Below are 288,358 nucleotides of genomic sequence, written 5' to 3'. Positions count from 1 at the left end.
CTCCTGAATCCGCCTGACAGTAACCCACGGAGGAGTGCCTACTGCATGGTCCCATCGCTTCCCCTCACAGCACCGGAAGGCACCTGGCACCCTGGAAGTACACGTGCCGCCTAAACCACGTAGATGTCGTTCCTGATCGTGGAGGGGGTGCAGAGTTGGTCAGTCGCTTTTACCCACAAGGTTTCCCGGTAGCATCCACACTTATCTTCTTCACATACCTCGAATCCTGCCCTGGGAGAGAAGGTAAGGAGGTGGTGACCGATGTGCAGGCGTTCTCGCTCTATGACCCACCCATCCTTCACACCAACAATGATTTGTCGTGCAGCCCTGCAATTTGACTGCCTTTGACCTCTAGTGGCTGCTCATCCTCCTGAACTAGGCCTTGTCCTGTTTGCCTTCCAACTACGTTTCTTTGTCTATCCACAGAGGCCCAAGGAAAATCTGGCGGCTGTGACACTATGGCTGCTGTCCTCAGACGCCCAGGTCCGCTTCTGGCTTGACATCGGTAGCAGGAGACGACAATACGGAGCCGGGGGCGGAACAGCCTCCCTCATTGCACCAACCCATCAGCATGTTGGGTCTGAATTGCTTCACAGCCCTGCCATAGGACGGGGCTTGGCTCTGCTGGCTACGCAACCTCTTACTTTAGCTGTTGTTTTATTCCTCTATCTGACATGCTGGTAATCTATCTCTCAACCTACCTCCCTGGTTTACCCGGTGCTTAGGGGTCTCCTATTCACTTGTACGATGGTGGCTATGGTCTTCTCATGCAATAATGGGGGTTTTCTTCCCTCGAGATGTACATGATGTTGTATTTATTGCTTTCTGTAACATGCCTTTTTTACAGGGCGACAGATGCTTCTAGGGTAGAAGTGTGGGGATGGGTGGGAGTTGGGGGGTGGAGTTTTCTTTAAACACTGTTGTTTGCTGTATTTGTTAACTTCTTTTTTTCTCTTTTTAGGTTTTGGCACACACACTTGCTTTGCTACTACACACAGTCTTGAGGTGCCATCCTTCCACAAAACACCACTGGCACACTCACTATGGTTCCATCAGAACTGGCGGGCCCTGCTTCCTGGGCTGTCTGTCGCCCTTCCCTCACAATAATCTCCGCCTCCTATCCATATGTCCTTTCAAGTAACCCTGGGCGTAGTGGGCGTAGTGGGGCTACGCGGAGCATCACGGAGCGTGCCCAAATCTACGTGCACCCACACAGTCCGCATAGCCCCACTACGCTCCACCCGCCTCCCTCCCACCCTCATTTTAAAATTACTTAGAAAGTTAAAAATAAAGAAAATTACTTACCTGAGCTGCCGCGTCCCGAGGCTCCATCTTCCTGATTCCTCGCTAGCTTCTTCCTCACAAATGCACATGCGCGGGCGCCCGCGCATGCGCATTTCTAAGATGGAGCCCCGGGACGCGGCAGCTCAGGTAAGTAATTTTCTTTATTTTTAACTTTCTAAGTAATTTTAAAATGAGGGCGGGAGGGAGGCGGGTTGCGGGCAACTCTGCTCCGCCGTGGCGTGTGCGTAGTCTGCCTGCTATGCCTACTTTGCGAAGCGTGAAGTAGGCAGCACTATGCACACTCCGTGGGTGGAACGGAGCACTGCGCCCACCCTTACTTTCAAGTCCTGTCGTGGAACATTAACAGTCTACTAGACCGAGTGAAGCGAGAAGCGGTTTTTACTTTCACTCACCAGGACCGCCCTGAGGTTCTGTTGCTGCAACAAACGCATCTCATGGGGGAACACTGCCCTTTCTTAGTGCATAAAGGCTATGATAAATTCTTTCATGCTTGGTACTCCCGGAGAGCTGGGGGGGTTGTCGTCCTTCTGCGCTGTTCCTTTATTCTTGGGTTAGGTGCGTGACTTATGACCCACAAGGGCGTTTTATTGCCTTAGAGGGCACATTGGAAGATCAAGTGGTCCTGCTTTTGTGTGTCTATGTGCCGCCTGCCATGCTGTCCCCTAATCTTTGAGACCATTCCTGTCTTCTCACAGCCTTCCACATGGACTCACAGTAATGGGGGGCGACTTTAATGCAGTACCTGATCCCGACCTGGATAGTACTGGCATGCCCACTGACTCCCAAGGGCTTGGTGCCCACCGTCTCACTGTTTAGACCACGGCTTTGGATATCTGTGACACTTGGCGATATTGGCACCCCAATGTTGGCAATTCACACATACCTCGGCGGTTCACCACATTTACTCTCGAATAGACCTTGCCTTCCTGTCCACCCTTGACTGCCAATTGTTGACTCAGATCCAGATTCTGCTCTGGGTATTTCGGACCCCTCTCCTCTGCTCTGTCATCTTGGGCACCCACCTGTGGGTCTGAGCTCCGTACTTACTTCCACAATAATGAGTGCTCAGTTACATGTATGAGAATCCTATGAGCCGCTAGTAAGGCAAAAGTACGGGACTCTGCTCAGAGCTATATTAGGGTGCAAGAGCATGATTGTGCTGCTCTCGTTTCTCCCCGATGGAGGCAGGTGCCCTTCGCCTGAAGTTGCAGTTGGAGTCTAACCCACAGACGGATACCTCTCACCAATTAGGCCTTATCTGTGAGGAAATTCGTTTGCACTCTCTTGAAGCAGTCAAACACCTCTGGCGTGCCACAACGGCTAGGATTTACGGCTGGGGAGACAAAAAGGAAAACTACTTTACTGGTTGGTCTCCCATCAGCAGGCCAACAGGATTGTCCCTGAGATCTTAGATGACTCTGGTCAGTCTCAGCAATCCCTTCCCATGATAGCTCAATATTTTCTCCAATACTACCGTACATTATACTCCAGGCCATTGGACAGGGGCGTGGCTGTGTTCGGGTCTTTCCTTGATTCGGTCCCCCTTCCTCATTTGCCCCCCTCCAATAATCACCTGGTGGATGCATCTCTCACAGTGGAAGAGATTGGAGAGGCACTGTCCGGTATGACACAGGGTAAAACCCCGGTTTTCAGACGGTTTTCCCGTGGAAGATTACTCTATATTCCCAGGAACTCTAATACCTAAAACGCAGGCCCCCTCCCCATCATGTGTGGATTACCGCCCGATATCTCTCCTCATTTGCGAGATTAAACTTTTTGCGGCAATACTGGCTAACAGGCTCAAACAAGCCCTGACTAGATTGATGCAACCTGACCAATGCAGCTTCCTGCCATCCCAGAGCACGAGACACTGTATCTGCCAGGTGCACATGGCCCTGGACCACAGTCATTGGCTGCCTTATGACCTAGACTTGCTCCTTATTGACTTTGAAAAGGCTTTTGACACGGTGGACTGGGATTACCTCCAGTTGGTGTTGGCTCGCGCTGGCCTTGGACCGTGATTTCAGATCATGGTCCGGGTTCTTTATTCAAACCCCACTGCCCAGGTCCAAGTCAATGGGGTCCTCTCTGATGCCTTCACCATAGAACAGGGGACCAGGCAGAGCTGCCCCCTGTCTCACCTTCTCTTCGCCTTCGTGATAGAGCCACTGGCTGAACTCATCCGTATAGACCCCCAATATACTGGCTGGGTCTGGTGTGAGGGGCTTGAGGATCTCATTGTATGCCGCTGATCTCCTCCTCTATCTTGCTCACCTGGCTGTGAGTGAACCCTGATGTTTCCCATTACTTGAACAATTCAAAAGAGCCTCTGGCCTTTGGATGAACTCCTCTAAATCGGTACTGATTCCCCTGGCATCGTCTAGAGATTGCTTCAATTAGCAAACACCTATTCCTCTCCACCGGCTCAGTTTTAAATATTTGGACATTTGGGTCGCTTTGTACCCCAAACCCATCTGGGACCTTAACCTCCAGCCTCTGGTTTGAAAAACCAAGTCAGACCTTATTAAATGGTGTATCCTCCGCCTCAATGTCTTGGGGTGCAGTGCCCTCTGAAAAATGATGATTTTCCCGCAATTTCTACGTTTTTCAGAATATACCACTCCACTTGGTTCTGTGCACTAGAGGATGCTGCCAAAGCATTTCTGTGGAGCGGTTCATGGCCACACATTGCCTTTGTACACTGTCAACGGGGTCCCTATAAGGGAAGCCTGGGCATGACTAATCTCTATCGCTAATCTGTTCTCCCACCTCCTCGTCCTCCATGACTGGTTTAATGGGGGATGGTTTGACATAGCCTATCATCTGGAACTCTTGCAGCTGGGCTTTCCCCATCTCCAAGCCATGCTTTCTGGGTCTCCGGTCTCTCTCTCGATTCCGTTGGCGACCCGAGTTGTGTTTCTTGCATGGAAGGCAGCCCTTCAACGTGTACAGTGGGAGGCCACACTTACACAACAGAAGCGGCTTTGGCACTGCATCCGGTTGAAGGAAGTGGCCGCACTTAGCGGTTTCCTCTCTTGGGATCTCATTGGCATTATGCAACTAGGTGATGTATGGTCGGTGTCATACCTACGTTACTTCCAGGAACTTCGACAGACATACAGCCTTACACACACCTAATTTTCTAAATACCTCCAACTCAGACACGCTTTCCACGCTCATTCCCTCCGCGCCGTCACTATCCCGGAGTTAAATGTCCTGGAGGCCAAGCTGCTTATGTGAAACCTGGGCTGCAGAGGGATTTCATAGATCTACCGCACACTTATTATCATCTTCCCGGCTCACTGGACCACCTTAGGACTTGTTGGAAGGGTTGGATGGGCCACATGGAGGATGAAGACTGGCAGGATGCCCTGGTGGTCCCTTGTGAGCTTACCACCTACTCCAAACTACAGCTCATTCAGACCAATTATCTTTACTATGTATATCTTTCCCCAATTCGCCTGTACTGGGCGGGCTTGCGCCACACCTCCGCATGCCCTTGATGTGAAATTGACCAAGCAGATTTCTATCATATGGTATGGACCTGCACAGTGGTGCTTCACTACTGGACTAGGGTGACCCAAGAGTTGTCGGAGGTGCTGGGATGGGAGGTTCCCCTTTCTCCTTTACTGGTTCTTCTTTGGTTCTTTGAGGGCTCAGGGGGTATAAGGGCTTAGAAGGCATTCCTGAGCACGACCTACCTGGTGGCGAAGCGAGACATCGGCATGCGATGAATGTCTCCCAGATCTCCTACCGTGTCCGGGTGGAGATGAGGGGTGTGGAGTGGATTGGTGTGTGTAACAGGAGTGCGTGGTCTTTTGAAGCCCGCGGTGGTCCCCAAAAACATGGCCTGGTGTGAGGAAAAGGGCTGAGGCTGCTTGCTTAGCTAAATGTGGATTTGTGCTAATGGATAATGCCCTACATCTCCTGGATGTTCTGCCTTGTATGGACTGTATACCCCATCTTGTAATGTATCATGGGTGAGCCATGTACTCTTCTCCACTAGTTTAGCTGGTCTAAAATTCAATAAAGTTCGTTTATCAGGAAAAAAGTGGAAAATCACGCATCCTAACATGCATTTGCTTGCCCTGCGCCAAAGCCCGGTTAGCAGTTAGTGATATAATGCAGTAAACAAGCAACAAATGACAGCACTAATTACTCTAGTGGTAATTTAAAATTATGCAACTAGGAGAAGCAGATCTTGATTTGTTACAGCATTGACATTCCCTAAGGCACTTTTTCGATATTTCCTTTTCGCAGTAAAGCACAATTAGCCATGAATAGATGCAGATTTTCATCACTCAGCAGTACCTCCTAGTTGTATGACCATTGAGCATAGACTGTACAAGCACAGAGAGTAAGGTGGTCACCTGGCATGGAGGCTAATTTTGTAAACATTAAGGACAAAGGATCAAAATTCAGGACAAAAGGTCGCTTTCATGGCCACATTTGAGGAGGTCAAGCAATCATGTAAATAAAGTAGGTAAATAGACGACCTACAAAAGTACAAGTCAAAATAGGATTATGTTCTTTTGATCGCTCAACACATTGCAGTATTGAGCAAACATTCATATGTAACTGGGCATACTTAAAGATTAAAAAACAAGCAAACATATGCACACCTATGCAAAATGTGACAGGCATCATAAGGGACGGTAGTTACAAGATTCAACCCCTCTATCATAAATGATAGTACCAGACAGTGCTCTGCTGCTTAACACATACTTTAACACATAGGTAGTAGGACTAGTTGTAGTTGTTCTTTCTGAAGGTATAGTATTTTTTATGATTGCTGTCAGACTTCAAAAGTTATTTTCCCAAGAGAAAAGGAATACAAACCTGCGCATAGTATAAATATTTCAAATTAACCTGATCCCGCCTTAACAAGTTCAACATTACACCTATTTTGTGTGTTAGAGCAGGTGAAAAAATCCTCTCAGTTGCTGCATTGTTGTCAGGGTAAGAAACTAATAGTGAAATCAGTTTTTTTTATAAGTTTTCTTTTACATTGGGCACTTTGGAGGGCAAGAACGGGTTTGACTTTTCTAGTCACAGGATAAGTTGTTGACGGTGAAAATTTACGAAACCAGGTGCAGTCCGTGCAGGTAAGAGCAGTGGGACAGTGGGGCCGGGTTGGGGGATAATTAAACAGACAACCACGATGGAAAATTAAATAAATATTTAACTTTCCCTCGTTGTCCACCCAGAAAATCCCATATAGCTCTGTGTAGGAGAGTAGGATCTGCACTAATGTTGCCCCAACTTTTTTTCTGATGTTAACACTGGTTTCTGGCTATAGTCTGGCTGGGTCCCTGCTAATCAGGGCCCCAGTCTCTCTGTTCTCTCTAAACAACTTGGAGTGCATATTAGATGCACTAGTGATTGGATACTGTGGTACCTTATGAGCCCCGAGTATATGGTACCTTAGGTACCAAGGGCATAGGTACTTCACAGGCCTACCAGGGGCTGAAGCATGTATTATGCCACCCCTGGGAAGCAGACTAATTCTGACACCACAGGCCTGCTACTGCAGCCTGGGTGAGGTAGTGTTAGCACTCCCCACTGAGGTATCGGTTCCTATATCTCACCTTACACACACATATAAACCTGTCAGTCACCCCTAAGGCAGGCCCTATCAATCCTGAGGGCAGGGTGCTTGGTTTACAATGTGAGGGAGTGCCTCAGCATGAGCAGGGCCCCTCTGCAGCTGGCAGTGTCTATTCTCTGTGGCTGTTTGTGGATGCGGCTAAACCATATACTCTTAAGTGCATTATAACCTACCGGTAAATGCTAACTTTGGAATGACTGCATCAAAACATGTTGTGTTTGGTGTCAAACAACTTGGAATCATACCCCCACACCAGTAACTGGTGTGGGAGTATGATCCCACCCTTCTAGAGGGGATGACATTTACCCACTGTGGAAACACGGAAGACATCTGAAAATGGATGCCACCTGTACAGACACTGGGCTGCCCTCCTGCTGCTGACTGAAAGTCGCAGTGGAGGAGGCCAAACAATAGGCACCCTGTCACAGGGAGGTGTCACCACCTTCCAGACAGAATTTAGTGTATTGGGGCTGGGTGGGTGCACTCCTAGAGTGCTTTGAAGTCCTGCACTGGGGATATGCCAGCTCAAACCGGTTCAGGGGCTACCTGCCCCTGCTCTGGCACGAAACTGGACAAAGGGAAGTGGGTGTAACCACCCCCTCCCCTGACCCTCACAAAGGAGTGGTCATAGAGCTAGTCCCTCCCTTTCTTTTGGTATAAGTTAGGGAAACCTTGCCATTGCAAATCAGATATCCCTGGACGATGCTCTACAAGAAGAATCCTGGCCCTTCGATGTTCCACTACCTTTGGAAGACTGAAGAATATCCCTTGGAGTCAAGGAGTGACTCCCCTGCTTGGCAGGCACCAAACACTTGAAACAACGGTTGCAAACGTTCCCGCTCCCGCCAGTGTCAGAAGTCCCAGCAGCCCTGGAAGTAGATTTCCTGATGTTTCGACGGCCATTGTGAGTCCTCAGCAGAGCTGAGGCGAGTGGATCCCACGAGTGACGAGGAACAGCAATACCCGTGTACCGTGCACTATTGTCGAGTGCAACCCATTCACAACATTCTACAAACTTGTGCATTGGACCACGTGTGGTCCGAGTCTCCAACAGGATTTCCCTTGAAAATCAGAGGCCTACCTCATCCCGAGTGACCGTGGGCTCCTGTGAAGCAAATCCTCACGAGGCGTCTTTGCGATCCCTTGCTGGCTAGCTTGTGGGTCCTCTGAAGATTTTCTCATCAAACCAAAGAGCTCCCCTTGTTGCTCCAGGCATGCCCTGACTTACCTTTGCTGGGTGAGTCCCTCAGACTTGCTGGTCTGCACCGCTGACTTTCTTCACATTCTATGAGACTTGCTGTTGCCAAGGCTTGTTGGCTCCAATCCGGTTGCCAACACCTCAGTAAGCTGCAGACTTCATGGAGCACTCTGAATCCAGCTCCTGGTCATCATCGACGCCTCCTGGACCTCGTGGCTGAAGTGTCAATACACCCTTGATCACCTGAAATCACCCGACTTCCGTGGGTAACCATCTTCCTGGCCCCGGGTCACTGGCATGTGACTGTGAACACTGTCCCTTCTGCTTTCAGGTCTTCTTCATCTTGAATCCAGCCTTGGATTCCACCAAACACTTCTCCAGTCTTCACAAGCAGCAACCCGACACCAAAAGACACCTATGCACCCGGCTTCCCTAGGTGAGGTAACTCGTGCACTCCGGTGCTCCTGTGGGTGTTGGTCCTCGAACTACTTACCTTGTAAGTGACTTGCTTGTCTAGAAGTACCCGTAAACTTTAAAAATCCAACCGCGACTTGCTCCATTGAAATCAATAGGGAACCCGCGGGCCGGGTTCTCACACGGCACGCGTCTCCCGTGGATCCTTTACTTACCTGCCTTGGGTGGATTCTACAGGCCCTAGGCCTTGTCCCCTTGCAAGTCGACTTTCCTAAACCTCTTTTTTAGTATATGGTCTGGTACGCCCCTAGGGCCCAGACATATTTGTGCTTAACTTATTGTGAAACGTTGATATTTGCATATGTTCCTGACTTCTAATCTCATAAAGAGATTAGTAGAGTGTGTCTAGTAATAAATACATATATATTTGATATATATACCTGTGTGGTGTCCTTTCATTTGGTAATTCAAGAGATTATAAGGTAAAACAAGCTGCTTTACATTCCTCTGAGACTTAGCCTGAAGGCTGCTCTCCACAGCTACCACTAGGATAGCTTTCTTTAAAAGGTTGTCTTAAAGTAATCTACCATAAGAGTCGAATTGGACTGGTGCAAGGTGGCCACTATAACTAGTGACCAGCATATGCCAGGCCAACTTCTCACACTCTGGATGTGTTTTTTCTGACCTAGACTAAAGAAATATGATTTTTCTGCAGCCTAGCATAGTAAAAGTCGACCAATGACTGGAATTGAGGTGAGCCACTGTGTTGGACCAAGGTGAAACAAAGACTGCCCCTACAAATCCACAAATCCACAAAAGAAAAAAACACACTTTTTACTCTGCTTTTCATTTTGCTGAGGAAGATAAATGATTCTACACTTTTTAAAAAATGGATTCAACATCAATAAAAAAAAGGTAATTAAAGGTTCATTTAGGGATGATATGCAGATGTGTGCAGGACAGCCTGCTGGAAGAATGTTTTCACTCCTTCAACAACTGAAAAACAGTATGTCTTTCATAGTTCATGTTTCCATTGTCCCCATGGTCTACAGCTGCATTTTTCAATTTTAATTTGGTTGTAATCTGCTGTGCAACTGCAGTAGTGGTTTCATCTGCATCATCCTAGAAATGCATTTCAGATGAGAAGTGAAACTGAAGTAGCTCAACAAAAATGTTTATAGTTAAAGTTTCCCTAGTTGAGCGCTTCACTGTCACCCAGAAATATCCATGTTGCAAAGTCAAACTGAGAAACATACATATTGTGGGTTTTCAAATGCTTGCTGTAGATTGCTCAGAACCTAGCAGCACTTCTTATTAACAAACAGCCTAGACATTGTCACATTACTCCTCCATTGAGAGACCTCTGCTGGCTCCCTATAGAGAAGAGGAATAAGTGACGTAATAATAGCCCCCCCCCCCCCCGCAGCCCTGGCGGTGCGGGGTGGCCCCTGAGTTCCAGGGAAACCTTGCCAGCACTGTGTACGGGCTAGCCTAAGAGCTCCTGGCTGGGTCCGGAGCATGGGGGGGTCCCCTCCATGCACTTTGCTGGGGGGGCGCTCAAGTTTCGTTATGCCACTGAGTAGATTATCTTTAAAATAGGCTGTATTACTTTTAAGGCTCTTGCTGATGAAAGTCCCTCTTTTATAAACTCTAGATTTAAAAAATGCATCCTAAAATGGAGACCATGCCTTTCTTCCCAAAATGTTCTGTCCATCCAAAGTACAAGAAGAAAAGGATGGGTGGTATCAGATACTTTATGTTAGCTCCTCAGATCTGAAACTCATGTTCTCTCACAATACTGATGGCTTTGAACAGGGCCGGCTCTAGGGCGGTGTGATGGGTGCCACTTCGAGATGGGGCACTGTATTTGAAGTATTTTATGGTTTTAAAAGCACCTGCTGCTGCATTGCAGGCCTCCTGCAATTTTCATACAACAATAAAAATGTCAAGATAACTCCGGTGAATAATGTTTTTCCTGGAGAGAGAAGGAGTTTTGTCTAGTGGAAGTTTTAACTCTTTTTATGGTAGCACAGAGGGTTAATGTGCCTGCTGCAAATAATGTGTGCCATGCCAATCACAAAGTGCATAGAGTTTAAATAGGTCAGTGCTTTTGTCAGAGAGATCCTTTTGTTACTAGCAGTGTAGATGTTAAACTCTTAACATGGAACAGTGAGCTAATAACTGTCATCAAAGAGCTGCGTGGAAACTGCAAGGTTAGATTAGAGCATTATGCTTTTTTTCTCCGTCTTTCATTATCCTAATGTTTCAAAAAGGATTCATTTCGGTAAAAAAACTAAAAATCCTTATTATTAAATGTAACCCCAACCATGGGGTTATGTTTTAAATTCTGGGTCTGTGCTTCTCCAGACCAAGCACTCACTATATTGCCTACCAGTATGGATGACATGTGACTCATCTTGTAGTCCTCTGTCTTATGTATTATTTCCTATACACTGATTTACACACATATGATTGATTGTCTTTGTGTAATGTTTGTGTGATGAAAAGTGCTCTGACACCCTGCACTGGTATAGGTGGTGCTATATAACTAATAATACATCTGAGAGAGAGTGCTTATGGAGACTTTGGAGGCACTGTTAAAGAGTAGCAGTGAGGGAGTCTGTGGGGGCACCAACAAACATTGTCGCACAGGGCACCTCAGCGCTAAATACGGCCCATGCTTTGCACTATCTGAAATTTAGACAGGCACTATAGATCTAGTTAGTTCAGCAAGTACATAACTAGTGTAATCATCCGATGAAGCCCTTTTTCCATGTTCCTTCTCTGTTGCTACAGCGCCAAGAAACCTTGTGGTGTAAGTGCGCTTAACAAGTTCCCTTAACAGTAAATAACATAAAGATGTAAGCACATTTTTGATGATACAGGATGTTTTTGTGCGTGCACAGGAGGCCTTTCTTGCAGTGGATGAATTGGAATAAATGATTTTGGATAACTTGAACCCACAAAGAGAGCGATAAGAGATGCGATGTTTAAAAGCATACAATACTTCAGATCACCTGTGCAGCTCTTAACATAGTTTTAAAAAAGTTCTCAAGTATAACAAATAAGCAGAGAAAGTATAAACTGGTGAGGAAACAAATTACCACAATGGAGCTTCAAAATCAAATTAAATAAAACTGTCTGCCAACATAATAGATTTGCGCCTGATGGGAATAGGGGAGGGACGCGTGTAATATGCTGCCTGGCGTGGTAAATACCGCTGCACACTTACACAGAGCAGTATTGGACAGTGGGTTGAAAATGTTAAAGTCTTAAATAAAGCTCAATCACTGAAAGAAGAGTGCACATGAATTACAATGCAGTAAAAATGAAAACTCTTTAATACGAAGCAAGAAATGGCGTACTTTAACTACTTTGATCTGGTAGCCTGTCTGCAGATATGCCAAAAATTGTTGCTGGAAACAATTTTCTTATGATGTTGTGATCCTACTTGATGTGTTATGATATCCTGCTTGTCTCCATTGGCAACAAAAAAGTCTGTATTACATATGTTACATATGCTACACTTTGCCTTGTATATGTCTTATGAACAATTTCTGATGTTAGGGTGTTTAAGCTGCCATTCAGGTCTTTATTTGACAAAGGTTTTTCAGGTGGCTCTGGAAATGAGTGTTTCTTCACAGTAAATTCTGCATCTGAATATAATTTATTTTCCTTGATGACCTCAAAATCTGATGTGAGTACTGCCTCACCTGCACCTTCGTCTGACTCAGAATCTGATATTGTGTTTTTTTCCTAAAATGTACTCTGTAAATCATATGACATGTGCATGAGATGAATATACATACTGAATTCAATCAATACATACAACTTCTCTGCACTTGTCACAAAAGTCACCTCTCCTAAACAGCAAAGGCTTTCATGTTATACATGGACTCTTCGTTGAACACCGTTTTCATGAAAATAGAAAACAAGTTTGCAATCGCTCTTGAAGATAAAACAAACAATAAACAGAAATGACTGTGTCTAGAGTTTTGCCCTCATATCTGTTATAGTAAAGCGCACTTTTTAACTTTTTATACTGAATGTACGACATGTTCCAGTAATGCAATATGATTAAAAAACTAAATCTTAGACTACTTTCTACTAATGCTTATATAACCTACAAGAGTTCCATTTTCTAAAAGACAAATCAAATTCATAACATATGACAGCATAATGTGTGAAAAATCAAAATTAAAGGGGTGTTGCTCGGCTAAATGTATAAGCCTGGCATGCACTCTACTAGAGAAAACCTATAGACTACTGATCACAAAGGGGCCACAAACTTCCACTGAGGGCCGCACAGACTTCCACAAATGCCTCCCCCCCCCCAGACAGCCACATAGGTGCCCAGAGACTTCCACATAAGAGCCCAGAGACTGCCTCTATGGGGTTGACATACTAATAGAAGAAGCTTACTGACCATCAATCACAAATGGGTCCTTTACGCTAAAGGCCTCACAGACTACCACAGTTGGAGGCTTTCATAGAGGGCATGGCATACTGTTTACCAAAGAGAGCCCAAGGATCACAGGGGCTGAGAGGCCACCTAGTTATATTGATATTGGCATATTTCCATTTTGATTATTTCTATTTTGATTAATGTTTTTTGAATATTTTATGAAGACTTATTCATTCACTGACAGTAGCCAATTGTAACTTGGAAATTAAAAAGTGCTTTGTTACTGCACATTTTCCAGAGCAAATCGACAGCAAATATGCCAATCATACCCACAAAGGGTACTGTACACCATAAAAGCATAAGGATAACCCCGCTACGCCAGCTTTAGGTCCGATAACCAGCTCGTCACCAATGTTGTGATGACGGAAGACTGCATACGAGGGAAGCATGTAAGGTAAGACATATGTTTATTGAAGACAATGGACTAGTTGGCATCAAATGGGCAGCTATGAAGTTGTTCCAGTCTCCTCATTTGTCCCTCTACTGTTGCTGTGTGTTGTCTCCACACTCCAGCTCTCAAATGCAAAGACGTCACACAGCAATAGGCAAACCAAAGATATAACACACCTCCCTTCTTTCAATACACAACTTAATAGAGAATAAACAAAGCAGAACATACTACAAAATGACAACAAAATAAAACAAAACAAAGTAAAATACAAGCAACAGCAGTAAAATGAGCACAACTATCTATATGGAACAACAAAATAACAAAACATATTATCAATCACTAACGGAACCTGTACCAACATATAAAATATAATTTGTATAAATAATAACAATTCTCACAACGGATCTAAATGTTCACTCCAGAATATAATCATCAAATATGACAGGAAGCTTGGTCTTTCTTTTCCTATAATTTTGACCATTATTATAATCAAAAACAGGAACATGACAATCTGAGTCAAGATTGCCACTATTAGCAATAACTTTAACAATATGTGCAGACTTCCACCATTGTCTATTGTTTACTTTGACAGCAGAACCATCATTCATCATTTACTTAATCAACCAAATAAGGAGAGATAAATCTCAATTTACCTTTAATCTCTCTGGACTCTGGTACTCTTTCTACCTGACCATTTGCTTGAGAGTGATATAAACTACACCTATTATGTTTCATCCCAGCATCTTCTAAAATCTTTTTTATCTCTTCAAAAATAAACTGCACACTATTATCAGAAACAATCTGTGATGAAAAATATTCTCTTGCAAAAATATCAGTAAGAAATGTCACCACTGCAAACCTGAGCTCTAGTCATTTGGACAGGCTATCAATCATAACAATGGCAAATCACTGATTAAAAGATGGGAAAGGCTAAGAATGTCAATGTACAATTTTTCCAAGACACCCTTGGGAGTTTCGCTTCTGTCCTTGGGAGGTGTGTCACACTTAAGACCTTTGTCATTGTGCACACATCTTCCACGCTTACAATTCCAATTCTCAAAATCGCTGTTTATTTCTGGCCGGCGATAGGTTTCTCTCAATCTCTTCTTGTAGCGCCATTCCCAAATGACCACAATGGCTAAACTCTAGCAAAATATTCCTGATACTGTAAGGTGAGACAAGCTTGTGACCCCAAAAAAGTATGTATTAAAATGTTCCATAAATTCAAGCAAAATTAAATTCAGATCTAATGTCAGCACTGCAATGTAGGTCCATTAACGTTCTGCTCCAGATGCAACTGGGCAACAGTAAAGGATCTAAACCAAGTAGAACTCTGCAGAATGTGGAATGCAGCTAGAAAATACACATAGTGCATGCCAAGGTTGGCAAGCAAGAAGATGACGTGATAAAGATGGAGGAAAGAGAAAAGAAGAAAGATAGGAAATGATAAGGAAGAATGTAACACATCCCCCTTATCAAAAGGCAAAGTAACAAATGAGAAAGCAACTATGACTATACAAAATAATTAAATCTTTTAGGCAATTGTCTTATGCGATCAGATAGTTTAACTCTAGAAGCAACAGCCTCCTTATTTTGTTCACCATTAATATTTGTAGTTGAATTATTTGTTTTCCTGAAACATTCTGATTACAAGGACACTTAGCCAATCTTTTAACATTCCAAACGTTTCCATCCTGGGTAATCACACTATTACTAAAAACCTTCTTGATCTGAATGGCTTTACCAAACTTGTTAGATCCTTTATTCATTAACCCTGGTTTAAGAATTCTTACCCACTCACCAATTTGAAATTTGTGTACCTTGGTATTCCATTTGTTATTATACCATTTATCAGTTTTATTCTGCTTCATTTCAACGCTTTTTGCTGTATCATGCACACATTCCTTATCCGTAAATTTTATTTGACATTTGATCCTAAACCACCATGGGCATGCACGAGATGCCGGGTCTCTACCTTTAAGAAGTTTAAACGAACTAACTTCTGTTGTGGAATGAGGTGTAATACGATAAACCCACAAACATTCTCTTAAAGCATTCATCCAATTGCCACCCAACTTTATAGAGTCTGTAACAAAATTCTTTAGCACTCTATTAAATCATTCCACCTGTCCATTTTCGTGTGGATCGTAAAGAGATGTAAATTTATGTATGATTTCACACCCCTTAAAAAAAATCTCCATTTCCATGGAAGTTAATTGCACTCCATTGTCTGTAACTATAATGGAGGGACAACCCTCCCGTGCAAAAAGTCTGTAAAGAAAACAATTACCGCACTCGTTGTGGCCTTGGGAACAAATTTAACCTCTGGCCATTTGGAATGATAATCAATCATAACTAAAGCGAAACGTGAATTCTCAGGCAAGAAATTAAATGAACCCGCTATATCAAAGGCAACTTTCTGCCATGTTTCTTCAGGCCATTTGAAAACTTTCAATGGTGGAACATGCAACCTCAGCATTTTTTCACTTGATACACATTCATGGTATTCTCTAACAAAGCGATCGATAAATTTATCCATGCCTGGCCACCAAAAGAAACTCCTGACCAATCGCTTCATGGACGAAATGCCAGGATGTGTTTTATGAGGTATGTTGAGTATGATATCTTGCATACCTTTTGGAGGAACACACTTTCCTAATTTAAATAGTAAACTACCTTCAAATTCTAATTCTTCTGAAACGTTAAAAAACGGTAATAGATCTGATCTTACCAAATTTTTCATTGGCCATCCTCCTAACACACATTTTTTAAATCACCCCACCTGTCATCGAGTTGCTCACAATTATTCCAATTATCTTCTGTGATTTCTTGGAATTGAGTGGGAACAATATCACTAATGGTCACAACAAAATCGTATTCCTTGGTGATATTTACTTTATCTTGACCACATGGTAAACAAGAAAGAAAATCAGCTGTAACATTTTTCTTTCCCGGAACATACTCTGTATTAAAATTATATTCTTGTAACTTCAAGGTTAACCTTGCAATCCTAGCTGTGGAGTTCCAACCCCCACCCGTGGATACAATGTTCACCAACGGTTTGTGGTCCGTCCTAAAGGTAAATTCACTGCCCCACACACACAGCTCATAATGTTCCACTGCCCAAACACATGCAAGAAGTTCTTTTTCTATTACAGCAAATTTACGCTCACACTCATTTAAGGTTCGGGATCCAAAGGCAACATTCCATTCTTCTTTACCTTCTCTTTGTGACAGGACTCCACCTAGACCATAAAGACTAGCATCTACTGTTATTATGCATTCCTTTTTCATGCGAAAGGGTTTTAAGGTAGGAGCATTTATAATATCCTTTTTTATACACTCAAAAGCTTTTTGTTGTTCCTCTGTCCATTCATATTTCACATTCTGTCTCAACAAAACTCTTAAAGGTTCCATTTTTGTTGCAAATCCTTCCACAAACTTACTATAATATTCACACATGCCTTCGAATGATAAAAGTTGCTCCTTGTTGGTTGGTGAAGGAGCTTTCATTATAGCATCCACATTGTTTTTTTGGGGAATTACTCCATCTCCAGACAACGTATGTCCTAGATACTCAACTGAACGCTTAAACAATTAGCATTTGTGTGCCTTAAGCGTGAGACCATGGATTTCTAACCTTTTACAAACTTCATTCAAACGTATCATATGCTCAGACTCATTCCTTGAAAATATTAATATATCATCTTGAAAGCACTTAACATAATCATCCACATCCCTGAATATGTGAAACATTACCCTCTGCAAGACTGACGCGGCTGACGCCAGTCCAAAGGGCATTCTTGTATATTGGTATAAACCAAAAGGTGTAATGAAAGCAGTGTATTTCTTTGATTCTTCCATTAACTCTATTTGGTGATGCGCAGAGCGTAAGTATTGTATTGAAAAGATTTGAGCACCCTCTAACATGGAAACCACTTCGTTAATATTTGGTAATGGATGACAGTCAACTATAATGTTTGAATTCAGTGCTCTCAAGTCCACACAGACTCTCAATTTTTGGTCTGGTTTTCGAACCAGAACAATCGGTGAAACTCATTCAGAGGATTCAATGGCTTCAATAATACCCTCATATGATAATTCCTTCAACATTTCTTTTACCTCCTCCCTAACGTTAATTGGTACTCCCGTAATTTTTTGCTTTACAGGAAGAACATTATCTTTTAATACAATTTTATGTGAGAAATTCTTCAATTTTCCCAACTTATTGCAAAATACATTGTCATATGTTCTAATTAATTTTTCTTCTCTACCACTTAGTTTTTAAATAATAAATAATTGATCATCGCATAAAGATACTGGTTCACTAGACCTCGGATTCAATGTTAAGCCCAGTTTCCATTGGTCACGCCAACCTAAAATATTAACTCCTTTCTTAGCAATGTATAATTACACTTCTGCACTCCTGCATTTGAACTGTAATTCCACCTGAAAAAACCCATCAATATAAATTTTAGTTCCGTCAAAACTCTCTGCTATTATATGAGAAAGCAAATTATTATATTGACTAACACGACTTAATGTCTCTTGAAAGTATTGATGTGTGATGATTGTCCATGGTGAACCAGAATCTACCATGAGCATAAGGTTTACACCTAAAATTTGAAATACACATTTTGGCGATTTCTTCACATTGTCTGGTACACTGTCAATGATAGAAACAACAAAACCTTTGTTAAATTCAGCTACATCACTGACTTTGATGGTATCATCGCTATCAACTATATAGGAAACTGCAACACGTGCTTGAGTGGTGCGACGCTTGCTATCTCTGCACACACTACTAATATGTCCTTTTATACCAAAATTTTTGCATTCTCTCCCGATTGATGAGCAACCTGAAAAAAGAAGCAATGTGAGATCTATTACCACATCTATAGCATACATTGAAATTAGAAACATTGTCATTTCTCTTGTGAACCTGCAAATTATTGAGACTATTAAATCTTCTGTTTGACATATGAAACTGCTGATGATGTTCAATCTCATTCTCAATTTTCTGTTTAACAACACATATTTCTTCTTCCGTAGGTGTTTTATTAGAATTTTGTTTAACAACTTCCATCCGCTTCTCGGATTGTTCTAAAGCTTTAGCCTCAGGTATGGGCTCAGTCAAACTGGGATCACCCATGACCCATAATTTCTCTTGAATTTTTATTATTTTTGACATGTACTATTATTTGGTCTCGTATCATTTCATCAGTCATTGCAAAAAAGACAAAAAAAAATTGCAGTGTAAAGACAGTGCCCTTAAAGCAGTCACGAAATCATCGAAAGATTCTTCGTCTTTTTGTGTTCTTGCATAACATTTAAATCTGTTCAGAGCAATGCTCATGACTGGTTTAAACCTTTTCTCCATTCTCATTAAAGCCTCAACATACACGTTCATGTTATCCCCACCTCCATCATTAGGTGCTACCATTTGGGGTAAAGTTCTAAATATGACCTGTCCCTCAGAACCCAAAAAGTGTAGAAATATATTTTTCTTTCGTTCAGCACCCATGCGTTCCCCATCCATGGCCTTCATGTAGGTAATACATTCTCCCTTCCACCTTGACCATGGCATAGGTGCAACACCTTTCAGTTGTAGGAATTTGGCCGGAGGATCAAATTGCATTATGGTTGCATAATTATTTCTGCTGACTGTGGATAATGAGTATTCAATGGTATAATATGTTAACCCTTTCGGTGCTGATGACGAGCTGGACTCGTCATGGCACACAGTGGACATGTGCTCATGACGAGTCCAGCTCGTCATGGCACACACCCACGGGGGAAGCGCTGGTGCTCCCCCCACGGGTGTCCGATTTCGCCCCCACAAAGGGGGATGGCAGCGGAAGAGTTTCCGCTGCCACCCCCGACCCCCCATTGGAATCCCATGATGTCAGTGCGCACAATGCACGTTGACGTCATCAGGAAGTCCCAGACACTCGGGAAGCCATTTGCTTCCTGATCGTCGAGAAACAAGGTAGGTTTCCTTGTTCCTGGGAGGGTTTGGAGAATGCATCGAGGCATCGGGGGAGAGGAAAGAGATTTTCCTCTCCCCTGATGTCTTTTTGCAGGGCATTTCTGCTTCACGATCGCGCATAGCATCGTGATCGTGCAGCGGAAATGCCCCCACTAGCACCAGGGATTTGTTTTTTTTCAATGGAAGCGACCCCTTGAGCAAGGGTCGCTTCCTAAGGGGCGATTTTCTTTGCTAATGTTTTTCTGCCCCCCCCCCCCCCCCGGGGGCAAATCAGCCATTTTTTTGTCTGTTTTGCCCCTAGGGGGGGGGGCAGAAAATGCCACTAGCCACCAGGGTTTACTTTTGGGGGCATAAATTTAGATGGATGCAACTCCTTGGGCAAGGGTCGCTTCCAAAGGGGGGCATTTGTTAGGTGATGTTTTTCTGCCCCGCCTGGGGGCAAATTGGCCCTTTTTTTGGCCGTTTTGCCCCCAGGGGGGGCAGAAAACACCACTAGCCACCATGGTTTCCATTTGGAGGCATTAAAATTTAGATGGAAGCGACCCCTTGGGCAAGGGTCGCTTCCAAAGGGGAGCATTTGTTTGTTGATGTATTTTGCCCCCCCCCCCCCCGGGGCAAATCGACCCTTTTTTTGGTCGCTTTGCCCCCGGGGGGGGGGGCAGAAAATCCCACTAGCCAGCAGGGTTTCCTTTTGGGGGATTTAAATATAGATGGAAGCGACCCCTTGGGCAAGGGTCGCTTCCAAAGGGGAGCATTTTTTGTTGATGTTTTTCTGCCCCTCGTGGGCAAATCGGCCTGTTTTATCAGCCATTTTGCCCCCAGGGGGGCAGAAAACACCACTAGCCACCAGGGTTCTGGTTTGCGGGCACTTAAACTTAGATGGACGCGACCCCTTGGGCAAGGATCGCTTCCAAAGCGGGGTATTTTTGTCTTGATGTTTTTGTGCTCCCCCGGGGTCAAATTGGCCCGTTTTTTTGGCCATTTTGCCCCTAGGGGAGGGGGGGGGCAGAAAACACCACAAGCCACCAGGGTTTGTTTTGGAAGATTTAAATATCGATGGAAGCGACCCCTTGGGCAAGGGTCGCTTCCAAAGGGGCTTTTTTTTCTGGATGTTTTTCTGCACCCCTCTGGGGGCATATCTGCCTGTTTTTCTGGCCTTTCTGGCCAAATAGGCCATACGGATTGTGTTTTGTAGTGTGTGGAAGCGACCCCTTGGGCAAGGTTTGCTTCCAAATGTGGTTATATTTGTGGATGTTTTTTTCTGCCCGTCCCCCCTGGTGGCAGTCGGTCCTTTTTTTTGTCCTTACTGTCCCCGGGTGGGGGGGACAGAAAACCCCAGTAGACACCAGGAATTTTCTTCTATAGGTAATGGAAGCCACCCCTTGGCCAAGGGTCGCTTCCAAGGGGGTTCAAATATGTTTGTGTATTTTCAGCCCCCGACAGATCTGCCCCATTGTTTAGGTCTTTCTGCCCTATGTGGGAGGGTAAGGCAGAAAACCCTACTAGGCACCAGAGATCTATTTTCTTTTTTCCAAGGGGCGACAAATATCTGTCTGTTTTCTGCCCCACCTGGGAGATGGAGTGGCTTGGTAGAAAACCTCACCTAATCCCCATTTTTCCCAAACCTATTTGAAGGCCCATCTAGCCGATTGATCATTTGGGTAGCGACATTGTGTGTTATCATTTTAATTATCATATTGTTTGTGAAATTGAAATGTAATAGTAAGTTTTTTATTTCTCTATTTTATTTTAGTTCAAGGCTTTTGTTCTTTAGACTGTTTCAGGTTGCGGTTTTGTTATTGCTGGTTTTGCAGCTTCTGTAGTTGCATGTGCTTGGTAAGAGAAGAATTTTTTTGTACTATTTACTCTAAATTAGTTTAATTTCCCTACATGAATGTGTTTTCTGCAAATGGTGTAGTAATAGCAGTATGTTTTGGCCTCTGTGTTTTGAGTGTCAAAATCTTTTTGCATTAGTGCTTGATGTGTACTTTGTTGTCGTATGAGTAATTGGTTTTGTTTTTTCTTTCTAGTAGGATATTGTTGCTTTTTGCTGTATCTCTGCAGAGTAGGCGCTGGTGAGTGTAGCTAACTTTGGTAAGAGAGTTATATTGTTTTTTTGTATATAGATCTTTGTGCTAAGGCCACACTTTGTTTACTACTTACTTTGCACAGTGTTGGTTGTTGTTGACTTGTTTGTGCAGTCTCCTTTCTTAGTAATGATAATGGCTAGCCACAGGATTACTGCTCAGCAGGTTGTTGGTATGCTTTTTGAGTCTTCCTCTGACCATGGTTCAGAGACTGACTCTGATTCTGAGGCAGAGGTGGGAGGGGATGATTCAGGCAGTGAGTTTTCTCTCCACATGGAATCATCAGATGATGAAGCTTCCCTCAGTGTGGATGAAGCTAATCTTAGTACGGATGAAGTGCCTGTGTTAGAGGAGGACATTGATGTGCCGATAGTGCGGCAAGAGGCATCTGGGCTGCAGCCTGCGGCTGCACGGCTTGATGTTGCTGTAGTGCGGCAAGAGGCATCTGGGGCTGCAAGGCTTCACGTTGGTGTACTCCGGCAAGAGGCATCTGGGCTGCAGGCTGGGGCTGCAAGGCTTCTCGTTGAAAGTGCTGACCTCTGGGTTGCTCCTGGCATGGTGCAGCTGGCATTGCCAGACTTTACTGGTGTTCCAGGGTGTAGAGTGAACACTGAAAACTTTTTGCCAATACATTTTTTTCATTTGTTCATGGACGATGTGTTTTTGGCAGAGATTGTTGAGCAGACTAATTTGTATGCCGAACAGTTTTTGAGGGACAATAGTGCCAGCCTTAAGCCCCATTCTAGACCTACCCGGTGGACTCACACAAATCTTGAAGAGATGAAGAAGTTCTTGGGTTTAACTTTTTTGATGGGCTTGCCAAATAAGCCATCAATGTCTTCATATTGGTCTACTAGTCCCTTGATGGCAACGGCTATATTTCCGGCAGTCATGAGTCGTGATAGGTATTTGCTTCTGCTTCGGCTGCTGCATATTGTCGATAATGGTTTAGCGTTGCCACAAGATCACCCTGATTGTGACCGTCTTTTTAAGATTCGGCCTGTTCTTGATCACTTTGTTGGACGAATTTCTGAGGTCTATGCTCCAGGAAAAGAAATAGCAGTGGATGAGTCTTTGGTGTTGTTCAGGGGCCGCTTGGTTTTTAGGCAATACATTCCTAGTAAGAGGGCACGCTATGGAATTAAGCTGTATATGCTGTGTGACAGTAGTACTGGATATGTCTCTAATTTCAGGGTGTACACCGATAAGGAATCCAGCATTAACCCCCCTGGTTGTCCATCCACTTTTGGAGTGACTGAGAAAATTGTGTGGGAACTTGGTAGAGGATTATTTAACAAAGGCCACCATTTATATGTAGATAGCTTTTACATTGGTTTGTGGTTGTTCAGGGAATTGGCCAAAGTGGGCGCTGTTGCTTGTGGCACAATCCACTCTAACCATAAAGGTTTCCCAAAAGAACTTGTTTGTCAAAAGCTTGTGCGGGTACAGTGCAGTGCGTTGCATTGCGAGGAGCTTCTAGCTGTGAAGTTTTCAGACAGGAGAGATGTCTACATGCTGACTACCATCCATGATGAAAGCACTGCACCTGTGACTGTTTGGGGTCAGGTTGCTGAAGTGCGCAAACCTGTGTGCATTTTAGACTATAATAGGCACATGTGTGGTGTTGACGGAGTAGATCAGAGGTTGGAACCTTACGCTGCTCTTCGTAAGGCTTACATTTGGTATAAGAAGTTGGCTATCCATCTTTTCCACTTGGCAACCTTTAATGCTTTTGTTGTGTTCAAGGATTCTTGTCCTGAATCAAAGATGGCTTTTGCTAAGTTTCAGGAGTCTGTAATAGGCAGCCTTGTTCTAGTGGAACAGGCTAGTGTTCCTAGAGTCGGAGTGGTGGAGGATGTGGCTAGATTGAAAGATCGACACTTTCCTGAATACATTCCTCCCACAACCTCAAAAGATTTTCCCACTAGGAGATGTAGAGTCTGTTGGCGAAGAGGTGTGCGGAAGGAGACTCGTATGTACTGCCACAACTGTCCTTCTAACCCTGGACTGTGTGTGCCTGCTTGTTTTAAAACATACCACACACATAAGAATTTTTGGGAGCATTCATGAGTGGTAAAGTGAACTGCCTGGCCTGTATTGTTTAAAAAATGTTATTCTGTTTCAAGGTTGGCTTTAGTGCAATGTATTTAGTTTCAGATTTTGTGTTAGTAGATTTGTATCTATTTGCAATTTGTTTGTGTTTTCTTTTTTGTATAAAAAAATCCTAAATGTGATGGCGGTGTGTGTAGGCTGGCGCTTGGCTGGTGGTATGTGTGGACTGGCACTTGGCTGGTGGTGTGCGTGGACTGGCGCTTGACTGGCGGTGTGCGTGGACTGGCGCTTGGCTGGCAGTGTGCGTGGATTGGCTGGTGTTGTGCGTGGACTGGCGCTTGACTGGTGGTGTGCGTGGACTGGAGCTTGGCTGGTGGTGTGCGTGGACTGGCACTTGGCTGGCGGTGTGTGTGGGCTGGCGCTTGGCTGGCGGTGTGTGTGGTTTGGTGCTTGGCTGGCATTGTGCATGGACTGGTGCTTGACTGGTGGTGTGCGTGGACTGGCGCTTGACTGGCAGTGTGCGTGGACTGGTGCTTGGCTGGTGGTGTGCGTGGACTGGCACTTGACTGGCAGTGCGCGTGCATTGGTGCTTGGCTGGCGTTGTGCGTGGATTGGCGCTTGGCAGGCGTTATGCGTGGACTGGTGCTTGGCTGGCAGTGTGCGTGGACTGGCGCTCGGCTGGCGGTGTGTGAGTAGTGACTTGCTGCTGGTCACTACACACACTGCTAGCTGACCGCCACTCCACGCAATCCATCAGCTTGTGTGGGTGCTGTGTCAGGAATGTGGGCGTGTGAAAGTGATGGGCCCTTGAAAGGCACTGTCTGCTGGTGTGAGTGCTGTCATGTGATGGGCCCACAGCTGGCAGTGTGAATGGTTTTGTATGTGTCACACGTATGAAAGGTGTATGAATGGCCTGTAAAGAGGTTGGTGCCTTGTCGTGGATTTACAGCTCACGAGCTGTGAGTCAGTGGTTCAGTTTCTCGTCCTTTCAATTATTAACAGTGCATTTCATTTTTGTGAAATCACTTGCTAATACAATTGTACATACTGAACCATCACTCACCCTCATGCCAAATCCAACCAGTATGTGTGCGTGCTTGAGGATTAGATGGCTGTGCAGTAATATTTGTCTTTTTTGTCTTTCTGAAGTAGGGTGTACCTTGTCCCTTTTTGTGAATGTTGTAATCTGTTGGTTTCGTGCCGGGTGGTGTGAATGGCCTTGTGTGTATCACGTATGAAAGGTGTGTGAATGGCCTGTAAAGCGGTTGGTGCCTTGCCGTGGCTTTACAGCTCACGAGCTGCGAGTCACTGGTTCATTTTTTTGTCCATTTAACCCCTTTGCTGCGGCGCGAATTCCGCAGCGGCACTGGGGGGGAGTGGGGTGAGCGTGGTGCTGCCATGCTCGTGACGGAACTACGCCGTCATGAGTCACGGGCGAGCTGTGCTCATGATGGCGTGGTTCCGTCACGACTCCGCCCACTCTCTATTTCGCCCGCACAGGAGGGGAATCAGTGCCGCGTGGGAGGAGCGGCCGCAGCATGACGGAACCACGCCGTCATGAGCACACGCCGCCCGTGGCTCATGACGGCGTGGTTCCGTCATGAGCACGCAAGGGGTTAATTATTGATAGTACATTTCATTTTTGTGAAATCACTTGTTAATAAAATTTTATATACTGAACCATCACTCGCCCTCATGCCAAATCCAATGGGTATGTGTGTGTGTTTGAGGAATAGATGGCTGATGACATTGTCGTAAACCCATGGGAGTATGGTGATGTCTCTCTTGTGAATCCCAACAAGTTATTTTATCCACAATGTCCTGCAAACCTCAAAATGTCTGTCACATTTTCCTTGCAATATTGTGCCATAATTTTCACGCTGCAGAAATAAACAACTAATTATCTCAAAACGACCTAGTTTTGCAAGGGAGGTCACCTGGGTTTTTGGCTCAGTGCATGGCGGCCATTTAGGGATACCTACCAAACCCACACATTTCTGAAAACTAGGCACCCGGGGACTTCCAGGGAGGTATGGCTTGTGTGGATCCCCCAACATTTCCTTACCCAGAATCCCCTGCAAACCTCAATGTTAGCTGAAAAAATCACTTTTTTCACAAATTTTTGTGTGGGAAAGTTGTGGCATCACCGGGCTCACAGAAATTTCTGACCACCCAGCATTACCCCAGGTCTCCTGATAAAAATAGTGCCTCACTTGTGTGGGAGGCCCAAGTACCCGCGACAGGCGAGGGGCCAAAATGTAGTGAGGCGACATCAAACTTGCCTATCTCAAAACCACCTGGTTTTGCAAGGGGGTCACCTGGGTTTTTGGCCCCGTGCACGGCGGCCATCTAAGGAAACCTACCACATCCACACATTTCTGAAAACTAGACAACCGTGGGCTTCCAGGGAGGTATGGCTTGCGTGGATCCCCCAACGTCTCCTTACCCAGAATCCCCTGTAAACTTCAATCTTAGCTGAAAAAATCACTTTTTTCACACATTTTTGTGTGGGAAAGTTGTGGCATCACCAGGCTGACACAATTTTCCTACCACCTAGCGTTCCCCCAGGTCTCTCGATAAAAATGGTGCCTCACTTATGTGGGAGGCCCAAGTACCCGCGACAGGCTAGGGCCCAAAACACAGTGAGGCGACATCAAAATTGCCTATCTCAAAACCACCTGGTTTTGCAAGGGGGGTCACCTGGGTGTTTGGCCCCGTGCTTGGCGGCCATCTAGGGAAACGTGCCAAACCCACACATTTCTGAAAACTCGACACCTGGGGGCTTCCAGGGAGGTATGGCTTGCATGGATCCCCCAACGTTTCCTTACCCAGAATCCCCTGCAAACATCAATTTTAGCTGAAAAAATCACTTTTTTCACACATTTTTGTGTGGGAAAGTTGTGGCATCACCAGGCTGACACAATTTTCCTACCACCCAGCGTTCCCCCAGGTCTCCCAATAAAAATGGGGCCTCACTCGTGTGGGAGGCCCAAGTACCCGCGACAGGCAAGGGCCCAAAACATAGTGAGGCGACATCAAAATTGCCTATCCCAAAACCACCTGGTTTTGGAAGGGAGGTCACCTGGGTTTTTGGCCCGTGCTCGGCGCCCATCTAGGGAAACCTACCAAACCCACACATTTCTGAAAACTAGACACCCGGGGGCTTTCAGGGAGGTATGGCTTGCGTGGATCCCCCAACGTTTCCTTATCCAGAATCCCCTGCAAACATCAATTTTAGCTGAAAAAATCACTTTGTTCACACATTTTTGTGTGGGAAAGTTGTGGCATCACCAGGCTGACACAATTTTCCTACCACCCAGCGTTCCCCCAGGTCTCCCAATAAAAATGGGGCCTCACTCGTGTGGGAGGCCCAAGTACCCGCGACAGGCAAGGGCCCAAAACATAGTGAGGCGACATCAAAATTGCCTATCCCAAAACCACCTGGTTTTGCAAGGGAGGTCACCTGGGTTTTTGGCCCGTGCTCGGTGCCCATCTAGGGAAACCTACCAAACCCACACATTTCTGAAAACTAGACACCCGGGGGCTTTCAGGGAGGTATGGCTTGCGTGGATCCCCCAACGTTTCCTTATCCAGAATCCCCTGCAAACATCAATTTTAGCTGAACAAATCACTTTGTTCACACATTTTTGTGTGGGAAAGTTGTGGCATCACCGGGCTGACACAATTTTCCTACCACCCAGCATTCCCCCAGGTCTCCCAATAAAAATGGGGCCTCACTCGTGTGGGAGGCCCAAGTACCCGTGACAGGCAAGGGCCCAAAACGTAGTGAGGCGACATCAAAATTGCCTATCTCGATCCGCCTGGTTTTGCAAGGGGATCACCTGGGTTTTTGGCCCCGTGCTCGGCGGCCATCTAGGGAAACCTACCAAACCCACACATTTCTGAAAACTAGACACCCGGGGGCTTACAGAGAGGTATGGCTTGTGTGGATCCCTCAATGTTTCCTTACCCAGAATCCCCTGCAAACCTCAATTTTAGCTGAAAAAAATCACTTTTTCACACATTTTTGTGTGGGAAAGTTGTGGCATCACCGGGCTGACACAATTTTCCTACCACCTAGCGTTCCCCCAGGTCTCTCAATAAAAATGGTGCCTCACTTATGTGGGAGGCCCAAGTAGTGAGGCGACATCAAAATTGCCTATCTCAAAACCACCTGGTTTTGCAAGGGGGGGTCACCTGGGTGTTTGGCCCCGTGCTTGGCAGCCATCTAGGAAAACCTACCAAACCCACACATTTCTGAAAACTAGACACCCGGGGGCTTCCAGCGAGGTATGGCTTGCGTGGATCCCCCAATGTTTCCTTACCCAGACTACCCTGCAAACCTCAATTTTACCTGGAAGAAATCCCTTTCTTCTTACATTTGTGTGTGCGAAAGTTGTGGCATCACCGGACTGACACAATTTTCCTACCACCCAGCGTTCCCCCGGGTCTCCCGATGAAAACGGTGCCTCACTCATGTGGGAGGCCCAAGTACCCGTGACAGGCAGGGGCCCAAAACGTATTGAGGTGACATCATACTGGACTGGCAGCCAACACCCACTTTGCTCTTTTTATAGGCCAGACTTTAGGCTGCTTTGTAGGACTTTTATACATGTTCCCAAATCTTGATATGGATTAAGAGGCATTTTCCAAGAAGGCACATAGAAACACCATGGTACAGGTCACATTTCCTCACTGTATCACTTCCATGGTTATATACCCTGATTTTTTAGGTCTCGCCTAGGCAGTGCTTGCGTTGTCTCTTCGAGACATGCTGTATTCATATATGGACTTGAAGCTCCATCCACTTTCTTTTTATTTGGCCCCTGTTACTGTATTTTGTAAAGGGTGACTTATTATTGGTCAATAGGCTTAGAAGTCCCTCCTCCATACCGCCTTTTCTGTTTTTGTAACCTCCCATAAGGACTGGCCCTCTTACTGTGTTGTTACTTGGGATGTTTTATTTACAGTGCAGGAGGACTATTTTGTTAAGTGACTTTCTTCTATTGTAGACACAACATGCCTTCCTGCAACCGCTTTACCATTAATGCTGCTTGTCCGTGTTTTAGCTTATTTTATGTTTTCTGATCCAAGAATGGAGGCCACGCTATTAACGCTGCTCACATCAAAATATATATTTTCTTTAAGGACCATAGTTTTAAGACACGTTTTGTGTTATTTTTTTATTTGCGCTGCAGCTTTAGTTTCCAGGTTTGCGGCACGCATTTCTTTTGTACGTGGGGCTCACTCAAATCAGCTAGCACGTCAACAGTTGTACTCGCATCTTGCAGACCCTGATCCCCTCCCCCCACGGGTGCTGCGCTTTAGGTTTAAGCACGGCATCTGCTTTTCACTTTTCTATAACATCACTCGGCTTCACCCTTAAGAATGATGGCATTTTTTCGTTTTGTTATGTGCAGTTCACTGGCCTGCAGCATTTTAGTTGGAACAATGGTGGCTGTGCACCTTATAGCACAGCTCGCCAAACCATAACTTTATTGAAAATTAAACTTTACTATGGAGTGGCACGCCATGCTTGATGTTCTTGGTGGCCACCCGCTTTCGTCGCAGCTCGAGCTGCCGCCATTCTCCGCCCCTCAGGAGAAAAGGCTGATGCTTGCATCGCCATCACAGACCGCCCACCTGCAGCCAATCCGCGCTCCTTGCACCACAGGACATGAGAAAGACCTCCCCCGAGGGACATGGCGTCGGGTTAGTCCTGCCGTAGGCTTCTCTTATGCTCCTTTGGATTACTTGCAATGTATTTTCCTTAAAACGTCCCTGGGCCAGCTCAAATAATCCTATTTGGAAAGAGGTTTCATTCCCCTTACCTGGCTGTGTCCTGTTGCCGTTTGCTGGTGTTTCTCTGGCGTTTCCCTGGCGTTTCCTCTGCTTTTCGGCACCGGTTCCTGTGGAGACGCTGTAGGGGCGAGGCTTCCTTTCCTGACCCAATTGGATCAGGCGGGGACTCTGTGCATGCGTGCTGGTGTCCTGCGAAGATCTCTGGTGAGACGTTTTGGTTTCCTGCATGCCTGTTTGTTCCGTTGCCCTCGCCGTCCCCTGTGCTCCCGGTGCCTCGGTGGCGTGTCTTGTGGGGGTTGCTGGGGTTTCTGGGTCTCAGGGTTTCTGTGGAGTTTGAGGCATTCCTTTGTTGGTTTTTCCTGTGTGGCAGCCTGGTCCATGGACTGCAGGAGCCGCCCCGTGCTCTGCTGGGGGTCAGCTGTTTCAGGTGGCCGGTAGCGTAGCTGCTGAAAGACGGGCGGCGGCCAGGGTTTCCTTTCGGGGCACTCCGGGGAGAGCTTGCTGCTGCCAAGTGCCCCAATTAATCAACTTAACTGGCCTGGCGGTGCGCAATCTAGAAGAGGTTGTTCCCTGTCATAAGGTATTTTCTTCACCCCCACATGGATTCCTGAGGGGGGATTTAACTGCTGACTCTAATAAGCAATAATTGTCTCTTTCCCAATCCCCTACATGAGCTCTAGGCGCACTATAGGAGTGCCCAGTAACAAATTGATTCCATCTCAGCAGATCTCCCTGAAGACAGGGGTAGGGAAAAACGATCAGGAGAGGCTTGAGGTCTCTTATGTTATACCTGCAGCTGAAGCCCCTGCCCCGCGGCCGTGTCTACGGGAGCCACCAGTATAGTCAACGTGAAAGGGGGAAAAGGCCACTAGTAGATATGCTTTAAGGTATAAAATATACGATTCCTCTAAGTCTAGAAGCAGCGCTATTGCTGCTCCTCTGGCTTTGGGGTCTAGTAGAGCTGTGCCAAAAAACATCTTGTAGGAAAGCTGTGAGTAAGATCTCTCCTAGCCTTGGAAAAACCCTACCTCCTCCTACACAACAGCTGAAAGAAGTATATCAATTGAATACCTACGTCCCTCAGATCGTACTTTAAGGTACATCAAAAAATTCAGCAAACAAATACACCACAATCAGAGATGGCAGAGTCTTCCATCCACGTTGCGACTCCTTTGGAAAAAATGCCTGAAACAAGGGTGGACCCTATATGTGAAAATGTGCTGGCCGTACAGGTGACCCATTCTGATCTCCCAACCGCAAATAGGTACCAGGTGCTAGGGGACTGTGATTCTGACCCTGTTGGATTCCCCTATGAGTCCTTGCGATTGTCTCTCAATGCCCCCTTGGGACCTAATAGCGGCAATCAATCAGATCTGATGAGGAGGTTAGAGGAATTATCCTCGGAAATTAAGAATACGTTTGCGATATCAGAAAAGAACCAGGCTAAAATTCAGGACACTTGTGAAACTTTGGAGGTTAAAATTTCTGCTATCACGGAAAGGATTTGTTTAATGGAAGCCTCTGTTGAGGCCCTGAATAAGAAAGTAGAGATCAACCGGGCTGAGATTCAAACACTAAAAGCTGGAGAGAAATCTATGTTGGACAAAATAGAAGCCCTTGAGAACAATAGTAGACGAAACAACATTAAAGTTCTCAATGTACCAGAGGGGTTGGAGGGTGAAAATATGAAGAGCTTTTTTGTAGATCTGTTGAAAGAGTTTATTCCGACCACTGACCCTTTAGACCTCAAAACCCAAATAAGAAAACTCCCAGAAGAATTTTGGTTAACTTTAAAACCTTTCTTTTGAAGGAACGTGTCCTATCCATTGCACTTAAAGCTGGTTCTTTTATTAGGGAAGATTGGTCATTTAGGGTCAGATCGGATCTCTCTAGAATAACATAAGACAGACAATGGGAACTGGGGATGTTTATTCCAACACTGAGCTCTTTAGGTGCAACAGTGCAATTGAGGTTCCCTGCTCTTCTGAAAGTAATGTGGAAGAACAAAATGCTTAATTTAAGAGAACCTAAGGAGGTGGATCCCTTTATAGAGCAAATTAAGGCCCAGGGTTAACATTGTTTTACTTCTGGAGGGGGGTAGGGTAAGCTTTACTGGGTGATTATTATCAGGCCCAGAATAGTTTTTGGGAGGGTTCTCTTGGGGGGGGGGCACAGTTAGAAGAAGTTACTTTTAAGTTTCACTGGGTGGGGAGCATAATAGGGAAAAAAGAAAAAAAAAGTCTTCATTGGTTCAATGCACAGGATATTGTAAATAAATACAGGGTGGTTTCAGAGCAACTATTTTGCGGGCTGTCTATGACAATTTTACATCTTGCATGGTGGTTCAGATATAACTTTAATCTCTTCTTTAGCTCCTGTTAAAATATGAACATGGAACGTTAATGGCCTTAGGGTTCTGAGTAGGCAGAGGAGAATTTTTCAATATCTGAGTCAATCACAGTATGACATAGTTGTTCTCCAGAAAACCCACCTACCTTCGATGAATGAGAATTGATTCGGGTGAAGCAGAGATGGATGGAATTTTCTATCCATACCCCACAAACTTGTTATACTAAAGGAGTGGCTTTGATTATTAAGTACTCGGCTAAAGCAACTCTAGGTGATGTTAAGGCAGACCCCAAGGGGCAATGGATCATTGGTGACATTAAAATCCAAAATGAATGGTCTACTCTTGTAGGCTACTATGGTCCAAATATAGATGATGAGGGACCTTTGAATACCATATACAGCCATTTGATTCAATCTAACTTTTCCATTATTATGGGGGGGTGATTTTAATATTCTCTTAAACCCCGTTCTGGATAGATCTAATGGGGGCAGGGTGGTCTCTACAAAGATGGGTTTCTTTGTTAAAGTTCTGATAAAGGACTTAGGCTGATAGATATCTGGAGAAAGAAGTATAAGGGATTGGGTGGCCCTCTTGATTTTACATTTCATAGCAAAAAACATGGGCACCTCTCTCATATAGATTTCTTCCTGGCAGATGTAAGATTTCTGAATCGCATAATATCTGTAACACATGTCCCAGAGCACCTCTCTGATCATTCGGCTGTAGTCTTAGAGCTACAAATGCCTAGTGGTGTGTCAACTAAAAGGTGGACCTTTGATAGAACTCTACTTTTAGACCCCCTAATAATATCGCGGTTGAAGGAAGAAATAGTATCTTTTTTTTTAATCTAACAAAGACTCAGCTGCATTGGATGTAATCTAGGACGCCTACAAAGCCTTTACAAGAGGTTGTGTAATAAGCTTGGCAGCCAAGAAATTCAAGAAGAATAGAAGGACAATGCAGAAATTGGAAGACGATATCTCTAGAGCTAGGAATGAAAGTAAAACCTACACAGATATGAAATCAGGCAGTGGAGAGGTTTTAGCTAAAAGACAACTTCTAATAGACCACCTAGATGACATCACTAGGAAAAAGTGGTAAGCGAGTAATTTAGCCAATTATGAATGTGGTGAAGGATGTGGGTAACTCTTTGTCTGGAAGTCCCGGATAAATCAGACTGGGAATTTAATTAAAGAAGTAATTTTGTCATTACCATCTCTTTCAGAAAAAAGAAATCAGTCTGCTAAATCAGAATATCTTCTTGGCAGAACATAAGTCTGTAATTAAACACCTAAAAAAGGGTCGGGCAGTGGGTACTGATGGTATTTCTAATAAATTTTAAATAGCTTTGATAGAGGAGATCGCCCCTGTACTTGTCACTTTACTGGATGGGATCTTTTCAGATAGCTGTGTAAACCATAAGGCTTGGGATGAGGCTGCTGTCTCTTTGATTCTAAAACCAAATAAAGACCCAAGAAAATGTGAGTCATATAGGCCTATCTCCCTGCTGAATTGCGACTATAAAATCTTTGCGCAAATTCTAGCAGGGAGGTTGAACCCGGTAATGAGTTCTCTTATTCACCCTGACCAGAAGGGGTTCATTAGGGGTCATCAACTTCACGACTTAACCCATGAATTGATTGGTGCGATCGATATTGCTTCCACTAATAATTTACCTCTTACGACTTTTGCTTTCGATGCCGCAAAGGCATTTGAGAGGGTGAATTGGCCTTTTTTAACCTATAGGACTCAAACGTTTGGACTAGGGAATCACTTTGTTAGAGCAATTAGTAGCATTTATTAAACCCCTACCACTCGACTTATAGTTAATGGTAATCTTTCTAAATCAATTAGGTTGGAAAGGGGGATGAGACAGGAGTGTCCCCTTTCCCCTCTATTGTTTGATCTTTATATAGAGCCTTTAGCCTGTAGTATTAGGGCTATCTATACCTTTGCTCCCTTTCAGTGGAAAGGGTGGGAAAAGAAAGTCGCCTTATATGCGGACGACTTAATGGTGTTTTCTAGGGACTCCCCTGCTATTCTACCTTATTTAGAGGAAATCTTGGCAAACTTTGGAAGGGTCTCTGGTTACTTAACTAATACTCAAACAGAGATCATGACATGGAATACACCACCTAGCAACATGACAACCAAATTTGCAAATTCAATATTTAGGTAATCTTTCTTCCCTGAAAGATCTCCAAGTTCTTATAAATAGCTTTCTTTGGTCTAACAAAGGGGTTAGGATTGCATGGAGGAAGCTGTGGTGTGTGAAGTTGGAGGGGGGCATCGCCGGTCCCGACATTCGTTTTAATTGCTATGCCTTCCAATTAAAGAATGTAAGGCCCTTCTTGTTTAATACTTCCTATTTCTCCCCAATCTTTCAAGCAATGGCAAAAAACACTCCTCTGGGTGGTGATGGTTGTTTCTTCAAGTTTGGACACCCCAAATATTTTTCAAAAATTAAACTCAAGGTGTTAAGATCTGCTTGCGAAGTCTGGTATTACATAAGGAAGATCCTAAAAATTCCATATTATAGTTCAGGGGCCTCTATTTGGAGTTCCCCAGGGACTCCAACTTGTCTAAAAGATAGCCTGTCGATTCCATTATTGGAAGAAGGCATTTTGATTTGGGGTCAACTCCTACAAGAGAACAAACTTCTTCCATGGGAAGTACTTTCCAACACTACACATCAAAGACCTAAAAGATTCAAGTTCTATCAGTTATCGAGCTGGGCTGCTAAATTATATAAAGAGGGAGAAATAAATGAAGATCTTGAAATCATTCTACGGGGACCCCCACATCAACGTAAAGAGGTCTCCAAATGGTATTGGCTTTTGGTTAAGGGGGAGCCACTGTTACTACCTATGAAAGAACCCTGGCGAAGAGACCTGCCTTTGACCAACGTAACATATTTATGACAAGTATCGATGCACACTTTATGGAATGTGGTTAAAGCTGCCCATTTTAAGAGAAACCATATGGTCACACTCCATAGAGCATATTGGACCCCGAAGAAACTTTCAAAATTGGGAGGAGATCAGCAGAAGGTCTGCCCAAAGTGCCCCTCTGATGATGCAGACGATCTACATATGTTCTGGCAGTGCTCTTCTATCCAGGGTTTCTGGCATAATGTCGGTAAGACTCTTACTGAGGTGTTGGGGCAAGAAATCAAGGTAAGTCTGATTTTGGTTATCTTTGGGATTTTTTCGGAGGAGAGTTTAAGCTATAATCTTTCCACCATACAAGTTTCTCTTTTATTTTTGTTAATTTTGCTTGCAAGGAGGGAAATCTGCATAAAATGGATCTCCCCTCAACCTCCAATGACATTAGACTGGGTTTTCTCAGTGAAATGCATCCATAAACTGGATTTGAGTTCTTCAAGAAAAAGAGTTAGAATGTGGGGGAACTGGGATAATTGGGTTAATAACTTGATCATAGAATATCCTGGAAATACATGAAAACCTATAAGGTCCAATGATTATGTTATAAGTGAGATTTGGGAAGAGACATAGTATAGGATCATGGCAGACATTCCTATAGGATCATGGCAGTCGGTTTCGTCGGATCCCCCGACCAACCAAGACAGTATAGTTATCTTACCTAGGGGATCCGAGAATAAACCTCTGGCTTGCTTATAAACCTCTCACTTATCTATAAATGAGGATAAAAAAAAGAGAAAGAGCTCCCCAGTTGATGGGAGAATGGACAGAAAAGATCATTCTCCGCAGAAATAGCATGTATAGCAAAGGGGAGGCAGGGTCCTGCGCACAGCATGCCCCTCCCCATCAATGTCTAGAGGTCTTTGCTACACTTTGTGCGTTATGTTTGTGCTCCTGTGTGTGTTTCATCTTCGCCTTCTAGTGCACATTAACCAATGCACTGCATGTAAGGCGTGCAGCTGCTGTGTTTTAGTGAGTCTTCCAGTGCATATTAACCTAAACAGGGCATGTAAGGCTTCATAAACCTCTGAATGCAACCATGTGAATTTACTCTGACATCTGTCACAGCTGTTTAAAGTCTTTGAACTCCTCACCTGACCCTTTCTTAGTGCACCGTCTTAAACGTTTGGTTCGAATAATGCAGCTCTGCCATGATTCACCTATCTACAATTCATACACTACTCCAGTTCAGTGTTTTTCTTTGTACTTTGCGATATGCAATTTCCTTTATTCCATTATAAATCCAGGAATTCAAAGAAAAACATGGACTGGAGCAGCCAGTGACACGAACCTTGGAAACTTGGCAACATGAATCTGTCAAATGTTTCAGCGTGCATTAACCATGTGACAACTACTGGTTATCACTAGGCCTGGGCTAAATTTCTGTTCCGCTCGCGGAAATTGCGATAATTTGACATTTTCGCGTTCCGCGGAGAGCACGAAAATGTCAAATTTCCGCATTCCGCAGTTTAGCGATAATTTGTTTCTTGCTCGCGCTGTAAAATAATACATTCTCGTGCGCGCGCGATTCCCTTACCTGAATCCCCGCATTCGCCGACAAGTTTTCTCGACCCGGTCGCGTTCTCCACAAGATTTTGGATTGTTGGTAGCCATTTTGCGTTGTCTCGCAACAGTTTGCGATCGCATTGTCGGGCGATCACGTCATTTGTCACACGATCGCGTCATTCTTCTCGCGATCATGCACCGCGCGAGTATGAGAAGATTGAGATCTCGAACATGTCATTCTACACCGCGAGCGAGAGGGTGAGGACGCGGGCACGTCTAATCGAACGCGAAAAGGAGAAAGAGACCCCGAACACATCATATCCAACGCGACAGGGAGCAAGAGAACGCGATCATGTCATTTTCGACACGCCATCGACATCCGGCGGAAGTAATGTGAAGCTTGAGAACTCGAACATGTAAAATTTTCAATTTGGAGAGGAATATCAGCTCTAGCAGCATGAAACCTTCTGCAAATGCTGATTTTGGATGAAAACAACTCCTCACATTGACATTTGGCTGTCCTTTTTTGTGCAAGGAGTCCTTTTTTAAAAAGGTGGGGAGAGGGAGGAAGTGACACAGAATCTCCAACTTCCTGTTCAGCAGGCTCTTCCCAGTGCTTAGTCCATCTCCTGCTCATTCTGCCTTTGGATTTGGAGCTGGAAAGATCACTCTTTTTGTCTGCTGCATCATTGCAATTGGATTTGAGGATTTTTGGAATAGGATATTTTACAAGTAAGTGGTTGTTGTGTCTGTTTGATTGTGGGCATTGCAGTTGTTGTAACTACAATTTATTTTTGATAACTATCATCATTCCTTTTTTTTTTAAATGTTGTGGGTATTAGTAGTAGGCCCGAGCTAGTCATGGCCATGGCCTCATGGGTGTGTGCATGATGAAGCAACTGTTCCTTTTGGTGTTTTTTTAATGTATTTCATTTTCAAGCATCATTTAGGGCATGGATGGCATTGGATTGAGTTGGGGAAGTGTGTTTTTTTGGGGTGGCCTTTCTGATGTTGTTGTGCCTGGCCATGTGGCTGGTGGCCATTTTGAAGCCTAGGCCTGCAAGCTTGCCTGGCCTTGTCTGCCAACAGGCCTGCTTTCATCCACTAGGATCAGAGCAGGTAGCCACAGCTTTATTAATCAAGTGTTTTCTGTGTGGTCTGTTGAATTTAGACTTCATTTAGGGCATGGATGGCATTGGATTGAGTTGGGGAAGTGTGCTTTTTGGGGGTGGCTTTTCTGATGTTGTTGGGCGTGGCCATGTGGCTGGTGGCCATTTTGAAGCCTAGGCCTGCAAGCTTGCCTGGCCTTGTCTGCCAACAGGCCTGCTTTCATCCACTAGGATCAGAGCAGGTAGCCACAGCTTTATTAATCAAGTATTTTCTGTGTGGTCTGTTGAATTTAGACTTCATTTAGGGCATGGATGGCATTGGATTGAGTTGGGGAAGTGTGCTTTTTGGGGGTGGCCTTTCTGATGTTGTTGGGCCTGGCCATGTGGCTGGTGGCCATTTTGAAGCCTAGGCCTGCAAGCTTGCCTGGCCTTGTCTGCCAACAGGCCTGCTTTCATCCACTAGGATCAGAGCAGGTAGCCACAGCTTTATTAATCAAGTGTTTTCTGTGTGGTCTGTTGAATTTAGACTTCATTTAGGGCATGGCTGGCATTGAATTGAGTTGGGGAAGTGTGCTTTTTGGGGGTGGCCTTTCTGATGTTGTTGGGCCTGGCCATGTGGCTGGTGGCCATTTTGAAGCCTAGGCCTGCAAGCTTGCCTGGCCTTGTCTGCCAACAGGCCTGCTTTCATCCACTAGGATCAGAGCAGGTAGCCACAGCTTTATTAATCAAGTATTTTCTGTGTGGTCTGTTGAATTTAGACTTCATTTAGGGCATGGATGGCATGGGATTGAGTTGGGGAAGTGTGCTTTTTGGGGGTGGCCTTTCTGATGTTGTTGGGCCTGGCCATATGGCTGGTGGCCATTTTGAAGCCTAGGCCTGCAAGCTTGCCTGGCCTTGTCTGCCAACAGGCCTGCTTTCATCCATTAGGATCAGAGCAGGTAGTCACAGCTTTATTAATCAAGTGTTTTCTGTGTGGTCTGTTGAATTTAGACTTCATTTAGGGCATGGATGGCATTGGATTGAGTTGGGGAAGTGTGCTTTTTGGGGGTGGCCTTTCTGATGTTGTTGGGCCTGGCCATGTGGCTGGTGGCCATTTTGAAGCCTATGTCTGCAAGCTTGCCTGGCCTTGTCTGCCAACAGGCCTGCTTTCATGCACTAGGATCAGAGCAGGTAGCCACAGCTCTATTAATCAAGTGTTTTCTGTGTGGTCTGTTGAATTTAGACTTCATTTAGGGCATGGATGGCATTGGATTGAGTTGGGGAAGTGTGCTTTTGGGGGTGGCCTTTCTGATGTTGTTGGGCCTGGCCATGTGGCTGGTGGCCATTTTGAAGCCTAGGTCTGCAAGCTTGCCTGGCCTTGTCTGCCAACAGGCCTGCTTTCATCCACTAGGATCAGAGCAGGTAGCCACAGCTTTATTAATCAAGTGTTTACTGGGTGGTCTATTGAATTTAGACTTCATGCAGGGCATGGATGGCATTGGATTGAGTTGGGGAAGTGTGCTTTTTGGGGGTAGCCTTTCTTATTTTGTTGAGCCTTGCCATGTGGCTGGTGGCCATTTTGAAGCCTAGGCCTGCAAGCTTGACTGGCCTTGTCTGCCAACAGGCCTGCTTTCATCCACTAGGATCAGAGCAGGTAGCCACAGCTTTATTAATCAAGTATTTTCTGTGTGGTCTGTTGAATTGAGACTTCATTTAGGGCATGGATGGCATTGGATTGAGTTGGGGAAGTGTGCTTTTTGGGGGTGGCCTTTCTGATGTTGTTGGGCCTGGCCATGTGGCTGGTGGCCATTTTGAAGCCTAGGCCTGCAAGCTTGCCTGGCCTTGTCTGCCAACAGGCCTGCTTTCATCCACTAGGATCAGAGCAGGTAGCCACAGCTTTATTAATCAAGTGTTTTCTGTGTGGTCTGTTGAATTTAGACTTCATCTAGGACATGGATGGCATTGGATTGAGTTGGGGAAGTGTGCTTATTGGGGGTGGCCTTTCTGATGTTGTTGGGCCTGGCCATGTGGCTGGTGGCCATTTTGAAGCCTAGGCCTGCAAGCTTGCCTGGCCTTGTCTGCCAACAGGCCTGATTTCATCCACTAGGATCAGAGCAGGTAGCCACAGCTTTATTAATCAAGTGTTTTCTGTGTGGTCTGTTGAATTTAGACTTCATTTAGGGCATGGATGGCATTGGATTGAGTTGGGGAAGTGTGCTTTTTGGGGGTGGTCTTTCTGACGTTGGTTGTCTTAAAGACATGCTTTTGTTGTATGTGTCTGGTCACTGGTGTGTTGTTGGTGTGCAATGCATGCACCCTGCAGACCTTTTTGGGGCCTGTGAATGTTCGTATTTACATTTTGTTGCATTAAAAAGGCAGAGCAGTGTGCTTTAGCATGCATCCTTTACCTGGCTTTTATAGGCCTTTTGTCAGCTCCTGGTGTTCTCCAGGCCCCCGGCTTGTTTGTGATTTGTGAGTGTCCATGTGGGTGGTGGCCTTTTCTTTGTGTTTGGACTGGGAGTTATTAGTGTCCTGCTTTTCCCATAGGCCTGCATGGTTTTCCTATTGGCTATTTGGCTTACTGCTTCCATCCATCCACCCCCTTTGCCAGCAGCAGCTCCATGGATGCTGAGATGCTCAAATAATGTAATGGCACATAGGGTCCACCCCACTTCCATTACATTTGTATTTTGGTGGTTATTATTAACTTTCCTATCCTTACTGAGAGTGTAGTGTGTGGCTGTACACAGTAGTATAACATAGCCCTAGTTAAAAAAAAAGTCATAAATGGCTAGACTATCTTTTGTTTGCACTAGTACAGTACTAAGTAACTGAACCACAACAACAAATGCAACATTTCACTGATGTTCTTCTCCTGGCTTATTTGCTTCTAGGTGCACAAAAGACAGAGTAGGAGGTGTCATCAGCATCACCCGGCTACCCGTTGTACTGCCAGCCAGACAGAAGTCCTGCTGCGCATCACGCCCACGTGTGACCAGAACTTGTTGTGCATCTGCATCCTGCCTGACATCTGAAGAAGATGGCCCCAAAGAAAGGTACCAGGTCCAGTACCAAGAAAGTTGCCTGTGAGAAGAAGGAACAGAAAAAGGAAGTGCCATTAACCACGAATGGTGGTGTGCCGGCCAATGTTTTTTTTGGCACCAAAAAAGTTACGCCTGCAGCAGCGTTGTCCGGGAACCAAGCTGGGAGCAGCACAGCGGTCCAACCACACCAACCTAGGCCCAAGGGCTTTAGTGTCGCAGAGGTAGCCAGTCTACTAACGAGCAGCGATGTTGAAGAAATGTAATTACCGCAAAGTAGTACACAATCAAGTTCAACGCAGGCGCAAACTCAGCAGATCAGTGTGCAGCCGCAACAAGAACAGCAGCAGCCGCCGCAACAAGAACAGCAGCAGCCGCCGCAACAAGAACAGCAGCAGCCGCCGCAACAAGAGCAGCAGCAGCCGCAGCAACAAGAGCAGCAGCAGCCGCCGCAACAAGAGCAGCAGCAGCCGCCGCAACAAGAGCAGCAGCAGCCACAGAAGCAGCCGCCGCAACAAGAACAGCAGCAGCCGCCGCAACAAGAACAGCAGCAGCCGCTGCAACAAGAACAGCAGCGGCCGCCGCAGCCCACCATAGTAGTTGTTTCTCCTGACGTAGGGGCATTTCAGGAAATCGAGCTTCCTGCAGACAAAGTGGAGCAAAGTGAAACCACTGTTTCAGAAGATCTATTGTCTTCCAGACCACCAGCAAGGAAAAGGAGGCTGTTAGATCTGGGGGTCTCTAGTTGGCAGGGTAGGTACCACTGTCCAAGTAGGGACCCTTGCTTCTAGTCAGGGAAAGGGGGATACACTGTTAAGATAACCCCTGCTCACCCTCTAGGTAGCTTGGCCTGAGCAGTCTAGGCTATCAAAGGCAATGTGTAAAGTATTTGTACCAACACTCACAGTAACACAGTGAAAACACCACAGATTTACTCCACACCAGTTTTAGAAAAATAAGGTATCTTTACTAAAAACTTCACAAGACCAAATACTACAGACAAACCAACATATAATTCAAAAAGGTTACTTTAAAGATAGTTCAAGAACTTGCAGAAAGTACTCCAGGATGTAAAAGTCAGTGTCTTGCACAATGCGACTCTCAATGCACAAAATGCGACACTTTCGTGCCCAACAGTACCTGTAGTTGCCATAAGGTTCCCAAAAGCTATAACAAGGAAGCTTGCAAAGGCGATGCGATACTCCTGAGATCCTGGGGAGGCTTTGCAGCAGCCCTGCTTCACGCAGCAGAAGTGGATGCGCCGGCTCCGATCTGTAAGGGGAGGATGCGATGACTTTGGCCTTCGTTGCGTAGGTTTCTTAGGGGGAAGCTTCACGCACAGGTTCGATGCGACACTCTTCGATGTGGTGCGATGCGTGGCGCAGCGTTGCCTTCCGGCGCCGCAACTCTCGATGCGCCACGGAACGGGACTCTGCGTCGACGCACCCGATGACTGGAGACTTTTCACGCACCGGCAGTGGTGCGGCTCGCACTGGTTCTGCGACAACCCTCGCAATGGCAGGAATCTTCACGCTTCGGGACGATGCTCGACGCACTCGGCGATGCGGGGACCCTGCGTGTTGCGATGGTGCCGCGATTACATTTTCCTCGCACTCTCGTTCTTGCGACATGCAATCGGATGATGCGTTGGGTACCAGTCACTCTTGTTCACGCTTCTGCTTCCCAGCTCCCAAACACAGCAAAACGACCTCCTGAGGCCCCAAGACTGGGCAAGCACTCCAAGGCAGGTCAGAACTCTCTCAGCAGAGTTCCAGGGGAGCTGGTGGTGAAGTCCTTTTGTTCCTGGGACTTCTTAACAGGGAGCCAGCTCTTCTCAGGCCCTTGGAGATCAGAATCAAAAGAAGGGGACACAGCAAAGTCCTTCCCCTCTCCCTGGCAGCAAAGCAAAACAGCAAGCAGGCAGTCTTCTCCTCTTCAGTCCTTTTCAGCTTTCTCCTTGGCAGAGGTTTCTTCTTAGTTCCAAAGTGATCTAAAGTTTAGGTGTCTGGGGTCCTCTTCTTATACCCCTCCAAGTCTTTGTCTCTCTTTGTTCCAGTGGGGGGATTCCCCTGCTCAACCGGTTCCTGGGTGTGCTCTGCTCTGGAGCACCTGGTTCCTTTCAGAGTGAGGGGCAGGGTCGTTAGACGCTCAGCAGGAGGTGGAGCCTTCTTTGTGCCAGCAGAGGCAGAGTCCTCAGCCTGGCCAGCAGGGGGTGGAGCCAGCATTGTGTTTGGCAGGGACAGCCCTATTCAAACCCAGGGAGTACTCCTCCCACCCATCTAAAGCAGATCTCCCTATTCACCCTGCTGCTGACTCATCCAGGCTCCTGGAGCCACCTAGCCTATCACATGACACCAGTCAGCCAACCAGCACACAGGCACACAGGAAGGTTAAACAGGAGAATAGCTACTTTCTAAAAAGTGCTGTTCTCACACAGTGAATTTAAAAACCATCTTGCTAAAAAGATGTATAATTAAATTCTGAACACAGAGATACCAAACTTGGATTTTCTATCTTGCCCTTATGGGAAGATAGGCATGTAAACAGCCTTCCCCATTCTATCCTATGGGCAAGATAGCCTCTCAGCAGTGAAAAACGAAAATGGCTGTAATTCACTACCAGGGCATGTTACACACCTCAGTACATGCCCTACCTTTCAGATACACTGCACCCAGCCCAGGGGGGTACCTAGGGCCACCATAGGGATGCCTAACATGTACAGAAAGGGAAGGATAAGGCCTGGTCAGTGGGTGCACTGGCCAGGTCGACATGGCAGTCCTGGACTGCACATAGGCACTGCAAGCAGGCCTAAGACATCATTTTAGCGCTACTCCTGTGGGTGGCACAATCAGTGCTGCAGCCCACTAGTAGCATTTGAATCACCAGCCCTGGCACACGCAGTGCACTTTACTAGGGGCTAACAGGTGAAACAAATATACCAATCATGGATAACCAATCAATATAACAATTTACCAAGGGAGCACTTGCACTTTGACACTGATCAGCAGTGGCAAAGTGCCCAAAGCATCTAAACCAGCAAAAACGAAATCCAGCATAGCATCAAAAATACAGGAGGTAGAGGCAAAAAGTCAGGGGTAACCACGCCAAAGATGCCAGGTCTAACACGTGTCCCCTCCAGCTGAAAGTGGGGAGAACTACCCACCCTCTTGGGAGTTCTCATCGCTAAGGCGGAAAAACCTGGACAGACCATCAGCATTGGCGTGTTCTGTACCGGGGCGGCGTTCCACCGTAAAGTCCATCCCCTGTAGGGAAATGGACCACCTCAACAGCTTAGGATTCTCACCCCTCATCTGCATCAACCATCTGAGGGGCCTGTGGTCTGTCTGAACCCGGAAGTGAGTCCCAAACAAGTAGGGTCTCAGCTTCTTCAGCACCCAGACCACAGCAAAAGCTTCCCTTTCAATCGCACTCCACCTCTGTTCCCTGGGAAGTAGCCTCCTACTAATGAAAGCTACAGGTTGGTCCAAGTCCTCATTATTTAGTTGTGAGAGCACCGCTCCCACTCCATGCTCAGAAGCGTCTGTCTGCACTATGAATTCCTTGGAGAAGTCAGGCGCCTTGAGTACAAGTGCTGTACACATGGCCTCCTTCAGGGCATCAAAAGCTTCTTGGCAGGCACCGGTCCAAATCACTTTCTTCGGTAACTTCTTGGAAGTTAGTTCTGTCAAGGGAGCAACAATGGTGCCATACCCCTTGACAAAACGGCGATAGTACCCGGTGAGTCCTAAGAAGGCTCTCACCGCTGTCTGGGTTTTGGGGGTTCCCAAGCCCGGATGGTATCTATCTTGGCTTGTAGGGGCGCCACCTGGCCGCTTCCTACCTGGTGTCCCAAATACACCACCGAACCCTGCCCTATCTGGCACTTACTGGCCTTGATAGTGAGGCCTGCACTATGCAGAGCCTTCAACACTGCGCAGAGGTGTTGCAAGTGTTCTTCCCAAATGGAGCTGAACACAGCAATGTCATCCAGATATGCGGCGCTGAATTGCTCCAGCCCGGACAGTACCTGATTGACCAGTCTCTGGAATGTGGCAGGGGCGTTCTTCAACCCAAAGGGCATGACACAGAACTGGAAGTGCCCCTCTGGCGTTGAAAACGCAGACCTCTCCTTGGCCCCATCAGTTAAGGCAATCTGCCAGTACCCAGAAGTTAAATCAAACGTACTGAGGTAGTTGGCAGCTCCCAACCGATCCACGAGCTCATCAGCTCTGGGGATGGGGATGGGGTGTGCGTCAGTCTTCGTGACAGCATTGAGCCCATGGTAGTCCACACAAAACCTAAGTTCTGGAGTGGCACCTGGCGCAGCAGCTTTCGGTACAAGTACCACTGGGCTAGCCCAGGGGCTGCTGGAGGGCTCAATCACCCCTAGCTCCAACATCTTAGAAACCTCCTTGATGCTGGCCCTGACCTTGTCAGCCACCCGGTAATACTTCTGTTTCACAGGCATGCTATCTCCCGTGTCCACGTCATGGACACACCAGTTGGTGATACCGGGGGTCAGGGAGAACAGAGATGCAAACTGACCCAGCACATGGCGACAGTCCCTCTGCTGTTCTGGGGTCAGGGTGGGCGAGAGGACCACTCCATCCACTGACCCATCTTGCTCCTTAGCTTCCAGGAGGTCAGGAAGAGGATCGCTATCCTCCTCCATCCCTGCATCTGTAGCAAGTAGCATTGTTATTTCAGACCTCTCAAAATGGGGTTTGAGGCGGTTCACGTGTAGGACCCGCATGGGGTTCCTGGGAGATCGCAAGTTGACCAGGTAGGTCACCTCACTCTTGCGCTCCACCACCTCATATGGCCCAGTCCACTTGTCTTGGAGTGCGCAAGGCTCCACTGGCGCCATCACCCACACCATCTGCCCAGGTTGAAATTCCATCAGAGTGGTATGCTGGTCATACCACCTCTTCATCTCATCCTGGCTGGCTTCCAGGTTCGCCTGAGCGAGGGCCCGGAAGCGCTGTGTCTGGTTGCGGATGGCCAGCACATAGCTGAACACATCCTGGGGGGTTTTCCCAGGGGATTTCTCCCAACCCTCCTTCACCAGACTGAGAGGTCCTCTAACAGGGTGCCCATACAAAAGCTCAAAGGGACTGAACCCCAGAGACTTTTGTGGTACCTCCCTGTAGGCAAATAATAGGCATGGCAAAAAGACGTCCCACTTCCGTCTCATGGGCTCCGTCAGCCCCATAATCATGCCCTTCAGGGTCCGGTTGAACCTTTCAACCAACCCATTTCCTTGAGGGTGGTAAGGAGTGGTGAACTTATAAGTTACCCCACACTCCTCCCACAGAGACTTCATATGCCTGGAGATGAAGTTGGTACCCCGGTCAGATACCACCTCTTTGGGGAAACCCACACGGGAAAAGATCCCCATCAACGCACGCCCCACCACCGGGGCTGTGGTTGTCCTGAGAGGGATAGCCTCCGGGTACCGGGTGGCATGATCCACCAGGACCAGGATGAACCTGTTGCCTAAGGCTGTCCTGGGGTCCAGTGGCCCCACAATATCTATCCCCACCTGCTCGAAAGGGGTGCTCACTACCGGAAAAGGCTGGAGAGGGCCTTTGCATTTTCCTCCAGCCTTGCCACTTGCCTGACAAGTCTGGCATGATTTACAAAAGGAAGCGACGTCCGTCTTCATCCCGGGCCAGTAAAAATGGGTGGCAAGCCTTTGTCGGGTCTTGTCCTGCCCGAGATGTCCTGCAAGCGGCACGTCGTGAGCCAGACCCAGTAGGAAGTCTCTGAACCCTGCGGGTACCACCAGGGTACATGATCCAATGGGCTCAGCAAACCTAGGCTCACTGTACAACAAATCATTCTCCCAGTAGAGAAAAAAGTTCTTCGGATCGGCACCTGCTGCCTGGTCTGCAGCCTGGTGACGCAGACCTTTAAGAGTAGGGCATGTCTTCTGCACACGGCTGAACTCCTCTCTGGAGGGACCACCCTCTTGCTGCCAATGGGTCAGCTCAGGTATGTCTCCCAGCTCAGCTACCTGTTCCCCTGCTGGCTCCAGGGCATCCCCCGTAGGTTCTGCTCCTTCCTGGACCATGGGAACAGCAGGGGTGGACATACCACGCCCCTTGCCCTTCCTCTTTATGGCAGGGACCTGGGCCACTGTTTCAGGCTCCAGGTCTGCTTCACAACCCTGTCTGGCTGCCATGGACCGGGTGGTCACACAGACCCACTCAGGCAAACCCAACATCTCCAAATGAGCCTGGCGTTCCACCTCCTTCCATGGGGAACTCTCCAGGTCATTAACTAGCAGACAGTCTACCGGCATGGATGGACTCACAACAACTCTGAGAGGTCCTGAGACCCCCCCCCCACTCAAAGGGAACATGTGCTACCTTGCAAAGGCGCACAGAGTTGTCAGCTGACACTACTGGGTGAAGTACGTCTGGAATGATCAGCTCCTCAGGGATCAACTGACACCTGACCGTAGTCACACTGGCTCCAGTGTCCCTGAGAGCCTCCACCCTCCTCCCATTGATGGTCACCCACTGCCTGTACTTCTTAGTGTTATCAGGGACAGGGGTCTCCTGGACCATCTCTGTGTCTCCTAAAAAGACAAGGGACATAACTGATAATCCCTCCAAATCGCTAGAAATTAAATCCCCACCAAAGCTACACTAGCTATACCCGGTGTTGGAGCACCAGAGGGAGCCTGGGATTTCTTGGGACACACAGGAGCTTTGTGACCCAATTCCTGACAGTGATAACACCTAATGGGACACTTGTTATCCGACCTGCCCTTAGGGGGCCAGGTTGGTTTGGGTTTTGACTTGGGGGGCTGGGACTGGTTACCCTGGGAACTGTTTTGGGGCCCTTGTGAGAACTCCTTTTGGTTACCCTTGTCCCCCCCACTCTTCTGCTGGGGACCCTGCCCACCTTTGGCAATGGTACCCACAATTCCTCTGTGGACCCTGGTACTGGTCCAGCGGTCCGCCTCCTTAGCAAGCTCAATGGGGTCCGTCAGCTTGCTGTCTAAAAGATGCTGGCGAAGCTCTGGAACACATAGACTACTCAAGTGCTCCCAACTAATTAAATGTAACAACCCCTTATAATCAGTTACCTTGCTGCCCTTCATCCAACCTTCCAGTGCCCGCGAGTACAGATTCACACACTCCATCCAAGTCTCAGACTCTTTCTTCTTGGAGTTCCTAAACTGCAGTCTATACTGCTCTGGAGTAAGTCCATACCTGAGACATAAGGCCTCCTTCATATTGGGATAGGTCATGGTACCTGCTAATTCTAAGGGCTCTAGAGCACTCCTCCCAGAAGCCTCAAAATGTTTCCACAGGCCCGCCCCCCAATGCTGTTCAGGCACACCATTCATTCTCAATGCTATTTCATACGATGTAAACCAGGCATAGATATCTTCACTCCTATTGTAATTCTGTACTAAATCTTTGGGGATATATACTTTACCCCCCTGCACTGGCTGTGCGCTGCCACCATTTGAACCGGACTCCACCTGCTTGGCCTTGATGTCCAACTCCTTCATGCTCAACTCATGAGCCAAAAGCAATTTTCTTTCCTCAAAAGCAAGGGCATTCTTTTTCTCCTCCTTTGCCATTTCCATTTTCATTTTTTCCATTTCATGGTCTCTCACCCTTTGATTCTCCCCCAACTCCTCTGGAGTGAGCCCTCTACTGGAATGGGAGCTGCCAGCCCTTGAGACTGTTCTGCCCACGGGCAGATCTTGGGGAACAAAACCATCCTCTTCATCTGCATCATCCTCCTCTTGGGCCTCCCACCAGGCCTTCAAGACTTTTTGGAGCTCATCCTTTCTAGCTCCACTTTTAAAAGGGCAACCACGGTCTTTGCAGAATCGCTTGAGCTCTACAACTCCTTACGAATACAAATCCGCAATGGAAAACTCCAATTCTGCCTTCTCACTTGTTGCCACCTGAGACATGATGCTCTTGAAGAGTTACTCAAAAATAGAATAAAAAATACAGTATGTGGTTGTCTATTGGTCTGCTCTCCTAGTGATGTACACCAATTACTGTGGGTCAAGTACAAATACAAGTTCAATCCTCACCGCTGACCACCAATGGTAGATCTGGGGGTCTCTAGTTGGCAGGGTAGGTACCACTGTCCAAGTAGGGACCCTTGCTTCTAGTCAGGGAAAGGGGGATACACTGTTAAGATAACCCCTGCTCACCCTCTAGGTAGCTTGGCCTGAGCAGTCTAGGCTATCAAAGGCAATGTGTAAAGTATTTGTACCAACACTCACAGTAACACAGTGAAAACACCACAGATTTACTCCACACCAGTTTTAGAAAAATAAGGTATCTTTACTAAAAACTTCACAAGACCAAATACTACAGACAAACCAACATATAATTCAAAAAGGTTACTTTAAAGATAGTTCAAGAGCTTGCAGAAAGTACTCCAGGATGTAAAAGTCAGTGTCTTGCACAATGCGACTCTGAATGCACAAAATGCAACACTTTCGTGCCCAACAGTACCTGTAGTTGCGATAAGGTTCCCAAAAGCTATAAAAAGGAAGCTTGCAAAGGCGATGCGATACTCCTGAGATCCTGGGGAGGCTTTGCAGCAGCCCTGCTTCACGCAGCAGAGGTGGATGCGCCGGCTCCGATCTGTAAGGGGAGGATGCGATGACTTTGGCCTTCGTTGCGTAGGTTTCTTAGGGGGAAGCTTCACGCACAGGTTCGATGCGACACTCTTCGATGTGGTGCGATGCGTGGCGCAGCGTTGCCTTCCGGCGCCGCAACTCTCGATGCGCCACGGAACGGGACTCTGCGTCGACGCACCCGATGACTGGAGACTTTTCACGCACTGGCAGTGGTGCGGCTCGCACTGGTTCTGCGACAACCCTCGCAATGGCAGGAATCTTCACGCTTCGGGACGATGCTCGACGCACTCGGCGATGCGGGGACCCTGCGTGTTGCGATGGTGCCGCGATGAAATTTTCCTCGCACTCTCGTTCTTGCGACACGCAATTGGATGATGCGTTGGGTACCAGTCACTCTTGTTCACGCTTCTGCTTCCCAGCTCCCAATCACAGCAAAACGACCTCCTGAGGCCCCAAGACTGGGCAAGCACTCCAAGGCAGGTCAGAACTCTCTCAGCAGAGTTCCAGGGGAGCTGGTGGTGAAGTCCTTTTGTTCCTGGGACTTCTTAACAGGGAGCCAGCTCTTCTCAGGCCCTTGGAGATCAGAATCAAAAGAAGGGGACACAGCAAAGTCCTTCCCCTCTCCTTGGCAGCAAAGCAAAACAGCAAGCAGGCAGTCTTCTCCTCTTCAGTCCTTTTCAGCTTTCTCCTTGGCAGAGGTTTCTTCTTAGTTCCAAAGTGATCTAAAGTTTAGGTGTCTGGGGTCCTCTTCTTATACCCCTCCAAGTCTTTGTCTCTCTTTGTTCCAGTGGGGGGATTCCCCTGCTCAAACCGGTTCCTGGGTGTGCTCTGCTCTGGAGCACCTGGTTCCTTTCAGAGTGAGGGGCAGGGTCGTTAGACGCTCAGCAGGAGGTGGTGCCTTCTTTGTGCCAGCAGAGGCAGAGTCCTCAGCCTGGCCAGCAGGGGGTGGAGCCAGCATTGTGTTTGGCAGGGACAGCCCTATTCAAACCCAGGGACTACTCCTCCCACCCATCTAAAGCAGATCTCCCTATTCACCCTGCTGCTGACTCATCCAGGCTCCTGGAGCCACCTAGCCCATCACATGACACCAGTCAGCCAACCAGCACACAGGCACACAGGAAGGTTAAACAGGAGAATAGCTACTTTCTAAAAAGTGCTGTTCTCACACAGTGAATTTAAAAACCATCTTGCTAAAAAGATGTATAATTAAATTCTGAACACAGAGATACCAAACTTGGATTTTCTATCTTGCCCTTATGGGAAGATAGGCATGTAAATAGCCTTCCCCATTCTATCCTATGGGCAAGATAGCCTCTCAGCAGTGAAAAACGAAAATGGCTGTAATTCACTACCAGGGCATGTTACACACCTCAGTACATGCCCTACCTTTCAGATACACTGCACCCAGCCCAGGGGGGTACCTAGGGCCACCATAGGGATGCCTAACATGTACAGAAAGGGAAGGATAAGGCCTGGTCAGTGGGTGCACTGGCCAGGTCGACATGGCAGTCCTGGACTGCACATAGGCACTGCAAGCAGGCCTAAGACATCATTTTAGCGCTACTCCTGTGGGTGGCACAATCAGTGCTGCAGCCCACTAGTAGCATTTGAATCACCAGCCCTGGCACACGCAGTGCACTTTACTAGGGGCTAACAGGTGAAACAAATATACCAATCATGGATAACCAATCAATATACCAATTTACCAAGGGAGCACTTGCACTTTGACACTGATCAGCAGTGGCAAAGTGCCCAAAGCATCTAAACCAGCAAAAACGAAATCCAGCATAGCATCAAAAATACAAGAGGTAGAGGCAAAAAGTCAGGGGTAACCACGCCAAAGATGCCAGGTCTAACAGAGGCTTAGTCCATCATCTTCTTCTTCAAGCCCCGCTTCTGATGATCGTGATGCCACTTGGCTCCCACCAGCTCAGTCTGAGAGTGATATACGCCACAAGACAATGCTTCTGAAAAGGAAGGTCCCAGAAAAACTTAGAGATATGGAGGTAATGTAGAAGAGGGGTGTGATGATGTTGATGAAGACGAGCCAGTCATCACGCACATTACTCCCGCCCCAAAGGGATTGGAGACCAACATTCTGACCCTATCCAGAAAGGCTGCTACTGAGCGGGATGTAGCACGGATATCACCAACACAGGTTACACCACCACTACCTCCAGCTGCCATATTTTCCAAGGCCCGGCAGGGACCTACATCCAGCTCAACCATCTCAGTAGGTAGTGGTAGTAAAAGTCACAATCTAGGTGCACAGGGTCACATTTCAAGCACCCCCTCCAGTTCATCTGGTGTTGGAAGTGGCACATCCAGCAGTGCCAGAAAGTTCTCCTCCCCAGTTTGGGACTTCTTTTCTGTTAGCGCCAAGGAGGAGAACATTGCTATATGCTCAATTTGTCAGCAAGGTGTTCGGCGTGGTAAGCTTGGTACAAACTATGGTACCGGAGGACAAGCAAGTCATCTAAGAATACACCACGATCACCTACTTAAGTTAAAAGAAACTAGAAAAACTCAACCCATTGAAGTTGGTCAGGATGAATCAGAGAGCGATATTATTGCGGTGGCAGGTGAAGAAGAGGGAGGCATTTCTAGCCCTGTCCCCAGTAGTGCAGTGGTAACGCCCACATCCTCCTCAGTAACATCAGAGTGGCACCGCAGTAAGAGCCATACTCAGAGTCAGGGTGAGACACCAAGGCGACCGAGCACCTCAATGAGACAATCTGTGTCGTTGAGCCTTAGTGGGTTAATGAAAATAGCACCACTAAGGAAAGTAAGCCAGCCTACCATTGAGAGCATGTTTAGGTTGGAGGGGCAGTTCCAATGCAACCACCCAACGGCACGATTGTACAATGCGAAGCTGGCTAAAATGTTAGCGCTGGACCTTCTTCCTTTTTCATTTGTAGAAGGGGTGGGTTTCCTTGAATTTTTGTCTGCCATCTGCCCGAAATGGAAAGTTCCCAGCCGGTCCTATTTCGCAAGAATTGCTGTTCCGGCACTACATCATGATGTGCTGGAATTGGTTGGACATGCTTTGCAGCAGAGTGCTGTGCACAATATCCACCTGACAACAGACATGTGGAGCAGTTGCCAAGCCACAGATTACATGTGCATCACTGCACACTGGATCTCTTTTGTGGGGGTTAGAGATAAGCTATCTGCACGAGGTGTTGTTGACACAGCTGCGATTTTTGAAGGTACTCGGAAACATGCAACTGTAGCCATGTTCGCCATGGAGAAATCTCATACGGCTGAAAACATTTTACACGAGTTTCGCAGCAAGGTTTTGGAATGGCTGCGGCCCAGAGGGCTTTGTATTGGCTTTGTTGCCACAGACAATGGCAGTAATGTACTTAAGGCCATGGAACTTGGTTCCTATTTCAGGGTTCCGTGTTTGGCGCACTGCATAAACATTATAGTTCAAGACTTTCTGAAAAAAGAACCCATAGTCAGCAATTTACTGGCCATCTGCCGAAGAATATGCACTCATTTCAGCCATTCTTTTAAAGCTCGGAAGCAGCTGAGGATCATCCAACGTGAACTTAGGATGCCAGTCAAGGCACACATCCAGGAGGTGGCAACACGTTGGAACTCAACGTATTACATGCTTGATCGTCTGTACGAACAGCACAGGTCACTCCATGAATATGTCTGGTACACAAGCAGGGATGCTAGTGTTAAAGGAATGAACCTTGAGAGGGATCAATGGACCCTAATTAAATGCCTGACTGAGATGCTGTCTCCTTTTGAGGTCTTCACACGTGAAGTCAGCAAGGAGGACTGTACAATGGGCCAAGCTATCCCATTATTGCAAATGCTAGAGCATGAGCTGAATAATGTGTCTGAATCCTACAAAGGTGTAGAGGACAGAAGGCAAGCCCATGACTTGGTGGAGAGCTTATCCCGGCGCTTAGCTGAAAATGTAAGGATACAAAATAAAATTTTATCACAAGAACATTACATTTGTGCCACAATTCTGGATCCACGTGCAAAATTAGCACTGAAGACATTCTTTGCTTTTTCCGACATTGATGTTGCCCGCTACAAAAGTTGTATAGCTGAAGCAGCCAGTAAGTTGGAAAACGAACGGCAGCTAATTAAAAGCCCGCAAGATCAACCCACAAGAAGTACTGAAGCAGGCCATGCAGGATCAAGTGCAACTTCGTCGGCTGAGGGCAGTGCGTTTGGATCACAATCACAACACTCACCATCACTATCGACCACAGAAACAATACTGGATCATTAGGCTGAGTACAATCATTATCATTACAGGATTGGTATCTAAAGTTAGGCTTTAATAAGCACAGTGCTGATGCACAGAAAAAACAGCACGAAAGCTTACCAGCAACAACCCTGAACATTGAGCGGATGGTCCAGGCCTATCTGAACGACCCAACAGAGGTGTACATTGCAGTATTGGTATAGGAAAAGGTCTGAATGGCCACAGCTCAGCAGGCTGGCGATAAGCTATCTGGCTTGCCCTGTCGCAAGTGTCTCTTCCGAACGTGTTTTCAGTGCTGCTGGTTCCATTGTAACATTGAGAAGTCTATTGCCAAAAAACGTGGAGAGGTTAACAATGATCAAACTGAATCAGCACTTCATACCACCGAATTACACAATACATGAAGCAATGGAGGAAGATGAGGACAGCGGCTCAGGTGACGGAAGTATTGTGTCAGATGATTACCTACTACTGGCTGAACCCCCAGAGTTTGAGGACGAGCTATACTTCCCTGACAATTAGGCTCGCACTTACTGTCTTCCTCCCTTTTTCCCCCTTTGTTTATGTGTCTGTCGTTCCGGTTATAAACTTGTGAATCACAACAAATCCATTACCACCGTCTTCTACTCTTCTAATTTAATATACAAGTTTCAGGGGTCTGCTATTTGACAGTACAGTCCTCCGAATCCAGCTCCTCCGCTCCATCATACTGAAACTCCTGCTTAATTCCATTTCCCTCATGAATGATGATTGGATGATGGTAACAACAAATTCAAACTTTCCTAGTCCTTCCAAAAGAAGTGGAGCATGAATCAGATGACTACTATAGCTATCCTCCTTTCAGAGCTGAGAGAGACTGGCCATTAACTGAAAATAAGATGGAACAGGTAATGATTGATGCTATGCATTGGACGCAGAGTCGCAGACTGAATGATTTAGATTTTGTTGTGTTTGTTGTGCATGAATTTATGTAATTGTGCACTGCCACTAATCAACTTTCTACAGAACACACTAAACTTAACGCAAGGTAAATTCAATTGTCCCCTTATTGCAAATATTAAATTTGTACTTCTCCTACAGCTAGGTGATACATTGCTTTTAATTCAATACAGGAAGGGGACTCACTCAATCTGCGCAATGAGTATGATTGACACAACAGACACGTCCATCATGATGATGGCGAAATAGACGGCCCGTTAACTTAAGATGAGAAGGAACAGGTAATGACAATTAATGGCATGCATTGGACACCTGACTCTGAGCGATTGGTCTTTGTGTTTCCGTTGTTTGTTTGTTGTACACAAAGTGAAGTCAAAGTGTACTAGTAATCTATCTTTCTGTACACAATAAAGAATGACTCAAGTCAGTAATATTTATATTTCTACTCTTGTTGTGTCATAAAAATTTTACTTATACTGCAGGCCGATCTTCACAGTCAGTCAGTAAAAGTATCGGAGATGATGATGAAGTCAGGAGGACGTTTCATGAGTGGCATAAAACGGAAAAGCATAAAGGTAAACACGTCAACAACAACCATAGCAGACACAAATGTCTGTGTAGAAGTGGAATAGAGTCTAGCGGTGGGATGACTGCAGTGCATTGATTTTACTAACTGAAACTGTAAAATGCAATGTTTGGAATGGATAATGTGCTTTGGGTTTGTCCAACTCTTTGAGAAAAAAAAAAGGACTCTAAAGTGTCTGTTAACGTAGGATGTGCTACTGCTAAGCACTGTGGGCCTGCTCTCTCCTGTTACTGTTGAAGGTCAATGCTGGAAACAGACTAGAGTAGTGGAGATGATGCATACATGCCACCTCGGAAAGTGTTCTTGTTGCACTACACCTTAACTTGTGCATTTGTTTTAACTTTCTTTCTCAATATCCCCTTTGGTTTTCCATCTACAATTACAGGCTGGGTCTTGCCCTAAACTTTGTAAGACATTACAATGCATAATTACCTTACCAATAAATCACCTTTTTTTTCCAGCCGGGCAGTGGCGAGGCGACACACCCAAGAGATGGATGAGAGGAGCAAGAGGAATGCCGAGATGCAAATCCAGTCCACATTTTTGACCAGGATAACACAGTAACAGTATCCACTTTTATCTTCTTTTAAATAATTTGATTAATATTGTGTATACAATCTTTACAACAGTGTGTTCTTGGAGTTGTTATTATCATCATTATGTTTGCTCTGTGTTTACGATTCTTCCCTAACAATATTTAAAATTTCTATTTGCTATCTGTAAAAGTATTAAGGCCGGAACAACAGAACAAGAACTAGAAGTGTATGTAATCCGGGTCACTCATCATCATGCATGCATTTCCTTTTTCTCCCTTAACATATGGATATGGTAGTCTTCAATGATTGTCGTTTGTTTGTCCATGCATACTGTTTTTCTATGTCAAACCTTTCCCAAAAACCCCCTTCCCATCCATTCAACAAAAACCTAACCCTCTTCCCCCGGGCTATGTGACTTATTGTCAAGGTGTAACTAAATTAAATGTATACCAATACTTAATCACACACTTGCTGGGGCGGATGTGGTGAAAGCAACACTACTTCAATTTCAAGGCAGAGCGATGATCTTCTTCTGCTTGCCCACCCATGAGTAGGATATTTCAGAGGTTATTTTATTTAACAAAGGAACATATACCTCAGCATGAATTGCCGGCATTGATTGGATTTGTTTGTTGTCATTCCTCATATACGGCACTAACTGTTAGGCTGTAGGCCTAGTCAAGTGACTCGACACAACTATAGTTTGTAACTCTGTCTAGTAGGCTATCCGAACCACCATTCTGTTTTTTTGTCAAATATTTGAGCATATTATTGTTGCTCGGTAAGTTCTGTACTGTACTTCATTCTACTACTCCTCTAACAGTCTCTCAAAGGAGATTGACTGTCTCCTTTTCTTTTTTTGCAAATGCTGCCGCCCTGCCAGTGTCTACTACTACTACTATGCCACCCCACCACCACCCCAATCATGGCATGTATGAAAAAGGAAACCATCTTCACCATGCAGCCAGTTCTGTGCCACAGTTGAACATAAACATCAAGCACCGGTAAGAGAGAAGTTTGGGGGAGGCAGAATTAATAATGGACATGTTGTCAATGATTTCATTTTCACACACCAGTACAAAGAATGCATAGACTAGAGGACAGACTGAAAGTACTAGAAGGACAAGTCAATGAGTGAGGTGTGTCGCATCTATCTGTTTGTGTCTTATACAGTCAGCCAATTATTTAAATCAAACACAGGCTATGGGCGGCCATGCACCAGCAAGGAAACAGTGTGATATAAAACAGTTACCCCTCCTACAAAACATTAACAACATTGCATGTAACATAGAAAAATATATTTAATTTACCCTACCAAAAAGAAACTAAACCCACAAAAGCTGACCCACCCCCCTCCCTAACCCCAACCAATGTCCATAGGAGAAAAAAGTCTGTAACGCCCAAACAAGTTAAAACAAAAACCCACCCAAACAAGAATTAAAAAAGGGGCAGAACAGGATGACAGGGACTAAGTGGTGGGGCGGGACTCGAGGAGGACACGCATCTGGCCCTCTAAACTGGCGATGCGGCGTCTAAGGGCGCGGCAGTTGCAGCCACAGTGGGGGGGCACCGGAGATGGCACGTGGCAGCGGGCAGCCGCCAGACGGTGGCGCCGTACCGCTGGAGGGCGGTGGCTGGGGCCCGGGCCACTGGAGGAGGCTTCAACAATTGCAGCCGCAGTCTCCTCCTCCTCCTCGGCTAAGATCACCAGCCGCCGGTATTCTCGCTGGATTGCCTCCAGCTTCCGGCGCCGTGCCTTGGCGGCCAACTCCTTCCGATTTTGTTTTGGAGTAGCTGTGTATCAAAAAGAAAAAAACAAGACAATTGGAAAATATACTCTTAGAAAAACAGTAAGACAAGTTAATTATTTATACACATAGGGGCATGGTAGAGTGGCACTATAAAATAAAGCACAGTAGTACATAACATTTTAAATGTCGCCCGTCCTTCTTCCTTCCACCCGTCTTTCACTTTTTAGTTGAACAGTGCACCAGGTGCTCTTCTCCATAAAACTTTCAAAGCGGAGTTGAAATCAGATAGATGAGGCCATTGGTTACTCAATACTCCCGCTCCTATGCCAATTAAAGGGAATTCTAGTCTTCTAGTTCACTCTTCAAACGTCCCCAACAACTCATACTTACTCACGACATCGGAAAGCGGGCGGACTTTGTCCGCCTGCCATCCTCATGCTAAAAAGGGTGGGGGTCCCGTGAGGACAATTAATTAGGATGATGCGCCCGGCACAGTGGCGGGCGCATCCTGTTTTTTTTACATTCTGGTTGGCGTTGCCGAAAGCAATGCTAAAATGTTGTGCTGCTTTTCCAAGCACAACATGACGGGCCCCGCACGGAGCCTGTCACGTTTAGCTTTGAAAGGTGGGGGGGTACCATAGCATAGGTAGGTACCCTCCATGGGGGCCCCCAAGCATACTCTGCAATGTCTGCATGCCTTTCCGTGGCGGACGGCAATGCCGCCACGCAAAGGCATTCCAAAACGCAGATTATATGGCTGGCGGTGTGTTCAGAGAGACACCACTGCCATATTGAACCCTTTTCCGCCTGGTCGACATGTGGGGGGGTCTGAATACTTTCTACAGGGATGGCGGGAGGTTTGCCCCTGTGGTGTCGGCAGTGAATTCCAGCCAGCCCGGAGGGGGAAATACGCCCACCATCCTAATGGGGGCCTAAGTCACAACTGTACAGTATACATATACATACAGTACACCCTTGCAGTGAGTGTACTGTCAAGTTCAACAATAGTTAAGGATTATGAATCTAACTTACCACCGCCTGCCACTGGTGCTGCCACTCCCCCTACCGCTCCATCGTCGGTATCGGCAGCAACTGCCGCATCCTCGCCCTCCGCGTCGCCTTGTTCGCTGGCCCCGGCAACGGTGGTCGGTAGTGCGCCTAGAAAACATTACACATTTATTAGGCGTCATATACACCTCCCCCCTATTGATCAGTAGCAAGGTTGATAGTTTAATACTAACATACATCACTAGTACAAATCAGGCAGTAGTAGAGTAGACACTAATAGTTATAAGTGATGATTGTAGCCTTTGCTTAATTAGCCCTAGCCATGCTACCATTTTACCTTTGTGTCTTTTATTTTTGCACATGTGACGTTACCGTGCAGCTTCTTAAGACACCTTTGAGCCCACATGACCTGCCTCACACTGCTACTGTCTAGTCTACGCGCTGCGTACAAGCGGTCAACAAAAACATTAACAAGCCACTTTTTTAGGAAGTACTGGTGTACTACTGTTACTGTTTTTACATTCTGGTTGGCATTGCCGAAAGCAATGCTAAAATGTTGTGCTGCTTTTCTAAGCACAACATGACGGGCCCCGTCAGGCAGGGGGGTACCATAGCATAGGTACCCTCCATGAGGGCCCCCAAGCATACTCTGCATGTCTTTCCGTGGCGGCCGGCAATGCCGTCACACAAAGGCATTCCAAAATGCAGATTATATGGCTGAAGGTGTGTTCAGAGAGACACCACCACCATATTGAACCCTTTTCCACCTGGTCGACATGTGGGGGGTCTGACTCTTTTCTACAGGGATGGCGGGAGGTTTGCCCCTGCGGGGTCAGCGGTGAGTACCGCCGGCCCGGCGGGGGAAATCCGCCTGCCATCCTAATGGGGCCCTAAGTCTCAACAGTACAGTATACATACAGTACACCCTTGCAGTGAGTGTACTGTCAACAATAGTTAAGGATTATGAATCTAACTTTCCACCGCCCGCCACTGGTGCTGGCACTCCCCCTACCACTCCATCGTCGGTATCGGCAGCAACTGCCGCATCCTCTCCCTCCGCGTCGCCTTCGCTGGCCCCGGCAATGGTGGTCGGTAGTGCGCCTAGAAAACATTACACATTTATTAGGCGTCATATACACCTCCCCCTATTGGTCAGTAGCAAGATTGAAAAATGAGTTAATAGTATATAACATACATCACTAGTACAAATCAGGTAGTAGTAGAGTAGACACTAATAGTTATATATGGTCCCCCCTAGGGTCATTCTAGCCTTTGCTTAGTTAGCCCGAGCCATGCAACCATTTTACCTTTGTGTCTTTTATTTTTGCACATGTGACGTTACCTTGCAGCTTTTTGTATAAGACACCTTTGAGCCCACATGACCTGCCTCACACTGCTACTGTGTACGCCCTGCGTACAAGCCGTCAACAAAAACATTAACAAGCCACTTTTTTATGAAGTACTGGTGTACTGTTACTCCATATTGCTTATCCATAAATGCTACACTTTTTGGCACGACTGAGAAATGCTTGCAAGCTGCAATATACTAACGCACACCATTTCATTTTTCACATTACAGACGCAAGATTCCCTTCTACGAACCAGAGCTTCTGAATGATGCAACAACTACCAGTACTAGGTTCTTCTAAGGTGAGGGGTCCCTTCACTCACATCTTCATTTATAAATTTATATAAACTAAATTCCTAGGGGATGGTGGTGCTGCCTTCCACCACTGTTCAGTTATCATGATTTAATTCCCAACTGTATGTGTAACAATGTATATTGTTTTAATGTTATTGATTTTCCGGTTGGTGCTGCATTTTATAATAAAACAGTGTACAGACCTTCTCAAATTGAAATAAACATTTTGAACTTACATACACTTGGTGGTATTTGGTGTGGACTAACTTACACGAGTGAGCAAATTAAAGTAAGGGTGTGCATGTGCATTGCTTCCATGACTGAGAGGTTGGGTGTGTTATGTTCTGGGTTGTCTACTTGTTGGGTATCTTGGGGGAAGGGTTCCGAGACCTAATAGTTATGACAAGACAGTACTATAGTCAAGCAGTGGAATTGTGGTGGGTGCGGAATTTCTGATTGAGGTGTGCAAGGAAGGTCCAACCTACCATCACCAACATCCTATTTTCTGGTGCAAATGTCTGTGTATGTGAAAGATCCCTACAACAGTAGCATGTCCTATAGGGTATCATATCAAAATAGTAATACATCCGGTAGGGCTGTTGTTGCTGTGAATTTTCAAAGCCTCAAGATCAATAAGAGTAAAAGTAGTACAAGACGACGACCCAACGGATTGGACTCAATGGCTCGAGCTACTGGTGAATATGAGTTTTATATTACAACCTTTCACAAAGAGTAGCACTGGCCAACTGGGCAAGACTAGCTACTACAGTACAGACAGACTGATAGTATGTAGTAGTAGTAGTACTGAGAGTCATCATAGCGGAGGCAGGGATAAGATTTTTAAAATCGTACAGATCGAAGGATAATTGGTGGTAAAAAAATAGCATTTGGAAACAAACAATAGTTCGTGAAAAATATGGGGCAGTAAAAGTTATGGAATAAGAAATATTATTAAAAACAAGAAGACTTACTGGGGCCAGCAGAGGAGCCCTCAGCGGTGTCCTCCTGGTGGTGTTCTGACTGTTCCGCCGACTGCCCAGTCCCTGTCGGTCTGCCCCTGGGTGCTGATGAACAGGAAAGATATAAGAAAGAGACAAACATTGATGGATGGTGTCAAACAAATACAATATTTTTCAACAACGGTCAAAAACACTTATGCAAACAACAATTGCAATAACAAAATTGTCCGATCTCATCTGGTCAACAAGTAATATCGGGGGATTCGCAGTTCGACTACTTAAGTTACTATTTATCAACAGTAATCCAGTCTTCCATTGTGATTCCAGAATACTAAGTTACAACTAAGCCTAAGTACAACGTACCACCCAACCTAGCCCACCTATTCCAGGCATGCCAATTGTACATTAAGTATGCATTTCCACTGTATTCCTCAACAATGCATATGGTCAAATCATGGAGGACACATGAACATGACTACATTTTTTGTATACACCAAATTTTGGTTTGATTGATTGATGCTGATCTGCTACTGCTAAGCCTACCACCACTCATTGAACAAACTAGAAAAGGTTCTAATAAAGACTGCCGTACTAGCAGCACGTCACGTAACTGAGTGAGGGGGCATCACGCATACCACTAACAAATTAGAAGCTCATACAAAGTACCTAAACCTAAGTATCAATCCGCCCCTATCTATTAGTGACAGGACAAAGTAAGGAGTGGACTAGAGTCACTGTAGCATTACGTAACTTAATTTCTCTAAAATAAACTCGTAAAGAATCACGCTAAGCAAGCGCAAACGCAAAGCTGCAAACAAGTAAGATTAGTAGTAGCGCAGAAGAGCACCTGTGTCAAAAAAAATCACAGACTTTTAAACGTAATTAACCTGGAATGTAAGCAGCAACATTCTAGCTGGTTGGAAGAAAAAAAAGTTATTCGCAATATATAACACAGAGCAGAATAACAGACACAAAGTAGTAATAATTAAATAGGTACTCACCAAACCCCGGGACCTCCACTCCTAGCAGGTCCAGCAGGTCCTGCTCACGGTCCAAGATGTCGGACCACCGGTGCGTCAGCTGCGCCTGGGTGCGCCGGACACCAGAGAAGCGTGACACTGCCTGGCGCACCTTCCCCAACCGCTGCCGATGCTCCCGGAGGCCCTACCCGGACCCAGGCCTGCCACCTGCTGCCAGGGTTGAGGGGAGGTGGCGCTGCACAAAGAAAATTAGTGCAGCCAACTCCACCTCCCCAAAAAGGCCCGTGTCTGCACCCCTTGTGGGCGCCGCCTTCCGCAAGGAAGGCGGTCGCGGCTCTGGCTGCGCCGGCGAACAGCCCCAGTGGCGTACCTAGGGGGGGGCGGGGGGAGCGGACCGCCCCAGGCGGCACTATTTTTAGGGCGGCGGCGGTCACTGGTGGCCCGTCGCGGCGGCCTTTATAATTTATTTGGGGAGTGGGGACACTCTCTGTCTGACACTTTACAGTAGTGTCAGGTCTCAGTCAGTGTCCCGAGTCCCCAAATAAATTATAAAGGCCTCCGCAACGGGCCACCAGTCAATCAGACTACGGCCCCGGGCCCAGGCCAGACGTCACCAGATCAAGAACAGACAGGCGGGAGACTACCGATGTTAAGGCTAGTCTCACGCCTCCCGATTCCTGCAAGCAAGATTCCTCGGGGTTTCAGCTGACAGGGCTTGTATCGTAACGTGCTAATTCTTCCACCAATAGTCAGAGTGGCAATGCAGGGGCTCTCGAAGGGGTGAAAAACCAACAAAGCCTCATTAACCATCGAATGGTCTTTTAAAGACCTGTGAAGTACTGGGGGCGGCTGTGTGTGAGTTCACAGGAAGCTGTCTCAGCGAGTCAGCCCGGGCTGACACACAGGGGGGTGGGGGGGTGGGGGCAGTGGTGTATGCACTGCCAGCAACCTGTCAGGCCAGTGAGTGCACAACACTTGTATCACGGTCACCCTCTCTCTGCCTGCCATTACGCTCCATGCTTTTGAAAGGTAAGAGAAAAACGTGCATCTGCGTTTCAAATGCCTGATCCTGCAGCAGCACACTTCCAAAGCCCACACGTGACAGTAACCTGATTCAAGGCCCCATTCTCCCGATTTATTTTTTTAAAACTCCCACTTTGCTCTTATGAACACCCATTCCCTATTATGCTACTGACACCTTTTGGCGGCCGCCTCGGACACTATACGCCGAGGATCACAGCTGCGCATTTAGTGTCAAATTGGCGCCCTCTGCTAGAGTGGGACCCGAACGCTGGCGCCAGTCTATCAGGTCACGTGAACAGACTCGGACAATGTTGCACTCATCGTACTCAGCGTGAGGCAGGCACCAATTGTGTTTTTTTCTCAATTTCCTGCTAATGGACCTTCCCCCCAGGAGCTGGATTGTCCTCCCTCCCTCCCTGACCTCGACACCTTCAGGGCAGCCACGGCAGCAGGGTGGTGTAGCATGGAGTTGCCACACACTTTCGGCTTGTATTTCCTCGAAGTGCAGGGGCCTCCCTTTCCCAACGTTTTCAGTTGGCTCGCGTTGTAAGGTAGGAAATATTTTTTTCTTTTAATAATAGAATCGCGTTTGTTTCAGCTGTTGTGGTGCAGGGTCCCGCATGTGCAGCTCATGACTCTTCCCTCTGGGTACAGTCCTGGGTACAGTTAGTGATGGGGGCTGCCTCCAAGTAAGTGAGACTGTGCCAGCCTTGCATGATGTCAGCGCGCGTGTAGGAAATCGTGTCATACGCGGTGGCACCGTGTGAGTTGGCAGGTATGAGTTTGCATTGACTCAGGTAGCAACATAATCTTCTATGGACATATTACTGCTAGACTTTCGGGGAGGGGCACGGAAGTGCAGATGTAATGGTGAGAGAGCGGTGGGGGCGCATTGGCTGTGCTATTATGTGCGGGAGGGGGTAGCTCACGAAGAGTGTGAGAGGACTGAAGCAATGAGAATGGGAGTTTGTAGTGTACTGTAATTGCATAAAAAGTGTCAGTGTCCTAGAAGCCTTCCTATATGTTGGACACTATTGTGATATATGTTTCTAGAGCGACAAAGAAAAAAGATGCCCTTATCAAATTTGAGGACCACTGATGTCCCTTCTGCAGAAGTAAACACCTTCTACTGCTTACGTGATATTCTTAAGAAGAGCCTGTGTGTTCTTTTAATGTCAGAAAAGATTTATTGGGATTTTATATGTACAGGAAGATACAGTTAATAAAGTACAGATAGGGCTTGTGTATTCTGAATGTGAATGCACTATTTACCCTCTGTACTCACTCTGTGTGTCCAATCAGAGATGCAGGGATCGGGGATTTTCCGCAGATTGGGGGCAGGTAGACAGGGAGGAGGCGCGGCGCGATGCAGGAGAGACTGAGAAAGGAAACCAAGGAGAGGGAGAGGCAGTAAACAGCGTTGGAGCAGGGGAGGAACGAATGAGAAAAAGATAAACGAAACAGTAGTAAATTCTGGGAGTTCAGAAACGGTAGGTCTGTCCCATCCTTCCCTGCACGCATGGACAGGAGATTATAGATCGGAGTAGCAAAGGGAAGAGACGAACTAAGAACAAGGAAACATTAAGAAAAGGAGGTGAAAGGAAACTATTTTAGGGGTGTGCAAAATTTACCTAATTTGCTTTTGTGTAAATCGCAAAATATCAGGAACATTCCAGAAAATTAGGTATCATTTAGTGAAATGCAAACCCATCATTTAGTGCTATATTTGAGCGCAAAATGCATCCTAGCCTCAATTTTTGATGCAACAACGTATTGTGCATTTTAAAAAAGTGCAAAAAAAACTGATTACTGCAAACTATAGCTGCTCATGTTGTTGTTGTTCGCATTGTTCCTGTACCCCTCTGCTATAATTTTATGACGATTACACGACATGGTCCAAGTTTGGAAATTTTACATAGCAAGGTTAAGGTGAAATTTCCAAAATGATATAGATTTTGCCAGCATAATTTAAATTTCGCCCAGGTCCAAAGGTATTACAGTACAGTGAAAGAGGTACAGAAGAGAATGAAGGAGACAAAAAGAGCCAGGAAAAGCTGGAATGGGGGTGGTGTAGCGCAAGAAAGAGCTTACAGTTTGAAAAAAGATGACTAGGATAAAAGGGGAAAGGAAAACATTAGAAGAGGGGAGACCTGCCAGGAAGTGTTTAGAGTGCAGGTTGGCACCGTGGAAACCCTATGCTGTTAGACATCTCATGGTGTCCCGTGTCTAGTTTGAGTCTCACATCAGGGCATTTTCTTCCTTGTATTGCAAAGCATGTAATACCTCCTTCCCCACAGATTCTTTAACATTGTTTGCAGTTTCCCACTATTAGCAAAGAGTGGAGTTTTTCGCAATGTAATTCGCAGCACAGTGGTTCTTTTGCTGCAGCTTCCCAGGGCATGATGGCAGATTTAAATGACCTGATACAGGAAATACCAAGGCACAGAAATTAATTCGGTTGGAGTTTTGAATAATCAAATCGGTAACAATTTGTACAAAGCAACATGTTAAACTTTCCACAGTATGCACAAAAAGAAGGAGAAAAATAGTAAGCTAGAGGGTTGGATGAGAGTCCACCCTCAAATCCACCGGCACGTGGGGTCAGCTGAAGCTGCTGGGCAGGAGTAGGTCAGTGATAAGGGCTGGCAAGTACAAGGAGTGAGCTGAGGGAAGTTATAAACAGAGGCCATGTGCCCCAAGGTACAGTCAGCACAATCTCCATTGAAGGGGTCACTTAACTTGCAAAGACATACAGTTTTACAGATGAAACTAATATAGCGCAAAAACGATGTGTGGAAATCGGGTCTCAATCAATCAAACAAACAGGATTTGCATAGCGCCACTTATCACCTGTAAGGGTATCTAGGTGCTGGAGGGTGGGGGCGGTGCTGCTGATGAGGGACTTTAATCGAATAACCATGGTTTTAGGCCCTTCCTGAAATCCTGCAGGGTGGCAGTCTGTGTGTTCTCCTTTGTACTGCCGGTCACCAGTGTATTCAACTGTGTAGCCTTGGATCGTGTCATGTATGTGCATGTAACTTGCATGATCAAGGTAACTATTAGCGGCGATACTACGTGTCTTTCGGTCCTTTCCCCAGTACCCTCCTCCCCTTATTCCCCCTTCCCCCCCCCAGGGGCGGCAATCTGAGGAATAGCCCCGGGCGCCACAAGCTCTAGCTACGCCCCTGAACAGCCCTACCCTTAGACATGGTTCTGGGGACGGGGCGGGAAAGAAAAGATACAATAAATAAAGGAGTAAAGGAAATAAATAGCAGAGAAAAAGTAGCTAAAAAACAAAAAAAAGAAGACAAAAACCAAAAATATAGAAGCAGGAAAATAGTTACAGAAATAATAAGTAATAAAGATCCCAAAAAAGTGGCTATAAATAAAGGATTGAAAAGATTTTGGGAGGATTCAAAATCAGGCCCCAAACCATGCAATAGAGTGAAAAACAAGATGGCCGCGACCACGTGCGCAAGTTTGCGCGATATTTTCTCCCCGAGCAAGCAAAAAGCAACGCGATCAAGTAAAAGCGGTCGCGAACAGGAAATATCGACCGTGAACGGGCGCGAACATGCATTGCGCGACCCGGAACAGGAAGTAAGCATCGTGAGAGGGCGGGACAGGTGAAAACAAGATGGCCGCACTCGTGAGCAACCGCATGGGTAAGTTGGCGACCCGCGATCAAGCAAAAAATACCGCGAACAGGCGGGAAAAAAACCTCCGCGTCTTCGCGATATTTCCAGGCGTGTTTGCGATTTTTTTTACATTTTCGCGATAAATTGCGATAGTTAATATCGCAAATTCCGCCCACCCCTAGTTATCTCTACCCCAGGGCACCCCAATAGTGGCTTTGGGGCCCATTTCCCTTCTGCACAAAGCCTATAGCACAGCCAGTGCCATTTCACTTGGGCCACCTTCAGCCAGTTTGTCCTTTCAGCTAACAACGATTTGCAAGGTGAAGTGTTTTTTAACCCCATGCTTGCAATGTAATAACAGAAATTATAAATCCTTGATTCTTGGAAAAATGCTCGGAATACACTGATTTCACATGACATGGTATACCTTGACTGCTATATTTGCACGCTCTCTTCTTTTTCATGTTAATGTGTAAGTCACCCTTGTTCTTGAAAGCTGAGCATTACCAGTGTGTTTCTAATATTTCCCAGATGAAAACCCTGTATCGTTACTTGTGTTTGATTTAACATCACCTCCAACTTGTACACGGCTACAGTCTGACAAAGTTACTTTGTGAAGCTTTGGATCTGCAGAATAAGCTTGTATGTTGTCTTCCATGCGGGAAACATCATGTGAAGCATGAACTCTCTGTGTAGATGATTGTGTAGCTATAAATAGACATTTTTGGAGGATTGTAGTAGCTGAGAGACCTATTGGATGCCATTATCACCCAAGTTCTTAAATGTATAACTACAGGTCTTTAAAAAAACAAGCATTTGCAATGCAATAGGTCGCGAATTACTGAAAGTTTGAGCCACTGGCGCTGCTAATAATAATGCAACGTCAATAGCTCAAGCTTTCAGTAATGAGAGAGCTATTACATTGCAAATCAAATCTAAAGCACAGGGGTCGTGATTGCTTCAAAAGTAAAGAAATAGGCAAAAAAATAAAAATCTGTTTCTTTACTCGTGAAGCAATTGTGGCATCCGCGCTTTAGCTTAAGATGTTTAAAGCTAAAGCTTGGAGCGCGATTGTAACATATGTAAACAAATAGAAAAAAAAGGCAGGCTCAACATTTTTTTTTCTATTTATTTACTTTTGTTACAACGGCGGCACCCGCACTTTAGCTTTAAACATCTTAAGCTCAAGCGCGGGTGCAGCGATTGCTTCAAAAGTAAAGAAATAGAACCAAACGGCATGTGGACTTATAGTCCTTGCTTACAAAAGGCAAGGTAGAGAGTAAGAGAGGCACAATTACTGTCAGCCTTAGTAACTACAAAGTGAGGGGCAGATTTACAAGCCCCTTGTGCCACTTTTGCATCACTTTTAACATGGGAAAAGTGGCGCAAAAGTGGTGCAAGGGGCTTGTAAATATGCCCCTGAGTGTTTAGGCAGCGCTTGCTGGTTGTCAAATAAAATAAATATAAGGAATTGTCATTGACAATGCCAGTAGCTCAAACTCTCGCAAATGCGCGATCTATTGCATTGCAAATGCTTGTTTTTCTTGTTATATACCCTGATGTAGACATATTCAGTACATAAATATAGCAAAGCTCCTCATTTAAAAAACAATACAACTTTGCCGGTGTCCCCTGTGTTCAAACACGTAACAGGGAGTTTCACTGGGAAAGTTCTTTGGTAGCTGCTAGAAGAGCTCCGCATCAAGTGCCCTGTGGACATAATGCCTTATTTGTAAGTATTGTATGATCCTGGTTGGATCTCCAAAAATGCACATAAGGTCCTGCTTAGCAAGCAAGAACACAGAGTTTATGTGCTTTAATTCGATATTGCAAACATTTATAGTACTTTTTAACGTGAAATCGAACCGGTTATGAGAGGTAACTTAAAATAAAACTGCTGTAGACCCTGTCTGGAGCCAGACTGCTCACATGCTGGAAACAATTGTGTCTCCTGACAATGCCTAACCATGCCCTGATCTAGGGGTCAGATGTACGAAAGAAAAGGGACTCGCAGATTGGTCGCAGAAAGTTTTCCGAATGAAAAACAAGGCTTTTCACGATGTACGAAAGCCATTCACAAACAAAAAGTGGCGATGCGACCAGTATTTGAGCCTTGATTTTTTCAGACTGAAAATAGCAAGGCACAATTAAGAAATTCTTAAGGGCGAATGGCAAACGGGATGTTAGAGGCAGTCGCAAATAGCAACTAGTCGCAAAAATTACTCGTTTGAAAATGGAATTAACCACCAATTCAAACCAGGTTGTAACTAGGAGTTAATCATAAAAGCAGGCCCAGAATGCATCAGAGGTTTCCAGAATGGCTTCCCTGTACATGATAGACAGGAAGATGCTTATACTGGATGCTCAGCAGAGGAGGAGGAGGAGACAAGAGATGACTTTCAGAGTTAGGCAGATCATTTTTTAACAAACAGAGGAAGAAATGTATGACAAATGCAGCTAAGTAGTAATGTCATTTTGGAGATAATAACTATTTTAAAACCACATCTAGAAAGCAGTACTCTGCGCAGAAATTCCATCCACACCCATGTTCAGGTGTTGTGCTTGTTACACCTATGAGCCACTGGCAATTACCAGGAGGGGTGTCTCAAAGTGTGCTTTGACGTTTCTTCAGGTCATTCCTAGGTGCCATGCTCCTCTACATCCACTGCCATATATACCAGCCCAGGAATGATGAGGTAATGAAAAATACAAAATTGCAATTTTACAGGATTGCCAAATTTCCTCATGTCATAGGGTGTATAGATGTGACACGTGGGTCCATATGTCCTCCATCCCATCTTGAATATCTCTTTAGTAACGGGAAAAATACTAATACCCTTTTTTTTAAGTGGCTTGCAATGCCCACCATATAATAACTGATATTGTGTCACAATATTCAGGAAGCACCTACAACGCCTTCATGTTTAGGCACAGCGGAATATATAGACAACTGGAAAGGGGGAAGTTTGATGATGGGCATTTATTAGGTAATGAAAAGAAATGTAAATACAGATATGTGATTGCCCAATCCTCACACAATGTATGTTGTCTCAAACTAATATAATCTCACTTGTGTGGGTGGGCCAAATACCCACGACAGGCAAGGTCCCAGGGGGACTCCAAGGAGGTGTGGCTTGTGTGGATCCCTCAATGTTTTCCTACCCAGAATCCCCTGCAAACCTCAAATTTAGCTATAAAAAACAAATTTCCCTCACATTTCTGTGTGGTACCATTTTTATCGGGAGACCTGGGGGAACGCTGGGTGGTAGTAAATTAGTTTTCAACCCGGTGAACCCACAATTTTCCCACACAGAAATGTGAGGAAAATGAGATGTTTTTAGCTAAATTTGAGGTTTGCAGGGGATTCTGGGTACGAAAACATCAGAGGATCCACACAAACCACACCTTCCTGGACTCCCCTGATGTCTAGTTTTCAGAAATGTCTGGGTTTGGTAAGTTTCCCTAGATAGCTGCCGAGCCAGGGACCAGAAATGCACAGTGGCCAAGGGGTTCAATTTAGAAAGCATAGTAGTATTGCGTACAGCTCTGGTATTAAGGGATGTAATGCAATCATTAGGTTGTTCAGGAACAATGTCTCCACCGGGTTGTCTTTGTGTAAGTACCAACCCATTTCCATTATCAATCTGGGATGACCCTTGACTGTCGGTTGAAGGCTTTCAGTTGTTTCCCACCAAGTGCTTTCAAGAGAGGAATTGTTGCCAGCATAGCCACACGCAGCTTAAGTTTTGGCTGCCTGCGCCTGGGTAATCTTAACCAGATTTCTCTTCCTCGACCAGCCTTTGTCTATTATAAGTGCTGAGCCTTTAGACACTCTGTCAACACAAGCTAGTTTTGAAAAATTCAACAAACCTTTCTTGACCTTGGTGTGATTTCTGACCAAAATCAAATCCCCTGCTTTCAATGTTAATTCTTTAACATAGTGTTTTGTCAAAACGTTCTTTAACCTGACTTTGCATTGCTTCAACTCTGGATGCAATAGTCTGCAAGTCAGGTGTGCTCTTTACGCTTACCTCTCTCACCCAGTCAGGACAAACTGAATCCCATGGAAACCTTTTGCGCAACATCATTAACATCATTAATTAGGATGTTAGAAAATGGCCATCTCTGAAGGGTCACCCCAAACCTTTCGCCTTCCTCCTCTTTTTGCTGAGTTATTTTTGTTAGGTTTAGGACTGTGAGCACTTTACCACAACTGACCTGTGCTAAAGTGCATGTACTCGCCCCCATAAACATGGATATGTTTGGTATATCCACAATTGGGATATTTAATTTCTCTGTAAATCACTAGTAGTGAGCACTACTCGTACCCGGACCTGTCAAATAAATGCTACTAGAGGGCCTGCTGCACTGATTATGACACCCACACAAGTAGCCCTTTAAACACGTCTACGGCCTGCTTTTACAAAGTCTGTGTGTGAAGTTTTACTGCCATTTCGACTTGCCATTTAAAATCCTTTGCCAAGCCTTAAACTCCACTTTTATTACACATATGTAGTCTCTAAAGTAGGTCCTAGGTAGCCCATAGGGCAGGGTGCTGTGTAAGTAAAAGGTAGGATATGTACTTTTAAGTTTTGCATGTCCTGGTAGTGAAAAACACCTAAATTCATTTTTCACTACTGTGAGGACCACTCCACGCATTGGTTAACCTTGGGAATTCCTTAATACACTTTTAAGCTGTAATTCCTGATTAGAAAGGAGTAGTTGTATCATGTTCTTTGGTATGGTAAAGATAAAGCCTCTTTACTGGTAAAGTTGGATTTAACATTACTCATTTTTGAAATGCCACTTTTAGAAAGTGGACATTTCTCTGCTCTTACAGCTCTATGTTCCTGAAGCCTGTCCCCAGTATACATCTGGGTTAGGTAACAGCTGCACTTTGTGCATTCCCTCTAGATAGCCACAAACTCAGGAATGTTAGGTGTGTCTGAGTAATCATCTGCATTCTGATGGCTCTTCCTGGTCAGGAAGGTAAGTAGGAGCTGACACTTAACCTAAATAGGCAGTCCCCTTTCTCCCACACAAAGGGCTAATTACCACCTAATGATAGTCTGGAACCAGGGCTGGGAAGAAAAGACTTCTGTGCACTTCAAATACCTTTTTTTGAAGTTACCCCAACTTCAAAGGCACAACTGGGTATACGTATTGGAGTTCTGACACCACCAAATTAGCACTTCTGGACCTGTAACTGAACACTGTCAGAAGAACTGCTGTGCTGCATCAAGGACTGACATTCTGCTGGACTGCTGATCTGGAAGACCTGTTTTTTTCTGCTGTGCTGTCATGCTGCCTGCTGCTCTCTGACCCTGCTGAGGGAGAGATGGACTCTGCCTTACAACCAGGTAATCTCTAAGACAGAGCTTTCCAAACTCTGTGTCGCAGCACAGGACTGTGTCGCCTGCCATGTGTGGTTGTGTCGCGTGAAAATGAATAGACACGGTCTATTCATTGATTTTGCAGGACAGTACTGCTCATGTCAGTAACACAGTACAACTAAGCCGCAGCTCCTCTGACAACTCCAGAAGCAGGGGCTGCGCTTTTCCGGGTGGGGGAATGAAATGGCCTGCCTTCCTATTGTTGTTTCCTGCAGGGGGAGTGTGCAGGGTGGGGGCGGGGAAGGGTCCTGGTGACTGACAAAGGGTTTGCATTGTTTGCTGCGTTGGACATTTCCTCTTCTGGTGGTCAGAGGGCACCCCTGCGGCGCATGAGCACCAGGGTAGAGCAGGGGTATGGACAGGGTCAGCAACGGGTATGCGAGAGCCGAACCCCAAACCTGCCAGACTCCGGGCACGAAAGAGTGCAAGGCACGTCCATTAGGCTTGAGAGGGCACAGTCACCCAATGTCATACACGGGCACAACAGAAGGTCAGAGATAGCCGCTTTCAGACTCCGGGCACGAGAGTGTGCAAAGTTCAGCTATTGTCAGACACCGGACACAACCTTTGTCAGACTGCGGGCATGAGAGCATGCAGGGCGCAGCTACTGCCAGACACCGGACACAACCTCTGTCAGACTCGGCCACCGTTAGACAACAGGCATGACGGGAAGGAGGGGGGGCAGAGGGGTACAACCCCGTGGGACTCTAGCCCCGAGAGCGCGCATACCATGACAAGTAGGCATGAGATGGTGGGTTCACACATGAGCACAATAGAGCTCAATGGTCAGCCAGTGTCAGACACCGGGTACAAGAGAGCACGGGGCTCTGCCACTGCTATACACCGGGGATGAGAGAGCATGGGGCACAGACACTGTCAAACGCTGGGCACAAGAGCGCGCAGAGCTCAGCAGCTGGCAGACACCAGCATGAGACAGCATGGGCACATCACCTGAAAGATAGCAGGTGCGAGAACCCAGGGGCACAATCACTGTCAGACACCGCGCACCAGAGCACGGGACTCAGTTATGCAAGGACACAAGAAAACGCGAGACTTGGAGACTGTCAAACACCAGCAGAAGTCTACAAGATTCAGCCTCTGTCAGACATCGAGCAGGACATAGCAGGGTGCAAAGCCACTGTCAGACACCGGGCACGTCTCACGAGCTAGGACTGTACACGCCCACCATCAGGCACTGTGCACAGTTAAGAATGACACTCAATCAGGGTCAAACACCAGGCACACAATCCCTGTCACTTGCCAAGCATCTGAGAGAAAAAGGGACAGCTCTATGTGACACCTTTCACAAGGAAAATGCGAGACATGGAGACTGTCAGTCACCAGCGGAAGACTACAAGTTACAGCCTCTGTCAGACATCGAGCAGGAAATAGCACGGCGCAATGCCGCTGTCAGACACAGGGCACGTTTAACGAGCTAGGACTGTGCACGCCCACCATCAGGCACCATGCACAGTTAGAAATGACACTCAACCAGGGTCAAACACCAGGCACACAAACCCTGTCACTCGCCAAGCATCTGAGAGAACGTCCACATTAAGCACGATATGTTGGTGAGACATTCACAAGAGATTGCGGCAGGGATTCTGTACTTTCAATAGCAGAGTACAGCACTTTTCAAGTGAGTGGGTGTGCATTTAACGTGCCACCACAGTCATTTCCAATCAAGGCTAGTTCACTTTTAAGGGAGGGTGGTAGAACTTCTAAGATGGGCGTGTATACTCTTTACTGGAGCATTCCCAGGAGCTAGCAGCAGTTTGGAAATATATGTGCGTTATCTTACAAATCACATTAAAACATATGAAAGGTTTTCATGAGATATGTTGTGTCCCCATATATTTTGTTATTTTCAATTTCTATGACATATATATATTTGTCTTTATCTCTTGTATACAGTTAATTTAACCTTCCGTGTGCTAGTAAAACTGAATTACTGTGTCACGAAATGATGCACGTCTAAACATGCAGTTAATTTGACCTTTGGTTTGCTAGTAAAACTGCATTACCGTGTCGCGAAATGATGCATGTCTAGAAAGTGTGTCACAAACATGAAAAGTTTGGAAAGCTCTGCTCTAAGAGCTTGTTGGCTTGCATCCTGTTGCTTGAGACTCTGTGCTATCAAAGTCTCTACACCTGCTCCTGTGCCTGGTTTACTGGAAGTGGACCCAGATACCTGCACCAGAGAAATCGACGTAGCTCCAGTCTGTCTATAGCCAAAACGGTGCATCAACCCTGCTGTGGGACTAGAATCGGTGCATGGCTCTCTGAACTAACTCATCAGTTTTAGTGCCCAACGCATCAGAACCACACATTGCCGCTACTGCAGTGTTATGATATTGGCGTATCCCTTCAACTGCGTAGAGAAACCTGGGGAATCGCATCTCATCTTGGTGCTTTGCCTTCGGAATCGATACATTGCCATCACTGTGTGGTGAAAATTGACGCATCACCTCGACTGCAGGCTCGACAATGACTTATCACTCATCTGCACGCTGCATCTCACTGCTGCAACCCGGATCAAGGAATTCTGTTCACTGGGTTTGCCTGGTTCTTGTCCCTGGCCTGCGCTCCATCGTGGCCAGCCTGTACTGTTGACTTTTTCCCTGGTCCAGCGTGACCAGATAACCCCAATAGGCGCTTATTGCTTCTAAGAGCTAGAAACACTTTTATTCTTTAAATATCCATATCTCTACTTCTACGTAATAGATTTTTGTCATTTTGGTCTTGATTTATTTATAAAATTATTGTCTACTGTTCTAAACCAGTGTGTAGTATTTTTGTGGTGTTTTCATTGTGTTACTGTGTGTGTGTGTGTGTGTGTGTGTGTGTTGCACAAATACTTTACACATTTCCTCTTTAGAGAAATCTGACTACTCTGTGCCAAGCTATCAGAGGTTGTGCACAGGTTATTTTTTAGCATATATCTAGCTGATCCTCAATAAGAGTGGGGGTCCCTCCTTGGACAGGGTGCATACCTCTGGAACTAGAGACCCCATTTCTAACATTGGTGATCAGCGGTGAGTATAGGACGTATGTTTTTGCAATACCATATAGTAACTTATTGTTTGCTACTAGTCTATACTAGAGGCCAATCTGAACCCTTTCAAATGTTCCCTAATTTTGTTTTTCTAATCCATTACTCTGTGGAGAAAAAGCACCTGCACCTACAGTAATTGATTTTGAGCTGGCCAAGTTAGAGTCCTGCACAGTGGCCCAGCTTAAGGATTTTTGCAAAGGGTTTCAAGTGTTCACTAAAGGCTCAACCCGGATGGTGGAGCTGCAGAAGGCTTTGAGTGCCTGGGCAGAGGCCCACAGTGCAGGAGCTGAGGCCCCAGATGAGGAGGAGCAAGACATTGAGGAGGAGGAGGATGAGCTGATCTTTGATTCTGATGTAGATCTGGGACTGCCTGTGGAGGGGGCCAACGACTTGCTGGAAGCAGTAGTGGTTCCCAGAGCAGGGAGCTGAATCTCCTCAAAGAACCTGTCCCCAGAGGAGTTGACAGACAGACAGGAGGGAGGAGAGAAAGCTCAAGCTGGTGCTTGATAAGTTAGAGCAGGAACTTGCCAAACTGAAGAGATAGCAGGCTCTAGCTGAGAGAAACAAGATTTGGAAGAGAAGAGGCTGACCATGGAGGAAAGAAAGATGGTCCATGAGCTGAGCCTCAGAGAGGTGGACATTAGAGCCCTACAAGTGGGGTCCAGCAACAGTAATGGTGGCAGCATACCAGCAATCTTTACTAGTGAGACAAGGATCTGTGTAGACTTGGTGCCAAGTTATGTGGTGGGGATGACATAGATAAGAGGTACACAGCATACGAAGTGGCTCTGAGAGTGCACATGGTCCCAGAGGAGTCCTGGGGTGGCAGTGTATGGACGTGCATGCCCACGGTGGGTAGATACACACTCCTTACACTAGAGGTGTGGGACCAAATCTGCTACACTGCAGCGAAGGCCATCTTAGTCAATAGGTTTGGACTGACCCCTGAGAAATAGAGACAACGGTTCAGGGGCAGCCACAAGACCACATTACAGACATGGGTGGACTTCTTGGATTATGCTAGCAAGGCCCTGAAGCGTTGAGTTAGGGGCAGCAAGTGAGATGATTATTCAGGGCTGTACATCTTGATTTTGAAGGAGAACATGCTTGATATTTGTTTTCAAGAGCTCCACCAACATCTGGTTGACAGTAAGCTTTCTGACCCCAGTAAGCTTGAGGTGGTGGACATCTGGTTCAGCACCATACTCTCCAGAAAGGTACCTGGGAGTGACTTCAAAAAGGGTGGTTCAGGCGCCCCCCCCACCAGAGTGATGGGGAGGCCAAGAAAGATCCAGCCAGGTCTCAGGGCAAGAGGGAAGGTAAAGGTTCCCAAGTTCCTTCTGTAAATAAGGAAGAAGGTTCTGGTGAGCGGTGGCCCAGGTCGCCCCAATTCCTACTCCGCTGCTTTGAGTTTTCCCAACTAGGACACAAGCAGGGGACTTTGTCTGTCTAAAGGAACCACCCACTGGGGTGAACTCTACAGGGGTAGGCAATGTGGCCTTAGGGCACAGCTTTCCAAACTTTTCATGTTGGTGACACACTTTTTGGAGATGCATTATTCTGGGACACAGTAAGGCAGTGTAGCGAGCGAGCAAGCCCGAACCACTTAAGAGGGGTTCTCCCCCTGAAAGAAAATTTTGAAATAAAATTGGGCAAATGGTGCATTTTCAAGCAAATTTGAGACCATGAGGTTGAACACAGGCCCTTGCAGGGAATGCCTTCGGCCACTGAGCCACCAGACCCGTCATTCTCATTCTCATTCTCATTCTCATTCTCATTCTCACTCACTCACTCACTCACTCCCTCCCTCACTCACTCACTCACTCACTCACTCATTCACTCACTCACTCACTCACTCACTCACTCACTCCTTCTCTCCCTCTCTCTCTCTCCCTCTCTCCCTCTGTCTCTCTCTCCCTCTGTCTCTGTCTCCCTCTCTCACTGTCTCCCTCCCTCTCTCGCTGTCTCCCTCTCTCGCTGTCTTCCTCTCTCTCTCTCTCTCCCTCTCCCTCCTTCTGTCTGTCTCCCTCTCTCTCTGTCTCCCTCTTTCTCTCTGTCTTCCTCTCGCTCTCTGTCTCCCTCTCTCTCGCTGTCTCCCTCTCTCTCTGTCTCCCTCTCTCGCTGTCTCCCGCCCTCTCTCGCTGTCTCGCTCTCTCGCTGTCTCCCTCCCTCTCTCGCTGTCTCCCTCTCTTGCTGTCTCCCTCCCTCTCTCGCTGTTTCCCTCTCTCGCTGTCTCCCTCCCTCTGTCTCCCTCCCTCTCTCTCTCTCTCTCTCTCTCTCCCCCTCTCTCCCTCTGTCTCTCTCTCCCTCCGTCACTCTGTCTCTCTCTCCCTCTGTCTGTCTATCTCTCTGTCTGTCTCCCTCTCTCGCTGTCTCCCTCTCTCGCTGTCTCCCTCTGTCTGTCTCCCTCTCTCGCTATCTCCCTCTCTGTCTGTGTCCCTCTCTCGCTATCTCCCTCTCTCACTGTCTCCCTCTGTCTGTCTCCCTCTCTCGCTATCTCCCTCTCTCGCTGTTTCCCTCTCTTACTGTCTCCCTCTCTCGCTATCTTCCTCTCTCGCTGTCTCCCTCTCTCGCTGTCTCTCTCCCTCACTCTCTGTCTCCCTCTCTCTCTCTCGCTGTCTCCCTCTGTCTGTCTCCCTCTCTCTCTGTCTCCCTCTCTCCCTCTGTCTCCCTCTCTCGCTGTCTCCCTCTCTCGCTGTCTCCCTCTCTCGCTGTCTCCCTCCCTCGCTGTCTCCCTCTCTTGCTGTCTCCCTCCCTCGCTGCCTCCCTCTCTCGCTGTCTCCCTCTCTCGCTGTCTCCCTCTTTCGCTGTCTCCCTCTGTCTTTCTCCCTCCCTCTGTGTCCCGCTGCCTCCCTCTCTCGCTGTCTCCCTCCCTCGCTGTCTCCTTCCCTTGCTGTCTCCCTCCCTCGCTGTCTCCCTCTCTCGCTGTCTCCCTCCCTCTGTCTCCCTCCCTCTGTCTCCCGCTGTCTCCCACTGCCTCCCTCTCTCGCTGTCTCCCTCTCTCGCTGTCTCCCCCTCTCGCTGTCTCCCTCTCTCGCTGTCTCCCTCTGTCTGTCTCCCTCCCTCTCTCGCTGTCTCCCTCTGTCTCCCTCTCTCGCTGTCTCCCTCTCTCGCTGTCTCCCTCCCTCTGTCTACCTCCCTCCCTCTGTCTCCCTCCCTCCCACTGTCTCCCTCCCTCCCACTGTCTCCCTCTCTCTGTCTGTCTCCCTCGCTCTCTATGTCTCCCTCGCTCTGTCTGTCTCCCTCTGTCTGTTTCCCTCTGTCTATCACCCTCTGTCTATCACCCTCCATCACCTCACCCCAGCTTCCCGGGCACACACACAGCTGCACCCGAGTACTTCGCAGGTCTTTAAAAGACCATTTGCTGGGAGACCTTATGCAACAGATGAGGCATAGTGAGAACAAGGCTTTCAAAGGAAAGCCTCTTAATTAGCAGCAGTTATGTGCCCCTTAATACCAGTGTCATCCCGCGACACACCCACCATTTGCAGGCGACACAGTACTGTGTCGGAACACACAGTTTGGAAAGCTCTGCCTTAGGGGAATGTAGTCCCCAGGGACAGGCCATAGACCATGCCATGATCTCCCTCAGCTGGGAGATAGAGTGAGTTGGTGATCCCTGAGAGTGGGAGTAATAATTTCAATCAGATGGGACTGAATGTGGTCCCACTCACTTCTCTGAGGGATACTAGGGCTAATTGAACTGTCGTTGTGGGAGAGCTACTCTCCCCAGAGCAGTCCACCAGCCAAGTCTGTTGGGAGACCCCAGCCCATGGGCAGAACTTTTCCGCCCTGGTGTCCCTAGAGTGGGGTGGGGTCGGGTGGGGAGGTGACCTAGAGAAGGGTCATAGTTAGTCCCCAGATGCCCATTGACTGAATTCTGAGGAATGAGTTGCCTCTAGTGTCAGGAAAACTGGGAAGGAAGACCACCACAGGCACCCTGACAGTTCAGTTTTCTGGGAGTACCATTCCCATACGGAGGGTAAAGAACCCCAGATAGAGGGGCAGGAGGAGGAAGGAATCACTCCTGACTCCTGTTCATTCCAAAGGTACAGACACAGGGCTGAAGGACCAGTTTCAGGATACCAACCCAGAACTGGTGGGAGGTGAAGTGGAAAAAATACGCACGGCACCTGGGCAATTGCTCCCCACTCTGCGAAACCAGAGAGGACAGAAACCCCTGGATGGTCTGGGGCCTGGCTCTTGCTACTGATAGTTGCAACTGGCTTCTGTTGGTTGCTGTTGGTTATGGACAGAGGTTTCCTTGGGTTTGGGACAGAAGTCATACCCAAGGGGTGGAAACGGCCACATCCCCTTGTTGGCCATGGTGTTACTGTCTACCTACAAGGATGCATCTGTGAGCACATTAAGGTTAGGTGCTACACAAAGGGGGTTGATAGGTAAGGTAAAGGATTAGACAGGATAGCCAGAGGGATCCAACTGGGTTCAGGAATGCGTAGAACTGGCAAGTATCCCTGCAGTAGTGGGCCATTGTCCATGTTCTATCACCTTAAGCATGGAAGTCCATCAAAGCATTGATTAGTCTACCAGGCTTTAGGCCGGAGAGTGGTCGTGTTAGAAAATGGCCTTCTCTGAAGGGAGCCCCACATTATTTGCCTTCCAACTCCTCTTTTTGCTGAATTAATTTTGTTGGCTTTATGACTCTGAGCACTTTACCATTGCTTACCAGTGCTAAAGTGTATGTGCTCTGTCCCCTGGTATATCCACAACTGGGATATTTAATTCATGCATAATTCCATAGTAGAGTTCACTACCTGTGCCCAGGGCCTGTAAATGAAATGCTACTAGTGAGCCTGCAGCTCTGATTATGCCACCCACACAAATAGCCCTTTAAACATGTCTTAGGCCTGCACTGCAGAGTCTGTGTGTGAAGTTTTACTGCCATTTCAACTTGGCATTTAAAATCCTTTACCAAGCCTTAAACTCTCATTTCATTACGCATAAGTCACCTCTAAGGTAGGCCATAGGTAGCCCATAGGGTAGAGGGCTTTTTAAGTAAAAGGTAGGAAATGTACTTTAAAGTTGTGCATGTCCTGGTAGTGAAAAATACCTAAATTTGATTTTCTCGAGTCTGGGATCTAATCCTCTCATAGGATAACACTGGGAATTCCTTAATACACTTTTGAGTTGTGATTCCTCATTAGAAAGGAGTGGCTGTGTCAAGTCTCATATTATTTTGGAATGGTAATGATAAAGCCTCTTTGCTGGTAATATTGGATTTAACATTACTAATTTAGAAATGCCACTTTTAGAACGGTGCCATTTCTCTGCTCTTACAGCTCTGAGTGCCTGCAGCTTGTCTGCAATACAAGTCTGGGGTGGGTGACAGCTACACATTGTGAATTCCCTCTAGACAGCCACAAACACTGGAAGGTTAGTATGTCTGAGTACTCATCTGCATTCTGATGGCTCTTCCTGGGCAGGAAGGGAGGGGCTGACACTTATACTATAATAGGAAGTGCCTTTTCCCCACTCAAAGTGCTGATTACGCCCTACTGATAGTCTGGAGCCAGGGCTGGGATGAAAGGGCTTCTGTGCATTTCAAAGACCTTCTTTGAAGTCACCCCCCCTTCAGAGGCACAACTGGGCATATGTACTGGGGCTCTGTCCCCACCAAATCAGACACTTCTGGACCTGTAACTGAACTCTGTAAGAGGAACTGCTGTGATGCATCAAGGACGGACACTCTGCTGGACGTCTGATCTGGAAGACCTGCTTTTCTCCTGTGCTACACTGCTGCCTGTTGCTCTCTGACCCTGCTGAGGGAGAGCTGGACTCTGCCTTGCAATCAAAGTGGTCTGTAGGGGATTTCTGGCTTGCTTCCTATTGCTTGGACTCAGGGCTATCAAAGCCTTTGCACCTGCTCCTGTGTCTGGTTCACTGGAAGTGGACCCAGATACCTGCACCAGAGAAATTGATGCATCTCCAGTCTGCGTGTAGCAGAATTGGCTCATCGATCCTGTTGCAGGAGTAGAACCGGCGAATTGCTCTCAGGAAACAATGCATCACCTTGAGAGTCCAAGGTATCGGAACCGCGCATCGCTGCCGCTGCAGTGTGGGAAGATCGACACATCCCCTCATTTGCATGGAGAAACCTGGCACATCACACTTCAGAACCAATGAATCTCGGCTCAACACTTCATCTTCAGTACAGACGCATTCCCATCACTGCGTGGAGAAAATTGACGCATCACATTAAAATGCTCTGAAAGGAGTTACAAAGGTGGTTAACTCTTGGGAGCTTTCCTCTAATAGGATCTGGTGGAAAGTTGATTTGAGATCCAAATGTGTGAAAAATGTAGAGTCTCCACTATTGGCAAGTAAGTCTTGAACCTTGGTCGGAGGATGGCAATCAACCACAATGTTCCTGTTGAGGCTGTGCAGATCAGCGCATAAGCGAATCTCACCATCCTTTGTACGTACAATTACAATGGAACTTACCCATTCAGAGTAGTCAGTTGGTTTGATAATTCCATCTCCAACTAACTTCTCTAATAGCTTTTTGTATTCAGCTCTAACACTTAAGAGGAAAGGTCTGTCTTTGTATGTAACAGGTATAGCATGCCTCCTCAACTTAATTGTGTGCATATACTTCTGAATGAGCCCAATCTTACCAGAGAAAAGTTCAGGAATCAAATCTTTTAACAATATCTTCAGTGGGATTAAAATCATCAGTAGTGAGTAAAGATACATTTGCTGCCCTGACTGGTGGATCAGCACCAGGCACAAGCATAAGACCAAGTTTTGTAAGGTCTTGCCAGCCAGTCACATTTCTACCCTTGACTGCAACGTAGATTTTAGTTGACATTAAACTGCCAAGACAAGACACTATGGTGCCAATTACGATCCGGTAAAAAAAAGGCCCTTCCGACTCGTATCCGGTCTTTTTACCGTACGAATCGTACAAGTACCGTACAAACTGGCAATCACGATTCGCATGGTAAAAAGTCCATACGAACCACCTTGGGAATGATTCCCCACACGTCCTCGGGTCGGAAAATGTGTCCGACACGTCCTCGGACGATTTACCGTACAAATGTGAAATGTGAAGTCCGACCGAGCTATCACGATCCAACCTGTGCATCCGATCTCACAACCGTATGGTAAAAACACCGTCCGCACCGAACTCCCATAGCAACCATGGAGACATGTGCCCGCATATGCGCCCAACACTCCCCCCAGCACCCATACGTTCGAGTCGTACTCCCCGTGTATGTACACCCCCCCGTATGTACACCCGTGTACGTGTCGAACCCCCACCCGTGTATGTACACCCCTGTACGTACGAGTCCTACCCCCACCCCTGTATGTGTCGTACCACTGTGTATGTACACCCCTGTACGTACGAGTCCTACCCCCACCCGTGTACGTGTCCTACCACCGTGTATGTACACCCCTTTACGTACGAGTCCTACCCCCACCCGTGTACGTGTCATACCACCGTGTATGTACACCCCTGTACGTTTGAGTCGTACCCCCACCCCTGTACGTGTCGTACCACCGTGTATGTACACCCCTGTACGTATGAGTCGTACCCCCACCCCTGTACGTGTCGTACCACCGTGCATGTACACCCCTGTACGTTCGAGTCGTACCCCCACCCCTGTACCTGTCGTACCACCGTGCATGTACACCCCTGTACGTTCGAGTCGTACCCCCACCCCTGTACGTGTCGTACCACCGTGCATGTACACCCCTGTACGTTCGAGTCATACCCCCACCCCTGTACGTGTCGTACCACCGTGCATGTACACCCCTGTACGTTCGAGTCGTACCCCCACCCCTGTACGTGTCGTACCACCGTGTATGTACACCCCTGTACGTTCGAGTCGTACCCCCACCCCTGTACGTGTCGTACCACCGTGTATGTACACCCCTGTACGTTCGAGTCGTACCCCCACCCCTGTATGTGTCGTACCACCGTGCATGTACACCCCTGTACGTTCGAGTCGTACCCCCACCCCTGTACGTGTCGTACCACCGTGCATGTACACCCCTGTACGTACGAGCCCACCCCCACCCCTGTACGTGTCGTACCACCGTGTATGTACACCCCTGTACGTATGAGTCCTACCCCCACCCGTGCACGTGTCCTACCACCGTGTATGTACACCCCTGTATGTACGAGTCCTACCCCCACCCGTGTACGTGTCGTACCACCGTGTATGTACACCCCTGTACGTTCGAGTCGTACCCCCACCCCTGTACGTGTCGTACTACCGTGCATGTACACCCCTGTACGTTCGAGTCGTACCCCCACCCCTGTACGTGTCGTACCACCATGCATGTACACCCCTGTACGTTTGAGTCGTACCCCCACCCCTGTACGTGTCGTACCACCGTGCATGTACACCCCTGTACGTTCGACTCATACCCCCACCCCTGTACGTGTCGTACCACCGTGCATGTACACCCCTGTACGTTCGAGTCGTACCCCCACCCCTGTACGGGTCGTACCACCGTGTATGTACACCCCTGTACGTTCGAGTCGTACCCCCACCCCTGTACGTGTCGTACCACCGTGTATGTACACCCCTGTACGTTCGAGTCGTACCCCCACCCCTGTACGTATCGTACCATCGTGCATGTACACCCCTGTACGTTCGAGTCGTACCCCCACCCCTGTACGTGTCGTACCACCGTGTATGTACACCCCTGTACGTACGACTCATACCCCCACCCCTGTACGTGTCGTACCACTGTGCATGTACACCCCTGTACGTTCGAGTCGTACCCCCACCCCTGTACGTGTCGTACCACTGTGTATGTACACCCCTGTACGTTCGAGTCGTACCCCCACCCCTGTACGTGTCGTACCACCGTGTATGTACACCCCTGTAGGTACGAGCCCACCCCCACCCCTGTACGTGTCGTACCACCGTGTATGTACACCCCTGTACGTACGAGTCCTACCCCCACCCATGTACGTGTCCTACCACCGTGTATGTACACCCCTGTACGTACGAGTCCTACCCCCACCCGTGTACGTGTCCTACCACCGTGTATGTACACCCCTGTACGTACGAGTCCTACCCCCACCCGTGTACGTGTCGTACCACCGTGTATGTACACCCCTGTACGTTCGAGTCGTACCCCCACCCGTGTACGTGTCGTACCACCATGCATGTACACCCCTGTACGTTCGAGTCGTACCCCCACCCCTGTACGTGTCGTACCACCGTGCATGTACACCCCTGTACGTTTGAGTCGTACCCCCACCCCTGTACGTGTCGTACCACCGTGTATGTACACCCCTGTACATTCGAGTCGTACCCCCACCCCTGTATGTGTCGTACCACCGTGCATGTACACCCCTGTACGTTCGAGTCATACCCCCACCCCTGTACGTGTCGTACCACCGTGTATGTACACCCCTGTATGTACGAGCCCACCCCCACCCCTGTACGTGTCGTACCACCGTGTATGTACACCCCTGTACGTACGAGTCCTACCCCCACCCGTGTACGTGTCCTACCACCGTGTATGTACACCCCTGTACGTACGAGTCCTACCCCCACCCGTGTACGAGTCGTACCACCGTGTACCTACACCCGTGTACGTCAGAGTCGTACCCCCACCTGCACATGCATGGAGCGAACCCCCACCACAACATCCTAAGGACGGAGCGCACCCCAGGCCCCAACATCACAACCGAATGTACGACTCGTACCAAGCCACACACAAGGACAGCACTGTACAACAAAATGGGCCATGTACACACCGTATACACGCCAAAAAATGCACGTACACAACCAGGACAAACCAAAACGACACAAGAATACACCATTCGAATGGCACAAAGCCACAAAACATGTCCAACAACTACCAAAACAACACATTCACTGACCTGCAACTGCCAAAAACAAACAGAGGCCCAAAACACCACCACTCCTTATAACACACCCACCCAAACTTCAAACACAGCCACACCCACCAATGGACCAATAAAAAGGGACCACACACACAAACCATGAGCCTTTGCAACAGACTCACTGCTGCCAGACCCCACAGACAACCTACAGCACCAAACTAGAAGCTTCACCACACCTTACATTTGCACACCTTCACACAACCACCTTCACAAACACCCCCTCATCACATTCACACACACACCTGCACAACCACACCCACACACCCACAACCATCCACACCCCCCCCACCATCCACACCCTCACCATGCCCACTATCAAGAATCCAAAGTTCAGTAACCGAGAGTTGTAGGTCCTTGTCGATGAAATCCTCAGAGTCGAGCCACAGCTCTTTGGAACATTGGTCAGACAGACCAGCATTGCAGAAAAAACAGCCATGTGGCAGACCATCGTCGATGCTGTGAATGCTGTTGCGGACACCAGAAGGAACAAGCAGGAATGCCAAGCCAGGTGGTACGATCTGCGGAGGAGGGTCCGAGCCAAGATGACGGATGAACACAACCAGGCCAACGTCACTGGAGGAGGGCCGTCCCGCAGACCCGTACACTACCATCCCTGGGAGGAGAGGGTGATGGCCATACTGCCGGTGGAGGCAGTCGCAGGATTAGGAGGACTCCGAGACCCGGGTGAGTACACAAAGAACGCACCTCACATGGGGGGAACGTCATCCACAACCAAACTCACAAACAGGCACGCACCCACCACAAGCTATCGCATGACTCAACCACACTCCATGAACACGCACATGCCACTGGCGCCACCATGCCCCATGCACCCAGCTGGACAATGTCAAGTCACAGGCCACAGAAGACACCAACACATGACACGGTAACCCACATGGCGGGAGGGTGGGCCCAAAAAATCACATAGTGCAACTCAGAAGCAGACAACAATGCCCTCTGCCCATATGGCCTAGGTCACAGCCAGACAAACAGTGTGTCTCCACACAGGAAAGACTCGCCAGCAAATGGCGGACGCCTTGCATCAACACATGGGGGTGACGGCACCTTCTTGCACATGACAGCAGCCAATGAACAGCCAACACTGTGAAAGAGTGGCAGCACACACCACCACAGCAGCAGTGCAGACACACACACTACACCCAATGGGTGCCTGGAGATCACAAACAAACTCACATCAACAATCCAAGGGCCATTCAAAGATCTGCTAACAGTGTGTGCCCAGGAAGCTGGGCTCAGGTGACAGAGGGTGACACACAGAGGGAGGGAGAGGGGGACAGACAGGGAGGGAGAAAGGGAGACAGAGGGAGACGGACAGAGGGAGGAGGTTGACAGAGGGAGACGGACAGAGGGAGGAGGCTGACACACAGAGGGAGAGAGAGGGGGACAGAGAGGGAGGGAGACACAGGGACACGGACAGAGGGAGGAGGCTGACACACAGAGGGAGGGAGAGGGGGACAGAGAGGGAGGGAGACACAGGGACACGGACAGAGGGAGGAGGCTGACACACAGAGGGAGGGAGAGGGGGACAGAGAGGGAGGGAGACACAGGGAGAGCAAATCAGCCATGTGGTGTGTGAGAATGTCGGCTCGTCAGCAGGTGGACTGCGTGCATGTAGACAAGGGTGGCCAGTGCCAGCACCCCCCCTCTCCTCCATGGCAAGACACAGGGCCATGTCACAACCTGTGCACGAGCACAACGACAGCTACCTGCATCATATAAGTGTGTGGAACTACTGCATGTGCCCACGTACAGTGCAACACGGAAGGCGCCAATGCACGGCTCGCCACACCTGCCCACTCCACTGCTGACTGCAGTCACACTTGACGCAGCAAGTAAGACTGTGCCACACATAGTTAAAGGCGCCAAAGCTGTGCCCAAGGGACACACCCATGCACAAGTGCACTGTGAGTGGAATGCAAGACAGATCCAAATTCCCAGAGGAAATGTTCCAACTTTGAAAGTGATGAAACATGGATGTTGCATGGACCAAAATTAACATTGTCTCTCTCACACACAGGTCAACCTCGTGGTTCACCCCCCAACACTGGGGGGGAAGACTCACAGGACCCGGCTCTGCGGGAGGCCGATCCCACCGGCAGCGACGACTCTCACCACTCTGTGGACGACCCCGACCAACCTGGCCCCTCTGGTGTCCAACCACCTGCAGCACCTGCGTCAGGTACAACGGGGCCAACCACCACCCCCACTCCTGCCACATCCCAGGAGACACCCAGGATCCCTGCCCCACCACCACAAAGCAGCCAGGCTGGCCAGGAGGGACACGTTGTCCCGGGCACTCAGGAGGAGGCAGGCGACAACGCCAATGCCACCCCTCAGGGGTCCCGGAGACCCGATGTGCCCACAAGGGCAGGCCAGGTGCAAGTGGGCAGGGGTGGTGGGAGTGGAGGACGGCGGAGGCGCCAGCCTGACCAGTTGGCTGGGGAACCGGTATTTTCCCATGTCCGAAACATCCTGGACACATACCGGCAGGACACCACGGGCATGGCCCAGGTTGTGTCCACCCTCAACGATATGAAGGGGACCCTCGATGAGATCAAGACCCAGCAGGCCCAGTAACATGCGGAGCAACATGCCTGTCTACTGCAACACCAACGGAGGATGGTGGACAGACAGGCTGAGCTCGTGACGGTGTTCACGGGAATTCACAGTACACTCCGTCGGATGGCCGACAACATGGGCAACCCTCCCTGTGCCAGAAGGCCTAGAACATCACCACCCACAGGGAGGGATCAGGAGGAGGAGGAGGAAACATCCGACGGAGCATCCCAAACATCGTCACGGCCTGAATCTGAGGGTCCCCGCAGGAGGGCGGGTCGTCCACGGAAAAGGCCATGAAGGTCGGCGCTACAGCACCATCTCCCAGGACACCTGGCCTGGCACCTGGCCCACTGGAGCAACAGCAGCACAGCATCAAAAGACATTCTCCGCCACATGGCCTTGCTGGTCACTGTCTGACCAATGTTGACAAAGACTGTGGCATGGACTCTGAGGATTTACATTGGCAAGGACACCAACTCCCCTACTGAACTTTGGATTCCAAACACCCGGAAAGCCCCTCATGTCAAACCCCCCCCCCCCCCCTAAAATAAAAAGTCACACCACGAAGAGAAGATGCCTGCTGGTTGCATTATTACCTTACATGTGTCTTGTAAAGTCTAAACATGCCTGAGTACTCTTTTGACTTCAACCATCCACACCCTGGGGCCTGAGTCTGGCACAGGACACACGGGTCACAGTGTATTAGGCAAGACAGACATGGAGCACCATACACACCCGTGATGGGCCCAACCAGCTGAGGGGGTGGTGGCACAACCGTGCTGACAGACATATTGAGTACAGCAACAGTCATGCGCAGAGGTCAGGGATCATGTCCAGTGTCCTGGGGGGCACCCAGGTATGTGTAGACAGGTGGCAGAACCATGTCCTGCAAGCTTGAGTCCGGTGGATACAGATAATGGGGGCCTGGCTAACGTTGGATGCATGGGGATGGCACATGTCACAATACCCACACACTCATGGACATCATGCACAATACACAGTCTCATCCCACACACACAGCTTGCATCTTGATACTCGACACATAGACACATAGCCACTATCAGTGAAAACCATGCCAGACATGCTGGATGCACCGTGGCAACACACCAGCATTGACTGAGAAGAGGCACCTTGGAGGCATAGGGACACCTTTATTAGTCATGTTTTCGGGATTGCAGAGGCAACTTGAAGTACACATGAACACTTCATGTGGAGTAACATGTGGGTCCAACACTGGCACCCCCCTTCTGCAGCACAAATGCATGATAGCCATGGAACTGGCACACAAGTGTCGGCTAACAGCTAAACACCCACAGCTGCTCACGGAGAGCCTGCCACACACCATTGATCCGCTGATGTGGAAGTCCCACAGCATGTCAAGCCAATGCAAACCGTATGTGTCCGAGGGCAGTGTTACACTCATTGATGCCATCCTCACAATCCACTATCCCATCACTGATGACTGTCAACAAGTCTGACCATCTTTTCAGGTGTACCCAGCTGCATGTCATGTGTACCATGGTGATGCTACATGGCTGCAGAGGAACCTAACTTCGACAGGGGCAGTGTGCATACATCATGAACAACTGCCACACCCAATACACCCCTGATGCATCCCTTACCCTAAGGAGACTTCCAAACGTGTCCGTGCCTGTAACGCTGAGACAGCACACGATGACGTGTCCATGAGGAATAGCAGTGCCACAACAATGCAAGCAGCAGACGGCATGCGCAAGTACCTGGGGAAGAGAGACACACAAGAAGTCGGCCACAAAAAGCACAGCCACTTGCATGTGCATTTACTCGACACATGTATGGATGACAACATGCTAGGACACAATTATGACTGGGGAAATACAACCATCACTGGCACCATCACTCCAGTGACACACCCACACACACCTCTGACTCACGTGCCATACATGCAGGTGGAGACACACATCACAACACATGCCACACGGGGACCAATGCGTGCACACTCAGACACGGGTACTCACCACTAAGCAAAGAAGTCGCGTATGAGCCGAGTCCGTATGTCCTCTTGCGGCTCCACATCCTCCACATCACTAGCCCCATTGCCAAGACCTTCGTCCTCCACGGGTGGATGGTCCTGGTCATCTTGATCCAGGATGAATGGCACAGCTTTCTCAACTGCCATGTTGTGCAGCATGCAGCAGACCATGAAGATTTTGCAGACCTTCGCCGGGGCATATGGGAGGGCGCCGCCGGTCTTGTGGAGGCACCGGAATCGGCTCTTCAGCAGGCCAAACGTCCTCTCTATCACTCACCTTGTACGGCCATGGGCGGTGTTGTAGCGGAGCTGGGCCGGCGTGACGGGGTTGCGGAGAGGTGTGATCAGCCATGGCATGTTGGGATAGCCAGCGTCCCCTACATGGGAAGCACATGGACATCGTTAGAACAGGAGAAGCGGTCGTGCTGGAAGTCTACGCAAAATACAGGACAGACAGACTGTACCCACCAACAACACATGCTCGTTCGTTGCGCAGCTGCGTCATCATTTCAGGCATCCTGCTACGCCTCATGATGTAGGCATCGTGTGCTGATCCTGGGAAACGAGCACAGACATGTGAAATCACCATGTTGGACAGACACACCACAAGGGCATTGATGGAGTGGTAGTGCTTGCGATTCCGGTACGCTACCTCCTGTGCGTGTGGTGGTACCAAAGCAACATGTGTCCCATCTATGGACCCAATGACATGGGGCATCCCTCCCAGGGCATAGAATCCATGCTTGACCCCAGTCAACATTTCAGGGGTAGGAAAATGTATGAAGTCATCCAGGTGAATCAACATGGCCTCTAAGAAATCATGCAGCACACGGCAGAACATGCTCTGGGACATGCCACCAACATGAGCTATGGTATTTTGAAAGGTACCCGTGGCTAGAAAATGTAGGGCTGCCATTACCTTCAGCTTGGGTGTCAGTGCCGTAGGATACCTGTGCAGCGGTTGCAGGTGTGGTGCCAGTCTCGCCGTCAACTCCAGAATCAACGGTTGGGGGAAGCGGTAGCACCGGATACAGTCATTCTCCCGCATGTCAGCCAAGTCCGGAATTGGTTGGGCAAGAGGTGGCGCTCTGCAGTAATTTGGAAGTGACAAGGAAGAGTGAGTGCACCACAACAACAATTGATTTGTACTGTGCACATGTTAATCTGTCAATACACATATGCCACATACAGAGTCAGGTATGTGCTACATGCCCTGGACACATATGGCTGCCAGGTGACACTCCTACCAAGACCCAGCTACACACGGAGATTGTGAACCTTCACATGCCATGGCATGGGAATAGCTGTGTCCCAGTGCCAGTGAACAGCCAGACGCAAGACAGGAGTGACAGACATCCACACATCAGCAGAAGTAGGATGTCGATTGCAGAGACTGGTAGCGGAATACTAGAGACACAGGTCACATGACATTACACTAGGACTGCCCACACACCTTGCCATGAAGGTGTACATGTCATGACTCACCACACATTCATAGAGAGGATGCAGACATGTCCTTGTTACGCTACTCCATGTCCCATGCATACATACGCACTTCTCATCCGATACCACATGTGGCATGGTGTGCGGAACAGTGTGCCATGGCCATCTACACACAGACACATGTTGGTTGCTGCAACGGCTGCAGCTTTTGAGGGAGCTCAAACATCTAACTAATGTGAACCCCCCACACATACATGACATAGTCACATCGTGCACCGTGGGTAGTGACATGTCGAGGTGTGGTAACCCCTGTACCAGGCCTCAGGGGACACTTCCGTGTGTTGGTGTCCGTGCCATGCCAGTGACGCTCATGCCAAGTGTGCAGTACGACATGCACACATGTCAAAGGAGTCAAGGGCATGCCTGGCACACATTGCACCGTCACACATTACATATGTACACATCTCATCATACATCTGGTGCCTTCTCCACTCAGGAGTATTGTGCCACATCACAGCCATTCACACCTGTGCCCCACACATGTAGTACTGCCCAGACAATGCCTTGATGCCCATCCATGGACAAGTATGTCAGCCCTATTCCTTCCTGTGTGCTGCCTGTCACCACTGTGATGTGTGAGAAACAGCGTACTTCTGCTAAGAGGGCCTGTGTACGTTCCCGTATCACTATGGGAGTGCTGCCGTATGTGTACCCATCGTGATGGTGAGCGTACAGGCATGTGTACGGTCCGTACCACTACGAGTACGCATACGCAAGAACACCCATAGTGGTATGGCCCGTACACGTGTGCGTATGTTCACTATCACTATGGGTGTCCTCGCGTATGCGTACACGTAGTGGTATGGGCCGTACACACGCCTGTACGCTCACTATCACTACGTGTACGCATACGCGAGGACACCCATAGTGATAGGGAGCGTACAGGCGCGTGTACGGCCCGTACCACTACGTGTACGCATACGCGAGGACACCCATAGTGATAGGGAGCGTACAGGAGCGTGTATGGCCCGTACCACTACGTGTACGCATACGCGAGGACACCCATAGTGATAGGGAGCGTACAGGCGCGTGTACGGCCCGTACCACTACATGTACGCATACGCGACGACACCCATAGTGATAGGGAGAGTACAGGCGCGTGTACGGCCGTACCACTACGTGTACGCATACGCGAGGACACCCATAGTGATAGGGAGCATACAGGCACATGTACGGCCCGTACCACTACGTGTACGCATACGCGAGGACACCCATAGTGATAGGGAGCGTACAGGCGTGTGTACGGCCCGTACCACTACGAGTACGCATACGCGAGGACACCCATAGTGAACGTAGACACGCGTGTACGGGCCGTTGCTATGCATTTGGGGTGCCCTAGGGCCCCGGAACGCACCGTACCTGTGTGTGAAGCTCCAAATTACATAGGGGACACATGAGGGACAAGTATTAAGGCCTACATGCATGCTGGTTGTCATGGAGACCAAGTTCAAATTTTGAATTTGTTCTGGAAGGTGCACAGCAGAAGTCAGTTGGAATGAATCTACTTTGTTGCAATGTGTTTGTGGGGCTGACATCATGCAGGAGAAAAAACTGATTAAGAACCCACAGACTGCTAGGTTTGAAGGGATTGGAGGAAACATAGGATGCAAATGTGAGTGACCAATCACTCTGTACTCCTGTGCATGAGATGGGCCAGCAAGGCAGATATAAGGCAGCCAGGTCCCATGAGGGAGCACTTGCCTGCACATCTCTGTATTCCACGACCCAGCTGCTGCTACTGATTCCCTGGAACCATGTCAAGGGCTGTGGAGAGGTCACAGCCATTCACCCTGGAGGAGAACATGGCTTTGGTGGATGTGATCCTCCCACGGTACCCCATGCTGTATGGGCGACCAGGTTATCAGGTGAGTGCAGTGTCCACTGGCACAGACGGTGTCCCTTTTTTGTGACTGTGACTTCTGCCATTGTGTCCAGGTGTGACACACATGCTATGTACTGTAGGGGGGATCCCGGGGGGGGAATGCCTGATGTCTCCCAGCAGTGCCCAGAGACAGGAGGGGTGGGTGCAGAGTCCTCCCAGCAGTGCCCAGAGACAGGAGGGGTGGGTGCCTATCACTCCCAGCAGTGCCCAGAGACAGGAGGGGTGGGTGCAGAGTCCTCCCAGCAGTGCCCAGAGACAGGAGGGGTGGGTGCCTATCACTCCCAGCAGTGCCCAGAGACAGGAGGGGTGGGTGCAGAGTCCTCCCAGCAGTGCCCAGAGACAGGAGGGGTGGGTGCAGAGTCCTCCCAGCAGTGCCCAGAGACAGGAGGGGTGGGTGCAGAGTCCCCCCAGCAGTGCCCAGAGACAGGAGGGGTGGGTGCCTATCACTCCCAGCAGTGCCCAGAGACAGGAGGGGTGGGTGCAGAGTCCTCCCAGCAGTGCCCAGAGACAGGAGGGGTGGGTGCAGAGTCCTCCCAGCAGTGCCCAGAGACAGGAGGGGTGGGTGCAGAGTCCCCCCAGCAGTGCCCAGAGACAGGAGGGGTGGGTGCCTATCACTCCCAGCAGTGCCCAGAGACAAGAGGGGTGGGTGCAGAGTCCTCCCAGCAGTGCCCAGAGACAGGAGGGGTGGGTGTGATGCACAGTGTGAGCCTGGATCATTGATTGTGTAGTTGCCCTCATTCCACCTGTGTCCTTTCAATGGCACGTACTGCTTTTGGCCTTCCCCAGAGGATCATGTCCCTATGACAAAGGTGCAATGCGTTGGATGCATACTATGCCTTGTTGTAAACAGCAAATGTGTTCTAATCTGTGTCTCTGTGACATGTGCCAGGTGTATTGATGTAGTGTCACTTGTTCATCCTCACAGGTAGACGCCTCTGCCAAGGAGCATATATGGCTGGACGCCGTCAGCGCCGTGAGGAGTGCGGATGGTCGGAAGCGGCGCCTGTCCCAGGTGAGGAAACGCTGGCAGGATATCCGGTGCTGGACGCGGAGGATCGCACGGGTCCTGCTGGGGGACTCACCTGAGAGCCATAAGAACCGCGGGCGCCGCCGTCTCTCCCACATCCAGAAACGTGTGCTGGTGGTGGTCTTTCCAGACTTGGACAGGCGCCTACAGGAGATGCAGCAGCCGGAAGGGGGTAGGTACATGTGTGTTTGTTGTGTTTCACCAGCATTTGTAAGTGCACTGTTCCATGCCTAAGAGGGCCCACCCTTTGCCCAGGCTTAGCCCCGGGCTACGCCCCGCGCGCGTCCCGCTTGCGCGTGGATGGGGATTACAACTTTATGGGTGGAGGATGTTGGGGGGGAGGGGCCGGGAAGAGGAGACAGCTGCTGACGCCGCCAAGCAGCCTGGTCCTCGCAGTCCCGGCCTAGAAAGTACGAAGATAAAAATCACCCCCACTCAGCACAGCGTCCACAATGTCCACGCTCAAATATTCAGGATAGCCTCCGGTGATCAGCAGCAAGAGCCCAGGTGTGGTGAAGACAAAGGCGAGCCTACGAGCGGCGCCCGCGAAGCGGGGGCCGCGGGGCGTTATGTGCCTGCGGGGGGAGGGGCCGGGAAGAGGAGACAGCTGCTGACGCCGCCAAGCAGCCTGGTCCTCGCAGTCCCGGACTAGAAAGTACGAAGATAAAAATCACCCCCACTCAGCACAGCGTCCACAATGTCCACGCTAAAATATTCAGGATAGCCTCCGGTGATCAGCAGCAAGAGCCCAGGTGTGGTGAAGACAAAGGCGAGTCTACGAGCGGCTCCCGTGAAGCGGGGGCCGCGAGGCGTTATGTGCCTGCGGGGGGAGGGGCCGGGAAGAGGAGACAGCTGCTGACGCCGCCAAGCAGCCTGGTCCTCGCAGTCCCGGACTAGAAAGTACGAAGATAAAAATCACCCCCACTCAGCACAGCGTCCACAATGTCCACGCTAAAATATTCAGGATAGCCTCCGGTGATCAGCAGCAAGAGCCCAGGTGTGGTGAAGACAAAGGCGAGCCTACAAGCGGCTCCCGCGAAGCGGGGGCCGCGCGGCGTTATGGGCCTGCGGGGGGAGGGGCCGGGAAGAGGAGACAGCTGCTGACGCCGCCAAGCAGCCTGGTCCTCGCAGTCCCGGACTAGAAAGTACGAAGATAAAAATCACCCCCACTCAGCACAGCGTCCACAATGTCCACGCTAAAATATTCAGGATAGCCTCCGGTGATCAGCAGCAAGAGCCCAGGTGTGGTGAAGACAAAGGCGAGCCTACGAGCGGCACCCTGCCCACAGCATCATCGGGGGACACGGAGGGAGACATGGACACAGACGGCGCGGAGGGACCGAGCACCAGTGCCAGCGGTGACATCGTGCCTGGCACATCGAGTGGGACTGAGGCGGAGGAGAGTAAACCCGGGGACCTGTGGACTGGCACAACAGAGTATGAAGCTGACGGGTCCGAGGATGATCTCTCCGAGTGGGCGGTGGCTGCACCACCATCTGACAGCAGCCCTACATCTCGCACCGCCCCCTCCATTGGCATCAGCCGCCTCCCACGTGCTCGTGTCCCTTCCCAACGTGCCCGGTCACCACATTTCTCCTTCCTGCCAGGCACCGCACCCCCTGCCCCTGTCTCCACTGCTGCCGCCAATGCCGAGTCTGTGGACATCCAGCGGCAGTTGCAGATTGGTCAGACTGCGATCCTTAATGTCCTCCATGCCCACAGCCAGGTCCTCAACAACATGGAGGCATACTTGGAGGGCATTCATTCATCGCAGGCTGACCAACGCAACTTGCTGAGGTCCATAGACTCCACACTGACTGCAGCAGTGGGTCTCCTGCAGCGCTACGTCACACCCCCTACCCCTGCCCCTTCCACACTTCCCACTCCCATGCCTGTCCCACATACACCCAGACGTCAGCATGCACCCACCACAACAGACACAGGCACCACACCAGCAGGGAAGGTCCGCCGCACACCTCCTGACACGCACACACAGGGTGAAGTAGGCACACCCACTGGGCCGGGGGGCAAACGTGTGACACGCAGCCAGAGTGGGAGTCCGCATTCCACCCAATCCACTCCCTCCAAATCCCCTCCCCTCAGCTCTCCTGGCCACATCTCCCCCAAAGACTCCTTCATGGCCGCTCTGTCCCTGAGCCCCACAGTGACACCACCCCGCAAGCGGTCAAGGAAGTCCACGGTCAGGGTGCTTGAGTCCCCCCCCCTGTCCACACCCTCCCCCAGTGGCGCTGCGACCCATCCCTCTGACCCCCCCCTCCTTGGGGCCTGTCGTTCCTTCGGGTGCAGGGGAGTCCCTGGAGGACCTTGCTAAGGTGTGCAGCGCGCTCCTGGAATCCACCTTTGGCCCTGCCCCCCCCTTGTGGTGGGGTCCTCCATCCCTGCACCCACGTCGCCTACCCTTTGCCCTCCTGTCCCTGCGGTGCCTGTTCCTTCTCCCCCACATGATGCCCTCACCCCTGTGGAAGACGACGGAATGTAACTGTGCAGGCAAGCTAGGGGACACGCATCCCACTGTGTCCCCCATCCAGCTGTGACTCCTGGACTGCCCTATGGGCTTTGTAAATATTGAACTTCCTACATACCAGTTTTTGGATCATGCTGAATAAAGCTATTTATTTTTTGCCCTTGGAACACTACTGCTTTGCTGGTATTGCTGTTGGTGGGGCTGCTACATGGTTGTGGGTGGTGTTCATGTGTTGGGTGTGTGGGAAATGTAGTAGTGTGCTGCTCATAGGGGGGACCCTGGGATCTGTGTGCCATCACACGGTGTTAGCTAGCTTTCTCCATTCATGTAAGCAGTTGCTGCATGGTGCAATTGTCCCAAAGTGTATTCCTTCCTCTGTGTACCCTGACTTCTTCCCTGCAGGGTGTCCCCAGACTTTAGCGCAGAGCTGTGTGTACATTAGCTGGGTGTGTGACGGAGTCCTTCAACTTTGCACATGCATGCTGAGCCATTCTCCACCTGCATCATTCGTGGCATCCTTGGTAGTCATTGTACTTGTGTATGTGGACTATTGACATGACTTCATGTGGACATGTTTTCTTTTTGGCCCTATGCATGTGTATACTCCCAGCCTCGCACACATGTGGTACATGTACTGCAGGGTCTTTGTGCACCTGACTGACATTTGTGGGCATGGTATCTGTGGCTACTCCACCCTTTGCGTTCCATGGGCACTGCTGGGAGTGTTAGGCACCCACCCCTCCTGCGTCTGGGCACTGCTGGGAGGACTCTGCACCCACCCCTCCTGTCTCTGGGCACTGCTGGGAGTGTTAGGCACCCACCCCTCCTGTGTCTGGGCACTGCTGGGAGGACTCTGCACCCACCCCTCCTGTGTCTGGGCACTGCTGGGGGGACTCTGCACCCACCCCTCCTGTGTCTGGGCACTGCTGGGAGGACTCTGCACCCACCCCTCCAGTCTCTGGGCACTGCTGGGGGGACTCTGCACCCACCCCTCCTGTCTCTGGGCACTGCTGGGAGGACTCTGCACCCACCCCTCCTGTCTCTGGGCACTGCTGGGGGGACTCTGCACCCACCCCTCCTGTCTCTGGGCACTGCTGGGAGGACTCTGCACCCACCCCTCCTGTCTCTGGGCACTGCTGGGAGGACTCTGCACACACCCCTCTCATGTCTGGGCACTGCTGGGAGGACTCTGCACCCACCCCTCCTGTGTCTGGGCACTGCTGGGAGGACTCTGCACACACCCCTCTCATGTCTGGGCACTGCTGGGAGGACTCTGCAACCACCCCTCCTGTGTCTGGGCACTGCTGGGAGGACTCTGCACACACCCCTCTCATGTCTGGGCACTGCTGGGAGGACTCTGCACACACCCCTCTCATGTCTGGGCACTGCTGGGAGGACTCTGCACCCACCCCTCCTGTGTCTGGGCACTGCTGGGGGGACTCTGCACCCACCCCTCCTGTCTCTGGGCACTGCTGGGGGGACTCTGCACCCACCCCTCCTGTCTGGGCACTGCTGGGAGGACTCTGCACCCACCCCTCCTGTCTCTGGGCACTGCTGGGGGGACTCTGCACCCACCCCTCCTGTCTCTGGGCACTGCTGGGAGGACTCTGCACCCACCCCTCCTGTCTCTGGGCACTGCTGGGAGGACTCTGCACCCACCCCTCCTGTCTCTGGGCACTGCTGGGAGGACTCTGCACACACCCCTCTCAAGTCTGGGCACTGCTGGGAGGACTCTGCACCCACCCCTCCTGTGTCTGGGCACTGCTGGGAGGACTCTGCACCCACCCCTCCTGTGTCTGGGCACTGCTGGGAGGACTCTGCACCCACCTCTCCTATTTCACAATATGTACGCTCATAACATACACGGGTGTGGGTTCGCTCCATGCATACGCGGGTGAGGGTACGTGTCGTACTTCCACTGTTGGGGTGGGGGGTACACTCCATGCATTCGAGGTGGGGGTACGTGTCGTACTTACACTGTTGCAGTGGGGGGTACGCTCCATGCATTCGAGGTGAGGGTACGTGTCGTACTTACACTGTTGGGGTGGGGGGTACGCTCCATACGTACACGGGTGGGGGTACGTGTCATACTTACACTGTTGGCATGGGGGGTACGCTCCATAGGTACGCGGGTGGGGGTACGTGTCATACTTACACTGTTGGGGTGGGGGGGTACGCTCCATGCATTCGAGGTGGGGGTACGTATCGTACTTACACTGTTGGGGTGGGGGGTGCGCTCCATACGTACGCGGGTGGGGGTACGTGTCGTACTTACACTGTTGGCATGGGGGGTACGCTCCATACGTACGCGGGTGGGGGTACGTGTCGTACTTACACTGTTGTGGTGGGGGGTACGCTCCATGCATTCGAGGTGGGGGTATGTGTCGTACTAACTCTGTTGGCATGGGGGGTACGCTCCATGCATACGCGGGTGGGGGTACGTGTCGTACTTACACTGTTGGGGTGGGGGGTACGCTCCATGCATTCGAGGTGGGGGTACGTGTCGTACTTACTCTGTTGGCATGGGGGGTACGCTCCATGCATGCGCGGGTGGGGGTACGGTCCGTACATATCCGTACCCACGCTATGGACTGCTTGTGCGGGCCGTGCCCGGGTCTTTGCCACGTGGGTACAGCCTTCCAGCCATTGTTGGGGTGACGTAGGTGTGGGCGTGGTACGACTCGTACCCACGCTCTTAAGGCGTGGGTACGGGACGTACCTGTTTGGTTGTGTTGCCGGTTCGCGTCGTGAAGGACTTCCGTTGTGGCGGTCGCTGGCTTGGCTGGACACGCCCCCACCCCCTCGTAGTGACCAGGGCCTGAGGGTCAGGTGTGTCCAGGGCATGTGTGCTGTGTGACTTGGGTGGGGGTTATGTGTCCTGCCCCTGCCCCCCCCCCCCTTTGCCCATGGGTGTTGTTCTGACCTTCTGCGGCGTCTGCGTCGTAACCTGTAGAGGAGGTCGACTGCTATGAGGGCCGGGATGACACGTAGGTTCGGGTCCATGTCTGTCCGTCGCATACAGGTCCTCCTTGTTCGCGTCGTCCTGTCTGTCCGTCGCGTACGGGTCCTCCTTGTTCGCGTCGTCCTGATTTCCTGGCAGTTTTTGGCAGCCGGAAAATATTCACCGTGCGGGATGACGTCGGTGCGAATCGTGATTCCTGGGTCGTGAATGGCAGGCTGCGTGCGTCCCGACGTCACGTCGGCGCTTTCCCGGATCGCATTTGTACGTTTATTTTCGTCGGTCGGTGTTTTGTACGATTCGTACGGAAAAGGTGTTTCCGTACGAATCGTAATTCCATGTTTGTATATTTACACGACCGGGTACGGGTCGGACGGAGAATATGCTCCGTCCGACGGTTCGTACCCGGTTTTTACAGGATTGTGATCGGCACCAGTGTCTATGAAGAACCCAACCATGTCGATATCCTGATCACCATAAGCTTTAGGATGTATGTCTGCTGTGCACAGAATAACATTAGACCCCCCTAATGTTGGTAAAATAAAGTATCAGATATGATAGTAATAGGTGCAGTTGAGCCACACATCAAGTTAAGAGTTATTTTGGAGCTTAGAGTTACCTGACATAAAGGCTCCTTAATTTTGTTAGTAGACAAGGAGTCAATTTTCAGATTCAGGATCATATTTTATAGATCCATAGGACAGTCCCCTTCATTTAAATCGATGCGGTCTACTTTAACTTGGTGTTCACCAGATCTGCAAGCACTGTTAAAGTGACCTAATTACTTGCACTTATTGCATCCTTTAGCTACTGCTGGACATTGCATTTAGATTCACACCTGAAAAAAAAGTGTTAGTATTATGTGGAGCATGCTTAAAGATTTTCCCCTTAATTTGTTAAGCATAAACATGTTCAGAATATCCCACAGTATCAACAATTGGAGAAGATGTCTGAGTGGATTCCTGAGCCATCATGTGACTGGAGATTATTGAACGTTCAATGCTTTTGGCCAGATCACCAACCTCTGTCAATGGAAGGTCTCTGCAACTGGGTAGCCTTTCTTGTATCTTTTTTTAAAAGCAGCTATATACAAACTAAGCTTGAATGTATAAGTCAATAGATGCTCCAAAATTGCATGTAGCAGGTAATGCCCTTAATGTTGATATGGATTCTTCAGCAGTTGCATTAGTTGTTTCTTCTTGAAAAGATTAAATATCTCCAATAGAACGCTAGGTTGTTCTGAGAATTCGACTCTAAGTCTTGTAATCGCTTCTGAGTACTCATTAGAATCTCCTGATTGTCCAGATGTGGCAGCAGCTGGAAGAAAATTATCATAAACGTGCTGCCTTTCATTTCACAAATGACTAATCAAAAGAGCAGCATTTCTGTTAGGTTCAAGGCCATCTGTTTCAACTGTGATTAAACAGTTCTCAAAAGATCTTAACCAAGTATTCCACTCAATCAAAGGCTTGTCAGGAAGTTAAAGAAATGGTGGGATCTGAGCTAAAGTGTTAGAAGCAATCGAAAACAATTTTATGATGCCAATTTCCAATGAAGAGTTGATACAGGTAATGAATAACACAGTTCTGAGAGGTCAATTCGTATTTCCAAATGCACGTCAGCCAATTCAAAGGAAAGCTACCAAGTTATAAAGAAATGTTGCTGTAAACTTGAAATATCCATAGCAATCTAGCACTGGCAATGAAATGAGCAAGTAGGCATAACGTCGATAATTAAAGCAGAAACAGATCAGAAAATAAAGTCAGTTCCAGGAGGACATATGGGCGTGCAGCTAAGTATTTACTTTTAGGACAGGCATGTAAACTGAAGAAATGATATCAAGTGCATACACAAGCATGATAGCTTGGTAGCTTACCTGTGTTGAGGAAGTAGTGTAGCACACAGAGTCAAAATGAGGAAGTGGGCAGAGATGCACTCAAAGTATCCCAAAAGTAGCCTTAGACAAGTGGGCTCCAGGAAGTACAGGAGAATGACTCACTGGGTAATGGCTTCGACGAGTAAATGATACCGATGATAGCATGGACTATCCAGAGTACGCTGTAGGCTCCAAAATCTCAAACGTCTCAAATTTCTTGAGAAATCATAGCCAAATGTTACAGCAACTACAGGAGCCAAGCGGAGATAAGTACAGCATTTATTTCATGAAGTACAAAGTAATGAATAAGGAGCTCCACACGCAGTCTGTCCTCATGCATCAGATGCCCAGCGAAGTCTGAGCAACCGATGCAGGACAGCAGCGTGGGCAATTAAAGCAGTAACTTAAAAGGACACATAGCAACAGGAATGCATTTACTTTCACAAGTGAGATAGCTACCCAAAGCAGGCACTCGCTTGCTCATAATAGGTTCTTAAAAGTACTGCACACTCCATTAATTAATGCAATGTTTTATGGTATGACATAGAGGCAATAATGACTGTCCTGGATAATAACATTTAAGACCTGACTGGATACTTTAAAGAAACACTTCTCTCTCTTCGTAATTGGAATGCCAAGATACTGGTTAAAGATCTTATAACAAGCTAGAGACAAAAGGTGTTACTAACACTAAATATGCAGATGAGTTTTTCTATGTGGATGTCCAAAACACCCACTAGACCCTGCTTAGGCTACACAGAGTACTAAGTAGATAACTGGAAAAAGGACTTAACAGCTAATGCCATGTGACCAGAAGTATCCTCCAAGCTGTGGTCAATGTAGCACCAGGTCTCCACTCTATGTGAGAGTAGAGAGCATAGCTTTGAGAAGGGAGGAAGTGGCAGGAAAGCTCATATGGGAGGAGGTCAAATATATTTTTATATTTGTGCAAGGACAGCAGTAGGATTGAAAAGAGGGTAGTGTGTGTATTTAGGAGGGGCCACGTAATATTTAATGTAAGGCTCTTCTGCCCCTGTGTATCAGTAAAAATCAAGGGTAGATGTATTTAAGTACCCAACTTAGCATACAACTGTAGATGGCTTAAAAGTGAATAACAGGGATTTTTGTTTTGCCCTTGAGTTCATAGTGACAGTAAGAAAGTAATCATAATTATTGTTTGTCTATTTGATGTCAATCTGATCTCCTTGGTGAAAAACAACGCCATTATTCACTGTAACTCATAACTAATTCTATAGTGTTTAACATTCAGATAATATACAATGGACCATGATAGAAAAACAAGCCCATGAATTAAGTATTAAACTTAATTATAGAGCTTCCAACAGAAGCTGAACAAGGAATGAACTCGCCCAAGTATGAAATATTTGGAGTAGGGGAATGGTCAGGGTTTGACGTGGAGGGCTCTCAACTGTTTATAAGATAACTGATTGATTGATTGACTGATTGATAGGTAGGGACTACTACAGAACAAAAGGTGTTAAGTCTATCCACAGGCAGCCAGTGTAGAGATTTGATTGCATCGTATGTATATGACCAGAATTGACTAGTTGTATTACAACTACATTTTGAATTCTTAGAATTTATTTTAAACAATACGATCAAATCCTATGCTGTATGTCATTAAAGTACTTCCACTAGGAAAATACAAGACTGATGAAAACCTGCACCTGTGGTGGAATCATAGATGAGGGGGGTTCAATGTAGGCACCTCATCCTGCAAAAACATCCTTCATGGCTTGGTTGGATTTAGGTATGAAAGAGAAGTTGAAAGATATGATCACTTTTCGATTCTTCACTTGAATGATTGTATTATGAGGTAGCAAGCTCTTTTGGAGATTTGATGGATAATGGTAAGTGATATATCTGTATCAGGCTAGTACCTCAGTTTTAATGTTCTGCTTGAAGCAATTTGTTCTAAACCACTGACCTATTGGCAGGAGACATTAGCTGATGACACAGTAATCCAAGGCGAATTACTTTGAAGATTTGGAATCATTTGTGTGTCATTTGCATGGTTGTAGCAGGTAAATTGAAAGAAGAGATTAGATGTAGCAGGGGTCTGAGATATACGTTAAAGAGGATAGTAAAGATAGTGGATCTTTAAAGGATATCTACATTTGAATTAAAAGAGTTGGAGCAAAAAGGGGCAGAGATAGAATGGAGGAGTGATAGAATGAGGCAGAGGTTGAATAAGGAATCTGTAACTCTGGAAAGACTCCAATGGAGTATAATCCCTGAGCAGAATGACATGATGTACTGTATCAAAGACAGAAGAACAATCCAAAAGCAGAAAAGTCTCTTCTGTCCTTGAATCTACCATAGTCTTGAAGTCATCCATGTTGCAACTATACAGAATATTTGGACCTAGCTGGGTTGAATCCTATATGTAAATTGGAGAGCAAATCATACTGATCAAAGTAGGATGATAGTTTAACATAAGGGGGTATTTAAATCAGTTTTTGAAGGAGGGTCGTTTAAAATTGGGGGATAGTGAGCTAGAAGTGTTGAGTTGGAGTCTGTTTTGTTACATCTGGAAAAGATACTTAACAGTGGCAGTAGCATGTTAGCCGCACTTTGCATCCTTAGAACAGCAGTGTGTCTATGGTCTTCCCACTCACTGTGCAGACATTTTGCTCCTCATCATCCATGTAGGGTTGGCATTTTCTTGGTTGCATTCACCCAGGGAGGTGTACCGCAGTCTTGGTGGAGAAATCAGCCCTGTAGGATGGTGAGCAGGGCATGGAAGCAGGGAGGAGAAGATGTTTGTCAAACCAGGCTTCTTTTTCATTTACGCATACTTTTTCTTGTACTTCCATATGCCCATTGCTTGGAAAATATAGGCCTGAGTTTACTCCTATTCAAGATGGTTGCCTTCTGGTGTCACCTTCCGCTTTTACCATATAAAAGGAGGCTTGGCACGTAAATAGATCTATTGCAACACATTTGTTTCCCTATCTTTTGTTGCATTCATCCCTCCTTTGTTAGTCTTTTTGTCCCTAATTTCTGTTATACTTTTCAGCTGGATTACTGCATGGCATTCTATTTCTAAAATGACTATGCTTGGCTCTTTCTAAACCCTACTCAAGGGTGTTTTAGATGCCAGGTTTATCAACTCCTATAACCTTTACCATCTTCAATTAAGAATCATCCAGATAGCCAAGAAGGTTTTTTCTACCCTGTTGTAGCATTTTTCTCATAACAGGGATCCTCGTCAGAGGACACTTGACCCTTTTCATTTAGAAACTAAATGAAGGGAGGCTCTGAGATTCTTTCCTTGTGTCAAGCCCTTGAGAGAGTGTTTGAATTATGTTGATGTAAGCAGTTTTGAGATCTTCTGAGTAAAAGCCTGTTGGACTTCAGTGGTGTATGGTGGAGGATGATGGTTATGGCCAGAGTGGTATCAGAGCACTTTGTGAGGGGGTCCTTAAATAAATTAGCTGTGCAAGGGTATTCTGGTGATCTCGAGGCACCAAGGTCTTTTGTGAGGTTGGGGAATGAATGTGTAAGTATAGAAGAATAGTAGATCGTTTGAAGGTAATGATTGAAAGGTGTGGGTTGACTGCTGGCTCATTTTTTCCATGACTGGCTTTCCAGATGAAGGGGTCCACAGTGAGACACATAGTTAACGTGAGTCTGATGTGTGAAAGGTTTAACGAATCACAAACCATTTGCAAAATGTTATGTGACTGTTTAGTAAGCCTTCTTTAATGTATTGAGTCTGTAAATTTAATCACACTAAAATTGAATAGCGAACTGAATATTTATCAATTTCTTTTTTTGTGATTGCTTTTTGCATTTCGTAAATTGAGAATCTCAAATACCGATTCTTCAATAGGATGTACTAAGCATTCACAATTTGCAAATAGTTGCAAAAACAGTGAATCATGTATGCAAAGGAACCAGGTGAAGACTGGTCACAAGGAATAAAGCTCCACTAAAATGCATTGCAATTTTTCACAATGGCAGCACATATGCTGTGGTAAGGAGGATGCATTTTAGGAGCCTAGAATTCAAGAAGAGTGAGGATTGCTACACAGATGTTTGTATTTCTAACAAACAGACAAGGAAGTGCACTGCAGGAGTAAGATTAGTAAAGAGATAATGTTAAGCTCAATTGCTGAGTTGGATTTCTGCCTAGGAAAGTTTGGCTATCCCTTCAACACCTTGCATCAGTACATTGTATCATTTGCTGGGGGGGGGGAATCACAGAGTGCTCTCATTAGAATTATACAGACCTTTTTAGATGCTATGCTTGACAAATGAAATGTCCATATTTGTTTTTCTTATAATCTAGCTAAATAACAAGTCACAAAGATATTTTTTATTCTATTGCAAAATTCCCAAATCTAATTGAATATGTGGATGGTACAAACATGTTTATTTGTTCACTATTAGAATCAGAATATATCAATTTCAATAGAAAATGTCACCTCTTCCTAAATATCTAGATGGTTTGTAATGCCTCATGCCTCATGATGGATATTGTGGCACAGTTTCAGTAGGCACTCATTATTCCTACATGTGGAACTATTGTGTATTCTATTGGAAAAAATAGTTAATTTATAACATTCATAATTTTATATTTGTTAAGGAGACAGGGCATAACCTTGGATTCTTACACCTTACATACAAATCGAATGGAGAGAAGGTACAATATACCCACCCCCCCACTCACTCCCCAGAAAAGATGCTGCCAGAGATGCTGAAGTCCAACAATTCGGAATTGGTGGGACTAACAATAATTTTTTAGGTTAAAAAAATTCATTATTTGTTCTTCCAATAGTGAAATATGATAATTTCTGTGGCCACATAATGAGACCTAGAACTTACTTTGTTGTTCATCATTTTTAACATTTTTTTATCTGACAAATGTAATTATATATCTAGTAGCTTTACAACTAGATTCATCAACTGGACTTGCTGTTAAACGTCTAGATACAAGGCCTAATTTTTAATTGTTATAGTAGGACAGGGCTCAGCCGACACAAAGACACCACTAATACTGAATCCTTCTTAATTTGTTTTTGTTTGACCAATATTGGATCTAGTAGACACATCAGATGTTTGAATTTCTTCATGGTTGTGTGTCATTTGTGGCAGATGCCTGGCTATATCACTGTTCTGATGTACCATTCCTACTTGTCCATGAGAGGAGAAGTGTGTCTGCACGTTGTTGTAGCAGGTATCAACATTTCTTCTGACAGATTTAAACCTGTAGGTGCATATCATTAAGTCTGTGTCTATGCCTGTGTGCCTGCAGCCCTGATGTTTTTGCATGACATAGATCCCTCACTGCCTGAGTAATTTTTGATATACTAGACTGGAGTATGATATTGCATGCACACATAAATGTATTCATTTCAGTAATCCTTCAAGTAAGCTCGCATGTTGCCTTATGTTGCTTTTTATTAACTGTTAATATAGATTTTTCAAGTTCATGAAACTGGGATGCACTTGGAATTACTACAATCTGTTTTCTACTTCTGTAGCTCCTGCTTGCCTAGAGTCACTGCCCTGTCTCACCACCGACTAGTGTCTTGATGTAACTATAGCAATTTCCAAAGACGATACCTTTAAGGTGTCCATTTCATCTATGTGCATGTCATCTCTGGTGGTAGTTGAAGTTTATATGTTCCAATGTTCAGAAAAAACCCAGATCTCCTATGTCATATGTTTCTTGTATCGTTTCTCTCTGTGTGATCTGTGAAGGTGGTTTTGTTTAAGGTCATATGACTTTTGTAAAAATTGACTTCATATTTTATAGGTATAACATCCTCATTTTTAAACTAAACTAAAAATAAATCTATATCTTATGATCTTTTTTTATTTGCAAGTATCTACAAATGCCATTTGTTTATGTTAATATTCAGTAAAGAATGAATCACTACATTACCCATAATTCTGTGTTAAAGGCTTTCATTAAAACAGAAATTGATTTTTGTTCACATTTTTGTTTAATAACTTTTTTGTAAAGAGTTATGCTATTTCTATATTTAAATATTACAAGTCAAAAGTTAAGTATTCCACCTTTTCCTAATCTCTTCCAAACTTCGATTAGCCACCCCAGCAGCATTTTTTCTGGTTTGCATTCTTCTCCAGATTTGTTATTGTGATCGACTGAGGGATTGTAAGGCAGGACTTTACAAACAACCTTTCATTTTCCGCTACCTACTCCTCCACAAGGATTTCCAACAATTTCTTAATAAATTTCCTTTTTCTCTTCCTGCTGACTTTCTCCTGTGGTTGCTATGTGGCCATTTCAGTGTTGTAGCTAGGAGGTGGGGGGTCTACCTTGGGCGGCATTGTTTTTGGGGGAGGCTGAGGTGAGCAAGTCGTGTCTGTCGACTACCACCATCCCTCCGCCCCCGAGAACAAGCCGGCCCTTGGCCGCCAGACCCCACGCCTCCCCCTGAACAGGAGTCATGTATCGGCCACCCCCCCCCCAACCCAGTCTTATCCACACCGGGTGGAAAATTAGGGTCCGCCCCGGGTGGCAGTAAGTTCGGTATTGCCACTGGGACATTTTCTTTCTTTTCCATATTTTTAGCACTTCTAAAGATCGGCGCCTCTTTCTGACTCAGAATGAAAGATTCTGAAACAGTTACTAGAACTGTGATGTCATCATTCACAGACAAGTGACGTTCACAATTTGGGAACACCAATTCGCTATTTGCTAATCAAAAAAATCATAAATAAGGAATCGTAATTTAAAACATATAGAATATCATGAAATCAGTATTTGGTAACAGGAAAACAGTACATCACACTTGCTATTCGAAAACAGCAATTTGGTATAAATTGCTATTTCTGAATCACAATAACACACCTTCCTACATCAGGAGAGCTAGGGAGATTTTGGAGCTTAAGCATGGATTGAGGATCTTGGCGATATTGTTATTAAGCTCCTTGGTGTGTCATGTGGCTTCATTTGTCTGTTGAGAGTAGTGGATCCATCCCACCTTCCTCTCTCCAAACCATTTTATTAAGAGATTTTCAATTAGGTACAGAGTGGTAAACGAGAAGTCAGAAAGACATAAAATGCAGAAAATTAAATTGCGCCAATGGCTAACAATAAACTATAAGCAGTCAAAAGACTGTAGCAGTTATCCCATATTTGATTGAAAGCATATCATTAGGAGATTGAACAACAATCCAAAATATCAAGAGTAGTTGTGTAAACAAACAAGCCTGACAGTGGAACCCTCTACTCAACAGCACATGAGCTGCTATCATTTAACTATTCTAACACCTCTATACCTACTGGGGTCTGTGTGGACACTGGACCGCACCCACCATCACAGTGCAAGTTCTCATAGGAACCTAACAGTTTGAAACAAAAGCACAGGTGCACCACACATCAATTACAATGCAGAAAAGACAATTATGTATCCAACACTGATGATCTTCCAAATTTTTCTTTTTATTCCAATCAATAGCTTTTAAAACAAGGTCACAAACATTACTTTTCACAACGATACAGCCGACGCGTTTCGTCCTTTTGGAGGACTTCTTCAGGGCACTGAAAGTTTGACTGAGTCAATCTCATCAAGATGGAAGCCAGAAAATAGCCAGTTCGTAGTATAAAAATTTGTTCCCCATCTAAATCAAAGCTATTCAATATCAAGTATGTACACCGACTTCATCATATTCATGAAGAGGTAAGAAGATATGCTAATCAAGAGTGACGGGTAAGTCCAATGCTGAGACACAGGTGTCTTTGATAATGCATACAGAGAATCACGTCTCAAATAGACGATAAGACAATTAAATATCAGTCAGAATACAGGCTCCTTATCATAAAAAGGAATGTGCTAGAAGTATAGAAGTGAGCCCACGGAATGGGCAAACTTCAGCGCAAGGCTCGTATAAGCCTAGTTAATTTCACCCTGTAGAGTTACATGAAGCATCGTATCTTGGCTCACACCAAAGTGGGGGGCTGACCCAATCCGTGTCCCTTCAATTAAGCTTTGTATTATATGCTCAAGAAGCCAGAAGCCAAGATGAGGCTGTCGTGGTGTCTTCAAAAATGCCAAGCGTCATGGCGGGAGAACGGAAGAAAGACGGGCTTTCTTACGTTCTCCCGCCGTGAAACTCTGTGATTACCAGGTAACATCATTTTTACAAAATGGGTACTCCTGAGAAAAGTGACCCAGGCCCACCAAGTATGGTAAGAAACTTGATTAATGTCCTTCCAGTCTAGCAGGATAATCTTCATATTTATTATCAGTAACAGGTCAAGGAGGGACAATATGCTTCTGAAAGTAAAGGAGTGCTACTAGGAGCATAAGGGCCTAAAATTATTGTGGCGTGATCCAGAACAATGCTTACAGGAAATATTTTACACAGTTGCGTCCCACAATAAAAACATATGTTTTAGGCCACCACAAACCTTCCTACCAGACCAACATGTATCAGAGTCCACTAAGTGTAATTTAAAGAGCATGGAGGGGGTCAGTATTGATGGTGAGAGGCAAACAGCTTTGTTTGAGTTAGAGTTAGTATTAGCTTCTTAACTAGCAAGTGGGACCATATCTTCTTCCAAGTTTGCATGTCTGAAGCAACCAAATTACACATATGAGAATAGTTGTCTCATTTAGATTGAATCAGAAGAGGAGAGGTCCAGAGAGATAAATATAGCAATGTATATATTTTCAATGCTGAGTGCCCTGATTAGGTACATGCTAGCAGGAAGCTTATTTGGGCTGGTGGCTGTAAAGGGCCCTAATCCATTCCACCATCCTGACAGCAGTTTTGAAGATTCTTGAGTGGTACTGCAGCTTAAGTTGGGCTTTTGTGTAGTTATTTGTTCTTCTCCAATGTCATTCCAGAAATCTGTTGAGTGAAGTATTTTAGAGCTGAAGCCATCCAGCCTACCTTCAAATTGTTGGGGGAGTAGAGGACTTTGGTAGGATGATTCTGTCAAAGGCCAATATCAGCTAGAGAAGGAACTGTAGAAGTGAGATCACTGTGTCATTAGGCAATGACAAGTTGAGTTTAGTATTAAGGTGGTTATATGAAGAAATTTCCAGGGTCTGAAATATGTTTCAGCATTTGTTGCTCCAGGTTTAGCTGGTGGAGAGAGTAGTAGGATGTTGACATGAATTAAGTGATTATAAGTCTAAGTCATATGATAGTTACTAGTTAACAAAGAAGAGCTTCTGGAGGGCAAAACTTGCTCCCAATGTGTAACTTGCTGAGTGGGTACGGCCTAGAAACCATTTTAACAATATTCGGTATTTCATGTTAGATGACAGGCATTTGGGAATGGGAGCTCAGGTTTGTCGAAATAGGTTTTTAAGTTCCCAAGTATGCACCAGTTTTAATGTTTCACTATCTTCTCCAAGATAAAGTCTGGGAGGATGTCTGAGAAAGTAAAGTTTTAAGGTACAGGGCTGTAGATGAGAAGGAAGATGACAATGAATGAGAATGAGGGAGAACTTTGGACGAGGAGTGATTCTCATTCTTTAGCAATACAATTTAGGCTACAGACAATGTCTAACCGTTCTCCCTTCTACTTAGTGGTGCAGTTTATCATGAGGATTTTGTAACCATCATCATATAGAATTGGTCCAGATAAGTCTTTAGCCAGGTTACAGTAATAAAAATCAGTAATAAAAAGTACCTCATGTTGAAATCTGACAGGCCTTTGACTTTATTGCAGTCTGTGTTCAGAGATCTTGCTTTAACGAGGGTACTGAAATTTGGCGAATCATCTTTCTGTGAAAGACCCGTTCTTCATAGGAGACGTCTTAGTTAAAAAGGAAAACTGAGAAACCACATTGGAGAAAACAAATCATAAAAAACTATTTTAAGGAAAGCCAGTTTAAAGGGAATACAAACAAAAATCCCAAATTAAAGAAATGTTGTAAAGAAAAGATAATTTTAAGGAAAAATCCAGAATTACGTTACAATTGGGTGAAGTTTTCGGGTAGTGAAGGATTTTCGGGATTTGGGACAGGTGATATTTAAGGATGATGAGGGTTTTTAGGGGCTACGGGTAGGTGAGTTCTGGTGTATAAAGGGCTTTTAGGGTTCGCCGATGGGTGGAATTTAGAAGGTGGTGTGGGGTTTTTAGGGTTCAGGGATGGGTAGAGTTTTGGAGTGTTGAGAGATTTTTTAGTGTTCACCAATGGGCAGAGTTTGGGGCTGTGATGGTTTTTTAAGGTAGGGTGATGGGCAGAGTTTAGGGGTAGTAAAGCTTTTTGGGGGTTTAGGAATAGATGGAGGTTTCGGGTGGTGTGGGGTTTTTAGGGTTCAGGGATAGGTAGAGTTTTGGAGTGTTGAGAGATTTTTTAGTGTTCACCAACGGGCAGAGTTTGGGGCTGTGAGGGTTGTTTAAGGTTAGGTGATGGGCAGAGTTTAGGGGTAGTAAAGCTTTTTGGGGGTTCATTAATGGATGGAGGCTAGGGTGGTGTGGGGTTTTAAGGGTTTAGAGATGGGTGGACTTAAGATGAAGAAAGAGGGTTTTAGGGATTGGATAGGTGGAGTTTAGGGGTGATGAAGGGTTTTTAGTGGCTTGGGAGGGTGCTATTGATGAGTAATTTCTATGAGGTCAGGGATGGCCAGTGCTTGCGGATGGTAAGGGTTTTTCTAGGGTACTGGGATGGGTGGAGTTTAGGGGTGATGAAGGGGTTAAAGGGTTCAGTGATGGGTGAGGCCTAGACATAGTAAGGAGTTTTTATTGTACATGAATGGGTGGAGTTTAGGGGTAATGAGAGTTTTTAGGGTTTAGCAATGAGTGGAGCTTAGGAGTCAAGGATGGGTGTAGTTTAGGCGTGGTGAAGAAGTTTTAGGATTCAGGGGTGGGTGGAATTTAGGAGTAGAAATGACACTTAGGGTTAAGGAAGAGTGCGGCTAAGGGTTCATAGATGGGTATACTTTTGGCGTGGTGATTGTTTTTGGGGGCAGGAAAGCAGGCGTTGAGGGGTTGTGAGGAGGTCCTGGATCAATAGTGTTCAGTGGTGGTGAGGGAGTCAGCAAATTAAAAGCATCTGAAGTAATTGTTTTGTGGAAATGTGGATTTTCCTGGTCAGTTATGTCCCCTATCTTGGACCCCAACGGTTCTATGTGCATGTCACAAGTACATGTATGTTCCCTCCAGTTCCAGTTATGAAGACGCAAATACATGTGCGTCCACCGTCAACATGTCCTCTGTCAGATCCGCCATGAATATGTCGGATATTCCACTCCTAAACATGAAAGGCCACCGGCTTTATATGGTTCACTTATGCCATTTTACAGTCCAAGGCAAGTAGGCCCTGATTCTGTCATCAAACTCCTTTTCGCCTTCTGCCTCTGAAAGCTCCAGTCTGAGCCTGCATCTGTGACCATGAACTCTGTCTCATTCTCTGCGCGGCCCACGAAGCCTGACATCAGCCTATTCTCTGCCAAGAGCTGTATTTCACCTTCGAATTATCTGCTTCCCCCTCAGCCGATGCATTCCTGCCTAGTAGCTTAAGTAAACATTCCTCCAGTTACCAAGCAAAAGGCCCGGTTTCTCTGCCCTCATGCAAGTAATTCATAGCCCTGTCACCATGGAATATTCCCATCCCCTCGCATTCAGTGTAGACACTTAGACGCTTGTACACACACGCACAGTCAGTATAGAATAGATTTTGTCCGAGAGTCCTTCTTTATGGATAACATAGTTCTTTAAACATAGGATGTTAGATATGATTTGGGATTAGGTTGATCTGACCCCCAGACTTTTCGTCTCCACATGTAGAGCTAATGTCAAGTTCCCTTCACCCCCTAGTTACACGTCAATTACACGTCATGCTGCTGCGCGCGCATCTATGTCAAGTATTATCTTATAGATCCACCTATGCATGAAATCATAACCAATCATGTGTCTTTTTACTCCTTGTAAACACCCATTTTCGGTTACGCAGGTACCACGTCAAGTTCCTTATCAATTATTACGCCTACTGTATTTGCTTCATTATAACGTATGTACTATAAAAGTTACTTCTTGTCAATAAAGTATGTACTTCACTTCCTGAACCCCGTGGTGATGGAACTTGAAGCATCCGATTATAATCGATTATTGGAATAAAGCCCATTCAGAAACTCTAATACCACGGATTCTGCCTCTCATTTTACTGAGCTATTTTATTATGATTATGTATGAAATTCAGTCCCGGTAAAGGAATTTTTATTTACCACATGATGGCGCCCGAACAGGGACACTTTCTCATCTCACGCGCCGGCGGTGAGTTGTAGGCCCGGTCTCCTGCCACAGCTGGACGGACAATTACGCGTACCAGCAGGATTTCCTGTATCTCCCTCCGGTCAAGCGGGGGCGACTGAGACTACGATCAACACCCAGACGAGGCGGTGAGAAGTGCGAAGTATCCCGACCAGAGCCTAGCTGAGAGAGCAAGATCCGAGGTATATCGAGACCCACCAGTTCGAAGTCCAGCCCAGTTCCCGACGAGTCGAGTCGAGTCCAGTCCGGTTCAAGTTCAAGTTACTGAGGCCTTCCGTTTCCGAAGCTACCCGGTGAGTACCATTTCCGGGGAGGCATTTCTGACGTGCACATAGGTTGTGCCGGTCAAGACGGGTTTGGGTACACAAATCCGGTCTGCACTGTTTTAGCAGTGTATCTGTACTGTTTAGCAGTATATCAAGTATTCCGAAGTATCTAGTAAGTGTCAAGAATTAAGCATGGTGATTTAGTTATGCAGACGATCATCATTGTTGTTTCAGTTAAAGGTTTAATGTTTTAATGTTAAATGTGTTAAACGTCTTGCATATTGTGGTATGAATGATTGTTCATTAGTGTGCTTTTTGTATTAAGTGTGTTCAAAATTAAGTATCGGTTCAGTTGTCAATATGCCGCTCTTTTCGAAATTAAGACAGATCACTACTAGGAAAGGGGTACTTGAAGAAGCCGTCCCTATTCCTCCTAGGGATACTCCAGGGCACTTTATGTATCAGAAGCATGGCTTAGATGCCATATTATTTCTTGATTTATGGGTAGATTATACCAAGGGATTGCCGGAAAGTCAGAGGTGGCCCACAGCGGGAACCTGGGATGCAGAGTGCATCATGAAAGTCGAGGAAGAATTATGGAAAAGAAAAGTCAGACAGTCACAGAAAGACGCTGTTGAGTTATGGCGTAAAGAATCTCATAGACGTACAGAAAAAGCACGTAGGCAGGAAGAGAAGAGTAAAGAAAGTTCAAATAAAATTCAAGAAAATCTATTAATTGAGGAAGGTATCCGAGTGAAATCGGAACAAGTAGATAGACAGAGAAATGCCCTTATGAATGGTATGTATCCTCTTCTAGCCGAAGGATTACCAAAGGCTGCTCCAGAGATGCCAAAAGACTTGCCACCCCCATTATTTCCAATTAAGGTACATCCTAAAGGACATCCCAGAACCGCAGAAGATGTTTTTCTTTCCTCATATCTAGATGACGCAGCTCCCGAGTATGCTAACCCCGCACCACATAGACCGTCTAGCGGGGGGGTTCAACGTCAGGATCAGGTATCTGTCCCCATGCAACAGCAAGTCCCGACACTAGCTTCGGTAAGCACATCTGTTTCCGCATCTGTCTCCACAGTCGATTCTACAGTGGTGTCCACACCTATAGTTGCTGTGTCACGTTCGACGAATCCTTTCACACCCGACGCCCCAGATGGGGCCACGGGAGGTGCTAGCAATACTTTTACGCCACCTAGAATAAATAAACTTGTTTTTCAAGAGTCAGCGCATTCACGTACACCCAAATTCGTAAGTGAACGTGCGCTTAAGGAACTTCTTATAGATTGTAGATATGACCCGGTGGTCGGTAAAGAGGACGAAATGGTCCTGGCATCATTACGTATCAGACGAGCCGCAGAGTATTTAGCGAAGTTACCAGGAATGACCGCGCATCTAGATAAAATATATCATTTTGTTCAAACAGGGCGAGATCCAGAATGTATTAACAGAGCTATGGAATTCCAGAAAGTAGAGATACAGGGGGAACTGTTACGTTTCCTCATAAACTGTGCGATCAGAAATCAAGACCGACCGGGGGTAGACCCGGATGCAATGCATATTCTTACAAAATGGAGCCAGAATATATCAGAAGGAAGACACGATAAGCAAAATTGTATAATAGCCATGTGCCGAAAGATCCGTAAAGAAATAGAACGGATACATGAAGAGAGATTACAGACCGACGAGTTCGAACAAAGCGAGGAAGAAGGGTCAGGACCACCCGCAGGACAGTTGGACACCGTAGCCTATGTAGGTAGAGGAAGATCTTGTCATAGGGATCAGACTAGATGTCAGATTGACTCAATACGTCCGATATGTCCAGATAATAACAGGAATTTCCAAATACCTATAATTAATATAAGGTCTAACGAGCATTCGTTCCAAACTGCTGACAAACTACTCCGAGAACGAAGGGGTTATCATTTTCTCGATTCTATGGATGAACAAGATTTAGCCAGGGCAGCTGTCCACTGGGTGGACAGTCCCGGAAAATATAGTGATGCTACAGTAGTACGCACATTTTTGAATCTCACCCCAGACGAACAGAGGTTGGCTGGGATTTATATGATTCAACAACTCATTATACTATATCGGAGTCAGCATTCGGACCCTGGTCTGTTACCTGACATATTGACTGAATTGCTTACAAATAAATGGAGAGGTCCAGGTACTGAATTAATTAAAGAAATTCTAATGTCAAGAAAACAGTATATTCTTTTTATATGCTCAGAGCATACCTCATTGCCCAGCAAGGAAAGAACAACGTATCACATGGATAGACAGAATCCCTTACGAGAAGTACACCCAATAAAAGGCGAGGGCGACGAGTTTAGGCGCGTATTTGTATATACGCCCATATCAAAAATAGAACTGTTAGAAATGAAGAAAGTGGTACCTAGTCATGACAAAGACCCAGCGGGTTTTCACCGAGAAATTAAAGACATGTTACTCATGGGAGAGTATACCTATCCCGACATTATGACGATATTAAAGGTGTTGATGCCTACTGGCATTTATGAGAAACTCAAGGAAAAAGAGTGGGAGGTAGGAGACCAAAAGATAGAATGGTCAGTGTTAGAAGCGGAAGAAAAGGCCCGAGCTGCAGGAGCAGGACTCGGGGATAAAACTAAAGCACTACCAGGTTTGCTAGTACAGGTACTGCCACGTTTATTAACTACGAAAAAGGAAGATTGGGGTACAATTTCAGCCTGTAAACAAAAGCAAGATGAAGACACTAGTGATTACTATGCCCGATTTGAAAAATGTTTTGGTATAAATAGTGGCATAAAAGCAAGTAGCGAATCATACCCGCATCTGTTTGTAACAAAATTAGTAGAAAATGCTCTGTCCCCGGTAAAGAATAGAGTATTAAAATTCGAGAGTACCTGGCAAGGTAACACTCCAACACAAATGTTACAAATGTTACAGTACCATCACAATAGAATTAAAGAGGAACAGGAACATGAACACAGACGCATGAAAGACACAAAAATGAAAATGCTAGTTGCCCAGACAGTACCAGCTGAAGGACATAAAAAGGGTATGACACATTCCGATTCAGCAGGACCGGTAAAAGGGACATGCAATTATTGTAAGAAGCCAGGTCATTACGTACACGATTGTCCAGTTTTAAAACATAATATCGCCATAGGTAAAACACAAGAAAGACCACGGCCACTCAGACAGGATCAGAATGAACAAGGAGCTATGCAGCATGCCCAGGCCATGCCAGCCGCACAACAGCCAATACAGTTTGTGCCAGCTGCACCACCGTTGCCTGCTGCTGCCACACAGACCACAACACGACAAATGTATCAGACTGCACAGTATGAATATCCTGAGTATCAGCGTTACGCATGAACTAGCCTAGAGAGGGAAGTTGACTTACCCCTTATCGAGATTCCTGTAGATCAAGAAGGACCTTATGTACATAGTGAATTATTAGGTCAAGATAGAAAATTCTTACTCGATACAGGGGCAAGTCGAACAACTATAAAACGTAGTGAAGTTCCAGGGGCACCCCTCTCAGGCTCTCAGAATATCTCCCTTGGTTTTTCAGGAAAACCTATTGTTAATGAAGTATCACAGCCTCTTCCACTTACGATAGGACCTTTGACACGAACTACAGATTTATTGCTTACTAAATCATGCCCAGAAAATCTGTTAGGAATTAAAACTCTGAAGGCCCTAGGAGCCATAATATGTTGTTCTCCGGAAGGAGTAAGGTTGTTTTTACGTGATTTTAAAGGTCACTATGTGTCTAGAGACATGGATCCCCGACTACAGACTTTACCTACACATCTATGGGCACAAGGCCCTACTGATGTTGGTTGCATGAATATTACACCATATCGAGTCACACTCAAGGCAGGAGTGGTGTTACCACGAATGCGACAATACAAGTTACCACCAGATGCTGTAGTGGCTTTACTACAAATCATTGACGAGCTAATTGCCCAAGGAGTAGTTGTAGAAACAGACTCCAATGTATGTAATTCACCGATAATTCCGATTCTTAAACGAACAGATCCTACAGCCCCGCCAGTATATCGATTGGTTATTGATCTGCGCGAGTTAAACAAATGCATTGTGCCACAATTCCCTGTGGTCCCAGATATCTCGTCATTATTGACAGCTATTGATTCCGAAGCAACATTCTTTACTGTAATTGATCTCAAAAATGCCTTTTTCAGCGTCCCAATAGATCCGGAAAGTCAATATTTGTTCGGATTCAGTTTAAATGGGCGTAGCTTTAAATTCTCACGCGCACCTCAAGGATTTACAGAAAGCCCCAGCATCTATAGCCAAGCACTGAAACGAGAACTTGACAGTATCCACATGCCAGTTAACACCGCCCTGCTTCAATACGTCGATGATCTGCTGATCACCGCAAGAAGCGAACCTGAATGTGAAAAAGCATCGCTGACAGTTTTACAATTCCTAGCCGAAAAGGGGCACAAGGTGTCCCCTTCTAAGCTGCAATTCTGTGTCCAGCGAGTTGTTTACCTTGGACACTCGCTGTCCAAGGAGGGAAGGCAGCTTACACCCGACCGCATTCAGTTAATAGCTAACATGCCAATACCCAAGACACAAAAGGAAGTACGAGCTTTCATAGGCCTCACGTCATATTGCAGGCAGTGGATCCCTCAGTACGCATTTCTAGCAAAACCACTCATTCAGTTAACCACACAGGAGGCAGCCACACCGACTGTTCTCCCTTGGACTCAGGAACACACACAAGCTTTTGAAAGCTTAAAGAAAGCTTTATGTCAAGCACCCGTTTTAGCAACGCCATGTTACAAAAAACAGTTTACACTCTTTGTTACAGAACGCGAAGGTACTGCCTTGTCAGTACTCACACAGGAACAAGCAGGAGCACACAAACCATGTGCTTATTTTTCTAGTACATTAGATCCCGTAGCTCAGGCTTTGCCTGCATGCCTGAAATCAGTAGCAGCGACAGCTTTGGCAATCAGACAAAGCGATGCTATAGTGTTAGGACATCCATTGACAGTTCAAGTACCACACGCAGTAGAGGTTCTTGTGAATAGAACGCAAACACAACACTTGACTATAGCGCGACTTACAGGATATGAGCTTACATTGTTTCAGCCACATATAGAAATCAGACGCTGTAACACATTGAATCCTGCCACACTTCTACCTGTAATAGGAACAGACCCACTAGCCCATGACTGTATTGAAGTTATTACGATAACAACGAAACCCAGACAAGACTTAACCGATGTCCCATTATCAGACCCAGACCTGACATTGTATGTAGACGGTTCATGCATGAGAACAAGTACAGGAGAGTTAGTGGCCGCTTACGCAGTCACAACAGATACTGAAGTCATTGAAACAAATCGTATAAATACCTTGTCAGCTCAAGCCGCAGAGCTCATCGCTCTGACACAAGCCTGTATTCAAGCCACGAATAAAAAAGTCAACATATACACTGATTCACGTTATGCATTCGGAGTTGTACACGACTTCGGCGTGCTGTGGCGAGAGAGAGGTTATTTAACTTCCCACGGTGCCCACATTCAGCACGGACCCCTCATTCATGCCTTATTAGATGCAATACATCTACCCACTGCAATATCAATCATGAAATGTAAAGCTCATACGAAGGTTACTGATATCATTTCTCAAGGCAATGATCTAGCCGACAGAACAGCTAAACAGACTGCTCAAACTCAAATCCCCGACGTGACAAAGACAATAGTCCCGACACATTGCATGACAGTTAAAAATCCTACTCTTGACGTAATTGACATACAGACACATGCTACACCAGATGAAATAAAGAAATGGACTGAATTAGGGGGGACCCAAACGGACCAAGGATGGATGATGAAAGAAAAGTCTGTATGGTTCCTTCCTGACTCAATGGTCCAAGTCATAATCAACACTATACATAGTCCAGCCCATCTAGGAGAAAAAGCTATGCTAGATAGCATTCAACACATTTGGTTCAATAAACATTTACGAGCAGCAGCAAAACAAAAGGTCCGTACCTGTATGATCTGTTGTCAGTTCAACCCAGGAAAAAGCGTTCCCGTAGAACAGGGTGGATTTCATACTCCTAACCATCCTTTTGAAGTACTCCAGATGGACTATATCCAGATGGAACGATGTCGAGGATTCAAATATGTTCTTGTAGTTGTCTGCGCTCTGTCCCGTTGGACAGAGGCATACCCGGTTTCAGATTACACTGCCCCGACTACTGCCAAACAGTTGGTTCGAGAATTCTTCCCACGATACGGTTTACCACGTGCTGTTTACTCAGATAACGGCCAGCCGTTCTCATCCGAATTAATGAAACACGTTTCACTTCTGTTAGGATATCAGTGGAAATTCCACTGTGTCCGACACCCCGAGGCAGCAGGCCTCGTAGAAAGACATAACCAGATCCTGAAAATCAGAATGTCCAAAATATGCAGAGAAAAAGGTGTCGACTGGGTAGTAGCGCTACCCGTTGCACTCTTTTACATGAGAATGGTAGCACACTCTCGAACAGGGCTATCCCCGTATGAGGTGATCTTCGGCAGACCACCGAATATGTGGGGGACGCCTATACCTCGCAAAATAACTGATGTTGACTGTAATATGCTGACAGATTACTTGGCTTCCTTGATGTCTGCACTACAATCTTGTCGTTCACAGGTAGCTGCAGCTTTTCCCGACAACACCGAGGTGAAACCCCATGACGTTGCTCCGGGTGATTTGGTGTTTGTGAGGAATTTCGACCGAAAGACCCAGCTGGAGCCCAGGTGGAAAGCACCCAAGTTGGTCCTGTTGACCACGAGGACAGCCGTGAAGATCGAGGGCCGTAAGGGCTGGATTCATTCTAGCCACGTCAAGAAATTTCATGGACTACCCTCGGATATAGACATTGTGCCCTGCACTCCCTCACAGACTGATTCAGAACTTCCCTTTGTTGAACAAAGTGACTCTAAGAACTATAAACTAAAGCTTAGGCCCAAACAGTCGAGCAATTTGATTGTTTAAGTCCTCTCCAAGGTGAAGCGGTTGAATTGTCTCTGACATGTATCCCTTGGACCTGAGTAGAGAAAATACCCGGAAAATGTTGAAACGACAGGCGTATTGTAAATCACTGCGTAGCCACTGTATGGGGACATTATTAATTCTGTTTTTATTGAGACTTTTAATAATTATTACGAGTATGTTGTTGCACATATATTACCCTATTTCCAGACATGTTTATAATGTTACTACTGAACATTCTTTTAGTGACTTACCTCCGCATGAATTGTCTTATAGACTTGCGCTGCGCAATAACACATTCATTAGTATGTTACATCATTCCCATCAGACTAGTAATGCCACCAATTGTTGGGTGTGCGGCCGACTCCCTCCCTATCAGAATTATGAAGGAGTCCTGCCTTTCTTTCCACATCCATTCACACATAATGGCTCCTGTGGAGCATGGTTTAGTTTAATCAATTCCATAGACTCAGACACAGCAGTTTACCAAGATCATTGGATATGGGGAAACCTGAACCTAGTCTTACTCAAGGTCTGCTACCCTGACAAGGAGGGTCGCCCCAAAAGAACAGGAACTGATCTAGAAAATGAAGTATATGGATTAGGTAATTTTACACCTAATCTCATGATTCTAAATGTCGTATCCGAAGTTGAACTAGTCTTGCCCACCATGTCAGTATTCCCAGCGAAGGGTGAATTGTGTGTAAGAAAGGTTGGTTCCATACCTATGGGCCATAGTAAATGCAATACTATAGTAGAATTCCGTGATCAAGGCAAATCTTCATTTAGAGCTTCTCGCCACTCCTACTTCGTATGTGGTCAGACTGCATATATGCGTCTACCTCCAGATTGGGATGGTACCTGCTACATTGCATTCCTTTTGCCACCTGTTTTTCTAGCTCCTCCTGATTACTACAGAAATATTCATTTAGTACACAACAGAAAGCGGAGAGATCTCCCCATTGTCGATTACACTGAAACGGCATGGGACAAGTATGTAGATTTTAATAAAGGCATCTTTCCCTATATAGGTACTGTTACTAATAGTAAGCTGATACGTAGATTAACCAGAACCCTTGAAGCAGTAGTGAATGAGACTATTTCCGCCTTAGGCAATTTAACAGAAGAGCAGTCTGCTATGCGGATTGTTGTGCTTCAAAATCGTCTTGTCCTTGACGTCATCCTGGCTGATAGGGGCGGAGCTTGTAGGGTCATCGGATCAAGTTGCTGCGTATTCATACCAGAAAATTCGCCATCCGTATATAAAGACATCACGCGCCTTCATAAGATTGTAAGCCAGATACACCAGAATCCAGGCACCTGGACTTGGTCCGGTTGGTTTTGGAGTGTATTATCTACCTTTGGATGGAGGGTCCTATCCTTCCTAGGTATTGGCCTTCTCATACTATTCAGTTGCTGTCTATGTCTACAATGTGGACCAGCGATTTGTGGTCTGTGTGCCACATCGTGTATTCCACCACCAAGATTTCATTCAAGATCCCGGAAGAAGAAAGAAGAACAAATGATGCTATATGAACAGATCGATGGATTGATGAAGATCGATATCTCTTGAAGGGCAAGTAGGGGGACAAGGAGGGAATGTGGAAATGTGGATTTTCCTGGTCAGTTATGTCCCCTATCTTGGACCCCAACGGTTCTATGTGCATGTCACAAGTACATGTATGTTCCCTCCAGTTCCAGTTATGAAGACGCAAATACATGTGCGTCCACCGTCAACATGTCCTCTGTCAGATCCGCCATGAATATGTCGGATATTCCACTCCTAAACATGAAAGGCCACCGGCTTTATATGGTTCACTTATGCCATTTTACAGTCCAAGGCAAGTAGGCCCTGATTCTGTCATCAAACTCCTTTTCGCCTTCTGCCTCTGAAAGCTCCAGTCTGAGCCTGCATCTGTGACCATGAACTCTGTCTCATTCTCTGCGCGGCCCACGAAGCCTGACATCAGCCTATTCTCTGCCAAGAGCTGTATTTCGCCTTCGAATTATCTGCTTCCCCCTCAGCCGATGCATTCCTGCCTAGTAGCTTAAGTAAACATTCCTCCAGTTACCAAGCAAAAGGCCCGGTTTCTCTGCCCTCATGCAAGTAATTCATAGCCCTGTCACCATGGAATATTCCCATCCCCTCGCATTCAGTGTAGACACTTAGACGCTTGTACACACACGCACAGTCAGTATAGAATAGATTTTGTCCGAGAGTCCTTCTTTATGGATAACATAGTTCTTTAAACATAGGATGTTAGATATGATTTGGGATTAGGTTGATCTGACCCCCAGACTTTTCGTCTCCACATGTAGAGCTAATGTCAAGTTCCCTTCACCCCCTAGTTACACGTCAATTACACGTCATGCTGCTGCGCGCGCATCTATGTCAAGTATTATCTTATAGATCCACCTATGCATGAAATCATAACCAATCATGTGTCTTTTTACTCCTTGTAAACACCCATTTTCGGTTACGCAGGTACCACGTCAAGTTCCTTATCAATTATTACGCCTACTGTATTTGCTTCATTATAACGTATGTACTATAAAAGTTACTTCTTGTCAATAAAGTATGTACTTCACTTCCTGAACCCCGTGGTGATGGAACTTGAAGCATCCGATTATAATCGATTATTGGAATAAAGCCCATTCAGAAACTCTAATACCACGGATTCTGCCTCTCATTTTACTGAGCTATTTTATTATGATTATGTATGAAATTCAGTCCCGGTAAAGGAATTTTTATTTACCACAGTTTGACAATGAAAATATATTAATCCAGAGTAATATTAGATTTGAAAACTTATATAGCGTACAAAGGCCCAGGGGCGTCTAGGCACTGGACAAAAAGAATGCCAGAAGAACAGTAAGAACAGAGATTTCGTTGACAAAGAGCCATTTTTTTGTGATTTTCTAAAGAAGGGCAGTGTTGGGCTGTTTTTTATGTCAATCGGGAGCGAGTTCCATGATGTCCCCTGTATTAAAGTACTGAAATAAATGCCTCTGACAAAATAATAAGACCTGCAACCATTGCATTCACATCTTAAACAACCATGAAAAAGTAAATTTGAAAAAACAGATATACTATGACTTGGTTTAATGAATTGGTAAATGGCATTCATCTTGCAAATTTCCATTTACCAGGTTCTTAACCTTTTGACTTCTGGGAACCCCCTATTAATCATTACTGAAACCCCGTCCCCCACTCTGAATCATTATTGGAATCCGGGAACCCCCACTGAGTCATGACTGCTAGCAGACGGCCCCTGCATAAGCATTGTCGATGATTTGAACAGCAAACCAATACAAACAAATACAGAAAAATAAATTTAAACAAATACACAAATGATGGCACAATTTCTTTAATTTAAAAACACATATAAATACAAGAAAATCAAACGTTTAATTTTAATATGGAGATTGGAGCTTTTCTAAATTCAATTGAGGCCACTCATCATCCATACTATATTCTGTTTGATGCACTTGCACTGCATCCACGAATCAATCTGAGGATAGTAATTACATTTTTAGTCTCCAATTTTAAATTCCTTCACCTTTACAGTATGTTTTAAAATGTTCAATTGTACATTTAGCTTCTTTATTTATATACAGCTTAATAATCTGTTAATATTATTTAATTTTCTAAGTAGTTGTGGACCCCCTGAGGAGGCTATGCGGACTTCCAGGGTCCCTGGGTCACAGGTTGGGAACCACTGGTTTAGGTGAAATGATTTCTCAGTGATAGTATTGCATGAAATTATTTTTCTATGAAATCACATACAACCGCCTTACTTGCCATTTTCATGGGTGGTTGTACAATCAGTAGATTGAGCAGATTATATTGAGGAGGGAAATGACAGCGTTTTGAGGGGGAAGGTGGTACGATTGAAGATGGGAAAGGTGATAAAAAGTGGATGGAGGTTATGAAGGGAAAATGTTTCAGGCAGAATGAGTACAGATGGAATCAGATGATTACTGGTGGGCAGCAGAAGCCACAAGGGTTGAGGTGAAAGAATGGGAATAGGAGGAATAAAAAAGCTAGAGGAATGAGATGGCAGGCGTTTACAGGTTGCTGGGGTGTCGGAGATAAGGAGAAGAGGCAGTGAGTTATTTAGATGAAAAGAATATTTTCAGGCACATATGGAGTGAATATCTGAGGAGATGGTAAAAAAAGTAGCAAATGGGGAATCAAGAGAAGTATGGAGGTGAGAGCAATCAAGCAAGAAATGAGTGTGAATGAGTTGAAACAGGAAGTCTGGAGGAGGACACTTGGATATTAAAGAAGGCAAAGAGGTTAAATGAGGACAGGAGAGGTGGATATGAAGATGATGTAGAAGTAGATGTAGGTAGATCAGAACTGCGAGGTAAAGACTTCGATATTACATGGGGGAAGGTGGAGAAAAGAGTTAGTGGTGATAATGATAGAGGAGGTAGACAGATTAAAGGTGAGTAGAGGGGTTTGATTTCTGTAAGCAGATTTTGGACAAGGTATAGTCATTGAGAGGCGGGTGTGGGCAAGTGGGGGAGTTGAAGTAGGTAGCAACAGGTTTGTCAGCCACCCATCGGAAGCTAGGGGAGAACATTAATTGTTTAGCATATTTTTTTACAAGAAGTTAATATGGTTACTTTTGTATTCTATACTTGTGTGGTCAGCATTAAGGATCATATTCTGTGCTAACAGTGAAATAATTCTGTGAGGGCTGATTAGATACTTTGGTGGGTTGTGTTATCCCTCTTCATTAGGTTTGTTGGTTTGGTGCCTAGTTTCAAACTATAAGTTTTGGGATTCCAATTGGCTTGAGGAGAGTAGGGAAAATCTGGAATAGTTAAGATTCAGATACTAAGATCTTAGCTGATTTGTTGTATTAGGTGTAAGTAGATGCATTTGGATTGGTAGAAAATGTAGGAACTCTTGAGCTTTGAGTGCTGTGCTGTCAAAGGTTGCAAGAGATTGGTAGTCAAGTCTAGTAAGATTTCCTGAGGCAATTATTAAGCTCTGGGTGGTTCAGTCCATCATTGTGGATAGTTCCGTAGATGGATATGAGTTTCGATTTTGAGTTGATATGTCGTTAATTGGGTCTGGGTAGTGGTAGTCAAGCCTTCAAGAGCAAATAGATATGACTTTATTATTAATTCATTTTATTTATGGAAAAGCAGAAGATTGACTACCAGTAGCGCCTGTTGTTTGAATCGAGGGAGGACTGCGAGCCATTCCCTGCTTCTTTGCTCTTCTCCCCAGGAGGGGACTGCATCACCCTGAATCCTCAGCGCGCGGACGCGCTGAAAAGGAGCACGCTGTTCCGCGGCGCACTGTAGCGCCTGTTGTTTGAATCGAGGGGGGACTGCGAGCCATTCCCTGCTTCTTTGCTCTTCTCCCCAGGAGGGGACTGCATCACCCTGAATCCTCAGCGCGCGGACGCGCTGAAAAGGAGCACGGCATACCGCAGCGCACTGTAGCGCCTGTTGTTTGAATCGAGGGGGGACTGCGAGCCATTCCCTGCTTCTTTGCTCTTCTCCCCAGGAGGGGACTGCATCACCCAGAATCCTCAGCACGCGGACGCGCGAAAAAGAAGCACGCCGTCCCGCGGCGCGGGATGCGCCCGGGCAAAGCCCAGGGCAAGGGCGGGCCCGTCCACGCCTGTCGTGGCCCGGAGGAGGCTGGGCTGGGCCTACCCTCTGAAAACCTGCAAAAACGAACAAGGTACTGACTTTACTCTCCACTCTCATAACAGCCATTGTAAGCGTTAGTGATATCACAAAGGCATTCATACTGCATAGGAATTGTTTGAACTACTTGATTTGCTTGTTACATGATGCGTAAACGCAGGGGTCGAAATGACCATGTGGGAGAGGGAATTGTGGGAACACTCAATTCATTTCTCACCAGAGCCACGTCTGTTTTAGAACATGAAATTGAGATTACACAACAACGATTATCCCTGGAGCCTCTCCTTCAAACAAGTGCTGCCACAATGGCTGAGACATCTCTCCCTACCCTACCACAACCCTTACAACCCCCACTGCAAACTCAGATGGAGGAGTTAGAAGGAGAAGGGGGAGCACCGCCTAACCAAATAACATCGGCAATAAAGGCCGGAATATCCACCAGGGGCGCAGGGGAAAAAAAGTAATTGGATCCATCTCGGAAAAAATAGGGAAGAGAAAAAGAGGGGGAGGCCCACAGAATTTAAAACTAGCAAAGGAGCCCAGGCAAGCCAAAGATAAAGATAAAGATAAGATAGGAAGGAACCGTGACGCGGAACATTCTCTACTAAATATTCAGGAAGGAGAACGTATCTCGGTAACTCCTACAGTATCCTTTGGCGGTTTGACAAATGATGAGGATATGTGGCATAGATTGGAGACTTTAGTTGCCACGATGTTGAATCCCATTTTAGTAACACTGACTAAGGATGGAAGCGAATCTAGTGGCCCTAGAATCGCAGATGGAAAAAATGAACATTTACTAGGGACATTGGCGTGTACAATGAATGCAGGGCCAGTGGGGCCTGAATTGAGTGTAAGAAGAAAATCGGACCAAGAGATGCAGCCTCAAAATAGCCCAAATAGTACAGATGTGAGGGGGATCAGATCAAACATTGAGCCCCCACCTTCTAATCACAGCAATGCTCCATGTGGGATCTCGAACTTGTATGCGAGTGTTGCCGTGAGACAATCCACCAGTAGCCAAGCATGTAGTCAACAGGCAAGTGGTATGGACAATGTAATAAACCACCTACTACCACTGCCTAATACTGCCACCATCTCCTGAGGAGGAATGAACTCTGGCAGAGAGCTAGGACTAGGTAACCAAACAGATCCCCAAAGAAAGGAAATGGCGAATGGGGGCCCACTACGGAATCAGTCACAGACCCTACATCTCCCCCCGGCAGCTGCAGCCTTGGTATTGGTCCTAGGGAACACACCTTTGATGAACGAGGGTCAACCGGAATCCACAAGACAATTGATGCACAAAGCACTACACTGGTTGAAAGATAAATTGAATGGGGCGGCGGTAGAGTCGAGAATCTTTCAAGGCAGCTGATTATGGCCAGAAGGGCAGCGTGGGTGGGACCAGCTAGAAAGGAAATGGCGGGAGACTGTGTTGTTTTACATTTTAATAATTAATTTGTAGTCAGATACATTTTAGAATATTTAGGTAATATTACCATAAAGAACTCTGAAATTGTTGTGTTACCAGTAGGTTATTTTTATAAACCATGTTATCTGCCACTCCAAAGATCCAATTTATATTAGAGAGAGAACCAGCCTTGGAAGTTCACAGGGGACTCTCCTATGACGCAAAGTTTAACTCTTGAAAATCGATTTGCCGCATTAGCTGACCTGGGAGCGTGTGATTGACTGCACCGATCTTCGCAAATCTCTCAAACTAACTGTGAGAGCCAGACGCTGCTGGTTGGTTCTACCGAAATAACACCTGATCTAACCGAGCCACTAGAGGGGGCCTCTAAAACGCTCCCTAAGATAGCCTCATGGAATGTGGCGGGTATTTCCCAAAACTAAGCGAGGAGAATTGTTTGAAAATATGGCAAGGACACGATATTGTATGCTTCCAGGAGATGTGGTCTACTGGCCCAATTTATGTAAACGGATATTGTTCCTATCAAACACCAGCTAAACCCTCATCTTCAGGAAGGGCTAAGGGAGGTATTCTGACTTTGATCCTGAACTATTTTCCAGGGAAGGTAATAAAATTTGATTCCCCGAGTGCAAACTTCCATATTCTCACACTGGAGATACGCCAAGAAGGTAGATGACTTTTAATTAATACCTACAATAATGAGTTTGGCCTAAACAGACATGCTATTGTTGGTGAGGTTGATAAGGCTGTAGAATATGCCATAGGCAATAGCAGAAATAATGTTTTTAATATTGCATGGGTGGGAGATTTTAATATATATCCCTGCAAATACAACATAGTTCCTATATGTGGAGTAGAGGATTTGGGGGTGATATTATAAATCACTTTGTACACAATGAATATGGCAACTGTTTGAATAGGATGTTATCAGCAAGAAATATGGTAATGACGGGTAATCTAGAACCATCACTAGGGAACAGGGCAGGAACCTTCCAAAGAAATGACCTAGAGTCAACTAATGCTTATATGTTAGTTACTGCCCCTATTAGCTCTGGAGTCACCAGGTCGGCAAACCAATTTACAATTTTTAGCGACCATGCCATTTTATCACTACAGATAAAAGTATCTATAGGGGAATCCCTAAATATTCACAATGTTGATACCCCAATAGTGACAAGAAGGATTTGCATACAACTAAAATGGGCTCATGTTGATCAACCTAAATTGACTGCAAAAATCTTATCGACTATATTAAGCAATATAGGGCTCTGCCTAGATCCAGAGGCTGAAGGAGGAGAAATGGTGAAAGGTCTTCTGGGATCTTGTAGAGAAGGTAAACTGGCTCTTAAAAAAACAAACAAGAGACCCGAAAGGGGCTTGTTTGATTCCCCCTGTACAAAAGCAAGGAGAGCCTTAATGCATGCTCTGAAAAGCAGACCCAGAATCCAAAATGAAATCAGGGAACTGTGGGCCACATATAAACTCACTGGGAGAAATAGAGAGAAGGCTATAAAAAAAGAAATTTGGGAGGATCTTAATAAAGCATTACATTAGATAATAACGTAGATGAGGAAGCATGTTTGAGGACATCTTTGCTTCAACCTCCCAAATTCTATCTGCTAATATGGGACCAAGCCAACAGGCTCCCCTCTCCTTCTCACTTATGGAAGAAAGAAAAAGTTTGATGTGGTGCAGCTCAGGTAAGGCTCCAGGACCGAATGGTGTCCCAATAGATTTTTTTCAGGGAACACCAGAGCTATGGGCACCCCTATTAACGAATGTCATGAACAGTATAATCCAAGTTGGTCCCCCTCAGTCTTGGTCTGCAGGTGTTATAGTCCCTATCTATAAAAAAGGGGACAGAGCCGATCCAAAAAACTATAGGCCAATTTCCCTGATGGACACGACAGCAAAACTTATGGGCCGGCTCCTTCTTTCTAAGTTAGAGGGAAGGGCCAAGGAGAACAACATCTTAATCCAGGCCCAATATGGGTTCCAGCAGGGAAGGGGCACCGTTGATCAGTGCTTGAACTTCGCACTTATAATAGAAAAATACACCAGGATGAAGGAGGGGAAAATATACATAGCTTTCATGGACCTGTCGGCAGCGTTCAACTGTGTGGTCCATGAAAAGCTGTGGACTATCATGGGGGAAATGGGGGTTGACCAATCAATATTGACTTTTATTAGACAACTGTACTCCAACGCTATGGCCTTGGTCCGCTATACAAAAATGGAGACTGTACACGTTTATTTAAAATTGCCAGAGGAGTAAGGCAGGGTTGCGTCCTTGCTCCATTTCTCTTCTCTATCTACACAAATGGAGTAGAAATGGCCCTTACCAAGACTACAAGAGATATCCCAATATTTAATTTGCAACCCCTACCGATTCTGGCATACGCAGATGATGCGGTGTTGATCGCCAGGACGGGGTGCGGCCTTCAACACCTGATATCCTTGTATGTATCTTTTATGGACTCATTAGACCTGAGGGTAAACCACACTAAGTCCTTTGCAGTTATAGTGGGAGCAAAAAAAAGAGACAGAATATCTCCATGTAGAGAAGGAGAGGATTGAGGTGGTGGACTCATTCCTTTACTTGGGGGTTCTCATTGATAAGGACTTGTCATGGACAAGGTTAGTGGAAGGAAGAAGGGGTATAATGGAAAGAACACTGTCTGCCGTAAAAACATTTGCTAAAAATTGGGTGACAGACCGCTCGTACCAATAAAAAACATATACTAGGTCAAAGTTAAGGCAGCCGTAACGTACGGGGCTGAACTGTGGGGCACTGTAGATAGTGGTGCCCTTCAAATTATTTAAAAAAAAAGTTTTTTAAATCCCTAGTTGACCTCCCCATTTTGGCCTCTAACTATATTTTACATTCAGAATTGGGACTTCCCTATATAACAGACGCAATACAACTGGCCCCTATTCTTCTGTGGCACTCAATCTGGCGATAAGGACACAATCCCACTGATGCAAACAACAATCAAGAACTGTTTGAAAATGGATAATTATAGGAGGTCCAGATGGCTGGGCTATGTAGAAATACTCTTGAATAAAATTGTCCTATCTCAACTGTTTAAGGACCCATGTGATTGTAAAAAGGTCTCAAAGTAAAAGATTAAAAATATGTTTGTGAAGAGGGTGGAGTATGAGAGGAAGGAACACTATAGACAGAAGCACGCAGTTGCAACCTTTAGCTCAAACCCTCCAGTGACAGAGAGAGGATTATTTTTTTACTTGGCAGATATCACAAACCCACAACACAGATTTATACTGATGAGGTTTCATATGAACATGATCCCACTCATGTTAGGTTACCCTGATGAAACATATAATCATGCTGATCTAATTATGTGCCGATGTGGCAAACTGTCAAAACAAACTGATTTGCATTTAGTTTTATTTTGCAGGCTATATGAGAAGGAGAGGAATGACTACTTAAAACCGCTATTACAGAAAATTAATTTTAATCAATGCCGCGTGGCATTATATATTTTTTTACGTTTATCTGACCCCCTGACTTGTTTTTCATTAGCTTCGTTCCTGTGGGCCTGCATGAAAAAAAGAAAAAAGAGGGGGAAAGCATTAGTTACTGGATTGAGCACTTAATAATCATTGTATACTATATGAGATCTGGTAGGGTAATGGGCGGTTTTATGTTTTGGAAAATTTTTGAGTGTTTTTTTTTTTTACTTTAATTATGGATGAAATGAATTATTTTATTGCCTACATTGAAAATGAATATTGAAAATAGGCTTTTTATCTTGTACTTTTATGGTCATTTTGTATCTGATCGAATAAAGGATTTGACTATGACTATGACTACCAGTGGCAGCTGGGGATAACTAGAGTAGAGAAAGGAGTGCATATTTACAACATGTTCAAATGTCTCTGACAACCAAAAGGCAGGATTAAGTGGTATCTTGGGAATTTGTGAAATGCTACCAGACTACTAGGACTATATGGCCAACTCTGGCGTGGTATTGCTGGAGAAGTGAGGCAAAATAAGTAAACAGTCAAGAAATGGTGCTATGAGGTCATCTCCTGGGTAGTAAGGGAGCAGCCTTGACAGCAGTAGATCTATTAGGCCAATCCAAGAGCAACGTGTGAACATAATAGGATCTCCATGACTCATATTAAATTACTCTTTGCCCAATTATGGGCAGAATTGAGGTGGTCAACTTTGTTTTGCTGCCAAAATTACTTAGGTAGAGAGTTATTTGAAGAGGAAGATCGGGTGATCTGTGAATACATCTTAACATTTGGCAGCAGAACCACCCAGGCACCTGTGTGGCGAAGCAGACAACTCTGCAACACCAATGAAGATAGGCCATCTCATTTAGAGATTGTGACCGTCACAGCTGTTGTCATCTCACAGCACGAGAGCAGCCTCCTTGGTGATAAAACTCTGTAAATGTAGTTTCTTTAGAAATGGTCAGAGTGGCGAAGAACCTGTCACATAATGTGTGCCATGTTAATGTACCATCACCTTGGGGGGAAACTTGTAGTTGGAACATTAATAGTGTTCCGATGTTCCAGTGCACTGGCAGGGATTTCCGTGCTTTATATAGTAGTCTTGCCCGAAGGTGCTGTCACTATAAACGGTGGTGGTTTGACATTTCTAAATTGGGCAGCCTGTCCAGTGCTATTTATGGGAGTGTCATCACTGCATAGTGGTCCTGATGGTGGAGTTGTCCATACTCTGGTATTTGTAAGGCCACATTCCTCCACCCATGGTAACAGGAAGAGGTTCACTGAGATGAGTGGATGAAACTTGCATTCATGAACTCTCTGATGATGCACAAAAATGTAACGTATCCACTGAAAGATCATTATTTTTCTTGGCAGGGCAATTCACGGGCATAAACAATCAAAATCAAAATGGCTTTTGATAATTAAGATGCTGGGATAATGATATATTTCTCATAATGGATTTACATTCGTGGGAAATTTTTCTTGCCAATAGGTTTACAGAAAAATGTATAAAAATATGGTATCCTATCAGAGCTGCAGATAACCTTTAATTTATAACTGACAGGAAGGCTCCCATTCATAATATGAAAATATGCACTGGCTAGAGGCACCTCTAAACACTACTGTATCACCGTCCGATCAATTCTGGTCAAAACTCTTTGTTGATTCAACTGCTATGCAACTTACCATTTTTTTAAAATTTCTGTTTATTGGCATGTCAAGCGATAAGTGCAATTCCTCTGTCTTGCAAGGCAGTACAACAATAACAACACATATAACTAGTCTGTTATTGACCTTTTCACAAATACCTGAGTAATAATCGTCTCAACAGTTGCGGCAGTATACAATCATGGATACAGTAATATCGTTACTAATCAGTTTGTGAGTTATTGCTAACCAATTGTTGCATATAATGATGTAGAGGTTCCCATATGTCTCTTGGCCTAGACGTTACAGGTAATTCTTCTGCATATAATGCAAGGTTCTCATTGCAGTAGACCATATCTTTTAACCAGTTCTCAGTCTTTGGAGCCAGAACACTCTCCCAGTGCAGAGCGACTCGGCGCTTGGCCATCAACAGTGCAATGCGCACAAACTTACCAAGTGTTCCTTTTAACTGAGGTACATAACACAGTAAGCAAATTGATGGCGTACATTGCAACGTAATCTCGGTCATTTCCTGTATGCGTTTCAGTACACCCTCCCAGAACAGCATCACTCTTCTACACTCCCAAACGAGATGCAAGGAGTCAGCATCAGGTTGACCACATCGTTTAAAATTACTTGTTTCTCTGAGGCCACATTTATGTAATTTAATAGGAGTATGATCTGATGCATATACTTAAAATGTATAATGCGCAAGTTGCTTTTAGGCGTGAGGTCGCTAGTCAGCTTGCAAATATGCTCCCATTCCGTTTCCAACAGTGGTGGGTTTAGTCTCTCATTCCAACGGGCCAGGCTTGTATCCGGTTTGGGGACCCTCTCATCCCGCACCTCTCTATATAGTTTTGTTACTAGTTTATGCCTTGAAGGTGCAACCAACAGCACCTATAGGGCTCGCAGTGTTGGGAGTTTAGCTGGGTACCTGGTATAGTGGGGTTTGACAGCCTGTCTTAGCCTGTGCATAGTGAAGTTAAACAGTAGCGAGGGGTTGGAAATGTAATTCAGGTCATCCGCTGTGTGAAAGTGTCCATCTGGATAGATATCTTGCATGGTTACTATGCCCCCCTCTCTCAGCGCCCTAAGTGGGCCCACTTCCCGCATCACTGAGAGTGCCGCATGAAGCATACAGTGGCATTTGTTGGGGATATTACCTATAGTCTGCCATGCTGCAAAAGTCGTGTCTAGTGGGTTGATTTCTGTTTTTGGTGTTCCTCTATGTGTATGTGTAAGAACACCCGACGGGAATGGGGTGGGCATCACCGTCTTCTACTGTAACATGTGGAGTGTACGCATATGGTCGGAACAAAAAATATGCATATTGTGCTTGGGCACTTAGGTAATATATAAAGGGATCTGGAGCACTAAAAACTCCCTTAGCATAATCCAGCGTTAGCGTGGTCCAGCTCACTCTGGACTGTTTTCCCCTCCATATTAAGCGGATGAGGGAGGATCGTACCTCTTTGAAGAACGGTTGTGTCAGCTTGATCGGGACATTACAGAAAAAGTATACAAAATGTGGAAGTATAACCATTTTGATGACCACAATGCGATCAGCCAGGGCGAGTGGCAGCTTGTTCCACCTATCTATCTGTTGGTCTAATGAGGCGCAAGCTCTGCCGTAGTTTTCTCTTATTACCACTTCTGGGTTTCGGTGTACACAGACACCCAGATATTTCGCCAGGTCTGTGGTCCACACTAAGGGGTAATCCATGCTCGGGGGGTCGTTTTAGCCGTGAGGGGTATCACCATTGATTTATTCCAATTAATTTGCAAACCCGAGAATAGTCCGAATCGTATGTATTTCCTCAACACCTCCGCCAAATACGTCTCGGTTCTCTTATAAATAATACCATGTCGTTGGCATAAAGTGAGATACCGACCAACCGATGCAGGAAATTAGGTACCGATTCTCTGTGGCGCTGATGAATAACGCAAGCCAGCAGTCTGAGCGCTAGTGCGAACAGTAAGGGAGATAGCGGGCACCCCTGTTGAGTGCCTCTATGTATCTTAAATGGTTGGGACGTCAAACCGCCGAAACGCACCAATGCAGATGTGCCAGTATATAATACCCGTACCCAGCCCAGGAACAATAGTGGAAATCCCATGTGTTGCAGTATGTGGAAGATGTAACTCCACTCTATGGAGTCGAACGCCTTTGCTGCGTCAAGCATCACGGCAGCGGCGGGCAGCTCAGGGTCTAAGACATGGAACATGGCGAAGATAGTCCTCAGATTGTGGGACATAGACCTGAACCGGAATAAAACTTCATTGGTCCGGAAGGATTACTCTGGGCATGAGGGGCTGTAGCCTGGTAGCTAGTATCTTTGCCAGAATCTTGGCGTACAGATTGATTAGTGACAGCGGTCGATAAGATTCGCAAATGTCTGGGGCCTAGTCCTTTTTTAAGAGTGTCATGATTAGTGCCTGACGGAGAGATGGCGGTAACACTCCAGCCTCATGCGCCTTCGCATATATCTCCAATAAGTGAGGCGTGACTGAGTCAATATATTCTTTATAAAATTCGGCCGTGAGCCCATCTGGCTCTGGCGCTTTTTGGTTGGGCAGTGCACGAATTGCAGCTTTTATATCTGTTTCGTCTATTGGTTGGTTCAGATATTCACGATGATTGTCTGTCAACCATGCGCATGCTATATCGGATAAATAAGCTTTTAAGCAGATCCCCGTGATGTATATAAATCTGAGTAGAATCCTCGGAATTGATCCAATATCGCCATAGGGGCATAGTGTTCCACTCCCTGATGATCTGTGGTCTTAGTTATATGGTGAATTGGTGATGGTCTTCTTGGATTTAGATTTTAGTGGCAAGGTTACGGCCTGGTCGTCCTCCCTCACCATATGCTCGTGCAGTGTGTCTACGTGCTATGTAGCGAATCTCTGAGTCTGCCAGAGAGTCATATTCTAAAAGTAGGTTGTGAATATGAGTGAGAATTTCGGGGCAGGGCGTGGTTGTGTATTGGCGTTCTAGCGCTGTTGGTTTTAGTTTGGTCTGTTCGAGTTGACCCCGGATATCTTTTAAAATGCCAGCCGTAGTGCTGATGCAGACCCCCGTATGATCACCTTAAAAGCCTCCCATAGTGTAGATGCACTCTCCACTGTACCCGTGTTAATATCAAAATATTGTTCTATGGCCTGTCTTATAGTGTCTTATATGGCCTGTCTTATAGTGTCGTTGTAGATGGGATCCAAAAGAGCCTGTACACGAAATTACCAAACATAGGGGTGATGGACGTCAGTCGTAATCCTGAGTGTGAGCAGCACCGGGTTGTGATCTGACAACGTGCGCTGGAGTATAGTGACATCCGCGATCCAATCATTTGCCCTCTCGCTAAGGAGCCAATAGTCCAATCGGGACCAACTGCCATGTATAGGTGTAGCGTGTGCACCCTCTCCCGCCATGCTATTTCGCAGCCTCCATACATAGACGAGACCGAATTCCAACATGGCATCATTGATACTTTGGGCTATTTTGGGTGTATGTAGACCTTGCAGGTTCGATTTATCTAGTTGAGGGTCTAGGTAAGTGTTGAGATCTCCCCCCACACAACAGCTGCCTCCGGCCACTCCCGCATAATGCTGTATAGTCGTTTCTGGCTCATCTGCTATGGGCCCATATACGTTGATAAAAGTGACCAGGGAGGTTCCCAGTTTACCGTGTACCATGGCGCAGCGCCCTTCCTTGTCCGTGTGCGTTTTAATAGGTGTAAAGGGAAGGCCCTGTTTAACTAGAATAATCACCCCTCTGGCATATGAGGAATACAATGAAGCTAATTTGTACCCAGCCCTTCTAAGAGCAATCTTGGTCTCGGAAGTCATGGTCAAATGCGTCTCCTGGAGGAGAACAATCTGAATATCATGCCGATCTAAATAGGCAAATACCTGTCTAAATTTTTGGGGGGTATTGAGCCCTCAGACGTTCCATGTCAAACAGTTATACTTCTCACCCATATTCAAAATGAAACAACATTCCTGCCTATTTCAACATCTTGCCACAATAGTCAAAGATTACAATCAACGTGAGTCTCGGTTGGCCTGTCGGTTCAATCACATTAGCATTCCCCAACTCAGAACACACCTATCCCCCCCCACCCACTTCAGCATACCCCAATCGCCAAGCCATCCCTAGATACATCCAACAATCCCCCCGTCCCACCCGCCAAACAAACCCATAAAGAAACAATAATGTGTTGTGGTGCACACAATGTGGCGGGAGCCGCCAGCCGAAAACCCCAGTGACAACGTCACCTGGGGGGTCGCTTTAAAGGAATACATTCAACACAACCTGCTAAATTTAGCGACAAAGCAATGCGTTGTACACATTACAAGCATCTTCGCTATTTGCACTACTGCACCCCATAGGTATACATCGCGCCCACCATTTCAATTGAAAACTGTAAAACAAACCAGGAGTTCATGGTGGGTATTTATCTATGTCCACGTATAGCGCAGAAGAGGTTATCCAATGGATAGTGTTCCAGTACTGCCCAAAGTTCGGTAGAAGCTTATATTATTCAACATCAGAGGTGTTCCCCTGTTCTTCCTGTTCACCACTAGGCGATCTCCTGTGCGGAGCCTGGGACCCCTTTAGTTCTAGGAATTTGAGCACGTCTTTGGGATCGTTATATACCACACTTTTCCCCCATCTTTTACTCGGAGGCCGGCCGGGTATATCATTTCATACAGAATGATCTGGTCCCTTAGTTTCTTTTTAACTGCCACAAACTTTTTTGCGCTTCCTGAACCTGTTGTGTGAAATCCGGATAAATGGAAATGGCCATCCCATCGTGCGTGAGGTTTCCCAATTCTCTGGTGTGCCGCATCGCGATCCCTGTAGTTCAATAGCTGTACTATGATCAAGCGTGGCCTTGCCCCCAGTGGAGGTGGCGGAGCAAGCGATTTGTGCGCCCTTTCGATAAGAAAACCTCTGAAAAGGTGTCTTTGCCGAACAGTGTCACCAGCAAGTTCTCGATATAGTGCTCCATATTGCCCGTGTTCGTCGACTCTGCTATGCCCATAAAGCGTAGGTTATTGCAGCGGGATCTCGCTTCTAAGTCTTCAGACTTTGCCATTATAGCTCCGAGCGTTTTTTCTTTTTTCTCCTGTTTAGTTTCTATTTGACGCTGCGCATCTTCCGTGTCCGAGATCCATCTTTCCGCCATATCTATCCGCTCCGGGTGCCTATCCAGTCGTTCAGACATACGATCCACTCTGTAGGTCAGAGAGTCAATTTTCCCATCTATGTTGGTCAGCGTTGCCTGAATCGTTGTGAACATGGATTGAAAATCTAAAGTGTTAGTGGAGCTGGCATCCATCGTGAGCATCTGGGTTAACACCTGCTCTGCCACGCTGTTGTTTGTCATCTTTTTTGATGCTCAAAATGGAGTTTGGGCTGAGTTTTGTCTGTTTTCTCCATTGTGTCAGCACTGTGGACAACCAAGTGTTGCGCTGAGGCATTGCGTCTTGAAGGTCAGGAACCCCCACCACTAGGTTTGCCATGGACAGTGCTACCCTGCAGCAGTATTTGGGCTAACCCAGTCTAGCACACATCCAGTGATGAAGTCCAGTGGGCGGTCGTACAGTGGCCGTGCGCCAGTCAAGCCACAATCACCCCAGGTAGCTAAAGGCCATTCTCTACAGCTCAATTTACTTGCATTTCTGTCGACAGGGCCGCCGTGACGCAGAGTGTTGACACTGTCGTGCCTCGTGATCCTCAAACATGTATAGTCAGCCTTCACAGCCACAAGCACCCCCACCAAGATATTCAACGTGGGCCCTGACGAGGTGGAAGCAGGCACGAGGTGAGGAGGAAGGGCGCCGATGTTCAGCTGCGCATTTCCTACCTCAGCTCTCACATCACCTGTGTGCCATGCCACAAATCCTCAGTGTTTATGACACAGATCTCACAGGGCAGTTATCCGCTGGTCATCTCATCAAGAGTTATGTTACGATATATGTCACACTTTGACTGCAGCCTCACTTGCAGTCTCACCTGGGGGGATCCACCAGCATACAGAGCCACTGAGTTCTGAGTGATGCTCAGAGAGGGAGAAATGACTGCAGGCCCCTCCCACCTTGCCCGCAGGCGGGCCAGGGGTCTCTTCACTGATGGCGCATGCACTTTGGGCTGTGGACGTCCCTCGCCCTCATCGCCTGCCCCCGTGCTGCACGGAAATCACTTCCAGCGGTCTGAGACCGCGTGCCAGACAGCTCCCACTTCCCATCCAGGGAGCGGTCAGAGTCTTGGGGTCACCGGCAGATACGCCTTTCCAGGGCACGCCGTGGGCAGTCCTGTGGTTCTGGCGACGATGTGTGTAATGTCGTGATAGGTGACGCGATACGCCGAATGCGTACGCGTCCAGTCACGTGGGTAAAGCCAATAAAAGCCGGTCGCGCACGTACGCACGCCACTCAGGGCTGCGACGGCGGACCAAGCAAAGTAACACCTGTGTCCCCGCACCTCATTTACATAGGCCCAGTGACGCGGCACCCTGGCTGCCATACACCCGATTAGAATCGGGTGCCGGAGAACACTACACGAACTGGCGACGAGGGTGGGCGTGCCCTCGCTGACGTGTCATGCGCTGGTGTGGCGGCCGCGAGCGCTGCCCGTGGCTCGAGGCGCTCGTGCCCCGGCGCGACGTGTGAAGTGCTGTGCCCCTCGTGGAGTCCCTGGCGTGCTGTGCGCCTGCGCCGCCTTGCGAGGGGGCGCTGCAGTGCTCGTGTTGGAGCTGTGAAGTTCATTGGATTACCGGACACGTGGCCCAGGCTACATTGGTTGCCGATCGTGGTGTGTCCCCGCAGATGTGCTTTCCATTGCCTACTGGTCGTGCTGCTGCAAAAGGGGGGAACCTCTGCACCACACTGTGAGTACCTCGAGCTGAGGGTCTGTAGTCCTGCATGTGGGGAGGACAGGTACACTCTGTTGTCAATACAGAGGCCCAGCTACTCACAACCTCGCAAAGGAGGGAGGTCCACCAGTCAGAAGCAGGCACAGGGCGCTGGGTTAGACCCCAGTCACACGAGCACGCAGACATCAGGAGAAGGCCCGAGAGGCCTAGAAGCGCATCAGGCGGTACACACATGCCCGCAGAAGCCAGGGAGGCCCACGCCCAGCGCTAAGCATTGAACATGGCCACGATACCGCCCATTGAACCCTTCACAGTAGAGGGGCCACCTTTGACGATTGCGGCCAAATGGAAGGACTGGGAGGATCGGCTGTGCATCTTTTTCGAAGCCACCAAAGTCCATAGGGACCAAAAAAGGGCAATGATCATACACTTGGGTGGAAAAGACATTCATAACATCGTTAAAACACTACCGGAGGCCACTCACAAAACACACCTGACACTAATAGCCGCCCTCAATGAACACTTCGAACCGATGGCCAACCGCGATTAAGAGAGGTTCATCTTCCGGCAAGCGCGCCAGCTTCCGGAAGACTCGCTGGACACGTTTCACGCCCGCCTGAAGAATCCTGCAGCCACGTGCGGGTTCCGGGATGAGACTGAGGAAATCAGAGGGCAGATCATCCAGGGCTGCGCCTCGGCCAAGCTGCGAGAGCGCATACTGGAAGAGTCTGGGAAGCCGTTGGTGGTGATCCTAACGATGGGTCGGACGAAGGAGCTATCGAAAGCGCGGGCGGCGCACATGGAAGCCATCCTACAAGCGCCAGTGAATACCGAACCGGTAAACGCGGTGTCGACAAGACCCGCACAAAAGTGGAGCAAGAAAGGAGCGGGAACCCAATCCACAGGGCAGCCAAAGTCATGTGGATACTGCGGAGGATCGCCGCACGCAGCAGCGGAATGTCCTGCCAAAGGCAAAAGGTGCTCGGGGTGCGGAAGGTTCAACCATTTCGAAAAGGTATGTCGGTCAAAAAGGTACCGCAGGCCCCGACAAGCGGCGAACGCCCTAAAGGAAGAAGAACCGGCACCCAGCGACATGGATGATGATGGAGAGGAGGAGAGAGTGGTGCATAAAATCCACATGATTGGTACCGCCACCCGCAAGGCACGACGCCTACCACAATGCAGCATTCGAGTGGGGTCTCAGGAGGTCACCGCCGTCGTGGATACAGGCGCCACCATTAATATCATGGCCGCCGCTCTACACAGCACCATGCATCCGAAGCCGGCTCTACACCCCTCAATGATTACAGTGTTCGCGTATGGCCAAGAAGCTCCTTTGAAAATACGCGGGCGGTTCAAGACGGTGATCTCCCATGGCACGCGGTCAGTCCCCACCAACATATACGTCACAGAAGATGGTCAAGGGATGCTGCTGGGATGCTGAGCAGCCGAGGACTTAGGAGTTGTGACGTTTGCGTTCGGAGTACACCAGGAATCCCTGCAGCACATCCTGGGCGAGTTCGAGGAAGTCTTCCGGGGAATCGGCAAGTTCAGAGGGAAAGAAATCCATCTCCACATCGACCCAACGGTCCAGCCTGTCGCCCTACGACATCTGCGGATAGCATTTCACCTGAGGCCACTGGTGGAGGAGGAACTCAAGAAACTAGAGGCAGCAGGAATAATCGAAAAGGTGTCCGGTCCCACGCCGTGGGTTTCTCCCATCGTCGTTGCCCGGAAGCCCAAACAGCCGGGCGCGGTAAGAATCTGCGTCGACATGCGACTTCCCAACGTCGCGATTAAATGGGAACGCCACATTACTCCCACAATAGATGATCTCATTGGAGAAATGGCGGGAGCCTGTTGGTTTTCAAAACTAGACCTCCGGGCCGGATATCACCAGCTGGTATTGGATGAAGCCTCCTGCAACATTACCACCTTTTCCACACACGTGGGGCTCCGGAGATACACCAGGCTGAGTTTTGGAGTGTCCAGTGCCGCGGAGGTATGCCAAAACGTGATACAGGAGTTAATCACAGGCATCCCAGGAGTAATTAATGACATCATGATTCACGCTAAAACTATCCAAGAGCACAATGAAAGATTACTCCAAGTGCTACGCCGGATACGTGAGGCAGGCCTCACTCTTCATCGAGAAAAGTTCCTATGCACCAAACTGCAATTTTACGGCTACACGTTCTCAGCGGAAGGGGTCCACCCAGACACTGAGAAGGTACGGGACGTTAAAGAAGCTGTCGCCCCCACCAATGTCACGGAAGTCCGCAGCTTCCTTGGAATGGTCAACCACTGTGGAAGATTTATCCAAGATCTGGCCAACCTGACGGCGCCGCTGAGGGAGCTGACCAAGGAATCCACCACCTGGAAGTGGGGCGAAGAAAAAACCCAGGCATTCGAGAAAATCAAGGCGGCTCTCTCAGAAGCCACTACCCTGGCATTCTTTGACCCCACCAAGTCAACATTGGTCGCCGTGGATGCTGGCCCGGTCAGATTAGGAGCCGTCCTGTTGCAAAGGAGGAACCCTCAAGAAGAATGGACCCCAGTGGCGTTCGCCAGCCGTTCTCTTACCGCGACTGAACAGAGATACTCGCAAATAGAGAAGGAAGCTATTGCTATCCACTGGGGATGCCACCACTTCTATTTGTATCTGTATGGAAAACCATTTGTGGTAGCAACAGACCACAAACCGCTGGTGGCACTCTTCTCAGGAACCTCGACTAAGCCGCCGCCGCGGATTGAGAAGTGGATGCTCCAACTCCAGAACTATAATTGTAAAATAGAGTATCAGCCCGGGTCCAAAAACCCTGCCGACTACCTGTCCCGCCACCCACGGAAAGCCACGGCCCAGGAAATGGAGGAAGCCGCGGACACGGAGGAATACGTCAGGTGTGTCACCGCTCGATCGTGCCCCATACCCATTTCCATTGCTAGCCTACGGGAAGCCACAGGCCAAGACGAGTGTCTGCAGCGCGCCAAGGAAGCCATCCGGAATAATAACTGGCACAAAGTGAAAGAGCAGTGGAAAAGCTTAACAGCCACCGCGCAGCGAATATTCTACGGATTGTACCATGTCCGGGGTGAACTCACCGAAGACGACACCGGGTGTTTGCTACGAGGACACAGGCTAGTCATTCCGATTTCTCTAACCCAGAGGGTGGTGGACCTCGCCCATGTGGGACATCAGGGCATGGTTAAGACAAAATCGAGACTTCGCACAAAAGTCTGGTTCCCGCTAATGGACGACTTGGTTGAGGCCACGGTCCGCACATGTCCCTCGTGTCAGGTCACTGGGGAGGCACCTCGACCTGCTCCTGTCATCGTGGAACCTCGGCCGAGGTTCCCGTGGTCCTGAGTGAGTGTAGACTTTGGCAGCCTTCCAGATGGACGACACACACTGGTAGCCATCGACGGCCACTCCAATTATCCGGAGGTGGAGATACTGTCGGCCCCCAGCGCGGCTGAAGTTATACCGAAAATGGAGAAAATCATGGCTGCCCATGGACTCGTGAAAGAAATAAGGACTGACAATGGATCTACTTTCCAAAGTCAAGAGTTTGCATCATACCTTCAAGACCTAGGCATCCTTCATTGCCGAATCACCCCCCGCTGGCCGCAAGCAAATGGGCAGGCTGAAAGATTCATGCGAACACTCAACAAGGTAATACACATTGCGCATGACAAAGCCCAGTCGGTCGAATTGGCTATCTTCACATTTTGACGAAGTTACCGCCAGACACCTCACACGACTCCTGGGGTGGCTCCGGCACATCTGCTAATAGGAAGAGTAGTCACGGACACTATTCCTCACCACCCTGAGTGGAGACCTGAGCTTCCTGAGGACAGTGAAATTGATGCCAGGCGCCGACAAGAACATGCCCGTATCAGTGTTCGGCGAAGAGCTGTCGTACCAGACATCATCAGGGGGGACACTGTACTACTCAAGAACCGAACTCAAGGAAGCAAGTTCCGTCTCACTTTTGAAAAGGAACCCTGGACAGTGGTGTCCGTCAAAGGAACTTGTATCACTGCTACTCGCGGGAGAGAGAAGATAACCCGAAATGTGCTGCATTTAAAAAGGTACCACCGACAACGGGCAGAGTCACTTCCCAACCAGGTGGCCGACACCTGGAACACCAGCCGAACGGAAGGCGTCGAGACGGGTGGCAGAGAGATGGAACCGGCCAGGGAGGACCTGGGAGAGCCTGATATCCCATGGTCATCTCCACCGAGAGAGGCGTCTGGTATGGCTGCAAGTCCTGGAAGACCGTGTCTCGAGGCCATGACTCACCTCGAGGAGCCTGGTGGGGATACCGGGTGCTCTCAAGGCCGAGGCATGTCGCAGTACAGCCTGCGGAACAATCCTGAACCATCCTGCCGCCTTAAGGACTATCTCACGTAAGACTGTTCCACATTTTTGTTATTTGGGAATATTAAAGTTAAAGTTGTTTTTCTTGTTTGTTGGAGAGGAATGTAATGTCGTGATGGGTGACACGATACGCCGAATGCGTACGCGTCCAGTCACGTGGGTAAAGCCAATAAAAGCCGGTTGCGCACGTACGCACGCCACGCAGGACTGCGACGGCAGACCAAGCAAAGTAACACCTGTGTCCCCGCGCCTCATTTACATAGGCCCAGTGTCGCGGCACCCCGGCTGCCGTACACCCGATTAGAATCGGGTGCCGGAGAACACTACAGATGTGCACCCGCCGCTCAGCTCGCACAGGGGAGAAGAAGCACTCCCTCTGTCGTCTTGTCGCCGCGTCTCCAACAGCGTCACAATGGCCTTGCGGGCCTTGGCACATGAGCGCCTCCAGGCCGCACCCGGGCTCCGTCTCAGCAATTGATTTCGGTCATTTCGGGGGCAATTTGGGCCGCAGAAGCGGGTGCAGCTCGCTGCCACCACCTTCCAGGGCAGTAGTTGGGTGTCTCAGCTCATGAAGCAGGCTTTGTGCGCAGGATATATTCAGGATAGGTAAGCGACCGCCAGAGTTCGCTTACAAAGCGGCCATTTGCAGGCGTGGCTAGCTCCGCCCCCCCCAGCTATGCAATTTATTATATGTCTGCAAGTTATCTGGCATACTTGCATGTTTAATAAAAACGCCTTGTAAAAGAAATGAGGGTCATTCATATATTGTGTTTTTCTTTATTCAATAAAAACTATGCCTAATGCATTTCTCTGAAGAAGGGATAAAGGAATTGCGTAATGGTTTGGTTATAGTGCCTAAACTGAATGATTTACAAGAATTATGATCATAAATACCATGTGGAAGAAACAGAAACAAATTAGTTGCAATTGACTTGCTTGACGGAACTTTGGGGGAACAGGAGCTGTGCAAACCAGTTCGCTTATGGCAGTGCTATTTAGACACTAACCACTGACTCACAGAAGGAACTTGGGTCATTTGGGGGGTGAATGTTCATTACTGTCCAACTCTAAGCCAGGCTAGAGTCAGCTGCATATACAGGCCATGTGCTGCAGGGATGTAGAAGTGCCCTATTCGCGGAGGTATTTCTGAACCGCTCTACTATGGTAAGGCACAATAGGGTTGAAACTGAGGATTTCTTGGGAAAGGGATTAAGACTTGTTGTAAACTTTAATAGCAATACGGGAGAAGAAGCGGTGTCACAGCGCGAAAGCTTTAGCATCTACCTTCACCCACTATACATACATACCGAGCACCACCAAACTATTAGTGATTAAATAAGAGATTAAAGCAAACACAAGGAGATGATGGACGGAGCCTTAAAACTTATCAGACACTCACCCCCAGTCACCATTAGATCTGGTTTGAATCCAACATCGTTCTTTAGACAAGAGATTGTCAGCCCAACATGTGAAATATTCTGCATGTAACGTAAACAAAAATACAAATCAAATTCTTGCATGAAATATATGCAAACTGAATGAAGGCAAATCGTAGCAAGAATCTGAAATTTGAGACTAAACATTTGGGGGCCTACTAGGATGGCGGTTGGACTTTTGTCCGCCCGCCACCCTAGCGGTGCTGGGACTGGCCGCCAGTGGTGCGGTGGTCCCGCACCGGCAATTAGGATGCCACCACCACTGTGGCGATGGCATCCCCTATTCCCAGCATTGTGGCAGGCGGTGCTCACAGCACCACCCGCCACAATGGTGGGAATGCACGTCGTGCATTGGCATGCACAAGGTGACAGGCACCGCGTGGTGCCTGCCACTTTGCCCATTCTAATGCAGGGGGGTACCATGGGTACCACCCATGTGCACCCCTCAACTACCTGGGAGCCCGTTACAGGCCCCCATAGGCAAAGCCGCATGCCTTTCCATGGCGGCAACACCGCCATGGAAAGGCACATCTCCGCCTGTATGCTAATATGGATGGCCACCATGTTAGGCCCCTTTTCCGCCCGGTCTCCTGTGAGACCGGCGGAAAACCAGCAGATGGTCTTTCCGTCCGCCGGTGTCCCCCCCACCATCCTAATATGGCGGGGGGAAATGGGAGGCGGGTGGAGAATAATGGCGGGTGGATCGCCACCGCCATACGGGCGGTGGCGATCCGCCCGCCATTATAATAGACCCCTTGGTTAGTATCCTTGTCTTGATATGTGGGAAGCACAGGTTAAACTAAAAAAACCTAGTATGGACGACTGGTGACCTCAATTGAAGGACCGGTATACACTGACAGAAAGAAATCATGGATTGGGACCATAAAAGAGAAGGTAACTTTAAGAAATTAAAATAAATGTATAAAAACTCCAAACAACCGATTAAATTTCGATTTTTAGATATTTCATGTTTGTGAGTTAAATATTTCATAACTTTCTATTTGTTTGATGTATATTGCTTCTGTGTTGCTATGAAGTTCAAATGGTAGAAATTGCGTAGGCGGGGGCTTCCCAGCTTCCAGTAGTGATTCTGTGGGGGTCCACATAAGACAAAAGGTTAAGAACCGTGGCCTAGTATGCTCCCTCTGGCTGGAGGAGATTGACAAAAACTGAACGAGGTTACAAGGGCTCAGCGTGGACGGAAATTGTTTTAATTCAGTTTGGTAGCAATGAACAGAAATAGATGCGGGTGTGAAGGTACCCAGCCCTGATGTCACAAAAGAAGGCCGACCCATGCAATGGAGGGGGCAGAAGCTCCATCCAAGAAAAGGTGGCTCGTGGAAAGATCTGATTGCCTAAACAACCAATAACCAGAGGTATCTAAAGAAAATGTATGCTAAAAGAATATAGACAGTGCCTGGCTGAGAAGCTGTTACGAGAGCTCAGTAACAGGGCACATGTGTCAGTAATGACCTATACAGCCAATAGAGTGCAGAGTTAAATGTAAACAGGATTACTAGCTAGTTTATGTTTTATTGCATAAGGAGTACGCACTGCTAAACAGATGAGACGATCTGAAAAGTTCATACAGTTTAAAGCGTTACAAATATTCTTTCTTTAATTTGGCTACAAATACACATCTTCTGCTGTGAAAAAAATCTGTAAAATGTTCCCGTTTTCAATAAATGAGTGCAGACTGCTGCTGCTCTGCATATTGTTGCCAGATCTACTTGGAAGAGGCCATGAACTGTGGCATATGGAGTATATTTATAGCCATATGCCAGGGACTTATGAAAGAACTTAATTTAAGTTTAGCAGACAGTTCAAAAGCAAGCACTGGCAAAGCCAACAAGTTTGGCTTTGTATAGTGTGCAGGGTCACATAACATAAGCTGATATGTTCCACACATGCAGAGCATGAACACATGCATGCAAACCAATTCCAGATATTGGGCAGAGGGCTGCATATGTAGAGGACACATAGGGATGTACAATATACAACAGGTGCACGCACTGATGTGCGCTAGGTTGAAACAGGGTCATGACAGAAAGCTGCACGATGTCAGGTGGGAGCAGCCTCTGCAGTCCTTCTATTAGTCTTTGCCTTCTGGGGCATGCATTACTTTCACATAATAAATGTAGCACAACTGCTCTAAAAATGTAAAGAAATAAAATGGTGCAAAGAAAGAATATTGAAGTGAAAATATCGAATTGCACAAATATCGTGGTAAAAATATCGCCGGCCAGGAATATCGACAGTAAAATCCTCGTGGTCAAGAATATCGATTTTAGGTAAGTAATATCGATGTAAAAAATATTGAAGTGTTTAATATCGTTTGTAAAAATTTAGGGGCCGATTCCGATCCTGGAAAAACCGGGTACGAATCGTCGGACGGAGCGTGTTCTCCGTCCGACTCGTACCCGGGAAAAATACCTTACAAACATGCAAGTACGATTCGTACGGAAACACCATTTCCGTACGAATCGTAAAAAACACAGACCGGCTAAAATATACCCGCAATTCCGATCCGGGACACCGCGTACGCGACATTCGCACGGAGTCAGGCAGCGTTTTACGGACCAGCAAGTACGATTCGTACCCACAGCACTTCGCACGGCAATATTTTTACGGGACCCAAAAAGTGCATATGGGGGTGAGGGTACGCTCCGTGCCTACACGGGGTGGGGGAATGCTCCGTACCTACACGGGGTGGGGGTACGCTCCGTGCCTACGGGGGTGGGGTGGGGGTACGGCACGTACATGGGGGGGCTGGGGGTACGGCGCGTACTTGGGGGGGTGGGCTGGGGGGGTGTTCGGCAGGTATGCGGGCACATGTTTGGACGTCTCCATGGTTGCTATGGGAGTTTGCTCCGTACGGTGTTTTTTCCATACGGTTGTGCATTCGGACGGGAAGGATCGTACTTGCACGCTCGGACTTCATTTTCCCGATTCGTACGTAAAAATGTCCGGGGAGGTGTCGGACACTTTTTTTGCGACCCGAGGACGTGTCGGGGAATTTTCCCAATGCGATTCGTATGGATTTTTTTACATTCGAATCGTACTTGCCAGTTTGTACGGGACTTGTACGATTCGTACATACAAAAATCCGGATACGATTTGTACGGGGAATATTTTTAACGGATCGGAATCGGCACCATAGTTGTTAAAAATATCGATTTTTTATTAATGTTATGTATTTTAGTATGTATTTTATGTATGTGTGATGTTTGTTTTTTTATTTAAGATTTTTTGTATTTTGATTATATATGTTAACATTTTAGTAATTAATAATTTATTTTTAATTGAAATTTGCGATTTAGCAGGTTGTCGGTTTATAGGGGAATAGAGTGGGAAGTAATTTAATTAAATGAAATGTATAGAATTTATTTATTTATTAATATTTGTTTAATTGTGATGATATAGTTTTAAATGTGTACATTTATTTATTAATAATTGTTTAGTAATTAGTTGTTAATTAATTTAGATTAATTTATTAGTAATTAATTATGTTACTTGTGTAATTAATTTTAAGTGTCTTTTTTGGTGTTTATAGGTGTAAATGGTGTGAAGGGTAGGAAGTAATTTATTTTTCATTGATGAATTATTAATTATTTGTTAATTAATTTAAATCAATTAATTAGTCATTCATAATTGTAATTGTGTAATTATTGTAGGTGTGTTTGTGGATATTATAGTGTTACAAAAATGTGTACTCAATGAATGTTTATTATTATTTTTTATTAATGATATTTTGTAAATTCATCATTCATTCTGTTAATTATTCAAATAGATTTCAGTAAAAGTGCTGATGTCTTTTTTTACTGGTGCGGTGTTACAGGGTAGGAAATAAAATAAATACATTTATGTTTAAAATAATTTGTGAATATTTAAATAAATATTGTTTATAAATTATTATTTTTTATTTCATATTTGTAGGTTTTTGTTATATGTAATTAACATTATAATATGTGTTCTTTTTATATGTTTAATATATGTAATTGTATATTTTTAAAATATTGTTTATTTTTAAGATTTTTTTTTTTTTTATGTTTTTAATAATTTATGTTTTTCTTCTATCCAATACTTTCCCTACTGTTGCACTCACTGGAGTGGAAATAATGATTTTTACCCCTCCGCTATCCAGCACTTTCCCTACTGTTGCACTAACTGGAAGGGGAACAGTAATTTTTACCCCTTCGCTATCCAATTCTTTCCTCACTGTTGCACTCACTGGAGTGGGAATAGTAATTTTTACCCCTTCGCTATCCAATATTTTCTCTACTGTTGCACTCACTGGAGTGGGAATAGTCATTTTTACCCCTTTGCTATCCAGCACTTTTCCTATTGTTGCACTAACTGGAGTGGGAATAGTCATTTTTACTCCTCCGCTATCCAGCACTTTCCCTACTGTTGCACTAACTGGAAGGGGAACAGTAATTTTTACCCCTTTGCTATCCAATTCTTTCCTCACTGTTGCACTCACTGGAGTGGGAATAGTAATGTTTATCCCTCCGCTATCTAATATTTTCTCTACTGTTGCACTCACTGGAGTGGGAATAGTCATTTTTACCCCTTTGCTATCCAGCACTTTCCCTACTGTTGCACTAACTGGAGTGGGAATAGTAATTTTTACTCCTCCGCTATCCAGTACTTTCCCTACTGGTGCACTAACTAGAGTGGGAATAGTAATGTTTACCCCTCCGCTATCCAATACTGTCCCTACTGTTGCACTAATTATAGTGGGACTAGTAATTTTTACCATTCTGCTATCCAATACTTATCCTACTGTTGCACTCACTGGAGTGGGGATATAAATGTTTACCCCTCCACTATCCAAAATGTTACCTACTATTGCAATCACTGGAGTTGGAATAGTAAATTTAATTATTCGACTATCCAACATTTACCTTACTTTTGCAGTCAATGGAGTGGGAATAGTAAATTTTACCCCTCCGCTATCCAACACTTTCCATACTGTTGCATTCTTTGGAGTGGGAATAGTAATTTTTATGCGTGTAACAAGAGGGAGAGAGAGGACTAGTTAGCTAGTCCGAGTCCCCGAGGGTTTATATGTGATTAAACAAAGAGGACTAGCTTAAGTTGACCAAAGTGTTACAGTACTCAAATTAGTTCTGTCACGGGCACCTTGTTGGTGTATTCATGAAGCCCTCACCCACCAACCTAGTTGGTGGCATGCTTCATCATCGGGCCCACCCAGTGACACGTAGTATGTCCCGGGTGTGCTACGACGCCTGATTACAGCGGAGCTGGTATATTGCTGAGAGTGCAGTGAGGTTGGGTGAGTTGTGATTTAAAACGGCTTGGTGGTGGTCCCAGTACCCGAGGGTAAATTACATTTTAATAACTGAGCCGTCACCAGCGGTTAAAAGTAAGGCTACAGGACGCGTGAGGGTGGCGAGTTACTGCCCCCTGCGTCCTTCAGATGGTGGACATGTTTCAGCCAGTGCCTTAGAGTATTCTGGCTTTCCTCAGGACCGTTTTTTTTAAAAAGGTGTGGTGAAATAAAACAGACTTAGTGTTGTGGTACAGACTATGTGATACACTCACTAAGGCGTTTTTCTATATATGAAAGGGGGATTCCCTTCTCATGCATACGCTTTGGGTTATTAGCCAAGGCTTCCTGGAGGGAAGCAGTAAGGGGATGACCAGTCTTTCTGGTCAGTGCCTGCCTTGTAACTGTTGTCCCGCCGTCCTTCTCACATATAGAAAAACGCCTTAGTGAGTGTATCTGAAGGACGCAAGGGGCAGTAACTCGCCACCCTCACGCGTCCTGTAGCCTTACTTTTAACCGCTGGTGACGGCTCAGTTATTAAAATTTAATTTACCCTCGGGTACTGGGACCACCACCAAGCCGTTTTAAATCACAACTCACCCAACCTCACTGCACTCTCAGCAATATACCAGCTCCGCTGTAATCATGCGTCGTAGCACACCCGGGACATACTAGGTGTCACTGGGTGGGCCCGATGATGAAGCATGCCACCAACTAGGTTGGTGGGTGAAGGCTTCATGAATACACCAACAAGGTGCCCGTGACAGAACTAATTTGAGTACTGTAACACTTTGGTCAACTTAAGCTAGTCCTCTTTGTTTAATCACCAATAGTAATTTTTACCCCTCCGCTATCCAACACTTTCCCTACTATTGCAGTTTAAATAGTAAATGTAGTTGTTTCGCTATCCAACATTTTCCCTACTGTTGTATTTATTGTGTTGCGAAATGTATTTTTTAATTTTGTTTTAATAGTTTAATGTTTTAATTAATTATAGAATGTTTTTTTACATTTTAAATCATTGATCAATTCTGTATTCATACAGAGCATGTGGAGTGTTATTTGAAAGTAAGAGCCTCAAACCTGGTTCAGCTGGCACCAACTGCCCAAAAACAACATGCTCCATAAACCCACTAGCCGGCTCCTTCCTGAACTGCCGAAAGGGCCTGCCTGTGCAGACTAGAAAAATCAAGCGTCAGGCCTCGTACTTCACTCTCCCCGCTCACTGCCGCGTCATGGAGCACACCCATGCAGCCAAGACGCGTCACCACACTCTCAGGCTGGACATGATGTTGCAACTCAGAAGCGCTCGTCTGCCCCCTCATCAGCGAAAACCCTGTCATCCTCCTGCACTCTGGCCTGTAACAGAAGTTAAGGACTGCATTGTTTGGTGCGCACCTCGATGCAATGTGCGCCCTCTCTGCTCTCATGTAGGGATAGTGGGTACAGCAGTATCGCACCCTGCGCCTTGGCTTAAACTGCCCCTCCAGGCCCCAGGTCGAGTCTCACTACTTCCTGCCCCCAAAGTACCCAGCGTCCACTATGAGGTGCTCGCTATGCATGATCCTGTAACACAGTGTGGCATGGCAACTCAGACCATGCCAGGCGCTTGCCACGCTTTCTGCGTCTTTAAAGCTACTCACTCCTTCCTTGGTGTACTTGAGGGCAGGGGAGACGTACGCCATCACGGCTGCTGCCACCCCACCCGCCAAACGTTTCTTTGGTTCCCACCACGAGGCTCACTTGCCCGTAGCAAGGCCCTGTCCGCCAGTGGGTCAGGCCAGAATGCACTCCTCAGGACCTTCGGAGCCTGCTGTACTGTGTCGGAAGCCATTGCAATAAAAACCCTCCCAATCACCGTGAAGGGACTGCTACTATCACCACTGGCCTATGCTAAGAACATTTCTTATGGGGGCCCTGTCAGCTGAGGAATACCTTAAGACTAAAATGCCACCCTGGACCTAACTTACATGCCCTATGACCCTTGCGATAACACTGTCCTCGCGCCCCCAGACCAATCCTCTTGTAACCTGCTCCCGGACCCTCCCACCACCCAAACATTCTGGGGGGGTGGTGAATATTCTGTCCACCCCCCCAAAACCACATACAGGTACTGACATGCAGGAACTCTAAAGGCCACTTTTCAAATATACAAACAGACAAAAGGGAAGTAAAAAGAACATTTTTTCATCTTTATGGTGGTAAATCTAGGCTTGTATTTTCGTCATGTTCCTTTAGGGAGTTTTTCTATTTTTGCAGTGATCCACATTCTGAACCTAAACGCTATTCCTAAAGGTTGCCTGTTTGGTCCAACTAACAACAAAACCAGCAAGTCTACATTCTACATCCTGGACCTTTATTCTTATTATATCTGGAAATGGCTTGTGGCAAATGCCACACGCATTCATAAAGCCAAGCGTTAAAAATGATGTAATGTTTCTCTTTTCAGGGACATCACAGGGCACTACAAGGTAACTGACCTACTATGAAACTGCATAATGACATCATTGCGAAAGCGCTCTCTCTAGCGAGGGATTGGAATATGAATGTCAGTCATTGAGGGTATGGTACAAGGGTTTCAGTCTGGACAGTGTGCCAGGAACACACACAAAAACGTTGGCAACCAGCCAAAGTTAAACAAATAAACATTCGAAATTGATCACCTCTATGCACACATACAGTTTAGTAAAGCCAGATTACTAGATGCAGGTATAAATGCGAGGCACAGGTGAGAACATATCAAATTTCCAACAGAACACCCCCCAAACACGTCCAACACACCACAATACTCCATATATTTGGCTATTACCATGGTCTCAGCACTTCCCACCGCACAATATCCTCCGATACAACACTTTGGAAAGGAATCCTTCCTGCCATATTTAAAACATGGCCCAGAAGTGCCACAAAGTCAGCAAAAATTGTACCAATATCAGTCGCCAACAAGGAACACCACACTTGCACAAATCCCACTTTCTGAGCAAGTAACTGGAATGTCTATCGACCTAGAAGCTCCCTAAACGATAAACAAAAGCCTTTGCCCTTGAAACAAGATCATACACCCAAAGCTCAAAGATACAGCCTCGACAACTGAAAATATGACTATATCACGATATCTGCGACACATCACCTGCAGCTAAATCAGACTCCAGTCTGGAATGGTATCCGTGGCATCTTGTGGAAAGTGACCAGACTGCTAAAAAGAAGCAATATGGATGCAAGAATGGTAGAAGGTGCCATGTGTAAACGCTGATGTCATCGCATACCATACCACAACACAACATAGCATAACACGAGTCGGGATACATCCGCATTTCTTCGCTGCATTGTCCATATCAGACTATAGCAACCAGCAGTGCACAGAGCAGAAGACCCGTTAGCAGCACAATCCCGAAGCCCCAGCCACCCACCCACACTAGTAAAGGCCGATTCACAGACAGTGCGTGTGTTTGTCTCCTGTACATTTCAGAGGGCCGACGTGCAACAGGACTTTGTAAAATATCGCGAAGAGAGGGATTGTGGGGTGTTATTTGATGCGGCACAGTGCGCTCCATCACATTCCGTCCCCTGGCTCCAGATAACAGGAACAGGCTGTTTACGTGACACGGCCGTGGTGTCTGTCTGCCCTGCTCTCATGAATGAAGATTGCGAAACATCTTCCAAATGGAGTGAAGTGTTTTTACTGCTTCAAATTTGAGATCTAAATATGCCTTTATGTATTTTCATGAATATGCGCCGTTAAAGCGCCGCAGATGTATTGTACTGCAAAATTATGTTTCTTAAACTGAATTCAGATCTGTCCTTGTTCCGGAAAACAGCATTGCACAATACAGTTTCTTTAAAAAAAAATCTTTTTATTGAGTTTTCAAAATGATATATACAGCAGTGCTGCCGTGCAAGGCAGCTCAAACAGTTAAGAACATACAAACAAAATGTGATGGAACCAATGTGAAATATCGGTGATGTTTAAGACTTGACCAGGAACAGTGTGGTAGAACGCACTGTTGATTGAATAAACAGCTGCATACTTATATCATTCGATTACAGACTGGGAGCTGGCCTGTGCGCGCTGCTGAAGATATTGGCGTAGAGGTTCCCAAATGTCCGTGGGCTCGGATGATGCTGGTGACTCCTCTGCATACAGCTCAAGGGACTCTTTGCCATGTACCATATCCTTGATCCAATGCCCAGCCTTCGGGGCTAATGTGCTCTCCCAGGTAAAAGCCACTCGGCGCTTAGTCATTAATAATGCAATACACACAAATCTACCCAGGGTACCTTTCAATTGTGGAACATAGCATAACAGACACACTAGTGGTGTACAATGCAATATCACCCCGACATTTCCTGTAGGCGTTTCGCAACTTCTTCCCAATAGCGGAACACCAATCGACAATCCCACGCTAGGTGCCAAAAACCCGCGTCTAACTGGTCACACCTCTTGCCCACACGTGCAGTCTAAAAGGCATGTGGTAGATCTGATGGATATATTTAAAATGTATAATTCACAGATTCCCATTAGGCGTAAGGGCACTAGTAAGGTTGCATATGTGTCCCCGTTTAGTGGGTGTGGGGGGATTGCACAATACAGTTGTGTGACACATTTTGCTTTCAAACACGATTGACAAGAATTTTGGTTTGCAGAACTGTCTGTGTGACAAAGAATATTTCGACATTGGTGTGATTAAACAAATAATGGAACAATTTGCTTTCTGTTATTACGACATTTGGACAGTTACCCATCAGGATTAGAAGTCTGCATAACCCTAGGTCCAGTGCTCCGGGCGCTCCTGAATCTAGGGCAGAATGTAGACTTCTTTACTGGGGACCCCTGCTCCATTCACTTTAACCCAGATCCTGCCTTGCAGGGCCTGAACCTCACTTTAATTGCTGCTGTGTTATTTCTATAGGAATCAGTACTTTTATACTGACAAAAATACTTTTAGGAGCTTCCTGAATAGGTTCGCATTGATTTTTAAGTAGAGTATTCAAGACCTCTTGTATATTCTTTAGTATATATGTGTATGTACTTTGTGGGCTCTGGAGATCAGCCTCAGGACTTGTCTGCTTCCGCTTAGGGACTTTTTTTCTGTTCAACTGCCTCTATTTGAATGTCTTGATAGAAAGCAACCAGTAGAGCTCAGTAAAATACCAGAATTGCTTTTTGCTGAGGGATTTTCTTATTTTTATTTTTCTGGCAAGTGCCTCTATTTAACTTTATTGATAGAAAACGACCAGCAGAGGTCAGTAAAATACCAGAATTGCTTTCAGCTGAGGGATTTTCTTATTTTTTTTTTTTTTGGCAACTGACTCTATTTAACTTTCTTGATAGAAAACGACCGGCAGAGGTCAGTAAAATATCAGAATCACTTTAGCATTTTCTAGATTCCAGTCCATAGAAATTGTCTTCCACCAGCATCCGTGGACAATAATATTTTTTTCAAATCTTGTATTTTCAGTGATATGACCTCCGAAGGCCAGGATTTTATATTAAAAACAGATTCTTGGACTATATCATTTGCCGCTGAAAGGCAATATAATTTTCTCCATGTGGTTCCTTGCCTGGCGTTTCACACATTTTGGTGCTTTCTTTACCTCCATTTTAAAGAACAGTAGATGTTTCAGCACCCAGGCTAATGTGCTTCGTAGCTAAATACATATAAGGTCCCAAAGGCGAGACCGATTGCATTGCAAATGCTTGTTAAGTTTTACTTCAACTCAATTCAATAATTTTCACTTAGAATTACATTTTAACTCTGTACATGGCCTATTCAGTTGTGCCTTCCCATTCTCAAAGACAAGATTTGCTTTCAGACTGCTACGCTACAGACATCAGGGATGTCTCCCATGAACATTTGCTCTCTCCTGGTACCCTACACTCTCTGCTCAAGTTGGTGGAGAGGTGTTCTTCTGCCCTCAGAGCCTGCACCAAAACTACTACTCAGCGCCGGCTTTAGGGCAGTGCGACGGTGCGCCTACACTGGGCGCTGACCTCATGTGGGGGCACTGGGTTTAGCAATGGCTTTAAATTTTAAAGCACCTGCTGCAGATTTCCTTGCGCATCCAGCTTTCAGGCAGCAATAAAAATGTCAAGATAACTCTTGTGATGAATGTTCCTGCTAAAGAGAGAGATCGGAGTTGTGTCTAGTGACAGTTTTGACTTGCCATAAAGTAGCACAGAGGGTTATTATGCCTGCTGCGAGGAACAGATCTGTATTTAAAGTGGACAGCTTAGTAGATTAGTAAAGGCAGACTTTACCAGCGCTTTAAAACAAATAAAATGGATGTGAGAGAGGGTCTATGGAGAGATAAGGGGCCCTTTGAGGGGTGGTAGTGAGGAAATATGAGGAGGAGGTCATGGGGGGAGCAAAAATAGATTGTCGCACCGGGTTCCACTAGCACTAAAGCCTACTTGTTGAGAGCTGACCCACAACATCACAAAACTCTGAGCGGGAGAAGGAGCTAAGGTCAGCAAAAGAGGGAAAGACAGAGAAATATTTATAGAGCGAGACCGGAAAAGCGGATTTTCTCATTAGAAAGAAAGCTAAGTGAGATAACTTCTATTTCGCTGAACATGTCTGAACTGCATTTGCCAAGGTAGCCATTTACACCATTCTGGACAAAGCTGAACAGCAACTTTCTTTTTTCTTTTTTGGAAGGTATTATCCTGGGAACTATTAAGTATTTAGTGAATTTCACTTCCATTGGAGAACACAAAGATCACACTATTATAGTGAAAATAATAATGTATGCCTTTTTCCACATAACAAGGCCACTGTATTGATCGGGCCATAACATGGCAACATTTGACAAATTGAGCCTGGCCCCACTTGATTTCATAACTTTTGTGTTAAAAGACAAGTGAGCAAGCACAATAAAAAATACAAAATGCAGTCTATATTTGAAATGGACACATTTGAAGTCCCTGGTGAACAAGTCGCCATCACGGGGCATTCAAAAACCATGATCAGCAGTGTTTCTTTTGGCAAAGAAGCTATTCCCTTTACATTTTTTTTCACATATTGTTTTGCACACCAATAAACTTATATGGTTTGTTACCCTAAAGGGTAAATTCTCAGAACAAAAATGTGAGTGTACATCCTGTTCTTGCTAAACGACTTCACAGAAACATTCACCCTCATGTTTTATGCAAGAGGTCATCAAATGACAGTAATTGTTAAAACCACCACAGTTGATTCTGGGGTCACTTCCGAGCCCGCTGATCTGCAGCTCACACGCACGCCTCGAACATTCTTTGGTGATTATTTTCAATATATGTTCTGAATACCTCGCCTCAGCGTGGCGTTCAGGGCCTGTTACAATCTTTGGCGCGCTTTTGATTTGAAACATCCCGGGAACGGACCCTGGTTCTGCAGGGGTCCCTCAGAGCGTATCGTGTCTGCTTCGCTGTCTCCGGTGTGCATGCATTTAGACGGAAGGATATAGAGCTCTTGGCAGGCCTCAGAAGTGACGCATATGGAAGTGTTTAATTTTTATTTCCCTGTATTTATTTGCATGAGACCAGGCTTGCGGAAGAATGCTGCACAATAGGTAGCGTTAAGGACGTTGGCATGCACCTTTTTATTTTATAGATAAGGGTTTATGCATTCTATTGTTTATTTATAAATCCATGCCAGAAATGTCTTCGCGTGGCACTTGGTGGCGAGGAAGCGAGAAATGGCGTCATCATCTGTTTGATACAAGGGACTCAAACTAGGAAAAATAGTAGAAGAAACAAAGATTCCACCCGTGACAGTGTGTGATGCCAGGGCAGTCAGGGGTAACAGGGTGATTCCGGTGGTACCCTGCCCATAGGGATGCAGGTACCGTCGGCACACAGGTGGGGAGATGCACAGGTGCTGGAGGAGGTCATCTTGGTGGTGCCGTGCTTGAACACACTGGTGTGCCAGCGGCAATGCAGGTAAGGTTACTCCACCGATGAAATGGCATAGCCTCCATACCCATTCATTCGTTGTCCCCTCACACTGAAAACAAGGATTATGGCAGTGCTTTAAATGGGCCGGTACTGTCCGGTACGGAGTACTGGCACTTTTTTATTTTGAGGGGGAGACTACCGACACTTCTCAAGAGAAATGTAAAACTTTTAATTGGAGAGTACCGGCACCTCTCAGAAACAAGCAGGTACTCTGGCACAGAGTACCTGCACTTCTATTTTTCCATTTCAAGCACTGGCTTCTAGTGCCTGCGGTTCATAACTGAAGAAGGACCACCCACCACTGTGATAAAAAGAAAACTGAGATCTACCAACCCGCCACCTATCAGCACTGAGATGTAATTTGCTGCAGGATAGGTACTCCAGTCCCGAACCCCTAATCTGTTTGACCTTTAATGGGGCTGCATGTGCCCTTTTCTCGGGGTCTATGACTCCCCTCCCCCACCACCACCACCACACACACACATACACTTTCTCTCCAACGTCAGTAACTTGGCGAAAGCTCCTGGGGAGAGTGTTCGGGAAGCAGAGAAAAAAAACACTGGAGGCTTCATTGGACGCGGCGGGCCGTCTTGCAGGCTTTCCTCGGCGCAGAGCTGGCTTTGATTAGAGGAGGAATCGCTGGCCATTGCAGCCCCCTGTGGTCTCCTAAAGTAACTCATACATGCTGTCTTCAGCGCTGCCAGTGCGTCATAATGGGAAGCAGAAGGGGCTTGCGCCCAGACGGACCTCCAAGGCAGCCGCAAGCAGGCCCAAAGCGTGCACATCCACCTCCCGCCCGAACAACAACACTCTCCGTTCCGCCCCTTCCCCAGCATAGACTCGTCTGAAGTGCCCCCAGCATGACTCGTCCAATAGTGTAACCCAGCGACAGAGATGTCCTTATCTACCCCCTCTCCCCCCCACCCCCATCCCTCGTCTGAAGTGCCCCCGAAGGACCCCAGCATGGACTCGTCCAATAGTGAGTGTAACCCAGCGACGGTGATGTCCTTAATCCCCCCCACCCCCATCCCTCATCTGAAGTGCCCCCAGCATGGACTCGTCCAATAGTGTAACCCAGCGACGGCGATGTCCTAATTCCGCATCGCTCTCGTTTGCAGTGCCCCCACCCAGTACGGACTCGTCCAATAATGTAGCCCAGCGAAGGCGATGTCCTAATAACCCCCGCCCCCCCCCTCACATTAACTCTCCGACCTTCCTTTTCTGCTGCGTTCATGGGCTTTCACGCCTTTAAGTGTTGCTGTGCACTTCCACATAACTACCTCATTAGACGTGGCTGGTTAGTAAAGAAGGCTGATGAACGGTCCCTCCTTGACTCTAGCGCCCGGACGCCTGGCTGGGCAGCTGTGCGCTCTAGGAATCTTATTCTAGTTTGGTGTATTGTATGCAGGTGAAAACGTTAAAGATCGCCATTAATTCTCCCACAACGAACCACCTTCTAAACCTATATCAACAAACCCCAACCACGTAAACGTTTCAACCAGCAGCGTTCTGAGCAACCCCTATCTTCGTGGCTATTTCCCATATGGATGCGACCACTTCCCCACATCTAGTATGCATGCACTTTTATCCAATGCACTGGTGCTGTGTATAAAAGACGCTCATGAGGGACTAGAGGAGAGAGGGAGCGGTAGAGAAAAGGGGAGAGGGATCGAAGGAGAGTGTGTGTGAATAAAGCCCGCACTGGCTTTTCCTCTTTTCTCTGCAAGTGGAGCTGGTTAAATCTCTGCCCCTATGGTGCCTCTTCTGCCTGAGTGAGGGAATACTGTATAGTGCCAATATCGGCAACAGTTGTCACAAAACACATAAGTACATAAATAAACCACACAACACTATTGTAAGTGGAGAAATATTGCTGCAGGTTTATTAGCATAAACAATATGCAAACATGGTGGGTTATCTTACGGGCGATCCCAGGGCAGGCCAGCCCCTATGCCGCCTGCCCGTCTGATAAGCCTAGAGTCACCATGACAATGCCAGATGGTGTATACCAACTAATGGGAGGGGCCACCCCTCCCATCCGTGGACCCCCGTCCCCTTGCTTCACACGCCCCCTGCCCCGTGAGGGGTGGGCGGAGCATACATGGCAGCCCCCGGTTGCTCAGACCCACAACCGCCTGTCGGCTAACGGGGCGCCGTCGTTCTTCCAGGGGACAACGCTAAAACATCCCTGGGTATCCTGGCTTAGCACCCCGCGGTGCTGCTGCATGATGTACCCCTTGGTATGTGCAGACCCTGGATCGCCCTGTAACTCCTCCTGCAACACAAAGTAACATTGTTAGAAGACCTAACCCCCCCTTTGTACCTCCGGACGCTGGGTAAGCGGAGGGGCGAGCAAGGCGAACGAGAGGACAAGAGGGCGAGGAGGGGGCGGAGACAGTATAAATACCCCTGTCTCCTCCACGCCGGAAACAGCCATCTGCAGGGGTCTCCCCTGGTGCGACCCAGGGACTAGACCTCCCATCCCTGTGCTTTCCTGTGGCACTAAGGCGGCCGCCCTCTTAGGGGGGGAGCCGTTGCGCAACCCCCCCCCGGGCAGCCTTACATAGTGCCAATATCGGCAACAGTTGTCACAAAACACATAAGTACATAAATAAACCACACGACACTATTGTAAGTGGAGAAATATTGCTGCAGGTTTATTAGCATAAACAATATGCAAACATGGTGGGTTATCTTACGGGCGATCCCAGGGCAGGCCAGCTCCTATGCCGCCTGCCCATCTGATAAGCCTAGAGTCACCATGGCAACGCCAGATGGTGTATACCAACTAATGAGAGGGGCCACCCCTCCCATCCGTGGACCCCCAGTCCACTTGCTTCACACGCCCCCTGCCCCGTGAGGGGTGGGCGGAGCATACATGGCAGCCCCCGGTTACTCAGACCCACAACCGCCTGTCGGCTAACGGGGCGCCGTCGTTCTTCCAGGGGACAACGCTAAAACATCCCTGGGTATCCTGGCTTAGCACCCCGGGGTGCTGCTGCATGATGTACCCCTTGGTATGTGCAGACCCTGGATCGCCCTGTAACTCCTCCACAGCCTTGGGAGTGGCCACCGTCACTACCAGGGCCCCCCACCAAGGTAGACCTATTTACTTACAACCTGCTGCAGCCAAAGCTTCCCCTAGGTCCAGTAGGGTAACTGTGGGTGGAGAATCAGAGGGCGGGAGTAACCCGAGTTTTGGGTCTGTGGGCGGAGTCAGAGGTGTCACCAGAATGTGCAAAACATCCCAATTTTTAGTATTAGTTGAAATTTCACTGACCAGTTGCAGCTTAATATGTTATTTAATTCAACCAATGGATACACATGATTATTTAAGGTTTATTATGAGTTTTTGACATTTAAATACATTCACAAAGTGGGATATGATTCCAATCACAGAATGTCCCAAATACGCTTAAAAGTGGAATCACAAGCCATTTGTCTCCGAGCCATGGAGTTTCTGTCATCAGCACTTCTCCTACCCTTTTCCACAAGAGCAGTTCAAACATGAATGGCAAAATATCCTAGTTTGCAAATGTTTTCTATATAATTATGGCTCTGCCATATTTGCCTCATAATTCATCACCCGCTGCATAATCTTACAGTTTTAACTAATAAATTGTTTGTAGCTCAAACGGATAAAAAGTTACAAAAAATGTGACTTGTGTTGCTGCAAAGTGGACGGCCCTTTGCAAAGGTTTACTGATCACCTTTCTCACTGCTGCATTTTTATGCTACACTGGTACTAATGAGGCAACATCTTTGCACAGACTATTAGCATGTGTAAAAATGTCAAAATAAAGTATCAGAAAGTATATTGTATTACGATGCAGCCTTTTTTTGCTGCATAATTTAGTCAACATTGCTGCATAATTTTGTCCCCCATTGTTTTATAATTCCAGTGGCCCAACAGCAGGCAGCACATTTTAAAAGTGTTTGTGCATAAAGCAGAGAGACTGTGAAGTTTGCAAACTTAGTTTGGTTTGCGTGCAAATCCTGCATTGCAGATCTCTAGTGAGTTGCAGCTACTATTGCTGAACCAAGGCCAATGGAGTTAACAATGGGTGAGGCCGACTGGCCTCAAGGGCATGGCCGGTTTTAGTGCTGGTGGTGCCCTGTGCAACAATGTTTGTTGGTGCCCCACATTGACCACCTCCACCTTAGACTGCCTCACTACCACCTTTAACAGTGCCCCTCAAGTCTCCATAACAACACTCGGTCCCAGATGCATTTAATTTGATTTACAGCGCCGCTCATACCAGTGTAGGGTGTCAGAGCACTTTACATCCTACACATTACACAGAGATAATCATTTATAAATTTTTTAAATCACTGTATAGAAAATGTTATATAAGACTAAGGACTACAAGGTGTAGGAGTCACATGACAACCCAACTAGCAGGCTGCGTAGTTTAATAGTGATTGGTCTGGAGAAACACAAACTCAGAATTTAAAACGTAATATCATGGTTGGGGGATCTCTTTAATAATAAGAATGGATTTCTATCCAAATTAACACTTTTTGCAACATTAGGATAATCAAAGACTGGGGGAAAACCATAACGCACTAATTTGTACCTTGCAGTTTCCATGCAGCTCTTTGATGACAAAGGCATGCTATAGGGGTGACTTATAGGTTTTAAGTGCAGTGACCCTTAGATATAGAAAACCTATATCTTCAGTAAGTGGTGCATGCACCAACGTTCAGAGTCTGCAATGGCAGGCCTGTAGGTCCATTTTACATGGTCTCCCAAGGGTGACATAATGCATGCTTAAGCCCATGGGAGACCTATGGGGTACCTATGCCCTGTGTACCTTAGTACCATATATTGGGGACTGATAAGGGTACACCATTATCCAATCAGAAGTGTCCCTAAGTACTCAACACATCCATTTAGGGAGAAAGCAGATAGACTAGGGTCCTGATGAGGAGGATCACAGTCAGACTAGCTATAATACAACTTAGCATCAGACACAAATAGGGGTAACCATAGAAGTAGATCCTACTTTCCTACAGAGGTTGTATGGGGTGTGAGTGGGTATTTGAGACGCTTCGCCAGAGGATTATTGCCAGTTACCTACTCGCCAGCCTGATCCAGAGCACGCACTACAAGCCCCAGGACTCTGCGGGGCACAAGCATCAGCTGCGGACACTCCCCCCAACCAGCGGGGGCTATTTCTACTGCTCGCGCCTCTAGCTTCGCGGGAGACGCATCGCCAGAGGATTATTGCCAGCTACCTACTAACCAGCCTGATCCAGAGCACGCACTACAAGCCCCAGGACTCTGCCGGGCACAAGCATCTGCTGCGGCCACTCCCTCTGATTACAAGGCGTATATCTTTAAGGCCGGGAGCCAGCCTCGCGGGACGCGCGCGGGTGGCGCCGGGCTAAGCCCGGGCGAAGGGCGGGCCGTCTGTGGCCGTCAGAGGCCAGAGGAGGCCGGACTGGGCCACGTCCCGTTCATCTGCCTATGGCCGTATTCGCATGTTGAACACTCCTATGTTTATGCCTGAATGCTAGTGGCCATACATCTCGTGCTGTAACTCAGGTGACTCTAACATATGCCGCATTTATGTCTCCCCCGGTATAATGTATATTGCATTGGGGTAGATTGTTTACAAGCTGTGGTTTTGTGTAAAGCCTGATCTGTTTTTGGCACCGCTATCTCCCCAGTTTTTGTGCATATAAAAGGGCGGGGTTCACGTGAGGGACATCTAGCACCGATTTACCTGATTATGGTTAAACCTAAGAACTCTCAGTCGAGGGTGGAGGGAGGGGTAAAAGGGACTCTTGATGCCTTTATCATAAGAGCTGAATCGCTTCTAGCAAATGAGATCCAACTGACCGAACAGAGATTATCATTGGATTCTCTAATAGCTAGGAAGCGATCCTCTTTGGGCAATATAGCCTCTTGCTTAACGCCTTGTGGAGGGGTGCATTCAACCCAACCCACTCTAGCCCATACGACTCAACCTGACACTACCAACGGACCGACAACAGTTGATCTAAGCCTACAGGGGGACCCCAAGACAGCAGGTCCAACTGGGCTGTCTACTGGTAATTTAAATGCAACGAAGGGAACGCACAGTACAGGCGATATCCAGATGGTTACCCAACAGAGAATAGCACAAGGGGATGACTCAAGGGGGGTGTCTAGTGCCCAAGCAGTAATAATGGATGTTGACCTAATACGGAGCCCTAGTAGAGAAGTGGTTACACGCTCCAAAAAATCGCAAGTTTTAGCGGGGTTTCCAGAGTCGGGTGGATCGCAACGATCTACTCGTGCCAGTAAACCTAGTAGAAAAGGGCCAGTAAAGTCCATCAAAGGCACTAGTAAGAACCCTGAGAATATAGGCTGCCCAACTTGTCATAGTGCAAGAGGGACGGATGGGCTTCAAGAAATCATCCTATCGTTGGAAAACAAAATGGAACAGCTTTTCCTTCAATACCTGGGGCCAGTAATGACTAAAATCTCGAATATGGAAGGGATAATAAGCAGTTTAGCTGATCATAACAGGGGACAGCCAATTGGGAACATCGCACAGGGGAGGGTGGACGGGACTGTAGCGGTTGACTGCAGGGAAAAGGATGTAATTAATATTGATAACGACCACAGTGAGTATAGAGAGATAACCCTGGAGCCTGAAAAGTCCCTTAATAAGGATGTTTGCTGTAAGGCCCCAGGTAATCTACGAATCCCACATGTGCCCAGGGATCGCCGCTCGGGACAAACGGAGCCCAAGAAGACCTTTAAGAACAATACTATGGATTGTACCCAGAGCACGCCAGGTCTCCAGACATTAGATCTACCCCCGGCCTCCTGCCCTTATTCAATAGTGCTAGTAGGCGTACCAGGAATAAGTAATGACAGTGAAGAATCGGTTAGTACACTGATAAATAAGGCCTCACACTGGATTTACAATAATACATCAGTAAGGAGATTCCAGCATAGACACATCCTTATGGCTAGGAGGGTGGCTTGGATTGGGGAAGCGAGAAAAAATTTGCAGGTGACTGTGTCATCGTAAATTTTAGACACCCCGAGTTAGTTAAAGACCTGCTTGATAACCGGCATGGGGAGGGCGAGAGTGGGTCTTGCATAAGGATGCTTCCACTTTATTTTTTTTACAGGGATAGCGCCCTTGAGTTTGGTCAGAGTTTGCAAAGTCCATGGATTACTAAGAAAGGCAGGGTGGATATTACTCGCTTACCACCAAATAGATTCGCACCTCTCTCTCGAGCATTTCTGCCCTGGACGAACAAGATTGACTGGTGAGAACGGGGAGTGTTGAGGTCGAGAGAGAATTAGACACCAAGTGGAACTCTGGAGACACAAACCCACCAGAGGCACATGATCAGGAATTAAAAGTTGGTACACCCGTAGGGTTGGTGAGGGATGTGGAAGACACTTCACTTAAAGTAACCTGCCCAGAGACGAGCCTCCCTCCAAGGAAGACAAGGGGAGGGACCAGTGGCCTTGATTTAACACCCACGGAGCTGAGGCTGATTTCCTGGAATATTGCAGGACTCGCAACTAAAATCCCTAACATAGAATGGCAAGATTTTATTAGAAAGTACAAAGTTATCTGTCTCCAGGAAACTTGGGTGACAAATAACAGTGCGTCATTCTTGGAGGGATATAAATAGTTTTTTGCACCGGCCCGTAAATCATCAATGGGCCGAGCAAAGGGTGGATTATCAACGTATGTGGCATTGACGTTGCAAGGGAGCTGGCAAGATTTGGGGTGGGATTCTGGCTGTCTCCAGGGCATAAGACATTCTATAAAGGGCTCAAAGCTTATTTTTATAACTTTTATAACGCGGGACAATCCATGTCAAACTTGGCCGAGTTGGAGGAGAGATTGACGGTGTTACACGACTCAGGGGACTCAAGTACCAAGTTGATCCTTATGGGGGATTTTAACAGTCATCAGTGCCCCTATCTGAAATGGGAAGGAGGAATCTGGGATGCTTGCCCCTCCATAAAGGGATGGCACACAGAGCACTCTAGTGAGGGCATGGCACTAGGCACAATCTTGGGAAACTTTGCCTTAACTCATACGATTGATCTGATCGATGGAGGGTCACCCAACACAATAACTCCCTCCTTTAAGGGACAGGGATGTGATTCAATTATCGATTATATCTTTGTTTCAAACGTATTAATTGGTAGGGTTAGCCATTTTAGGATAGTACCTAGCGCTTTTAGTGACCATAACCCCGTTGGAATTGACAATAAGCGCTGTTGACTTTTCCACCAAAGCGGATAAAAGAGGCACCGTGGGCGAGTATAAGGCAAAGGACCAGGGTAGGAGAATTAAATGGAGTAAGATTGATGGGATAGCACTCCACAGAGCGCTCCTTGCAAATAGTGACAGCCAGACTTGGAGGTGTCTGGACATCACGGTAGAGGGGAGCGATCTGATCGCAGCGTTTGAGGGTACTGCCCGCCACATTGATAGCCTTTTGAGGAGTAAAACGAATATGCAGGTCGACCTCTGCCCCAGATGGTTCGACAAGGAATGCTCAAGGGCTCACAGGAACCTGAAGCAGGCACTTAAGACAATCCCAAAAGACAGAGGTATGATTGCTGCCTGTAGGAGTCGGTACAAAAAGGCAATCAATTCGCGGAAAATCTCTCTTCAATCCCAGGCCTGGGAGTCACTAAGAGAGGCTGCGGAGCGCCACGATATGAACAGCTTCTGTCGGGTAATAAATGACCCATGTTTTCAAGCCCCTAATAAACCACAAGTGGCGTCCCATATTTTGCCAGAAGAGTTAAGAACAATGGTTCAAGTATGGCCCAAAAGGGTCCGATAGAAAAGGTGACCCCAGCAGGGTCACTTGTTTTTTAAGAGAAGTGAAATCAATTCCGTAGGGAGCAGGAGACAAAGTACATAAAGGGTCATGTAGGTGAAAAGAAAACAGGTATTTATTTAAACAAAGTCAATTTTAGAATGCTCACATAATAAGAAAGCGTGGTGTGAAATAGTGATAGTAGTTTAAAAAGACATCGCATTGACAACAATATAGTAGTTGAATTCCATAATTGATCTTTACAACTTATAAGGAATTCATGTTGTGGGGTGGTCGACGGCGTTTCAAACCCAATTATTGGGGTTCATCTTCAGGACAGTGGTGAGCATGTATTTTGAAGTTAAACTGCCCGTAAAGTTCCTAGAGTCTCCAAAGTGGGAGGCAGGGGCTTCAAAGGTCAATGATTTGAAAAGAAGCAGCTTGGCAGTACATAGATCCGCCTGGAGAATATAATTTTCTTTAGAGGGGCGACAGGGCAGTGAATGGGAGCCTGAGGCCGAGCAGTCAGAGACGTCCTGCAGCTGTTGGGGCTGGCTGATAACTCTTCATTATCACCCCAGGTTCACATATCGGGGTACCCTTGTCTCCTAAAACCCCATATTTTGCCAGAAGCATGGGTAGCGCATTTTACAAATCTATATAATCGGGGCAATCAAGAGGCGCAGCTAACTTTAGATACAGGACTCCCCGCTGGTGACTGGATATCTTTTATGGTAGCTGAAGTAAAGTTGGGAATAGATGGCTTGGTATTGAGAAAGGCGCCAGGGCCTGACGGGATCCCCCCTGATTTACTTAAAAGTCAAGCTGACCTTTGGGCTCCCATATTGACCAGGGTATTTAACGCAGCTAGTGAGGTGGACATGCCAAGATCTTGGTCCAGTGCTGTCATCGTGCCAATTTTTAAAAAGGGAAATAGAAATGACCCGCAATGCTATCACCCAATTTCCCTTATAGATGATACGGCGAAAGTTATGGGGAGAGTAATTTTAAATCGCTTATTGGACTGGGCCGAGGAAAATAATATTATCACTGACGTCCAATACGGGTTTCGTAATGGGCGTTCTACGACAGATCAGTGTCTGAATCTTTATCACTTGGTGGCCAAATACACTCTGGCTAGGGAAGGCACCGTGTATTTGGCATTTATGGACCTCTCAGCAGCTTTCGACTGCGTCAACAGAAGAAAGTTGTGGGAAATCCTGGGAGCCATAGGTGTCGAACCAGGACTGATACAAGTCTTATAAATGCTACATCACAACACAACGGCACGGGTAAGATTCACTGACGATGGTGACCTCACGGAAGACTTCCGGTGCCGGGGTGGGGTGAGGCAAGGCTGTATCCTAGCGCCCTTCCTGTTCACGCTCTATATAAATAGGTTAGATAAGGCGCTGGGAGCACTGGAGGCAGATTGTCCCTGCATTGGGAGGAGAAATATACCAGTCCTCCTATATGCAGATGATGCGGTCCTCTTGGCGCGCACAGGAAGGAGTTTACAGGTCCTTATTAGTGGATTTGTCAGTTTTATGGCGGACTTAGATTTAGTGCCCAACCTCTCTAAATCATATATTATGGAAGTGGGCAAAACGCCATCCACGAACTGCAGTTTCACAATAGGAGACCACAAACTCGAAAAAGTAAAATCTTTTAACTACCTGGGGATTGTTTTTGATAAAGATCTTAATTTCAAGCCACTAGTAAGGCACAAATGTAGCCAACATCCTAGCGCTGTGGGGTCGATCATGAACTATGCGTCCAGATTGGGTCGTTGGTCACCGAATGAAATAGCACAGTTATATAGTTCGGTATGCTGTGCAAAGACCCTGTATGGGAGTGAGGTGTGGGGTTTCACAGATGTGGGAAAAATCCAACTGGAAGAAGATACGTTTTTAAAAAGGCTCCTGCAAGTGCCAAAATGCATACCCTCCTTCATTGCTCATGAGGAGCTGGGTATTGCCTATCTTAGCGATAAGGCCTGCCTCAAACCAATTATTTGTTGGATAAAAATTTGGACAAACCCTGAGGCAAGTCTAAGAAGATTAATCCTAGAGGACTTCATGAGAGGGGATAAGGGGGCCCAAATTCCCTGGCTCAAATATGTAAGGGACGTCTTGACCAGTCTGAGCCACGAAAACTTTTTTAATGAACCTCGTACACTGGCCAGCAGAGACAAGGGTGTTATAAAGACTCATTTTATGCAGCACCTAGCTAGGGCTAGAGAGGACAGAGAAGGGCGGAAAATTACAGTAAGGTTATATCAGCTTACTAAAGCAACACCGGGTATGGAATTTTATCTCTTTAACATGTACAACAGACAGGATAGATTTTTAATGTCGAGATTTAGATTAAATCTTTTGCATCATATCCTGTCGGTTCCAGCGGGTTTTGCACATGATGTAAGCCTAAAAGGGTGTTGCGGCTGCAATCTTAGATCTCCGCAAGACACCCTTCATTTCGTCCTAATTTGCCCTTTATATGCTTACCCAAGGTCTCTGTTTTTAAAAACAATTTTAAGACGTTCTAATATAAGACAGGCTAAAGCGGCCCTTTTATTTCTTAAACTCGCCTCTGACCCTTTCACCCTATTTAGCACAGTACATTTTTTACGATTGGCAGTCAAATTAAGAAAGACCAGAGGAGAGGATTAATCATGATGGTCAAAACAAAGGGTGGAAGGACTGAAAGATACATAAATAATTGGCACAGAAAAGTTTTCAGTGAGATTCGTGTATTTTATGATTTCTCCTTCCATGTGATGGGGGAAACCCTACATGGCTAAATGAACAGAACTATGAATTGAATTGTCCCGGTTTTTAACGTTTATATTGTTGGGCCTTTTATTATTATTGTTTTAATGAGATATGTGTACATTGGGTTGAATTTTTTAATGGATGATGGTCCGAATATAACATGTATCTTTTATGGTTATTTTTAATATCCGAATAAAGATTATTTGAATTTGAGTGGTTCTGTGGATGATGCCATCAGTGATGTCATTTGACATGTCATCAATGATGACATCAGTGACATCATGTCATGAGGGATTTAATATGTGATAATAATCACAAAAAAAGAGAGACTAGGGAAAGTGCCTTCTCTGACTCCCCTGTCTGAATTGTATACTCACTACACAGAGAAGTACTAAAATCAACAAAAATACTACTACTAAAAGTAAAGATTTCAAAAGTGTGGGACAACTTGCCTCAACACTCAATGGCAATTGAAAAAAAGAGGAAGAGATCTACAACAAGTAAGACAACAGATGTCTTAATACTGCCCTCACACACTTTACAGTGTCATGCTTCATCATAGGGCCGCATCATACGTCCAGGTGCAGACCAACACCCTGGACGGAGCACACATTTTTTTGTACATAAGAAGAATAGTGGTGAGGTTACAGAAAATATCAAGAAATCAGACATCCACAAAACATATAGAATAAAGAGAAGAGTGTTCTCCTTATATGGAACCAAAAGAGTGCAGACATATACTAATAAAACTACCTAAGGGGAATACCATCATATTGTTTCATTCTTGAGGCCCCTTGGTAGGATTAAAAACTCAAAGAGGTCTGGAAATTTAGGGGAGGTGAAGAGCCCCTATCGCCCTTCTGCAAAAACCAACATGTTTCTGCCAATCATACACGCCCAAAAGTGTCGTTCTGGCTTTTGTCAGGGTACTGGTCCCCGTTCTCTGGTCTTGAAACCCTATTTGGGGTATGTTACCTTATTTCGTCTGGTCAAACTGTACCTGAACATCGCCGACTTTGGATTAATTTCCGAGTGGGAACATTTATAAGAGTTTACTAGTAATTCTCTAAACCCGGGACCTTTGTGGGACCGTGGTCTTGTAGTCACACTTACTCCAAAGTACCACCAAGTCTGTGGTTCTACACGCCAGTCCTCCGCCGATCATATGTGATGTCATAAGCAGTGCATTGTGGGGAAATAAGTTATAGTTAGCTTTGGTAACTATAACTGCTGAATTTCACTGTTTTTAAGAGTAAAATCTGAGCCTAACTATAATGTCCCTGTAACCTTTGTTTTTTTTCAGTAAATGTCTACAGATATTTAATTCTATTTCCTAAATATTATGTCCCTGTAATCTTTGTTTTTTCAGTGAATTTCAAAATGTTTCAACATTTTATTTCCTAACTGTATAACTGTAACCTTTGAGATTGGGTGTGTGAGTGGCTGTATAGGTGGGTTAGTGTGTGTGAATGTCTGTATGGGTCCCTGAGTGGGTGTGTGAATGGGTTTGTGGGTGTGTGGCTGTATGGGTCTGTGAGTGGGTATGTGAGTGACTGTATGGGTCTGTATATGGCTATGTAAGTGGGTGTAGGAGTGCCTGTGTGGATCTGTTAGTGGGTGTGTGAGTGTTTGAGTGGGCTTGTGAATGGGTGCATGTGTCTGAGTGGGTCTGTAACTGGATGCCTGAGTGGGTCTGTGAGTGCGTGCATGTGTGTCTGAGTGGGTCTGTGAGTGGTTTTGTGAGTCTCTGATTGGGTCTGTGAATGGGAACATTAGTATCTGAGTGGGTCTCTGAGTGGGTGAATGAATGACTGAGTGGGTCTGTGAGAGTAAGCGAGTCTCAGAGTGGGTCCATGACTAGGTGCATGAGTGTCTGAGTGAATGTGTTTGTGTATGAGTGTTTCTTAGTGGGTATGTGAGTTTCTCAGTGGGTTTGTGAGTGGCTGCATGGGTGTGTGAGTGGGTGTGTGGGGCTCTGAATTGGCCTGTCAATGTTTGTGTTTCTCAGCTGGTCTATGAGTGGGTGAATGAGTGCTTGAATGGATCTGTGAGTGGGCACATAAGTATCAGATTGTATCTGTCAGTGGGTGTATGAGTATCTGAGTGGGTCTGTGAGTTGGTACATCAGTGTGTGAGGGGGTCTGTGAGTGGGTGCATGAGTGGGTCTGTCAGTGGGTAAGTGGTAAAATAATTAGGAGAACACACTGGAGCAGGTCCTCATGTCAGCTCCCCCTGTGACTGTCCTCCTGTCCAGATTGCCTGGAGTCCACTACCCTCTGTTGCCTTTGCTTTTTGAGCGTCCTTTGCTAATTTTTCTGCCTCTTCTCTGCTCACTCCTGACCTCTATTTTGCCACTTTGTGCTAGCTCTCCCCATTATTTAGCTTCATTCTGTTCAATCCTGACCTTTAACCTGCTACTTTATTCTTGCTTGTAATTTCTGACTTCTACTGTGCCTCTTTCTGTTCATTCTGCCCATTACATTGCTTCTTTATGCTTGCTCCTGACCTTTATTTTGCCTCTTTATGCTAATTTCTAACCTTTATTCCGCCTCTTACTGCTGGTTTCTTACCTCTATTTTGCCTCATTTTGCTGGTTTCTGACATTTATTCTGCCTCTTACTGCTCCCTTCTGCCCTTTATTTTGCCTCTTCTGCTCAATGCTTACCTTTATTTCGCGTGTGCCTGCCCATTTCGGACCTTTATTCTGACTCTTTCTGCTCATTTTTAACATTGATGTTGTCTATTTCTGCTCGTTTCTCACCTTTTTTTCCTCTTTCTGCTGACCTTTATTGTGCCTCTTTCTACTCTTTTCTGATCTTTATTTTGCCTCTTCCTGCTCGTTTCTGACCTTTAGTTTGCCTCCTTCTGCTCATTTTAACATTGATGTTGTCTATTTCTGCTCGTTTCTCACCTTTTTTTCCTCTTTCTGCTCTTTTTGCTTGTTTCTAACCTTTATTCTGCCCTTTTCTGCTCCCGTCTGGCTTTTGTTCCCTTCTGACCTTTATTCCAAAGGTTACAGGGGGGTTATATTTAGGAAATAGAATTTGTTTTAAAACTTCGAAATTCACTGGGAAAAAAAAGTATGAAATTGTTGAAATTTGCTAAAAACAAAAAAATTAAAGAGATGTTATAGTTAGGCTGAAATTTCTCTAATTTCATAGTTTTTTTTAATTCTTTTTTTTTTAGCAAATTTCAACAATTTCATACATTTTATTATCCAAGTGCAACCTGTTACAATGTAATGTTTGCAAAATGAGTATTGCATCGAAATGAATCCTGCCTCTGTATTTATTGAAGAACAGCTGACTGTTTTGTACAACATCTCTATCCAACTGGACAAATTTTTATGGCTAATTACTAAGTGACATTCCTAAAAAAGGAACCCCCCTCTGAATGTTACATTTAAGGTTTTAAGAAAAGGGGGACTATCAAACCAAACACCCTAACAAACCCTCCCACTTGACCTCTATTTATTTATTCTTTAAAGCTAGATGTGCTCCACTGGGTTATTAATATACTCTCTGAGACATGATATATACAGCAATATGACTTTATCAAAACATTTGTATTAATTTTCAAAGTTATTTTATTATTGATATCAAAAACATTAAAAACCATACATATTGTTGATACTTTTTTCCATTTTTCTTTATTTTGACATCGACATTATACTGTTTATAAATGGGCAAATATTGTAAACATTTTTGCATGCAAAGTACAATTTTCTCAATGAAACCCCTAACAGTTCATTACATACTCATACTACCTCTCGCATCCACACTGATACTCTTCCATACCATCCACACTATCACCCACCCAAGAACACATACACATATTGGTCAAAAAAGGGACAAAGATGTGAAAGTCTCTGTGACCGTGTTGTGGGCTTGGTGCAAACACAGACAGGTCGACGCACGTTTTCGGTGGTATTAGCCACATTATAACCACCTTCTTCAGGACTGTCACGATTTGGCAAACTTTAAGTGAGTGGTAGGGCTATAGAAGGATGCAATATAAGGAATCTCCTAAAAGCACCACTGCTCGATGAATCACTGATGTAGGTGTAGCATCAGTAAGGTGTATAAACCTTATACACTGATATCAGAGAGGTCCCATTGCACCGTCTCAATCTAAATGAATATTGATAGCCAGGTAGTTATCAATCATGTCATCTCACTAGGTATGGGGTGTCACCAATCCCTGTTTGTATATTTCTTTCTATATCATAGGGTATAAGGTCATATCGACTCTGACATATTTTCACTGTGCGTGAATGCGGTCACAAGATTATCCTAATATTCCAGTCCTCAGTCATTTAATGATCACTGCCAGTACTTTAATCGGGTGCTCTGCCTCCGGTACAATCGCCACGCCGTCGAGAAAATTGCACTTTGCATGCAAAAATGTTTATGATATTTGCCAATGTATAAACGGTATAATATCGATGTCAAGATAAAGAAAAATTGAAAAAAGTATCAATAATATGTATGGTTTTTAATGTTTTTGATATAAATAATGAAATCACTTAAAAAATTATTCAAAATGTTTTGATAAAGTCGTATTGTTGTATTTATCATGTCTCAGAGAGTATAATAATAACCCAGTGGAGAAGATCTAGCCTTAAAGAGTAAAGAAATAGCCGTCAAGTGGGAGGCTTTGATAGGTAATTACTAAGTGACATCCAGATCACTTAATATATAGTGTATCTCCTACAGTACAATAGTGTACAGAACAGTAACAAAATGTGTCCAATGGTCTTGTGTGTCTGAAAGTGTGCTATTGTGATTGTTCCTCAAGCGTCTTTAAATGATAGCTGTAGAAAATGATACTGCAGTGTAAATACACTTGTTGATTTCTTATTTGCAAAAGTAAGTGCTTGTTTGTGTGGTGCATATGTGACTGTATTCCCAGGCATGAATAACCCCTAACTAAAAAGTTTAAAAAACATGCTGTAGGAGTCTTTTCTCTTCACTCCCAGTAAGTTAATTTTTGACCTGATGTCCACTCAGTCACTTCCTAGTACAAACTCCTTTCCTAAGTTCCTTCTGTCCCAGCCTTCCGTAAAATTTGAAAAAACCATCCTTTCCATGCACTACATTCCTCTGGCCAAGTGATACATTTTATTATGGCTTCCATAACGGATTACGTCTGTTCAAATTTTAGCCTTGCACAATTGCCAAACAAAGTCACTCACTACTGGCAAAAGCTTAGGCAATAGGCACTTAATGCAGATGATCAGCGAAACATCTATCTACCTTGTCTAATCCCTCTAACTTACCCGTAGTAGAGAAAGTTAATCATTTTCCTTACCTCAAGCAAATCTAGTTTGTATGAAAAATGTATTGTCAAAGTGTGGTGGTGACGGAGAGTCAGGCCAGGAACTAAAGGGGGACTATGAGTAAGTGCCTTTGCAGATGGGACATTTTGTGAAGAACGTGCCAAATACAATATCCTGTTTCCTAATCCTTTCCCTGTACTGTAGAGCATTGCTTTTCCTATTGCCTACATGCTACGGTAGGCAGACAAGAGGATGTCTGTCTGGATGATTGTTGTTACAGTGCATCACGTGGCATGTATCATTCATAGAAATTGTTCATCTGCCTTGTAGTCAGGGTGAAATTGAAAGGCATTTAACAGAGCATGGCCATGAGGAATAAGATAATTTTTTGGTACAGCTGCCCCACTTGCAGGCAGTAGCAAAGTAATGCAAATATACCCAGGGCGCCAACTGAGCTATCATGCCTCCATTAATATGGCTCAACAAGAGGGAGGAGAATACTTGTGTACTCCATGTAGTTCATAATGCCTGAAACCCTAATCACATTAAAAAAATCGAATGGCCTGAGGATATGAGGACAGTGTGTCAGCAAATGTACTGCTACTGTGCCACTATAAACTTGTATGTGTTTTGCTAAGTGCATAGTTTACAATTTGTCTTTTTTCTATCTTGAAATAGCTACTCCTGCTGATCTGACTCACCCTAAAAGGCAGGAGATAGCAGCCTGGCCCCAGCAGAGGAAACTGGAGGCAATCAGGGTCAAATATAAGCGACTGGTGGTCCTGGAGGAGGTAGCAAGCAGCTGCAGTTGCCCCGGGCCCCATTCAGTTCCCAGTGCCTCCACTACAACTTTACCATGGTCCAATGGCAGCCGCCCGCCGCCATGCGACCACTGCTGCTCCCCTCTATTTCTGAACATTTCAGCGCCGCATAACGCAGAGACTTGCCTGTATGCAAGCCAGGCAGGAGGAAAGGATAGAGCAATTGGAGAGGCAAATGAACAATATTAAGAAGCTCGTCGTACGCCATTACAACTTAGTGCCTTCTTCTGCCCCTTTTTTAAATCCATTTTTTGGGTGGGTGGTTCTTGGTGCTTTTGGTTGGGGAGGGTGGGAATATGGGAGTTGGGCATTTTTGGATTTGTTTCTTTAAGGACATTGGACAATTCTATTTTTGGTCTTTTGTTGGACACTATACTTATGGAACATGGGTTGGGGACATTTAGTTAGTTTATATTGTTAGGGGAATATATTTTTTATAGTTTTACATTATGATGATTTATTTAAATTGTTTTTGGGGTGTTACTGTATTACTTTGCACTACTGCCTTTGCTGCACCAGGTTTTTAAAATCTACGAATAGCGTAACAGCAAAATAGTATGCAGTACCCTCCCTTGTCCCACTACTCTCTCCTCCTATTCTGTGTCTGTAACTTTAACCCCAAAATGCTTGTGGGGGCATTAATTTACATTGTACATAGATTGCAGTTCAACAATCAGTCAACCACAGTTCTCCTGCCTGATTAGACGAAGTGTGGGCTGCATGGTTTCCCAAGGTGCCATGGTGATGGTAGTAGAAGCATGAGAGCGCACTAACAGTGAAGGCATCAAAAGCGAGGTCCCACTCCCTCCTAGGCGGACTCAAACTGTAGGATAAAGACTATTCATCGCAAGGAACTAACTAAATTGAAATGAAAAAATTAGTTAATGCCATTATATGCAAGCTTTGAAAAAAATTGAGACAGTCACCAGATTAAACTACTAAACAAGAAGAGAGACAATAGAGAAAATATGAAAGCAATGTTAAATTGAATTAATCAGAACAATGGTGAGCTGGTAAAAGTTTCAAAATGAAGTTGACTCCAACTACGAACTGGAAGTGGACATGGGTAAGCTTTGATGCAATACAGTGATTGAATGATGAAGCTGGCAATAATTTTCCTCTGAAAATATCTAACACTGTTTTTATGTGATGGTGGGTAAATAATAAATATGGCTAGTGGTGGCTATTCTTAAAGCTGAAGACCCTCATCCCGCACTGAGTTGGTGTTACTTTCACCACATCTGCGACACCAGGTGTGTGATCAATTAACGGTGTAATTTATTAAGTCACATCTCAATAAATGTCAAGGGTTCAAGAGTTTTCTTTCAGTTATCTTGCACAGGAACAGAGACGCTGATTCCCAACTCCCCTTCAAGGATATTTCTGCGGTCCAGTTTAATTTCTAGACCCACAAATCTACCCCCAAGGGGGAAGGGGGAGTGGATAAAATAATAAACAAGAAGAGACTGGTCCTGAAACTTGTCTTCTCTCTTTCGTCTACTTCTTCGTTCAATCTGCAGACTGCGTGTCAACTGAGAGAATCTAAAAATCAAGCATTAAGTTATAATCTCTTACACTTAACTGAATTCTATATACTATTCCGCTCCCTTGTTCTTTACCTACCCTTAGCTCCAAGCACTGTGCCTCTCTTCTATTATTCTGGTTACTATCTTTCTTTCTTTTTCTTGAAAAGGCACCTCAGGAATTTACCTGTCAACAAGATATCACTTATGTATTTATTTCCTATTTACCCCTTGAACTCTCTTGCTCTTTAGGTAATCTAATTCACTTACTTGAGTGTGTATGCCTTTATCTCTGTAGGGACTCTTCTTAATAGTATCTATTTTCTAACATGTATTTTAACGTCTTTTCTTAACTGTCCAGGAATTCCTTTTTTGAGAGTTTTTAACGACCTTTTCCTTCTTAGCAGGGTATTGCCGTTTTATCTATTTTTTCTGGTAAGTACTGTCTAGTCTATAACTATATACAACATTATTTACATTTTATTCAGAGTAATTCTATCATTTTTCTTTTGTGACTTAGCTTATGTCTTCTTTCATCCTTCAGGTTCTGGCAGCACTAGATATCCATCGACGAGTTGCTTTCACCAGCTGAAGCCGAAAAAATAGGGAAGAGGCGCCACCAACTGTTACTTGAGCAAACTTCTCCTTCTCAAACTTGCTGCGAAATTAGACTGCTTCTGACTACTTCCGACGGAGGTAGCGGACGAGAAACCGGGCGAAACCCGACGAGGTAACACTCTGACTAAATCTGAGGAGCCTAAGAATTAACCTGCGTGCTCTGAAACTTCCTCAGTGAAGTGCGCGTTGGTTCCAGCGCGCGCGCCTCAAGCTGCCTCTGAACACCTGTGGGGAATAAATAAACTAGACCGCTGCGATGATTAGAAAGCGGCGGCCTTTCTTCGGTTCCATTTCTGATTCAGCCTGGTCCAGCCATTGCCTCTGGCCTGCATTCTTCCTCCTGACCCATAACTTCTGCCCAACACTGTGCCTGCTATTGTCAAGGCGCCCCTAGGAGCCCTGACAGTACCCCCCAACAAAGGAGGTCCTCTCAATCGTGGCTTTGTAGGAAATCTTTGATGAAAAGATTTTACTAATCTTGGAGCATGCACATCTGACTCCAATTCCCAAGATCGCTCCTCTGGCCCATAGCCCTTCCAGTCCACTAAGTAGTACAATTTGCCTTTTACCTCCTTCGAGTCTAAAATCTCCTTGACTTCAAATTCTGTTCCAGATTCTAATGGAATGGGTTTCGGAGGCAAGTTTTTTCGCAGTTCTAGTGGTGCCTTTTTTAACAATGATACGTGAAACACTGGATGAACCTTCAATTTGGTGGGTAGTTTTAACCGATAGGTAACCTGAGACATCTTTTCTTCTATCCGATAGGGCCCTATAAATCTTGGTTGAAATTTCCTGTTACCTTTTAACCTAAGGTTCCTTGTACTTAACCAAACACAATCTCCTGCCTCTAAGGGAGGACCCTCTCGTCTTTTTTTATCTGCATAGGTCTTGTATTTTCTCTTAGCCTGTTCTAAGTTTTGTATGACCGTCTGGTGGACTTGCTTCAAATGAGATACTAGGTCTTTCGCTGCTGGGACTAGAACATCAGTCTGCCCTATGGTGAAATTTGGGTGTCGGCCATAGTTCAAATAAAATGGGAAATAGCCTGTAGAGACATTCCTGGCATTGTTGTGTGCAAACTCAGCTGCCCATAAATAATCTGCCCACTCTCCATCTTGTTTCGAAAGATACAACCTTAGGTACTGCTCTAATTCTTGGTTCACCCTCTCTGTTTGCCCATCTGTCTCTGGGTGATAACTGGTTGAATACCTAGCTTCGATTCCTAGACCTTCCAAAAAAGCCTTCCAAAAATGGGATACGAACTGTGTACCCCTATCTGAAATGACAATCTTCGGAATTCCGTGAATCTTCACAATTTGTGTACTGAAGTGTCTGGCAAGTTGCTTAGCAGTGGGAACCCCTTTTAGAGCCTTAAAATGTGCCATTTTAGAAAATGTATCCACTACCACTAGGATGGTGTTGAAACCTTGACTAAGGGGTAAATCTACAATGAGGTCTAACGTAACTGTGTGCCATGGAAAGGGTGGTGTAGGCAAAGGTTGTAACAACCCCTTAGGAGCCTGCTGTTCTGATTTTCCCTGAGCACAGATTTCACAGGTCTTGACGTACTGCTCCACGTCCCTGGTCATTTGAGGCCACCAATAAAGTCTTTTAATTAATTCTTCGGTTTTAGCTTCTCCTTTGTGCCCAGCTAAAAGAGCATCATGGCACTCGTACAGCGCTTGATTTTGTAACTCTTTGGTAGGCAAATACAAGGCTCCTTTAAAATATGGTAACTGATGTTGGATTTCTCTTCCAGCGCCCTCTTCGGCCCAACCTTGCATTTCTTCTGGACTCATGATTTCGATTATTTGTTCCTTCAGGTCAGTTGAGGTGGTGGCGCCAATAATTCTGGTACTTGGAATTATGGCTTGATTTTCCGTGTTTCTTTTTTGGTTATTGGTTCCTAGTCTGGACAAGGCATCAGCCTTCCCATTCTGTGCCCCAGGTCTGTAGGTGATTACAAAGTCATAATCGGCAAAGTACAATGACCATCTAAGTTGTCTTGGTGTTAGTGTCTTAGCTGATTTTAGAAATTTTAAATTTCGATGATCTGTGAAAACTGTCACGATATGCTGAGCTCCCATGAGGTAGTGTCGCCACTCTTTAAAGGCGTCTTTTATGGCCAATAACTCTTTTTCCGTTATAGTGTAATTTACTTCAGCAGGCGTTAGTTTTCTTGATCTGTAAGCTACTGGATGCAGCTGACCTGTTTCCTTGTGTCGTTGAGATAGCACTCCCCCAACCGCTAAATCGGAGGCATCAGTCTCAACATAAAATGGTTCCGAGGGATCTGCATGTAAAAGTATTGGAGCAGTGGTAAAATCTTTCTTCAGAGATTTAAAAGCTTCTTCGGTTTCTTCAGTCGAATCAAAGTGAACCCCCTTCCTGAGTAGTCTTGTAAGAGGAAGTATTTTCCGTGAGAATTCACTTATGAACCTTCTGTAGAAATTTGCGAACCCTATAAAGCTCTGAACCTCCTTAACACTTTCGGGGGACTTCCAGTCGACCACTGCCTTGATTTTCCATTCGTCCATGTTTATTCCGGTTGGTGAAAGGACAAAGCCCAAAAACTCCACCACATTTTTCTAGTTTCACAAACAGCTTATTTTCTTAGAGCTTCTGTAAAACTCCTCTCACTTCTCCCCGATGCTTATTCTTGTCGGATGAATAAATCAGAATATCGTCAATGTAGACTATTGCACACTGATCAATGTATTCATGGAGGATGTCATTAATAAAATGTTGGAAAGCAGCCGGAGCGTTGCAGAGACCATACGGCATAACTTGGTATTCAAATAGCCCAAATCTTGTTCTGAAAGCTGTCTTCCATTCATCTCCTTCTCGCATTCGGACAAGATGCTAAGCTCCTCTAAGGTCGAGTTTTGTATATATCTGTGCTCCTTTCACCTGATCCAAAAGGACGGAAATAAGTGGGAGCGGGTACCGATTTTTCTTGGTGATTCTGTTAATTGCGCGAAAATCGATACAAGTTCTCAAATCACCTTCCTTCTTCGGCACGAAGAATAGAGGCGAAGACACTGGAGATTGCGATGGCCTGATGAAACCATTTGCCAGATATTTGTCTAAGTATTCTTTTAAATGACGATGTTCTTTTTCTGTTAAGGCATAAACTCGACTGCAAGGCAGATTTGAGCCCGGTTCCAGGTCTATCTTACAATCATACACCCGATGTGGTGGCAATCGTTCTGCTTCCGTTTCATTGAACATATCCTCAAAATCTCGATACTCTTGTGGAATTTCTTGAGAATTGATGACGCAAACAGATACTGCAGTCATACACAAAGAATGAGCTGGATTACACCCATTGGTTTTTTCTTTTGCTTCAAAACAATTCTTCTTACAATACTCCGAATCCATTACTATTGTCCTGGAGCTCCAATTGATTGTTGGGTTGTGTTCTGTAAGCCAGGGTAGGCCTAAGATGAGTTGAAACTGGGGTGCGTCAATTAAATTGAATTGGATCACTTCTTGGTGTCCGTCGCTGGAAATTAGCTGTACTTGCTCTGTATGGCTCACTATGGGTCCGGAGGAAAGATCCGTTCCGTCCACCGCCCGGACAGGTTCGCTCCTAGATTTCAATATTGCTCGTAACCCTACCTTGGTTGCAAATTTTAAGTCGCAAAAGTTTCCAGAGGCTCCGGAATCTATCATTACTGAAACCTCGGTCAATCTTACTTGCCGAAACTTAATTACCATTGACAAAATCAAGTGTGGGGCCGATGATTGCAGGGTATTCGCTACTTGATGTTCAGTTGGAGTTGATTTTTGATTAGCATCCACCGGTCCAACTCCCGCTACTGGTGGTGCTGCAAGTTTTCCTTCAGCTTGAAAGAAGTCTTTGGTTTCTTTGGACACCCCCTAACGAAATGTCCACTGGAGCCGCAGTACATGCATAAATTGCCTGTCCTTCTCTTTTCTTTTTCCTCCTTGATCAAAGGACCCCTTATAGTTCCTATTTGCATCGGTTGTGACACCACTTGTCCGTCCGCAAACTTGACTCCTTCTGACCGAGCCCTGTCACACCTTGGAACTATTGGTTTAAAATCTCTTCTCTTTTCTCCTTTTCTCTCTCCTTGGCGGAAGTCTATTTCTAAGACCAGATCTACCAGCTCTGAAATTTGGGTGGGTCGATTTGGAATTTGCGCCAACACATCTTTGAGTTCGTCTTTTAGCCCTCTATAGAAGACTGCTGCTCTTTTACTCTCAGGCCAGTCAGTCTCCACCACTAGTTTGTTAAATTGTGCCAAGTATGCCACGAGATCTCGGTTTCCTTGTCTTAAGTCAAGTAATTCGTTATCTACCGCTTGAGAGATTCTCCGTCTGTCAAAGATCCGAAGAAATTCTTGTTTGAATGCTTCGTAATTATGCAGTAGGGGGTCATCACGGGAAACCAAGGGCATTGACCAGGACGCCGCATCTCGCTTAAGTATGACAACACGAAGGCTACTCTTGACTGTGCATCTGGGAAAATCGAAGGGCGGCACATGAAGTGTAGTGAGCACTGAGTGATGAATATCTGTGCTTTTTGTGGGTCTCCGCTAAATCGCTCTGGGGAAGCTAACGGTATGACTGGGGATAGAGAATGAATTACTTGTGTTGCTATTCTACTTGGACCTTCAATAGGAGGGTCTCCGGTTTCTTGTCCTGTACTAAATGGCTGTCTTAACCTCTGAGCTAATTCTGCTGTCTCCTTCCTAGAGTTGACCACCTCCTGTCTAAGACTCTGATTTTCCTCCCTTACTGCCACCAACTCCTTCTCTATTGTCTCTAAAACTGTTCCTAAGGTTTGCAAATTTATTCCTTCAGCCATCTCTGCTCAGGTGCAAGTTTTTAAACGTGGGCACTTCACTCTGTCAAGGGTTCAAGAGTTTTCTTGCAGTAATCTTGCACAGGAACAGAGACGCTGATTCCCAACTCCCCTTCAAGGATATTTCTGCGGTCCAGTTTAATTTCTAGACCCACAAATCTACCCCCAAGGGGGAAGGGGGAGTGGATAAAATAATAAACAAGAAGAGACTGGTCCTGAAACTTGTCTTCTCTCTTTCGTCTACTTCTTCGTTCAATCTGCAGACTGCGTGTCAACTGAGAGAATCTAAAAATCAAGCATTAAGTTATAATCTCTTACACTTAACTGAATTCTATATACTATTCCGCTCCCTTGTTCTTTACCTACCCTTAGCTCCAAGCACTGTGCCTCTCTTCTATTATTCTTGTTACTATCTTTCTTTCTTTTCTTTCTTTTTCTTGAAAAGGCACCTCTGGAATTTACCTGTCAACAAGATATCACTAATGTATTTATTTCCTATTTACCCCTTGAACTCTCTTGCTCTTTAGGTAATCTAATTCACTTACTTGAGTGTGTATGCCTTTATCTCTGTAGGGACTCTTCTTCATAGTATCTATTTTCTAACATGTATTTTAACGTCTTTTCTTAACTGTCCAGGAATTCCTTTTTTGAGAGTTTTTAACGACCTTTTCCTTCTTAGCAGGGTATTGCCGTTTTATCTATTTTTTCTGGTAAGTACTGTCTAGTCTCTAACTATATACAACATTATTTACATTTTATTCAGAGTAATTCTATCATTTTTCTTTTGTGACTTAGCTTATGTCTTCTTTCATCCTTCAGGTTCTGGCAGCGCTAGATATCCATCGACGGGTTGCTTTCACCAGCTGAAGCCGAAAAAATAGGGAAGAGGCGCCACCAACTGTTACTTGAGCAAACTTCTCCTTCTCAAACTTGCTGCGATATTAGACTGCTTCTGACTACTTCCGACGGAGGTAGCGGACGAGAAACCGGGTGAAACCCGACGAGGTAACACTCTGACTAAATCTGAGGAGCCTAAGAATTAACCTGCGTGCTCTGAAACTTCCTCAGTGAAGTGCGCGTTGGTTCCAGCGCGCGCGCCTCAATCTGCCTCTGAACACCTGTGGGGAATAAATAAACTAGACCGCTGCGATGATTAGAAAGCGGCGGCCTTTCTTCGGTTCCATTTCTGATTCAGCCTGGTCCAGCCATTGCCTCTGGCCTGCATTCTTCCTCCTGACCCATAACTTCTGCCCAACACTGTGCCCGCTATTGTCAAAGCGCCCCTAGGAGCCCTGACAATAAATCACAAAACCTGGGAGAAGAGGGTTTGAAATGGAGGGGGATTTGGGGAAAGGTTTGACAAGGCAAACATGACACAAGGACAACATTTATCTGGGCAATGAGCAGCCAACCATCATAAACCTGTTATAGGGAGGAAAGGATGTGAAGGAATGAGTACAGGTAACTTAAATGCAATGCAAACCAAACAGTCCGTCTGCCCCCAGAGAGACCCAAGTTACATTATATCTATATGTTCTGTTACCTAGCTTTTACCTAGCTTGGAAAGATAGCAAATATATGAAATTATGTAGGAGTCAAGCGAACATCACACACTGTTCTAATGATAGGTAAAATAAAAAAAGATACTGTATTGCCAAATTGGGAGTTGCATCTGCATTTTTCTTGGACTGTCCGTCAATCTTGGGTACCCGGCTGATGCGGTCCAGTAAGGTAAGCATGAGTGTTATGGAGCTTTTCCATTTTGATGCAGGATAAGAAACGGCCTGTGGATTGTACAACAAAAATCATATTTTAGCATCAAGGAGATGTCTGTCTCCAGTTACCTAATATTCAAAGAAAGCACATCTGTCACTTGAAGGTTCTTTTATTCTTTCCACTAAAATTGTTTTCTAGAAAATGATGTGTTTTCCTTAAAAAACCCTCACCAACCAGGGTTGACCCTTGGTGGCTTGCTCCATCATCGGGTTCTTCCCATCCTGCTGGCGGAACGGGGCGTGCTACGACCTACGGAGACGTAGGAGCACATATAGTTGGTACTATGTGTAGATGAAGTGTTGTGGGATAAATAAGAACATTAAAAATACCTTGCTAGTAGGAAAAGAAGCTTTCCTGATACCTCTCACCGGTAGGGTTAAAATAGGGGGACATTTGGAAACTTTAAGGAACAATGTGCCTAGGTTACTCTGGTTGACATATTTCTGACCCTACCCCAAGGCTATTCTTCATGATCAAAGATTTTTAGAATTCCCTGGTGCCACTCTTAGTTTTAGTAAATATAATATTAGATATTTACAGCACCCATTGGTGACACACTCACGATGGATCGGTATTAACTACATGGGAAAGAAAAAAAGAAAACAAGGGTATGAAAAAAACATAAGGAGCACTTGATTCCATGCCACAGCAGTAAATTACATTACACTTGTGTAGAAAAACGTGATATATTTTTCACAACAAGGTGATCACTTCTAGCACTGCCATAAGTGGTTATCTCACTATTAAAATGAACACACAAGGTCTACAAACAAATAACATAAATGATCACGACAGATGTGAAGCGGAGAAAAAACATATATGATAGGTTTCCCCTTATTTGCAACATGTGACCCTACGGGGGGAAAGGGACACCTGAAGCCACACTCTGTATAGGAAATAAATCAGAGAATATCCCGTAAAGTATCAGCTCTATCTAAGAGTGCTTTAACTGGCAGTCTATTATCATACTGAATGAACCTCAGCTGTTTCCGGGGTTTAAATGTATGGCTGAAATGAGTGCAGATTCTTCTGCAGGGGGACAGTAAGTTGCTTACTTAGTCTTCTTTTTGAGAAAGCCCTGTACAATGATGGTAAGTCAGTGCGCCAAACACAGGGCCATGAAATAGCCACCATCAGCCATGGCCTTAAGTATATTACTAGGGGTGGGCAGAATTTGCGAAATTCGCTTTCGCAAACTATCGCGAAAATGTTGAAAATCTCCGCAAACACGCCGGAAATATCACAAAGACGCAGAAGTTTTTTTCCCGCCTGTTCGCGGTATTTTTTGCGTGATCGTGGCTCGCCAACTTACCCATGCGGTTGCTCACGGGCGCGGTCATCTTGTTTTCATTTGTCCCACCCTCCCGCGATGCTTACTTCCTGTTCCGGGTCGCGCAATGCATGCTTGCGCCTGTTCGCGGTAGATATTTCCTGTTCGCGAACGCTTTTACTTGTTCGCGTTGCTTTTTGCTAGCTCGGGGAGAAAATATCACGCGAACTTGCGCGCGTGGTCGCAATGGGCGCGGCCATCTTGTTTTTCAATCTATTGCATGGTTCTGGGGCCTGATTTTCAATCCTCCCTGCATCTTTTCAATCCTTTGTTTGAAGCCACTTTTTTAAAATCTTTTTTATTTATTATTTCTCTATTTTCCTGCTTCTATATTTTTGGTTTTTGTCTACTTTTTTTTTGTTTTTTAGCTACTTTTTCAATCTTTCTATTGCCTGCTATTTATTTCCTTTACTTACTTTTTAAATTGTATTACCTTTTCTTTCCTGCCCCGTCCCAGAACCATGTCAATGGGTAGGGCCCGTCACAGCCAAAGCCGCGACCGCCTTCCTTGTGGAAGGCGGCGTCCACAAGGGGTGCAGGCACGGGCCTTATTTGGGGAGGTGGAGTTGCCTGCACTCATTTTCTTTGTGCAGCGCCACCTCCCCTCAACCCTGGCAGCAGGTGGCAGGCCTGGGTGCGGGGGAGGGAGGTGCGCTGGGCAGTGTTGCGCTGCTCTGGGGTCCGGCGCACCCAGGCGCAGTTGACGCACCGGTGGTCCGACATCCTGGACCATGAGCAGGACCTGCTGGACCTGCTAGGAGTGGAGGTTCCGGGTCTTGGTGAGTAACTATTTACTTATCACTACTTTGTGTCTGTTCTTCTGCTCTGTGTTATATTGCAAATATCTTTTTTTTCTTCCAACCAGCTAGAATGTTGCTGCTTACATTCCAGGTTAATTACGTTTAAAAGTCTTCTGTGATTGTTATGACACAGGTGCTACTCTGCGCTACTACTAATCTTACTTGTTTGCAACTTTGCGTTTGCGCTCGCTAAGCATGATTCTGTAAGAGTTTATTTTAGAGAAATTAAGTTACGTAATGCTACAGTGACTCTAGTCCTTACTTTGTCCTGTCACTAAGAGATAGGGGCGGATTGATACTTAGGTTTAGGTACTTTGTATGAGTTTGTAATTTTTTAGTGGTATGCATGATGGTCAGTTACGTCACGTGCTGCTAGTTCGCCAATCTTTATTAGAACCTTTTCTAGTTTGTTCAATAAGTGGTGGTAATTGGCTTACCACTAGCAGAACATCAGCATCAATCAATCCACCACAAAATTTGGTGTATACAAAAAATGTAGTCATGTGTCCTCCATTTGACCATATGCATTGTTGAGGACTAAAAGAAGTGGAAATGCATACTTAATGTACAATTGGCACGCCTGGAATAGGTGGCCAAGGTCGGGTGGTACGTCGCACTTAGGCTTAGTTGTAACTTAGTATTCTGGAATCAGAATGGAAGACTGGATTACTGTTGATAAATAGTAACTTAAGTAGTCGATCCGCGAATCCCCCAATACTACTTGTTGACCAGATGAGCTCAGTCAATTTAGTATTTGCAATTGTTGTTTACATAAGTGTTTTTTGACCGTTCTTTAAAAATATTGTATTTGTTTGACACCATCCATCAATGTTTGACTCTTTCTTATATCTTTCCTGTTCATCAGCACCCAGGAACAGGCAGACAGGGAGTGGGCAGTCGGCGGGAGAACACCACAACCAGGAGGACACCAACGAGGGCTCCTCTGCTGGCCCCAGTAAGTCTTCTTGTTTTTAATAATATTTCTTATTCCATAACTTTTACTGCACCATATGTTTCACAAACTATTGTTTCAGTTTCCCAATGCTATTTTTTACCAACAATTATCCTTCGATCTGTACGGTTTCAAAAATCTTGTTATCCCTGCCTCTGCTATGATGACTCTCTGTACTACTACTACTAGCAGTCTGTCTGTACTGTAGTAGCTAAGCTTGCCCAGTTGGCCAGTGCCACTCTTTATTTGAAAGGTTGTAAATAAAACTCAGATTCACCAGTAGCTCTAGCCATTGAGTCCAGTCCTGTGGGTTGTCCTCTTGTACTACTTCTAGTCTTATTGATCTTGAGTCTTTGTTAAACTTGAGGCTTTGACAATTCACAGCAACAGATTGATATGATAGCCTATAGGACATACTACTACTATTGTAGGGATATTGCACATACAGACCTTTGCACAAGAAAATAGGATGTTGGTGATGGTAGGTTGGACCTTCCTCACACACCTCAATCAGAAATTCAGAACCCACCACAATCCCCTGCCCAACTATAGTACTGTCTTGTCATAACTATTAGGTCTCCGAACCCTTCCCCCAAGATACCCAACAAGTAGACAACCCAGATCATAACACACCCAACCTCTCAGTCGTGGACGCAATGCACATGCACATGCACACCCTTCCTTTAATTTGCTCACTCGTGTAAGTCCACACCAAATACCACCAAGTCTATGTAAGTTCAAAATGTTTATTTTGAATTGAGAAGCTCTGTACATTGTTCTATTAGATAATGCAGCACCAACCGAAAAATCAATAACATTAAAACAAAAAACATTGTTACACTTACTTACAGTTGGGAATTAAATCATGATAACTGAACAGTGGTGGAAGGCAGCACCACCATCCCCTAGGAATTTAGTTTATATAAATTTATAAATGAAGATCTGAGTGAAGGGACCCCTCACCTTAGAAGAACCTAGTACTGGTAGTTGTTGCATCATTCATAAGCTCTGCAAAGCTCTGGTTCGTAGAAGGGAATCTTCCGTCTGTAATGCGAAAAATTAAATGGTGCGCGTTAGTATATTGCAACTTGCAAGCATTTCTCAGCCGTGCCAAAAAGTGTAGCATTTACGGATAAGCAATATGGAGTAACAGTACACCAGTACTTCATAAAAAAGTGGCTTGTTAATGTTTTTGCAGCGCGTAGACAGTAGCAGTGTGAGGCAGGTCATGTGGGTTCAACGGTGTCTTATACAAAAAGCTGCAAGGTAACGTCACATGTGCAAAAATAAAAGACACAAAGGTAAAATGGTTGCATGGCTCGGGCTAACTAAGCAAAGGCTAGAATGACCCTGGGGGGACCAAATATAACTATTAGTGTCTACTCTACTACTACCTGATTTGTACTAGTGATGTATGTTATATACTATTAACTCATTTTTCAGTCTTGCTACTGACCAATAGGGGGAGGTGTATATGACGCCTAATAAAATTGTAATGTTTTCTAGGCGCACTACCGACCACCATTGCCGGGGCAAGCGAAGGCGACGCGGAGGGAGAGGATGCGGCAGTTGCTGCCGATACCGACGTTGGAGCGGTAGGGGGAGTGCCAGCACCAGTGGCGGGCGGTGGTAAGTTAGATTCATAATCCTTAACTATTGTTGACAGTACACTCAATGCAAGGGTGTACTGTATGTATACTGTACTGTTGAGACTTAGGGCCCCATTAGGATGGCGGGTGGATTGCCCCCGCCAGGCCGGCGGTAGTCACCGCCGACCCCGCAGGGGCAAACCTCCCGCCATCCCTGTAGAAAAGAGTCAGAACCCCCACATGTCGACCAGGTGGAAAAGGGTTCAATATGGTGGTGGTGTCTCTCTGAACACACCTCCAGCCATATAATCTGCATTTTGGAATGCCTTTGTGTGACGGCATTGCTGGCCGCCACGGAAAGGCATGCAGAGTATGCTTGGGGGCCCCCATGGAGGGTACCTATGCTATGGTACACCCCTGGCTTTCAAAGCAAAACGTGACAGGCCTGTCATGTTGTGCTTGGAAAAGCACAACATGTATTTTTAGCATTGCTTTCGGCACCGCCCACCAGAATGTAAAAAAAACAGGATGCGCCCGCCACAGTGGCGGGCGCATCCTCCTAATTGTCCCCACGGGAACCCCACCCTTTTTAGCGTGAGGATTGCCATCTGATGTCCTAAGTAAGTGTTGTGAACGTTTGAAGAGTGAACTAGACTAGACACCCTTTAATTGGCACAGGGGCGGGAGTATTGAGTAACCAATGGCCTCATCTATCTGATTTCAACTCCGCTTTGAAAGTTTTATGGAGACGAGCACCTGGTGTACTGTTCAACTAAAAAGTGAAAGACGGGTGGAAAGAAGAAGGACGGGCGAGATTTAAAATGTTATGTACTGTGCTTTATAGTGCTACTCTACCATGCCACTATGTGTATAATTAACTTGTCTTACTGTTTTTCTAAGAGTATATTTTACAATTGTCTTGTTTTTTTCTTTTTGATACACAGCTACTCCTTCCAAAGTCAATCGGAAGGAGTTGGCCGCCAAGGCATGGCGCCGGAAGCTGGAGGCAATCCAGCAGGAATATCGGCAGCTGGCGGTCATGGCAGAGGAGGAGGAGTAGACTGCAGCAGCACTTGAAGCCTCCTCCAGTGCCTTGGGCCCCAGCCATCGCCCTCCAGCGGTTCGGCACCACCATCTGGCGGCTGCCCGCCGCCACCGCAATGCCATCTCTGGTGCCCCCCCACTGTGGCTGCAACTGCCGTGCCCTCAGACACCGCTTCGCCCGTCTAGAGGAGCAGATGCGTGTCCTCCTGCAATCCCGCCCCACACCTTAGTCCCTGTCTTCTGCCCATTTTTTAATTCTTGTTTGGGTGGGTGGGAACTGGTTTGGCCATTGGGTGTTTGCTTTTTGGACTAGTATTTTCTGGACTTTCTTACAGACATTGGTTGGGGTTAGGGGGGGTCAGCTTTTGTGGGATTTTAGTTTATTTTTGTTAGGGTCAATTAAATATATTTTTCGACGTAACATGCAATGTTGTTAATGTTTTGTAGGTGGGGTTACTGTTTTACATCACACTGTTTCCTTGCTGGTGCAGGCCCGCCCATAGCCAGTGTTTTATTTAAATAATTGGCTGACTGTGTAAGACACAGATAGTTGCGACACCCCTCACTGATTGACTTGTCCTACTAGTACTTTCAGTCTCTCCTCTAGTCTATGCATTCCTAATCTGGACTCAAAGGGGTGTGTGAAATTGAATTCATTGAAAACATGTCCATTATTAATTCTGCCTCCCCTAAACTTCTCTTACCTTTGCTTGATGTTTAACTTAGGCACAGCAATGGCTGCATGGTGAAGATGGTTTCCTTTTTCTAACATGCCATGATTGGGGTGGTGGTGGTAGTATAGTAGTAGTAGTAGACACTGGCAGGGCAGCAGCATTTGCAAAAAAAGAAAATGAGACAGTAAATCGCCTTTGAGAGACTGTTCGAGGAGTAGTAGAATGAAGTACAGTACAGAACTTACCGAGCAACAATAATATGCTAAAATATTTTACAACAAAACATAATGGTGGTTGGGATAGCCTACTAGACAGAGTTACAAACTATAGTTGTGTCGAGTCACTTGACTAGGCCTACAGCCGAACAGTTAGTGCTTTGAATGTGAGGAATGACAACAAATCCAATCAATGCCGGCAATTAATGATGAGGTATATGTTCCTTTGTTAAATAAAATCACCTCTAAAATATACTACTCATGGGTGGGAAAGCAGAAGAAGATCATCGCTCTGCCTTGAAATTTAAGTACTGTTGCTTTCGCCACATCCGCCCCAGCAAGCGTGTGATTAAGTATTGGTGTACATTTAATTTAGTCACACCTCGACAATAAGTCACACAGCCCGGGGAAAGAGGGTTAGGGTTTGTTGAATGGATGGGAAGGGGGTTTGGGGAAAGGTTTTACAGTGAAAAACAGTATGCATGGACAAACAAACGACAATCTTTGAAGACTACCATATCCATATGTTAAGGGAGAAAAGGGAAATGCATGCATGATGATGAGAGACCCGGATTACATACACTTCTTGTTCTGTTGTTCCGGCCTTAATACTTTTACAGATAGCAAATAGAAATTTTAAAGATTGGTAGGGAAGAATCATAAACAGAGAGCAAACCTAATGATGATAATAACAACAAGAACACCCTGTTGTAAAGATTGTAGACAAAAAAATGAATCGAATTATTTAAAAGAAGATGAAAGTTGATACTGTTACTGTGTTATCCTGGTCAAAAATGTGGACTGGATTTGCATCTCGGCATTCCTCTTGGTCCTCTCGTCTATCAATCTTGGGTGTCGCCACTTGCCACTGCCCAGCTGGAAAAAAAATGTTGATTTATTGGTAAGGTAAGTGTGCATTGTAATGTTTTCCCAAGTATAGGGCAAGAACCGGCCTGTAATTGTAGATGGAAAAACAAAGGGGATATTAAGAAACAAAGTTGAAACAAATGCACAAGTTATGGTGTCGTGCAACAAGAACACTTTCCGAGGTGGCATGTCTGCATCATCTCTACTCTAGTCTGTTTCCAGCATTGGCCTTCAACAATAACTGGAGAGAGCAGGCCCACAGTGACAGGCCTGACGGCACATTGCTTAGCAGTAGCACATCCTACGTTTAGAGTACTTTATAATTTTTTTTTTAAAGAGTTGGACAAAGGCAAAGCACATTATCCATTCCAAACATAGCATTTGGCAGTTTAAGTTAGCAAATCAATGCACCACAGTCATCCCACCGCTACACTCGACTCCACTTCTACATAGACATTTGGGTCTGCTGTGGTTGTTGTTGACGTGTTTACCTTTAGGCTTTTAAGTTTTATGCCACTCATGAAACGTCCTCCTGACTTGTTATTATTCCATCAATCATCTCCGATAGTTGTACTGACTGACTGTGAAGATCGGCCTGCAGTAGAAGTAAAATTTTCTTATTACACAACAAGAGTAGAAATATTATTGACTTGAGTCACTGTTTAGTGTGTACAGTAAGACTACTAGTACACTTTGACTTCACTTGGTGCACAACAAACAAACAACGAAAACACAAACACCAATTGCTCAGAGTCAGGTGTCCAATGCATGCCATTAATTGTCATTACCTGTTCCTTCTCATCTTAAGTTAACGGGCCGTCTTTTTCGCCATCATCATCATGGACGGTGCTGTTGTCAATCATACTCAGTGCGCAGATTGAGTCCCCTTCCTGTATTGAATTAAAAGCAATGTATCAAGCTGCAGGAGGAGTACAAATTTCTTATTTGCAAGAAGGGGAAAATTCACCTTGAGTTAAGTTTAGTGTGTACTGTAGAAAGGTGATTAGTGCACAATGACATAACTTCATGCACAACAAACACAACAAAATCACTCAGTCTGCGACTCTGCGCCCAATGCATGGCATCAATCATTACCTGTTCCATCTCATTTTCAGTTAATGGGCAGTCTCTCTCGGCTCTGAAAGGAGGATAGCTATAGTAGTCATCTGATTCATGCTCCACTTCTTTTGGCGGGACTAGGAAAGTTTTAATTTTTTCTTCTATTTCCCATCATCCAATCATCATTCATGAGGGCAATGGATTTGGGCGGGAGATTCAGTATGATGGAACGGAGGAGCTGGATTCGGAGGACTGTACTGTCAAATTGCAGACACCTGAAACTTGTATATTAAATAAGAAGAGTAGAATACGGTGGTAATGGATTTGTTGTGATTCACAAGTTTGTAACCGGAACGACAGACACACAAATAAAGGGGAAAAAAAGGGAGGAAGACAGTAAGTGCAAGCCTAATTGTCAGGGAAGTATAGCTCATCCTCAAACTCTGGGGGTTCAGCCAGTAGTAGGTAATCATGTGACACACTACTTCCGTCACCTGAACCGCTGTCCTCATCTTCCTCCATTGCTTCATGTATTGTATAATTCGGTGGTATGAAGTGCTGATTCATTTTGATCATTGTTAACCTCTCCACGTTTTTGGGCGAGAGACTGGTCCTTCTCAATGTTACAATGGAACCCGCAGCACTGAAAACACGTTCGGAAGAGACCCTTGCGACAGGGCAAGCCAGATAGCTTATCGCCAGCCTGCTGAGCAGTGGCCATTCAGACCTTTTCCTATACCAATACTGCAATGGGTTTTGATCAATGTATACCTCTGTTGGGTCGTCCAGATAGGCCTGGACCATCCGCTCAATGTTCATGGGTGCTGCTGGTAAGCTTTCGTTGTAAAGAAAAAACCTCTGATACCATAGATGACTCTTTTTACTTGTCTCAGCAAGCCTGTTTAATGACTGCGAGTATTTATCTCTTTTGTGCAAGACTCGAGAACTTTTTAAAGCAAAAATAACATTTCTTCACTGTGTCAAGTACATGTCCTTTACATAAAACATACACAAAACTTTATGCAGACATTGAGCAATTATTTAACATATAATACATAAACTGAGTGACAAATCTACAAATATAGACAAGACGTAAAGAAATTAAATCTCCACAGCAATCAGATATCCTTCTTTGTTTATCAAAACGTGGGAACTCAAACTTATTTATGTCTCGACGTAAAATACTTTCTGGTCCTATACAGGGTTAGAGAGTAGTATTCAAAGGTAGTTATGCAGGGCATTGATTAGATGTCTAGCTTTTGTTCTCCTGGGGACGAAGATGTCTGATTACTGTCCCAAGTGGATCTAATTGTCTGTTAGCTGACACGTTTCGACCTGTGGTGAAAGTGGACCTATATTTCATTCAAGAGGTCTTCATCAGGGCTCTTATCTGGTTCCAAGTGGACATCTGTCTCCTGTAGAGGTAACAATGTGCCTTATTTTAATGTATGTTAAAATCTTATTTTTTGTTTTTACTAGAAACTTAAAATGGGGACACTTACGTATTACCAGTTTGTAGATTACTGGCGTCTTCTTTTGCCTAAAATATACAAATGGGAACACTCTGTGAGCTATAGGTTTAATAAATAAGCTATACGTTTGTATAACTTTTGACTTATGTGTAAGTCCTTTTCACATACCTATTGGTTTCGATCGGTAGGTCTGGGGAAGCTGTGGTCTGGTTCTGGTCTTTTCTTATTTCGGGCTGTCGGATTCCCTATGGGTGCAAATGAGGTGCAACCATTTAATCATGTGCGAGTAAAAATACATTGCCGCTAATTACCCCTTTGTGGGTTTACTTAACTATGGGCCGGTTCTTCTCTCTTGTGAACTTTATGTGAGCTTTTTAATCAGCGGTTGAAAAATGTGGTGAACGCTATGCACGGAGGTGCTTGTGATTGTACCTAGCCACCTGTGTCCCGTACGGTTCAAATCAGAATCATCTTTGGTCACCGTATCTCGTAAGTGGGCAAACTTGTTAATGTAACGAGTGAACAAAGTGCGGCGGGCGCGTCAGGTACTTTTTGTAACTCAATATCCCGGCGGTGATCGGGTGCTCATATGGCTGTTGGTATACCATGCGTGGACGTGCTCTCAAACGTGCTCGTATAGAGGTGCTGCTGATATTAATAAAACATGCGTGAGCGTGCTCTCAAACATTCTCTCCTGTGCAGCGGGCTGTGTCTCCGCGTTTTCCATACCTTTTTGGTTCAATTCATTCGTGTAAGCCGGCTCCTCTATTCTGTTTTTCCTCGGCTGGTTCTCCCACTTGTTAATCGGTCTTTCCCCTAGCTTAATCTTCTGCCATTGGAGATCTTTCTGTTTCCAAGAAGCGTGGTGATTGGTTTATTACAGTTCTCAGCCTCGTTATCACTGGTATACGTCACTATGCGTTGCTGTGGCAACGGTTGTTGTGGTTGTTCGTACTTCCGTGTTAAACTTGATGAGTTTGTTTTCGAACGGAGGTGTTTGAATTCTTTTTTCTTTTTATTCACCTCAGGGGAGTATTGGCATGGTCTTGTGACATTTGACGGTTTTCCTATTATGTTTGTTTCGGCAATCGTTTGCCACATTCAATAAAGTTATTCTTGAAAGAGAGGGGAGTTGTTGATGAAATTGCATGTTTGTTACGGAGATCATTTGCCACGTTCAATAAAGTTATTCTTGAAAGAAAGGGGAGTCGTTGATGAAATTGCATGGTGTTACCTCTCGCTCCTCAGTATCAGAACGCTGATTTCGTTTATGTTGTTCCTAGTCTTTTTAGCAGTAATCTTTTAATGTGACTCTCCAGAAACGACCCTGCCCCTGAAGATGGTTTTGTGTATTTCTTTCTATTTGTGATAGGTAGTGAAGGGCATTTGGTGATCTTGCTGCCTTTATATTCTCTGCGTCATGGGGGGACTGGTAGAACTCATTTTGTTTTATTAAGGCAATTGTTTATACCATATGGGACAGTTCTGTCATTTCATTCAATCCGTTTTCGATAGTTCCTAAAAACATGATTGTTTTGGCTTCATGTTTTGAAAGTAAGGCGTCCGTGTTTTTGCCTTGGATATGACGGAGGACAGTCCATTTTAGGTCATTTGGGCCATGGTTTTTTTCAATGAAGTGGGCAACCATGGGGGCATTGAGAGTTTTGCACCTGATTCTGGAACGATGTTGAGAAATGCGAGTTTTTATCGGTTGTGTAGTTTTTCCGATGTATGCAAGTGGACAAGGGCAAACAATGCAGTATATCACGTTGTGGGTGTTACAATTCGTGAAATCATCGTGGTTTATGTATTTTGGTCCATACACAAATTTTGTGCCTTCTATAGTGCTGGTGCAGGACACACAGGTACCACATTTACGGTGTCCTTTTATCGGTGGTAACGAAAGCATAGATCTTAAAGTTGTTGTTGGTTGTTTGATAAACGTGTTTGCTCTTACGAGTTTCTCCCGAATGCTTGTGTTCTTTTTTAGCGCGAATATTGGACTTTGTCTGAAAGATGGTATGCTTTTGATTGTATTCCAATTTTTTCGGATGATTTTTTGAACCTCTGTTGTGTGTCTAGAAAACGTGGTGACACATACCAACGATGGACTTGTTTTCTCTGTCTTTGGAGTGAGAAGAGAATCTCGCGGGTTGTACCAAGCCCGTTTCATAGCCTTCTTGAGTAGTTTTTTGGGGTAATTTCTCTTTACCAGTTTTTCAAGTTGTACTGTCGCATTGGTGAAATAATCGTCTTTCTTTGAGCAGTTCCGCCTTAACCTCAAGAATTGGCTGAAAGGTAGATTCTCACGCAGGTTTCGTTGGTGAAAGCTGGAATAGTGTAGAAATGTATTTCTGTCCGTCTTTTTTGTGTAAAGTGTGGTATACAGATGACCTTCTTCATGTTTAATAAGGAGGTCCAAAAAGTTAATTTCCACATTGCTGCAGTTCATCGTGAATTGAATATTCGGGTTTCTGTTGTTCAGCCAAGTGACGAAAGTTCTGAGTTGTTGTTCATCGCCTCTCCATAGGAGGAACACATCGTCGATGTAGCGACGCCAAATTTTTATATGTCCGTCATGAGGGTTGTTGTTGTATATCCATTTGTCCTCATAGAGGGCCATAAACATGATGGCCATTTCTGGGGCAAATGGACAACCCATCGCAGTACCCATGACTTGTAAAAACTGGGTTTCGTTGAAGGTGAAGAAATTGTATTTCAGGCAGATTTCAGCCAGTTGTATTAGAGAGGTGGTGGGTACACTGTGTGGACGCATGCGGTTGTTCAGGAATACTTTTAGGGCCTCTAGTGCTGCCTCTTGTGGGATGTTAGAGTAAAGGCTTATGATGTCAAGAGTCACTAGAAGTTCATTTTCTTCGTTGAAGGGAAACTATTCCAGTAGGGTAATGGCTTGCATGGTGTCTTTAATGTAACTCGGTGTGTTGCAGACTAATGGTTTTAAAAAAGTGTCTACATATTTTGCTGGTCTTTCAAGAATTGAGTTGACTGCTGAAATAATGGGTCTGCCCGGTGGATTGTTAGGGTCTTTATGCACCTTAGGGAGGAGATACATTATTGGTGTCCGTGGGTTGTCATTAATCAAATACTGGGACTCTTTATTTGTTAGCCACCCTTCGTCTTTTCCGATTTGTATGATAGGCAATAGCTTCTCTTTGATTTGTCTATTCCAATCTTCGTTGGTCTTCCGATAGTATTTGCTGTCTGCCAGTTGTCTTTGTACTTCTAGTTCGTATTTCTCCCTGGGCCAGATTACAATTCCTCCTCCCCTATCGGCTGGCTTAATAATGAGGGTCTTATTCAGTGCCAGGTTTTCTAGAGCCTTTTTTTCTTCTATTGTAAGGTTCCATTTAATGAATGGTTTCTTTTTTTCTAGTTCGCCTAGATCTCTTAATACATTTTTTTCAAACGTCAAGAGTTCAATAGGCATGTTGGAAGTGTTTGGAAAGAAAGTCGATGGATTTTTCAAGCCTGAAAAATTTCGAGCCGTCAATTCTTCTCTGTCTTGGAAAAATATCTTGAGGCGCATTTTGCGGAATAGTTGTATTATTTCCAATTTTGTTTGGTTGAGGTCTGGTTTCACTGCTGGGACGAATGACAATCCTTTCTGTAGTACTCTTATTTCGTCTAGGGTTAAATCATGCTCAGATAAATTGTATATGCAATCCGTGTTTTCCGTTACCAACGATATACGTTTCTCCGGGTTGTGATCTCCCCTTGGTATTGGTTGGATTGAGGGTTGTACCATCTGTTGGCTCGTGTCCTGCCTCTCTGTCGGCTGTTTCCTCTGTCTAAAAAAGGAGCCGGTTGGTAAAAAGGTCTTTGTTGGTTGTTTCTGGCAGAAGATGTTTCTTCGCTTTCACTTGATGTACCTGAAGAAGATGTGGCGTCTGAGAATGTAAGAAAACGTCTCTTGCTTCTTCCTCCGTATGTTCTCAGGGCTCCGATGTTCTGGGATTGCTTGTAGTAATCCTTATCCAAATATGGATATACTTTAATTTCTGAGAAGTTGGTTATATCCTTGTGGAGTTTTGATCTCTTTGCGTCTTCTGTGTTTTTCTTAAAGGTCGTGTTTTCTTTTTCCAATTTTGAGAGTAGTATTTGATGGTTCTCTAGCGCTGAGTTGTTAAGTAAAGCGTCTTCTAATTCTTTAATCAGTTCCAGTTCTTTTTGACTCAGGCGTTCTGCAGTTTTGATTGAATGGAACATCCAGTCTCTAGAACATTTTGTTCCGATGTGGCTAAATCCTTCCAGATATTCCGGTTGGTCTGTGAAAATAACTGGAATATTTTGGACTTGTAGTCCAGAGGGTATTGTACCGGCTCTTAGGTGTTCTAAAAGTACTTCACCATGTAGGGCTGTCCTTATCTGTTTTTTCTTAAGTCTTGTTAGTCTTTCTAAATCGGATTGTTGGGCAAGACTGGTGGAGTTGTTGCCTAGATTGAAGGTGGATGGACGTTTTAAGAGTTCTACTATATCCTCCTCTCTGAAGCTGAGAGTTTTTGGTTCTGTCATTGATATAAGGGACGTTAGATCTGTGATTGGTTTTGTCAAGGGTGTAGCTGCACTTAGTGACTGGGTACGTTAGTGTCTCCAAGATTATGAAAATAAATTAAAGTGGGGCTGTGTTTTGACTCAGTGTAGAAGTGTTAGTGGCAATTTTGTTACACCTAGGTCACTTCTGCCTGGGTAACGAGAGCTCTTAATGCTCGAAGGGTAATTATTCAACCTGTACCCTCGTGGGCCTGGTGCCCACTCTACATAGGGGTATGGAAATAAGGGGGGGATTCTATAAGGTTATCAGGAGCCGGAATCGATTAATACTTTTTTTGTAAAGAAAAAACCTCTGATACCATAGATCACTCTTTTTACTTGTCTCAGCAAGCCTGTTTAATGACTGCGAGTATTTATCTCTTTTGTGCAAGACTCGAGAACTTTTTAAAGCAAAAATAACATTTCTTCACTGTGTCAAGTACATGTCCTTTACATAAAACATACACAAAACTTTATGCAGACATTGAGCAATTATTTAACATATAATACATAAACTGAGTGACAAATCTACAAATATAGACAAGAAGTGAAGAAATTAAATCTCCACAGCAATCAGATATCCTTCTTTGTTTATCAAAACGTGGGAACTCAAACTTATTTATGTCTCGACGTAAAATACTTTCTGGTCCTATACAGGGTTAGAGAGTAGTATTCAAAGGTAGTTATGCAGGGCATTGATTAGATGTCTAGCTTTTGTTCTCCTGGGGACGAAGATGTCTGATTACTGTCCCAAGTGGATCTAATTGTCTGTTAGCCGACGCGTTTCGACTTGTGGTGAAAGTGGACCTATATTTCATTCAAGAGGTCTTCATCAGGGCTCTTATCTGGTTCCAAGTGGACATCTGTCTCCTGTAGAGGTAACAATGTGCCTTATTTTAATGTATGTTAAAATCTTATTTTTTGTTTTTACTAGAAACTTAAAATGGGGACACTTACGTATTACCAGTTTGTAGATTACTGGCGTCTTCTTTTGCCTAAAATATACAAATGGGAACACTCTGTGAGCTATAGGTTTAATTAATAAGCTATACGTTTCATAGCTGTATAACTTTTGACTTATGTGTAAGTCCTTTTCACATACCTATTGGTTTCGATCGGTAGGTCAGGGGAAGCTGTGGTCTGGTTCTGGTCTTTTCTTATTTCGGGCTGTCGGATTCCCTATGGGTGCAAATTAGGTGCAACCATTTAATCATGTGCGAGTAAAAATACATCGCCGCTAATTACCCCTTTGTGGGTTTACTTAACTGTGGGCCGGTTCTTCTCTCTTGTGAACTTTATGTGAGCTTTTTAATCAGCGGTTGAAAAATGTGGTGAACGTTATGCACGGAGGTGCTTGTGATTGTACCTAGCCACCTGTGTCCCGTACGGTTCAAATCAGAATCATCTTTGGTCGCCGTATCTCGTAAGTGGGCAAACTTGTTAATGTAACGGGTGAACAAAGTGTGGCGGGCGCGTCAGGTACTTTTTGTAACTCAATATCCTGGCGGGGATCGGGTGCTCATATGGCTGTTGGTATACCATGCGTGGACGTGCTCTCAAACGTGCTCGTATAGAGGTGCTGCTGATATTAATAAAACATGCGTGAGCGTGCTCTCAAACATTCTCTCCTGTGCAGCGGGCTGTGTCTCCACGTTTTCCATACCTTTTTGGTTCAATTCATTCGTGTAAGCCGGCTCCTCTATTCTGTTTTTCCTCGGCTGGTTCTCCCGCTTGTTAATCGGTCTTCCCCCTAGCTTAATCTTCTGCCATTGGAGATCTTTCCGTTTCCAAGAAGCGTGGTGATTGGTTTATTACAGTTCTCAGCCTCGTTATCACTGGTATACGTCACTATGCGTTGCTGTGGCAACGGTTGTTGTGGTTGTTCGTACTTCCGTGGTTAACTTGATGAGTTTGTTTTCGAACGGAGGTGTTTGAATTCTTTTTTCTTTTTATTCACCTCAGGGGATTATTGGCATGGTCTTGTGACATTTGACGGTTTTCCTATTATGTTTGTTTCGGCAATCGTTTGCCACATTCAATAAAGTTATTCTTGAAAGAGAGGGGAGTTGTTGATGAAATTGCATGTTTGTTACGGCGATCATTTGCCACGTTCAATAAAGTTATTCTTGAAAGAAAGGGGAGTCGTTGATGAAATTGCATGGTGTTACCTCTCGCTCCTCAGTATCAGAACGCTGATTTCGTTTATGTTGTTCCTAGTCTTTTTAGCAGTAATCTTTTAATGTGACTCTCCAGAAACGACCCTGCCCCTGAAGATGGTTTTGTGTATTTCTTTCTATTTGTGATAGGTAGTGAAGGGCATTTGGTGATCTTGCTGCCTTTATATTCTCGCGTCATGGGGGGACTGGTAGAACTCATTTTGTTTTATTAAGGCAATTTTTTATACCATATGGGACAGTTCTGTCATTTCATTCAATCCGTTTTCGATAGTTCCTAAAAACATGATTGTTTTGGCTTCATGTTTTGAAAGTAAGGCGTCCGTGTTTTTGCCTTGGATATGACGGAGGACAGTCCATTTTAGGTCATTTGGGCCATGGTTTTTTTCAATGAAGTGGGCAACCATGGGGGCATTGAGAGTTTTGCACCTGCTGGTAAGCTTTCGAGCTCTTTTCTCTGTGCATCAGCACTGTGCTTATTAATGCCTAACTGTACATACCAATCGTCTTACGATTCTACTGGGCCTAATGATCCAGTTATTGTTGCTGTTGTCGATAGTGATGGTGAGTGTTGTGATCCAAACGCACTGCCCTCAGCCGACGAAGTTGCACTTGATCCTGCATGCCTTGCTGCAGTACTTCTTGTGGGTTGATCTTGCGGGCTCTTAATTAGCAGCCGTTCGTTTTCCAACTTACTGGCTGCCTCAGCTATCCAAGTTTTGTAGCGGGCAACATCAATCTCTGAAAAAGCAAAGGATGTCTTCAGTCCAAATTTTGCACGTGGATCCAGAATTGTGGCACAAATGTAATGTTCTTGTGACAACATTTTATTTTCTATCCTTGTATTTTCAGCTAAGTGACGAGCTAAGCTCTCCACTAAGTCGTAGGCTTCCCTTTTGTCCTCTACACCTTTGTATGATTCAGACACCTTCTTCAGCTGATGCTCTAGCATTTGCAATAATGGGATAGCTTGGCCCATTGTACAGTCCTCCTTGCTGACTTCACGTGTGAAGATCTCAAAAGGACGAAGCATCTCAGTCAGGCATTTAATTAGGCTCCATTGCTCCATCTCAAGGTTCATGCCTTTAACAGTAGCATCCCCTCTTTTCCAGACATATTCATGGAGTGGCCTGGACTGCTCAAACAGACGATCAAGCATGTAATACTTTGAGTTCCAACGTGTTGCCACCTCCTGGATGAGTGCTTTGACTGGCATCCTATATTCACATTGGATGATCCTCAGCTGCTTCCGAGCTTTAAAAGAATGGCTGAAATGAGTGCATATTCTTCAGCAGGTGGCCAGTAAGTTGCTGACTATGGGTTCATTTTTCAGAAAGTCTTGAACTATAATGTTTATGCAGTGCGCCAAACACGGAACCCTGAAATACGAACCAAGATCCATGGCCTTAAGTACATTACTGCCATTGTCTGTGGCAACAAAACCAATACTAAGCCCTCTTAGGCGCAGCCATTCAAAAAACTTGCTGCGAAACTCTTGCAAAATGTTTACAGCCGTATGAAATTTCTCCATGGCAAACATGGCTACAGTTGCATGTTTCCGAGTACCTTTAAAAATCGCAGCTGTGTCAACAGCACCTCGTGCAGATAGCTTATCACTAACCCCCACAAAAGAGACCCAGTGAGCAGTGATGCACATGTAATCTGTGGCTTGGCAACTGGTCCACATGTCTGTTGTCAGGTGGATTCTGCACTCTGCTGCAAAGCTTGTCCAACCAATTCCAGCACATCATGATGTAGTGCCGGAACAGCAATTCTTGCGAAATAGGACCGGCTGGGATCCTTCCATTCAGGGCATATGGCTGACACAAATTCAAGGAAACCCACCCCTTCCACAAATGAAAAAGGAGAAGGTCCAGCGCTAACATTTTAGCCAGCTTCGCATTGTACAACCGTGCCGTTGGGTGGTTGCGTTGGAACTGCACCTCCAACCTAAGCATGCTCTCAATGGTAGGCTGGATTACTTTCCTTTGTGGTGCTGTTGTTTTCATTAACCCACTTAGGCTCAACGACACAGTTTGTCTCATTGCGGTACTCGGTCGCCTTGGTGTCTCAGCCTGACTCTGAGTATGGCTCTTACTGCGGTGCCACTCAGATGTTACTGAGGAGGATGTGGGCGGTACCACTACACTACTGGGGACAGGGCTAGAAATGCCTCCCTCTTCTTCACCTTCCACTGCAATAATATCACCCCCTGATTCTTCCGGACCAACTTCAATGGGTTGAGTTTTTCTACTTTCTTTTAAATGAAGTAGGTGATTCTCCCACACGATAGTGTGGTGTATTCTGAGATGACTTGCTTGGCCTCCGGTACCATAGTTTGTACCAAGCTTATCCCGCCGAATACCTTGTCGACAAATTGAGCATATAGCAACGTTCTCCTCCTTGGTGCTAACAGAAAAGAAGTCCCAAACTGGGGAGGAGAAATTTCTGGCACTGCTGGACATGCCACTTTCAATACCAGATGAACTGGAGTGTGTGCTTGGAATGTGAACCTGTGCAGCTACACTGTGACTTTTACTACCACTACCTACTGAAATGGTTGAGCTGGATGTAAGTCCCTGCGGGGCCTTGGAAAATATGGCAGCTGGAGGTAGGGGTGGTATAACCTGTGTTGGTGATATCCGTGCTACATCCCGCTCAGTAGCAGCCTTTTTGGATAGGGTGAGAATGTTGGTCTCCAATCTCTTTGGGGCTGGAGTGATGTGCGTGATGACTGGCTCGTCTTCATCAACATCACCCCCCTCTTCTACATCTACCTCCATAACTCTAAGTTTTTCTGGGACTTTCCTTTTCAGAAGCATTGTCTTGTGGCGTGCATCACTCTCAGACTGAGCTGGTGGATGCAAAGTGGCATCACGATCATCAGAAGCGGGGCTTGAAGAAGAAGATGATGGACTAAGCCTCCTTTTTTTTGCTGGTGGTCTGGAAGACAATAGATCTTCTGAAACAGTGGTTTGCTCCACTTTGTCTGCAGGAAGCTCGATTTCCAGAAATGCCCCTACGTCAGGAGCAACAACTACTATGGTTGGCTGCTGTTGCAGCTGCTGCTGTTCTTGTTGCGGCTGCTGCTGTTCTTGTTGCGGCCGCTGCTGTTCTTGTTGCGGCCGCGGCTGTTCTTGTTGCAGCTGCTGCTGTTCTTGTTGCGGCCGCGGCTGTTCTTGTTGCGGCTGCTGCTGTTCTTGTTGCGGCTGCTGCTGTTCTTGTTGCGGCTGCACACTTATGTGCTGAGTTTCCGCCTGCGATGATTGTGTACTACTTTGCGATAATGACATTTCAACATCGCTGCTCGTTAGTAGACTGGCTACCTCTGGGACACTAAAGCCCTTGGGCCTAGGTTGGTGGGGTTGGACCGCTGGTGCTGAGGTGCTGCTCCCAGCTTGGTTCCCGGGCAACGCTGCTGCAGGCGTAACTTTTTTGGTGCCAAAAAAAACATTGGCCGGCACACTAGTCGTGGTGAATGGCACTTTCTTTTTCTGTTCCTTCTTCTCACCGGCAACTTTCTTGGTACTGCACCTGGTACCTTTCTATGGGGCCATCTTCTTCAGATGTCAGGCAGGATGCAGATGCACAACAAGTTCTGGTCACACGTGGACGTGATGCGCAGCAGGACTTCTGTCTGGCTGGCAGTACAACGGGTAGCCCGCTGATGCTGATGACACCTCCTCCTCTGGCTTTTTGTGCACCTAAAAGCAAATAAGCCAGGAGAAGAACATCAGTGAAATGTTGCATTTGTTGCTGTTGTTCAGTTACTTACTACTGTACTAGTGCAAACAAAAGATATAGTTAGCCATTTATGACTTTTTTTCAACGAGGGCTATGTTATACTACTGTGTCCAGGCTCAGGGGTGCCATAGCCAATGGCAGCGCGGCCCTTGCGACGAGCCTCCAGGCTCATGAGCGCTTTAACCAATGGCAGCGCGGCCCTTGCGACGAGCCTCTAGGCTCAGGGGGCGCTTTAGCCAATGGCAGCACGGCACTCTCACGGAAGCCCCCCGGGCCTGTGGCGGTGACTCCTTCGGGACCCAGGCTTCCACCAGCACAACACGGGGTAGGCTCCCGTTATTACTACATAAGGTCCCAGACGGGGTGGGCGCCCGCTAAGGGTGTTTAAAACGGCAATTTTGCGGGATAGGCACCCGCTGAAACAAAATGCGCACCAGAGGCTGCAAAAACGCGGGGTGGGCACCCGCTTGCACTACAACTTCCGTGGTGGCATAAACAGCGTGGTGGGCACCCGCTGTTAGGAATAAACAAATACCACCATGCGGGGTGGACACCCGCCTCCAAGGTACCGATGCGGGGTAGGCTTCGGAGCAGATTTCACAGTGCACAGATGCAGGGTGGGCACCTGCTGGATAAACGGCACTCACGGAGGAATCCCTATTTAAAATGCTTGCAGCTCCGTGCTGCAATTAAAAAAATAGTCAAGGTCTGCATAAAAGCGCTCCCAGGCGCTAGGTATCCACAAAGTCTCCAGGAAGGCAAAATCAGAGGTTCTATGGTGCTGGGGGACCCCAGCAAGGTGCAGCCAGACAGGCCAGCATGCAGGGACCCTCAGGAAACAGCAGCTGGGTCCCGCAGCGGATCCTCCTGGCAGAGTGTCCCCTCAAGAACACAGGCACCACAGAACATTTTCATGGGGTCACAGCCCCTTCTTATACACACATTTCCTTTGTCACAAACTGAAGGGCAAGGGGAGAACCAGCTACAACTGGTTCTGGAGCACTTTGTTTTGCTCAACCCCTCATCCTATTCACAGGACAGGCTAGGGACATCAGACGCACCACAGGAGGTGGAGCCAGCATTGTGGAGGGAAAGCCCAGCCCTATTCAGGTCCCAGGTGTACTCCTCCCTGCCATCAACATGCAGATCTCTCCATTCACCACCGGGGCAGACCCATCCTGACTCCTGGAGCCAGGCACACCAGCCAATCACAAGCCAGACAGTCACTTCACATTTATTACACAGACATGCCAGCTTCTAGAAGTGGCACTTCTACACTAGACACAGTAACGCCGCACACATCATCGCGCAGCATTCAATCTCACGAGTTCGCACATACCAAACTCGACCCTGCACTCCTCTCACATCAGGACTTAACACGGTCACTCAGATCCCCCATGCATTCCCATGGGAGGGCAGGTCAGTCTCACTAAATGTAACACGGAGCGCACGCACTTTACACTGGGACACAGTGTTAAAGTGCCTAGAGGCCTAAAACAACTAACATCAGGTCTCATTAAAAGGCAAAATGTTTTAGGGGTGAACCTGCCAGAAGTGCCAAGTCCAACACAACCCCCTTCCTGCCAAAACGCAGGGTAGACCAATCACCACCGTGATGGGCTTCCCTGCTTTGGGCGATAGAACACAGACACGGGCCCGCAACGGCAGGGACACCCTCCTGTTCTACGCCACTCTGAACCCATGTGGTTCCCTCGGTAAAAGCTCTGCGGACCAACTGGGCTACCCCACTGGTACTCCTCAGCTGTCCGCGAACAGGACCAGGCCCTAGGCCATCCAGATGCCACTGGTCCTTGCCTATCCACAGAGTGGGGGGTAGTAAGCCCTGGCACATAGTAACCATTCTCCACTCTACCCCTCATCAGGGCAGTTCTAAACTGCCACTGATCCTCCAGTCCAGGGTCTGTACCCTAAAGCTGACCAACAGTCACAAGCGAGGCTCTCCTCCCCCTACCTCTTCTTCTAGGGTTCCGTCCTCTCTTCCTCTGAGATGCGACCTCGTAACACAATTCACCCACCAGCTCAGGACCTCTCCCTGAGAACTGGTCTCCCAACCTAGGGTTTAACCCCTCAGGTTGCACCGGGGTCAGAGGCGAGGACTCCCTCCCTCTACACCCCCTTCCAGAGTCCGGCACCCTCCCAACTGGAGTGGTGCCCCTAGCAGCTACATCGGTCAGGACACTGGTTACAGTCATCCTTCCCTCCAGGTCAGGCTGTTCCTGGACCTGGCCTCCCAACCATAGGTCTAAAACCTTTGGCTGAGTACTTGCCTGTTAGGAATAAACAAATACCACCATGCGGGGTGGGCACCCGCCTCCAAGGTACCGATGCGGGGTAGGCTTCGGAGCAGATTTTACAGTGCACAGATGCAGGGTGGGCACCTGCTGGATAAACGGCACTCACGGAGGAATCCCTATTTAAAATGCTTGCAGCTCCGTGCTGCAATTAAAAAACATAGTCAAGGTCTGCATAAAAGCGTTCCCAGGTGCTAGGTATCCACAAAGTCTCCAGGAAGGCAAAATCAGAGGATCTATGGTGCTGGGGGACCCCAGCAAGGCGCAGCAAGACAGGCCAGCACGCAGGGACCCACAGGAAACAGCAGCTGGGTCCCGCAGCGGATCCTCCTGGCAGAGTGTCCCCTCAAGAACACAGGCACCACAGAACATTTTCATGGGGTCACAGCCCCTTCTTATACACACATTTCCTTTGTCACAAACTGAAGGGCAAGGGGAGAACCAGTTACAACTGGTTCTGGAGCACTTTGTTTTGCTCAACCCCTCATCCTATTCACAGGACAGACTAGGGACATCAGACGCACCACAGGAGCCAGCATTGTGGAGGGAAAGCCCAGCCCTATTCAGGTCCCAGGTGTACTCCTCCCCGCCATCAACATGCAGATCTCTCCATTCACCACCGGGGCAGACCCATCCTGACTCCTGGAGCCAGGCACACCAGCCAATCACAAGCCAGACAGTCACTTCACATGTATTACACAGACATGCCAGCTTCTAGAAGTGGCACTTCTACACTAGACACAGTAACGCCACACACATCATCGCGCAGCATTCAATCTCATGAATTCGCACATACCAAACTCGACCCTGCACTCCTCTCTCATCAGGACTTAACACGGTTACTCAGATCCCCCATGCATTCTCATGGGAGGGCAGGTCAGTCTCACTAAATGTAACACGGAGCGCACGCACTTTACACTGGGACACAGTGTTAAAGTGCCTAGAGGCCTAAAACAACTAACATCAGGTCACATTAAAAGGCAAAAAGTTTTAGGGGGCCCGCAACGGCAGGGACACCCTCCTGTTCTACGCCACTCTGAACCCATGTGGTTCCCTCGGTAAAAGCTCTGCGGACCAACTGGGTTACCCCACTGGTACTCCTCAGCTGTCCGCGGGCAGGACCAGGACCTAGGCCATCCAGATGCCACTGGTCCTTGCCTATCCACAGAGTGGGGGGTAGTAACCCCTGGCACATAGTAACCCTTCTCCACTCTACCCCTCATCAGGGCAGTTCTAAACTGCCACTGATCCTCCAGCCCAGGGTCTGTACCCTAAAGCTGACCAAGAGTCACAGGCGAGGCTCTCCTCCCCCTACCTCTTCTTCTAGGGTTTCGTCCTCTCTTCCGCTGAGAGGCGACCTAGTAACACAATTCACCCACCAGCTCAGGACCTCTCCCTGAGAACTGGTCTCCCAACCTAGGGTTTAACCCCTCAGGTTGCACCGGGGTCAGAGGCGAGGACTCCCTCCCTCTACACCCCCTTCCAGAATCCGGCACCCTCCCAACTGGAGTGGTGCCCCTAGCAGCGACATCGGTCAGGACACTGGTTACAGTCATCCTTCCCTCCAGGTCAGGCTGATCCTGGACCTGGCCTCCCAACCATAGGTCTAAAACCTTTGGCTGAGTACTTGCCTGACACTCCAGGACTTCTGGGGACTTACACACCATCCCCCCGAGGGTAACATATGCCTCATATGTTGTGTGACAGTCTGCCTGGTGCAGATCTCCCGTCCCCTGTCCACCTGACAGTGCGTGAAGATCCCCCAGGACAGACGTGTGGTCACCATGGTCACCTCTAGGAGACTCAGCCCTCCCGGCTGGTCCCTGACCCACTGGCTCCTCCACTGGGGAACACAGCCCTATGCCACCCCTCTCGCTGGACTTCTGTACCTTCCCTACTGGAGCGGCACTGCCAGACACCAGAACCACTGGAGTTCTACTTACAGATGCTCCAGGTTCTCCATACACTAGGTGATCCTCCTCAAATGGACTAACAGGACAGCCTAGGCCCCCAACCTGGTGTTCCCTGAAGAAACCATCCAGGCTCTGAGACTGGGTTTCGGGCATCTGGGGACTCGAAGTCACACACTCACCCCAACTCCACTGAGCTAGGTCGTGAACCCCTACACCCCTCTCACTACTCTGGGACCTAGCTGGGCTACTCTGAACCTCTTCCCCAATACAGGACGGGAAGATACCAGAGCCACTACTTTTGGAATCGCTTTCCCATGCCTCCTCAGACCTTCGGGCACTTTCCCAGCGGTCCGCTTTTATTGCAAGGTCCCAAGGACAAAAGGAGTCATACCTCAACAGGTGTTGGCGCAACCCGGGATAACAACTACTGAGCATCGGCTCTTTGATAACCATATTGACCGCTCCATCCAAATCCTGTTCCGGGTTAACCCCAAGCCAATCCATCAGTGCATCATGACAATCATCCACAAAATACCCCCACGACTGGTGAGACAGCTGCTTCTTACTGGCCCTGAACTTCAACCTTTACTCCTCTTCTTGGGAAACAGGTACCATACTCTGGGAACTGGAAATGGGACTTCCTGCACTGGACTCTATATCGCTGCCACCACTGGATCCCACCCTTACTGGTGAATCCAGAAAACCACAACTGCACTTAGGGGCTATTCTACCCTTGTGAGCTAATTTCTCCCTGGCGAAGGCCCTCTCAGCCTCCGCCATCCTCTCCTGCGCAAAGACCCTCTCGGTCTCAAACTGTTTCTCCTCTACCTTTAGCTGCGCTATCTCCTTGCCATGCTCTAACCTGTGCTTCTCCAAAGCCAGCTGATGCTCCCTTTCTTCCTTCCTATCTACCCACTCCTCTGTGGACAGGAAAAGGGAGGCCGTGCTGCCCCTGACACTGGACCCAGCAAGGGACTCCCTATCTATGGGGTCTTCACTATCTACTGGCGTCCCTGTCCTGTCACTTTCTTCCTCCTCTTCAGACTCCTCAGGGCTCCCCTCAGACCGACCACACTCTTGGCGTGCGGCCCGGGCCCTCTCCTCCTCACTGCGCTCATGTTCCCATTCATCCTTTTGCCATTGGATCAGGTTCTTCCTAAGTTTTGACTGGGAGTCTGACACACTCACTGCTATATCTCTCTCCTCACAAAACTTAACCAACTCATACATACTGTATCTAAACAGACTACAGAAATTAAAAGCAGACTCTATTTTGGCAGGACGCTCAGGGATACGTGCAACACAAGGGACCTATGTGTCTGAGCTGAAGCAAGAGTAGACAATTCAAAGATGACACTTTTTAGGAGAAGAATTTAAAATAAAACTCAGAACAATAATCCCCAAACACGTGATTATCTAAAATGAAGAGTTTTGTAGGGCAGCCAGTCGTCGCTGTGGTACTGCGCAAACGCAAGTCCTAATTCCACCGCTGATCACCAATGTTAGAAATGGGATTCCTGGTTGGCTAAGGCTTGCGCCAAAGCCAGGCAGAAACCACCACTCTAAGTCAGGGCTGGGGATTACACGCCAAAGATAACCCCTGCTCACCCCCTTGGTAGCTTGGCACGAGCAGTCAGGCTTATCCCGGAGGCAATGTGTAAAGCGTTTGCGCGCGCACACAGCAACAACACCCTAGGCCCACCACAAAGGAAACTCCACACAAGGTTATATATAAAAATAGAAAAATAGCCTTTGTATTATAATAAGTACACTAGATAATAATCACATAATTGACACTGTGCCAACTGGCACTGGGCAGAATTTTACAGGGGACTATTTACACAAGACAGGGCCACATGGACCACTGTCAGAATTAGCACAAATCACCAATTGTAAATGTAGAACATATACCAACTGTAACACAAATTATCACTGTAGAGCACAACCAGTAACTACTGGCTCAATAATGACCTCAGCATTATCACAATAGAATCAGGTATAAAATCTATCCTGTATACATCACAGCATCTCTCACAAGTCTAACGCATTAGACCCTACCTCCTAAGTATAATTACACTAGGGGCGTACATCACACAGGGAAGTATAATCTCCCTAACACAAACCTAAACAGGTAAAACAACCTCCTATGCATAAATCATATCTAGAGGTATAAAACACAGGGTGCGCAAAACATACTACACACGGTACATTTCCTGACACCCAAAGCATTAGTATATAAATCACAATAGCGCCTAAATCACATTAGGGTCCAGGTTGCACTAGAACCTAAACGTAGCAGCTGCCCACTACTTGCTGGGCCGCTGGGAAATAAAAAGGTGGGCACGGCATTCTCTGTCCCCCACGGGGACTCTAACCAAATAACTGTGCCTCCAAACGTTGCAGCTGCCTGTGCTCTCACAGGGCAGCTGAAAGTAGCAATTCAACCTCGGGCACCACTGTGCCCCTGACCCCTCACTGGGGCCCTACGAATAAATTATGGGCACAATTGCAGCTGCCCGCTGCCAGGTGGGGCAGCTGGTAAAAATGGCACTGGCCCCCACGGGTCGTCAGAGCCCCTCTCTGGGACTCTAATGTAAAAATATCCCCCACGTTGCAGTTGCCCGCTACGGCGGCGCAACTGAAGGTCAGCAAAGTACTAGGGCATTGGAGTCCCCTCTGGGACTCAGAACTAAAGGAAAAGAACTGCCACAACGTTGTAGCGGCCCGCAACTGCGGCGCCGCTGTGAAACCAAAGTAAGGAGGGGATATTAGGCCTCAAGGATCCCCGCAGTAGCGCGAGACGCGCTGGCGCTAGAGATCACTCTTCTGTAGGGAAAGGCGGCCAGCCGCAGCCCATCCGGACACACCGCTCCCCCCCCCAGCGCCAGTACCTTCTGATGTGCGGGGCAGTGGAGACCTCCAACTTGTCTCGATTCCGGGCGACGCAGCCTCACCGCTGGAAAGCTCCCCTGGCTCGAGGTGCAGTGTTGCTGGCCAGCCAATGGCAGCGCGGCCCTTGGCGTTGAGCCGCCATAGCCAATGGCAGCGCGGCCCTTGTGACGAGCCTCCAGGCTCAGGAACACTTTAACCAATGGCAGCACGGCCCTTGCACGAGCCTCCAGGCCCAGGGGGCGCTTTAGCCAATGGCAGCGCGGCACTCTCACGGAAGCCCCCCGGGCCGGCGGCGGTGATTCCTTCGGGACCCAGGCTTCCGCCAGCACAACACGGGGTAGGCTCCCGTTCTTACTACATAAGGTCCCTGGCGGGGTGGGCACCCGCTAAGGGTGTTTAAAATGGCAATTTTGAGGGGTGGGCACCCGCTGAAAAAAAATGCGCATCAGAGGCTGCAAAAACGCGGGGTGGGCACCCGCTTGCACTACAACTTCCGTGGCGGCATAAACAGTGGGGTGGACACCTGCTGTTAGGAATAAACAAATACCACCATGCGGGGTGGGCACCCGCCTCTAAGGTACCGATGCGGGGTAGGCTCCCGCTCGGATTCCACAGTGCACAGATGCAGGGTGGGCACCTGCTGGATAAACGGCACTCACGGAGGAATCCCTATTTGAAAATGCTTGCAGCTCCGTGCTGCAATTAAAAAAATAGTCAAGGTCTGCATAAAAGCGCTCCCAGGCGCTAGGTATCCACAAAGTCTCCAGGAAGGCAAAATCAGAGGATCTGTGGTGCTGGGGGATCCCAGCAAGGCACAGCCAGACAGGCCAGCACGCAGGGACCCACAGTAAACAGCAGCTGGGTCCCACGGCGGTTCCTCCTGGCAGAGTGTCCCCTCAAGAACACAGGCACCACAGAACATTTTCATGCGGCCACAGCCAATGTTCCCTCTAATTTTTTTCCTCTGTGTGCGGCAGTGTAAGGTCTCTGTGCACTGCAGCCCAGGCTATGTGCGCCGGGAATCAGACCGCGCGTGTGGGTGCGGCACCAAATATCACTCCAAATCTTTGCTTAAAAAAGTGAAAGGACGGTGCATTTCCACACCTGTAGCACCACATGAAGGGTCTAAAGGCAGGTGTTCAATTTAGATACACACGCCATGACATGAATTGGTTACACAGGCAAGTACACTTCGGGTTTAGAAAAGCATAGGACTCCAACAGTGGTACTCTGCAACGCACTCCCTTATAGGCTTGATTATCCACTACTCCTGTCCAGTGCACCTTATCTCACAGCTGACCTTGGGCCCCAGCCCCATATCAGGCACCATCGGGCTCCACTTTAATTTTTCCCGGTAAAAACATTAGTAAAATCACCTTCAAACTTAAAACATTGAATATAGCGGTAAATATAATTAGCACTCACTTTAAAATATGTTGCACAGTAGCCCTTATGACCCGACTGCTAATTAAATAAACTAAAACAGAAAGGCCATGACAGGGCCGGCTTCAGCGCTGATGCTAAAGTCTTTTTTGGCGCCGCACCAATAACCTCTTTTTCCGTAAATAACCTTTACTACCACCTTCCAACAGTGCCCATCATCCCTCCATGACCCCCTATTGACCTCCTCCTCCTCGGATTCCCTCACTGCCACCCTCCACCTGTGCCCCTCATCTCTCTGTAGTCCATCCCCCTCATGACCTCCTCCTCAGACTCCCTCACTGCCACCCTCCAGCAGTGCCCTCATCTCTCCCTAGCGCCCCACTCCACCACAGGACCTCTTCCTCGGATTCCCTCACTGCCACGCTCCACCAGTGCCCCTCATCTCTCCCTAGCTCCCCCCTCCACCCCATGACCACTTCCTCGGATTCTGTCACTGCCACCCTCAAACAGTGCCCCTCATCTCTCCCTAGCTCACCCCTCCACCCCATGACCACTTCCTCGGATTCTGTCACTGCCACCCTCAAACAGTGCTCCTCATCGATCCGTAGCCCCTCCCACTACCTCCTTCTCGGATTCACTCCCTGCCACCCTCCAACAGTGCCCCTCATCTTTACGCAGCCCCTCTCTCATATGCATTTCATTTGATGTACAGCGCTACTCATATCAGTGTAGTGTGTGTCAGTACTTTACACCACGCACACATTATAGAGACAATGAATCATACAAGTGTGTAAATCAGTCTACAGGGAATGTCACATAAGCCAATGAGGATTACAAGGTGTAGGAATCACACGTCATACATACTGGTGGGCCGCATATTTTAAGAAGGTTTGGTCTGGCGAAACACAACCTCAGGATTTAAAGAGTATTCCATGGGGGTCAGCTTTACTGATAAAAATTTTAGCAACATTAGAATAATGAAAGACTGGGGAAGTTCTAACTACAGCACAAAAAAAGAAAGCGAAGTTCTAACTATACCATTTATGTTTGTATGCAGATCTTTGATGACAGTTCATTGGTCACTGTCCTATGTTAGGATTGTAACTTCTGAACTGCAAGTAACACAAGGATCTCTGTGACAAAGGCAGTAACCCACTGAGCTTCCACATAAAATACAGTTCATCTGCATTTAAAAACTACTAACAGACAAATGATTGCTCAAGCTGGATCATTAATCACCAGCGTTATCTGGGCATTTTGTATTGTTGTCCTGCAGTGGCCATGATAATGATAAAAAACTGTTTAAATGAAGCACACACGAAGTATGTGTGCTGCTGGGCCTGTGCATATTTTAAAAAGAATAACAAATATTAACACATTCTCTTACCTACTCCATTAGTCAAACATTGTGTCACAGCCTGATGTGATAAGCAGCTGCAGGGGTCAGGAAAGGTGAATAGGAATAAACAAACTTATTTTCTCCCGGCGCTGCATAGAAAAAGAAATATCCACGCAGCAGAACATTGTCGCCTTTGCCATGTGGAGATGAAGGGGTGAAAAAATAAACAATGCCTCGTTAACATGTAAATGGTCTTTTAAAGACCTGTGAAGTACTCTGGTGCGGCGGCGATAATCTCAAAAACTGTCTGTGTGTGTGCGTGCCCGGGAAGCTGTCTCAGCCCGGGCGCACACACACGAACAGGGGCGGGAGGGTTTGAAGCACTTTGAGCCCCATGGCGTTGGCGCCTGCCTTCAAGCCCTCACTGCGAGGGCCAAGGCTCCTGTTTGGGTGGGCCTGGCCCACCCGGCCCACCCACTAGAACCGGTGCCTGCTTTGAGATAGTATTCTTGTTAATTGCAGTGCACACCTGCGCTGCAATTAACAAGAATACTATCTGGGAGGCCCACATTCAGCCCCGCAGCTGCCCACTATTAGCTAAAGAACTGCAGGGTCAAATACGACGTGTGCTTTCAGACGATTCTGAAAGCACACGTTGTGTATGACTCTGCATTCCTTTTGCTGATAGTGCGGGGCTGAATGTGGGCCTTTTGAGATAGCATTCTTGTTAATTGCAGCGCCCGTGTGCACTGCAATTAGCATGAAAACTATTTCAAAGGCCCACATTCAGCCCCGCAGATGCCAACTATTAGCAAAGGAATGTGGTAATCTAAAGCTTGACGTGTTCTTTCAGAATCAAAAACACGTCGCGCTTTAGATTACCACGTTCCTTTTCCTAATAGTGCACGCCAGTGGGGCAGTTTGTGGGTCCTTGTGAAAGTATTCATGTTAATTGCAGCGCATGACGGCGCTGCACTTAACAAGAATACTTTCACAAAGGCCCACAAATAGCCCAGCTGGTAAAATTGGTGGCGCGAACGGGCTGTGTGTGTGCGCACCACAATTGGGACACTGCGCGCTCAGAGATACTTTAGTGCGCGCGCGCACACCCGCGCACGTACTCGGGAACAGTGGTCACAGCCCCTTCTTATACACACATTTCCTTTGTCACAAACTGAAGGGCAAGGGGAGAACCAGTTACAACTGGTTCTGGAGCACTTTGTTTTGCTCAACCCCTCATCCTATTCACAGGACAGGCTAGGGACATCAGACGCACCACAGGAGGTGGAGCCAGCATTGTGGAGGGAAAGCCCAGCCCTATTCAGGTCCCAGGTGTACTCCTCCCTGCCATCAACATGCAGATCTCTCCATTCACCACCGGGGCAGACCCATCCTGACTCCTGGAGCCAGGCACACCAGCCAATCACAAGCCAGACAGTCACTTCACATTTATTACACAGACATGCCAGCTTCTAGAAGTGGCATTTCTACACTAGACACAGTAACGCCGCACACATCATCGCGCAGCATTCAATCTCACGAGTTCGCACATACCAAACTCGACCCTGCACTCCTCTCACATCAGGAGTCTTAACACGGTCACTCAGATCCCCCATGCATTCAATGGGAGGGCAGGTCAGTCTCACTAAATGTAACACAGAGCGCACGCACTTTACACTGGGACACAGTGTTAAAGTGCCTAGAGGCCTAAAACAACTAACATCAGGTCACATTAAAAGGCAAAATGTTTTAGGGGTGAACCTGCCAGAAGGGCCAAGTCCAACAATTAATAAAGCTGTGGCTACCTGCTCTGATCCTACTGGATGAAAGCAGGCCTGTTGGGAGACAAGGCCAGGCAAGCTTGCAGGCCTAGGCTTCAAAATGGCCACCAGCCACATGGCCAGGCCCAACAACATCAGAAAGCCCACCCCAAAAAAACACACTTCCCCAACTCAATCCAATGCCATCCATGCCCTAAATGCTGTCTACATTCAACAGACCACAAAGAAAACACTTGATTAATAAAGCTGTGGCTACCTGCTCTGATCCTACTGGATGAAAGCAGGCCTGTTGGCAGACAAGGCCAGGCAAGCTTGCAAGCCTTGGCTTCAAAATGGCCACCAGCCACATGGCCAGGCCCAACAACATCAGAAAGCCCACCCCAAAAAACACACACTTCCCTAACTCAATCCAATGCCATCCATGCCCTAAATGATGTCTAAATTCAACAGACCACACAGAAAACACTTGATTAATAAAGCTGTGGCCACCTGCTCTGATCCTACTGGATGAAAGCAGGCCTGTTGGCAGACAAGGCCAGGCAAGCTTGCAGGCCTAGGCTTCAAAATGGCCACCAGCCACATGGCCAGGCCCAACAACTTCAAAAAGCCCACCCCAAAAAAACACACTTCCCCAACTCAATCCAATGCCATCCATGCCGTAAATGATGTCTAAATTCAACAGACCACACAGAAAACAAAACACTTGATTAATAAAGCTGTGGCTACCTGCTCTGATCCTACTGGATGAAAGCAGGCCTGTTGGCAGACAAGGCCAGGCAAGCTTGCAGGCCTAGGCTTCACAATGGCCACCAGCCACATGGCCAGGCCCAACAACATCAGAAAGCCCACCCCAAAAAAACACACTTCCCCAACTGAATCCAATGCCATCCATGCCCTAAATTATGTCTAAATTCAACAGACCACACAGAAAACACTTGATTAATAAAGCTGTGGCTACCTGCTCTGATCCTACTGGATGAAAGCAGGCCTGTTGGCAGACAAGGCCAGGCAAGCTTGCAGGCCTAGGCTTCAAAATGGCCACCAGCCACACGGCCAGGCCCAACAACATCAGAAAGCCCACCCCCAAAAAAACACATTTCGCAACTAAATCCAATTCCATTCAGGCCCTAAAGGATGCTTGAAAATGAAATACATTCAAAAAACACCAAAGGAACAGTTGCTTCATCAGGCACACACCCATGAGGCTTTGACCAGCTCAGGGCTACTACTGACTACTACTTCCCACAACATTTTAAAAAAAAGGAAAGATGATAGTTACCAAAAATAAATAGTAGTTACAACAACTGCAATGCCCACAATCAAACAACCACTTACTTGTAAAATATCCAAGTAAAAAATCCTCAAATCCAATTGCAATAATGCAGCAGACAAAAAGAGTGATCTTTCCAGCTCAAAATCCAAAGGCAGAATGAGCAGGAGATGGACAAAGCACTGGGAGAAGCCTGCTGGACAGGAACAGGAGGTTGGAGATTCTGTGGCACTTCCTCCCTCTCCCCACCTTTTTAAACAAACATAGGTCTCGCCTTTGGGACCTTATAAGTGTTTAGCCATGCAACAGTTACATAACTAAACACTTATAAGGTCCCAAAAGCGAGACCAATTGGCTATGCCAATGCTTTTTTTAACTGCTGCAATCTATTGAAGCCTCACGGAGAACATCAAAGCGGCTGTGCGGCCGTGGAAAGTGATCGCGAACGCGATCAAACATGAAAGCGGCCGCAAAAGTGAAAGTAATCGCGGTAAAGCGCGACGTGCGCGTCCCCGCACATGCACTGTACCTCTAGGCTGGCCTGGTAGCACTTTTTGGAGCCCTCACAAAATGTCTCGCCAGACCAGCACATGCGCTGGGTCAGGGGAGACCTAAAAAGGACTCCTTGCACAAAAAAGGACAGCCAAATGTCAATCTGAGGAGTTGTTTTCATCCAAAATCATCATTTGCAGAAGGTTTCATGCTGCTAGAGCTGATATTCTTCTCCAAATTGAAAATTTTACATGTTCGAGTTCTCGAGCTTCACATTACTTCCGCCGGATGTCGATGGCGTGTCCAAAATGACTTGATTGCGTTCTCTCGCTCCCTGTCGCGTTGGATATGACGTGTTGGGGGTCTCTTTCTCCTTTTCACGTTCGATATGACGTGCCCGCGTCCTCACGCTCACGCTCGAGAATGACGTGTTCGAGATCTCAATCTTCTCATACTCTCGCGTGCATGATCGCGAGAAGAAAGACGTGATCGCGCGACAAATGACGTAATCGCGCGACAAATGACGTTAATGCGGGCGCGAACTGTCACGAGACAGCACAAAATGGCTACCAACAATCCAACATCTCATGGAGAACGTGACCGGGTCGGGAAAACTTGTTGGCGAACGCGGGGATTCAGGTAAGGCGATCGCGCGCACGCGAGAATGTATTTTTTTACAGCGCGAGCAAGAAAAAAATTACTGGTAAGATGCGGATTGTGGAAATTTTGACATTTTCGCACTTTCCGCGGAACGCAAAAATGCCAAATTATCGCAAGTTCCGCGAGCGGAACGGAATTTTGGCCCAGGCCTATATATTACTGCCATTGTCTGTGGCAACAAATGACAATTTCAGCCCTCTTGGTCGCAGCCGTTCAAAGAACTTGTTAAAGTCTTCTAAAATGTTTGCAGCTGTATGGGATTTCTCCATGGCAAACTGTTGCATGCTTCTGAGCAGTATTAAAAATCTCAGCAGTGTCAACACTTGCATATATCTTTTCTCTAGCCCCCACAAAAAAGATCCAGTGTGCAGTGATGCACATGTAATCAGTGGCTTGGCAACTGGTCCACATGTCTGTTGTCAGTTGGATACTGTGAAAAACACTCTGCCCCAAAGATTGTCCAAGCAATTCCAGCACATCATGAGGTAGCCTGGATCAGCAACTCTGGCAAAATAGGATCGGCTGGCTGCCACAAATTCAAGAAAATCCACCTGTTCCACAAAAAAGGGAGGAGGTCCGCGCTAACATTTTAGCCAGCTTCGAGTTGTACAAACGTACTGTTGGGTGGTTGCATTCATACTGCCCCTCCAGTCAAAAGATGCCAGGAATAGTAGCCTGGAATTTTTTCTTTATGGGTGCCGCTGATGCAGGTGACTTCTTGAGAGGAGACGGTAGTAGGCTCAATGTGCTTTTCAGAGGGACAGTCACTGTCCTCTCTTGCCTTGGTGTCTCGACCTGAGCCTTGTGCAATTGTGATGTTGCTGATGTGGGCAATACTACTGCACTGCTGGGGAGACGGCTGCTTTGTGTAACAAAAATGTCTTCCTCTTCTTCACCTTCCACCGTGATCAGATCGCATTCCCTGCTCAGCTATCTTTCACCCCCTTCACGAACAACACAGTTTTTTGGCCGCTAAGGTGTGCCTCCCAAAGGATCCTTTGGGGCTTTCTCAAATTGGTTATCAGGCCTCCAGTACCATAGTTTGTACCAAGCTTACCCTGACTACCACTTGCTCTTCAAATGGAGCTTATGGCAATGTTCACCTCCTTCTTGCTAACCATAAAGAAGTCCCAAACTGGGTAGCTCAACTTTCTGATGTTGGTGCCATTGCCAATGTCGGATGAACTGGCGGTAGGTGGGTGTTTAGACCTTTGATTCTCGGCAGTAACTACTTCTAATGAGGTGGTTGTGGATGTAGGTAACTGCCGGGACTTTGCAAATGTAGCAGCTGGCGATGCTGGTGGTTGTATCTGTAGTGCCACTGCCACATCCCTCCCAGGAAGTTGGGATGGGGTAACTTCGGTCTCCACTGGGGCTGGGCTAATATTCATGATGACTGGCTTATCGTCATCATCCTCTTCTACATTTGCCTTCATAACTTCAAGGCTTTCTGGAACCTTCCTTTTCTCTAGCCTCGTCTCCTGGGGTGTCTCACTCTCAGACTGAGAAAGGAACCGAGTGGTGTCTAGATCATCAGAAAGGGGGCTTGAAGAAGATGATGATGCACCACTAAGACCTCCTTTTTCTAGTTGGAGATATGAAAGACAATGGATCTCCTGAAAGAGCATATTCCTCTACTTTCTCAGCATGAAGCTCAATCTCCTGAACTGCTCCAACTTCAAGAGAAACTACTATTGGTGGTTGTGTCTGTTGTTGTCCACTTCTCTGAGTTTCCTGCAATGATTGGGTACTACTTTGCGATAGAGATAAGTCCATTTTAATACCAGTACTCATCTGCATTGCCATGATTAGACTAGCTGCCTCTGTGACATACATGGGCTTGGGCCTAGATTGGCGTGGGTCCATTGATGGGGGGTGCTGCTCCCAGCTTGCTCTACAGAGGCCAGTGCGGCAGGCAAAGGGTTTTTTTCTTCCAAAAAAGATCTGGGTCGACATTACCAGTGGTAGTTAGCTTCTTCTTCTCACTGGCCACTTTATTAGTAGCACCTTTCTCTGGGGGCATCTTGAAGCTCTCAGTTAGCAGTGACACTATACACAAGTTGAAGAGATGTCTGTGTGATGTGTGGGTCATGCGTCAGGTCATGCATAGGCCTTCTGTCCTGAAGTACTGTGGGTGATGTTGTCTCTTGTGCACCTAAAAGAAAAGAAGAACATCAGTGAAACTTGGTATTGTTGCAGTTTAACTATTAGTACAAACAAACAATATTGTTTAGTGTGGTCACTGGTTGCTCTTATTATAAATAATTAACAATACAGTATATATATTCGTAAAATAGAAAACTACACCAACATAAACTTTCATGGTGACTGACTGTACACTCAGAAAGAATAAGAAACAACAACAACATACAGATGTAACTGTTTGCTTTATTTGCATCACATCATGTGGGATGTGGCACTCAGGGAGGTGCAGCTGACAAATGACAATGGAATAATCCTAAGACACTGAATGTCGCTGTGCACCTCTAGCAGACATGGAGTTGATTCCTTGATGCCAGATATAGAGAAAATGGTTGCTTTTTTTTTAAAGAAATCATAAATATTTTAAAAAGTTAAATAAAAAACATTTTAAATACAAAACATTCAATCAACAATTAATTGAAATATAAGCAATTATTTAAAAACCTAAAATTAGAAAAACTTTAAACTAAAAAAATTATGAAGTGAAGTTATCCTCAAAGATATAATAATAATTTATTAAACTGCTATCTCATTGCTCAGCCATCCATGTAAGCATATGGCAAAGCAGAGGGCCGCACTGGCTGGATGCATAAAATGTCTGGCTGCCATTGCCACAGGTTCAGCAATAACAACCACAACACAGAGCAAGAAGGCATTGGGAACAAAGAGAAGACATGCAGGCCTATGGCAAAAGCACACTGGCTGGCTACACAAAATGGCCGCCAGAGACATGGTCATTGGTCTTACAACAACAACCAGCATGCAAGAAGGCATGGCCACAAAGAACACATGAGGCCTATGGCAAAAGCAAACTGACTGACTATGGAAACTGCCTGCCAGTCACATGGCAACAAGAAGCCAGAGGCCTGGAAAACAATGAACACATGCAGGCCTATGGACACTGACTATACAAAATGGCCCCTGCCCACAAGGCTTGAGGAACAAAGGCAAAAGGTAGACTTTGGCAAGCACACACAAGGGGCATAGTTAGACAAATAGAACACAGCATTGATTAATTCATCAATGCCAAAAACTAAAATTAACAGGGCTAAAAATGTTTACAACATCACACATCCTCCAAAGGCATGACCCCCCTCCCCTACTCTGTTTGCAGACAAAAAAACAAGAAATAACACAAAAAAACACCTTTCGTATTTCAATCCAAAACCTTCCATGGCCTAAATGATGTTTAAAATTAAACAGAAACAGTTGTTTTTCATGCACCCATGGCTAGCACTGGGCCTACTGGCTGTAAGACCCGCGGCAGACTACGCACATAGTGCATTAAAAGAATACAGCAAATTTATTAACAACATGGAGAAAATGTATTAAACTAAGCAACATTTTTCCATTACAAAAGAAGAAAAATCCCATACAAAAAAAACAGCAACAACTAGCAAGAAGACGTGGCCACAAAAAAAGAACCTATGCAGGCCTATGGCAAAAGCACCCTGACAACCTACGCAAAATGGCCGCCAACCACATGGCCAGAACAACAACCAGAAAGAAGGCAAAGCCAAAACAAGGAAGACCAGTGGCGTCGTCAACCCCCCGCATTAGCAGCTAAAATGCGGTTTGTCACTGGGCCACGTGGCCTGGTAAAACATCATTCTAAAAAGTAAATTAGCTTCATTTTTGGATTCTGCAGGCAAAGCCTCCTACTAACGCATTAATACCAGGTCAGAACTAACACCAGAGGCTCAAGAGCTGTGAAGTGAGCCAAGTTCATTTAGGGAGACTAAAAACAAATGAAGACAAATGGAGACAGCAGTAAATAGAGTAAAGAGGGGACAGAAAGGTAAGAAAGAACAAATAAAATGATTAAAGAAAGGACAATTGGAAACTGGAAAGGGTAAGGGGGAAAAGATAAAGAAAACTGGTGAAAGTTAGAAAATGTAAAACAAATCAATGAAACATGGAAAGAAGGAAGGGTGAAAGGATAGGTAAAAGGAAGGCAGGAAAGGTAAAAAGAACAAAGGCAGGAAGAATGGCTGAAAGGACCAATGAAACAATATATGAAAAAATGGATGGATGGATGGATGGATGAATGGATGGATGGATGGATGGATGGATGGAATGACCACTGGATGGATAGAATGGTGAAAGGATGGATGGCTGGATGGAATAACCAGCGAATGGATGGATGATTTATGGGATAGGAGGATGAACATTTAAATGGGTGGACGTAAGGGTGAATGGAACAATTCTAGAATGGGTCGAATTTATGTCTCTGTGCCATTAGAGGTCTAGTTGTAAGTGAGGGGTATTTTCCTTTTCTGGCTACTCCCTTGAAGAAGACATGCAGGCCTATGGCAAAAGCACACCATCCTCGTCGCCATAAAATTGTAGTGAGCGACTCCGTAGACGCAGTAAGTTCTTAGTTGAAGTTTTATTCAGATAAGCTACACAGAAGACAGGAGCGCCATAGAAGGGAACATCCCTCTCCAACAGATCCACAACCAGTTTGAATTCCAGGAACAGTGTGTCAGCGCTACTAAGCAACAGGCAAACATTCTATATGAGAATACATTGTAGAGAAAGGTAATGAGATGCAGAAAGATAGAGATACAACACTGCCTATGCAAAATGTCCGCCTGTCCCATGGTCAGAACAACAACCAACAACAAGGCTTGGCTACAAGAAATAAGACATGCAGGCCTATGGCAAAAGCACACTGGCTGGCTACAAAAAATGGCCACCAGCCACATGTCCACAAGCAACAACAAGTAGGAGGCCTGGAAAACAAAGAACACATGCAGGCCTATGGCAAAAGAACACTGGCTGCCTACACAAAATGGCCACTGACCACATGGTCAAACAGCAAGCAAGGAAGCATGGCCACAACAAGAAAACATGCAGGCCTATGGCAAAAGCACATTGGCTGCCTACACAAAATGGCCACCAGTCACATGGTCACAACAACAAGCAGGAGGCCTGGAAAACAAAGAACACATGCAGGCCTATGGACACTGACTACACAAAATGGCCCCTAACCATATGGGGAACAAAGCCAAATGGTGGCCTATGGCAAACCCACACACGCACACCTCACACCTGACACACAAAGGGAACACACCATTAATTTAGAAATGTCCTAAACAAAAATTAACAGGGCTATAAACGTTTACAACACACACCCTCCAAAGGCATTACTGCACCTCAACACTGGTTGCAGGGAAAAAATTGAAATACCACCATAAAAACACATTTAGTATCTCAATCCAAATCCATCCATGGCCAAAATGATGTTTCAAATTGAACAGACACCACAGAAATAGTTGTCTCATACACCCATGACTGGCACTGGGCCTACTGGCTAGAAGGCCCTTCGGCAGACTAGGCCACATAGTGAATTAAATAAATAATGCAAATTTACTTTTTAAAAACATGGGGAAAATGTAGTGAACTGTGAAACATTTTTCCTTTATAAAAAGAAGAAAAATTACTTACAGAAGAAATAACTAGGCCCCTACTGAAACTACTGCCACCCACCACAATAAATTATACAAATCGACTAAAAGTGCAAATAAATCCAGGTGCATGGCCCCAATCAAACAAACAACACCAGTTTTTCAACATACTTGTGAAATCTCAAATACAAAGTCTTTAAATCCAATGGTATGTGCAGCACACACAAAGAGTGATCCTTCCAGCTGTAAATCCGAATGAAAAGTGACCAGGAGATGGGCAAGCACTGGGATGAGCCTGCTGGACAGGAACAGGAAGTTGGAGACTCTGGGGCACTTCCTTGTATTTTTGTAATAAGCACTACTTGCATAAAAAAGGCAATGCCAAATGTCCATTAGAGGAAGTTTTTGACTCCAAATGGTCATTTTGTGATGATTTAGATGCTTCTTGAGGACAGAATCTTCCCCAGATTGCAGCCGTAGTAGATCCTGCGTGTTCGGGATCGCGTACAGCAGAAACCATTTGCCGGAAGTCGCTCGTGTGCCCGAATGACCTGCTGGCAACCGCAAACTCTCGCTGCAGCATGCATTCGGCTAGGAAATCTCGATGCCAGCGGCTCTGAACATTTCATGAGCGGTCGGGAGTGCCTAGAAAGTCACTCCCACGTGCGCGAGAGGACATTTCAAGCTAACAAAAAAAAACTCTGCTCCTCTGCTGAGTGCAGAGTTTATCGGCAGCTTTGCGTTCTCTGCAGGACACAGAATTGCAGAATTCTGCAAACTCTGCAAGCGTAGTTTTATGTCTAGACCTACTCCTCGGCACCCGCCTCCCCCAAAATTGGACTTTCTAAATTTTTTCTGGGATTGATAAATCAGGCCTCCTTTATTTATGCATTTGTCTCAGTATTTGGTGGGCTGGCATTCAAATACTAAATTATAAACCCCAAAATTGGTGTGTTTTGATACGTTTTTGCCAACTTTGAATTAGTATATTATAGTAACAGTTTTTGTTTTGTTGTTTTATTTATTCAGAAATGTTTAATATACTTGTAAAATAGTTTTAGAATGTTATAAAGGTAATATTTCTGATCATTTAAAAATATTTTGGATAATTTGGATTATTTTGTGATTTATACATTTTCTTCTCAAAACTTTAGTTTTACTCTACGTAATAAAGTTGCATTGTTGATTCTTAAAAATCATTAAACTACAAAATATACTCATGATCAAACATTACCTAAAATATCATAAAAACACCAAAAACAATTAATTCCACAAAAGCTTAGACTATTTTTTTTAAAACATTCATTAAGTGCATCTACCAACATTAAAAATGTCGTTGGCTAACAGTGTCTGTTTAAACTACGCAAAAATTGTAACTAGTTAGCCAAATGGAGACCTCCTCTTTCAAATGTTCTGATCACTCTATCTGTAAAGATTGGTTGTAAAGAATAGGATCTTGCGTCACCAAGAACTGGCCCAGAAATGTGTGAAAATGTTTCATCTGAAGACCACAGAGGTGAGATTTGTATTTGAATTATTAGTATTTTTACAAGGAAACTTTGAACTTTAATATTTCTAATTGAATTTTTTTTTCTTTTTTTATTTGAGTCATAATGAACGTGATAAAGAAAGAACCATTTTTTTTTTAACGATTCCGAATAAAAGGAGGCAGCGTAGAGTGTTTGTACTTTAGAAAACTAAATAGATCTTGACAACAAGAATGTATTTGAATATGTTTCTTATCCTGAAGCTTAAAGAACTGTGTGCATATGGTCCTTGTCCTACGCACTGAGAAATCTTGATCGCCCAAGGATGGACACCAGTAAATGACCCAGTCATTTCCATTTTGAATTTCAAATTGAACTTCTGTATCATAGAATGGGTGGAATACGCTCCCATGTACAAACACAGATTTTGTTTTCTCTGCTGGAAAAAAGGAAAACATTTTGAGGTCCTTCATTCTCCTTTCCACCCTGAAAATAGATTATATCAATCATGTGCTGGATTGCCTGGTTATCTGACCCTTCCTTAAAAGAGAAGGCTATGGAGATGTATTGAATCTCCCTGTGCCTCGTGTCCATTCTTGACCTGGTGAGGAAGGAGCAAGGTGGGGACCTAAGTGATGACTTTTTTGTACACAAAAAGAAGTGACTACCACAGTGTATAGAAAATTTCTTTCTAATGGTGTAATGCCATCTGAGATTGCAAGGATGTCGTGTTTGACAGGTGTGAAGCTCTGTGAAGGCTTGCATTACCATGAAATCCTGAGCTGACAACCTTTAGCTTTCCCCCTCCAACACGACAATCAGCATGCAAGACATGCTGGCATCAAGAAATTTCACCAATCCACCCAAGAAACATCTCCAGGCGCTGTGGTGCTTTTTCAAAAAGTGATCGATAGTGCCTTGTACTCGGTCTTCTTGTCACTGGCTTACAGGTTGTTGGACCTGTCAGCCCTAGGGTGGTCTCCCCAACTATTTTTAATCGCGCATCATTTTTTCCACCCTCATTTTTATGTTGGACCTAGGTCTTCGGGCTCCTTTTCATTGCCAATCAGTGTTAAGGTGCAGGTGCTCCCTTCTCCCAAGATGGCTGCCACAGGCCCCTGCTACTGCAGAGTGGTCTTCATTAGTAGCACCCTAGCTGCCAGGAGCTGGCTGGAACCCCACAACATTGTTGTGACACCATCCCGCCTTTTTTGTCCCATAGGTAGAATGGGGAAGCTCCTGGAATGTGCTGGAACCTTCTAGAAGGGAGGTGTGGTTTTTACTTTTGCCGCCTTGGATAGAGGTCACCTGACCTAGGGCTACTTAACAGAGGGAGGTAACTTTTTCTAGTCAGTTGGCCAGTTGGGGTAAAGCAAACCTGGAGGATCCACGCAGGAGTTTTAGGCGGTAGGGCCTAGCCAGGGACTTATGCCTCTGAAAGTGACAGGACTTAGGTACTGCCTTTTAAGTGAGTGAGGGATCCTGTACAGCCCACTGATCTAGCCCAGTGATAGGAGAACCCAGGGGCCATCTGCTAAGCTTGACTAGGAAGGAACTAGTCACCAACTCAATCCCTAACCCCAAGGAACAGAACCCCCCAAGAACTGAATGCTGAAACTTCATGCCAGAACTGAAGGCTGAAACTTCATGCCAGAACTGAAGGCTGAAACCGATTGCTGAAACTGCATGACAAAACTGCATGCTGAAACTTCAAGTTACGATTGGATGCTGAACTGCTGGGGATCAACCAGGTACTAGCGCTGTGACCCCTGCGCTCCCTGACCTGGCCTGAGATTCCCTGCATCAATCCACGTTGAGCGCTCCCGCTTAATTTGACCCCCCCTTGGCGTGGGGACCTGAAGCGTGCGCACCGCCGCGGCCCGGAGGCCTGAAGTGTGCGCCCTCATCGAGTCGGGGCCCGCGGAGAAGCCCGGGGCCCCGTCGCTGCCGTCGCAGCTGCTGTCGGAGGCGTGAGAGGCTGTAACCTGTCCCCCGGCTGCTGAGCGCCTTGATTGCGGGCCCGGAGACGTGACGGACGCCGCCGCAGTGAAGATCCCCACAGGACACCGAGATCGAAGTAACCCCCAGGGGCTGGGAGGTAGCGTGGCCGTGCGGAGGCCTGGGACTCACCCCCCTGCTCCCCGGGAGGCTGGTGGAAGACCCGATGCGCCCCCTGTCGATCGGGAGCGGCACCGCACCCCGAGACTCTGATTCCCCTCCGCGGGATTCCCCCCTGGCATCGGAGACTCTGATTCCCCTCCGTGGGATTGCCCCCCTTGCTGCTAGACTGCCGCGTACAAAGGGGACCAAGTGCCTACGGCCTGATTATTACGAGTAGCGCTGTATTCCTAAGCTCTGCTCACCAATGCTTGATGCCTGAGTATTACGAGTAGCGCTGTATCTTAAGTTCTGCTCACCAATGCTTGATGCCTGAGTATTACGAGTAGCGCTGTATTCTTAAGTTCTGCTCACCAATGCTTGATGCCTGATTATTACGAGTAGCGCTGTATTCTTAGGCTCTGCTCACCAATGTTTAATGTTTGATTATTACGAGTATCGCTGTGTTCCTGAGTTCTGCTCTGAAGTGCCCCATGCTGGATTATCACGAGTAGCGCTGTGTTCTTAAGTTCTGCTCTGAAGTGCTTAGTGCCTGGGTATCCCGAGTAGCGCTGGGTCCTCAAAGTCTGCGCTTAAGCGCTAGTAGTCTTCCATGTGTGGCGCTACATTTTCCAGCCCTATTTCAAAGCGCTGATAATCGCTAGATACCGCGCAAGGTACCCACGGCCGGTTGAAACGCTAGTGGTGGGAGGGGCGCAACGCGCTGGTTAACCGCTGTGTTTACCGCTCCCCCAGGTTCGCCAGGTATTGCCAATGGAACTATGATGAATTGCTGATGAATCTGACGCTAATGTATTCAGGTACTGCCTATTGCATCATAATGAATTGCTGGTGAATCTGACGCTAACGCATTCAGGTACTGCCTATGGCACCATAATGAAATGCTGGTGATTCTAATGTCAAAGTATTCAAGTAATGCCCATTGTCATCTCATGAACTGCATTTGCATCGGACTGCTTAGATAAACTTGTTTGATTTTCACTGAACCTACGGTGTGGCGTCCATTATTGTGTGCGTTTCCTGCTTCAGGGGATGAGTGTGTTGTATGGTCGCTTTACACTTAAGCCTTCGGGTGCCCAACCGCTCGAGTCACGTTACCCCCTTAGGGCCCGGTGACCCCAGGTCTTACACAGGTCACTCACAGTACATCCGGCTACTTTGTGTGATGTGCTCTGCCTGTCTTCCTGCTGTTTGGTAATGCATATCTGGGTTCATGATTAAACTCAGTCACTTGTTTAACTACGCTGATTTCACAAAGCTGCTTTTCAGACCCCATACTTTGAAAGGTTAAAAACAGTGGTGGCTCCTCTGCTAAGGCGGAGGAGCGCCGCCCCACTGAGCAGGCCAACTAGGAAAAAATAAAAATTATAATAACTCATTGTTATTATAATTTTATTTCCCTTACTTGCTCAGCTGGGTAGGAGCGGGCTCACAGAGCTGGGCAGGATTGGTTTGCCCACTCAAAGTGCGCAAGACATTTTTGCCGGCCGTTTCGGGCTGGCCAAACCATCATGCACACTTTGCATGTTCTGCACCAGGCGGCATTACAGCCTGGGTGCAGAACATGCCCAGCCTCCCATTCCCTGGCTGAGCTCCGAACCACGGCGATCAGACTAATTACAACGTTGCATTGCAGCGTTGTGATTGGCTAAGTGGTGCCTAGGAACCGGGTGCTTCCTGCCCTGAAAGCGGGAGAAGAGGCAGCGGCGGCGGCAACAGGTATTTGAATTTTTGTTCATTACCCCCACGGACCTGCCCACCCACTGCCATTAAATACCAGCCGCCACTGGTTAAAAATGAAAGTACCTCTGTAACTATCTCCTTCCTATTGATTACTGATTCTGCTGGTACACTTTAATGATTAACTTATCCAAAAGTCAAATCGTGGAGGATAAAACTTATATATTGCTGAGGCTACTGACATCTATACCTCAGCTCTGCTTCATGCCCTTTCCTAGTTGCTCAGGTAAAGAACCTAGAAGACTGGAAAGAATAATCACTTTTGTCTTGAGTAAAAAAGTTTAAATGTGTAATACAAAATATATGTTACATGCAGACTCGGTAATGACGCATCATCCTTTGACCTTTGTAAAAAACATCTTCCATCCACTATACCAATACCATCTTCAGAGTATGTGCATTTTTTTTGTTACTACAAATGGTTTGCTTACAAAGAAATTACTTAAAAGAAAACTATTCTACATCTCGTACACTAACTTGCTCCCCAGAAACTCTATCATCTCTGGAGTGAACTTTATTTTTTTGTTATATATATTATTATTTTTTATTTGAGTGTATTTAGAGCACTGGTTGTTTTTTTGACAACTTCTGATGAAACCGATAATACTCTCTTTATAAACTTCACTCTTTAAGTATAGCAATAGTGAGCAGTTAAGGCTAACTCCAGGAGGTGATAAATGAATGCAATTCGGATAGAGTATGGCACAATAATCACACTCATGTTCAATGTTCGGTCAGATGTTAATATTTCAAAAAGTGTAGTCGCCTAAATTAAATATTGGCACAGTGGAATACTCTGATTCTTAATTACCCCGAAATAAACATTACTGGCAGCCTTGGGGATGACCAATATCTAAGTGTGCTAGGTGTCTCATATGCACAGTGTTGCCACATATGCAAAGTGTCCTGACCTGTGAAGTGATGTATGTTGTATTTCTGTAGTGCACACCTAGCAAAAAGGCAGAGTAGAACTGTACAGGATCAAAGACACACATTCAACAACTGGTAGGAGAGGTAAATGGTGTGTTGACTGTTAATGCACTGTGATATAGTGTTCCTTAAAAAGGTGTGTCCTCAACACTTTCCTACACTGGAGCAGCGTAAGGGTAGTCCTGATGGATACAGCTATGTTGCTCCAGATCCTGGGTGCATCTATTGAAAAGTCCTATTTTCTTATTTTTTTTCCTTTTTACACTTCTTAGTCCTCAGTCTGATGATGTCCTAGCTGTAGGTGTGTCAAAACACACCAGAGATGGTAAGCTTGTCTGTAAGATAAGCAGGGGTGCTGGTCGTGATGGCTTTGTAAATGATGCAGTTGGTTTTGAAGATGGAGTGTGCCACCAAGGGGAGCCAATGAAGTTATATCAGGATGGGGTGATGTGATCATATTTCTCTAGGTCCTGGATGAGATGTGCTGTGGCGTGTAGGATTTCCTTAAGGGGTGCCTGTGTGCTGTCTGGGAGCCATGGAACAGGGTGTTACCAACACCCAAATGCGATAGTTCCAGGTCTTGAATAGCAGTACTGAAGTTGCTTTCTGGAAGAAGCAGTTTTGCTCTCTTTAGAAGAGAGAACTGGCACCAAATTGTCCTTGTTTTTTGGCAATTGATAATGGAAAGTTGGCCACACTAGTACAGAGGCAGAGGTCGGTGGGCATGAACAATACTGATTTGTATTGAGTTCAGTATGCAGTGTTTCCCAGGTGAGTGAGGTTTTTCTTCCCTTGCTGTGAGGTCCAGTGCATTATGCAACTATATCGTGTTTACAGTCACATTAAATCAGCAGAGTAAATCAGCAAGATGCCAAAAAAAAATACATGATTTTTAGAGCAAGACTGATGTTGGTGGGGGCAGTAAGATGATGAAAGGTCACTACCTATGGACACTACATCCTGAAAGAACTGAAAAGTATTTGCAGCAGCCCGTTCTTAAGTACGAAGGGGGCACGCCACCCCACCTTTTTCCTGACATATATAGAGTCTGAAGAAAGGTCAGCCTGACAGGCACTCTTTATATTCAAGTCAGGCAGCCAGCTGCTATACATGCCCTAAATGTGCAGGCGCCTGGCTGCCTGAGCTGAGCTTTTCTAGGCTGAAGGTGTCACAGCTCCTGTAGGCGTGACCTGTTCAGCTTGGCAAAGAGCTTGGTGGATCTCCCACTCACAGCAAGGTGGAGACTCAGTCATAGCTTTGGACATTGGTGCGTCAGTTTTAAGCTCTGATGTGCCCAAGGCTGATAGTCTATCACTGACACCCTACGACAGAGTGAAGTCGGGTCAGCAACTCTCACTGACCCTATCTCACTTTGTGATGAGGTAGGGACTGCCACCTCCTCCTGTTAGAGGAGGGCGGCAGTCCTAAACCTCCTGGTACCTGCGGGGCTTCCCTCCAGAGACGCAGTAGAAGTTAAGTGTTGTTTTTATTTAATGTTTGGTGCGTGCATGAACGTACATGTGTATATGACAGCGTGATGTGAATGGGTATGTGTGTGTGTGCACCTGCGTGTGAATGCATGGGTGTGAACGAGTGTGCCCCATCTCCCTTTCCCATCCCATGCTCTAATTACCGGGCACCACTGATTTGCTGCGTTTACTGGCGTGGTCCATTTGCTCCACACGATCACTGTAGAGCAGGGGCGAGTGGTTGCTCTTAATCCAAAAGATATATATATACCTTTTTACTTTACTCGTTCCTGAGCTTCCATTCAGTGCTGCTCACAGGTGGGTGAGCTCCGCACAGGCCATCTTCGGCTGTCCAGATGGTCCTTTGAAGGTCCACTCTCCCGTGCATCTCTATAGAAGTGTGAGGGTGGGCGCTCCTCCTCGGTAGGCTCTGGTGACTTGCGGCTGGACCGATGCAAAAAGTAGTGAACAAATAAAATATACGTGTGGACATTAACTTCCGGGATCGTACGTGTACGCTGCCCGGAAGTGATAAATCATATTACCATGATGACGTCTTCCATCTTTTGTGCCTTTCTGATTAACAGCAGCTGTCGTGTGAAGGATGCGGGTCGCTTCCAGGGGAGTCCCCAGCCACGGGGCAGCTAGGTCGTGTGTTTCACGGTGGCTGCGGCCCTGCAGCGGGCCTTGGTGAGAAGTTTAATGGCTGGACCCCAGGATGCCTCCTCTTCTGCAGCATATGGTTTTGCAATTAAAGAGAAGGAATTCGTGATGAATGAGCATATTTCAACGGACGTGATTGAAAATGGAGGCACTCGAACGGAGGCGTGTTTAGATGGCACCAAGCCCAAAGCAAAGCGTCTTAAGAGAGATTCTAGATAACAGCGCTTATCTTCGAAGGGCTGTGCCAGTAAATGAGACCCCTTACCCCCAAGTTCCACCCACAGTAAGTTGCAGGTCAAGTTATGGCTCTGTTTCCCACCCAACAAGCTTTGATGTCATGTGAACCTATCCATCATCACAAGGGAGACTCCCCGTCTTGTTTTGGAGGAGGAGGGCAGTGTAGCAGTTTTCAGCAATTCTGTGTCCTATTTAGGGATTAAGAGACTTCAAAGGGAGGTTCTGCACGTTCCCATCCATGTCACTTTTAGACAATTTAGGTTTCTCGGTATTTTTTTGATCTGATACATTAGTAGTGTTATTGCTTTGGTGTTTTGGGGTCCTTGAGCTGTGTGGCTCCCAGGCCAAATTAGGAACCAAAGGCAGCCCTGACAAAAATGTTCGTCCTCTCTTCTCCCTCTCCATCGATTCTCTCTCTGATTTCTCTTCTTGTGCTCTCTTGAACTCCTCTCTTTCTCACTTTCCCTCCTTCAACTCACTCTCTTCTTATGCCCTCACTGTGCCTGCTGTGATAATTCATAGGTATCTGGAAAGAATGAAAAAGGCAGCCTTGAGCCTCCCCTAACTCCCACCCGCCTCTTGTAGCCACCCACCCACCTCCTGGGAAATGCCCAGTGAGATAAATGTCCAGTCTGGCCCTGAGAGGCTCCTATAAACAATGCATACTATGGTGATAAAGAAAGACATCAGAGTGCTAATGTTTAATGGTCATCCGCAGAGAGTGTCCTCTTGAACTTTTAACATGCTGCCTCTCTCCACTATCACCTGGATCCTCAAGGCTATTCCCGGCTTGAGACGGAAGCCCTTCAGATGCTTAAGTCCACTGGCCTGTTCCGAACAGGAACTTCAAGACCATGATCTGCTCAGGTGATGATCTGATCTCAGTAGTTCTAAACTTAACATGTCCTACACGTTCAAATAGCATCAATGCAACATTTTATAGTGCCTGAGTTTACTTAAGACCAAGAGGAATATATGGGTACAGAGGAACAGATATAACCAGCAGACATGGGAGGTTGTATAAGGCCTCACCTGGAGTACTGTGCTCAGTTCTGGAGGCCACATCGGGAACTCTTTGTCCAGGTCTGAAGGACTACTGTGATGTATTATGTCCGGTTTTGTTTTCAGACCGCCTATTGCACATTGTATGCAGGTCTTAAAGCCTCATCTGTAGTTTCATATAAAAGTGTGTGTGGACTGATGAATTAGTTTTTTTTATGGTTGTGTGGATGGGTCGAGTTGGATGGACGAATGGGTGACAATCACAGATGGGGGAATGAACGGGTGAGTGGATGGGTACACAAGATATGTGCTGGGTGAGTGGGTGGATGGACGAGTGGCGATCTGAGGAAATTGAATAACCACATCAAAGCAGAATTCCTGATCCTAACTGGATGGGGTGTACTAAGAGGTAATTAATGGCTAACAGCATCAAAAGTAACAGAGGATCCTACAGAACCAGGACAAAGGCCGTCCACCTGTATCCCCCACCCCCCTTAGTTCACAAGAGCAGCTGGCACCATGTATGCTGGGAAAGGAACCTAGACAAGAGTGGCCACTATGGCCAGCCAAAAACTGGTGGAGAGGAGAGGGGGAAGCAACAGGGACACAATTGACTGGGGTTAAATTTTGGCAACACTGATTCGAGCAGCCAAACTGTCCAACAGAATGGGATAAAAAATAAAATAGACTCAAAATGGATCACAATCTCCAATTGAGAACATTGCCAGTTGCATTGCCAAAGACTGACCAAGAATAAGATTTAAGCAGTCACTGGACATTGAAAAGGACACAGTGCATGGAAGTGCAGCGATGGGCATGCAGGAAAGAGTGAAGGCTCAAATGCATTGAGGCATTAGCGGTCCTTTGACGCAGTACACTGTGGTGACCCCTTGGTTTTGCAGGGTATTATTCTAGGTATGTGCAAATGTACACACTAAGGGGCATATTTACAAGCCCCTATCGCCACCACAACGTCACTTTTAGTGGCGTTGTGATATCGATAGGAACTTTGCCTTAGTTACAGGTCACATAAAGTCAATTAACACGGCCTAACACTGCCTTGTAAAAAAGGCACCCTTTCACGTTACACTTAGCGTGAATGGGGTGGGCAATGGGTGTTGTGGGCGTGCCACCGTAACACCTATTGATTTTGATGCTACCCTCTATTTAAAAGAGCAGAGAAAACTGGTTCTAAACTACTTTGCTCCAAGGCAGCAGGACGGATCAGTTTAAAAGCTGTGTTTGTACTAAAACGTAGCAAAAAATTAATTTCACCAGTGAATCAGATTTTTAATAGCAAGTGTCAAATCACTTAGAATGAAAGCGCTAGCAGTTCCCAGGCAAAGTTACAAAAAATATATTTTTATTCATAATTACTCATGAAAAATATAGCTTTACCTACGTAGCAATAAAATGCTTTTTGCAATTGTTCACTGTTGGGACATACGTATCCTTAATATCCAGCATGTCACACTTTTAAATATCAAGCACCCAGCCTATTGTTCTACAAGGCACACTTAAAGGTGACTTAGCTAGCATGCAAAAGTAGGTTTTCTTACATAGAAAAGCCCGGTTTAGTAAAACTGCAGCTCAGGCTGAGCACAATTGTGACCCTGGAGCGCAAACACGTTAGTCTTATATGTGTGCAGTGTAGATACACAGTGCAACCCACATATTACTAAGTTCTATGCCATTGATATTTTTTACATCAACTTAACATGGCTTTCTGGAAAAGTTCAATAACAAATTGGGTGTAATCCATTTAACATTACTTGTGAAGGGAAAGTGCACATGCATTGTTGTACTCTATGTCACAGTGCACAGTTATAATCACAGCAAAGAATATGGGGCCATATGTGCAAAAGTTAGGCTTTGTGATTTCCAAATAGCGAATCCGTAGAAATTGATATTAAGGAAACGCAAAACGAGATGTATGTAACCAAGGATTCTACTGACAGCAATTTCTACTGATTTGCAATTAGGAATCGCAATTTTGTAAATCGCAAAACTGAGATTTCCTCATAGGAAATTGCAAGTTAGGAAAAGTCACATTTTGAATGCAGGATGATGGTGTCAGACCAGGAAGTAAAGAAATACAGGGTATGGCCACAACCAAGAATCCTAGGAAGGTGCTGAAAGGGAGGAGTGCACCTGTCTCACCACTGACCAGGGAACACTTGTGCTTACATTGCACCATGTCCAAGGAAGATGGGGACAAATATTCTGGGAGCAGGAAGTGGAAGGTGACGTTTTTAGAAAAGGAGCTGGAGCTCCTAACAGACGAATGAGTGGCCCAAATGGACCAGCTATTTGATAAGGTCTCTTTCACTGTTCCTGAGGACCAGAAGACAAAGATATAGAACAGCATCTGGGAGAAGGTGAACTCCCTTGAAGTAACACAGAGGACCATTTCAGAGATCTGCAAATCTCACACAAAGAAGATTGGCTGAGGGTTGTGGCGCAGGGGGTAGACGCTCAAAACACCCCCTTCTCACTCCCATGGAGACACTCATCGAGGGGACACTGGAACCGGAAAGTGAAGTGGGAGTGTCTGGCATTGACACCTCCAATCCTGCAGGCACCAGCCAGGGTAAGTCAACTCCCTTTTACTTAACATAACATAATGTTTCTAATTCCCAAAATAAAACATCACAGCAAAAGTTACTCTATTGAGATGGTTGCTCTACCTTGGCAATGCATCATGTGAGTTGTAGTACACCAAAGTAGCATGCTGTACTGTATGCTTATGACCACACACATCTGTACATCACAAACAAGTCACAAACACATGAAGCACAATCACAACAATGTTGTGAACAGACATTAACCATTTATTTACACTAACTATATACATGCATTTTCACAGATCTCACCCAGGACGTGTCAGGAACAATTGCAGCTGAAGAAGCTACTGACACACATGTGGAAATGGAGGACAGTACTTTACCAACTCCTGTGCCCATCACTCAAACTCCAACTGCTAGGAGAGCCACAGTAGTACCACTAGCAGACTTTGTGGACCTTGATGAGAGACAGTCCCAAAGCTGGGGTACAACTACCTCTGTGGGCAGGACACACAGACACTGTAGAGGCCAACCAGTAACAGGCTACAATGAGAATGTGTCTGATGACATGGCAGACAGTTATCCTGTGTTTGGGGGCTTGGAGAAGTCCATAATCTCTGTAAAGCACATGCAAATCAAACAAATCAAGATGGTCAATAGGCATCTGCTACCAAGTCAAGATCAATGCAGCAGTTGCAGAAGGGGCAAGACCCTTGGATTCCTGCCATGGAGAAGGAGCAACGTGTGCAGAGACGCAGCCAAAGCGAGTGCCTTCACCACTGCCACTAATCGATTGGCAGTAGCCAAAACAACTCTTGCAAGGAGAACAATCTATATACAAATTGGCATGGGGCACTGCTGTCAGGATGTCCCAAGCTGGCTAGTTCAAGTGACAACAGCCCTTGAAAACATACACACCCACAAACTCTCTGTCTCAAACATTCTACCACCACTTGATAGTGAAGATGGTTCTAGCGTCAGTGCCACATCTATGCAGGAGGTATGTTGTACCAGGTGTGCACACCGAAACACTTCTTGGTCTCACACGTCCCCACTTCCACAGGCCAGTTGTAATCATTCTTACCTCACAAATAGCTGTTGGTGCTATCTGTGTGTTATGTCTCACCCTCTGCTGCGTGTGTCCTGTCCTGCTGCACCTGTAGTGGTGGTAAGTCATCATCTGAATCAGATTAGTCCTCAATGGTGAAGTTGTGCACACCCTTACTCATGGCAATGTGTAGTATGCCACATGTGGCGATGATCTTAAAGCACCTCTCAGGTGTGTACATTAGTGCTCCTCCAGTATTGTGGAGGCAATGAAACCTGGACTTGAGTATCTCATAGGTCATTTCAGTGATGAAGCGTGTTGTCTTGTGTGCCCTATAGTACTGGCTTTTACCTCTTGTTTTTGGATGTTCTTGAAGTCAGGTATGGTGTGAGTATTGAGGGGCGCAAGGCATGTGCACTGTCTCCTTAAGAGCATGACAATGAGTATTATTAGGTCACATTACAGAAACAGTTCGGGCCACTGTATTCATTGAGTCAGCAATTCTTTTACCTAGTAAAAAACATTGCGGCATTCATCCTGTGACAGTCACTTGTGTATTCCACTGTAGCGGAACATGAAGGAGTCATGGGGGCTGCCTGGGAATCTGACCACAAGGTCTGTTATGAGGCATCACACACCGCCTGCACACTGAGGGTCAGCTTTTCCTGTTTCTATATATGTATTAATTTGCTGATAGGGAGCCTGTGGCAATATGTGTGCCATCAACACAGCCAATGACATTGGGGAACTGTGCTACCCGGCAAAACATTAACTTGGTCTGTTGCAAATATTGGGGGGTATTTGGGAAATGAATGAATTGGTTAACTTTGCTAACCATAATCTACAGAAACCTGCGAAAGAACCTGGAAAAGGAACTTTATGGCACCCCTCCTGGCACAGGTATGATCCCCTTGTAAACTACCAGCAGCTAGGAAGTGTAGGCAACACAATACCTGTACATGTGGTGGGACTGCATTGCTTCTGAGCATTGAGGTCTGAAGCAGAGGTTGTCATTCAGCAATTAATTCCAAGATTACCTACCTACTGAGTCTGTACTTGTCAAATATCTCCCCCTCTGTTTGTTCAAACAGGGTGACCCTCACCCTAAATATCCTTTCCTGTCTCCTCGTTCTCTGTCTACCAGCACAAATTCTCATCACCAAAACATATAGGGCCACCATTCTGAAAGAGCCAGATGCATTTTGGATGCCTTTTTATAGTTTTCACCTGGTTACCACCCACTTGATGGTAATTGCATTTCCAAAATGGACATTTTGCGACTATTCGCAATTAGGAAGTCCTTTGTACATGCTGTTAGTGATTCAGTATTCTGAAATTTCAATTTCCAAAATGCGATTTCTACTGGATAAAAATCACATTTTGGACACCAAAACAGCCTTTCGTACATCCCACAATGGCATTTTGCACTTCCTAATGGCAAATAGTTGTGAATCATACTGTTAGGATCTAGAAAATGCTTTCATACATAGGGCCCAAGGTCCATAAAGGAGAAAAACACAAGAGATCACACAAAGGGGATTTTCCTCCACACTCTCTCTTGCTGACTCAACAATGAGGAGACTAATCAACCTTCCCTGCTTAGGATATAGAATAAGGAAAATTGCCTGCCTTTACAGGACACTTGCTTGTCTGTACCCCCAGACATATTGATAACCCTTTTTGATGTTTTGTCCATGTCATTCACAGTGTGCATGTGAACCCATCACCTGATCTGCTGACATCACCTGTCAGAGGCCTAACCCTTCTAATGTGCAAACAGTACCACTATGACCAACCATGTGATGTGGACCACTTTGCCTCCTGTTTCAGATCCATCCAAGGACAAGCTCTGACCACAGGGCAGCCAACAAGCAAATATTCAGTGCGAGAGCATCTGGGTTGTCACAACTGCAAGTGTACTGGTCGAGGTAATCCATTTACAGTTGAATAATATTCAAACCAAGTGCCTTTGGTAGTCCTAATCTTAAGCTTGTGGGCTAGCAAGGAGTGACCACATGTCCCAGGGGTGTCTATAGACACGACCCAGGCCTTTCCATATCCCCAGCTCTGGTTGAACCAGATATCTCAGTGCCATATCTCATAGGATGGAGTTAGGCACAGGGTCTAAGACTTCATTCTAGATTTTTACTACTGGGCCCACACGAGTCCCAGAAATGTTCTCACGGACCCTAATCCACTGGCTAAAGAACCTTTTGAGGACTCTCAGACCTGGTGTCCTCAGAGAGGAGGGCTGCAGCTTCACGCAGCACACTCACACATTATTTTCATTTTCACCTCTACCATCTCAGGCTGACACTCTAAGACTGGCCTTTCAGCTTAGAATCTGTAGCCTAAGGTTGTACATATGCCTGGCAAACCAGGACCTCACTTGTGTAAACACAGCCCACATCAAGGGTGGTATACTTTATCTGTGCCTTTCAGGGGCTTGTCTGGTCTGTTTGAAAAGATCAATAATGTTAGATTCCACAATGACCCCATAAAAACTAGGTTTACTCTTCCTCCAGTCCACCAGTGCTCCACCCCCAAGTGGACAGTCTTCAACTTCCTCTCTCATAGTGAACTCACCAATTTTCTGAAATTCACGGCCACCTCACAAAATGAAATTCTGCACATATCCATTGCCAGATCCACTCAGTGAGATGTCTTCAATCCTCTCCTCAACAATGACAATTCCTCCCGCTGCAAAAGAACTGTACCAGATGTCTTCAAGACAAGAGAGAGATCCCTCCACTACTGAAGAAAAGAGACCTTGGTCCCAGGAAGCCTCACCAACATCTGTCTCATCACCCATTTGATTTTCTTAGGATAGATCATTGGGTAAGCAATCTTCATACAACTGCTGTAGCAGATAAACAAGAAAAATCTGCAACGGATCAGCAGCATCACACACAAAGTATTAAAAATGGCACCCAGACATCAATGGGTAGGAAAACAACCAACTTAGGCAGACAGTATTAAACTAGAAGGCAACAAATCACCTCCCAGATCAAAATGTTCCAGAAAGAAAAAAAAAGTAGGCAAGCTTTCTCCATAAAAGCTCCCAGGATAGGGAACAACATCTCACAGGACATCATAACTCCTCCTGCCTACTTGCTATTCAGGAAGAAGTTGAAGACTCACCTCTTCAAAGTACATTACCCCCTGCTACACTTAGGAACCCACCTATTTTGTTGTAATGACCCTGACCTGCCACGGTGGGCTTGCACCCTATTGTTCAGTGCTCTGTAGCTTCCTCGCTAAGTCTGCACTGCATAACTAGCCCTACATACATGGATATACCTACTTCTAGGAGTTGATGGGCCTTCAAACTGACGGCATTGGTGCACATCTTCCTTGGAATTAAGCTCTGGATTGACTCCTCAGATCCTCTTCTCAAGTTCCTAGCACATGGGTCAGAACAAAAAGTTTATTTGAAAAAACATTGCTGTTGAGTCCTACTAATTCTGAGACTGGAATGACAGATTAAGGGAAGAATAGCAGGGTTTGTGGCATCACATTGGCCTCAATGCTCATGTAACATATTTTAAATGCACGTATTAATTTCTAATATAAATAGCCTGCCTGTTAACAGAGCACTGCAATATAAAACTTCCCATATAGTCTTTAACATAATACCATATTTTTTCAGTACAGATAGCAGTAATACATATGAACAATAAATTTTTTAGATTACGATCCTTACACTGCATAAACAAATACTCTTAACACATCAAAATAACCCAGATATGATGGTTGTTACAAGGAGTCTATCTAAGACGTACCTCTCTGACTTTGAACTGGTAGACACTCCTGCTTGCCATCTCAGGAACTCCAGCTGCTAACTATCAATCACTGTACCTTACATAAGGGAGATACGTTTCTATATTGGCAGCTAACCCCTGAAACTGTTCACTGTCGATGTTGCATAATAATCCATTTTTAGGGCTGGCCTAGATACAGCTGTAGCTGTCTTCCCAGCTTCACGTTTTCCCAAAAATTATAAATACAAGCATGTATAGAAACACAGAGGGGCTTGCAGTCAGTCACCTTCAACCACTGGTCTGTTGAAGAGTCATTCAAATTTTGTTTCTGCCCATCACAGCCTGCAGCATTGGACAATGGATGAGCTCACTTCAGCGGCTGGTTTTCAACCTAGAAAGTAGTCAGCTTCAGTTTAAAGGCTGTATGGCAAATCTCTGATTTTCTGCATTCATTTCATGGTTTTTGTATTTATTTTTGCAATGGGTCATTTTTTCCCCATTTGTGCACACTTAGGAACACCACTTTTAGGCAGTTACATTTTTAGGTCAAGCCTAAGCAGCGCGCATACGCTGTCTGCAAGACCTGCTGTATTCAGTAAAGGACTTTGCTCCCGCCTGCTGCTTACCATTGGTTCAGTTCAATGTCGCTCTTCTTTGCTACCTCGTAACTGGTTTAGTCAGTGATACGTCACTTACGTTTTTCCGCAGCAGACCACGTACCAAGTACATGTGCCATGAGTGCTGTGTCATAGGCTGGCATTCTTCAGCTGTTGTTTGGGTGAACTCTTTTTGTAATTGTTGCTTTCGCTGCGTGCAGCCACCATTTCTCTTTGCATTGGCTCGCACTCAGCTGATTGCTTTCCGCGAGTTTCCTTTCTTCAGCTGGGCGCCGTTTCACACCCACCGCTTCATATTTATTAGCCCACCAGAGTACATGCCATTCTGAATGAGCGTAATAGATAAAGACTAGAACCTCATTTCTAAACAGGTACGCAGAGTCTGTATAACCACCATATTCTGTGGGTAAATCAACTTGGTTCCCACAGCGACCTGGTAAGGTGGGCAACATTCCATTCCTATCTTACAGACGAGGCGAGTTTAAAGTACAGCTTTAACCAAATGATCTGTACGGTGTAAGAAGGTCCGTGCAATGTGCATGGTTGAATTGCAGCCCTTCTGTGATCGCTGCTAAAAGCTCTGTCCTGTGATTGGTTGCAGTGCGTGCGCAGGCGCAATAACTGACAGGCCACCATGGTAGATCCCCAAACTCAGGCATGGCGGAAGCAAGCAACGAGCTGAATACCCCACATCTCAAGTCTTCCGCAGCGAAAGGGGACCCACCTCCCGAGGTCCAGACAGCAGAGCTGGGAAAACTGCTGAAGGCTCCTCTGCGCAATGGAAAGGATTGGTGAGTGTGCCGTGAGTGCTGTGTTATGGGCCTGGCAGTGGGGCTACTGAGTCCCCAGGGAGGTATGACATGTGGAAGCATGAGCAACGAAGCCGGTAATAGCCTGGCGAATTTTGCTCCTAGTGACCACCGAGCGGATTTTCCTTCATTTTCAGATATACCATTGCTCATAACGTTCCCACCTAGCACTCCACAACACTTGAGTCCCAGGCAGGCTTAAATGTGTTTAGTGCAAAAACAACAATTGATGGACAGAATGCAGAACAATGTCATACATTCACCCCAGTACAGAGATCTGGGCCTAAATCCATCGTTTTTTTGCTCACCATGCCATTCCAGTTTGAACCCAGCCATATGCAAATCAGTCTTGACCCTGTGCCTCATGGGAACAGTCCAGCCCGAAAAGCCAAGCCAGGACCTCCCTGGACTGGAAACAAGCATACTAGGACCGGTTTCGGGGTTTCACCCCTCTTCAGCCAGGATAGCTTGATTCCAGTGGCATGGAGAGCACAGGACTCACGTCTGAGCATACCCGTCCCACTCGGGGTGACAAATGCAAAAACAACAATTGATGGACAGAATGCAGAACAATGTCATACATTCACCCCAGTACAGAGATCTGGGCCTAAATCCATCGTTTTTTTGCTCACCATGCCATTCCAGTTTGAACCCAGCCAAATGCAAATCAGTCTTGACCCTGTGCCTCATGGGAACAGTCCAGCCCGAACTGCCAAGCCAGGACCTCCCTGGACTGGAAACAAGCATCCTAGGACCGGTTTCGGGGTTTCACCCCTCTTCAGCCAGGATAGCTTGATTCCAGTGGCATGGAGAGCACGGGACTCACGTCTGAGCATACCCGTCCCACTCGGGGTGACAAATGCAAAAACAACAATTGATGGACAGAATGCAGAACAATGTCATACATTCACCCCAGTACAGAGATCTGGGCCTAAATCCATCGTTTTTTTGCTAACCATGCCATTCCAGTTTGAACCCAGCCATATGCAAATCAGTCTTGACCCTGTGCCTCATGGGAACAGTCCAGCCCGAACTGCCAAGCCAGGACCTCCCTGGACTGGAAACAAGCATCCTAGGACCGGTTTCGGGGTTTCACCCCTCTTCAGCCAGGATAGCTTGATTCCAGTGGCATGGAGAGCACGGGACTCACGTCTGAGCATACCCGTCCCACTCGGGGTGACAAATGCAAAAACAACAATTGATGGACAGAATGCAGAACAATGTCATACATTCACCCCAGTACAGAGATCTGGGCCTAAATCCATCGTTTTTTTGCTCACCATGCCATTCCAGTTCGAACCCAGCCATATGCAAATCAGTCTTGACCCTGTGCCTCATGGGAACAGTCCAGCCCGAACTGCCAAGCCAGGACCTCCCTGGACTGGCAACAAGCATCCTAGGACCGGTTTCGGGGTTTCACCCCTCTTCAGCCAGGATAGCTTGATTCCAGTGGCATGGAGAGCACGGGACTCACGTCTGAGCATACCCGTCCCACTCGGGGTGACAAATGCAAAAACAACAATTGATGGACAGAATGCAGAACAATGTCATACATTCACCCCAGTACAGAGATCTGGGCCTAAATCCACCTTTTTTTTGCTCACCATGCCATTCCAGTTTGAACCCAGCCATATGCAAATCAGTCTTGACCCTGTGCCTCATGGGAACAGTCCAGCCCGAACTGCCAAGCCAGGACCTCCCTGGACTGGAAAAAAGCATCCTAGGACCGGTTTCGGGGTTTCACCCCTCTTCAGCCAGGATAGCTTGATTCCAGTGGCATGGAGAGCACGGGACTCACGTCTGAGCATACCCGTCCCACTCGGGGTGACAAATGCAAAAACAACAATTGATGGACAGAATGCAGAACAATGTCATACATTCACCCCAGTACAGAGATCTGGGCCTAAATCCATCGTTTTTTTGCTCACCATGCCATTCCAGTTTGAACCCAGCCATATGCAAATCAGTCTTGACCCTGTGCCTCATGGGAACAGTCCAGCCCGAACTGCCAAGCCAGGACCTCCCTGGACTGGAAACAAGCATCCTAGGACCGGTTTCGGGGTTTCACCCCTCTTCAGCCAGGATAGCTTGATTCCAGTGGCATGGAGAGCACAGGACTCACGTCTGAGCATACCCGTCCCACTCGGGGTGACAAATGCAAAAACAACAATTGATGGACAGAATGCAGAACAATGTCATACATTCACCCCAGTACAGAGATCTGGGCCTAAATCCATCGTTTTTTTGCTCACCATGCCATTCCAGTTTGAACCCAGCCAAATGCAAATCAGTCTTGACCCTGTGCCTCATGGGAACAGTCCAGCCCGAACTGCCAAGCCAGGACCTCCCTGGACTGGAAACAAGCATCCTAGGACCGGTTTCGGGGTTTCACCCCTCTTCAGCCAGGATAGCTTGATTCCAGTGGCATGGAGAGCACGGGACTCACGTCTGAGCATACCCGTCCCACTCGGGGTGACAAATGCAAAAACAACAATTGATGGACAGAATGCAGAACAATGTCATACATTCACCCCAGTACAGAGATCTGGGCCTAAATCCATCGTTTTTTTGCTAACCATGCCATTCCAGTTTGAACCCAGCCATATGCAAATCAGTCTTGACCCTGTGCCTCATGGGAACAGTCCAGCCCAAACTGCCAAGCCAGGACCTCCCTGGACTGGAAACAAGCATCCTAGGACCGGTTTCGGGGTTTCACCCCTCTTCAGCCAGGATAGCTTGATTCCAGTGGCAAGGAGAGCACGGGACTCACGTCTGAGCATACCCGTCCCACTCGGGGTGACAAATGCAAAAACAACAATTGATGGACAGAATGCAGAACAATGTCATACATTCACCCCAGTACAGAGATCTGGGCCTAAATCCATCGTTTTTTTGCTCACCATGCCATTCCAGTTTGAACCCAGCCATATGCAAATCAGTCTTGACCCTGTGCCTCATGGGAACAGTCCAGCCCGAACTGCCAAGCCAGGACCTCCCTGGACTGGAAACAAGCATCCTAGGACCGGTTTCGGGGTTTCACCCCTCTTCAGCCAGGATAGCTTGATTCCAGTGGCATGGAGAGCACGGGACTCACGTCTGAGCATACCCGTCCCACTCGGGGTGACAAATGCAAAAACAACAATTGATGGACAGAATGCAGAACAATGTCATACATTCACCCCAGTACAGAGATCTGGGCCTAAATCCATCGTTTTTTTGCTCACCATGCCATTCCAGTTTGAACCCAGCCATATGCAAATCAGTCTTGACCCTGTGCCTCATGGGAACAGTCCAGCCCGAACTGCCAAGCCAGGACCTCCCTGGACTGGAAACAAGCATCCTAGGACCGGTTTCGGGGTTTCACCCCTCTTCAGCCAGGATAGCTTGATTCCAGTGGCATGGAGAGCACGGGATTCACGTCTGAGCATACCCGTCCCACTCGGGGTGACAAATGCAAAAACAACAATTGATGGACAGAATGCAGAACAATGTCATACATTCACCCCAGTACAGAGATCTGGGCCTAAATCCATCGTTTTTTTGCTCACCATGCCATTCCAGTTTGAACCCAGCCATATGCAAATCAGTCTTGAACCTGTGCCTCATGGGAACAGTCCAGCCTGAACTGCCAAGCCAGGACCTCCCTGGACTGGAAACAAGCATCCTAGGACCGGTTTCGGGGTTACACCCCTCTTCAGCCAGGTTAGCTTGATTCCAGTGGCATGGAGAGCACGGGACTCACGTCTGAGCATACCCGTCCCACTCGGGGTGACAAATGCAAAAACAACAATTGATGGACAGAATGCAGAACAATGTCATACATTCACCCCAGTACAGAGATCTGGGCCTAAATCCATCGTTTTTTTGCTCACCATGCCATTCCAGTTTGAACCCAGCCATATGCAAATCAGTCTTGACCCCGTGCCTCATGGGAACAGTCCAGCCCGAACTGCCAAGCCAGGACCTCCCTGGACTGGAAACAAGCATCCTAGGACCGGTTTCGGGGTTTCACCCCTCTTCAGCCAGGATAGCTTGATTCCAGTGGCAAGGAGAGCACGGGACTCACGTCTGAGCATACCCGTCCCACTCGGGGTGACAAATGCAAAAACAACAATTGATGGACAGAATGCAGAACAATGTCATACATTCACCCCAGTACAGAGATCTGGGCCTAAATCCATCGTTTTTTTGCTCACCATGCCATTCCAGTTTGAACCCAGCCATATGCAAATCAGTCTTGACCCTGTGCCTCATGGGAACAGTCCAGCCCGAACTGCCAAGCCAGGACCTCCCTGGACTGGAAACAAGCATCCTAGGACCGGTTTCGGGGTTTCACCCCTCTTCAGCCAGGATAGCTTGATTCCAGTGGCATGGAGAGCACGGGACTCACGTCTGAGCATACCCGTCCCACTCGGGGTGACAAATGCAAAAACAACAATTGATGGACAGAATGCAGAACAATGTCATACATTCACCCCAGTACAGAGATCTGGGCCTAAATCCATCGTTTTTTTGCTCACCATGCCATTCCAGTTTGAACCCAGCCATATGCAAATCAGTCTTGAACCTGTGCCTCATGGGAACAGTCCAGCCCGAACTGCCAAGCCAGGACCTCCCTGGACTGGAAACAAGCATCCTAGGACCGGTTTCGGGGTTTCACCCCTCTTCAGCCAGGATAGCTTGATTCCAGTGGCATGGAGAGCACGGGACTCACGTCTGAGCATACCCGTCCCACTCGGGGTGACAAATGCAAAAACAACAATTGATGGACAGAATGCAGAACAATGTCATACATTCACCCCAGTACAGAGATCTGGGCCTAAATCCATCGTTTTTTTGCTCACCATGCCATTCCAGTTTGAACCCAGCCATATGCAAATCAGTCTTGACCCTGTGCCTCATGGGAACAGTCCAGCCCGAAATGCCAAGCCAGGACCTCCCTGGACTGGAAACAAGCATCCTAGGACCGGTTTCGGGGTTTCACCCCTCTTCAGCCAGGATAGCTTGATTCCAGTGGCATGGAGAGCACGGGACTCACGTTTGTTGTAACGTTAAAAGTGTTTAGAGCAGGGGTGGTAGGAAGTGACATTGTGCAAAGCTATGAAGGGCTGTGGATGTAGCACCTCTGCACGGGCACAAGCCCAATGACTATTGCTGGTTCTTCGTTTTTTGCCACTGCGGCTGTTTAAGCAGCACTGTTTTAGTTTAATTTGTCTTCTCTGCTTTTCTTAATGTTGTGTCCCTACACATTTAATTGCATGTACACATCACTTCCCACCTTTTAAAGGATCTCCTTCATGTTAGTCTTAACTTTCCTTTTGTGCACCTTTTAATTGTCCATTCCTCCATCTTTTCATATATTTGTGTTGTGTTTTACGTGTTTCATGCAGTCAGAAAGTTGTATTGGAATGTGGGAGTGAAGGGATTCTGGATGGGGAGGGGGGTTCCAGGAGAGTCAGTTGCTAGCTGATGCCTGGAGCTGCTTGTGGGATTGTCGTTGTGCTGTCTTGGATTTTACGGAATACCGTTCAGAAGAACCCAACAATTTGCCCTTTTATGTCCGCTTTGATGCCATCCAAACTTCCCTACCTTTGCTTGTGCACATTTTGAGCTGTGCCATCTCTCTGCTCTTTGATCCCATTGCTCTTTTAATAACATTTTGTTTCCACTGCAACATCTTATCTTTTCAGCTCCCTTCTTTGCTCATTTTACCTTCCTAATCCCCCTATCTTCTTGACATTAGTGGTGCCCAACCTATTTGATCTTCCCGAACACTTACTAATGTGTGCCCCCCCTAAACTGTTGCTGTATTACCACACCACCCTCTACTGATTAATATTTATGTTCCCCAACTGAATCTCCTTTTGATGATGTTTACCATCACCCTTCGATGGTATAGCCCACATGTAATCTTGTTTTGATGTCACTAAACGGAACCTTGTGCACCTTTTGGCATTGTAGTTTGTAGTAGTAAGATATATACGTTTATTAGGCATTAGCCAGTTAACCCCTTCGCTGCTAGGCCTTTTCCCCCCCTGTGCTAAGCCTTTTTTGGGCTATTTGGGGTAGTGCGCGCTTAGGCCCCTGTAACTTTTTGACCACATAAGGTATCCACGCCAAATTTGCGTCCTTTTCTTCGAACATTATGGGGATTCTAAAGGTACCCAGGGTTTGTGGATTCCCCTGTTGGGGTCCCAGAAATTAGCCAAAATACAGAAATAATTTTTTTGGGGGGGGGGAAATGGGAAAAACGGGCTGCAAATGAAAGCGTCTGGGTCTTTCTCTGCAAATGGTATCAAAAAAGGGTTTGTGGGGCTGAAGTCTCCATTTTTCCAGCTTTTAGGGAATGACAGACTTTTGTCAGAACACCAACATTTTTTACTCAGTTTTGGCATTTTTCTGGGATTTTTTTTTTGGTATTTTTTGTGCCTTCAACCTCCTTCCAGTTAATGGTAGAAATGGGTGTGAAAGCAATAATGGATCCTGGAAAGCTATACATTTTAGAAAAGTAGATACAATTCTGAATTCAGCAAGGGGTCATTTGTGTAGATCCATTAAGGTTTATTTATAGAAACTAACAGTTAAATATAGGAAAAATTGAAAATTAGTTGAAAAAAACAGCCTTTTGTGTTAACGTTTTTACCTGTAACTTCTTCTAATTATGACAGCTCTTTGAAAGCAATATACCGTTACATCAGCTGGACCTTCCTGGTTGTGAGGATATATAGGACTTGAAGGTTCACCAAGAACCCGACGAACTCAGAGTAAAAAACTGAGCAGCAATTTGCAATGGTTTTTTATTATGTTCCGGGTATATAGCAATTATTGTGGGAAAATGTACACATGGAAAAATCGGTATGAAAGACACCTATGTATTTCTGAAATGGGAACAAATTATAGAGTTTAGAAAAAGTACATATGTGCACATTTTCGAATTTGGGAATACTCATAATAGCATGAGAATTATCGGTCATTTTTCAAAATAACTTCTTTTTTACACAATGTCTTTCATTTGGAAGGCAGAAATGCATCAAAAATCAATAGGTAATAACAGTTGCATTACAAATCTGAATTACCCTAAGTCTCCCAATAAAAATGGTACCTCACTTGTGTGGGTAGGCATAGTGCCCATGACAGGAAATGGCTCAAAACTCAACGTGAACACACCACATTTTCACAATGAAAATGTACCCTTTTTTTGCGAAGTGTCTAGCTGTAGTTTTTGAAAACTAGCTCTGCCGGCACCTAGGGAAACATAGCAAACCTATACATTTTTGAAAACTAGACACTCAGGGGAATCCAGGATGGGGTGACTTGACTGCCTCCCACCAGGGTCTATTACCCAGAATCCCTTGCAAACCTAAAAAATTGTCAAAAAAACCCTGTTTTTCCCCACATTTCTGTGGTGGAAAGTTCTGGAATATACGTGGATCCACAAATTTCAACCCGCCCCGCATTCCCCAAAGTCTTACGAGAAAAATAGTACCTCACTTGTGCGGGTCGGCCTAGTGCCCGCGACAGGAACAGCGCAAAACGCAACATGGTCATACCTCAATTTCGCAGTGAAAAACAACCCTTTTTTGGCAAAGTGCCTAGCTGTAGTTTTTGAATCCTAGCTCTGCGGGCACCTTGAGAAACCTAGCAAACCTATAATTTTTAAAAACTAGACACCCAGAGGAATCCAGGATGGGGTGACTTGACTGCCTCCCACCAGGGTCTGTTACCCAGAATCCCTTGCAAACCTTTAAAAAATTGTCAAAAAAAACACATTAACCACATTTTCCCCACATTTCTGTGGTGGAAAGTTCTGGAATCTGCGTGGATCCACAATTTTCCACCCACCCCGCATTCCACAAAGTCCTACAAGAAAAATGGTACCTCACTTGTGCGGGTCGGCCTTGTGCCCGCGACAGGAAACGGCGCAAAACGCAACGTGGTCACACCTCAATTTTGCAGTGAAAAATGACCTTTTTTGGCAAATTGCCTAGCTGTGGTTTTTGAACCCTAGCTCTGCGGGCACCTTGGGAAACCTAGCAAACCTATATATCTTTAAAAACTAGACACCCAGGGGAATCCAGGATGGGGTGAATTGACTGCCTCCCACCAGGGTATGTTACCCAGATCCCTTGCAAACCTAAAAAAGTGTCCAACAAACCACATTTTCCCCACATTTCTGTGGTGGAAAGTTCTGGAATCTGCGTGGATCCACAATTTTCCACCCACCCCGCGTTCCCCAAAGTCTTACGAAAAAAATGGTATCTCACTTGTGTGGGTCGGCAGAGTGCCCGCGACAGGAAACGGCGCAAAATGCAACGTGGTCACACCTCAATTTCGCAGTGAAAAATGACCCTTTTTTGGCAAAGTGCCTAGCTGCAGTTTTTGAACCCTAGGTCTGCCGGCACCTAGGGAAACCTACCAAACGCACACATTTCTGAAAACTAGACACCCGGGGCTTCCAGGGAGGTATAGCTTGCATGGATCCCCCAATGTTTCCTAACCCAGAATCCCCTGCAAACCTCAATTTTAGCTGAAAAAATCACCTTTTTCACACATTTTTGTGTGGGAAAGTTATGGCATCACCGGGCTCACTCAAATTTCCCACCACCCAGCGTTCCCCCAGGTCTCCCGGTAAAAATGGTGCCTCACTTGTGTGGGAGGCCCAAGTACCCGCGACAGGCAAGGGCCCAAAACGTAGTGAGGCAACATCAAAATTGCCTATCTCAAAACCACCTGGGTTTGCAACGGGGGTCACCTGAGTTTTTGGCCCTGTGCTCGGCGGCCATCTAGGGAAACCTACCAAACCCACACATTTCAATAAACTAGACACCCGGGGGCTTCCAGGGAGTTATGGCTTGCGTGGATCCCCTAACGTTTCCTTACCCAGAATCCCCTGCAAACCTCAATTTTAGCTGAACAAATCACTTTTTTCACACATTTTTGTGTTGGAAAGTTGTGGCATCACTGGGCTCACTCAAATTTCCCACCACCCAGCGTTCCCCCAGGTCTCCCGGTAAAAATGGTGCCTCACTTGTGTGGGAGGCCCAAGTACCCGCGACAGGCAAGGGCCCAAAACGTAGTGAGGCGACATCAAAATTGCCTATCTCAAAACCACCTGGTTTTGCAACGGGTGTCACCTGAGTTTTTGGCCCCGTGCTCGGCCATGAGTCCGTTTAAATAGCACCACAAAGTGTATAAGTTATATGTGTGTTTTTTATATATAGAAGGGAGGTGAAAAAGTCTATATGATGAAGTGATTCTCTTTTGAAAACAAATGTGAAAAAGAAAATTAAAAAATTGAAGCTCACAGTCAATGAAAAGGACTAGTGAGAAAAGAAATAGTGTAATCAATGGTGTCAGAGGCATCTGTGTGTTTATAAAGTTATTGTACTGATTCCGGCCTCTGAACTCCTGAATTGAATCAATCCCCTGTTTTGTATCCAAAATAAACCCTGGCATCTAGAGGGCTTTTTGCCCCCCCCCCCCCCAGCGAGGCAGATTGGAGGGCTAAAAGTCCACTAGACACCAGAGAGTTTTTTGGGCAAATTTTAATTAGGGTGGGGGCTGCCCAAAACGGGCATGCCAATGCCCCCACCCTAATTAAAATTTGCCCAAAAAATCCCTGGCGTCTACTGGGCTTTTTGCCCCCCGGGGGAGCATATTGAGGGCTGATGCCCCCATCAGCCCCCAGGGGGGGCAGGAAGGCTGTCATTCTTGCGGGGGAGAGGGTGGGGGCATGGGCATGCCCGTTTTGGGCTGCCCCACTCTAATTCAAATATCCCCCCCAAAAAACCCTGGCATCTAGAGGGCTTTATCCCCCCGGCGGGGCAGATTGGGGGCTAATGCCCCCATCTGCCCCCCAGGGGGGGGCTAAAAGTCCACAAGATGCCAGGGAGATTTTTGGGCAAATTTTAATTAGGGTTGGGGCTGCCCAAAACAGGCATGCCAATGCCCCCACCCTAATTAAAATTTGCCCAAAAAATCCCTGGCATCTAGTGGGCTTTTTACCCCCCCCCCCGGGGGGCAGATTGGGGGCTACTGTCCCCATCTGCTCCCCAGGGGGGCCGAAAGGCAGTAATGGTGGTGGGGGGGTGGGGGCATTGATGTGCCCATTTCAGGCAGCCCCACCCAAAAAAAACAATTGCGTGGAACAAAATCCCTGGTGTCAAGTGGGCTTTCTGCCCCCCCGGGGGAGCAGATTGGGGGCTACTGCCCCCATCTGCTCCCCAGGGGGGGCAGAAAGGCTGTAATGGTGGTGGGGGGGTGGGGCCATTGGCATGCCCGTTTCGGGCAGCCCCCACACTAAAAAAGATGGTGCAAAAACAAAATCCCTGGCGTTCAGTGGGCTTTCTGCCCCCCGGGGGGGCAGATTGGGGGCTACTGCCCCATCGGGGCAGAAAGACTAATTTTGTGGTCGGGGGTGGGAGCATCGGCATGCCCGTTTTAGGCAGTCCCCACCCCTAATTATTACCCCATAAGAAAATCCCTGGTGTCTAGTAGGCTTTCTACCCCCCGGTGGGCATATTGGGGGCTACTGCCCCCATCTACTCCCCAGGGGGGGCAGAAAGGCTGTAATTGTGGGGGTTGGGGGTATTGGCATGCCCGTTTCAGGCAGCCCCCATCTCCCCCAAAAAATGGGGCAAAAACAAAATCCCTGGCGTTTAGTGGGCTTTCTGCCCATCCCCCGGGGGGCAGAAAGACTAATTTTGTGTCTGGGAGGGTGGGGGCATCCGCATGCCCGTTTTGGGCATCCCCAACCCCTAAACAAGTACTTATTAAATATTCCCTGGTGTCTAGTGGGCTTTCTACCCCCCCGGGGGGGCAGATTGGGGGCTACTGCCCCCATCTACCCCCCGGAGGGGGGCAGAAAGACTAATGGTTCCAAAATAATTTATGGGGGGAGCAAAGGCACTTGCCCAAGGGGCCGCTCCCCCCTCCCTGGTGCCTAGTGGGTGGATCCCTGCTTGGGGTTCGCCCTCCTTGGGCGATCCCCAAGCAGGGATCCACTAGGGAGGGATACCATTGGAAAGGGGAGATTCTCCCCTTTCCAACGATACCCCTCCTGATGTTTCTACGTGCTCAGGGGGCTGAGATAGCCCCCTGAGCACGAAGAAACTGAAACTGAAATGAGCCTCTTGGCTCATTTCAGTTTCGGTTTCACTGAAATGACGATCGGCGCGATGTGCGCGCCGATCGTCGTTTCAGGGAAACCAGGGGGGGGGGGGGCCTCGGGAGCTGGGGAAGCTCCTGAGGCTATTTTAGGTTAAAGGGAATCCCTCTGGTGCCCACACCAGACCAGAGGGATTTCCAACGCGATGCTTCATGATGAGCTGGACTCGTCATGAGCACACGACCACTGTGCCATGACGAGTTCAGCTCGTCATGAGCATCGTAGGGGTTAAACATACTAAAATACACATAAAAAATACAATATGCTTAAAATAGTATCATTAAGAATCCCCTCTCACATACAATACAGATGAAAAAATACATTTCTGCCTGTAACCAAGTATGGCACTATGGTGGTTGAGTAAAGTTACACAGATAAGTTGCCATGCAACCGATTGTCACCAAAGAGAAATACACACCCATACATCCAAACCACTCCACAGAATTCCACATCATGCCACAAAATTCAACAGTTCACCACATAATTAAACTCCACTACATACCACTCCACAACACAAAATACCAACTCACATATTTACACTTCACACTCAATACCACATAATTACTAGCCACATAACTCTACTGCACAACATGCAACATATTTATAGTACACACATCCACTCCACACCACACAGTTCCACCACACACAATTCCAGAAATAACAATTCCAATCCAAACCATATAATTCCACTCCACACCACATACATCCACCTCACTCCAAACCAAAACACATGGGTAAGGGCATTCTCATATACAACTCCAATAGCTCTAACTCTCACAAATACCAGACATGTTGCATTGCAAATAATTGTTACTTTTTATTATTGTTACACGTTTGTTTTCTATTGCAAATGTTCTGGAAAAAATTGCAGACTTTCCAAGGCCAGCAGTATTAGCTGTGCCAACGCTTTTTTAAACCTCGAAGTGGAACTAGAAACTACTACATTTATAATCCCATGCTCACGTACAAGATGGTCTTTATTTAGAAGACCCTAGGCAATAGTGGGAGTTAAAAATCTAAGAGAGTAACCAAATCTTCAATTAAGAGAATCGGAATTTAGTAGTTATACAGGCTTATAGGTGTCAAAGCGATGAGTTACACTTTTTGTTAGTTAATAAAAACAATACGATTTAATTAATTTGTTATAATTTATTTCCAGTCTGTGCATAAAAAACTAAATTGCTTGTTGGAGCATTAGAAAATAAATGAAGACCAGTGCTTGAGGAGAAACGGCTAAAAGCTAGAAATTCCAGAGCACCAATAAAACACCAGTAGGGCCTTTTATTTTAGGAAAGTGGACTAATAGGAGGCCGATGGCATTCAATACACATGAGGCATTGGGCTGGTGCATGAGAAAAGAAAAGATCTGCAGGCCAAGTCAAAGAATGCAATAAAGACATTGTTTGGTATAAGAGTCCCTACATGCACAATGAGATGCATCCGTATCCCAAAAGATTTGCATAGCTTGATCTGGTCGATGTAAGGCAACAGCTACACAAATAGTTGTTTACACTGCACAAACACTTCTTCATCTTGATCTTACCGTTAAGATGTCATCTTTTTAGTTAATCAAGCAAAGCTGTCCTCACGCTTAGGTAGTCCTGTAATAAACCTTATGGAAAAGTGGGCAAACTGCAAACAAATCTGGATAAATTCCATAAGTCTCTTTAATTGCTGGTCTTGTTGGCTTATACTTAGGGCTAACGCATAGATATTCACCCTGTGAACTCCACATACAGAACAGTGAACACATATCTTTACAGTTGAGCATATAGATCACAGTATGTAGTTGCACAGGAGCAACCTTTACATTTTTTGAGGTTTATTAAGATTATACAAAGAGGTCAAGGAAATCTTGCTATTGTATGACTATCCTGTTCACAAACCACGGAAATTCTGCACGGTATTTCAGAAAGAGAAACACATCACTTTGTCCTAATAGTGACTCTTCATTCTACCCAGCCCTCTCATTGATTCACATTGAACTAAATGCTCCTGTTTAGATCTGGTGCAATAGTGCTTCACTTAATTGAAGGAGATATTATTTTTTGATATTTGCATCATTTAAATCTCTGTAATTTACTCCGGGGCGAAAATCACAACACAGATTTCTGAATAAGTAACGAATTATCTTTCAGAATTCACCTCAATATTTATAATTACAGCCTTCTCTTATTTTCTAGTCAATGCATACTTTCCTCTAACAATAGCGTTTCTTGGTATTAAATTATTAACAGTTTTATGGCTTCATTTTCACATTGTGTTTTTGGATGATATGATTCTTTGATGGATCAGCGTGTTTTTTGAGCTGAAAGTTCCCCAGCCGCGTAACAGCAGTGGGGCCAGGTGAGGGGATATTTCGAGGGATGATGCCGAGGGAAAATTAATTATTTATTTAATTTTCGCTCAGCATCGTCCCTCGAAACCCCCCTTAAGCGGCCCACCACTGTTAACTGCACGGACCGCGGCTGAAGTTCTCTTGAAGGGTTGCAGTCACTTTCAAGTGCAAACCTTTTACTGTTTGTTACTGAGATCCAGCGTGACCTCTTCTGGGGATCCGTGCTTCAGCTCCTACGTCACTGGGTGAAAAGAACAATGACTGCCCTTGGACAGAGCATTTTGAAACCCTCCAAAGTAAGACTATTTCAGCTCAGATCAAGGGTGTCCTCAACAGAAAGACACACTTGAGCTAGAAATCACCAAAAGAGCTGCATCCACTTTGGAGGAAGGACCAGGAACTGCAACTTTTATTGCCATTGTCTGTACCTTTGCACATCCTTGTGGAGGTGAAATAACTAGTCATTCTTTGACTCACTCTCGGGGATCTCCTGGCCCCTCTCTAGGTGCATCTTCTCCAGCATAGGGATAATAGGGATAGTTCACAAATTTAACTATGCCGTTTTTTCTACTTCCTCAAATCATAAATTCAACGCAACACTGGTTGACTGGCTATACATACTTTCTAATTCATAGAGGAGTTTGTGTAGTTTTGGATATCATTGAGAGAATTGTAATTCTGGTTGACCAGAGACTTGGGTTAATCTACCAGAACAATTCACTTCTTATGTTGGCCTAGGGCTTAGCTCGAGGCTTCTCCCATCATGAGAAGACGAACGCTTATGCAGTTAGGACAAGTTAAATAGCTTTGAGACTACATAGGCACATTGTCAGACCAACAGATTCTAATGACATATTTGTTCTAATAAATACAAACACCTGTAAAAGTGGAGGAATGGCGCCATAGAGTCAGGCCATATGGAAAGAAAGCTTTTCAGGGTAACTGAACACATTGTAGAAGCAAGGCCGTTGTTTTATAATCAGTTCCACGATGTTTTAGGTTAACAAGTTCTAGACCTTTTAAAGACAGAGATCCTGGTTTAAAGGTGTCAGGATTTGTAAAATGTGTAGATTCCCGGAAAAGGCTGTAAATTCCTAGTGGTATTTTCACTGTGAGAATTACAATAAACAGTTGTGTAAAGGGAATATCTGACTTCAATGTCGCAAAGTCCCACATCGATTAAGTGCATCATTCTCCATGGTTGGTTTCTGAACTGAAAATAACTAAACAAGAGGCAGAGAGTTGTTCCATTGCTCAGCTCTCCAGAAAATGAAGAAAGGGAAAAAAGTGCACGTGAATAAGCAGAAAGAAGGCCCTTGCTGTTCACGATTTACAGACAAATATAAGGTCCTTCTCACTTACAGTTATTCACAATGATACTATTAGGGCTTAATTTGTAACTCACTTTCTAGCTCTCTCCCTCGTGTGCTGCTTCTCTCTTACCAGGCACTACTCCGTGTGCTCGATGTTGTTTGCTGATCCCTTTCACCAAGATCCTCTAATGCTTCCCCAAACCCCTCTGGCTTTTCTTTTTATTCATTTGTTGGCCTCCCCTTGGCCCAAACTCAAGTGACTCATTTGCTCCCTTGCCTCCCGCCCACCCCCTGTTCTTACCCCCACCCACTCTTCTTTTACTCCCTGAACCACTCATAGTCCCTTACATATTTTTTTATATTATAGTTTTTGGAGGACCCCTCAGCTGCCATTTGCTGCCATGCCGCTCAGCAGTGCAAAAAGCACAACTGTACACTTGTTTTTATTTACCAATCCAAGTGGAGTCTGCCATCTTGGATCAGTAAATAAAAATACAGCGCGCACGTCATTCGTAGGTGTGTGTATCACACATGTGCAAGTCTATGTAGTAACGCAGCTTTTAGCAGTAACTGCGTCGTAGTGTCTTTTTCCTCTTTTTTTTGTTTTGATGATGCTGTAGAGCATCAGCAAAAATTATTTTGTTTGTTTTTCTGATGCTGCTTAGCACCGGCAAAAAGCATTATTAAAGTCAATAGGTTAAAAAAAGGTGAGACCTTTGGCTTTGCCCTTGCTTTTTTTTTCTTCAAGTTAAGCCCTGCACGGTTTAGTCCTTCCAACAGCCAAGGTAAATTGCAGCGATAAAGAGGAGGGAACTGCGCTGACTTAGCAAGATTATTGATTTTGTGAGTAAAATAAAACGGTGGACTGCACTTTTCTGACAATATATCTGCACCTAGTTCATGCTTCAAAGCAACTATGCTTAACCCCACCAGCTCCAAACAATATATAACAAGAAGTAACATTATAGACCTGTGAAAAACAGACCTTTAGTCTATTACATAGTTGAAAAAATATGCAGATACATTACATTATTAGGATGAGTTTATAAAAGATTTTGGCAAATAAGTCGTTCAATAAATAACCTAGTGCAAAACCAAAACAAAAGAAGAGAGTGTTAATGGGCTGGAAGGACCTTATTTTAGATGTTTAATTTCTTTTTTCTTGTTTTGCTTTTGGAAGGCAGTGGGTTAGAAAACTGGAGTATGTAGATGCTGCATTTTTCTTCTGATAGACTTAGACACTCTTTTTTTAAATACAACATTCTGAAATATTGTGGAAGGTGGAAGAAACTCCATTTTAAATGGAATATTGTTTTATGTTGCTGTTAGAGTTACTTTGTAGATGAAAGTGGGAGAGTTTTTGTGTTTTTTACTAGTTTCAGAAACTGAAATCATAAGTTGGGGGTCTCATCCCAGATGCATTCCCACTTCTTTTTAAGCTACTGGCACCAGACTGTCTTTCCCGCTGCAACACTTACCATTCACCCTGCGCATTCTAATTACCCCTCTGTAATCCTACTGCTGCCCTCTCTCTCCAGTGCTCATATCTTTCTTAAATGGTCATGCCAGGCTCCAACCTCATGGACGCACCGCACAACTTTCCTTCCTACCTCACTCCCAAACTCACCCCCTCTTGTTCCTTACCACACCTCACTATTCCCTGGTGATTTTTTGCCTTTCCCCTCACATACCCCACTGCTGCTCAGCCTATATTTACACCTGCCCCCCCACCTTTGACAATCCTTCAATCCTTCTTCAGTCTGACACTCCTTCCCATCCCACTCCTCGCTAATAACCAGTCCATCCCCTCCCCCTCACTTCCCACAATTTCTCCATCTAGCATTGGTGCCTCCTTTTCTACCTCCAACCCCACCCCTATACTAAATCCATAGCCTAGCCCAGTCAAGCCTGGGAGTCTTGAACCTGTCCATATCCAGAGGCAAGAATAAGTGACCAGATTGGAGTCAGCTGTAGGGCCAAACAAGGTACCCCCTCAGCAACACAAAGTGATGTGTAGTCACAAAGTGCTCTCATCTCGAGACGGACCCCACCCTTATTTTCATCAAATGACTTCATCGACTTACAGGCTAAGACATGTATTACACATCAGGACAGACTCAACCACACCTTTCTCAATCTCTTTCAGCTCCAGCTTGATCTCCTCAATTGAAAGGTTACTCACTTGGAATATTTGTTGCTTAACTTTAGCTCTGTCTTCTCATCACCAATGAAGTCATCAGAGCATTAGTTCTGGGCTGCACAATCATGGCGTAAAAAAAAAAGAAGCAGCTGAAAATTCTGTCTTGATAGGCTCCGTCCCTATTCTCCAAGAACGATATTTATAGCTTGCTAGAGGGTGATGCCACAACCTTCTTTCTACTACATCGGCCTCACCACCCATGAAATGTTTCTCATCTGCTAAAATCCTATCTTACTCAAGAGGAGCAGTAACCAATAATCTCCTACCAATTCAGGTTTAAGCTCTGGCCACACCACACACCAAAACAGTCAGGTTAGCTCTGTGCTCCATGCTGAAAAACTGTAGATCACTGGTGAAACGCAGATAGAAATTTGCTGAAACGACTGTAAGGTACAATCTTGATTTACTAATACTCATGCAGACTTAGTTTATTGAAACTACTTCCACAGACCTCCTATGTTCCCCAAATTACTTTATTATCAGACGCAATTGTGAAGGCAGAAATGAAGGAGGCGTTGTGATACTCCATAGCATTAGTATTCAATACAAAGAGGTCCCTAGTGAGTTGTTCTCTTTTTCAGTGTTTGAATTTAGAACTCACCTCTTAAAAGGACTCCCTGATTAGGTTTAATCCCATATATTGTAATTGTATTTATATGGCGCGTACTACCCATGACGAGGCATAAAAGCATTTTTCGGCGAGTAGAACGCTAGTCCGGAACCCAAAAAGGATTCTTCGTGGATTTGTATAGTGAAATTTAGTTAACTTGAACTGTGGGCATGTGAGTCTGTTAGTTGGATTGAAAAGGATAATGGGGGGATAGAAAAGGGAAGCTTTTGGAAAGTGTTTATTGGGGCATCATAGTAGTAAGATGAGGTTTGGGATGAGTTAAGGAGAGATGGAGGAGGGAATAATCTCTAGAAATGGATTAGGGAGATCATAGTAGTAAAATGTGTTTTGGGATGAATCAGAGGAGGGACAGGTGAGGGAAGAATTTAGAAGGGTTGCTTGGGAGATCATAGTATTAAATTCAGGTTTGGGGTTAGTCAGAGAGTGGAAGTACAAAATATATTGAGAGAGGTATAGGGTGAAATTAAATATAGAGTAGTGCATTGGAGAGAGTCAAAGTTTTCTTTTTTTAACAGTAGGAGTAAAGTAATAAATATATAGATACATAGGTACGTATTACTATCCATATTTATATCAAGAAATACACATATATAGAAACATATAATCAAATTAAGTTTTTATATAAACTAGTATATGCTGTACATTTATGTGTGAGTATGGTGGTTATGGAGGAAAGAACCAACTCTTGAGTAGTCTTCTGAAGATAAGATAGTTATTTTTGGATCTTATGATGGGGGGTAATGAATTACATAGTTTGGCTGCTTGAACAGAGATAAATGTGTTACCTATGTTTTTTTTCTTATGTGGTGGGATTGTGAGGCGAAGTGACAATTTGGAGCGGAGGTTCCTTTGTTGAATGCATTTGGTGATTTTATTCCTGATGAAAAATGGTCCTGTTCCATGTATTGCTTTGTGGGTGATTCAAAGCAACTTGAAGTTGGATCTTCTGGCAACCGGTAACCAATGTAGGGCCCTCAAGGCAGGGAGGATTTAGACTTGTGGCTTTACATGTAGGAGTAATCTGGCAGCAGAGTTCTGAATTCGTTGTAGTCTTTCAGAGTTGCTAAAGATGATCCGTGGTAGAGATCATTGGCATAATCAAGTTTAGACAGTACAAGAGAGATAGTGGCTTGGACCTTGTGTGGAAATCTCAGGTGGGGAAGATGTGTCGCAGAGTTTTCATAGTAATAAAGCTTGATTTTACTAATTTGCCCACTTGGCCATTCATTGCAAATTTGGAGTCCATGGTAATTCCAAGGTTTTCTACTTTTTAAAATGTTTTTGGTGGTGGTCCCAGACTCAGTTCAGACGCAAAGTGGGTCATACATTTTCCAATCGCCACATGTGAGTACTTCCATTTTGAAAGTATTCAATTTGCGATGGCTCCATGTCATCCACTGATCAACGGCTCTGAGGCAACTGAAGATTTGTGAGTTTCCAATGTCTTTGGGGCTTTACAGATTAAGGAGTATTTGTGTGTCATCTGAATAGTTATAGCATGTGAACTGAAATTTACCGATGATTGCCAGTAATTACTTCATGTAGATGTTTAAAAGCATGAGTGAAATGATAGATGCTTGAGGGACCGCTGCTTTTATGAAGTACGGTTTGGATGAGAAAGGTGGAGAATGGATGACAATTTTTCAGTTTTGAAGGTAGGCTGTGATCCATACAAGGGCAATCCCCTCTATGCTGGCTTCGTAGAGACTTTGGATTAGAGTATCATGGCCAACTATGTTGAAGGCAGCTGAGAGGTCTAGGAGAAGTAGTGCAGCAAACCTGTTGCAGTCTACTTTGTTTTTGAGATCATCCCAGATGCATAGAGGGCAGATTCTGTGCCTCTTCCTGGACGGAATCCTGTTTGGAAGTCAGAAGTATGGAGTTATCTTCAATGAATTGTGACATCTGGGCGAATGCTGCTCTTTCTATCAGTTTGCCCAGGAAAGGTCCATTTGTAATCGGTCTGTGGTTGTTAGGGTCAAGCAGGTCCAGGTTAGTTTTCTTTAATAATGGGCATATGTATGCCTTTTTTAGGTCTGCTGGAAATATTTCCATAGTTAAGGAATCATTGATGATTCTTCTTGCTGGTGTGGGAGCAGAGGTAGTTAGAAGAATATTCTTGAATAATTGTGGTGGACATGGGTCAGAAGGGCTACCGGCATGCCTGCTTCCTTTATCCAGATCCATAAATTCACCTTGAGATATTTGTTTGAAGGAATGGAGAGGCAGGGTTAACCTACTCTTGGGAGATATTTTTGGAAATGGGTTGGTGGTGGTGGTTTCCCTTTCTTTGAAATAGGAGTCCAATGTGTCTAGCTTGGTTGCATAATGATTTGCCCGTTTGTCTGTGGATTCCTGAATAATGAGATACGTTTTCTTTCTATGCTTTTAGGTTTACGAAATTCTGTGAGAATTTTGTAAAGATTCTTTATTGGCATATTTAGGATTTTGACCTCTGCCTGAATCGTACCTTAGCTTTGATAGCTGATTTGTGTAATCTGTTAAGTTTCTGTAGGTGAAGTTTGTCTTGATTGCTCTTTATTTTGAGCCAAGTGTGTTGCATCTTTCTAATTTGCTGTTTTATCCTTTTTGTTTCTGTATTTCTCCAAGGCGTCTGTTTTCTTTTGTCCTGTTTTGTTGTTCTGAGTGGTATTAGGAAATCAAAAGCTTCCTGTAGCCACTGATATTGAACCAAATTTATTGTGTCTAGATCTGTGTTGGATGTTAGTTGTGTTGCTAAGTATTCAAAATTGAGTTTGTTTTACGGTCGATAGGTGGATGCGTGTGAGATGGTTTTAGGTGTGTTGCTTTGTGGTGTTTTATGTTGAAAAGCTAGCAAATGGTGGTCTGACCATGGGACTGGAGCAACTGTTTAAAAGTCAACCAGTTCTGGATTTGCAAGAATTACACCTAGAATATGTCCAGCGACACCTTTGGGTTAGTGAACGATCTGACGGAGGTTCATTGTGTCAAGGCCAGTGGTGACTTTTTTTGGCTTGGACATATTGGGTTTGTAAAACCAAATGTTGAGGTCACCAAGAATGTATGAGTTGGAGTGAAGTGTTATCTGGTTTAAAACTGCATCTAGAAATGTATCTGGGAATGTTGCATTGCTAAGTGGAGGTCTGTAACAGAGAAGGAAATTACAGAGGGAAAGTGGTGTAGCGTTGTATCTTGTGAAGAGGGCCTCACAAAAATCCGGTATGGAAACATTATCAGCTTTAGTGAGATGTATTGTTTGCTTGAATATAACAGCTAGTACACCTGCTCTTTTGCCTATATGATTGTGTGTGATAGTTTCATAGCCTAGAGGCATGACTTCATGCAACATTGGAGCCATGTCATCTCCCAATCATAATTCAGTTATGACAAGTAAGTAAGGTCTGTGTCAATGAGTAGGTTGTCGATGGGATGCTTGTTTTTGGAAAGTGATTGAGCATTTATTAGTAGGTGGTTTAGAGGTTTTGTTTTTGTGAAGGTGTGACTTTGTTTTGTAGAAGAGTGAGCAGTATTTTTTTAAACTTGAAGTAGGTGTGTGATTAGTTCTGGTATTAGCTGTATGAAGATAGCAATCGTGTTGCTTTTCTATATCGTATTCCTTGTCCAACAGGTTTATAAGGCATTTCGATAGATCTGCATGTGTAGGTGGTGTAGATGGTGTTTGACAGTGAGTTGGTGAGCTGTGTTGTTTTTGTAGAGTTGCCTTGTTGTTTAATAGTCATGGAGATGCAAAGTTGGGAAGAGTTGAATGTTGTTTATTTTGTTGCGTCTGTTTAGGGCAGAAGATGTATGGGTTAGGGGTGGTGATGCAGCATGTGGCTCATGTTCTAAGGCTCTAAATTGTGCAATGGATGAGAGGCGGCTGAACAAGAATTGTTGTGTTGGTGTATTTGTATTAGGTGTGAGGAAAGAGCCAAAGGTTGGCAGTAAAGGTGGTTTAGGATGTATATTATTAGTGTAGTCAGGAGGGTGAGAGTAGGGTGCATGTTTCTAGTTTGTGATGGAAAGTACTATGAAATAGTGTGTGTGTTATTTTGTTGTGCTGGTGTGTGTCTTATGTATTATTTTTGTGGAGTAGCGAGAGGAGATGATGATGTAGTAGCTTTCTGAGAAGGATTTGTATGTGAATTATTGTTGGTGAGTGGAAGTTGAATGGTAACGGGGTGGTGATGTGTTTTGGAAAAGGGTGTATGTTATGAGTGATTGTGTTAGATTTGATAGCTCGAAAAAGTAATATGTGTGGTGGAGGGGAGTGTGAGGATTGTTTTGTTGTGTGTTTTGGGAAAAAGAGGAGTATGGTGATGGTGGACGAAAGGATGGAGAGCTGAGTACAGGTTTAGTGGTGACAGAAAGGGGTCTGTTATGAGCAAGTAGAGGGCAGAGCTGGTGCTTTATATGAACTTGGAGTGTGTTTCTGGATGAATTAAAGTTTTGCATAATGTGGCTTTGCTGTGTTCATTTGTTAGTGGTATAGGACAGAGTGGTTTTTTGTGAGATAGTGAAGGAGCCATTATGTTGCAGGTGGGGCAGAAGGGTGTATATGTGTGAGTGGTGGGGTTTTGTAGTGGTTTTTGGGACAATGAAATGTGGTTAAGGTTTGTGTGGAGTACATGAGTTAAGTGCATGTGCTGTGAGTCTGTTAATATGTTTGTGGATGGATGAAGGCTGGTGCTGATGAATGGAAAAAAGGGCAGCATTTCTGACCCGAGGCCCGACTTGTCCCCAATTGGCAACTGCCCTTGTCCTCTCCCCTCTTAGCCACAACACCTTGGCTGAGATGCCCTAAACCCTAACTTTAAATAGCCCTAGTGATCAGGTGACACCTTCAGCCAATGGGAAGCCTAGCCCTAACCCTAATGAATCAGAAAACCAGCCCTAAGCCCTAGGCCCAATAGGAGACCAGGTCCTTACAACCAATCACAGCCCTAGTCCTAGCAGCCAATCTGAACCCTAACCTTAAGTCCTAAGTCCTATAAAAAACCTAGTCTCAGGAACCAATAAGAATCCAAAACCTATAAGACAATCAGAACCCTAAGCCTAAGTCCAATATAAACCCCAGATATAGGAACCAATCAGTGCACAGATACAACAACCATTAGAAAACTTATATAAGGGGCATGTGACCTTATGCACAGGCTGAAGGCCCCTGCAGGCCTAAGCACAGCTCAGGGAAAACTAGGACACACATTTAAACAGTAACAGGTAGAAAAAACAGCAGTTTTCACATCCCAGTTTAAACCATAAAGCAGATGAAGTAATCATTTAAAAACACTCTGCTTAGCCTCTGAGGGAGTACTTTGCCTTTTTAACTTTAAAAATAAAAAAAACAGGGGGGGGGGGGGGGGGTATGAGCTGGGGCTTTGCCCCTGCAGGCCAAAGCACAGTACAAGAGAAACTAGGACACAAATTCGAGCAGTTACGGGTGAAAATAAATAGCAGTTTCGGCAGTACAAATTGCACAGAAACCAAGAGTTCTATTTAAACAGTCACGATTAGAAAAACAGCAGTTTTAAAGTTTCAGAAATTTACAGCACACCTCTGTGCTCTTACCACCTTCTTTGTTGTTTGTTCAATGGGCTATTTAGGGCTAATAATGAACCAGTCATTTTGTGGAGATGGAAGCATTTGTCTTCGGGGTTTCGATCTCTACTGAGGTCTCTTTACTCTACAGAAATTAACTCGTCCAACACTGCCTTAGCTCTACACACACCAAGGCTCCACTCTGGATCTGATTATATATAAGGAAGGTCTGTTCGCTGTAGGCCCCATACCTATAAATTGGCAATATCATCTTTTTCACTTCCCTCTGCTTTTCTAACATTTGTGGGCAATCCAAAAAGGAACAAACATGATTTTGTAACACTAATAATCTTGCTCTCAATAATTCAGATGACCAAGCACAGAATGCACTCCCTGCCATTAATCTTGATGCAGTCATCAATGACTCGACTTCAATACTCTGTCTGACAAAATTGCTTGACATGCCCCTTTGTTCAATAATACCTATATTAGGAAGGGAAATCCTTAAGACTACTAGAGAGGAAATTAAGACAATTCTCTTCCTCTTGTAATTATGAATGTTTTAGAGTAGCCAAATGATAGTGCAAAAGGAACATCTTCAAAGCGAAATACACCCTTTTCAGATCTACAATCAACACTGTGAAGAGCTGTTCTAAAGAACGTTTTGAACTAGGTACTGCTAACAATATATATCCCTCTATCAAATTAGAGAATTCCTCCTTTAAACCAGAAAAGTTTTCCCAGTTTTTTGATAATTAATTGAAATCCAATAATCTCTTGCTACCAGCCTTTTCTTAATCACAACTCACTATGAACTGTACCTGCAAATCCAAGGCTACAATGGAAATCTTTAATTTAGTCTCAGAGAATGATGTTTCTAAAATTATTGTGAAGACTAAACCAATTTAGCACACCACCGACTGCCACATTGGATCAACTTAGTGAGCCTCTCAGTAGCCAAGGAGAGCTTTTGGACTGCCTCAAGATTGCTGAAGTCACCCACTTCTCAAGAAACCATCAGCGGACAAGTGCCATCTAAATAACTTATAATAACATCTGTTTTGTATTGGACATGCAATTAACGAAACACATTCCTGAGCACGACCTCTTTGATGAGTCCCAGTTGGGTTTTGTGGGACAGTGCAGACACAAAAATGTAACACTTACCTTTGGGAACTCTGTGGTGACTCCAGTTACTATGTCTTTGCGGGCTATCTACATCAGAGTGATGCAGCAGTGGGATAATGGTATCCATTGGTCAACTATGTGTTCCTATTCAGAATGTTCTATCAGGGGTTCTAGTGCTCATGTGTCAAGTTTTCAAAATCCTCCAGCAGTTGTAGAAGAATGCTGGAAAAGTCATATTCTAGGTAGGTCTGCTCAAGAAAGCTTTTCCAAAGATGAAGACGACTTGGACAGAAAAGTAGAAGAACTGGTTTTGTCAGTGGAAAGCATAGAAATAAATAATGTACCCAAAGAAGATAAATATGGTGATCCCCTAGTTACAGTAAAAATAGATGGTATTAGCATGCCTCTACTTATTGGTTCAGGTGCAAGAATCACTATTATTTCAATTGAAAAATAGAAGGAATCTTGATTCAGTAAAGGATTAATACCCCCAGATGTTATCACTACTGCTTTTGAAGGAAGCACAATTGATCTAGTGGGATATTTCTGGGCAGACATTTCCTTCAAAAGAAAAACATTTAAAGGAAAGGTGTACGTGGAACACAAGGATATAATGTAATGGGATGGTGGAATCAAGAGGATTTCGGCAGGAATATTAGGCCTAGTCCTAAATATCCAGTTCCTCTAGTTGGGTCTGTTTCCAATCATCCAAAGGTTTGTGGATGTTTTTAACAACAAGGTGGGCAAAATCAAATATTTTGTGCATACTATCAAAGCCAAGAAACGCGTTCTTACTGTAAAGCATAAGCTTCATAATGTACCATGTAGTGTACGTTATTAATTAACAAAAATTCTCAAAGAAATGCAAGATGATGAAGTTATTGAACCCGTGGATACTACTCTATGGCTTTCACCGAATGTGAGAAGTTGGCCTGGCATATGCTGGTCACTAGTTATAGTGGCCATCTTGCACCAGTCCAATTCGACTCTTATGGTAGATAGGTTTAAGACAACCTTTTAAAGAAAGCTATCTTAGTGGTAGCTGTGGAGAGCAGCCTTCAGGCTAAGTCTCTGAGGAATGTAAAGCAGCTTGTTTTACCTTATAATCTCTTGAATTACCAAATGAAAGGACACCACACAGGTATATATATCAAATATATATGTATTTATTTCTAGACCCACTCTACTAATCTCTTTATGAGATTAGAAGTCAGGAACACATTAAAATATCAACGTTTCACAATAAAGTAAGCACAAATATGGCTGGGGCCCTAGGGGCGTACCAGACCATATACTAAAAAAGAGGTTTAGGAAAGTCGACTTGCAGAACGACAAGGCCTAGGGCCTGTAGAATCGCTGGGGCTACACTACTGCAGTGAAAGCAGGTAAGTAACAGACCCACGGGAGACACATGCAGTGTGTTAACACAGCCGAGGGTTCCCTATTGATTACAATGGAGCAAGTCGCGGTTTGATTTTTAAAGTTTTAGGGTACTTCGAGGAAGTCTACAAGCAAGCCACTTACAAGGTAAGTAATTCGAGGGCCAACACACACTAGGGCACCGGAGTGCACGAGTTACCTCACCCAGGGAAGCCGGGTGCATAGGTGTCTTTTGGTGTCGGGTCGCGTCGCTGTTTTCTATGGAGACCAAAGAAGAGTTGCGGCTTGTTGCGACTGAAGAAGTGTCCGGTGGAATCCAAGGCTGGATTCTAGATGCACATTGCCTGAAAATTGAAGGGACAGTGTTCACAGTCACTTGCCAGTGACCCGGGGCCAGGAAGATGGATGCCCACGGATGTCGCTTGATTTCAGGTGATCAAGGGTGTTTTAACTCTTCGCTCACGAGGTCCAGGAAGGATTGACGATGACTAGCAGCTGTATTCGGAGTGTCCCACAACGTCTGCAGCTGACTGCGGTATCGGCAACCGGATTGGAGCCAACAAGCCTTGGCAACAGCAAGTCTCGTGTAGAGTGAAGAAAGTCTATGGTGCAGACCAGCAAGGTCTGACGGACTCACCCTGCAAAGGTGAGTGAGGGCAGGCCTTGAGCAACCAGGGGAGCCCTTTGAGTTGATAAGAAAGTCTTCAGGGGACCCACAAGCCAATGGACAAGGAATCGCAAAGATGCCTCTTGAGGAAATGCTTCACAGGAGCCCACGGTCACTCGAGACGGGGTAGGCCTCTGATTTTTGCTGCAAAACCTGCTGGAGGCTTGTGCCACAAGTGGTCCAAAGCACAAGTTCGTTGAACATCATGAAGGGGTTGCACTCGACAATAGTGCACGGTACCCGGGTATTGCTGTTCCTCGTCACTCGTGGGGTCCACTCACCTCAGTTCTGCTGGGGACTCACAATGGCTGTCGAGTAGTCAGGAAATCCACTTCCGGGGCTGCAGGGACTTCGGACTCCGGCAGGAGCGGGAAAGTTTTCCACCTTTGATTAGAGTTTCTGGTGCCTGCCAAGCAGAGGAGTCACTCCTTGACTCCAAGGGAAATTCTTCTGTCTTCCAAAGGTAGTGGAACGTCGAAGGCCAGGACCTTTCTTTGTAGAGTGTCGTCCAGGGTTATCTACTTTGCAATGGCAAGGTTTCCTATCTTATACTGAAGATAGGGGAGGTACTAGCTCTAGGACCACTCCTCTGGGAGAGTCAGGGTAGGGGGTGGTTACACCAACTTCCCTTTGTCCAGTTTCGCGCCAGAGCAGGGACAGGTAGCCCCTGAACCGGTTTGAGCTGGCATATGCACAGAGGAGCCTACTACTCCCCCAGTGCAGGACTTCAAAGCACTCTGGAAGTGCACCTACCCAGCCCCAATACACTAAATCCTGTCTGGAAGGTAGTGACACCTCCCTGTGACAGGATGCCTATTGTTGGGCCTCCTCCACTGCGAGTTTCAGTCAGCAGCAGGAGGGCAGCCCAGTGTCTGTGCTAGTGGCATCCATTTTGTGATGCCAGGGCTCTTTCAGATTTCTACCGTGTTACCACAGTAGGTACATGTCGTCCCCTCTAGAAGGGTGGGATCATACTCCCACACCAGTTACTGGCGTGGGGGTATGATTCTAAGTCGTTTGACACCAAACACGACATGTTTTGATGCAGTCATTCCAAAGTTAGCATTAACCGGGAGATTATAATGCACTTAAGAGTATATGGTTTAACCCCATCCACAAACAGCCACAAGGAATAGACCCTACCAGCTGCAGAGGGGCCCTGCTCAGGCAGAGGCACTCCCTCACATTGTAAACCAAACATCCTGCCCTCAGGATTGATAGGGCCTGCCATAGGGGTGGCTGATAGGTTTATATGTGTGTGTATGGTGAGGTATAGGAACCTATACCTCAGTGAGGAGTGCTAACACTACCTCACCGAGGCTGCAGTAGCAGGCCTGTGGTGTCAGATTTAGTCTGCTTCCCAGGGGTGGCATAATACATGCTTCAGCCCCTGGTAGGCCTGTGAAGTAACTATGTCCTTGGTACCTAGGGTACCATATACTAGGGGCTCATAAGGTACCACAGTATCCAATCACTAGTGCATCTAGTATGCACTCCAAGTTGTTTAGAGAGAACAGAAAGACTGGGGCCCTGATTAGCAGGGACCCAGCCTTACTATAGCCAGAAACCAGTGTATACATCAGAAAAAAAGTGGGGGCAACATAAGTGCAGATCCTACTCTCCTACACCGAATATTTTGACAAATAAAAAATATGGGGACCTGCGTTCATGTGTAGACCTTTGGTCCCTTAACAATGCCATGTGGATTGAAAATGATCCTTTACCATGAATTGAGAATCTCATTACATCTGTAGGTCAGTTCAAATGGTTTGCAACATTATATTTTCCGCTTATTTACGATCAAGTTGTATCAAATGAACAGTCATATCATCTTACTGCTTTCGTCATGCCTGAGGGACCATTCAATTCTGCCATATGCCATTTGGACTGGCCTCTGCTGCTAAGGTTAAGTCAGGGATGTTTACTGACATGAATCAGGTGGTTGCTTTGCAAGATGACCTCTTAATTCATTCTGATACACGTAAAACACATGATAGAGTTGTGGAATTTTTTTCCAAACCAAAAGGGTCACTCTTAGACAGGACAAATGCACATTTTGTGTAAATGAGATCGAATATCTCGGTCATGTGTTGTAAAGTGAAGGTGTGAAACCCATACCCAGTACTGTAGATGGCATTGTCAAGGCGCCTCATCCCAATAACAAAGATCAGTTAAGTTTTTTTATTGGCCTATGTGAGTTTTACTTGAAATTCATTAGGAAATTTTCAGAACTTACAGAATGCTGCAGGGTATTGTTAAAAAGGAGCAGACTTTGTATGGACATCCACTTGTCAGCACAATTTTGAACGTCTTAAGAAATGTGTAGTGGAGGCCCTTATACTACAAGCATACATCGAAGGGCGTGAAACTTTTGTAACGGTTGATGCCAGCGCCTATGGTATGGGTGCTGTATTGTCACATGTAGAAGGAGGAAAATAAATCACAATTGGTTTTGCCTCATTAAGGATTGGAGATGTGGAGACAAGATATTCAGTAATAGAGAAAGAAATGCCTTGCTTGTGTATGGCGCTTAGAAATATTCAAGCTGTACTTATGGGGAAGAATATTTTGCTTAAGAACTGACCACTGATAGAAATTCTTTCTGGAAATAAGATAAAGACAATGACTGCAAGGCTGGCCAGACTAGCAACAAAATTGCTGGAATTTCATTTCACAGATATTGATATTGCTGGGGGAAACAATTGGGGGTAGGCGGTAAACTCCACTCCACTAGCGGAGTTTGCTGAGTTTTGTCCCACTCGACGCTCTGCTTGGGTTGCGGAAGTTGTCAAAAACACTGCCAACCGCCGCTTGGTGGAGTTTGTCTCGCACACGGCTCACCAATAATAAGTTTGCTAGCACAAGCTATAAAAAACGCCCCTAGACTGCCTCCCGGCGATATTTCTCAATGTGGGCAGTCTTGGCAGATCACTACCACTTACGTTGGGAAAGGTGCAGCTCACATTGCAAAAGCTGGCGCTCTTTGTGACAGAGTAACCTGTCGGCCAAAATCTTAATCAGGCCCTAAGTCAGGTATGGTGGACTGAAAAAAGGCTCAATTAGCTGGGGTAGAGTTAGTATATGGTTTACCTGCTGGCGAGGTGGGTCTGGCTATTGAGCTCGGTCCTGAGCTCTTTACTCCTCCTGAACCTCTTGTGAATTGTGTGCAAGTCTGCACAGCGTAATATGTCATCTGCACAAGTGTAAAACCAGCTGCTGATTCACTGTGATTCACATGCGGAATGCAGGGTGATGGGGAACAGAATTTTGACAGAATATGTCACTTCACCAGTTGCCATTGTACATGAAGATTCACAAAGAAAAGGGAGGAAAGAGATGGGGAGTGAGGGGAACAAAGAAAATGTAGCCACTTCTTTTAAAGAGGGACAAGCAAGGCAAAAAAGAAAATAACAAAAAGAGATACCAACACAGAACAATAAGCATGGATTGCCTATTACAGGTAAAAGTGAGATACCCTATTTGATTAATGTGCCTACTGAAGAGATCTATGTGGAGTTCAGACATCAGAATAAAGCAAAAGATCTAAGGGTAATATGCAAAACTAAAATTCCAGTTCTAGGAAGATAGATCAATGGGTTAACATAAATATTTGACAGATTCCATGCAAACTATTCAGTGTGACCTGGAGTTAGCACACCATTTTCTATGTGAGCTATAATCGCTATCAAAAGTTTCAGTGGGTAAATACCTCCATGGCCAAGATATGGGTTTACTATAGTTAACAGCTTCTAATCCCAATGTAAAAACACACAGGCTAAAAATATGTACTGCAGAGATTTTTTTTTAGTAGAACCCAGTTTTTAATAAGAGTGAGATATATCACTCTTACTGTAGGGATGTTTACTTAAAATGTACATTACAAGCTTTAGGGCCAGATGCACGACCCATTTTTGCGCCCGCAAAACGGGAGATCCTCCTGTTTGCTACCGCAAAAAAAGGGTAATTGCATGTACATATGCTATTTTGCGAGTCATTGACTCGCAAAATACCATTTGTGACTTTCGCTATTAGGAAGGGGCATCCCTTCCTAATAGCGCGTCACAAAGTACTATTGTTTTGCGACCGCATTTGCAGCCGCAAAACACTCGCAGTTTACCACCTACTTCAAGTAGGTGGTAAACCACTCACAAAGGGGAAGGGGTCCCAAGGGGACCCCTTCCCCTTTGTGAGTATTTCTGAAAATATTTTTTAAGAGCAGGGACCACTGCCTGCCCTTAAAAAACATGAAACTGAAAAGTTTCATTTTTCTTTTTTAAATGCATCCTGTTTTTCGTTAAGGAAAACAGGCTGCATTAAAAACAAGCATTGGCATAGCCAATAGGTCTCGCTTTTGGGACCTTATAAGTATTTAGTTATGCAGCACAATATCCTTGGTGCAATAACATCAACTGTTGCATGGCTAAAAACGTATAAGGTCCCAAAGGCGAGACCTATTTGCTATGCCAATGCTTATTTTTAGAAGCCTGGCATGCAGTTTTAAATGTAGTCTGGTAAGAAAGGTGCCAACCCGATGGGCAAGGTCTAGAGAGAAATAAGATAGGAAGAGAGGCGAGTTATAATGAGATAGCACAAATAGAAAGGTGAAGCACAGAATGACAGGTCAGGTAAACAAAGTAGCAAGGCAGAGAGGCAGGTAGAGCCGGTGGGATGAAAAATAGAAAGATATGAGAAGTAGAGAGAAAAGAGGTGCAGATGAGGTAGAGAGATGAGGCTCATACAGAGGAAGGGCGAGGGAGAAGTAGAGAATGGTGAAATAGGGAGAGAGAGACAGAGGTGAGACGGATGTATTAAACGAGCGAGACATTGGAAGCAGAGAGCGTGAACGGAAACAGTGAAGGAGATAGAAAGAGAGATGAAAGCAAAGGGAGTGATAGATGGAGTAGAAGGGGTAGAGAGAGCATTGTAAAGTAAAATAAATAAAATAATGGGAAAGGTGAGGGAAAGAGGACATCAATAATAAGAGAGACATAGAAGGTCAATAGGTGAGGAAAATTGAGAGGCTAGATAGTGTATGAGAAGTGGGGAAGAGAGAGATGAGGCAGTGAGTTGTGAGGCAGAGAGAGAAATGAAAGAGAGAATGGTGAGGTAGAAAGAGACATGCGAGAGGTAGAGAAAGGTAAGATATAGATGGCAAAAATGATAGAAAGGGTAAGATAAAGAGAGATGAAGTAAATGAAAGAGAAATGAAGGGGGATGAGATGCAAACAGAGCAGCAAGATGCAGAAAGAAGAGAAAGAGAGAGAGAGAGAGAGGCACTTGGAGAGAAGAGAGGGGCAGAGAGCTAGAGGTCTAGAGGTAGGATCGGAGAGAGGTGGCAAGTTGAGGTCATGAGAGGTAAGTGCTGTGGGGCACTGAGGTTTATTGAAAGAGAGGTGTGACGTACAGAGCGAGTTTAAAGGTAGAGCAATAGTGTGGTAGGTATGTAGTCATGTATAAATAGACAGCTGAAAAGGGAGTGTTGAGGTAAAGGAATGAGACATGGGACAGAAAGGTGCGACAGAGAAAGAAATGTATTGGGTTGTATAGAGAAGTGACAGCTAGTCACAGAGTGTGGTATGTAGAGAAGTAAGTTAGAGAGAAGGGCAGGGATTTAGTCTCTGGTCAGGTAAAGAGAGTTAACTTACAAGTGAGGAAGAGGGAGAGATGAAGGAGGGAAATGTGAGTAGAGGTGGGAGGTAGAGAGGCGTGTTGTTGGTGTAATGTGTGCATTTGCCTCAGAAGAGGGTGTTTAACTTGTCACGCTGCTAAAGTACAGTACTATTGTATCAGCTGAATAGAGATTAAAATTGATAAGAGAAAGGGAGGAGCATTATAAGAGAATAAACTGATGGGCAACTTGTAAAGATGAGCCACTGAATAAACAGCAGCATAGGGAGGAGGGGTGGGCAGAGAAACGGGTCATGGAGGCCGAATTTGATCCCGGCATCTTGTACGTGGGGCTGAAGTGCCAGCAGATTTTTCATTTTGACAGTCGCCTCATGTGAAAAATCTGATGTGACGTGAATCGTAGCTCCGTCATAATGAAATGGTACCCAATTCTTTTTTGCCGCCTGTAGCATTGCGCTGGTATGTTGGTGGTGCAGGAGATAAACTATGATGCCACTAGGAGGACTAGGGGAGTTTGCTGAGTTGACTCATAGTTTGTGTGCCAGCTGGAACTCCAAGGGCTCCAAGGACACAGGCTTCCAAATCTGATACTTTACTTTTTAGTCTCCGGATATGAACCCCCTAGTCTGACTTTGGACAGTATAGTCTATCAAATTCATGCACCTTCTTATCCGTGGAGCTGAGACACAGGTGCATTTGCGTGAGGTCAGTCTGCAGGGATTTGATATTAGATGCCACAAGTGTGATGGTGGTGTCAAAAGTGGACAATTTGGCTCTCATGACAGTGAGCTCCTTAAGGATTATTGCTATATTAATTTTGGCCATGGCATCAGATTCGGCAGGCGTGTGGGATGCCCCCCTGGATATGGTGGCCTTTGTGACCAACATGGGAAGGAAGAATGGAAGATAGCTAATGCCCCTGAGTACTAACTCGCACAGTGATATCCACAGTGTGTACTTGTAGTGGTGCGGCAGCTAGTCAGAGGAGATCTGGTCCAAGGAAGTTCCCAGGCGCAAGCCCCTTTCTGTCGTGGAAGGTCTGGGTCACCTGTGAGGCAATGGATAGCAAGGTGAGAGCCAGCAGGCACCTGCTGTGTAGATTGCCAAAGGGCCCATTCCATGGGCAAGTCTGGTGAAGCTGTGCAGTATAAGGCCGGTCACCCCACAAACCAGAAAGCAGGGGTGGTGTCCCAGGGGACCAGGAACCAATGAGAAATCTGCCCCATCATAGGCTGATACTCTGCTAGTCAGTCCCAGATAGCACTGGTGTGGAGGTGGGGTCTCCAGTGTCCGAAGAGCTTGAGGGGGTAACAGGCTATCATGGATGTTAGCATGGGTCTGTAAAACCGAAGGTTCCCAGAGACAGATGCTCCTTACCTCTGGCATATGCCCAAGATTCATTGTGCCTTCTAAAGCCCCGCCCCCCACAGGCCACCACTGTGGGAGGAGCATTGAGAGTTGAAGGCCTTAAAGCACGGAGGGCCCTCTGCTATCATTCCTCTGCTCCCGCTGTGTCTTTAAATGTCGGGTAGAGTACACCAAGCCTCGAGGGTTTACTGGAGTCTCCTGAAGTAGCATGCACCGAGCAGGGTGTACAGCACCTGCGGAATCTGAGACGGGATGACCCAGAGCAAACCAGTTCCTCCAAAAGCAAATTCGGCGAATAGAAAAAGGAAGCCCTGCATGCTGCCATGCTATGATGACGAGAAGCGCTAGGGCTGCAGGTGAAGTGGCGGGGGGGAGAAGTACCCTGGGAGCCACCACAATCATTGTGTGACAAAAAAGTGAAAGTTCAAAAAACAGAAGCAAAATGGGGACGCGGGTGGGGGAATCGAATGGGCAAAAGACAGCATGGGGCTGGCAGAGAGAAACCACACTGGTGAGAAGGTAATTTAGTGGGAGATGGGGTCAAGACATGAAAATAATGATGATCAGCACACGGATGAGAGAGAGGAGCACGGACCATGGCAGAGGGGGCAGAGAAGCACAAGGGATTCAGGGGGAAAGAATTAGAGTGCTTAAACACCCCAAAAAGTAGTACCTGAAAATTCTATCAGTGGAAGGACACAGTAATGCGTGTAGACTCCAGGGAGGAAAAAACACAAAAAGAGGAAGGAAAGCCCACAGAGCTAATGAATAAGAAGCAAGGAAATGAGAGTGACAATAAAGCCAACCAATTGCAAGCAATAGGCAGTCTCTAAGCCTACTGCAAGATAACAATTTGTCGCACAACAGACATCACAATCGCTGTCTTAGGCAAGACCTAAAAAGCAACCCAATTGAAAACTCTGCTCCTAAAAAACATAAATGATGCACCACCACCACTCCAATCTCTTCCCCCTGATCCCTCCTCACCCACCTACATATACCTATGCAGATGTTACTTTCAAGAACCTTCGCCTTAAGTCTGGCACTATTCTTTACCCACACTATGAAGTGAGATAAGATAATGTCTATACTCGGTTTGGATTAAGACTGGCTGCCAGGCAGTGGCTGTGCACAGGGCTAGTGTGTGCAAGAGGATGCTTTAAAGTAACAGACTTGAGCATATAAGTATCTCTTCCACTTGAATCACCGCGTCACAAATTTACCTCTCAGACAAACTAAGGTGTAACTTTGTTGAACCCTGCTCACCCCTGTAAAATATCCATCTTCAATGATCCATCCTACCACGTCCCACTTTTTAACTGACTCGTTGCCCTTTCCAGAGCTACTCGAGTTCCACCCCCTTCGAACCTATGGTCAATCATCCAGCACCTACTGCTTCATTATCCTGGCAGTCCCTGCTTCGCTTACATTTCCTGTGCCTATGGGCCTTCCTCTGCCTATGAGTTTAAGCACTTCAGGGCACCTTAGATAGGCTGTCTGTCCTGAAACAAAACTAACCTTTCAGTTCAATTTCTTTTCCAGCATTAAGAACAAACAAACTCCAGAATTAACCTTGAGGTGACAGTCCTGATTGTACCATCACATAGGAGGTAATTTTGTTTAAAAAAAGAACCGTATTGAGCCGATAGCCCATATGAACATGTGCTCCATGTAGAAGGCTCTGAACAATGCCCCAGAAACAAACACCCAGATAAGCAGATCCTTCATTTTGAACCTCTGACTATATAGTGCAAAGAAGTGTGTTGAGAGAAGTGGAAAATGCATACATCCAGAAGATTGGGAAAGGGCAGAGGTCCTACTTGACCGTAGGGTGCTATCATTCTCCTTCCCCCCTGCACATCATTGTTATCTTGCACTTTCAATGTAGGGGTAGTTGCAAGGCCAGAAACATTTATCCCACTGTCTGCCTGCAATTGCAGTGCTTTGGCTCCCTCTGGTGTAAAGCTGTGCAGCTGGAGGCATCTAAAAAGTTTATAGAAATCAGATTAACTTGGTTTCCCTGATTTTATACTTGTGTTGTTTTATGGGTATTTTCAGTTAAAACCAAAAACCGGAAAGACGTAAACATAACATAAAATTAACTTCAGCTGAGCACAGGTTGCAACAAAAAGGAAAATTCACAACATACTTCTGAATCTGTGCATTATAATATTTGCAAAGTTTTACAAGATGACAGCTCTGTGTTGTCAACAGACAGCTTTTTCTACATCCCTTCATGTGGTCTCAGGTGAGAAAATTTGCAAATACCAGGAGCTGGCTGAATCTCAGAGTGAAATGTATAGGTGGTTTTCCAGTTCAGCGCAGTTCTAGCATAACGTTTGCATTCCATCTTCCCATCTCCAATAGTCCATATATCCTCTAGGACTACAGCAGCAGACTCAATCACACACCTGAGCAATCACTCCATCACTTCCAGCTCATGCATTCTCATGCAGTGCGCTTTGCAGCACACCTTATTGTTAGACCTAGCATCTTTTGGCATGGTCTCCCCTGACCTTTTTAGCTGCCAACCCCATGTTTGGAGCTTGTTTTGCTGGCTTAGGACTTTAAGCATGTTTTACACTGCCATTCAGTGCTAAAGAGCTGTGCTTGTCAGATACATATTGGTGATTGGTATATACATGATTGTCGGATTCTAGTTAGCTGTAAGTCCCTTGTCTAGGGGTAAGACATATACCCAGGGCATGTACCTCGAATGCTCCTCCCTGGGCCAGCAACCTTGGATCTGAAAGCCATGGAGGTAGCTCATTGATCGTGCCACAGGTTTGCCCTGGTGGAGCCTCTTTGCACAGGTTACTGTTACTTGGCTTGGCATTTAAAAAGCTATGTGCCATGGTTCTGCATGGCTCTTGCTGTATCGCAGTTCTCCCTGGGGACAGGGTGCAATGTTGGCAAGAGGTACGGCATGTGCATTACAGGCAAGGGTCGTGAATGGCGCCCTATGGTGTGTTTGATATGACAGGGCCTGCTTCTTGCATTGGATAAGCATGGGAAAATGTAGGGAAAGGCTATTGAGCATTATTTCCTACATCCAGAATAGTAGCAGTATAGTGCTTGAAATCAATGACTTTGTAATAACGGACCTCCAAGTGGAACTGACATTACATAGGTGGAACTGTCACTTTGGGAAAGTGGGCATTTCGATGGTCGTGTCTCTGTGTGCCTGTCGGCCTGTCTCCAATTCACATCTGGGTGCTTGGGGGACAGCTACATCTGCGCATTCTTGATAGAAGGCCATAAACTCGGGGCTCAAGGGAAACTGCAGACCTCTGACTCTGAGGGGTCTTTCTGAGACGGTTACATGGGGTGGAATTGGGACCTGCATTCCAAGAGGCAGGGTCTTGGCCCCACTAAAAATGGTGATCAACCTTTCCGCGATAGGATGGCAGACAGGAGAACATTTAGAGAGTGCCTGTGTATTTCAAGGGTGTCCTTTTGACTTGATCTTATGTTCAGAAGCCATTGTGAGTATTACTATTGGGTCTCTGGCCTCAGCAGTTAGAGACATTTTGGGATTTGGAACCATACTATGCTGGATCGACACTGGGACATCAACAAGAGGAATCATTAGGGCAGGAGGAACTGCAACAGGATTATCCACAGACTTGTGGTGGCCTGGAGATTGTCGTGCTTCAGGAAGGGTACTATCATTTGGTGGATTTTGCTTGAACGTTGCTGGCCTGCAGCTAAGTGCCAATCCTTGTGGCCCGGGTCCCTAAGTTCTCTCCAAAAATGGCTGGTTGACCGTCCTCCTGTCCACAAGATCCCAGGGACACAAAGGATCTCCCTGTTTCCACAAGATCGTAAGGTGCACACAGAGTGCGTCGGAAATGGGTGGAAGTGTTTGTCAATTGGGACAAGGACTATCCTGACATACACCGTCAGCACACTGTGCAGAGGAGTATGCTTGTAAAAGATCAGCAGTCCACCTGGGGTGCCGGATTGTGAGGAGGGTGGGGAAAGCTTGCAGAGTCCAAGGGACCCGTGCTTGCCACCAGGAGACCTGTGCTAGCTTGCACTCTGTAGCGTTTGGTGTTTGAAGGATGTTGGGGGTTCTGAGCTGGGAGCAGAGACTTTCTTCGACTTCCAGGTCGGGAGGATGACAGTGCCTGACATTGCAGCCTCCATCTGAGGTCGCTGGGTACCTCTCCCTCGACCCATGCCACAAGGTACATTGTTGTGGAGAACATTGTGACTGGGCCCAAGGGTTTTGTAGTGCCTTGTGGGCACCTACGGCTGTCTGTCGGGAGCTACAGCATCTCACAACTCCGCTTGAGGTGAAACATTTTTTGAGAGTTGGAAGCGCATCAGCTTCCTGGGTCATAGCTTTTTGTCTAAAGTGGTGATAGCAATCCTGCAATATAGGCATATCCGTGACCTTGTAAAGCTCTGCACCGCATTTTACCTGCACGCAACAAAGCCTCAGATAGGTTTCACTGCCACAATTCTAGGACTCCACTGCATCAAAACCTAATGGCGATGCTGTGCCAAAGGCAGGCCTGGGGTGGTGAACTCCGCTTCGCTCACGGAGTTTGCAGAGTTTTCTGCACTCCGCACTCCGTGGCACTCGCTCAGTGCAGAAAACTCCTCTTTACGTAGTGCAGCAGAGTTTTTTCCCCGCTCGCGATCGTGAATGGTAAGTTCGTAATCGGGACCGGTAAGTTCGCGAGCGTGAGCTGCCGCTCTGGTATAATTTCTACCTCACTAGCAGGAATACCATCACAAACTGCAGTTCACACTGCACTCTGCCACTCGCGGAACTTCGCAGAGTTTTTTTGTAACTCCGCGAACTATTCCCAGGCCTGGCGATAGCGATAGGGCTGCCCCATTGTTGCTGGAGTTGCATCATGCTTTCGACACAACTGCAGTAATGCATGACTTTAGCACTGACAGATATGTCTGGATTCCAGACGTCTGTCATTGATTGCGTCATGGAGCGCTGTACAATAAATACGGCGCATCCATGGTGTCGCAAGGAGGATGCAGTGAAAAGTGTTGCAATGCTGTTTTGTAGCAGCGATGCAATACTTTTCATGAATGAGGCCCAGGAATGCGCCCTATCTTATTGGTAGGGCGCATTCCTGACCTTTTGTTTTGGTGCAGGGCAGCGCAGCAATATTCCTTGCAGCGCTGTCCAGCACCCAAACATGGGCCCATGTGTCTAGTCCAATTTTAAGACTAGCTATTTATTTTATCTTAAAAAACTGCCTCTAACTAGACTTAGAGACAGTTGTTTCGTTTTTTCACCATACAAGGAATTTCTTGTGAATATCGCGGTGTGGTTATTGAAGTGAAGTGTGGTTCCGCAGCAGTTTTTTCATGGGACTGCCTACCTTCCGTCTCATTTTCGTTCAATCCAGCTACCAGAAGTGGCGATCTTGAAAATTCAGTTTACGCTGGAAAGTGCAGCTAACTGCAGTAAGCGGCAACTTGTAAATAAGGCAATAAAAAACAAAGCTGCAGTAACATCAAAAAGTTGACGCTACGGCGATGTTACATTTTTGTAAATATGCCCATCTGTTGCGGCCAGAGGTTGAAATGGATGCCCAAGTCTGTTAGTATAAAGGTCAATATTTGCTACTTCCTGGATCTTCATGAGAAACTCAAGCTGCCGTGGTTAACTAGAAACTAGTTGCTTGACCGTCAGGGGGTGGGGACGAATTGCTTGATCGTCAGGGACTGGGGACTTCAGCTTCCAGCATTCCAGGTGGCTGTGAGGTCACATCTGAGTCAGGGAGTCGCAGTAAAAGCACTCATCTACCCCGCAGCATGGGACACATTGCTTGATTGGCAGGGGCTGGGGACGTCAACGTCAAGCATTCCAGGCGAGGGGGGGGGCGCACCTGTGCCAAAGAGACACCTTAAAAATATTCATCTACCTCGTAGCGTGTGATGCATTGCTGGACTATCAGGGTCTGGGGATTTCAACTTGCAGCATTCCAGGCTGCTGGGAGGCCACACCTGCCTCGCACCTGCGCCAGGGAGGCACCTTGAAAGCACTCATCTACCCCACAGCGCTGTACACATTGCTTGACCAGCAGCGGCTGTGGACTTCCAGCTTTTGAGGTGGCTGGGAGGCCGCACCTGCCTCATACCTGTGCCAGGAAAGCACCTTTAAAGCACTCACATACCCCGCAGGGCAGGATGCATTGCTTGACTGGCAGGGGTTGGGGACTTCAACTTCCTGCATTCCAGTGGCTGGAAGACTGCACCTGCACCAGGGAGGTGCCTTAAAAGCACTCATCTACTCAGCAGCACGGGACAAGTCTGGGCGCATGCCGGTGCGCTGACCCAGCCAAGAGCTGGCCCGTCATCGCCTGGTGGAGGCTGGGCCACCCCCTTTACATCATACCAAAGGTACTGTCACTTAACATTTGCTCTCTTCTTGGTGAACTTGCTGTAAAATGGGAAAGTGTAAGACTCTGGAGATTCCCCCAGGGGCTCTGGGCAGCAGGAGTCATAACCAAAGAAATGAAAGCACTTTTTGGACAGGGACCTAATACCTCACGAAGAAATTAGATTGGTATACCCGGCATGACAGTTAAGATCCAGTGGCCAAAGGCTTCGTCAAACGCTGAGAATTAAAAAAGTCAAGATGGGTGGTCGAGCCTTTTCCCATTTGGCTCCCAAATACTGTAATGTGTTGCCAGTAGATCTGCAGTCATGTCCCACCTTGATTATTTTTAAGAAACACCTAAAAACTTGGCTCTCTGCTTTTAGACGCCGGCCTCCCATGCGCCAAGAGATCCCCTTGGGGATGATTTGTGTGCCATATAAATAATAATAATAATAAATAAATAATAATGAATTGACCTCATGGAATCTCTGCTGGGTAAGTGTAAACCCGTCTATGATTGTGTGGGCCCATTGAAGCTGAATTAAATACATTGATTTCCCTCTCTACTGCTCCACAATTGACCTGGGCTCAACCAACAGCCTCTTGCTCAGGGGCCATGACTAAAGCTTCTCTACCTATTGCTCCCAATTCCTCAAGCATGGCATCTAGCCACTCTTACCCCAACTTACTCCTGAACGCACTCCATACGTTAGTGCTGAAGGATGTCACGATTATACCTGCATTTACATACGAAGACTACTCTGCCCTGAAGAACAAAACAATACATTGGCTCAAAATTAAGTCTGGGTGGAATTTAGATTTTTTAACCTGAAGTTGGGCCCTGTTCAATATCTCTGTTAACCTTTGGCTGAACTAGTAGAGAGCTTTTGCCTGAATATCTTTTCCTACGCAGATGGCACACAAACTCTTTTTTCTTTGTCTTCCCTACAGAATTGTTCAGCAGTGACCTTGAAATTGTGCCTGGCCAGGGTTGCTTCATGCATGAACTTAAACTCCTTGAAGCTGAATCGGTAAAAGACAGAGGTTTTGGCATTGGGAAAGAACCTGGGCCCTATGGGGCCCACAGTACTGGCCTCTAAAATCAGGAGTACTTCCTGCGCCAGTTCGAAAGGTGAAAAACCTCAGGTTCACTATTGGACAACAATCTGTTCATGAAACCTCAGGTTGCAAAGGTGGGTGCCACATGCTTAGGGGTTCTGAAATGGCTGCGAAGAATCCTTTGGATTATTCCTTTCTCTGCTTGAAGGACAGTCATTCAGGACCTCATTTTATCTAGATTGGACTACGACAACGTCCTTTATGTGTGAGCTGATAGAGCCTCTCTAAAAAGGCTGCAGGTGGTTCAAAACTCAGCAGCCAGGCTACTTTACAGACTCCCAAAAAGTGCTTTGGCTTCTTCTCTCCTGAAGGAATTGCATTGGGTTAAGGTGCAATTTAAAATTCTCTGCTTCATGCACCATGCTAGATTAGGAGCTGGCCCTTGCTACCTACACGGACTAGCGAAACCTTATCTTCTGATTCTTTCACTATGTTCTAGTGTCACCCGATACTTTCAGGCCTCATTACTGCGCTACCTGGTGGAATGGAACTGTACAATGACAGAGAAACATTGGGTATTTATGGACCAGATGGTGGCTGCTCACCATATCTGGAGGGAGGCATGGCTACCTAGGACCGCACGTTCCTGGTGGCTATATTCATCGCCGGTCACCCGACCCGCCATGTTAGTATGGGATAGGGTGTCCACGTGGGCAAACCTCACATCGTTCCCTTCACCTATGCCCTCCCATCTTTTCAAACCCTGATTTCCCACCTGGGAAGGAAAAGGGGGTGGGTTCACATTGGGTAGCGGGCGGTTGCAAGCATTTAGGGTATCTGTTTGACCTCCAGGCCCATATTCCGTTTCAGCAGCTACGGGCGGATTATGACCTCGACGCCTCAAACCACTTTCTCCACGTGCAAATGCTGCACTTGGTGACTGGCCCTCAAATATGCCCTTTGGTCAGCAGGCCAATGCTTCAGTTTAAAAAATGGCTCTTCTTGAAGAAAGATGATCACAAACTTTTCTCGGAAATATGCATGTTCTTCTCTCTGGGTGCTCATGGGGCTCGGTCTTCTGGGCAGAGGCGGTGGGAGGCGGAAATTGGACGAACCCTGTCAGACAAGGAATGGGAGGATATATTTTTATAGGACCCACCGTGCCACACACCCCATGGGCCACACAGAAACTGCATTTAAAATTGTATCTTATTGGTACAACACCCAGGCTCGTTTAACTAAATAGAACTCACAGTACGATGGTCTCTGCTGGCGAGGCTGCGGGAGTCCAAGTACCCTTCTTCACTTGCTGTGGAATTGTCTGAAGCTCACAAGATACTGGGATAAAATCCTGATGAGATAGATAAGCTTTTGACACTACCATCCCCAGATTCCCTATGTACACTATTTTACGACTCTCCAACGCCTTGACCTTCCCTTTGTGCTCTATCAAAGGTAGGCAGATTGCCCTGGCATTAAATGCCGCTCACCGGGTGCTCTTATCAGGTTGGAAAACAGACAGGATCCCTGATCACACTCAATGGCTTTACCATCTGTGGTCCCTTCTGGACATGGAGCGGCTGTCCATGGCCACCCTAGGGGACAAATCTGACTACGCACTGATATGGGCCCCCTTTATTTCCATTCTATCTACTGAGTTCCGGGAGCTGACATGCCCTTCTTCCTGCGTATTTTGAAATTGATACCGCAATAACGGGTGGGGGAAAGAGCATGCAGGCCTCTGATGGGCTTCTAGGGACATGAGCTGTTATAACCTACACGCCGGGTCCCACTCATACGTGTGTTTGTAATCATTGGCTCACCTGGAGAGGGTTGGGGAGTGTTGGAGGTTCCCGGTCCTCTCAAGTATGGACCTGTTAATGTTCTTTTTTACTTGGTACTTACTTGGTTCTTATTTTGAAAAAGGCAGACTTTAACGCCCCGGACTTGATATAGCGAGCCTTTGTCTCTTTAGGGAACTTGCATACTCTGTATGCAGCAGACCACCTTTCATTTTGAGTCATACGCGACGTTGATCATTCAATGTTTCTCCCTTTTTAGATGCGGCCAGCCCATGATGAGTTGTAGACGGCATGCTGTGTAATTAACCCTTACAGATATTTTGTAATCCATTGCCTCCTCTCTGCATTTATGGCCTCCATGCTGCCGGCCCATTGGGTTGTAGGCACCGATGCATTGTATTGTCATATCGTGTGCTCTGGTAATAAAAATTGATTTAATTCTAAATCAAAATTTAATTTGTGGGCCCCCTTGTTAACAAACATATTTAGATCGGTTATGTCAGGCCCCATTCCTGATTATTGGAGGACAGATACCATTATCGCTACCTTTAAAAAGGGGTATATATCCCACCCGACTTGCTACAGGCCCGTTTTCTTATTGGACTCTAGCACCAATACCCTGGGCCGAGTATTATGGCCCGCCTAGAAAACTTGGCTGTGGAAAACAACGTCTTGACTGAAGCCCAATACAGATTTAGGCCTGCCTCTAAACCTCTATCTCATAGCAGGGAAATATGTCAAAATTGAAGGGGGATTTGCTGCATCTGACCTTCATTCAATATCAAGTTCCTTTGACTTAGTAAACCGCTCCAAGCTATGGGAAATGATGGGTAGAATGGGTGTTGAGAATGAACTCCTCATCCCCATAAAATGTTTACATCAGGACCTTACAGTAAGTGTTCATTAGTGCTCCTCTGGTGAATGTTTCCCTCATATTTGTTCTACATGGGGCATCAGGCAAGGATGTATTTTGACTCCTTTCCTTTTCCTACTTACATTAATGTGATTAGTAAATGCCTAATGGAAAGGATATGCCACGTATGGGAAATAAATGAAAACCCATTTTGTTATATGCTGACGATGCGGTGCTTGTTGCCCGCACGGCAAATGGCCTACAGACCCTTTTAGATTTGTTTTTAACCAATAGGAATGACTTAGACCTGCAGGTAAATGATTCAAAGTCTTCCACTATGACCTGCAGTCGCCTAAGTTCAAAGTCCAAGCATTTTGTTATAGCGGGAACTCATTTAGTAAAGGTAAAATATTTTGATTATTTAGGAATTCTCTTTAGCAATTTTTCAGCTTGCATTTTAAACATTCAGAATGCAGCTTTTTCGCCCTACTGGAGCGGTTCGGCTCTATACCAGGGCTCAAGGTTGGTTGGCAAAATCTCGACTTTTCGCAGTACTGTGGACGGGTCGCCCCCCCCCACCCCCCGCAAAGGGCCCTAGCACGACTGCAATGGGAACCTAATTGTCTACCATATCTGGGAAACCACATTTACCATACCTGGCCAGATCTCTATGAGGGCGACATAGGGAGGGCCTTGCAAGGACTGTGAATGGCTATGGACTTTTGGCGGACCCTTCCGCTCTCCATAGGTGGCAGGATTGCACTCCTTAAAATGGTGGCACTCCCCTGCCTGCTGTACTATTTTAACACACTCCCACTAAGGATCCTGGCAGCCTTTTTCAGGGACCTGGACTCCCCGATTTTGAACTTAGGGTTGCCCTCACAATAATGAAACGACCTATAGCTGTGGGTGGGTTGGCGGCCCCGGACTTTGAGACTTACTACATAGCCGCTCAGCTGCAGTGGCTAGTACGAAGTATAGCTCTAGAGCGATGACAGACAGAGGCACCAAGACAGGGTAATTCACCACTGCATGAACTGCTGCAAGCGTTTCTCAGGGTGGGCAGACCAGCAGGGAAAGACCCTCAAGAACGTGAAGTACAGGCCAAATGCTGGTGCCGGGGGCTGCAGAGAATGGGAGTGAGGGTTCCATATTCCCCAGACATCCCCGTAGACATGTGAAAGACACTCCCACACCGGAGTAACTGGCGCGGCCTGGAGGCTTGGATGGAAGCCGGGTCATCAAAAATGGGTGACCTCTACAGGGATACTGAGCTGTTACAGTTCAAGGAGTTTCGAGCAGAGTTTGGGTTTCCCCAGGGACATTTCTTATTGCACAGCGAACTAATGACAGCAATCTGCAAGCATTAGTGGACAGAAACCCCAGAACCCCCATCACAACAGAGTTGGACTGGGACAATATACTGGCTGGGATACCTAGAGTATCCAGAAAT

This window comes from Triturus cristatus, chromosome 3_1 (genome assembly GCF_964204655.1).
Source record: "Triturus cristatus chromosome 3_1, aTriCri1.1, whole genome shotgun sequence".
Taxonomy (NCBI): domain Eukaryota; kingdom Metazoa; phylum Chordata; class Amphibia; order Caudata; family Salamandridae; genus Triturus; species Triturus cristatus.
The sequence above is the reverse complement of the archived record's forward strand: the minus strand, read 5'-3'. Positions refer to the sequence as shown.